The sequence below is a fragment of the Budorcas taxicolor genome, chromosome 6 (assembly GCF_023091745.1).
Source record: "Budorcas taxicolor isolate Tak-1 chromosome 6, Takin1.1, whole genome shotgun sequence".
Classification (NCBI taxonomy): Eukaryota; Metazoa; Chordata; class Mammalia; order Artiodactyla; family Bovidae; genus Budorcas; species Budorcas taxicolor.
Genome location: NC_068915.1, coordinates 22,571,169 through 22,837,507, shown reverse-complemented (window position 1 = coordinate 22,837,507; position 266,339 = coordinate 22,571,169). Strand labels below are relative to the sequence as shown.

General features: G+C 40.3%; 1 protein-coding gene and 1 pseudogene across 2 annotated transcripts; one reads left to right on the top strand and one right to left on the bottom strand.

Annotated features, from left to right (window-relative positions):
• Positions 1-59,740: 59,740 nt before the first annotated feature.
• On the bottom strand, positions 59,741-100,817 carry LOC128050018 (60S ribosome subunit biogenesis protein NIP7 homolog; annotated as a pseudogene).
• A 23,532-nt stretch (positions 100,818-124,349) lies between these two features.
• Positions 124,350-250,447, top strand: NFKB1 (nuclear factor kappa B subunit 1). 2 transcript variants are annotated; one of them, XM_052641638.1, is made up of 24 exons: positions 124,350-124,431; positions 151,989-152,034; positions 155,971-156,046; positions 160,560-160,597; positions 165,136-165,234; positions 197,695-197,843; positions 211,384-211,547; positions 213,533-213,691; positions 215,035-215,139; positions 217,280-217,371; positions 219,059-219,197; positions 225,152-225,295; positions 227,202-227,291; positions 229,383-229,568; positions 231,062-231,203; positions 234,470-234,584; positions 240,386-240,587; positions 241,204-241,373; positions 241,695-241,797; positions 243,613-243,737; positions 245,482-245,548; positions 245,878-246,050; positions 246,862-247,033; positions 249,613-250,447. In XM_052641638.1, the coding sequence occupies exons 2-24, from the start codon at positions 151,996-151,998 to the stop codon at positions 249,768-249,770; spliced, it is 2,907 nt and encodes a 968-aa protein (XP_052497598.1). In that variant the 5' UTR covers positions 124,350-124,431; positions 151,989-151,995; the 3' UTR covers positions 249,771-250,447. The 2 variants fall into 2 exon arrangements, with proteins under 2 accessions (XP_052497598.1, XP_052497597.1); XM_052641637.1 differs by having other exon boundaries at positions 160,557-160,597.
• The last annotated feature ends 15,892 nt before the right edge of the window (positions 250,448-266,339 follow it).

Below are 266,339 nucleotides of genomic sequence, written 5' to 3'. Positions count from 1 at the left end.
GCGCGTCCACGCCGGGGCGCACAGCCGCTGCCCTCGCCTCTTGGCGGGCGGGGCGCACTCCTACCCGCAGCGGCGCCGGCTCCCCACCCTCACCGTCGGGGAGTTACCTGAATGCCACCTCCTGGTCGATCTCTCTCGCCTCCTTTCTGACCTTGGTGATCTCTTTGTTACCTTGTTGAAACCAGCTTCCTGAAATGGAGCCTGGAACCCTCAGCATTTTCTAAGAGATTAGCCGGAACTGCTTTTTTGTCTTACTTCTTAAAGTCAAGAGAAAAAGGAAACCCAATCTGGAGCGGCGGTGGCGAGCTCAGAGCCGGCACTGCTCTACCCGGCCCTTCCTGACGCCGCACGGGATATCCGCAGATCAGAGTGAATTGTTTGTTTGTTCAGATGAGAGTTCAAGAAAACCCGACTTAGGTGTAAGGTCAACAAGTTTGTGCAAAGTGAACGCGATGTTTGAGGGCAAAGGTTGTTTCTGGTAGCTACCACTGTCCAGAAATAAACTGAAACCACGATTCACTGTGACAGAAAGACGGAAAGAGGAATTCAGAGTGCTGTTCTTGTATTTCACGGGGGAGAGTGCACGGCTTCCTAAAACTGCACATTTTAAAAGAGGCACTAAATCCAGACAAGGGGCAGGCTATCTCATTTCCCACGAGGAACTTGGTGGAAGAAAGAGACATGGAGAGAAAATTCCAGAAGGATGAGGATCTAGGGGGACATATCTGCAGGACTGTCCCTATGGAGAAAGTTTTGTTGTTGTTTAGTCACTAAAGTTGTGTCCAACTCTTTTGTGACCCCATGAGCTGTAGCCCACCAGGCTCTTCTATCCCTGGGCTTCCCAGGCAAGAGTCCTGAATAGGTTGCCATTGCCTGTTCCAGGGGATCTTCCCCAGGGATCAGAACTGCATCTCCTGCTTTGCAAGCATATTCTTTACCACTGAGCCACCAGGGAAGCCCAGGAAGAAGGTTTGCCTGTGTTCTAACCACAGAGCATGGAAGGCAGCAGTAAGAGGAAAAAGTTACCAAGAGGAAGATTTCTGCAGAAAATAAGGCACAACTGCTTTGGGAGGTAGTGATTTCCACGTGATTGAAAGTGATTCAGACTCATGGGTATGTAGTAGGATTCCTGCCTTGGAGGAATATCAACCAAATGATCTTAATGGTGTGTCCCTTCCAATTATGAAATCTGTGTGTTTGCTGTTACTAATTTACAGAATTACATTGGTGCCAAAGGCCAAATATTTCACCAAGGGCCAGAAGTAGGTTCATATTACACTTAAGTTCTTAAATTACACAGCTGACGGGGACACTTCAAGATTTTTCTTGGATCCTTACATATAGTTTGTTGCCCGTTTTTCCTTTTGACCCCAATAACTCAAGGTGATTCTTGGAAATCATTGAATGTTCTAAATGATTCACCTAAACCCAGCAAGTTGTTCATTCCTATTCGAACTGCAGCATTGATAAGATGTTGAACTTTCCACAAACGTGAATGGGTTTCAAGTAATACAAATTTTATATTGTGGATTTTTAAAATAAAATTTTATTCATCAGCTATTTGGCTCTCTCTCTCTCTCTCTCTCTCTCTATATATATATATATATATATACACATATACATACATTTTGCTTGGATGGGCTGGATGAAGCACAAGCTAGAATCAAGATTGCCGGGAGAAATATCAATAACCCCACATATGCAGATGACACCACCTTATAGCAGAAAGCAAAGAAGAACTAAAGAGCCTCTTGATGGAAGTGAAAGAGGAGAGTGAAAAATTTGGCTTAAAGCTCAACATTCAGAAAACTAAGATCATAGCATCCAGTCCCATCATTTCATGGCAAATAGATGGGGAAACAATGGAAACAGTGGCAGACTTTATTTTGGGGGCTCCAAAATCACTGCAGATGGTGATTGCAGCCATGAAATTAAAAGACGCTTACTCCTTGGAAGAAAAGTTATGACCAACCGGACAACATTAAAAAGCAGAGACATTACTTTGCCAACAAAGGTCTGTCTAGTCAAGGCTATGGTTTTTCCAGTAGTCATGTATGGATGTGAGAGTTGGACTGTGAAGAAAGCTGAGCGCTGAAGAATTGATGCTTTTGAACTGTGATGTTGGAGAAGACTCTTAAGAGTCCCTTGGACTGCAAGAAGATCCAACCAGTCCATCCTAAAGGAAATCAGTCCTGAATATACATTGGAAGAACTGACGTTGAAGCTGGAACTCCAATACTCTGGCCACCTGATGCGAAGAACTGACTCATTGGAAAAGACTCTAATGCTGGGAAAGATTGAAGGTGGGACGAGAAGGGGACAACAGAGGATGAGATGGCTGTATGGCATCACCGAGTCTGAGTAAACTCCGGGAGTTGGTGATGGACAGGGAAGTCTGGCATGCTGTGGTCCATGGGGTCACAAAGAGTCGGACACGACTGAGCAACTGAACTGAACTGAACTGATATACATTTTGCCAAACCATCAGTCTTACATGATGATAAATAGTAAGATAAATAATCAACCTGCTTGGCATCTTTATCCAAAACAGTTAACATAATGTAAGCATGCTATAAAACAGAGTATTCAAAAAATGTTACTAACAACCAAATTGGTGAGGCTAATTTCTAGATCTAATGAAATAAATAGTCACCAAAATACTACTTAATGTTTTAGGGCCTAAAATTTAGCATTATATGAACAATATCATTATTGAAGAAAAAAAACCTCCAATTTAAAATATAAGGTATAATGTAAAAACTAATTTTTCTCAGAAATGTGCTGTAAAGCTCAAATAATTTTAAATGATAATAATGAAGAGAGAGTGCCAAGAACACTGGCCAGGATGTAGAAAATTGTCTGGGAAACCTGGGAGAGTCATTTGATGCTCCTCTGTCCATGGAATCCTCCAGGCAAGAATACAGGAGTCGGTTGCCATTTCCTACTCCAGAGGATCTTCCTGACCCAGGGATCAAACCCAAGTCTCTGGCATTGTAGGCAGATTCTTTACCATCTGAGCCACCAGGGAAGCCCCATTTGACCTCACTGGGTCTCAGTTCCCTCATCTATGAAACAATAAAATTGGGCTAGAAGCACAAATACTCACTCCATCTTTTTCATTTCTAAATGTCTAATTTAGAAGTCATCTATCGGGGCGGGTGGGGGGGGGGGGGCAGGGCGGGGGGGACATGAAACACCTAGAAGAGAAATAAAAGTTCCATCCTCCAATGAAAAGGGCATCTAACTTCAAATCTTATTAAATTTTTCTTAGGCCAAATCTTGTTACTATTGCAGAAGAAGCACATTGACCACTTTTAAACTTTTCCGTGCATTCCTTTCCCTCTAGAAGGCCTAATGAGCAAACCTGGGAAATGGTATGTCCTTTTCCTTCTTTCCCCTCCTTTCTCTTCTTCTGGAGAAGGAATTGGTAACCCACTCAAGTACTTTTGCCTGGGAAATCTCATGGACGGAGGGGCATAGTGGACTACAGTCCATGCGGTTGCAAAGAGTCGGACACGGACTGAGCAACTTCACTTTCACTTTCTCTTCTTCTCTCTTCCAGTCCTAAAGAAGTCATCCTCAGGAGCATAGCATAATAAATAATATCTGTATGGAGGGCAGTCACAGTGGCCCAAAGAAGAGTGTTGGAACTCAAACAAGGGAAGAAGGGTATCCTAGTGGGAGGGAAATTCAGCTTGTGCATTTAGAGCCCAAGCAGGGTGACAAGGTGTCAAGATTGGGGGAGGAAACTAGAAATCAGAGGATGCCTTCCTAAGGTGGTAAGAGTATATTCAAGTACCCCCACACAGTATGTCAGCACCCAAATATGATGAGTGAAGCATCCTTTCCAGTATGATTCATCAGAGTCCAAGCTGGAAAGGAGGGCTTTGACAAAAAGCAGTGGCATGGTGTGAGGTATCAAGATCAGAGCAAGAGTTATACAGCACCCTTGGTCCGAGTCTAAGAGAAAGAGAAGCTGTCGAGTGTAGAGTCAGAGCCTGGGTGGGTGAGAAGGGCATTCCTGTACAGAATGGCTGAGGTGGACAAGGGTGAGGAGGGAGAGCCTGCCAAGCAGCCACACCAGGGTACCAGGGTCTGTGCAGTGAAGAGGGCAGCCTGACGTGGGAGATGTGATAGTGTGATTTATAATCAGTTCAGTCACTCAGTCATGTGTGACTCTTTAAGACACCATGGACTGCAGCACACCAGGCTTCCCTGTCCATCACCAACTCCTGGAGCTTGCCCAAACTCATGTCCATTGAGTTGGTGATGCCATCCCACCGTCTTATCCTCTGTCTTCCCCTTCTTCTCCTGCCTTCTATCTTTCCTCATGGGTCTTTTCCAGTGAGTCAGTTCTTCGCATCAGGTGGCCAAAGTGTTGGAGCTTCAGCTTCAGCATCAGACCTTCCATTGAATACTCAGGACTGATTTCCTTTATGATTGACTGGTTTGATCTCCTTGCAGTCCAAGGGACTCACAAGAGTCTTCTCCAACACCATCATTCAAAAGCATCAATTCTTTGGTGCTCAGCTTTCTTTATAGTCCAACTCTCACATCAATACATGATCACTGGAAAAGCCATAGCTTTGACTAGACAGACTTTTGTTGGTAAAGTAATGTGTATGCTTTTTAATATGCTGTCTGGGCTGGTTATAGCTTTTCTTCCAAGGACCAAGCGTCTTTTAATTTCATGACTGCAGTCAACATCTGCAGTGATTTTGGAGCCCAAGAAAAGAAAGTCTATCACTGTTTCCATTGTTTCCCCATCTATTTGCCATGAAGTGATGGGACCAGATGCCATGATCTTAGATTTTTGAATGTTGAGTTTTAAGCCAGCTTTTTCACTCTCCTCTTTCACTTTCATCAATAGGCTCTTTAGTTCCTCTTTGCTTTCTGCCATAAGGGTGGTGTCAGCTGCACATCTGTCTGAGGTTATTAATATTTCTCCCTGCAATCTAGATTCCAGCTTGTGCTTCTTCCAGCCTGGCATTTTGCATGATGTACTCTGCATAAAAGTAAATAAGCAAGGTGACAATATACAGCCTTGACATGATGTATAATAAGGAAAACATATTTGTCTTAATTTCTGTTTCTGGCACCAAGTTCCTAAAACGCTTGGAATTTCCTAGGTGATGCAAGTGTTAAAAAGGTGACTTTTGGACCCCACCTAAGGATGAGAAGAAAACCAGCCATGTGATGAGAGGGTTTGCACTTTCAATTTCACCCACTTAACTTCTTGGGAGAGGAGAGCAGCTGGAGGTTGACTCAGTCACTAATAGTAAGTGGTTAAATCAATCATGCCTACGTAAAGAAGCCTTTGTAAAAATCCAAAGGATTGGATTGGGAGAGACTGCAGGTTGTTAAACACGAGAAGATTCACGAAGAGTGGTGCATTCAGAGTAGGGGAAATGTTCTCTTGAGTTCTGTGAGTCATTAGAACCTCTGATCTATAACCAGTTTATCGGAAGTACAGGGGGCAACCTGAACTTTGTGACTGACATGGGGGGGGGGGTGACTGTCTTGTCTTGTAAGACTGAGCCTTAAACTGTGGGTTCTGACACTCTCTCTAGGTCGATAGTGTTAGCATGGAGTTGAATTGGAGGACACAGTGGTGTCTGAGAATGAACTGGGTACATGTGAAAACCCACCTCCCATTTTGAAATTTGGAATTTCAGAATTGTGGCAGAAGAATCCAAGAAGGAGGGATTCAGAGGGGAAAGAGATGGCATCTCAAATAGATCAGTTATGTAAAAAGAAATCCATTAAATAAATATATTAAAGATAATAGCAACCAGTTTTCTCACTATCAGAGAAGGAACTTGCAAACATCAAGATAGAGAAAACTAGGATGAGCCCAGGATGAGGTGTTGGAGATGTCAGCGTTAATTTGTGGTTTTCAGTATATAAACAAATCAAAACAGATATCGTTGTAAATAATCCCTAGCTCCGTCCATCAGGAGGGGCTGGAAATGGTGATGCCCTAATAACAATAAGCAGACCCAAGGCCCTGAGCTTCGCTTCTAAAAACTATTCCCACCAGTAGAAATCAGAGCTCCTTAGGAAAAGGAGTTGGTTCCAGGACTGAGCAGGCCAAGACCAAGATAAACCTAGAATCTTTTGCTATGCCTGAGAACAAGAAAATGGTCCCCAAATGTAGGAAATACACCAAAAGCATGGAACATGGGCGCAGCAACACACACTCAAATGGATGGGTGCAGGAGAGGAATCTCTGAACTGTACTTGCAACTTTTCTTTAAGCTTGTAATTGTATCAAATTGTTAAAAATAATAATAATAAAATAGTAAGTATGAATAAGGAAAGGAGAACATTCCTGCAACAAATTACACAAAAATTAATAGTAAAATTTGATAAAATCCCAACTTGGTAATATCCGATAAAATTAACAAATTCACTCAATACATATTTATAGCCTCTGCATCGCAGTCCCTAATATCTGGGAAAAGAAAAGTGAAAACATGCATTTTGTTTTACCTTTACGAAGCCTGAGACTTCCCTGGTGGCTCAGACGGTAAAGCGTCTGTCTGCAATGCAGGAGACGCAGGTTTGATCCCTGGGATGAGAAGATCCCCTGGAGAAGGAAATGGCAGCCCATTCCAGTACTCTTGCCTGGAAAAGTCCATGGACAGAGGAGTCTGGTAGGCCACAGTCCATGGAGTTGCAAAGAGTCCGACATGACTGAGGGACTTCATTTTCACTTTTCTGTGCTATGCTGTGCTTAAAAAAAAAAAAAAAAAAAAAGAAGCCTGTAGTTAAGGTTAGACAGAAAGGAGATGGTTAGTGTTATGGAGATGTTAAAAGTTGCAGAGGAGAGAGACTGGAGGACTGATACTGAGTAAATAATTCACAGAGCAGGGAACACTTGAGCTTGAAAGATCAGTAGAGGTTTGACAGACAGGGAGTGGAAGCACATTCCAGGACGAAGAAATGCAAAGTAAAAAGCTCCAAGAAACCTGAAGAGCAAGGAGAACTGAAAGAGGGCCTTTGGACCTGAAGAGTCTAGAGTAGGAACTCAAAGTTTCAGGGGATCAAAGATGTCTTTAGTGATGCTCCAAAAGATTCCTTATGGTCATCTGTGGTAAGAGTTCTCCTCAGTGAATTTAAACCTTCTATTTCCTGTGTTATGAGCATCAAATATTATTCCTTCCTTATTGTTACAAACATGCCACACATAAAATTCTCAAATGGGAGCAAGATAATGACTCTGTCCAGATTGACTATTCAACCATCAATGCCACAGGAAATGTAGGTAGTAGTCAGATTTCTGCAAGTTTTCTCTGAACTTAACTCTTAGTCTATAAAATGGGAATTAATATCTGCTCAATCTATGTCACTGAATGTGAAAATCAGATATGGTAAGGTGTGTGAAAACCCTTTATATACTTAGACTGTTGGTATTATTATAAGCTTTTTAAAATGGTAAGGTAATCTGACCTGTGTAACCAGCCTAGTGAACTGCTTTTGGGAAATGGACAAAAACAACTGTGAGCCTTGAAACAAAGACTATATTATACCTAACTAAATTCTTAAGGTTTTTTTTCCCCCCAAGGAAAGTAAAGTGCTAATCAGAAATGGAAAGAATCATAGGTATCATTGACTCTAATCTAGTCATTTTCAAGTGGAGAAAGAAAACCTCAGGAGAGTTGAGGCACATGGTTAAGTATTATAACAATCAGCCTAAGCCCGACTCTTTTCATTTTACCACCAAAAGCAAACACCAGGCAATGTTTGGAGAGCGTTACCCATGTGACTTTAATTTGAATAAGCAAATGAAACTGGAAATTATATCAGCCTATGTTCTTCCTAGCTCTGCTTCCTTCTAATGGACCAATATCCCCGGGCCTTTTGCTCCCATTTAGCTTAGTGCATTTACCGTGACCTCACCATGGTTTGTGTGCTTATAATTAATTCCATACAATTTTTTGAAGATATTCCTAGACTTTTGGGAAAATGTATATGCACACTCACAGAAAGATGCTGAGTAAATTAATAAAAAAAGTTAAGAGCAGAATGCGCTGTGAAACAATATGAACAACAGTGTGTGTGTTTCTGTGTGCAGGTGTGTGTGTTTACACTTACAACATCAAACATCTGCAGGTTTATGCACCAAGCTGTTTACGTCTTCCTCTTCAACAGTAGGTTTGAGAAGCAGGGGATTCTGAAGGAAGAATAACACCTTTCTCTGGAGGGAAGAACGAGAGAAATGTATCTTTTTTTTTTTTTTCTTTTTTGCAGTATTATTGGGTTTGCTTTAGTTTTTACCTCTTTTTTATTGAATTAAAATTGCCTTACAGTGTTATGTTGGTTTCTGCTGTCCAACAAAATGAATCTGCTCCATGTATACATATATACCTTCTTTTTGGACCTCCCTCCCCCCATCCCCCACCCCCGGCCCATTCAGGTCACCACAGAGCACCAAGCTGAGCTCCCTGCACTAGACAGCAGCTTCCTACTAGCTATCTGTTTCACACACGGCAGTGTACGTATGTCAGTCCCAGTCTCCCAGTTCATTCCTTCCCCTGTCCCTGCCCATGTCCACCCACCCATTTTTCTATGTCTGCCTCTCTATTCTTGCCCTGTAAATGGATTCATCTGTACCATTTTTCTAGATTCCATGTGCATGTGTTAATATACAGTGTTTATCTTTTTCTCTGTACACTTCTATAGAGTTTGAATTTTTCAAAAGTTGTGCTTCACTCATAATTAAAAGAATAAAAACTGTCAACATGTAGAACTTTAGGCAGCCTCTAATGTAGGGACTCAGGGAGTTAGAACCAATATGCCTCTGTGAGCCCAGGGAGGAGAATCCTGAGTGGCAGATGTGCAGATGCCCTGCTGTGGGGTTGGCATGCTTCATCATCACAAAGCTAACAAAAATAGCATGGGCTTACAACAATAGCCCTGAACGGCATCCATCTTGGTATTTGATGGGTAATGGATTCAGCTGAACATCAGGCACGAATAATTCTCCTTGGACCCAGGGCTCCCCATATCTCAATTCTCCCAACACTTGAGAGTCAGGGGCCCAATGCTGGAGTGAAATGGAGCTGTAGGAAGTAGGATCATGTGAAAACAGTTCTGAATTTTGTTTTCAAGATAAGATCTTAGTACAAAGTCTAGCCTCAGGCAAATTTTTGGAATGAAACTTTGAAAAGGACCTCTGAGTTCCCAATCTCTTAATAACTGGACTCCCATCCTCTTCCCTTGCCCTCCCTTCCTTCAGATATTCTGTTTTCCACTCACATCAAATATCTCTGTTAAAATATCAAAGATTAAGAATTAAAAAGTGATAGCTGACCCAGGCATTATTTGCAAAATTTTGTATGCCAATGGTATCACTGGCTTACCTGGTTCACAAAGCATTTTTAACTTAAGAAGAGTTCAGAAGAGCCTATTGGAAGTGAAAAAGGAAACAGAGCAAGTGTTCTCTCTTCAGTGTATGTTGGCACTGTGCTAAACTGCTTCAATCATGTCCAACTCTTTGCGATGCTATGGACTGTAGCCCACCAGGCTCGTCTGTCCATGGGATTCTCCGGGCAAGAATACTGGAGTGAGTTGCCATTCCCTTCTCCAGAGGATCTTTCCGACCCAGGGACTGAACCCATGTCTTTTTGTCTCCTACAGTGGCAGGCAGGTTCTTTCCCACTAGCACCACCTGGAAGCCCAGTGCGTGCACTATGAGGAGCTTAAATCTACATAAGAATCCTGTTGACCAGTTTCACTTCTAGTCTTTTCCCCAAGGCTCATTCAGACCACATTCTTGGTGCAGAAGTACTCTCACTATAGGAAGCATTCATCTATGAGGAGCTCCTCTGACAATGGGGATTCTCCAGGCAAGAATACTGGAGTGGTTTGCTAACAATCAAAAGAAAAGTGGGAAGGGGAAGAAGACCTTCTTTGTCTTTCTTGAGTAGATATCATGTCTCCATTATAAGTTCCTCCTCCAAGTCGAGAAGGGGGGTTTTCTTTTCCTTAAAAGGTCAAGCTAGATCTACAAATCGTTGTTTTTTGTTTTTTAATGTGTGCAGAAGCATGTCCTGGGATCACTGACTTACTGAGCTCACTGGGCAGTATGTGAGTCTCATGCCTCCATTGTTTTATGGTTTAGGGGCATGTCTCATGCTTCTGTTGCAAGTTTTTGTGGCTAAGCAACCTGCTTGGTTTTGTGGTTGAACAAACCTGCTCTCTTAAATAATCATTAACTTACAGGGGTCTCCCGTGTGTTTCATACTTACAATCCCCTAGTTGGTATGCTAAGTCACTTCGGTTGTATCTGACTATTTGAGACCCAATGAACCATAGCCCACCAGGCTCCTCTGTCCATGGGGTTTTCCAGGCAAGAATACTGGAATGGGTTGCCATGCCCTCCTCCAGGGGATCTTCCCTGTGCAGGAATCAAAACTGCCTCTCTTATACCTCCTGCATTGGCAGGCAGATTCTTCACCACTAGTGCCATCTGGGAAGGCCCCCTCTCCCACCAGTGGAATTACCTGTTTAGTCACCTACTTTCTGTCTTTACTCTGTCCCTATCAGAGTTGTATGGTCTCCTGGGGGTGCATCATAAGCTAACTCACCCAAGGTCTCTTGGCAGCTCAGTGCTGAGGGATGAACAATGAAACAAGAATCAGAAAACTTGAGTTCTCATTTTAATTGAAACCATGCGAACAACTTTGTCATCTGGGTGGCTTAAGCCCCTTAGTTCTTCTGGTACTTCACTGGGGTGTTTTGATAGTTCACCGAGATAAACATTAAAGCAGTTTACAGTCAACAAAGCCAAGGAACACTAAAATTTCAAACCAGCCAAACCAGACTGAGACGTCATTTTGAGCACAGTTGACAGCATTGTGACAACCACTTGTTTGTCTGACACATGTAACAGTATCAAACAGGCCAGGTAGCTCATCTTCTATAGACTGGAAAATTACTTGTCTGTAGGACATGGTCCAGAGAGCCCATTTTCAAAAACACTTTTTTTTTTTTTAACTTGGATGGAATTTGTCATTTAATCATAGAAACGTTAATTTTTTCAGTGTGATTTCTTATTCAGATGCTTTTTTTTGGTATGTTTCAGAAGGAGGAAATTACTCTTGGCGCTCAATGAAAAATCAAGCTTTGGTATCTGTGGCTTTATACTTAATATGATCCATTCTTATGGGAAAGTCTTAAAGTACATAAAAGTACTTGGAATAAAAATGGACACAAATATAAAGTAAAAGCAGGATAGATGTTACAAGTAAAGATACTGATTTGAAAACAACATACTCTAATGCCCTGGGAATTGTAGAGAACTGTTCAGCTTGAATTGGGTTGGCCAAAATGTTCGAGTTTTTCTGTAACATCTTCCATAACATCAATATTTGTGAAGGAAGAAATATTCCTCAGACATAAAGTCTGATGCCACTGAGAAAATGATGGATTTACTAATGTCCATGGTTTTTTATGTTCCATGCACAAGCTCTAGAAATGCCTCATCTGGTACCTGTGTATTTCTTAAAGTCTATGGACAACTAATAAACCTTGGGTGTCTTCTAGGAACCCAGCCTACTTCTTAATCCAAGTTGCCCAAAACATATTGGTACTGTCTTACAAGTGAAAAATGGACTTTCCACTGCAGTTTGGGAACTAAATTAGATATGAAAAAAATTCACATTAAAAGAAGCTTAAATATTTACCCAGGCAAAAACACTATGAGTCTTTCTACAGTTGATACAAGCAGGAATAAGTAGGTGCTTTATTCCAAAGTCCCAGGATGATTGCCTAGGTTTCTGTCATCTAAAAAGAAGAGAAAGAATTGCTATAATGGAGTTAATTCCAGGAAAATACAGCATTCAGATGAATTTTCTTTATTTTTTTATTATCTGTCATTTCCAAACTTGAGGGAAGTAAAAAGAAAGAAGAAGGATAGAAGGAAATGCTCTAAAGTGGCCTGAATTTGATGTGTCACATACTGAATTAGGCTTCCTCGTGGCTCAGTGGTCGGAGAAGGCAATGGCACTCCACTCCAGTACTCTTGCCTGGAGGGTCCCACGGGTGGAGGAGCCTGGTAGGCTGCAGTCCATGGGGTCGCTACGAGTTGGAGACACTGAACGACTTCACTTTCACTTTTCACTTTCACGCATTGGAGAAGGAAATGGCAACCCACTCCAGTGTTCTTGCCTGGAGAATCCCACGGATGGGGGAGCCTGGTGGGCTGCTGTCTCCGGGGTCACACAGAGTCAGACACGACTGAAGTGACTTAGCAGCAGCAGTGGCTCACTGGTAAAAATCTGCCCTCAGTGCAGGAGACACAGGTTCAATCCCTGGGTCAGGAAGATCCCCTGGAGGAGGAAATGGCAACCCACTGCAGGATTCTTGCCTGGAAAATTCCATGGACACAGGAGTTGGCAGGTAATGGGGTCACAAAGCGTCACACTTGACTGAGCAGCAGCAACACACTGGAATCAGTTCATATTTTCTTTGACATTTCCCATTAGTTTTATCTTTGAAAATGAAATTGCAGCTCCAAATTGTAATTTCCAAACTAACTTGAGGGTTTCTTATACATCTGAGCTCTCATCCTCTTACTGTAGTTGTTCTTTAAATACAGTTTTCATTGTCTTAAATGTCATGAAAAAAATGTTGCTGATAAAGTCTTAATTTTTTAAAATGAGGTTAAATTCATTTTTGTAAGAAACTAAATAATAATAATAATGCATAAAGAAAAGAGTTAATGCCCAAAATTAGCTTGATAATCTCTGGATGATCAAAAATGTGAAATTTTTATAATGTTTTATATTTTCTAAATCTTCTGAAAAATGATTTCACAATCAAGTTGTTACTATTAATTTTAAAACAACAATGACAATAAAATTAAGTTAGAACGCTAAGTAGAATGAGGATACAAACAGCTTTTCATTGAAAACCAGTGGTAAAATGTGGTGAGACTTTCTTGCTCTCAATTTCATGCTTGTGGGATTTCCTTTAATTTGAGGACAGAACCTTGCTTTTTCCTAGTCTCTATGGTTAATTACAGAGTCACAGTAAGAACAAGAATTAAGTCAGCAAGCTCAATATCTAGTAGGGGAAAAAAAGTCCCCCAAGGCCAGAATTTTTATGCTCCATGAAACTTTCCAAGTGCAATTATACTCTCCTACATAAAAGGCAGCTTAAAACCTTAAAATACAAATGATTAAAATACAGTAAATAGTGAAAAACATGCTGGGTAGCTACCACTTTGCAAGATTTTATCTAAAACATTGCATAGGATTAATAATTATTTTAGAAGATTTTAATCTAAAATATTAGATATGCCAGCAAATTTGGAAAAGTCAGCAGTGGCCACAGGACTGGAAAAGGTCCATTATCATTCCAATCCCAAAGAAAGACAATGCCAAAGAATGCTCAAAGTACTGGACAATTGCACTCATCTCACACGCTAGTAAAGTAATGCTCAAACTTCTCCAAGCCAGGCTTCAGCAATAGGTGAACCGTGAACTTCCAGATGTTCAAGCTGGTTTTAGAAAAGGCAGAGGCACCAGAGATCAAATTGCCAACATCTGCTGGATCATCGACAAAGCAAGAGAGTTCCAGAAAAACATCTATTTCTGCTTCATTGACTATGCCAAAGCCTTTGACTGTGTGGATCACAATAAACTGTGGAAAATTCTGAAAGAAATGGGAATACCAGACCACCTGACCTGTCTCTTGAGAAACCTATATGCAGGTCAGGAAGCAACAGTTAGAACTGGACATGGAACAACAGACTGGTTCCAAATAGGAAAAGGAGTACATCAAGGCTGCATATTGTCACCCTACTTATTTAACTCCTATGCAGAGTACATCATGAGAAATGCTGGGCTGGAAGAAGCACAACCTGGAATCAAGATTGCCAGGAGAAATATCAGTAACCTCAGATATGCAGATGATACCACCCTTATGGCAGAAAGTGAAGAGGAACTAAAAAGCCTCTTGATGAAAGTGAAAGTGGAGAGTGAAAAAGTTGTTAAAGCTCAACATTCAGAAAATGAAGATCATGGCATCTGGTCCCATCACCTCACGGCAAATTGGGGAAACAGTGGAAACAGTGTCAGATTTTATGTTTGGGGGCTTCAAAATCACTGCAGATGGTGATTGCAGCCATGAAATTAAAAGACACTTACTCCTTGGAAGGAAAGTTATAACCAACCTAGATAGCATATTTAAAAGTAGAGACATTACCTTGCCAACAAAGGTCTGTCTAGTCAAGGCTATGGTTTTTCCAGTAGTCATGTATGGATGTGAGAGTTGGACTGTGAAGAAAGTTGAGTGCTGAAGAATTGATGCTTTTGAACTGTGGTGTTGGAGAAGACTCTTGAGAGTCCCTTGGACTGCAAGGAGATCCAACCAGTCCATCCTAAAGAAGATCAGTCCTGGGTGTTCATTGGAAGGACTGATGCTAAAGCTGAAACTCCAGTACTTTGGCCACTTCATGTGAAGAGTTGACTCATTGGAAAAGACTCTGATATTGGGAGGGATTGGGGACAGGAGGAGAAGAGGACAGGACTACAGAGGATGAGATGGTTGGAATGCATCACCGACTCGATGGACATGAGTTTGGGTAAACTCCGGGAGTTGGTGGTGGACAGGGAGGCCTGCCGTGCTGCAATTCATGGAATCACAAAGAGTCAGACACGACTGAGTGACTGAACTGAACTGAACTGAATCTAAAATATTACTAAATAAATACTAAAGCACCTAAATAAAACTAAAAATTTAAGCTAAAAGAAAATTATCTAAGATATCCAAAATAGGAACAAGTGACTTCTCTCAGTTATTTCTCCCTAGTTAATCCACTGAAAGTTAATACAATGCAAGTTTTGGTCAACATTATGTGTAAGTTTTCAATCTTTCAATTTAGAATTTTTTCTATTAGGTTCCTGCCTATTTTATTCATCAACATTTTTTGATTCTAGGAAATGAATTTTTAAGGAAGGCTTGGAAAACTCTTAGGACAAACTTGGAGCCAAGATAAACTTATCACCCAGACAATTCAGACAGAAAGTTGTAGCTCATATAAACTCTAGTGTCCTTTCTACTCCTTTATCTTGAGAGAGGTTCTTAACGCTCTGTACTGGCCAACATTGGAGAGTAGGATTAGCAAAATGACTGGGATTAGAAAAGAAGGTGTGTGTGTAACATTACCATCCTCATGCCCTGCACCACCTGGCTGTGCCACAGATTTCAAAATTAAAGAATGGGGTAGGGAGTCATCAAAGATCAGATCAAATCAAAACTGCTTCTAGTGTATGTTCAAAGATGCCTGGCTTTCAAGATTATTCAGTTCAGTTCAGTTCAGTCACTCAGTTGTGTCCAACTCTTTACGACCCCATGAACCGCAGTATGCCAGGCCTCCCTGTCCATCACCCACTCCCGGAGTCCACCCAAACCCATGTCCATTGTGTCAGTGATGCCATCCAACCATCTCATCCTCTGTCGTCCCCTTCTCCTCCTGCTCTCCATCTTTCCCAGCATCAGGGTCTTTTCAAATGAGTCAGCTCTCCACATCAGGTGGCCAAAGTATTGGAATTTCAGCTTCAACATCAGTCTCTCCAATGAGCACCAAGGACTGATCTCCTTTAGGATGGACTGGTTGGATCTCCTTGCAGTCCAACGGACTCTCAAGAGTCTTCTCCAACACCACAGTTCAAAAGCATCAATTCTGCTGTGCTCAGCTTTCTCTATAGTCCAGCTTCCACATCCATGCATGACCACTGGAAAAACCGTAGCCTTGACTAGATGGACCTTTGTTGGCAAAGTAATGTCTCTGCTTTTTAATATGTTGTCTAGGTTGGTCATAACTTTCCTTCCAAGGAGCAAGCATCTTTTAATTTCATGGCTGCAGTCACCATCTGCAGTGATTTTGGAGCCCAGGAAAATAGTCTGACACTGTTTCCCCATCTATTTCCCACGAAGTTATGGGACCAGATGCCATGATCTTAGTTTTCTGAATGTTGAGCTTTAAGCCAGATTTTTCACTCTCTTCTTTCACTTTCATCAAGAGGCTCTTTAGTTCTTCACTTTCTGCCATAAGGGTGGTGTTATCTGCATATCTGAGGTTATTGATATTTCTCCTGGCAATCTTGATTCCAGCTTGTGCTTCCTCCAGCCCAGTGTTTCTCATGATGTACTCTCCATATAAGTTAAATTAGAGAACATTTATATTACTGTCATTTTTTTTAATCTAACACTCTGCTGACACTATCGGATTCAATATTTATAACTGAAGGTCCAGTGCCATCAACAAAAATAATATCTGCAATTACTCTCTCTATTCCACACTGACTATAAAAACAGGATCTCTTTGGGGACAATTTGGTCTATAGGGTAGGTCTGGGGAAAGCCTACAACAAAGATAACAGCATTCTTGCTTTATCATCTAGATTAATATGTAGTTGTCTAAATGCCATCATTTTCTTACAGATGTTATTTTCTTCATATAACCTTTACTATCTGATATTTTAATTCTAGCAGGTAAACATTTGGAACATTAATTCATTGCCTTAATCAGACAAGAAAGTTTTACATACAGTTTATATTCTTAAATATTATAGAAGTGAAGATAAATCAAAGGCAGGTTAAATACAGAAAAGTAAACCAGCTTTTTAAATATTGACTCATTTGTAACAAAAGTAACATTAAAATAAAAAATATTATACATTTTAAATTTGTAATCTTCTTTTGATACAAATACTTATAAGAATGGTAAAGACTACTACCTACTAACAAATTGATTTTTATTTGAGAAACTAAGACATAAAGACAATGCCTCCTGGACTGGGCTTCTGGTCAAGAAGCTGCAGTGTTTGATCAGCACATAAAGTCAGTTATGAGGAACCCAAGTGTGCTTGTTCACAGTGCATTTCTACTTACAACTCTTATAGCTGTTAACATGGGTTTGATTTATTTGTTTTATTTGTTACCTATTTGGGAGGGTTGGCATTCCTTTTATCATCCTAGATTCTTCTTAATAGCTAATTATTATTAAATATATATATATATATATATATATATATATATGACAAAGAAGTTGTATGGAGTGCCCTAAAAGTTTTAAATGACAATAAAGAGATTTTGTTTGGTTTGGTCTTAGGTCTCTTTGTCCTGTTATTGCTAACACAAAACTGATTATTGATAAACAGTGGTATTAGTTAAATCACTTAGTTTAGGTAAATATTCACTAATTGATCTTTAATCTATACTCTATATTTTAATCTATTCAAAAATCTATATTTTAATCTATTAAAATTTTTTCAACTATTCTTCTCAGCTTTGTACTGATTGCATTGCAGCATTCAAAGGACCTATTGACAATGTGCTATTAGCTAACCTCTAGACTACCATGAGAGGATATTTAATACTTTAAACGTTAATGGTATGTAGAAAAAGAAATTCTTTTGCCAGAAAATTTCTTTGTCAAATGTTATGAGGATTAAAGTAAATGATATATGTAAAGTACCTAGCATAAAGACATAGGAATATGTTTGGGTGCATGTGTGTGTTTCAAGCACCACAACTACTTTCACATGGACTGCTGCTGCTAAGTCGCTTCAGTCGTGTCCAAGTCTGTGCGACCCCAGAGACGACAGCCCACTAGGCTCCCCCATCCCTGGGATTCTCCAGGCAAGAACACTGGAGTGGGTTGCCATTGCCTTCTCCAATGCATGCAAGTGAAAAGTGAAAGTGAAAGTGAAGTCGTGCCCGACTCCTAGCGACCCCGTGGACTGCAGCCCACCAGGCTCCTCTGTCCATGGGATTTTCCAGGCAAGAGTATGGAGTAGGTTGCCATTGCCTTCTCACATGGACTACAATTCCCTAAAACAACACTAATTGTGATTATTATATTGATTCGAAGTTCAAGTCAGAAACATTTGTTTCTTTTTTCACTGAGAAAATATAAATACTCAAAGGAAATTTCTTTTCCTGCCATCAAATCTGTAGTCCACCCTCACCTGAATTCCTAAACTCTTCTCTCCTGTTAGAGCAAATGAACTTTTCATCCTTTTTTTCCAAGACCAGCCTCCACTGGTACAGTGGTTCCCATCCTCTCTTGCTTACTCAAGGTCTTTGTTCCCACAATTATACCTTCTCTCTCCTACAATGCCATCAGTTTTTCTCTCTGTGCTACAGCATTCCCAAGAACAGAAAACATTGTTTCTAATGTCTGAAAAGATCCTTTCCTACTATGTATTTCTCAGGAAATCAGTATATTTTGTATAGGTTGTATCATATTCCTCAGGAAAAGGTATGTTGAAGTCCTCCTAATTCTCAGTAACTCAGGATGTGATCTTGTTTGAAAATAAGGTCATTGCAGATGTAATTTAACTGGAGATGGGTGGGTCCCAATCTGATATGATTGGCATCCTTCCTTGAAGGTGGACATGTGAAGACACAGAGAAGAACATCATGGGACAATGAAGGCTGATAGTGGAGATAAGCAGCAGCAAGCCAAGGAATGTCAAAGATTATCAGCAAACTACCAGAAGCTGGGAAGATGAAAGGACAATTCCCCCTCAAGGTTTCAGAGGGAGTGTAGCCCCACCAACAACTTGTTTTCAGACTTCTAGCTTCCAGAACTGCATGCGGGACAATAAATGTTTGTTGTCTCAGCCACCCAATTTGTGGTACTTCATTATGGCAGCCCTAGAAACTAATATATCATTTGCTCATTGCACTAAGTTATTCCTAATAAGCAGAAAATATTATCTCTTATCACTTAACAATTCCCTTGACCCTAAAGCTAGCACTCTATTCCTTTGCTTCATTTTTATAGCAAATATCTTTTAACAGTTACTTTTAACTGTTGTCATCACTCACCCCACTCCCCCTTTCTCTAACGGTCATATTCTGGTCAGGACCCTCACCCCTTCCACTAGTCCCCAAAACCACTTTTGTCAAAGTAACTTATTGTACCTTATTTTTCTTCGAAACAAATAATGTTTATTTCTTAATTTTGCTACTTCCCATCTTCCTCACTGAAATATAAGTTCCAAAAAGACAAAGAATTGATGTATTTTTTCACTACAGTGCCTTTTCACTACAGTGTATTTTTCACTACAGTGCAGGTCCTGGCACTTGGCAGGTTCTTAATGGAATTTTGTGGAACCATGCAATTCACTTGCTTTTAGATTATTAATTACATGTGATACATAAAATTTCCATTTGGATATAAGCACTCTATTTATGGATGCTATAAATTTTACAAGTATTTTGTTAAAACTTTTCAAGTATTTAAAGATTATCAATAAAAAAGGTTTTTATGTTTTGTAAGCATACAGAACATAATTTTTAATGTTTTATCCTAATATTTATCCCAAGGTAAACTGTTATGTCTTTATTTTATTTTATACTTTCCAAAGCTATCAGAAGATAATAATCTTCATATTCAGCCTATGTATTAAGGAAAGGGTTTTTTTTTTTTTAACTTTTATCTTGCACATTTAGAAATGAAATGATTTGAAAACCAAAAGTCCTTCCTGTGATATCTAAGTGGGTAAATGATAAAATGCAAACTTTGGTAAAAGCTTTTCACTATCACATAAGTTTAATTCTTGTATCACCAACTCTATCTTATAATTCTATTGACATTTAAGATTATTATCTTAATATATTAAATGAAAAAATAACTTCCTGCTGGATATAAAGGCAATTTACAGATGAGGAATATTAAATCAGAGATATTATGCAAATGATACAATGAATGAATATTCCTTGCTTAGTTCAAGGCTCTGAGGAGCAGCAGAAGTTTTACACAATGAATTGAGTTGAAAGAGAAAATTAGGCAGCACTATTAAATGTGCTTATAGAATGCATTATCTAAACATGAACAAGAATATGATCACATTGGTCCATGATGTGACAGTACACAGTAATAAAACATCCATATCCACATAAACTTGTCTTTCCATTTTTCCATTGCTCTCCTTATCAGTAGTAAACAGTAGCTCAACAGCCAGATAAGGCAGCATATTAAACACATTGAAACTTTGCTAACTGCTGATATTGGGGCTACATTGTTTTACTTCTTGTCAAGTCCTCCATAGAAGAAGAGCACTATGTATTTTATTCAAGCTATTTTTAGGAATAGAGTAACATAATAATATTATTTAATCATCCATGTATGGACACAATAACAAAAATTGTATGAAAACTGTTTTATCTATGAAATAAACTCCTTGACAAATATGTCAGTGTTCTGATTTCAAGAAGAAAATGGATTCCAGAAATTTCAAGACCAAAAATTATACTAGACTGAACATAAAAATATTTATAAAAATACATCTACCTGCTGTTTTGTGGAATCTTATTTCAACCCTTTGTTTAACTCAAACTATCTTCTCTTCCCCCAAACTCTGCTTTCCCAACACTCCTCCTTACTTTCCAATCATTTTTCCCACCACTTCTCCCCCACATCCTGGACAAATGGAAGCGCTGTCTCTGCACTTACCTAAGGCCAGTCCTGTACATGAACTATGAATCCTTTCCTCTTCCTCCACCTCAGTCATTGCTCACCTATCGCCTCCTCTCTCTCCTCTACCCCCAGCTCATCTTCCTTGTTGGTTCTTCCCAGTAGCACTGAAACCCATCCATTTACGCCATGCTCCACTGGAGCTACTGCACTATGTCACTCCTCTCAGCCATAGTTTTGCAACTTCTCTTCAATGATCAACTCATGGGCTCAGCGACCTCATAGCTTCTCTCTTTTGCTGTGTCTCTGAGCAGCCTTTAGCATTGGCTGCTTACTCTTTTCTGGAAACAATCCAACCCCCTTCTTGTATGAAGCCACACTCTCCTGGTCTCCTCCTACTTTTCTAAACTCCTTATCAGTCTGTTTTGTTAGTATTAAAGGTTAGTCCTGTTTGTGCTTGTGTTAATTCCGTTAAATGATAGTATCCCTTCAAATCCTGTTCAAGAACCTTTCCTTCTTATTCCTGCTTCTTAAACAAGCTTATCTGTTCCCTTCCTGTCTATTACTACCTATTGTATGAGATGAATTGTGTCCTGTCAAAATTCATGTGCTGAAGTCCTAACCCCAGTACCTCAGAATAAGACTACATGTGGCGAATGCATAGGGTCTTTTAAAAGGTAATTCAGGAAACAGAAAGAGAAATTAAGGAAACAATTCCATTCACCATTGCAATGAAAAGAATAAAATACTTAGGAATATATCTACCTAAAGAAACTAAAGACCTATATATAGAAAACTATAAAACACTGATAAAAGAAATCGAAGATGACACAAATAGATGGAGAATATACCATGTTCACGGATTGGAAGAATCAATATAGTGAAAATGAGGATACTACCCAAAGCAATCTATAGATTCAATGCAATCCCTATCAACCTACTAATGGTACTTTTTCAGAGAACTAGAACAAATAATTTCACAATTTGTATAGAAATACAAAAAAACCTCAAATAGCCAAAGCAATCTTGAGAAAGAAGAATGGAACTGGAGGAATCAACCTGCCTGACTTCAGACTATACTATAAAGCTACAGTCATCAAGACAGTATGGTACTGGCACAAAGACAGAAATATAGATCAATGGAACAAAAGAGAAAGCCCAGCGATAAATCCACGCACCTATGGGCACCTTATTTTCAACAAAAGAGGTAAGAATATACAATGGAGAAAAGACAATCTCTTTAATAAGTGGTCCTGGGGAAACTGGTCAACCACTTGTAAAAGAATGAAACTCAAACTCTGTGGGAGAAAGCGAGGGTGGGATGATTTGAGAGAATAGCATTGAATCATGTATATTATCATATGTGAAGCAGATCACCAGTCCAGGTTCAATGCATGAGACAGTGCGCTCAGGGCTAGTGCACTGGGATGACCCTGAGGGATGGGATGGGGAGGTAGGTGAGAGGGGAGTTCAGGATGGGGGACACATGTACACCCATGCCTGATTCATGTCAGTGTATGGCAAAAACCATACAACATTGTAAAGTAATTAGCCTCCAATAAAATAATTTACAAAAAAAAAAAAGGTAATTCAAATGAGATCACAAGGGTGGACAGAAAACAACATAACTGATGTTCTTATAAAAAGAGGAGACTCTGGCACAGATAGACACAAAGGAAAGACCATGTGAAGATGCAGGGAGAGGATGGTCAAAGAGAGAAGCCACACAAGAAATCATCTCTGTTGACGCTGTGGTCTTGGACTTCTAACTTCCAGACCTATGAGAGTTCTGTCGTTTCAGCCCCTCAGTCTGTAGAATCTGGCTTTGGCAGCTTAGCAAACTAATACAAGACCTGTGAATTGGCCGACAGCTCCTAAATTCACTGGGCTTTCCTGGTGACTCAGATTGTAAAGAATCTGCCTGCAATGCAGGAGACCTGGCTTTGATCCCTGGCACAGGAAGATTCCCATTACTGTGGTATCAGGTCTAACCACAAAATTATATCCTACTGCCTACTGAGTCTCGCCACACAGATGTCTCAAAAATATTTCAAGAACTATATGCTGTTGCATCTAGTTGCCTGAACATGAAACATCTTCACCGTAGTAGACTCTACTTGAGCTCCAAGTCAAATCTGCTGATCCCACCTCTAACTCCAGTTTCACCTCAAGCAGTTCTCTCAGATTTTCTGCCTCAGGGTTTTATCCAAATTTCTAAGAACTTGTTCAGCAGCTATGAGTTAATGTCCCTGGAGTCAACAAACTAAAGAGATAGGAGAATTGGGGACTAAAGGCCCAGTCTCCAGTTTTCCAGAGAGACCCTGCTGCAAGATTTCAGTATGGTTCCTCACAGGATCCCCCCACAAGATTGTGCTCCAGTTTCTGCAGCAATGAAGAGCTCAGTGGTGCACACTTGATTGATTTTCCTCCTTCCTAAAATCAGCTTTTCTCCTTTCCTGACTAGGTCTCTCCATTTCCTCACTCTTTCTTTCTAGGATCTCCTCTAAATTAAACTTCCTGAACCCCAGTCCTTGTCTCAGACTTGTGTGTAGAGGAACTCACACTAAGACTGTCAATGTCATTCTCTTAGATCTCTCCTTTATCCATTTTATCTGGCCACCAATTATTAAATTCTGGTGATTCTACCATGGCTTTCAGGTCAGCCTACTCTCCCGGAATAAAAGCCCATTGCCTTTATTCTGGGTTCGGGCCATCATCAGCTATGATCTGGACAATGCTACAGTCTTCTAACTAACCTCCTTGCCTTGTGAATCACCCCTCACCAAATGGTTCTCCAGGGGAATGTCAGTGTGTGATTTCTAAATGGACTATCTGATCCTACTTACTCATAAAATCCTTCAAACATTTCCCATAATCTCTAACGTAATGTACTTAACATGATTTGCAAGGTCTTTTAGACTTAGTTTTCATCCCTAGTCTCATCTCTCATTTCTCACTTAAGCTAGTCTGATTAAGCTACTTTTAGATCTCTAACTAGCCATGCGATCTGTCACCCCAGGGCCTTTGCATGCTCTGCTCCTGCCTCTTGAAATGTCCTTCTCCACTCCCCATACCACTATCACTCATCTTTACCCTTCCTAGTTTAGTCAGTATTTACTCTTGAAAACATCTGATGTTTATTTTTTTTTGGTGAGTTGCCTCTCCTATGTGTTTTTAAAATATGTTATGCTATATTTTCATTGCCTGTTTATATATTCAGATCATACACTCAGTTACACTATTTGAGGGCTTTTTTCCCCCTGGGTATGAAGTACATCACATATTTTAGGTATTCAATAAATACTGGTAAAATAAATTAATTAATAAATACAAGTAACATTGTTAAATAATGTTATAAAATATTTTTAATAACAAAAAACTGGCAAACAAGTTTTCAGATCATATAGAAAGTGTTGAAGCAAACCACAAGGAAGATTAATAAATAGAAACTCTATAAAAATCTAGGACAAAAGTTCTATCTTCAGAAATCTTTGACACCGTTATTGCTGTAACTGTGGATACATGCCTACTCAGATTCTTTTAATCTATTACTTAGAAAGCAATTTGAAAAGTTTGTAGGAGAAAGAAATGGCAGCCCACTCCAGTATTCTTGCCTGGAAAATCCCAGGGATCACGGAGCCTGGTAGGCTGCAGTCCATGGGGTCGCAAAGAGTGGAACACGACTGAGTGACTTCACTTTCACTATTCTAAAAAATCTAATACATAATTTTCAGCGATGTTGGGTTTATTCTTTGCTAATTAAAAAAAAAAGAAAAGTTTGTAATACAAAGCAGGCATTTTCAAATGGAAATTTAAATCAATCCTGCAGATTAGTGAATTTTTAAATAACTTTAAATGACATGGCTTTAATTTATGACCTCACCCAATGAAACAATAATGTGCTGAACAGGACTAGCCTTTCAGTAGAGCTGCTGCTGCTGCTAAGTTGCTTCAGTCGTGTCCAACTCTGTGCAACCCCAGAAATGGCAGCCAACTACACTCCTCTGTCCCTGGGATTCTCCAGGCAAGAATACTGGAGTGGATTGCCATTTCCTTCTCCAATGCATGAAAGTGAAAAGTGAAAAGTGAAAGTGAAGTCACTTAGTTGTCCTCAACTCTTAGTGACCCCATGGACTGCAACCTACCAGTCTCCTCCGTCCATGGGATTTTCCAGGCAAGAGTACTGGAGTGGGTTGCCATTGCCTTCTCCACAGTAAAGCTGAGAAAGAAGTAAAATCTGTTTCAGGCCTTGGACTCCATGACTTATTCTCTTGATGCTTCCACCTCAAGTCTTGCTCTAAAATCAGCAGCCTTCTGTGTCTGTTCACCACTCTGTCCCTTGGTAAATGTAAGAATCTTGGCAGGATGTCCTGCTGAACTGCCCTTTCCAGCTATCAACCTTCTAAACATCATATAATTATCACCACTCCCCGTCTCTTGGCCTTGCTGGACAAAACAATGCCAGCACTTGAAACCATGAGTAGGAATTTCCAGTCAGCTAAAATGGAGAGGCAGTTTTCTTGGCAACTACCAGTCACTCTGGGTAAGTGGTTCCCATCCAGAAGCATCAAAAAGCCCTTCCTAGCAGGTACCCTATTATCAGGGCATCATTGCAGCCACATAATCCAGCTAAAGTTCTCTGCCGGAGACAAAGCTTTATTTCTCGTCAGCCTCTTAACAATAATGCTTAGTTTCTCTCAAGAGAGAGACAGGGCACCGCTGAAAAACCCTCAGTTGTACATATACTGCCATCACTATTTGAAAAAACTGCTATAGTAATCCATTTCTTAAAAACACTATATTTGAGACTGTTCAATTATTTTGATCCTCAATTTAGCAGGCAATAACTTAGTCACCAAAACTAAGTGCAGAGTTGATTCTAAGGGGTAGTTAATGATATCATACAAATTTCAAAACTACAATTCTTTCATTTATTCAACAAAAGTTTTTTAAGAGTGCCTTTTTTGTGCCTGCCAGGCACTTTTCTATGTACTGAAGGATTGCCTGTTTAAAAAAAAAAAAGAGCAAAATACTTACTTTCTCAGAGTTCATATTTTACAAGAGGAAGAATGAAATAACACATATAATTCATTTTTAAAAACACTCATATAATGAGTCATGGTATAGTTATTAAATATCATCTTCCCCCAAAATAAAATTTTGACGATCTGAAAATATATATACATAATGGTAAGTGGGGGAAAAACAAAGATACAAAACTATATACACTATATTTATATATATATAAATACCAAAGTTTTTAAATAATACAGGCATATATAGACATAGATATAGCTTCTAGATACGGCTAGATACAGATTAGGTTTTTATAAAGTATAAATATACACTAACAGTTACTAGTGTTATCTTTGGCATGAAATTACCAACAATATTTATTTTTTATATTTCTGATATTTTCTAAAATCTCATAATGAATACTCTTTTAATAGTAGCAAATGAATATAATGAATATTTTTAAATGCAAAAATATAGATCAAGATGAAACTTTATTCATAATTGTTAAAAGTTGGAGGCAACCAAGATGCCCTTCAGTACATGAGTGGATAAATAAACTGTGGTCGATCTATACAATGGAATACTGTTCAGTAATAAAAAGGAATGATCTATCAAGCAATAGAAGTCATAGATGAAACTTCAGTACATACTGATATATGAAAGAGGCCCTAATCTGAAAAGGCTACATATTTTATGATTCCAATTATATGATATTCTGGAAAGGGTAAAATAGTCTGGAGACAGTAAAAAGATCAGTGGTTACCAGTGACTCAGGTAGAAGGAAAGATGAATAGGCAGAGCACAGAGGATTTTTAGGGCAATGAAATTGTATTGCATGATACCTCTAACGGTGGATACATGTCATTGAAAAGTGAAAGTGAAGTTGCTTAGTCATGTCCAACTCTTTGACCCCATGGACTGTAGCCAACCAGTCTCCTCCATCCATGGAGTTTTCCAGGCAAGAGTACCGGAGTGGGTCCCCTCCTTCTCCAGAGGATCTCCCCAACCCAAGGATCAAACCCAGGTCTCCCGCATTGCAGACAGACGCTTTACTGCTTTACTGTCTGAGCTACCAGGGAAGCCCAAACATGTCATTACATGTTGTCAAAACCCATAGAATTTGCAACACAAGTAGTTAACCTTTATGCAACCTGTGGCTTTTAGTTAATAATAATGAACCAATATTGACTTATCATTGTAACAAATGCACCCCACATTAAGGATAGAGAAAACTGGGGGAATGGGAGGGGAATTATGGAAATCTCTGTAATTTCCATTCATTTTTCTGTAAGCTATTTTTTTAAGATATAGTCTATAATGAACTTCATTTTGACCTTCCAGTGTACAAAACCCTATATAAAATAATGGTTCCCAGATCTTGGAACTTCAGAGGCCTGTAAAATTTCCCAAAAAGAGTCAGGAAGAGACAAAGAGTTTTCCACTTTCCTTCGCCAAATAAACACATTAAATCTACATGTGTATATGAAATACACACACACTCACTCTTTCCATAATATCCCTTACAAGGGAAGGATGTTTTATCACTCAGAATGTAATTTTTCTTTAAATGCAATAAATTTCACCTTATGAAAAACCCACTCCATTTTGTGACTTCTCTGATTTCACTGTGCCCTTGTGAACACCTGACCCACATGTGTTGGGAATCCTTGGTATATGACCCAACGTTTTATCCAACTACAATCCAGGAATGGAGAGGAATATGGTACAAAAATCAAGACTCTGCAGTCTGGACTTCTGTAGGATGGAGAATCCATCTCCTGAAGTCAGTTATTATTGAGCAGTTGGCTGGTTGCATGTTCTCCACTGTTCTTTCTCATTCGTCATGATTGTGAAATCATGCAAAATGTTCAAATGCTAATGTCTTACAGACAGTGAATTAGCAGTCATTTGATTTGTTCTTGTCCTTAAAGTTCTCACATCTATGCCTGTGAAACAGAACAAAAAGCGTATCTTCACAGAAGAAATCTTCTGATAAAACCTTTAGACTATGGTTCACTGCAGAATCAATGAAGTGATGATCACATAGTGCCAGAGGAGGCAGGTGTTTTACTCACCAGTGACCTCAAGTAGGTACTCACTGCTCCTCGACAAGAAGAGGCTCAGAACTTTCAGATCCAGTCCCATGGTCCACTACTTCTTCCACAAGCTCTCATCTCTGGCCCAGGCCAGCACATCACAAGGTGTGATTTAGCTAGAATTTACCTCTATCTCGGACAGGGAGTAGCAAGTGAGGAGCATCTGCATTGAGGGACAGGAATCACACCCACCTGTTAGTTATGAGTCATTTTACACAATTATAGGAAATGGCAAAGTTTTCTTCAGGGCACAACCTGCAGGGATATTTCTGATCCCACCATCCAGCTAAATTCTTTTGCTACTAGAGTCAGGCAAGTGGCGAGCATGAACACGTGCTCAGTTGTGTCCAACTCTTTGGCGACTACATGGACCATAGCCCATATCTATGGGCTATAGAGCCAGGCTCCTCTGTCCATGATACTTACCAGGCAAGAATACTGGAGTGGGTTGCCATTTCCTACTCCAGAGGATCAGCCCAACCTAGGGATTGAACCTGCATCTCTTGTATTTCCTGCATTAGCAGGCAGATTCTTTACCACTGGTGCCACCCAAGGCAAGTGTGGACTTCTGGAGTTATGCGAGCCTTTAATGGCAAACTCACACACAGCCTTCCCCTCTTCTTCAATCTCAAGGCAGTGAGGACAAATCCACTTTCTTTCTCTCACACTCACAACAGTGACGGAGTTGGGCTTCTCCTCAGCACTTGATTGCTATTCTGGGAAGAAAGCAGTGTGGCCATATCCATTCATCTGACTCCTTCTCTGTAGACTGACAAAAAGAAAATGGATGACCTCATCTGGCCATTCCAGTTCCACAGAATTTACTCCAAATTAAAGAGAAGGTTCAGTTACAAATTGTGAGGATCAAGTTGCAGGTAATACTTAATGCCTCTATGAAGCAAGAGAAAACTGATCTTTGCTTTAGGCATCCTTTCAAAAACAGGGAGCGTCATGCAACTGGTAAAAGAGATCAGATGGGCTATGATATAGTCTAATGCGCCCATTGTGTTCTATTTAAATTATTTGACTTCACTCACTGACCACTGTCTCTGCTTAGTTAATGTCTCAGACTTGGGGGTAAAATGGCCATATTCTACATACTGACAAACTGACCTGGTACATAATAACCATGCAATGTTAATAAATGAGCCTCAGCCCAGACAACTCACGGAAGTACAGAACATGCCAACACAGCAAAATTCCAGCTGGCAATCTGGGACTCTCACAGCAAACTAGAACAAGTCCTTCCTTCTCCATACTCACTAATGTAGGCTTATGCCCTAAGTCACTTTCCTGATATGATTATTTTTTTTCAGTCTTCAGAACCACCAGGAAAACACCAGTTGCTTGACTCCTCTGTACTCCTAACAAAATTACTGAAGATCTTTGAGCCGGCTTTCTTAATTCCCTCTGCATTGATTTGTTCCAACAGATAATTCTAGTGGGACTGAGTTTTGGCAACAAAAGACAGAGGACCCAGACTAGGCATCTTGCCTAAACCTGAGGACCAGAGTCACTTTTATTATAGCATTGACACATCTTGCTTTAAAAAAAGGTAAACCCCATACTCTCCCACCTTTCCTATTCTGATAATCCCAAACCTCCCCCTTTCTGGTCTTCTGTCTTCCAGATATACTAGTTAATATCTTATCTACATTGCTAAGAATGATGTGTTAATGTCCTGTTTGCCAATCCCAGCTTAACCTCCTTTCCAAATTCTTCTTCTTTCAGAGAATGCACTGCTCAGGTCTTATCATAGCAGTAAACATTAATTTTACTTTGTATTTATTGTAGTAACCTCTAGGTAAAATGGTAAAGTAAGTTTTCTTTCTCAGAACCTCTCTCAACTTTGGTCCCAGGCGCACACTTCAGATTTCCATGTTTTCTCTATTCTTCCCTCTAATATAATTAACTTTCCAGAAAATAAATCATTCACTCTATGATATAGGATTGGCAAAACTTATCCCCTCTCCAAAGATGTTCGCTTTAACAGAGAACCAAAATCTCAGTTTCCAGCTCTAGAAATACAACATCTGTAAGAGGTCTTAGGGAAAGATACCTTTAAATCATACCCTTTAGGACAGAGTATTCACATTGGCCATAACATCCTACTTCATGAGTTAATATCAGTTTTTTTTAATCAGATAAAAGAGAAGCAAATAAAAATATCAAGGTCAGAATCACTTACAGTAAAGGTAAATAATGTTTCTTAGAATTTTCATTCCTGTTATACATATGTATGTATAACATGTATGTGTGTATGCTGCTGCTGCTAAGTCACTTCAGTCGTGTCCAACTCTGTGTGACCCCAGAGACGGCAGCCCACCAGGCTCCCCCATCCCTGGGATTCTCCAGGCAAGAATACTGGAGTGGGTTGCCATTTCCTTCTCCAATGCATGAAAGTGAAAAGTGAAAGGGAAGTTGCTCAGTCATGTTGTATGTGTATATAATTATATATAAAAAGTATAAAGGCATTTTTATAGTGTTCATCACCAAAAAATGGAATTAACATGTCTGGCTTACACCTTTAACAGGTGCTTCTGAAACTATCAGTTGCATAAAACCAACATTTTTCAATTTCCAGTCTCAGACCAACACTTAAAAAAAAATACAATAAAAAGAAATAACTAGCAGAATGATGTTAACACACATAAAACTACACTGTTACATTCCTATCTTCCTATCTTAACCATCTTTTCTCAATTGCTGTATTTATTTCATAATAGGCTGGTTAAGAAACAGTTTGAGGGCTGGCGCTGGCCTACAGCCTACACTTTGGAGAGCACCGCTTTAGGATACACATTCCTCAGGTGGGGAGCATGTTTTGGTCACCTGTGCACCTCCTCGGGTAGCACAGAGTGGGCACAGTTAGCACAGACTGATTGCTGGTTAAGTTGAGTCAATTAACCTATTAACAGATGGCAGCTTTAGCAGTAAATAACTCATTTACCCAGTGAAAAGACTATTTTTTTGCATTCAGAACTCAGGCAATAGAAACTGGCTAAGATCAGCTCATCCTAATCAGTAGTCTATGGCAGACATGGTTCATAATGACGATGTTAATTATTCTTCTACATTAAATGGCAATCATGCTTTTTTTTTCCGTATCAGCAGTTTACAACTTACCTTCATTAATTAGAATGGCATCACTTACAAAGTAAATAACATATGATCAAAACAAAGCCAAAATTAGAGATAGAACCATTTTAGCTCTAAAATGACCAAGAACTTCAGTGTTGAACTTTGATACACGATTCACAGATAATTTACAGAAAGTAGTTAGTGGTGTTGCTAAGACTAGCTCTATTTTTTAGAGCAGACGGGAATTTGAAAAATATTTTTTAAGGTTCCCTTCCTTGAGATGCAGATAAGTATGTAAGTTGCTACCAGAAGTCTTTATAAGGAAGAGATTGAGAGATGTCTGAGACGTGAAGTCTAAAACTGGGCTAGGGCAACACTGGAGATTCCATTAAACCTTTTAATTATTGCATAGCACATATAGAATAATGATTTCAAATCTCAACAAAACTATCAGCTAGCCTAAAGAGAGGACATCTAAAAGGTCCTGGGGAAAGGATTTTCCAGACTTACGTGTGTTCCTAATCGTAGCTGAGGCTTGAAAAAAATGTATGCTGAATTTACTTTATTCCCTTTTTGCCAGTGGAGTGTAAACAAAGATGCCTATGGTGTCCCTCTTTAAAGACATGGAACAGAGATATGCTAGCTGTAAATGAGTCACCCAGTCTGGATGGGAGCTACAGCCACAGTGCCCAGATTAGGGCCGTGACCCCATGTCCTAGAATGTCTGGCCACCAAAGGACAGCCTTGTCATGGAAGCATGGTACTTTTTTTTTTTTTGAAGGTGAAGTTATTCTACTTCTTTCATAAAAGAAATAAAGTAAGATTATGTGAGTCAGATCAACATTAGAGCCTCACATATTAACTCTTAATCAGGTAACGCTATGATTTCAACTTTCTTTTATCCTACAATATAATACTCTGTAAGAAAGGATGTGTGAAGTAAAATGGCTACTCAAAAAATTTTTTATATAAAGACAGAATTTTCCATAAAGATGGTGACTTAATGTGTATCATGTCATAGTACAGACATACAGTGGTCATTTGTCTTGCTTTACAGAAAACATACTGTGTAGAAAATGAGAAGTGCTAGTTGTATTAGCCAAAATACAATTATTCACCAACATTTTTATTGTGCCAGTTTGTTTCTCCCATCACACATGCATACACATACACACAAACACACAATTAAATCACACAATATAAAACTTGACAAAACAGCCCTTCCTTTTGAATACTAGTACAATTGCTAGCATTCCAGGTAAGAGAATTTTTCAAAATGTTTTACAAATTCCCTCCTACTACACATTTATAAAACTAATCACTCACCTTCAGAGGATATTATGGATCCAATTCCAATATTTTACTTAATAACAGGTGAGTAAAGAGCACAAATCAAAACTTTATCCTGTCATTCCTCTCTGAACCATGGTACTAGGTAACCCAATAGGTGAAAGAAGCATCTCAATAAAAATACTTGAGCTAATAAAAATACTTTAGCCAAATGATAGAGCATCAGCCTTTTTGTGACCCACAACAAATGATTTGAGGCAATTAGTGTCAAGGTCTGCTAAAAGTCAGAAACACAGTCAGATATAACGGGTCCATTGAACTAAATCTGAGTCTGACCAAGCTCCTGGATCCAGCTGCCAATGTTCAGGAAATATGGAGGGTAAACATGTTGAACTTCACCATGAGGATGCAATCAAAAAAGTCCAGGCTGCAAGACACTTTAGTGAAATAGCCTAGGTTCTTCAACAAACTATAAGGCAGAGACGAGAATGGAGGATAAACCTGTAGATTAAAAGAGACAAAAGATATCAGTTTTTAATAGGCAAAATCAACTACAGTATGATAATACATACTTAAGTGACAAAATCAAAAAGAGGGAAGTGATTACCTTTGGAGAGAGCGGCAGGGGTATGGGACAGGTCACCTGGAGGGCTTTCTGGAGTTGTTGGCATAACTTTATATTTTGACACAGGTAGTAGTTAAAACAGTATTTGGCTTATAATAATTCAGAGTTATACTATTCTTTTGTGTGGTTTTTCTGGATCTGCATTTTATTTTACAATAAAAAAAGGAAAAATATATAAACCTTGTGATAGGAAAAAAGAACAGATCTGTTTGACACCTCATCACTCACTTGGAAAATAGCACAGAAGCTCACAGGAATATCTTCCTGCATGATTTACAAGTATTACCTTCTCTAAAATGAAGGACTCTTTCCCGTAAGTAGTGCTTGAGTTTTAAATTCCTCACATATTTCCAAAGTACACAGCTGAAACTAGCCCTGTGGTTAGCTATCACATCTGAGTCAGATATCAGCCTTACGAGCAATAAAAAATCACACAAATATTTTACAGAAAGTCTAGGTAAAACCTGCCCCTAGTTTCTGGCTATCAGCTATGATAATGGCTTCCCAGCTTGTGTTCCTGACCTCTTAAAATCCTCTCCACATTGCAGTAAGTATGCTTATTTTTTAAAACTAAATGAGAATGGTATGAGCACTTAAGGAAAAAGCCAAGTGTTTCTTCGAGGTGTAAAGCTACACCTCGTCTATGACCCATCAATTTCATTCCCAGGGATTTGCTCAAGAGAAATGAAATGCACCCTGTGCCCATGGGTGCAGGACTCACAGGTGCAGAGGGTTGACTGTTGTATACCATTGTGCCTAAGGGTCTTGAGAATCCATGGATTTTGGAATCCACAGGGCTCCTTGACCCAATGTCCAGAGATACAAGGGGACAGCTATATATAATTACAAAAACATCTGTACATAAATTCTCTTCACAACTTTATTCATAATTGTCAAACATTCAAGACAACCCATCGTAAATTGTGGGATAACAATAGAATACAACCCCAAAATAAAAAGGAATACGTTACTGATACATGTAACATGGATGAATTTCAAAGACTCTCTTCAATGAAAGACAGTTTACACAAAAGAGCACATACTGTATGAAAATATACATAATATATGAAAACTTCTACAACAGGCTACACTACTCTCTAGTGGAAAAATTGAATATAGTAGTTTTCTCCGGGACAGTGGGTATGAATATTAACTGGAAAAAACCACAAGGTTCTAGTGTGATGGTAGAAGCCTATATTTCAATAGGGATTTGAGGTACACAGATGAAAGAATTTGTTGATGTCAGCAATGTATGTATTTCATTATATGTAAAATTTCCATCAAAATAAAAGGAACCAAATTCTGTCATCTGGGTCTATTTCCTTTGTCTTCCACTGCTAACTGATATAACTATGCCTAATGTCTTTTTGCAGTAAAAGGTTGAGGCGTTCTTCAACAAAGTTTTCAGTACTGTATGTAATCCTATCTTTTTGCAAGATTTGGAATTTCACTTTGCAAATGACTTGCCTTTTATCCTGGCATCCAAAAATTAGTCAGAGGGTGGTAGAGAAGGCAATCTGCTGGCTTCAAAATCTGTTAAAGGAAGGAATGTGTAAGGGGAGATTAGTTGTAAGTAGAAAGTCATCAGTAAACATTTTCATGTTAAGAGGACTTTTGCTCCTCTATGCAAATTTGTAACTATACTTGGGGGACCCCCCTTAATGAAAACTTGGAGAGCAAGCAAGAACTCCCTACATGCTTATCCCAAGTTCCTTTAGTGAATGTTATTAAGACTAATTGATCCACTTGGCAGAACGTTGAATCATGATTCTATTTGAGCAAGCAAAACTATTAATCTCCTTTAATACATGTATCTTTTATTATCAAATAATTGCAACTCTTTATTCAAAGTCTACTGATTTATGTGTTTGTATCATCTAAAAAACACCTTCACAGAAACATTAGAAAATTGTTTGACCAAATATCTGGGTATAGTGCCCTAACAAAGTTGACACATATAATTAATCATCACTGTTATCACATGAAATGTAATGAAATTTAATACTGTTTGGAGGATCAAAGGAACTTACCTTGAGTGTTAGTTAAGCTTCAATAGAAATCCACCTCCTAAAATTGTGTTATCTTAGATAACAGGTTTCTGATTTCTTAGCCTCTAACAATATAAAGTTTGCTCTCCTTAGTGAGATTATTGTGAGCATTAAATGAGTTAATTAATAGTGTTTAACATATCATTGACTGCTGAATATGTATTATCATCGTGACTTTACTTTGACTGCTGAATATGTATATCAAAATTTCTTCATCTTTATTTTATAATTGAGTTACTAAGTAATATAATAAATTTTTTGTCTGTTTTCCCCTCAAATCACGTTAACAAATGAGCTTGCATTCTTTAAGCTCGTTTACTAGAAGAAATATTATAGTATATAAAACTATCTGTTAAATTGGCTGCCTGTTTTCTTTTAGGCCCCAAACTTCAAAGAATAGGGGTTCCCTGGTGGCTCAGACAGTAAAGAATCTGCCTGCAATGCAGGAGACCTGGGCTTGATCCCCTGGAGAAGGGAATGGCAACCCACTCCAGTGTTCTTGCCTGGAGAATTCCATGGACAGAGGAGCCTGGCAGGCTATAGTCCATGGAGTCACAAAGAGTTGGACATGACTGAGTGACTAGCGCTTTCTATTAAGAAGTGAACTTATTAAGTATAACTGGTTTTATATGTGTCACTCCACCATTCATACCCTACCCGTGTTTGGATCTACCTAGTTTGGAACAACTTTAACCAGGATGAACATTATGAAAATTGAGCAATCCATCAACCATTCCTCTTAAGAATGTTTCTATTTTTAAACTGAGGTCATAGAACCACCATTGTTTCACAATAGGATCATCTGTCTAGAAAGGTTAACTATTAAAAGCAAAGATATAACTCTGTTGAAAAATGATGTGATTTACAACAGCGATCTATGCTGTTAAGTAATAATCTTCACCATTTTGGAACTTTACATAGGTGAAATTAGGGTTATTTAATTAAGTAAAGGAGAAATATCAATAACCTCAGATATGCAGATGACACCACCCTTATGGCAGAAAGTGAAGAGGAACTAAAAAGCCTCTTGATGAAAGTGAAAGAGGAGAGTGAAAAAGTTGGCTTAAAGCTCAACATTCAGAAAACGAAAATCATGGCATCCGGTCCCATCACTTCATGGGAAATAGATGGGGAAACAGTGGAAACAGTGTCACTGCAGATGGTGACTGCAGCCATGAAATTAAAAGATGCTTACTCCTTGGAAGAAAAGTTATGACCAACCTAGATAGCATATTGAAAAGCAGAGACGTTACTTTGCCAACAAAGGTCCGTCTAGTCAAGGCTATGGTTTTTCCAGTAGTCATGTATGGATGTGAGAGTTGGACTGTGAAGAAGGCTGAGAGCCGAAGAATTGATGCTTTTGAACTGTGGTGTTGGAGAAGACTCTTGAGAGTCCCTTGGACTGCAAGGAGATCCAACCAGTCCATTCTGAAGGAGATCAGCCCTGGGATTTCTTTGGAAGGAATGATGCTAAAGCTGAAACTCCAGTACTTTGGCCACCTCATGCAAAAAGTTGACTCACTGGGAAAGACTCTGATGCTGGGAGGGATTGGGGGCAGGAGGAGAAGGGGACGACAGAGGATGAGATGGCTGGGTAGCATCACTGACTTGATGGGCGTGAATCTGAGTGAACTGCGGGAGTTGGTGGTGGACAGGGAGGCCTGGCGTGCTGCGATTCATGGGGTCGCAAAGAGTCGGACACGACTAAGTGACTGGACTGAACTGAACTGAACATGGTAATAATATATCTTATCAATAGATGCTAAAATTGATAGGTGAAGGTGGGATAAGGAATGGGAAGGTGGATTCAGATTTTACCTGATCTCAAGGTGTCACCCCACAAATATTTATTAATTAAAATGAAAAAAAGCAATACTATAATAGAAAAACCAGACAGATCCGTTGTGAAAAAGTGATCAATGTTAACTCCATCAGAAATGGGACAATTAGCCACAGTGTGTCACCTAATAGGGTACAAGGACAATTACTTGCCATAGAATTACTGTTTTGCCTTGTTCATGTATAAAATATTTCTGTACACGAATGGTGTCAATTACACATTTGTCCAAGTATCATTGAGCATTTTAGAGGTAAAAAGATAAGGAAATTAAGTGACACTTTCATATGAATTTTTCTCATTTTTAAAAATGTGGGCTGTGTGTGCTTAGTTGCTCAGTCACATGTGATCTTTGCAACCCCCATGGACTGTAGCCCACCAGCCGCCTCTGTCCATGGGATTCTCCAGACAAGTACACTGGAGTGGGTTGCCATGGCCTCCCCCAGGAGATCTTCCCAACCCAGGAATCGAACCCATGTCTCCCGCATTGCAGGCAGATTCTTGACCATCTGAGCCACCAGGGAAGCCATTTTAAAAATAATATGTGGTTATCATAGAAAATTAGGAAAATACAGATAAGCATAAAGAAGAAAAGAATCACCAAATCTCTCTCAATTCCCACACTGCAGAACCTTAAATTAGAAGTTGCAAATAAAAGACCCAAGGTACAAAATATATCAGATATAAAATTGAGTTATGAGACAAACCACCAAAATGAAATTTCAAAGGGAATATTCAAGAATTACATACACACTGGGCCTTCTTCCTGGATCAAAAAGAGTTGAAGTGGAGAGAAACATGTGAGGAAGTTTCCTTTGGGAAGAGCTTCTCAGACAAAGGTCACAGTGAGTCCATTAGCAAAGGTCACTGTTCAGAGCCCTGGCTTAAATCACTTTCTATATCCTCAGGCATATTGAAGGCCTTCAGGTAATCATGACCCATAATTATGTCCTCAAAACCAAATCCCTGGGTTTAGTAAACTTCCCCAGTTGAATAACCTGTCTGAGCCAGACTGAAAAATGATAACTACCTGTCAGTGACAGCTACTCAGATGCTCACTATTTCATGAGTTTGTTTCTGTAATGTTCAGTCTTCATGGAGGTAAACTGTATACTCTCTGGTATAGGATTTTGCTTAGTTTGTTGTGTTTTATTTGGTTTTGTTTTCGTACTGTGCAACATGGGGAAAGAGACGAAGAGTAAGCAAAGCCTCTTTCCTTGATTTTTTTTTCACTTTATTTATTTATTTTTTTGGAGGCTAAGTACTATATAATATTGTATTAGTTTTGTCATATATTGACATGAATCTGCCACGGGTGTACATGTGTTCCCCATCCTGAGCTCCCCACCCACCTCCTTCCCCATCCCATCCCTCTGGTTCATCCCAGTGTACCAGCCCTGAGCACCTTGTATCATGCCTCAAACCTTCACTGGTGATCCGTTTCACATATGATAATATACATGTTTCAATACCATTTTCCCAAACCATCCCACCCTCGCCCTCTCCCACAGAGTCCAAAAGACTGTTCTATACATCTGTGTCTCTTTTGCTGTCTCGCATACAGGGTTATCGTTACCGTCTTTCTAAATTCCATATATATGTGTTAGTATACTGTATTGGTGTTTTTCTTTCTGGCTTACTTCACTCTGTATAATAGACTCTAGTTTTATCCACCTCATTAGAACTGATTCAAATGTATTCTTTTTAATGGCTGAGTAATACTCCAAAATCACTGCAGATGGTGATTGCAGCCATGAAATTAAAAGACGCTTACTCCTTGGAAGAAAAGTTATGACCAACCTAGATAGTATATTCAAAAGCAGAGACATTACTTTGCCGACTAAGGTCCGTCTAGTCAAGACTATGGTTTTTCCAGTAGTCATGTATGGATGTGAGAGTTGGACTGTGAAGAAGGCTGAGCACTGAAGAATTGATGCTTTTGAACTGTGGTGTTGGAGAAGACTCTTGAGAGTCCCTTGGACTGCAAAGAGATCCAACCAGTCCATTCTAAAGGAGATCAGCCCTGGGATTTCTTTGGAAGGAATGATGCTAAAGCTGAAACTCCAGTACTTTGGCCACCTCACGCGAAGAGTTGACTCATTGAAAAAGACTCTGATGCTGGGAGGGATTGGGGGCAGGAGGAGAAGGGGACGACAGAAGATGAGATGGCTGGATAGCATCACTGACTTGATGGATGTGGGTGTGAGTGAACTCCGGGAGATGGTGATGGACAAGGAGGCCTGGTGTGCTGCGATTCATGGGGTCGCAAAGAGTCGGACACGACTGAGCAACTGAACTGAACTGAATACTCCATTGTGTATATGTACCACAGCTTTCTTATCCATTCATCTGCTGATGGACATCTAGGTTGCTTCCATGTCCTGGCTATTATAAACAGTGCTGCAATGAACACTGGGGTACACGTGTCTCTTTCAATTCTGGTTTCATCAGTGTGTATGCCCAACAGTCATAAGGCACTGTCATAAGGCAGTTCTATTTCCAGTTTTTTAAGGAATCTCCACACTCTTCTCCATAGTGGCTGTACTAGTTTGCATTCCCACCAACAGCGTAAGAGGGTTCCCTTTTCTCCACACCCTCTCCAGCATTTATTGCTTGTAGAATTTTGGATCTCAGCCATTTGGACTGGTGTGAAATGGTACTTTGTTGTGGTTTTGATTTGCATTTCTCTGATAATGAGTGATGTTGAGCATCTTTTCATGTGTTTGTTAACCATCTGTATGTCTTCTTTGGAGAAATGTCTATTTAGTTCTTTGGCCCATTTTTTTATTGGGTCGTTTATTTTTCTGGAATTGAGCTGCATGAGCTACTTGTATATTTTTGAGATTAATTCTTTTTCAGTTGCTTCATTTGCTATTATTTTCTCCCATTGTGAAGGCTGTCTTTTCACCTTGCTTATAGTTTCCTTTATTATGCAAAAGCTTTTAATTTTATTTAGGTGCCATTTGTTTATTTTTGCTTTTATTTCCAATATTCTGGGAAGTGGGTCATAGAGGATCCTGCTGTGATTTATGTTGGAGAGTGTTTTGCCTATATTTTCCTCTAGGAGTTTTATAGTTTCTGGCCTTACATTTAGATCTTTAATCCATTTTGAGTTTATTTTTGTGTATGGTGTTAGAAAGTGTTCTAGTTTCATCTTTGTACAAGTCATTGACCAGTTTTCCCAGCACCACTTGTTAAAAAGATTGTCTTTTCTCCATTTTATATTCTTGCCTCCTTTGTTGAAGATAAGGTGCCCATAGGTGTGTGGACTTATCTCTGGGCTTTCTCTTTTGTTCCATTGATCTATATTTCTGTCTTTGTGCCAGTACCATACTGTCTTGATGACTGTAGCTTTGTAGTATAGTCTGAAGTCAGGCAGGTTGATTCCTCCAGTTCCATTCTTCTTTCTCAAGATTGCTTTGGCTATTTGAGATTTTTTGTATTTCCATACAAATTGTGAAGTTGTTTGTTCTAGGTCTGTGAAAAATACATGGACACGGTATATTTCACCATCTATTTGTGTCCTCTTTGATTTCTTTCACCAGTGTTTTATAGTTTTCTATATGTAGGTCTTTTGTTTCTTTAGGTAGACATATTCCTAAGTATTTTATTCTTTTCGTTGCAATGCTGAATGAAATTGTTTCCTTAATTTCTCTTTCTATTTTCTCATTATTAGTGTATAGGAATGCAAGGGATTTCTGTGTGTTGATTTTATATCCTGCAACTTTAGTATATTCATGAATCAGCTGTAGTAATTTTCTGGTGGAGTCTTTAGGGTTTTCCATGTAGAGGGTCATGTCATCTGCAAACAGTGAGAGTTTTACTTCTTTACCAATCTGGATTCCTTTTACTTCTTTTTCTGTTCTGATTGCTGTGACCAAAACTTCCAAATCTATGTGGAATAGTAGTGGTGAGAGTGGGCACCCTTATCTTGTTCCTGACTTTAGGGGAAATGTTTTCAATTTTTCACCATTGAGGATAATGTTTGCTGTGGGTTTGTCACATATAGCTTTTATTATGTTGAGTTATGTTCCTTCTATTCCTGCTTTCTGGAGGGTTTTATCATAAATGAATGCTGAATTTTGTCAAAGGCTTTCTCTGCTTCTATTGAGATAATTGTATGGTTTTTATATTTCAATTTGTTAATGTGGTGTATTACATTGATTGATTTGTGGATATTGAAGAATTCTTGTATCCCTAGGATAAAGCCCACTTGGTCATGATGTATGATCTTTAGAATATGTTGTTGGATTCTGATTGCTAGAATTTTGTTAAGGATTTTTGCATCTATGTTAATCAGCAATATTGGCCTGTAGTTTTCTTTTTTTGTGGCATCTTTGTCAGGTTTTGGTATTAGGGTGATGGCCTCATAGAATGAGTTTCAAAGTTTCCCTTCCTCTGCAGTTTTCTGGATGAGTTTGAGTAGGATAGATGTTAGCTCTTCTCTAAATTTTTGGTTGGATTCAGCTGTGAAGCAATCTGGTCCTGAGCTTTTGTTTGCTGGAAGATTTCTGGTTACAGTTTCAATTTCCGTGCTTGTGATGGGTCTGTTAAGATTTTCTATTTCTTCCTGGTTCAGTTTTGGAAAGTTGTACTTTTCTAAGAATTTGTCCATGTCTTCCACGTTGTCCATTTTATTGGCATATAGTTGCTGATAGTAGTCTCTTATGATCCTTTGTATTTCTGTGTTGTCTGTTGTGATCTCTCCATTTTCATTTCTAATTTTGTTGATTTGATTTTTCTCCCTTTGTTTCTTGATGAGTCTGGCTAATGGTTTGTCAATTTTATTCAGCTTCTCAAAGAACCAGCTTTTGGTTTTGTTGATTTTGCTATGGTCTCTTTTGTTTCTTTTGCATTTATTTCTGCCCTAATTTTTAAGATTTCTTTCCTTTTACTAACCTTGGGGATCTTCATTTCTTCCTTTTCTAGTTCCTTTAGGTGTAGAGTTAGGTTATTTATTTGACTTTTTTCTTGTTTCTTGAGGTAAGCCTGTATTGCTATGAACCTTCCCCTTAGCACTGCTTTTACAGTGTCCCATAGGAGAAGGCAATGGCATCCCACTCCAGTACTCTTGCCTGGAAAATCCAATGGATGGAGGAGCCTGATGGGCTGCAGTCCATGGGGTTGCTAAGAGTCGGACACGACTGAGCGACTTCACTTTCACTTTTCACTTTCATGCATTGGAGAAGGAAATGGCAACCCACTCCAGTGTTCTTGCCTGCAGAATCCCAGGGACGGGGGAGCCTGGTGGGCTGCCGTCTATGGGGTCGCACAGAGTCAGACATGTCTGAAGCGACTTAGCAGCAGCAGCATAGGTTTTGGGTTGTTGTGTTTTCATTTTCATTCATTCCTATGCATATTTTAATTTCTTTTTAGATTTCTTCTGTTATTTGTTGGTTATTCAGCAGTGTGTTGTTCAGCCTCCATATGTTGGAATTTTTGATAGTTTTTCTTGTATAATTGACATCTAATCTTACTGCATTGTGGTCAGAAAAGATGCTTGGAATGATTTCAATTTTTTTGAATTTACCAAGGCTAGATTTATGGCCCAGGATGTGATCTATCCTGGAGAAGGTTCCATGTGCACTTGAGAAAAAGGTGAAATTCATTCTTTTGGGGGTGAAATGTCCTATAGATATCAATTAGGTCTATTGTATCATTTAAAGTTTGTGTTTTCCTTGTTAATTTTCTGTTTAGTTGATCTGTCCATAGGTGTGAGTGGGGTATTAAAGTCTCCCATTATTATTGTGTTACTGTTAATTTCCCCTTTCATACTTGTTAGCATTTGTCTTACATATTGTGGTGCTCCTATGTTGGGTGCATATATATTTATAATTGTTAAATCTTCTTCTTGGATTGATCCTTTGATCATTATGTAGTGTCCTTCTTTGTCTCTTTTCACAGCTTTTGTTTTAAAGTCTATTTTATCTGATATGAGTATTGCTACTCCTGCTTTCTTTTGGTCTCTATTTGCATGGAATATCTTTTTCCAGCCCTTCACTTTCAGTCTGTATGTGTCCCCTGTTTCGAGGTGGGTCTCTTGTAGACAACATATATAGGGGTCTTGTTTTTGTATCCATTCAGCCAGTCTTTGTCTTTTGGTTGGGGCATCAACCCATTTACATTTAAGGTAATTATTGATAAGTATGATCCCATTGCCATTTACTTGATTGTTTTGGGTTCGAGTTTATAGACCCTTTCTCTGTTTCCTGTCTAGGGAAGATCCTTTAGCATTTCTGGAGAGCTGATTTGGTGGTGCTGAATTCTCTCAGCTTTTGCTTGTCTGTAAAGCTTTTGATTTCTCCTTCATATTTGAATGAGATAACTTGCTGGGTACAGTAATCTGGGCTGTAGGTTATTTTCTTTGATCACTTTACATATGTCTTGCCATTCCCTCCTGGCCTGAAGAGCTTTTATTGAAAGATCAGCTGTTATCCTTATCGGAATCCCCTTGTGTGTTACTTCTTGTTTTTCCCTAGCTGCTTTTAATATTTGTTCTTTGTGTTTGATCTTTGTTAATTTGATTAATATGTGTCTTGGGGTGTTTTGCCTTGGGTTTATCCTGTTTGGGACTCTCTGGGTTTTTTGGACTTGGGTAACTATTTCTTTCCCCATTTTAGGGAAATTTTTAACTATTATCTCCTCAAATATTTTCTCATGGCCTTTCTTTTTGTCTTCTTCTTCTGGGACTTCTATGATTCAAATGTTGGGGCATTTAACATTGTCCTAGAGGTCTCTGAGGTTGTCCTCATTTCTTTTAATTCTTTTTTCTTTTTTCCTCTCTTTTTCATTTATTCCTACCATTCTATCTTCTACCTCACTTCTCCTATCTTCTGCCTCCGTTATTCTACTGTTGGTTCCCTCCAGAGTGTTTTTTTTTAATCTCATTTATTGCATTATTCATTATATATTGGCTCTTTTTCATTTCTTCTAGGTCCTTGTTAAACATTTCTTACATCTTGATCCTTGTCTCCAGGCTATTTATCTGTAACTCCATTTTGTTTTCAAGATTTTGGATCATTTTCACTATCATTATTTGGAATTCTTTATCAGGTAGATTCCCTATCTCTTCCTCTTTTGGGGGAGGGGGGCGGTAGTGGGAATTTATCCTGTTCTTTTACCTGCTATATATTTTTCTGCCTTTTCATCTTGTTTATATTGCTGTGTTTGGGGTGGTCTTTCCATATTTTGGCAGTTTGTGGTTCTTCTTTATTATGGAGGTTCCTCACTGTGGGTGGGGTTGGACAGGTGGCTTGTCGAGGTTTCCTGGTCAGGGAAGCTTGTGTCGGTGTTCTGGTGGGTGGGGCTGGATCTCGTCTTTCTGGAGTGCACTGAAATGTCCAGTAATGAGTTTTGAGATGTCAGTGGGTTTCGTATGACTTTTGGCAGCCTGTATATTGAAGCTCAGGGCTATGTTCTTATGTTGCTGGAGAATTTGCATGGTATGTCTTTCTCTGGAATTTGTTGGCTCTTGGGTGGTGCTTGGTTTCAGTGTATGTATGGAGGCATTTGATGAGCTCCTATCGATTAATGTTCCCTGGAGTCAGGAGTTCTCTGGTGTTCTCAGGATATGGACTTAAGCCTCCTGCCTCTGGTTTTCAGTCTTATTCTTACAGTAGCCTCAAGACTTCTCCATCTATACAGCACCAATGATCAAACATCTAGGTTAATGATGAAAAGTTTCTCCACAGTGAGGGACACCTGGAGAGGTACACAGAGTTACATGGAGAAGAGAAGAGGGAGGAGGGAGACAGAGGTGGCCAGGAGGAGAAGACAGGGAAACAAAATGGGAGAGAGCAAGCTAGCCAGTAATCACTTCCCTATGTGCTCTCCACAGTCTGGATCCCTTAGAGATGTTCATGGAGTTATACAGAGAAGAGAAGAGGGAGGAAGGAGACAGAGGTGGCCAGGAGGATAAAAGGGGGAATCAAAAGGAGAGAGACTGATCCAGCCAGTAATCAGGTCCCTAGGTGTTCTCCACAACCTGGAACACACAAAGAGATTTACAGAGTTGGGTAGAGAAGAGAAGGAGGAGGGAAGAGATAGAGGTGACCTGGTGGAGAAAAAGGAGAGTCCAAAGGGGAGAGAGCAATCCAGCCAGTAATCTCACTCCCAAGTAAAAATGGGTACTGAAAATTGGATTCTTAAAGGTACAAAATTGATAACAAATACCAAAAATGAAAATTAAAGGAGTAACAGAGGACTTAAAGATAAAAGATTGTTTTAAAATTTAAAAAATGATAATAGTAAAAATATATCTAGGACTTTCTCTGGTGTTGTGGACAGTGTGCAGTCAGTTCATTTTCAGATAGTTCCTTGATCCGGCTTACACTTCTCAAGATCTATAGGCCCCTTCCTATATAGTCGGTGCTAACTGCAGGGTTTTAATCTATTGCACCTATCACTTCCAAAGCAGTTCCCTCTGTTCGTTTTGGCTTCTTCTGTTTGCTGGCCTTTCAGTGTCTAATTTCTACCCTGACGCAAGGGGGCGGTGGTGGTCACTTTTTTAGGCTCACTTGTTCAATCATGCTGTGGGGAGGGGAGGACACTAAAAATAAATTTCACTGGCATCTGTGGGGGGTGCTCCCAGTGTCTCAGCCACACTGGGTTTGCTCCTGCTCACAGCATGTGTGCTTTCCCAGTCTGCCCGGAACTGTGATGCTGGCTGTGGGTTGAGTGTACTTTCCAGGTCTAAGCCATTCAGGTTCAGGTTCTCGGGGACTCCACATAGATGTAGACTTGAATGGGCCTGTGTTTTGTGCCCTTCCCCGGTCCGAGCAGCTCAGGTGACCCAGTGCTTGACAAGCATGGTCGCTGTGACTTATCACCTCCCCTGTCCCTGCCGCTCGGTTTTCTAGGTGTACAACTGGCGCGCCTTCTCGGGTGTGCCGTGCCGTGTGTCTCTCCTGGGGAGCTGATCTGTGGCTGCAACCCTCCCGGCAGATGTCGACAGTGCAGAATCCCAAGGAGTCTTGGTTAGCAATGAAGCCTGCTTGCAGTTTGGTAAATGATGCCTCTCTGGGGCCGCAATTGCCTCCTTCCGGCTCTGGCTGCCCTTGCCTGCCTGTCTCTGGCGGGGGATGGGTGGGTCCACAGCGGGCTAGCTCTGCTCAGTGCTTTGTTCTGTGAGCGGGCCTGGTGGTGTGTTAGGTTTGGGCTTTTCACAGGATAGCTATCCCACAGTCTGGGTTGCTATCTCTAGTTAGTTTCCTCAGATTGCCCTCAGGGCATTCAGACCTGGTCCTTATTCTAAGCAATGCAGCCGCTAAGCAACGCAGCCCGTGCCTCCCTGTCCAGTCCCCGCTTGCTAGGGGCGGATGCAAGCATCTGTGCTGCTTCTCCACTGGGAGTTGCCTTTAGGCACGTAATCTGTGGGTTTTAATTATTTATTTATTTTTCCTACCGGTTATGTTGCCCTCTGAGGTTCCAAGGCTCACCACGACTTGCCAGTGAGAGTGTTTCCTGGTGTTTGGAAACCTCTCTTTTTTAAGACTCCCTTCCCTGGATGGAGCTCCATCCCTACCTCTTTTGTCTCTCTTTTTATCTTTTATATTTTTTCCTACCTCCTTTTGAAGACATTGGGCTGCCTTTCTGGGTGCCTGATGTCCTCTGCCAGCATTCAGAAGTTGTTTTGTGGAATTTGCTTGGCGTTCATATGTTCTTTTGATGAATTTTTGGGGGAGAAAGTGGTCTCCCCATCCTATTCCTCTGTCATCTTATGACTGCTCCCCCCCCCCCCGCCCCCCGCCACCTTTCCTTGATTTAGCAGGACTGACAGACCTCTGACAGAACTCTGAGCTGGAGTCTACATTAGTGTGCTGGCAAACACCAGGGAAATTTTGTGTTTTATAAAACTCAGCTGTCATTCTGTCTGCTCATGCCCTGTGTTTTCCATTCGGTAAATGGGAACTGACATAGTCGCCTACAAGAAGCAAAGAAAGAAGCAAGAGTCTTTATTGAAAGCTTCTCTGGAAAGGTTCAGCTTCTAAGTCACTCTCCAGTATAAATTTCTGGCATATATATGCAGTACATTTAACTATTCAACACCTAAACCAGGGTTCATTACCTGCCTTGCCTTTCTTTAACTATTAATTAATTTTCTTTCTAGTTTGACTATAGTTCAAAGTTCTCCTCAAAGAGAAGATCAGTCAACACATCACCTCAGAATGATCAGGTCTAGACTACTGGGAAGATATGGTCAAAGGCCTTTTAGAGATTAGATACACATCATCATTATTGGTTGCTAGGTTACCCCACTGACCCAGAGGAAGCTTGCCTTATTACCATTTCCCTAGAAAATTTGTCCTTCAAATCAAAAACCTTGCCACATCAGTAAGACTCTGGCCTCCAAGTTTGTGGTCTTTATGATGAAACTTTCATCTCCCAGCAGCCTGTTGAGGTCTTGTCCTGCAACGCTCAGCTTATTCTGAATTCTCCAATGAAGAGGCTTTTCACATCAGCCACTTTCTGCTTCTCTTTGAACCCCATGAAAAGGCCCTCAGCCTACCCCTTTATATATTGAACATGGTACCACAGATTCCATTTTATGTATGTTTCTTTCCCTAATCCTCAATTTTTAGGTTTCCTGTTATATCTATTCCCAAAGTACTATAAAAAAAAAATGGAAACTGATTGTCCCATAAATAAATGAAAACTAACTGATCCAGAGCTGAACATCTTGTCCAAGATTGATTGATCAGTGGGCTACCGCACCAACATGTGCATTTTATTACAAACACTCCTATCTCACAAATGTGTGTACACACGCACACAGACACATGCATATATCTTAAAGATGGAAATAATCTTGACAAAGGCGAGGTGTTGGCACTTGAAGTTAAGGTCAAGAGGACTGACATCTGAAAAATACCTGCAGTGCACCAGCATTACAAATGGCATGCAGTTCTTGAATCCTCATGACGACACTAGGAGACAGAGCAGCATTATCAAGGCCAGGCTGTGCGACAAGAATAGGCTGTCGAGTCCAGTAAGTCTGCTTTGAATCTTTACACCCTTTCTCGATGCAATTTGTAACCCAGTCATGACTGCAGCACTTTGCCCTTAGCTTCCCGTCGATTCATGGCCCTGGAGTCTCTCAAAACACTTGTACATTACCTACATTTTAAATCTATCACTGGATATGGATATGGATAAACACTGTCCATTGAACAAAATATCACTCTAACAAAAAGAATGAATCTATATTTTACAGCAGGGCATTAGGGACAATAAGCCTCTAAGTTGGTGATGGACAGGGAAGCCTGGCACACAGCTGTCCATGGGGTTGCAAAGAGTCGGACATGACTGAGTGACTGAACTGAACTGAAGTCACTACTGAGCATTACAGATTATCCTTGAATAAAAGAATATTTGTTAAAAGTCTTAGAATAAAAACCTTTTCTATCCTTTCATCACCGACACAATGGACATGAGTTTGAGTAAACTCCAGGATCTGGTGATGGACAGGGAGGCCTGGCGTGCTGTGGTCCATGGGGTTGCAAGGAGTTGGACACGAGTGAGTGACTGAACTGAACTGAACTGATCCTTTCATAAACTGGTTCATTTTTCTCATTACATGTTTCCTTTTTTTTTCTTCTTAAACCATTTAAGTTTAGAGAAATGTAATAGATGTTTACTAAAAAGGTCTGGACCATATTCAGAACTTGTGCAAGCCTCAAAATTCTTAGTTTATTCAGTATGTGGAGTTCCACTATTGCTTAATTGCCACACCCTTTTCAAATTCTTCAGAGATCTGCAAATCTGAAGCCAATCAGAGATGGGTAATTTATTTTATTCAGCCCCAAGTGCCCCAAATAAAATTTTTTCCTTCTTGGAAAATTCACTTTAGGCCAGGTCAACACAATAATCAATACCCAACACACACATGCTTGACAGGCACCCAAAATCTAACAATTTGCTTTACCAGACAGGCCTCCTGCTTCCCCTTCTAGTTCCCAGAAGTCTCTGCATAAACTGTGATGTCTGTCTCCTCAAAACAGAAAAGGCACCACTTGTAGGACTTCCCTGGTGCCCAGTGGCTAAAACTCTGTGTTCCCAATGAAAAGGACTTCCACATGCCGCAACTAAGACCCAACACAGACAAATAAATTAATTAATTTTTTAAAAGAAGCATCACTTGTAAAAGATAACACAAGCCTGACTTTACCTAGTGGGAAATTAACATAATCAATGTTTTAGAGCTAAATCCCAATTTGGAGACATATGTGGCAATTAAAACACAAAGATTGACACAAATGTCACTTGTCCTCACAATTCTCAATACTCTTCCTTCTCCCTCTCCACCACCCCTCTCTTCCCTCCCTTGCACCCACAGTCCCTTCACTTCATGCCCACACAGATGTAGCAACCAGATCTGCAGTATCAAATCAACTCTTAGAACACTGAGACTCATAGACATGAAATGAGCTGTCCAAGGTCAACTATGTAGGTAGTTAGAGAATCAAGGTTTAAACCCTGATCAAATCTTTTGCTCATGGATTAAAAAGGAGAGAAAGAAGGAAGGAAGGAAGGGAGGAAGGGACAGGAAGTCTGTTCTGTGTCTGGACACACGTAGAACCATGTTGTTCCAAGTTAGAGAAGCAAGTGCTGGTTACTTACAAAACACCAGCAAATTTCCCATGCTCTTTTTACATTCTCTCTGCATTGGTCTTGGCCCCTGGGGTGTAAAAACCTCACTCATCCATCATCCACCAGTCAATTGTTATGATAAAGAAAAATATTAGCCCACAGTGGAGGTGATATTTAGTCTGAGTCTTAAAAAAAATGAGTCAATATTTATGAGGCAATTGGGAGAAAGACATTACAGACATAACACTTTCAGTTGGTAAAGCACCTTCTGAATGTTATTGCATTTAATACTAAGAAAAGGAAGAGAAAAAAATCTCATTATGAGATATATGAGATTGTTATTATTATCCCCATTTTAAAGATTAGGGAACTGAGGATTAGGCTGGATGAGTTAACACACTTCACATCCTCATGACACACTCATGTGTATGTGGAACACATTGGAGAGGAAAAACTCTTTTTATAGTGTTAAAAATGATCAAAGATCATTTAGGTAATCAAACAAATTTTAACATTTCATGAAGCAAGCAGTCTCCGTTCCCAAGGGTCCAGAGAACTGCACAATGGAGCAGAAGACAAGAAACTTTTATAGGATAAAAAACAAGGAACAAGGAAGAAAAAAATAGTAAGTGAATAAGAAAAGAGGAAATAAATAATCTATAGAATCCAGAGTTAGCTTGGCATTTGGGGACTGGCTAACTGCATTTACTATGCTTCTGCTCAAGTGGAGCATTTACAGGCACAAAAAGTTTTCTAAGTTGTGATGTGCTGACTAGGCACCCCAGCTGGGAGTAGTTCTATCTTGAGCCTAAAAATGTATTTCAATGATAAGGTCATATGGGTGAATCCCTCAATTTGGTGGGACTGGTGTCCTCATAAGAAGAGAGAGACAGACACCAGAGTTACAAGGCACAGAGAAAAGGCATATAAAGACACAACAAGAAGGCAGCCATTTACAAGCCAGGAAGAGAGGTCTCATCAGAAAACAACCCTGACAACTCCTTAATCTTGGGCTCTCAGCCTCTGTAACTGATAGTGAATACATTTCTGTTGTTTAATCCACCCAGTCTGTGGTATTTTGTTATGGTAGTCCTGCTGCTGCCACTGCTGCTGCTAAGTCACTTCAGTCGTGCCCGACTTTGTGCGACCCCATAGACAGCAGCCTACTAGCTCCTCTGTCCCTGGGATTCTCCAGGCAAGAATACTGGAGTGGATTGCCATTTCCTTCTCCAATGCATGCATGCATGCTAAGTCACTTCAGTCATGTCCGACTCTGTATGACCCCACGGACAGCAGCCCACCAGGCTCCTCTGTCCCCCGGATTCTCCAGGCAAGAATACTGGAGTGGGTTGCCATTTCCTTCTCCAATGGTAGTCCTAGAAGACTAAAATCCTAACAGTACCCAAAGCTAGCCTAGGACATGGAGCATCAGATCAACTGCAGATGCATGATCCAAGGAGAAACCAGAGTAGGCAACAGTGACTCTCCTTGGCCCCGACCCTGGGGTATGGTCCTATTACTAGAGTTTATAGCAAAACTTTGGAAGACAACTGGTGAATAAAGCTGGTGGCAGCTCGGTTATTTAACTTGTATATATTGAGCTCCCACAATGAGTTAGATATGAGGAATCCAGGGTATATTTGGATGAGATGTACAGGTAAACAAACAAATGCGATGCCATGGAAGAGGGGCTGTAATGAAGGCAGAGTGGATAGAACATGGAATGGGACCAGGATCATCTGGTTTTGAATCCAGCTCTACTGTTTACTCTAACATTATGAACTGGAAATATTAAATTACCTAGCCTCTCTGTCTAAGCCTAGATTTTCTCATCTATAAAATGAGTTTGATATACACATGGCATTGGAGAAGGCAATGGCACCCACTCCAGTACTTCTGCCTGGAAAATCCCATGGACGGAGGAGCCTGGTAGGCTGCAAACCATGGGGTTGCTAAGAGTCGGACACGACTGAGCAGCTTCACTTTCACTTTTCACTTTCATGCACTGGAGAAGGAAATGGCAACCCGCTCCAGTGTTCTTGCCTGGAGAATCCCAGGGACAGGGGAGCCTGGTGGGCTGCCGTCTATGAGGTCAGACAGAGTCGGACATGACTGAAGTGACTTAGCAGCAGCAGCAGCAGCAGCATACACATGGCATAACACTACTGAGAGAATAAATGAGCTATTTTATGTAGAGCCCATTTAAAGTATGTGACACATAGTAGATACTCAATAAAGTATCTATATTATTATTTTAATTACGTACAAAGTCTACTGAAGGCGATCATAAAAGGATTATCACCATTACATAGACATATCAAGGAAGATTTGCTAGAGAGAGAGCAATATTTAAAAAGAATCTTGAAAAATGAGAAGGCGTTTACTTGGCTCAAAGGGAAAATATATTTGTAAATGCAGTTCAGGTCCAGGTAAAGGTAAGAAGAAATTTTAAAACTACAATTGAAAGTTCAGGGAATTGTATTTAATTTAACCCAGTTGACCTAGAGGTTAAGGGGATAGTGAATTAGGATATGATACTAACTGCATGTGATAGGAGGCTTCCCAGGTGGTGCTAGTGGTAAAGAACCCACCTGCCAATGCAGGAGATGTAAGAGACACAGTTTCGATCCCTGGGTCAGGAAGATCCCATGGAGGTGGGCACAGCAACCCACTCTAGTATTCTTACCTGGAGGATCCCATGGAGAAAGGAGCCTGGCAGGCTACAGTCCATAGCATCACAGAGAGTTGGACATGACTGAAGCAACTTAGCACACAGGCACACTTTGTGTGGTAGAGACACAAAGTAACAGTGACTTAAAGCTGATTTGCCAACAAAGGTCCGTCTAGTCAAGGCTATGGTTTTTCCTGTGGTCATATATGGATGTGAGAGTTGGACTGTGAAGAAAGCTGAGTGCTGAAGAATTGATGCTTGTGAACTGTGGTGTTGGAGAAGACTCTTGAGAGTCCCTTGGACTGCAAGGAGATCCAACCAGTCCATTCTAAAGGAGATCAGCCCTGGGATTTCTTTGAAAGGAATGATGCTGAAGCTGAAACTCCAGTACTTTGGCCACCTCATGCAAAGAGTTGACTCATTGGAAAAGACTCTGATGCTGGGAGGGATTGGGGGCAGGAGGAGAAGGGGACGACAGAGGATGAGATGGCTCGATAGCATCACTGACTCGATGGACGCAAATCTGAGTAAACTCCGGGAGTTGGTTATGGACAGGGAGGCCTGGCGTGCTGCGATTCATGGGGTCACAAAGAGTCGAACACGACTGAGCGACTGAACTGAACTGAACTGAACTGAACTGAAAGCTGATAGTTTATTCCTCTCTCACATAAAAGTCTGAACAGGTATGGTAACTCTACTCTGTAGAATCATCAAGGTATCTAGTTATTCTTATCTTTATCTTCGTCTGCAACATCCACATTCCAATCAGTGGAAAGACAAACAGAGGGAAGAGGAAAGAATCCCCATTACTTTGAAGAACAGAAACTCGGCGGACTTCCCTGGTGGTCCAGTGGTTAAGACTCTGCCTTTCAGTGCACGGGGTTCAGGTTCCATCCCTGGTTGGAAAACTAAGATTCTACGTGCCATGGGACGCAGCCAAAAAGTGAAAAAATAAAATAAAGAACAGAAACTCAAAGTTGCACACATGCCTTCTAATCATATCTTCTTAACCAAAAATTAGTCATGTGAACATACATACCAAGGGGCAAGGGAACCCAGAAAATGTGATTTGTGTTGAGAAACGACTTTCCTATGCCAAAATCTTCCTTGAAAAATATTATGCTTTGGATCTGAAACTGCTCACAGTTCACTGTAAGAACTATGTTTATCATCAGTATTTCTGAGGAGGTTGGTTATTTTCAATACACCACAAAGTGTCTGCCACTAACGCTGGCAGACCAGTTCCCCCCAAACTGGCTTCTTTCAACATGACTAGAGCTTGTCTCTGATGTGTACACTCAGTAGCCTGCCCCTGTGTGATCTCCAATCTCACGCTTACTGTAAGGAGAGGAGGATTTTATCTCATTTGAACTTGAGTGAGAAGAGTAAGTTCCAGACTGGGTGTCTGAACAAAAATGGACTCCCCACTGAAGAGAAACACAATGCCTTTGGGCTAAGAGATCCTTTCAAATGTTCTTCTAAGGTCAAGAGTTTATCATGCTATGGTTTTGTATCCAATTTATGGGGCCTTGAAATTATAATTTTAAACAGATGAAGTACATTAAGATAGATAATTTACTTGTACCATAATTAACTTGTAAAACCTGTCTCAACTAAGAGATGCTGATTTCTAAAAATCAGGTTTTCAAACTGGAGAAAATGACTTTGCCCATAAAAAGCTGTGTCAGATTTCATCAAATAAAGTCAAGAATCCAAAAGCTATAAAGTCAAGAATCTATAAAGCTAAATATAGCAACAACTACATTATTTATTTCTCAAAGAAAAATGCCCCAAAAGTCTTTAAGTTGTGACAGAAAATCAATTAATAAATGAAAGAATTATCCTAATTTAATTGCAATGCAGAACGTCATCTAATGATAATGAAGTAGGTAATTGAGCCTAATGGTACTATCATTAATTAAAGAAATGTTTAATCTAGTATACTCAAGACCCTGTGTCCTGTGTAGTTGCTGCTGCACTGTGTTGTGGTTAGTCTGTTAGTCGCGTCTGACTCTGTGACCCTTTGGACCACAGCCTGCCAGGTTCCTCGGTCCATGGAATTTCTCAGGCAAAAATACTGGAGTGGGCTGTCATTTCCTCATCCCGACCCAGGGATTGAAACTGCATCTCCTATGGTAGGTACTATGAAGAGTAAAAGATTTTTTAAAAGTATGTGACTGTATACCATTTTCTCTGTACCAAGAAAATACTGTTTTTTCTTTTTCATAACAGAATGTAGGCCTATCTACCTAACTTGATGGCTTTTGATCTGTTTGCTCCTGTGAATCACCTAACAAAATGAACATTTCAAATTAAAAAGTAAAAGAAAGAAAACTTTAAAATATATACACCAACACCCAGGTCACACAATGAAAACAGACTTCCTGTAAATGGAGCCCAGCAACCCAAGTGATTCTTGTGTTCAGCCCTGGTAGGGAACCAGGGCCCTAACAGGACTGAGCTCCTTGAGAGAAAAAAGCATGTCCTCATCTCAGCTCCTGACACATACTCAAACTTTCTATAAGTCGCCAGATGGATGGATGGACAAGCACATGAAAAGCTAGTGTTTCCTGCCCTGAAGGTACTTATTATCAAGTAAGAAAAATATAACTTGTACACAGATAGTTGTGTAAATTACAAGCCAGTAGATGTGGCATGATTGCCACTGTATTTCAAAACAGAGATTCTGATCTCAAAGAAAGCCCAGTTAAATGCATATAATGGAGCACTTTCATTTAAGAGCCAAACAAGAAAGGCTTCAGTTATGCTGCTGATTAACATCTAATTTTTGAAAAGAAGGGAGTCATTTCGCAGATTGTATCATTTAAAATAAATAAAAAAGAAAATAACAATGAGGTCAAGCAAAGACTAAATCTTGGAAGTGAATTTCAAGGCTCCCTTAAGCCTTGTCCCCATATCAGCTTCCCTAGGCAGACTAAATGTTTGGTTTGATTTAGTTTGGTTTGGTTTTAGGATAACTTTCCTCCCCAGTTATGATTATTTCCAGGTCACCTGACTACTATACTCTCTTTTAATCTACAAGCAGTGCTTTCATCCAGCTAGATAATCTAGTATCAGGATATTAATCCTTCTAAGGCCCTCAGCCAGCATCATTCTGAACTAACTACCACGCCCAATTAAGTGTCACTTAGCATCAAAACTGAATCCTTTGATGCCAAACACTACTCACAAGGGACTGTGCAAATTAAATGACTCATCTTAAACAACTGGAGCATTTATAATCTATAAACTTCCCAATGGAAATTAAATGAACAGATAAACTATGGAAGCAAACGATATTTAGGCAAAAGTCTTGCCATCCAGTCAACTTGTGTATTTATGTTTGATGAGGAAAGAGAAAATTCTTACCACTTTCTTGGGGAGGACATTTTCAGAACAATTTGAAACTTTTTTCAGCATAAAATTGCATAACAGTTAACTCAAAAACATCTCTAGTACAATAGAAAACAAAAGTGATATTCAACCAAATGCATCAGGCAGATAAAATTCAGGCACAGAAATGGAAAAGCTGGTTTAGAGTTACAATGCTATTATTTCCTAAGAGGCAGATTATATCTCCCATGTTTCTCAACTTTTGGAAAGTGGGGTACTAAGTTTCCAGGGTTCTCTTTTTCTTGAGAGTGAGACAAGCCTGGGAAGTGTTCTAACTCCATTCTGACTCCTGACATGCAAGAACCAAGAGTGAAGGCCTGAAACCACACAGGAGCACTTTGGATGCAAGCATCGGTGCAATATCCTAAGAAGCAGAGCTGACACCTGCCCTTTTTATACCTTCATCATCACATGTGCCAACACTTGAGCCAGGCACACACAGAACTTTGGTCAATAGCAAAGCAACACTACTCATCTACTTGACCTTGCCTCCCTTTCCAGGAGTCTAATCTTTGCTGCTTCTCCTCCTTATTCACTGATTTCACAATCTTTGTTGATTTTTTTTTCTCCTTTCTCAAATATTTAACTTTCTTTCCATTTACCTCTTCTATGGCTTCTCAAAAAATGAGTCTCTAGCCCATCTTCTCTCCCTCTTTAGACTCAGATCGAAGCCTCCAGCTGCCTCCTGAATATCTTCACTTGAATAGCCAAGTATCCGAAACAAAACTTGGTGTTATCTTACTCACCAAATATGCTCTTCATTCCTCTTCTTCCATCTCAGACTCAGGATCTTACTGTCCATCAGGCGTTCTGTGCTGATGAGTAGCTGAGTGGTCTTGATTCCTCCTTAAATCCCTATTGCAGAATTAACCTCTGTCCCCTCTTTTGATCTAGTCACTTGGTGCTCACACATTCTCATCTAGGCTAATACAACCATCTCCTAACTGGTCTCGCTGCTGCTTGTCTTTCCACCACTCTTGAGACCATCCTGCTGGGTTTATCTTCTTAAAGTACAATAGATCTGATTTTGTCACGATTCTACTTCTGAATGTTTGCTGACTCTTCCTTTCCTGTGGGATTAAGTCCAAAAACCAGAAAGGGCATACAAAGGCCTTCCAATTATGACCCCAACCACTTCTCTAGCTTCACTCTGATATGCCTCTCTACATTCTCAAATGAATCTCTCTTTATCTCCCAAATTGACCATGTTCTTCCTACTTTTTGCATGTGTTATGCCCTCTGCATGAAATGTCTGGCCTTCCCCCACTCTACCTCTACCCCAACCTGGAGAAAAACTTCTATTTTCTCAATAGAAAATAATAATAATAGATCAAATGTCACCTGGCTAGAAAGGCTTCCCTGAGTTTTTCAAAGCCTAAAACTAAGATCATGGCATCTGGTCCCATCACTTCATGGCAAACAGGAGGGGAAAAGTGGAAACAGTGACAGATTTTATTTTCTTGGGCTCTGAAATCACAGCAGACAGTGACTTCTGTCATTAAATTAAAAGATGTTTGCTCTTTGGAAGGAAAGATATGACAAGTCTAGACAGCATATGGAAAAACACAGACATCACTTTGCCAACCAAGGTCCATCTAGTCAAAGCTATTGTTTTTCTGGTAGTCATGCATGGATGGGAGAGTTGGAGCATTAAAAGGCTGAGCATCAAAGAACTGATGCTTTCAAATTGAGGAGCTGGAGAAGACTCTTGAGAGTCCCTTGGACAGCGAAGAGATCACAGCAGTTAATCCTGAAGGAAATCAATCCTGAATATTCATTGGAAGGACTGAAGCTGAAGTTGAATATTTCAGCCACCTGATGTGAAGAGCTGACTCATTGGAAAAGACCCTATTGCTGGGAAAGATTGAAGACAGGAGATAAAAGGGACAACAGAGGATGAGATGGTTTAATGGCATCACCATCTCAATGGACATGAGTTTGAGCAAATGCAGGGAGATAGTGAAGGACAGGGAAGCCTGGCGTGATGCAGTCCATGGGGTTGCAAAGAGTCGGACACGACTTAGCAACTGAACAACAACAACCCACCCCACATCTGACTAGGCCAGACACATAATTTCAAGAATCTAGGAGGCATTGACTAGAAGGAAACTCCCTGCAACAGATAGGAACCCTATCTAACTGGCTCAACAGCATCTAATACTTTGCCCAGTAGAGAGTCACTGTTCAACATATATTTTAATAAGTGAATCTCATACCTTCAGGTTTTAGAAGACAGAGACAAATAAATAAATAAACAGTGTTGAAACAAAGTATTGCAGGGAGGGAGAATATTAGGAAATGAGACCAAAAAAAATCATGAAAGCAAAAAATCTAGGCAGAGGGGAAAACTGGGCTTGAAGTCTTTCAGGGAGACCTCCTAGAAGACCAAATAAGAGATAAGGTTCAAAGGTTCAGGTGTGGACAGAGAGGGAGTGGTTATAGGTGCTAATCCAGTGTGAACACCCAGACAGGTTGATCTTCTCCCCCTGATGGCACATGGTTCACTTACAAGCAGTGCCTTGTGTTGCAATTTATCTGTTCACATACCTGAAACACCCACCAGACAGTGTGTTCTTTGAAGGCAGCCACGCTACCTTATTCACTGTTGTATCTGAGCACCTGGTACCATGGCCACCACTTAGTCATGGTTTTACTATAATTCTCGCTGCTTTATAAAAGCTTAGGTATAATAAATGATTGTGCAGGGCCTGAATCTCACTGTTGTAAACACTAACGCAAGTAGACTCAGGGGTGGAGAATCCAATAGTAGTACTGCATTGGGTGAGATCAAGGAAGTCATGACACCTGAGAAGGTTGCTTTTCTTAGCTTTATTTTTAGGGCAATAACCATAAACTTTGTGACCCAGGCCTATTTCTACCTCAGTTCCAGGGAAGTTTTCACTTCTAGAAGAACTGATTAACAGCATCAGCTAAATAAAGTGCCTAATAAAGAATTCTTGCCATGATTTTTCAAGGTCTTCTCTGATGGGTGACTTTGACACTTATAATCTCTGCTGGCACTCTATCAGTCTTGTCTGGTTAGACTCAGAATACAGTCAGCTCTATTTTTAATAGAGCAACTGTTAAAGGAGCAAAACAAATTATCAGCCGATTAGCTTTTCCATATTCTACTTTGATAAAATGCAAATATGAATTTCTCAAATAAACATTTCATAGTATAACTCAGGGAGTGACCACAAATTCTGTATCCATCTTCCCATAGAGAGGTGAGAACATGTGCCCTTCCCCTGATCTTATTGGGCTTGTGAGTCTGTCCACCAACAGGGTAGAGAGCACATAATACCATATGATTTCTTCTTTCTTTTAACTGAAAAATTTTAGAGATATCACCTTTGGCATTTAAACTAAGCAAAATATTCACTAAAGAAGTTGGTTAACAATTCAGGTAGTTTAAAATTTTTTTGTCTGTGCTGTGTTTTTCATTAAAAATATTTTAATAATTTTTGAAGGCATGTGGGAAGGATGAAGGAGCTAAATTACTATTTCAGGGTCTCTGATTACTGCATTTTTGTTCAGTTCAGTGGTAAGGTAAGATTTATAAGTGTATATATATATATATATATATATGTATAATTGAATCACTTTGCTATATAACACCTGAAACTAAGACAACATTGTAAATCAACTATAATTCAATAAAAAATTTTAAGTAAAAAAATAAAAGATTTATAAGAGAAATTACATTTTAGAAAATCAAGGTGATAAAAGTAATATTCAGCCTGGGATCATACCATTCAAGAAAAAGAAAGATTTTAAAAAGTTTATAAAAGTCAAGATAATAAAATTATATTCATAATATCCTACTCATAGTAGGAAATACTTAGTATAAACATAAAAATAATCCTTACCATTTATTCAACACCTATCATTTGCCAGGCAATCATGCTTTAATGTCATGATTTCTAATTCTAAAAACTATTCTTAGGAAGACAATTAAGTTGTTTTTTTGAAACAGAAAAAGAAAATAAAGCTCATTAAAGTTTAATGATTCATCTAAGGCCAAACAGCTAATAGATGTTAGAACTGGTGTTTGAATGCAAGTTTTTCTTCCATACCACACAGCACCTACCATAAAGAAAATCAGCTGAATAAACTTCTCTTATTATTTTATCCAAATTTCATTTGTAAAGTCCCTGATACAGTCTATTATTCTGATATGGCAATATCTATCTTTCATAGTATTAATAATTAATTAAGAAAATCCATCATGTTCTTACCCTGTGTTTGGAAAACAGTGTTATCACAAATAATAAGCTATTCTTGTCCTCAGTTCCAACAATTTAGAACCTGTTACTCAAAACAAGAAGCCCTTGGATTCAAATATAAAACACATACAGTATTGTAAAGTAAAATAAAGTAAAAATAAAAATTTTTTTTAAAAAAAGGAAAAAAAAACCCCACAGTATTCTATTTAGACATTCTTCAAGATGGTTGGACGGCATCACTAATTCAGTGGATATGAGTTTGAGCAAGCTCCAGGAGACGGTGAAGGACAGGGAAGCCTGGTGTTCTGCAGTCCATTGGGTCGCAAAGAGTCGGGCACAACTGAGCGACTGAACAACAACAAATTCAATTTTGCCACAATTACAAAGATCCAAAACTCCATTTCTGAGCCATTTCTGCATAATAAAAATCTAGTCTGCATTTGTCCTTAACAGAGAGAATATTAAACTAAGAAGCCCCGAAGACGTCAGAGTTTCGACAAAATTCAACATGATGGTGGAGCCCACACAGACAAAGGAAACAAAGCCAGGCCCTTCCACACAGCCATACATCCTCAGGATGATTTCATTTAAACTCAGTGTCTCTTCATGCCACACATATTCCCCAATGTCTACTAGATGAAATACCACAATTGCCATGGGGTCTACTTTCCTGCAGTCTTGTGTAGACTTCACTGCCACCTCAAAACCCAAAGGGATGTCTGCCATGGAGTAAACCAAGACTTCCTGGTACTGAGAAATATTTTCAGTGATTCCTCCAAGTCCAGATTTCACAAGGTTCCCATACAATAAGGAATGTTCTGCTCCAGGCCTTATCCACACTTTATATTTGGCATAGGGTGCTAGGGAATCCAGAATTATTCTGTTAAAACTTGTAGGTCTTGCATGTCCTCAAAGACACCAGCTGTGCCATTGGAGATACTGGCAGCCAACTTCAAGATTATCTCATTCACGTACTACACTTGGTCCTTGTGTAGCCTGAAATGAAGTGCCATAAAGCCTGTCGACCATAGCTGAAGTCTCCCCGATGTATTCTACTATCTTCTCAAATACTACATGGGTCTACTCGTCAATCAGTACTCTCCTTAGTGTCCAGAAGGAAAAGAGAGTCCAAGTCTAGGTCTGTAGATAGAATAGAGCACCTGAATTCAAGACCCATGGAGTTTCATATGTGCTAGTTGGTTTGTGAATGAATGAGCATGTAGAAATGTGTAAAAGGATATGCACCAGGTTGTTAATATTTGTTGCTTGTGAGGATCCAGGAGATGAGGAGGACCTAGGTGGCAGGGAGAGGAGGTGACAAAAAATATTCAATGTTCTTTTTTTCTCTTTATGCTGTTTCACTTTCACTAAACACATATTGCTTTTGCAATTTTTGAAGAGAAATTAAAGGGGAAATGTTGGGGGTTTTTTTTTCAAGCCTTAGAACATGCCAACTTTCTTTTTCCTTTATCCCCACAGCCTCCCACAGTGATGTCTGTTGATCTACTTCTAGAATTCTATACGCTGCAGCACATGAGTTAAATTAGAAGTGCTAATAAGGAAAGTGTGAGGTCATTGGCAGAGGAAAGGAGCCATTTTAAGTGACTAAGTATGATTCATTATACACAGGTTCAGTCACAGAGAACCTCTAGAAAGCAAAGTTTTTGTGCATAGCTAGTAAGTGGAAATTTAGAAGGCTTCTGGGTATTTATTTTAATTATCCACCTTTCTTGGAGGTTATGTGGAAAAATCTGATATTTACAGTTTGTTAAGTGTTAGACAAACACCTAGTTAACAGCAGTCTCATTAAGACTGTTAGTTGAAAGAGACTAAGCTCAACAATATAACCAAAGTATAATTCCCCTTGCTGGAAAAAAAAAGACAAACCTGAAAAAAGAAATATTCTGTGATAGTTCTGGCCTCAATACACAATATTCCTTCCATGTAATAATCAGAAAGAGTTCATTTAAGGTCAGTTGTCTCTAAACACAAATTTGTATTTCTGGCAGATGTCCTCCAAAGGTTTAATTGGTTTATATCCAACAACTCTAAACAGCATGTCAGTCATTTTTATTAGTATGCAGTGCATTTCACAAGTCATTTTCCCCAAAAGGGTCACTAGAAAGCTGTTAAATTCAGACATTTCACAAATGGATTTATGAAATTTTCCTATGGGTATTTCTACTTTGAAAATTTTCCAGGTTAAAATTGTCAAAGTCATGGTCTAAAGTGTAGAACTTTGGAACTTTGCTTATTGATTTGCCCTTATCCTGGAGCAGACTCAGAATTGTTTTCTGAGAAAAATCTTTATACTTTCCACAGTGCTCTCAGACCTCCTCTCTGCAGAGGTAGGCCAATGCCAACTCAATACAAAGTCTAAGTTAGGCACCTGAATTTTCGTAAGAGGACATTCTCTTATGTCTCTTTACTCAGATGATTTTTAAAATATATATATTTTGAAGTATATGAGTTTTTAAAATATATGTATTTCAACTAGTAACACTAAATAATTACTCCAAAACATTTGTCAAATAATCAGATAACCACCACTGGCCAACTTTTGTCAAAAATCAAAGTGCACGATAAGTGAAGTAAATCAAAAAGAGAAAGACAAATACATGATATCACTTATTTGTGAAATCTAAAATATGACACCAATGAACTGATCTATGAAGCAGAAATAGACTCACAGATGTAGAGAATAGACTTGTGGCATCCAAGGGAGCAAGGAAGGAGTGGGGACAGGGGCTGGGAGTTTGGAGTTAGTAGTTGCAAACTATTACATGTAGAATGGATGGTCAGCAGGGTCCTACTTTACAGCACAGAGAACTATATTCAGTGTCCTGGGATAAACCATAATGGAAAAGAATATTAAAAATAATGTGTGTGTGTGTGTATACATATGTCACTTTGCTGTATAGCAGAAATTAACACAATATTTTAGATCAACTATGCTTTGATTTAAAAAAAAGTCAAAGTACAAGAAATAATATCCATGAAGGACAAATTAAAGGACATGAAGTTCACCCAGCCCAATAAATAATTACAATATTAATCCCCAGACCAATCTAGACATTAAGAGAGCTTATTTCATTGTTTTGATTTTTTTGTACTGCCCACTTACAGAGAATTGCGTTTGCTACATTGTACTTTGGCTTTATGCTCTCAATTTACATTGAAGGGCACTATAGAAACAAAACTAGTTATTTTTATTTTAAGACTATTGTTGATAATATTTTCCTTTCCATCATTCCTTGTCACATTCCTAAGAATTCCATGTTCTATTCTTAAGCATTCAAAATATTAAATTGGAGGAGAAAATTTTCTCAAATTTCATAGCCATAAAAACATTAGTTTATTAAGTTTTATCCACATTTATTATTTTTATTACTATTATCATTAGGACAGTATTTCTCTATGTGATAATATCATCCTTTTAGTTTTGGCTAATCAGAAGTTCAGAACTAAGTATAAATATGTAGTCATCTTTTTTAAGAGTTTTGTGGGAACTTGTGGCATATATTTCTGTGTATTATTAACTTTTTTCTTTAGTTATATCTCATCATTTTGTTTGTAAATACATCTTTAATCTTCATGTTATTATACTTGTGCAATCCAGTAAGCTATCTCAAATATTTTTGAAAGAAAGTAGGTTATAATTCTTTCCTTGTAGCTTATCTGGTAAAGAATCCACCTGCAATGCAGGGAACCCTAGTCTGATTCCTGGGTTGGGACATTCCCCTGGAGAAGGGATAGGCTACTCACTCCAGTATTCTTGGGCTTCCCTGGTGATAAAGAATAGGCCTGCAATGTGGGAAACCTGGGTTCAATCCCTGAGTTGGGAAGATCCCGTGGAGGAGAGCATGGCAACCCACTCCAGTGTTCTTGCCTGGAGAATCCCCATGGACAGAGGAGCCCAGTAGGCTACAGTCCATGAGGTCACAAACAGTTGGACATGACTGAGCGACTAAGCTCAGCACAGATTATAATTTAATAAGTAACCATAATCCTGTGACTCGAAAACTTTCTAAAGAGTCTATGGGTGGTAGGATTTGGTAAGAGGCAGAATAGAGAATGCTGGTAAAGACACTGCTGGGTTGTTTATAACAGAAATTCCTGAAGGTATCACATGTTTTTAAATAAATGAAAAATTGCTGACATCCATGATCTGGTTTATATAAAAATTATAATGTAGGATCTTAATCTTAAAAAGAAACCAATTTACAGTTTTAGAAAAATGTTTCTGTTGAAACATTTATTTTGAATAATAGTTACAAAATATTCTGAAAACCCTAGTATTGGCTTGCTCAGAATTGTTAAGTTTCATTACCAGAAATGTGACAAAGAAACATTAATCCTAAATGTGTTTCTAAACTATAGAAAGGAGAAGCGGAGATGTATAGTCGAGTTGCAAATTTCATTCACACTGTATGTATCTGTTATTTTGCCTCAGTTTAAAATGGTTTTGTTGCCCAGGGCCACTGAATATGATACGAACAAATGGAAAGGTATTCTGTGCTCATAGACTGGAAATATGAATATTGTTAAAAATGACCATACTACCCAAGGCAATCTACAGATTCGGTCCAATTCCTATCAAAACACCAGGGGCATTTTTTATAGAACTAGGACCTGCAGACCTAAAAATTGTATTATAACACAGAAGGTCTCAAATAGTGAAAAGGATCTTAAGAAAGAAGAACAAAGCTGAAGGTATCACACTCCCTAATTCTAAACTATACTGCAAAATTGCAGTTACCAAAACAATATGGTACTGCCATAAAAACAGACACATAAATCAATGGAATGGAATAGAGAGTCCAGAAACGAATCCACATTTACATGGTCAATTGCTGCTGCTGCTGCTGCTGCTGCTGCTAAGTCGCTTCAGTCGTGTCTGACTCTGTGCGACCCCATAGACGGCAGCCCACCAGGCTCCCCCGTCCCTGGGATTCTCCAGGCAAGAACACTGGAGTGGGTTGCCATTTCCTTCTCCAATACATGAAAGTGAAAAGTGAAAGGGAAGTCGCTCAGTCGTGTCCAACTCTTAGCAACCCCATGGACTGCAGCCTACCAGGCTCCTCAGTCCATGGGATTTGCCAGGCAAGAGTACTGGAATGGGGTGCCATCATCTTCTCTGACAATTAGTCTACAACAAAAGAAGTAAGGATATACAATGGGGAAAAGACAGCCTCTTCAGTAAATCCAGTTGGGAAAACTGGACAGCTACATGCAAAAGAACAAAACTGGATTACTTTCTCTAACCATATATAAAAATTAATTCAAAATGTTTTAAAGACCTAAAGGTAAGAGCTGGAGTCATAAAACTTCTAGAAGAAAACATAAGCAAAATACTCTTTGACATAAATTGTACCAATATATTTTTTTCAATCTGTCTCCTCAGATAAGAGGAACAAAAGCAAAAATAATCGAATGTTACGTCATCAAACTTGAAAACATTTGCACAGACAGAGGAGACAATCAACGAAATGAAAGGGCAACCAACTGAATGAAAGAAGATATTTGCAAATCTTATTTTTGATAAGGGGCCAATATCCAAAATTACAAAGAACTCATACAATAACAACAAAAAATAAACAACGAGATTTTTTAAATGGGCAGAGAGCCTAAACAGGCATTTTTCCAAAGAAGACATGCAGGTGACCAACTGACATGTGAAAAGATGCTTATCACTAATCATCAGAGAAATGCAAATTAGAACTACAGTGAAATGTCACCTCACACCTGTCAGAATGGCTCTTATCGAAAGAGACAAGAAATAATGAGTGTTGGTGAGGATGTGGAGAAAAAAAATTCCTTATGCATTGTTGGTGGGAATGTAAATTGGTTCAGTCGCTATGGAAAACATTATGGGGGTTCCTCAAAAAATTAAAAATAGAATTAGCATGTTATCCAAAATACCATCCCTGGGTATTTTTCCAAAGAAAACAAAAACAGTAGCTCGGAAAGATAAATGCAGCCCTATGTTCATTGCAGCATTATTTACAATAACCAAGGTTATGGAAGCAACTACAGTATCTCTCTATAGATGAATGGATAAAGCAGATGTGAGATATATATGTGATAAGGACAAAAGCATTTGCAGCTACATGGATGGACAAAGAGGGTATTATGCTTAGAGAACTGTCAGACAAAGGAAGGTAAATACTATATGATTTCACTTATATGTGGAGTCTAAAAAATAAAACATGAACAAACATAGTAAATAAAACAGACTCATAGTACAGAGAACAAATAGGTGTTGTTGGGGAGGGAAGGGAATGAGTAAAATAGATGAGGGGTTTATGAGATACAAACTACCAGTTACAAAATAAATGAATCACAAGGGTGAAATGTATAACAAGGGGAATATAGTCAATAATACTGTAATAATTGTGTATGGTGTAATATTGTAATATACTGTAATATTGTATTATACTGTAATATTGTATATTGTGTATGGTGCTGGAAGGTAACTAGACTTATGGTGATTATTTGTAGTGTATAAAAATATTGAATCACTACATTCTAGTGAAACTAATATAAATGAAACTAATATAATAGTGTAAGTCAATTATACTAATAAATCCAGAAACTAGGAGGAAAAACTGTTTTTTCTGCCTTGGAGACCCTATCATAAAAATAAAACCTGCACCAAAATCCACCAAACTTGTCATATCTGCACCTGATTTGAATTATGTAAAAGTGATGTTCAAGCAATCTTTACTGAAATTTTAGAAGAAAACAAAGGAAAGGAAAATAAAAGACAACATATACTTCTTGTGATATAATAAGAAAAATACACCACCAACTTTTAACAATACTAAATTAATACTGAGATGGCAAACATTATCATATGGTTTTTTGAACTATGTTGATTTTTAAAAACCATTTAGCTTTTTGTTAATAAAAAAAATGCCACAGAAGGAAACAATGTATGAACTGGAACTTCAGAAAAACACAATCATGTAGAATTGAAAGTACTTATGACTAGTTTGCTGAAAATTTTAAGGATGAAATCAGCCTCAGAAAATAAATAACACTTAAAATAACTAATAAAGCTCTAAGAAATTTATCTTGTGTCACATCTCCTTAAACTAGATATAATGAAATTTCAATGCTTTGAGTATCAGTTTGTGCTAATACTCAGTGAAAGAAATATTTTAAATTTTCCATTAACAAGATACTCCATATTTCACATGCGTGCTCAGTCGTGTCCAATTCTTGGTGACCCCATGGACTAAAAGCACGCCAGGCTCCTCCATCCATGGAATTTTCCAGGCAAGAATACTAGAGTGGGATGCCATTTCCTACTCCAGGGGATCTTCCTGACCCAGGGATCAAACCCACGTCTCTGGCATCTCCTGCATTGGCAGGTGGATTCTTTACCACTAGCGCCACCTGAGAAGCCCATATTATAGTATTCGATAATTTTTCACTTCTAGAGTTTAGTAAGAATTTAAACTTAGAGGGAAAAACCATTACATGCCTGAAGAAAGATATCAAACTGTCCAAGATCATTGAGCTTAGGCAGATATTTACACTGGATTAACCTTTGAAGTGGTGAGACAATAGCACATCCCAGCTACATTCTATTGAAGCCTTTCATATCACTTAAACAGATTATTTTATTTGATTCTTATAATAGCCCTGTTAGATAATTAAGGTAAAGATTATTATTCTCATTTTTAAGATGGGGAAAACTGATATATGTGGTAATTAAATCTCTGGGGTCCAAAATTAAAGGAATGATTTAAGCAGTCAAGTGTGTTAGTCACTCAGTCAAGTCTGACTCTCTGTGACCTCATGGACTGCAGCCCACCAGGCTCCTCTGTCCATGGAATTCTCCAGGCAAGAATATTGGAGTGAGTTGCCATTTCCTTCTCCAGTGTTATGTATCAGTTCAGTTCAGTCACTCAGTTGTGTCAGACTCTTTGCGACCCTGTGGACTGCAGCACGCCAGGCTTCCCTGTCCATCACCAACTCCTGGAGCTTGCTCAAACTCATGTCCATCGCATTGGTGATGCCATCCAACAATCTCATTCTCTGTCATCCCCTTCTCCTCCTGCCTTCAATGTTTCCCAGCATCAGGGTCTTTTCCAATGAGTCTGTTCTTCACATCAGGTGGCCAAAGTATTGCAGTTTCAGCTTCAACATCAGTACTTCCAATGAATATTCAGGGTTGATTTCCTTTACGATGGACTTGTTGGCCCTCCTTGCAGTCCAACGGACTCTCAGGAGTCTTCTCCAATACCACAGTTCAAAAGCATCAATTCTTTGGCACTCAGCTTTGGCACTTCTGGCTTCTTCAACTCTCACATGCATACATGACTACTGGAAGAACCATAGCTTTTAAAGCAGAATACATATAACAGTATTTATTGAGCAGCTTTCGTAGCTACAGTTTTTCTACTTTTCTGTTGGTGCTAAAAGGCAGTCTAAAATCTTAACCAAAAGGTGAAAGTAATTTGCTGCCTGAAAAATGTATCTCTATATCTAATAATAGATAATAGAAAAACCTTTTCTTCTTCTATGAAATAATATTGAACTACTTGATCGGAGATCATGACCATGCAGGATAATGAATAGATTCAGGACAAATTTCATCTGAGCTGCAGAGTCTTGGCTCACAGAAGTTTTACCTTAAAAAAGCCAGATATTTCCACCACCTCTTGAAATCAGAAAAATTGGCCACACTTGATTGTACGTGGTAACTATCAAATGTGGCTTCTCTAGTGGCTCAGGGGTGGCTCTCCTGCCTGCCAATGCAGGAGACACAGGAGATACAGGTTCAATCCTTGGGTTGGAAAGATCCTCTGGAGAAGGAAATAGAACCCACTTCAATATTCTTGCCTGGGAAAGCCCATGGACAGAGGAGCCTGGTGGGCAACATGTAGTCCATAGGGGTCACAAGAGTTGAGCACGACTTAATAATAAAGCACAACTACGACAACTAAATGGAGTTAAGCCCAGGTTTCCCCTTTTGCGAAAGCATGTACTTCTCAATTTTCCATAACCACACCACTCCATATTACTTACCGAAGATGTTTCACTAATCTGCATTATTTATTGCATGAATCCTGTACGTGTTTTACTTGATGACCCCTATTTAATATCACCCATTTTAGCTCATCCATCCAGTCACTCATTCATTTTATTCAACAAGCATTTACTAAACATAGCTTAAAAGGAAAAGATGACTAAAACAAAGCCCAGGAGCACCATGATCTCATCATTTGATGAGCACTGTTTGCTATCTAGTCACTAAGCTGTGTCCGTCTCTTTGCAACCCCATGGACTGTAGCTGACCAGACTCCTCTGTCCATGGGATTTCCCAGGCAAGAATACTGGAGTGGACTGCCATTTCCTTCTCCAGGGGATCTTCCCAACTCAGAGATCAAACCTGCATCTCCTGCTTGGCAGGTGGGTTCTTTACCACTGAGCCACCTGGTGAGGATGCATATACATAAACACATTATTACTACACATGCCATGGGACTCAGTCTTTGGACCTATTCTCCTCTATCTTTGTTCATTCACTTAGTATTCTCACTCAGTCTCACAGCTTTAAAAACCATCTCGATGCTGATGTGCATCTCAGTCTGGCCCTGAATTCCAGTCTCATCTAGCTGAATGTCTAATCAATAACTTCACTCAGAAATCTAATAGTCATTCAAACTCCATATGTCCAAAACTGAATCATAATTTTAGCCTATAAAGCCTCTGTCGTTCCTGTCTCAAAGAATAAAAATCCCATTATTCTAGTTCCTGAGGCCAAAACCTTGAATTCATTTCATTTCTTCCCCTTCTCATCCATTCCATCAGCAAATCGTGTTAGCCCAGAGAATGAAGACTTCAAGTCTTCATGAAGCAACACCTGAGGATGAATAGGACTTAGCTGGATGAAAGAGGAAGTGAAGTGCCTTCCAGACATAGGGGACCACATGAGCACAGGCATAGAAGAGAGAGATAACAGGACATCTAGTAGGAACACCAAGTAATTAGGTGAAACCGAAGGGTAATGGGAAGAGAGAGGCTGGAGATGGTTGTAGAGAGATAGGTAGGTTTTGGACATGGAAGGCCTTGTTTCCCATTTATCCTATCACCACACAATGCTATGTCATCAAAGCATTTTAGGCAGGTAGGACACTGATACATAAAGCCAGAGGATCAGGACCTGAACTGAAGCAGCAATAATATGCATTCAAATTTGGTAGGGTGGGAGATTGGTCCAATTTAGGAGAGCAAATAAAACAGTGAAGATGACTCTCATAATATGGCCCATGAATGGAGAATACTGGAGAAGTGGATTAGGGAAAGAAGATAATAAGTCAGCATGCAGAAATGTTGAATTTGACAGCCCATGGAGCATCCATGGAAATGACTTAAGGAGCCGCATTCGAAGCTTAGGAGATATAGGCTGGAGATGTGAGTTTGAAAATCATCGGTGAATAAATGGTAGTTAAAACTATGCCAACTTCGGTAACTATGTCTCCTTAGCCAAGTGCCTTAATCTCTCAGTGCCTCAGTTTTCTAGTCTGTAAAGTGGTTATCACACTTACTTTATACAGTCGTTTTGAAAGTTACTTAAGAAAATTATTATACTTGCATTTAATTAGGACTTGATGTATGTTACTAGCTTAAACTAAATCAATTACTAAGATTACCCTGGAAGACCATGTAGAATGCTGGTTATTAACCTTATGGAAAGACATGAATACCTTTAAGAAGGCTTCCTCACTAAACAGTTACACATAACCAAATACCCAAAATTCTACACACCATTTCAGAAGGTTTGTGGACCCCTGAAGAACCCAAGGCTTAAAAGTTCTTGATGCAGAGTTAGAAGAGAAAAAAATTGAGAATCAAACAAAGGAAAAATCAACATTTAAGAAATGAGCAGATTAAGAGAAGAACAGAAGGGATTACAAGAAAGCTGCAAAGAAAACATGGGATGGTTTCAAGAAGGAGGCAGCAATAAATTCCCTCAAATTTGTCAAATAGGTCCAATAAGAGTTAAAATGATCATTGGGGTATTTTGTCTCTTTGTTTTTGAAGGATCGGAAGGACTTTAGGTTTATGGGCCCAGGATGAGAGCCAATAGAAAGATTAAGGTGGAAGATGGGATGTGTGTGGGAATGATTGAAGAAGTGATGTTCATTCAGTGGAGACTGGGAAGGAAGAAGAGTCCAAGGACTCCAGGAGAGGGTTTGGCTTTGAGCAAGAAGAGGAGTGTTGAGGTCCTTTAATGGACTGGAACCTGATGGTCCAGAGTTGGTGATAAGAAAGTGAAAGAGAGAAAGAGAGAGAGAGAAAGCAAGCAAGAAAGAAAGACATGGGGACCCAAGCTCTGATGGAGCAAGGGTATTTTATTAGCAGAAATGCAGGCTTATATATCTTAAGATGATTACTCAGCTATTACACAGGATGAAATTTTATCAACAGCCACAATATGGATAGACTAATACATAGAAGGTCACTGATGCTGAAAAGAGTCACTGCATATCTCATCCTATGACCTCAGTCCTGAGAACTGCGTGCAGCTCTACTCGTTCTCAGAACAGTAACTGATAAGGAACAGAGAATCCATGAGAAACAGGAAACAGCATGCAGGAATCCTCCTATTAAATGTTCCCTGACAATTCCCCCTTATTTATTATATTTGTAAAAAGGGTCTTGACTAATTGAGTTTGTTTAGTTTTAACAATTTTTGCATAAAGGCAATGGTAAACAGCAAATATAATTGTAACAAAAGGAAGGGGAACACAGCTTGTATGAAATATGATTGACTGTAATGAAAGAAATAGTTACTATGACTACAATTGGTCTCTATGAAATGTCCAGTCCAAGCTCTAGCTTCTTTGGTGTTCACAGCAAGTTTCTAGATGTCTCATTGTTTAGGCCCAATCTGTTTATCGAGGACGATTCAAGGACAACGGGGTGTCATTCCACCATCAAGCCAGCCAAGAAGTCTTTTGTCTTGGTAATATTCCATCATAGTATTAGTAACTTTTCACACTAGAGTAGCATAGTCATACATAGTACTGTTAATATCATCTGAGAAGTTAGATAACCACATACCATGGGGTCCCCAATTGACAACTGTATGATTAGCCATAAACATTAATTTTCCTGGTTTTGGAAATCCTGATTTTGGATTTTGGTCCCTTTTGATACCCTGTTCATGTCTAACTGTCTACCTATTTCCCTTCTCAGGCATTTGGGAACCCAGTCTCAGGGGAAAAGGGGCAATGACTGCTCTGGCTTCTTCAGGTTGTACAGGGGTGTTGTGGGGTTTTGGGTTTCCTTTGCCTGCTCTCTGTCAGGGTGCATTAACAGAGGGAGATAAGAGTCTATGGAATGATAAGGTGACTCATTTCATCATTGTCTAGGTGTTGGTCAGGGAATATTCTTGTCATACTACCATTTGGAGATTTGTTGTATTCTGGAAGAAACAAACTTAATAAGAAAGTTAAAGGTACATGGCCCAAAGATTAATAGAAGTAGAAAAGCTGCTCAGGGGCTACCAGAAGAGCCAGGACCAGACATTGGTTCATGACGTTAGTGTTTCTCTAGGTGTGAGAAGATGCAAGAATTTGGACTCATAAAATCTTTACCTGAAAACATCTGACTATCTGAAGGCTGGTTCTTCTGGGCTTTTCCCAGAGCACAGAGTGCCTTATTTCTGATCTCCACCCTGAACTCCTTTCAGGGGGTATTGAAGGTCAGCAGCTTGCAGTGGTCATGATGTAATCTTTGTAGAGGCAGCTAGCAAGTACCAACTTCCAGTCAGCAAGATCCCTTTATAGCCACATATTTGACCACATTTGGGGGGCATTTCATGGCCATTGTGTCCCACGGTGCTGGGAAGGCTCATTCCCAAGTCTAGGGAAGATTCCACTGATAGGCCACTCCGTGGGCTGTTATTGGACCAGGACTTGCAAGTAGCAAAAGTCTCTGGACCACTGTCTTACTAGCCTCTTGGTCCAGGAAAATATTCACTCTTGTTGCTTCTTCGCATATCTACAGTTACATTATTACAATCATTGATCTCATATGGAACTGCATATCAGCATTATGTCACAGGTTCAGTCACATATTTGTTAATGTAAGAAATTCTTCCAAAACAAGTGACATAGAAAACAATATAGCTATCGCTAGCAGTTATTAGTAAAGTCATAAGTCTTAAGAAACTTGTATCATGCCTAAAACTCTTTTCTACTTGCCACAAACCATTTTTACAATTTCTGTATTCATCACTTAATTTGTCCATTCATAGAACAGCCATCTATAAGCCATACTTATTTTTCTCTTAATAAAATGTACCACATATAGAACTTTTTTCTTGGGTTTCACTTTCCACAAACCTTTTTTACACTTTCTGTATTCATCATTTTATTTGTCCATTCATAGAATAGCCATTTATAAGCCATAATTCCTTTTTCTGTTAATAAAACGTAATTCCATATATTATACCTTTTTTACTGAAAATATGCATCTTACTTTCTTTCAGAAACCATGAACTGTTGTTTAGTTCATTTATGAAAAACCTCAGCAATATTATCCAGAGACAAAGACATACATATATATCCAGACAGACAGAGATCTCATAGCTTTCTGCTTTAAGATTTAAAAGGTCTGTTTGTCACCCCCCCCCTTTTTTTTTTTTGGATTGAAGTTATACTAATCTGTCTAAGGCTGACATTGCAGGCAAAGTGGGTTGTCTATTTCAATAACGTGATAAGAGTTAATTACAGGCTTTTGCCTAGGCATGTTTTTGTTATATCAAGATTGGAGCTGTTGGGTCAGGAAGTCCTGTGGAAGAATGAAGAGAAGGGAGTAACAAATAATTTTAGAGGTAAATCTAGTCTGATGCGAGTAAGAAACTGTTTTTGTAATTTATTTTGCACTAAATAGAGTTCCTCTTGAGAAAGTGAATGAGGGCTATTTAAATTAGGATCTCCTTTCATTAACTTTTTTAAGGTCTGTTAAGAGATGCCATGGCATCTGGTCCCATCACTTCATGGGAAATAGATGGGGAAACAATGTCAGACTTTATTTTAGGGGGCTCCAAAATCACTTCAGATGGCGACTGCAGCCATGAAATTAAAAGACACTTACTCCTTGGAAGGAAAGTTATGACCAACCTAGACAGCAAATTCAAAAGCAGAGACATTACTTTGCCAACAAAGGTCCGTCTAGTCAAGGCTATGGTTTTTCCAGTGGTCATGTATGGATGTGAGAGTTGGACTGTGAAGAAAGCTGAGTGCTGAAGAATTGATGCTTTGGAACTGTGGTGTTGGAGAAGACTCTTGAGAGTCCCTTGGACTGCAAGGAGATCCAACCAGTCAATTCTGAAAGAGATCAGCCCTGGGATTTCTTTGGAGGGAATGATGCTCCAATAATTTGGCCACCTCATGTGAAGAGTTGACTCATTGGAAAAGACCCTGATGGTGGGAGGGATTGGGGGCAGGAGAAGGGGACGACAGAGGATGAGATGGCTGGATGGCATCACTGACTCGATGGACGTGAGTCTGAGTGAACTCCGGGAGTTGGTGATGGACAGAGAGGCCTGGCATGCTGCGATTCATGGGGTTGCAAAGAGTCGAACACGACTGAGCGACTGAACTGAACTGAACTGAAGAGATGCCATTTGTTAGATTTCTTTTTTATAACCAAAATAGAATTCCAAGGAGAGCGAGCAAGTCTAGCAAAGGAGAGACTTTTGGATTTGTGCCCACTGGCAGAGGAGGAGCACTTGGAACAGCCGGGGTAGGATTAAGAGGAAAGTTCTGAAATATTTTATGTTGTTCTAATTGGGCCTTTTGTAAATTTCATCATTCATATTCATATTCATTCGTTCTCGGAATAGGAACTGATAAGGAACAGAGAATCCTTGAGAAATAGAAAACAGCACGCAGAAATCCTCCTGTTAAATGTTCCCTAACAGAGGAGTACATTGTTCTTGGAGTAAGAGGAAAGGAAGGAGGGAAATGCTTATATATTAGCAAGTATGAGTACAGCTATCAGTTGACAGATGATCTCTGACAGTTACAGATGATCACAGCTTTCTCAGCTAAGTAAGGCTTGGAGAACACTGAGGCAAATGTTGAGAAGAATGACGGTAGAATAGTACTTAGGAATAGAGACCAAAAGGGATGGCGAAGAAATCTAATCAAACAAGTAAAAAACTCTTGCTCCGTGATAAACTGTAAGAACTTATTTCTTGTAAACCTTTAAAATCTTAATCATTATTATCAGAACATAGCAAAAAATATGTTGGCGATTAGTCTTCCTGTTTCACTAGCAATAGTATTTTGATAGGATCATTATAATTATCTCTTTACCCAGTAATATATTAGGCTTATAAAACTGCAAAAGCTATAGTAGACATGGGTGTATATGCATATGATGGTTAGATACGTAAATACATAGATATTACATGATACTAAGTACCAAAATTTTATCTGATGTTTTCATGTGCTTAGGGTACAATAGCCAGGGGTTATGTTTTTAAACCTTGATTTGTTTCATCCTTCTCTTCCTTGTGTAACCATAAAGAAAGTCAGCTTATTAGACCAATTTCTTCAAGAATCTGCCTTTTATAGGTAATAGAATGAATTTCATTTCCCATTGCTACTACTACAAAATTTGATGGCATCAAAAAAAAAAAAAAAAAGGACCAGAAGTATGTTCATATAATAAATTACAAAAATTTTCATAGTATCATTCTCGATTTTTTTTGGACCCAAACCGTGTGTCACTATATAATGAACCATTATATCAGGCAGATGTTTTTGTTAGGAGGTAGGCTTTTCCCACTAGATTAATGCTTCAAGCAGAAGTTACCTTCACGCCTAACACCATTCTTTCTAAATACAAAGAGCCCTTGTTATCAGATAGTTTCACTGGACTTGTTTTTCTTTCTTCTTTTGGATGATGTGGAAAATGTGTTGCATATTGTCTTTTACTAATGTTTTAAACCTCTCTCCCTATGTTGAAATTGGTTTGGATTACATTTATGTGGCTAAAGGGGAGAATAGAGAGGAAAAGAAATCTAGTGTGAACTATTTAAAGCTTTAAATCTTCGAAAACCAGAAATTAAATCTGAAGTTTAGGTTTCTCATCACTTATGAGAGTTTAGTTCCAAAAATATGCCAGATTTTCTTAGAAAATATAACATTGATAATCTGGAAAAGGCAATGTATTTGTCACATTTAACAAACGCTTATTCATAGAGATAGAACTAATCCATAAATTGAAATTTGTGGCTTTAATATACTTGTCCATAGTGCCACCAAGCGGTTCTATCAGTTTAAAAATATATATTTCTAAGCATAGTTATTCTTAGAGTTAGACACTAGGTGGCAGTGGATTTCCTTTTAAAGAGGCTTTGAGAACTAAGTGGCTTCCCTGTTGGCCCAGTTGGTAATGAATCTGCTGCAATGCAGGAGATCCCGGTTTGATTCCTGGGTCGGGAAGATCCCCTGGAGAAGGAATATACCCTGAAGAAGGAATAGGCTACCCACTCCAGTGTTCTTGGACTTTCCTTGTGGTTCAGCCGGTAAAGAATCTTCCTGCAATGCAGGAGACCTGGGTTTGATCCCTGGGTTGGGAAGAACCCCTGGAGAAGGGAAATGCTACCCACCCCAGTATTCTGGCCTGGAGAATACCATGGACTCTATAGTCCATGGGGTCGCAAAGAGTCAGATGTGACTTTCACTTCACTTCTTTTGTGCCATTATGAATAATGCTAAGAACATCCATGTAAAAATTGTGTGAGCACATGCCTAATTTCTCTTGGGTTTATACCTGGGAGTAGAAATGCTGGGTCATGTAGTAAAGCTGTGTTTAACATTTTGAGGAACTGCCAAACTTTTCCATGGTGGCTGCATCATTTTACAATCTAATTTAAATTTTTTGAAGTTTCTGCTTTCTCTCCTTCCTCCATAATGCTTCTTATGCTTTTTTCCTTCTTTTCCCCAGACTGGCTATCACAATGCCCTATCCCCTGGGTAGCCCAAATAATTTCATTTATGGTAGTTTTCAGCTCCAGAATTTTTAAAAATAATGTTTATCTTTTTTACTGATATTTCTTATTTGTGAGATGTTCTCATATTTCCATTTATTCTTTAGAAGCAGTTTTCTTGGTTCTTTGGACATATGTATAATATCTGCTTTAAACTCTTTAGTTAACTTCTATATACTTTATTATACTTTTAATCATCATTTCATTCTCAAAAAAAGGCAAAATATTGAAATAACCGCTTGTTTCCTATGTTAATATGCCCAACCTAGTCAACAGAATCTCACCAATTTTCTCTTTGCTTCTTCTTATGTTTAGAACACAAGAAACTGTATATATAGTTACTAAGTAGGATTTAGAGGCAGGAAAAAACATGAGAAATCTGTGCTGCCATTTTGGGTAGAAAAAAGAATTAAATTATTGAATGAAGTTAATTAAACCTAAATTATCCCTTCCCCACCCTTATTCTAACTCAGCCCTGGTAGGTGATTCCCCCAACAGCAGGCGGGAGGACCAGGCCCCAACACAGACACAGCCTCCTGTATGTGGCAGAGCCTCAAATACAGCACACGTTATGAGAGTCTGGGCACTGCTGCTGGGCCTTGGAGGCCTCAGCAGGCTTCCCTGTCACTAAGTTTAGCACAAGAGAGGACATTCCAGGCAGATCCTCCCCACTGGGCAACACTGTAAGGGCAGGCAATGAAAAGGGATAGTGGCAAAAACACAGACCCACATTATAGCTTTCCCTGAATCCCCTGGATTGAATAAGGCCCAGGGTTCCTATGCGATGCAGAGATGACAATTTATCAATGTTGAACTTCTTGTCATCACTCAGAAATGGAGAGAAGAACCAGATAGAAAATGGGAAAACACAGCATTTTAAAATACTAAGTGGAGGCAGAGCAGAGTCAGTCCTTCACAGAGATGACAATGCTTGCAAACTATGACGTCCACTTCTGAAACCCAGCTTGACCTACATGCCAGCGCCTAAGTGCTTGTGCAGTGTCTCAGAACCCACCACCCACAAGCACAGGCCAGCGTCTCCTAGTTTATTCAGACTAAGAGATGAAGACCCAGCAGAGGAGGAGAATCCTTTCTTCCAACCAGTGTCAGTCCATTTCCAGTCTGAAAACCTCCTCTGCCCAGGAGGACTGACTGTCATCTTACCACCTCTTTGACAGGAGAGGAGTCCACCCACAGGGTGTGGCCTGCCAGCCTCCACAAAGCCTCACAATAAAACTGACTAACCACCTTTGTTCACCTTTATTCACACAGAAGACATACAAAACCAGTATATAAATGTGTGCTTTTTTATATTACAAAATCATGTTGATACTATGCGACACAGCACGATGATTACAAAATGTCTTCCTTTTCAGATGAACACTTCTTGTCCTGATCTTTAGTTTATCTGACGGTGGTTCTGGGGAACAGCAGTGGAAAGAGAAAATAAAGCTTCCGTTCCCCTCTCCAGCACTGTTGAAAACTGTGTTTTCAAGTTTGTCAGTTTCTGGAGGTGTGTTCAGATCTTGGAATCAATGCTTCTTGAATTTAACACAGAAATACAGGCCAGTATCCTGGAAATATAACAGCTCCCATTGACTGACTAAGCCTTGGAAGCTTATGACAAAACGACTTTGATCTCCCCAGGCATGCCAGGATCTTCCCAGAGAGTGGCCTTCCCACAAATAGAGGTCGGTTACTATTTCCTTTGGGTAATTTGAACACTGCACTCTAAAAGATGCCCTGTTCTCAGGATTCAGGTACTAAAGCCTTTTGTGAACTTGGGGAGTGGTTGTATTACTTCTGTGAGTTCTGGCTTAATTATAACAATTATTTTGTTCATCTATACAAAATGTCAAATGTCATCTATCTGCTTAATCAGCATTTCAGGAAATCAAAAGCCATTGCCTTTGTCAGACTGACCTGATGAAACATCTTGGAGGCATTCCTCAGTACTAATTAAAATAATAGACATTGTCACACGGTGCAATTATTTTCCAGAAAACAGCTGACGTGTACACACTATGCTTGGCGAAAATCCTGGCCAGTTTCGCAAGAATGTTTATTCCAGACTGAGATCATCTCTAAAAAAAGAGAGAGACAGACAGACAGAGGAAACAGGGATGAAAGATTGATGGAAAGAAGGAAGAAAGGAAGGAGGATTTCTTAATAATCAAGAGAGAATTTTAGATTTAAAGTTGCCCTTCACATTCTGACTGTATACCTACATAATTCTATAATAAAACTTTGTTAATTACAGAAAGGACATTTTAGTACAAATAAATTTTATTAATAGCTTGAAAATCTATGAAGTTCAAAGAGTTATCAATATATCACTTTTTTTACTTTTTTATTGATGTGCCGTTGATTTACAATATTATATTAGTTTCAGGTGTGCAATATAATGATTCAATATCTTTACAGATTATACTCCATTTAAAGGTATTATAAAATATTGACTATATTCTCTGTGCTATGCATTATATCCTTGTATCTTATTTATCTTATACATAGTAGTTTTGACTCTTAATCACATACTTGCCACTCCCCATCCTTCCCCCCACTGCTGTTAACCACATTTGTTCTTCATATTGGTGATTTTGCTTCTGTTTGTTTGTTCATTTGCTTTATGTAATTTATTTTAAATTCAAAATACAACATTTTGCTATTTATATTTAAACAAAAATGTGTAAAGCTTAAAAACCTTAGGAAGCATAACATGAAATCATGAAAATAATTACATATAGAATAAATTGTCTGAGAGGTGAAACATTTCATTTTTACCAGAGAGATTCATTAATTTAAAATGTTCTAACCTCAAATTCACATTGAAGAATCAGAGCATTGCATTTTTTTCAGACTTTAATAATTTCTACAGTTAACATAAGTGACTTTAAGGAAGATTAATCAAAAATCAAGCTATATTCAGAAGGTTCACGGAAGGGAAAATACAGAGTGAACATTTGCAAATAAAGACAAGCATTATGGAAATGAAGAGTCATGATGTACTCCATTCCAGTTTTGCAGATGTGTAGAACACATCTGTGAATCATTCACTTAGCCTTCAAACTGTATGATCATTCACACACTCAGAAAATGCTGGGCATTATCAAGTTTGGAGGAAGCCAGTGCTGACATGTTGATCCCTTATCTGGGAAGAAGGAATTATAAAGTTTTCTTTCTTTCAGACTTAATTTGCTCCTGATTTCTGAGTCTTACTAAAAGGCAAGGAGGATAAATTGTTTTTCCTGCACTTTTGATTCAGTCTGGAACTTTTACTGAAAAAGAAATTTTTGTTTTATTCTTGCCAGTCGTCTAAGAAGGAAGGTTTATTTTGAGATTAAAATGTATTAGCTGGTAATGATTTGGTTTAATGAAAATATTGGGATTTGGGGTTCTGAAGGGAAAGAATTTATAGCTTTTTTCAAAATTTATTGTAGTCCCCATAATATCATTATTAAAACATAGCCTCCTTTTTGTTTATCTGCATTGTTTTTCTGGATGTTGGCTTGTAGAGAACTGTATTTGAGTAGAACTTGTATTTGAGTAGAACTTTAAGATTTCATGTAAAGATTGCTCTAAATTCTCATTCAACAAACCATGTACAAGAAATTCAGAGACAATGTTGAATAGTTAGACAAAATTGTGGGTTACCTGAATTTCCCACTTTATAGTTTCTCTTTGAGAAAGCTTTTAAATGGACAGGGAAGAGGTATTACTATCCATATAAAGGTATTTAGTAGGTTATAAAATAAGCTTTTCTTTTGTGAGTTTCTAATCAATATGACCATAATTGCTCATGGGAACTCTCCTTTAGAACTAAGTAAAATAAAATATTATTGACATCATGGCATTTTCTTTTTGCCGTATTTTCATTGTCTGTGTCTGTGTGTGTGTTCAGTTGTGTCTGACTCTTTGTAATCCCTTGGGCTGTGGCCCACCAGGCTCTTCTGTCTGTGGAATTTTCCAGGCAAGAATACTGGAATGGGTTGCCATTTCCTCCTTCAGGAAATCTTCCTGACCCAGGGATGGAACCTGTGTCTCTTGCATCCCCTGCATTGGCAAGTGGATTCTTTACCTCTGTGCCACTGGGGAAGCCATATTTTACATTTTTTTCTATGTAAGATATTTTCATTTTACATAGAAAAAATTATTTCCATTACATTAACTGCAGTTTAAATAATTTTTTTTGAAAATCAGCTTTATTTTATTACTATTTTTATTTTTAATATAAATTTATTTATTTTAATTGGAGGCTAATTACATTACAATATTGTATTGGTTTTGCCATACATCAACATGAATCCGCCACGGGTGTACACATGTTCCTCATCCTGAACCCCCCTCCCACCTCCCTCCCTATACCATCCCTCTGGGTCATCCCAGTGCACCAGCCCCAAGCATCCTGTATCCTGTATTGAACCTGGACCTGCGATTCGTTTCATATATATTATACATGTTTCATTGCCATTCTCCCAAATCATCCCACCCTCTCCTTCTCCCAGAGTCCAAAAGACTGTTCTATACATCTGTGTCTCTTTTGCTATCTTGCATACAGGGTTATCGTTACCATCTTTCTAAATTCCATATATATGTATGTGTTAGTATACTGTATTGGTGTTTTTCTTTCTGGCTTACTTCACTCTGTATAATAGGCTCCAGTTTCATCCACCTCATTAGAACTGATTCAAATGTATTCTTTTTAATTGCTGAGTAATATTCCATTGTGTATATGTACCACAATTTCTTATCCATTCATCTGCTGATGGACATCTAGGTTGCTTCCATGTCCTGGCTATTATAAACAGTGCTGCAATGGACATTGGGGTACACATGTCTCTTTCAATTCTGGTTTCCTTTGTGTGTATGCCCAGCAGTGGGATTGCTGGGTCATAAGGCAGTTCTATTTCCAGTTTTTTAAGGAATCTCCACACTGTTCTCCATAGTGGCTGTACTAGTTTGCATTCCCATTAACAGTGTAAGAGGATTCCCTTTTCTCCATACCCTCTCCAGCGTTTATTGCTTGTAGACTTTTGGATCGCAGCCATTCTGACTGGCATAAAACTGTACCTCATTGTGGTTTTGATTTGCATGTCTCTGATACTGAGTGATGTTGAGCATCTTTTCATGTGTTTGTTAGCCATCTCTATGTCTTCTTGGAGAAATGTCTATTTAGTTCTTTGGCCCATTTTTTGATTGGGTCGTTTATTTTTCTGGAATTGAGCTGCATGAGCTGCTTGTATATTTTTGAGTTTAGTTTTTTGTCAGTTGCTTCATTTGCTATTATTTTCTCCCATCCCGAAGGCTGTCTTTTCTCCCATCCAGAAGGCTGTCTTTTCACCTGCTTATACTTTCCTTTGTTGTGCAAAAGCTTTTAATTTTATTTAGGTGCCATTTGTTTATTTTTGCTTTTATTTCCAATATTCTGGGAGGTGGGTCATAGAGGATCCTGCTGTGATGTATGTCGGAGAGTGTTTTGCCTACGTTCTCCTCGGGGAGTTTTATAGTTTCTGGCCTTGCATTTAGATATTTAATCCATTTTGAGTTTATTTTTGTGTTAGAAAGTGTTCAAGTTTCATTCTGTTACAAGTGGTTGACCAGTTTTCCCAGCACCACTTGTTAAAGAGATTGTCTTTTCTCCATTGCATATTCTTGCCTCCTTTGTCAAAGATAAGGTGTTCATAGGTGCATGGATTTATCTCTGGGCTTTCCCTTTTGTTCCATTGATCTATATTTCTGTCTTTGTGCCAGTACCACACTATCTTGATGACTGTAGCTTGGTAGTATAGTCTGAAGTCAGGCAGGTTGATTCCTCCAGTTCCATTCTTCTTTCTCAAGATTTCTTTGGCTACTCGAGGTTTTTTTGTATTTCCATACTTATTGTGAAATTATTTGTTCTAGCTCTGTGAAAAATACAGTTGGTAGCTTGATAAGGATTGCATTGAATCTATAGATTGCTTTGGGTAGTTCCTCATTTTCACTATATTGATTCTTCCAATCCATGAACGTGGTATATTTCTCCATCTATTAGTGTTCTCTTTGATTTCTTTCACCAGCGTTTTATAGTTTTCTATATGTGGGTCTTTAGTTTCTTTAGGTAGATATATTCCTAAGCATTTTATTCTTTTCGTTCCAATGGTGAATGGAATTGTTTCCTTAATTTCTCTTTCTATTTTCTCATTGTTAGTGTATAGGAATGCAAGGGATTTCTGTGTGTTGATTTTATATCCTGCAACTTTACTATATTTATGAATCAGCTGTAGTAATTTTCTGGTGGAGTCTTTAGGGTTTTCTATGTAGAGGATCATGTCATCGGCAAACAGTGAGAGCTTTACTTCTTTTCCAATCTGGATTCCTTTTATTTCTTTTTCTGCTCTGATGGCTGTGGCCAAAACTTCCAAAACTATGTGGAATAGTAGTGGTGAGAGTGGGCACCCTTATCTTGTTCCTGACTTTAGGGGAAATGCTTTCAATTTTTCACCATTGAGGATAATGTTTGCTGTGGGTTTGTCATATATAGCTTTTATTATGTTGAAGTATGTTCCTTCTATTCCTGCTTTCTGGAGAGTTTTTATCATAAATGGATGTTGAATTTTGTCAAAGGCTTCCTATGCACCTATTGAGATGATCACATGGCTTTTACTTTTCAATGTGTTAATGTGGTGTATTACATTGATTGATTTGCAGATATTGAAGAATCCTTGCATCCCTGGGATAAAGCCCACTTGGTCATGGTGTATGATCTTTTTAATGTGTTGTTGGATTCTGATTGCTAGGATTTTGTTAAGGATTTTTGCATTTGTGCTCATCAGTGATATTGGCCTGTAGTTTTCTTTTTTTGTGACATCTTTGTCAGGTTTTGGTATTAGGGTGATGGTGGCCTCATAGAATGAGTTTGGAAGTTTACCTTCCTCTGCAATTTTCTGGAAGAGTTTGAGTAGGATAGGTGTTGGCTCGTCTCTAAATTTTTGGTGGAATTCAGCTGTGAAGCCATCTGGACCTGGGCTTTTGTTTGCTGGAAGATTTCTGATTACAGTTTCAATTTCTGTGCTTGTGATGGGTCTGTTAAGATTTTCTATTTCTTCCTGGTTCAGTTTTGGAAAATTGTACTTTTCTAAGAATTTGTCCATGTCTTCCATGCTGTCCATTTTATTGGCATATAACTGCTGATAGTAGTCTCTTATGATCCTTTGTATTTCTGTGTTTTCTGTTGTGATCTCTCCATTTTCATTTCTAATTTTATTGATTTGATTTTTCTCTGTTTGTTTCTTGATGAGTCTGGCTAATGGCTTGTCAATTTTATTCAGCTTCTCAAAGAACCAGCTTTTGGTTTTGTTGATTTTGCTATGGTCTCTTTTGTTTCTTTTACATTTATATCTGCCCTAGTTTTTAAGATTTCTTTCCTTCTACTAACCCTGTGGTTCTTCATTTCTTCCTTTTCTAGTTACTTTAGGTGTAGAGTTAGGTTATTTATTTGACATTTTTCTTGTTTCTTGAGGTATGCCTATATTGCTATGAATCTTCCCCTTAGCATTGCTGTTACAGTGTCCCACAGGTTTTGGGTTGTTGTGTTTTCATTTTCATTCGTTTCTATGCATATTTTGATTTCTTTTTTGATTTCTTCTATGATTTGTTGGTTAGTCAGCAGCGTGTTGTTCAGTAAATCAATCAATTACAACTAGACTTTTATTAAGCTTTTTCTTTTTTTTTTTTTCACTGTGCTTTGTGCAGGATGTTAGTTCTTTGACTAAGGATCAAACCCATGCTCCCTGGAGCATGGAGTTTTAACTACTGGACCACAGGGAAGTCCCCTTTATCATCATTTTAGCCCTGTTATAGTTAAAAAGAAAAAATATCTATGAAGATATACTTTTGATTGAATAGTTTTAAATAATGTGAATTTTTCCATCTAACCATCCTCTTCTTTACGAGTGTGTTTCATCAAATTTTCTTGTAAATTTTCATGTGTTTCTTGTTTGCACCAGAGAGGTTAACCCACTTATATTCTTTGAGAAAGTATTAATGAGGGGTAGGAGAACTGGGTGAAGAAAGTCAAAAAGAAAAAGAAGAAATTTAATGCTAAAAACCTATTTGAAATCACAGCTCAGTGGCCTATCTCGATGGATAGAAAATAAAATTATTGACAGTATTAAATAATATTAAGGAGAAAAAATATAAAATGGTGTTTTTAAGACAAAGCAATAGACTGTAACTGCAGAATGTTTATATGCACAGATAAATTATTTTAAATAATAAAAAATGGTTTAATATTTTTTTAAAAATTGATAAAATCAGAAAGGATCAGTATTACAGATGCAAAGTTAATATTACAAATTTAGTCCTTCGATCCAACATTTCCTGAACTCCCTATTACATGTCACATGCTTTCTTAGCTGCTGGAGGTGCAAGAGGAATAAGATGCTCTGACCTCAGGAGGTGAGGGCTTCCCAAATGATGCTAGCTATAAAGACCCTGCCTGCCAATGCAGGAGATGTGGAAGACGTGGGTTCAATCTCTGAGTTCAGGAAGATCCCCTGAAGAAAGGAATGGCAACCCACACCAGTATTCTTGCCTGGAGAATTCCATGGCCAGAGGAGCCTGGAGGGCTACAGTCCATGGGGTTGCACTGACTCGAACATGACTGACCCAACAGCACCCCTGCACAGGATGTGACGATTTACAGAGAAGACATAAGCAATCAGAATACAGTGTGATCTCTGTGATTGTGAAAGGACAGCAGTTGGAACTCTTTCATTGCAAGTGATTGAAAACATAATTCAAACTGGCTTACTCATCTCACATGCTAGTAAAGTAATGCTCAAAATTCTCCAAGCCAGACTTCAGCAATACGTGAACCATGAAATCCCTGATGTTCAAGCTGGTTTTAGAAAAGGCAGAGGAACCAGAGATCAAATTGCCAACATCCACTGGATCATGGAAAAAGCAAGAGATTTCCAGAAAAACATCTATTTCTGCTTTTTGACTATGCCAAAGCCTTTGACTGTGTGGATCACAAGAAACTGTGGAAAATTCTGAAAGAGATGGGAATACCAGCCCGCCTGACCTGCCTCTTGAGAAATCTGTATTTAGGTCAGGAAGCAACAGTTAGAACTGGACATGGAACAGCAGACTGGTTCCAAATAGGAAAAGGAGTACGTCAAGGCTGTATATTGTCACCCTGCTTATTGAACTTATATGCAGAGTACATCATGAGAAACGCTGGACTGGAAGAAACACAAGCTGGAATCAACATTGCTGGGAGAAATATCAATAACCTCAGATATGCAGATGACACCACCCTTATGGCAGAAAGTGAAGAGGAGCTAAAAAGCCTCTTGATGAAAGGGAAAGAGGAGAGTGAAAAAGTTGGCTTAAAGCTCAACATTCAGAAAACGAAGATCATGGCCTCTGGTCCCATCACTTCATGGGAAATGATGAGGAAACAGTGTCAGACTTTATTTTTTGGGGCTCCAAAATCACTGCAGATGGTGACGGCAGCCATGAAATTAAAAGACGCTTACTCCTTGGAAGAAAAGTTATGACCAACCTAGATAGTATATTAAAAAGCAGAGACATTACTTTGCTGACTAAGGTCCACCTAGTCAAGGCTATGGTTTTCCCTGTGGTCATGTATGGATGTGAGAGTTGGACTGTGAGGAAAGCTGAGCACTGAAGAATTGATGCGTTTGAACTGTTGTGTTGGAGAAGACGCTTGAGAGTCCCTTGGACTGCAAGGAGATCCAACCAATCCATTCTGAAGGAGATCAACCCTGGGATTTCTTTGGAAGGACTGATGCTAAAGCTGAAGCTCCAGTACTTTGGACACCTCATGCAAAGAGTTGACTCATTGGAAAAGACTCTGATGCTGGGAGGGATTGGGGGCAGGAGGAGAAGGGGACAACCCAGGATGAGATGGCTGGATGGCATCACGGACTCGATGGACATGAGTCTGAGTGAACTCTGGGAGATGGTGATGGACAGGGAGGCCTGGTGTGCTGCGATTCATGGGGTCGCAAAGAGTCGGACACGACTGAGGGACTGAACTGAACTAAGCAATAAAGTGAGTGAAGTCGCTCAGTTGTGTCCAACTCTTTGTGACCCCATGGACTGTAGCCTACCAGGCTCCTCTGTACATGGGATTTTCCAGGCAACAGTACTGGAGTGGATTGCTATTTCCTTCTCCAGGGGATCTTCCCGACCCAGAGATCGAGCCCGACTCTCCCACATCGTAGAGAGATGCTTTATCATCTGAGCCACCAGGGAAGTCAAGGAATTTAATTGGTTCACATAACCAAAATTGAAAGAGACAGAGTGGTCCATAGAGCTGACACATAGCACATTCCAATTAGAGGTGAAGTGATGTCACCAGGACTGGCATGTGCTCCTCTCTTAATCCTCTTCTGCTGCTGCTGCTAAGTCACTTCAGTCGTGGGTGACTCTGTGTGACCCCATAGATGGCAACCCACCAGGCTCCGCCATCCCTGGGATTCTCCAGACAAGAGGACGGGAGTGGGTTGCCATTTCCTTCTCCAATGTATGAAAGTGAAAAGTGAAAGTGAAGTCACTCAGTCGTGTCCGACTCTTCGCAACCCCATGGACGGCAGCCTACCAGGCTCTACGTCCATGGGATTTCCCATGCAAGAGTACTGGAATGGGGTGCCATTGCCTTCTCCACTTAACCCTCTTCCACCCTGCATTCTTCCACCCTGCATTTGTTCTCAGGCTCTAGTGATGGCTCCTGGTGATTCCCAGTTCATGTTTTACTATGAATTCTTTAGGTAAAGTGGCTTTTTATTACCCAGTATTAATGAAAGAGTAAGATTTGTGAATTTAATAAGGTATCTGTATTTTGTCTTTCTCTCCTTCCCTATTGGTCCTGTACTCCTGCTTCCTGGGGTCATATTTCTGAGTAAACTTCATGTACATAAGCCTTCATCTTAGGCTCTGGTTTGAAGAGACTCAGGCTATTAGCCCAGCACACATTGACCCTAACTGCCTCTGACCCTTTACAGTAGACTTCCAACTACTATGATTCCTTCTACTTCATAGTCATTGTCCTTTGGTCACAGGCAAACCTAAGGGCAGAAACCTAACAGCCAGGTTGGACCACTAAGAATCTTCCCCAGGAGTTTGAAAATGGATTGAGAGAAAGTTGTTCCCTCGATGTGGCAAACTGTACCTAATGAAGCTTAGTGGTTTCCTTCCTTCCTGTGGTGTGCTGGAGCACACTTGCAAGAGCTGATAGTTAATTTTGCCCAGCAGCCTGTTGAGACCTGGAAATTTGCCATGGTGAGCACATTTCATTATAAAAGTCAGCAGTTTTATAATCTGGCCTTTATTGTCCCACAGAGCCAGTTTACCATCACACTACTGCTTCCTTCCTTATGTTTTCTAACATTTGAGAAATATTCTTAAGGATCCAATTAGAGGTGAAGAAATACAGACCAAGCATCAGAGGTCAGGCAAAAGCAAGTAATCCCCAAACAAAGAATGTTGATAACTTGTGTTGGGAAACACAATTTTCAGCTGAGTGCTCTCCTGAAATGAAGACCCCTACTCCCACAGAGCAGCTCCACTTGATATTCTCACCCATTAGCAGGCTTAGAGCTAAACTGGCCTACAGAGACAACCCTTGGCCTGGCCTAGTTATTACCAGGAGACACAGGGCAGGTGGCGACACAGGTCCACAAATTAACAAGCAACAAGAGAGACGGGCGACAATGCCGCCCACATTCTGAAGCTGTGACCTCAGCGTATGTGTCATTGGTCGATATCACCAGTAAGATAAACCAGTCCTCCTCCTGTAAGGAATAACATGCCACAGGAATAAAACAAAGGATAAAACTGTTTCCTCCAGTATTGCTCCCTTCTGAGGAGGAAAGGAGAGAGGGGTCTGTTCCACAATAAGAAGGTGAGCAGCCGTGCTGCAGCTGTGGTTTCTGCAGTGAGGTCTGAGGAACAGAGGAAGCCACAGCTCACAAGAAGATGGAGCCTAGGATGGAGAGCACTGAAGCTTTAGGCTCTTGCTGACTCAGTTCCTTTGGGAGATCTGGCAGATAAACCTCCTAGTATGACACAGATAACAATATCTTGTTAATGTTGGCCACTACTTACTTATTAATGCCAGCCTGCTACTTCAAAGATTATGTTTTAAAATTTAGTCACCACCCACTAGTAAATATTTAGGCTCTTTTCAGTTCTCTACTCTAGCAAATACGGATAGACAGAGTTAAAGAAAAATTATCTGACACTTGTTAGAGCAGTAAGGACAAATTTATCAAGACACTTGCAATAGTGAAGGCCTTGTGCTCAATTCTGAATACAGTAAGGACAAGTGGGGATTTATGGCTGAGAAGCAGGGTGAGGGGTTGATGGATGGAAAAAATGCTAAGAGGAGACTTCAAGGGTAGGGGCATTCTTGCTAAACTCATCTAACAGATTTTTCCCTAAAGGCAGGTCAAGGGATTATACATCAAAGTTAGGGGGTGCAGAATCTGATCAGACATCACACATGATTAGATATCAAGGATGAGGCAATTCTTGTCAAACAAGGCTGGACAGGAAGTTGACCTGCCATGTCCTTGGCCATGGAAGGCCAGGGTCAAAGCTTGGTTGAGAACAGGGTTCAGGGGAGCCTGACTGAAGCTTGATCAAAAAAGAGAGCATTTAGGAGACAGGGGAGAGAGAATTTGTTTATTAAAACAAATTCCCAATAATGCACTTCAGTCAAAATACATGAATTTTTATGGTTCTTGTTACACATTATCAATGGCTCTTTGAAAGAATTACGCTTACAACTACGTGCTCATTTCTCAAAATTTTTAACAGCATTTTCTTTTGATCAATTCTTAATATACGTAAATATCTAAAATTCTTCAATCATCCTGGAAAAAAAATCTATGGACAATCATCTCATTTTGTATTTTATTACTAAAATTTAATGTTTTTCCTTGTTAAACCTGCCTTTTGGAGTTGTGGTTGACATCTCTATGACATCTTTATGACAGCAATCATATTTTCTTTTTTTCTGAAGTACACACTGGAATTTATTTCAGATGAGATGGTTTCTACTTTCCAACCACTTATTCCATTAAATTCTTGCCTGGAGAATCCCAGGGACGGGGGAGCCTGGTGGGCTGCCCTCTATGGGGTCGCACAGAGTCGGACACAACTGAAGTGACTTAGTAGCAGCAGCAGCAGCATTCCATTAAAATCTAGATCACTTCTACACACAAAGAATAGCCTCTTAGTATCAATATTTGCATGACTTTTTTCTCTCTGAGTCAATCAGGAACAAGGTAACTTCTCAGCCACAGTCCATTGTTCAAGGGGGTTTTCTGCCCACTTAATTAAACCATTCACTAAGTATTTACTCAGTTATGTTCTTCGTTGAGCTCTCTTCCCATATGCCTTACATGTAAATCACCTTGAACCAACATAGAGGATGCAGGTTTAGTAAGAGTTCTTAGTATCTTTATAGGATATAACATCTTTGAATCTTCTCTGTTAGAAAATACAAACAGTTGGGTGCACTAATGACCATGCATTCTACCTACACAGACAAAACCAGCATTCCATTAGAGGGTTCCACTGGGAAGTTCTGCAGGATGGAAGAACAAGGTACCCTGTGCTTTTACTGAAATACCTCCGCATTATCTCCTCACAGCTGAGAACTACTGACTGGGACAAAGGACATGTGACTCATCGAAAAAGCTAATGACAGTAGGTTACATTTATTGAACCCTGTCAATATACTGTGCTGTTTTAAGTCCTTTTCATGTGCTTAAATTCAATGAATTCAGTTCAAAATTAAATCAGTTAATGACCTCTAAACCTATGAAATTAGGGTCATTAGTATCCCACTGTACAATTATGGAAACTGAGGAACCAAGTGATTCAAAATATTGCCCATAGTCACATAACAAGAGGCAAAATTGAGATTCAAGCCAGGCCTGATTCCAGACATTAAGCTCTTGGATGTCCAACTCAACAGATAATTTTCCTCAGTGATACTAATATATATGTTCATTGACTTTATTTAGACCTTTAAAAACAAATTCATGAATTCATCCCAATTGGTTCAGGTACTTCCACTAGTTTAGAATCCAATGTCTAAAATTTTTTGTTTGAGAAACTCTAAACACTTTAATTGGAGAAGGCAATGGCACCCCAATCCAGTCCTCTTGCCCAGAAAATCCTATGGATGGAGGAGCCTGGTGGGCTGCAGTCCATGGGGTCGTGAAGAGTCAGACACAACTGAGTGACTCCACTTTCACTTTTCACCTTCGTGCATTGGAGAAGAAAATGGCAACCCACTCCAGTGGTCTTGCCTGGAGAATCCCAGGGATGGCAGAGCCTGGTGGGCTGCCGTCTATGGGGTCACACAGAGTCAGACACGACTGAAGCGACTTAGCAGCAGCAGCAGCAGCAAACGCTTTAATTCTTTAAGCTTCAATGTTATCTTAGGATTTGTTTACAAATTCAGCCATACATTTTGTAATTCTTAGATGTCAGGAAAATCCAGTCAGCTGTTCCTAGACTGAAGCACTCTCATTTGCTATGATGCTCTAACATAGCAGCTCTGCCATCCCTTTTTCATGTAATTCTTGGGCATTCCTCAATATCTTTATATGTTTTTCTTAAGATGCATTGACTAGAGCCACAAAAAGTATTATAGACTTATACGTTAAAGGGATTTGTTGAAATGCAGGGGAGCTTTATTTTGTTTTTTATGTGTCTTTGATGATGAATCTTCTTGACCTTCTTGGCAATGGGGATGCATTTTAGCTCTTCTTGGAAATCCCTGTCTCCAAGGTCATAATGAAACATGTAGAATTGTGGTGCAGCAGAAAGAACTCTAGGTAGGCAGCTCACATCCAACTTCTTGCTTTGATCATTTGTAGAAGTGTAATTGGGGGAACTAGGTACAGTTGACCCTCAAACTGTGCAGTGGATTGGGGTGCCAACCCCCCAGGCACTCAGAAATTGATGAAAAATTTATAGCCACCCTGCCCTCCCTATCCTCCGTTCAGTTGTCTCTGTGGTTCTGCATAAGCAAATTCGCCACGCTCAGGTTGTATAGTCCTGTGTATCTACTATGGGGAAAAAAGATCTGTATAAGTGGACCCACACAGTTCTAACTCATGTTGTCCAAGGGTGGTGGTTGTTCAGTCACTCAGTCATATCTGACTCTTTGTGACCTGCAGCACACCAGGCTTCCCTGTCCTTCACTATCTCCTGGAGTTTGTTCAACCTCATGTCCATTGAGTCGATGATGCCATCCAACCATCTCATCCTCTGTTATCCTCTTCTCTTCATGTCCTCAGTCTTTCCCAGGATCCAAGCATCGGTTCTTCACATCAGGTGGCCAAAGTATTGGAGCTTCAGCTTTAGCATCAGTCCTTCCAATGAATATTCAAGGTTGATTTCCTTTAGATTGATTGGTTTGATCTCCTTGCTATCCAAGGAACTCTCAAGAGTCTTCTCCAGCACCGCAGTTTGAAAGCATCAATTCTTCAGTGCTCAACTTTCTTTATGGTTCAACTCTTGCATCTATACATGCCTACAAGAAAAACCATAGCTTTGACTAGACAAGCATTTGTTGGCAAAGTGATGTCTCTGCTTTTTAAAACACTGTCTAGGTTTGTCATAACTTTTCTTCGAAGGAGCAAACTTCTTTTAATTTCATGGCTACAGTCACCATCCACAGTGATTTTGTCAATCTGCCCATTTAACTAGGATCTTACATGTGCGCTTAGTCACTCAGTCATGTCAGACTCTGTGACCGCATGGACTGTAGCCCGCCCGGCTCCTCTGTCCATGGAATTTTCCAGGCAAGAATACTGGAGTGGGTTTCCATTTCCTTCTCCAGGAAATCTTCGTGACCCAGGGATTGAACCATGTCTTTTGTGTCTCCTACCTTGGCAGGTGGATTCTTTACCACTTCACCACCTGGGAAGTCCTGTTCAAGGTGCTGCTGCTGCTGCTAAGTCACTTCAGTCATGCCCGACTCTGTGTGACCCCAGAGATGGCAGCCCAGAGCTGTATTATAATCTCAACTTCCTTTCTCATGAAATGGGACAATTGAGGAGCAACTTTATTATGGTGATTAAGAGCTCATATATTAGAGCCAAACCACCTGGTTCAAAACCTAGACTGGTTCCCTGTGAGCATGACCTTGGGCAACGTACTCCACCCTCCTGTGTCTTAGTTTTCTCATATGGAAATGAAAATGATAACAGTCATACCTACTTTCAAGCATCAAATGGTTATCACAAACATCAGATATATGTAAACAACTTTGATCCTAGAACATCATCTAGGCCAATATATGCTAGTTACTGTTAATCACAGAATATTTTAAGGATTAAGTAGGAATAGGTAATGCCTGAACTGTTATCAAGCACCTAGACATTATTTCATTCCTGTCCTCAGCTGCATTGAGCACTTACCACATGCAAGGTATCATAGGAGGCTGCATGCCGACTAGCAAAAAAAATCAACAAGTCACTGTCCTCGCTAATCATGTTCCATGAGAAAATGAAACAATACACGATAAAATGAAAACTAGCATTTATTGGAAACCTACTATTGTGCTGGCCATCCTCTAGGCCAGGGAAGTATATACCTTAAAGACTAGTCGCTGTCCTCACAGCGCTCTCAATCTAGAATAACAAAGAGCATGTTATTTTCATTAAAACAGAGCTCAAACCTTTGCATTTAAAAAGTGATCACAGGTCTGAGGAGACTTGTGATGTCACAAGACTTGGATCTGTCTGCCTCCAAAGTCCCAGGCTCTTTCCAGGATCCTGTTTAAAACTGCTGACAAACACATAATTTCTCCAAAAAGTGACTCGTACCAGGACAAGACCTATGCATGTGTTGGCAATTTAATGTTGCCAAATGGATTCTCTTTCTCTGATCACAGACCCCAGACATTCGTATGGCGAACGTCTTTGCTCAGGCAAAGGATTGCCTCACCCAAGCATATCTGCACCTGGCACTGACCCAAGCTGCTTTGTATGCTAAAGCTAACTTTGAAACTACATGTTTAAGATAAGCATCTCATTAAATTGAAAAGTAAAATAATAACTATTGTGACTGCTTCCTTATGCTAAAAATCTTAACAACTCTAGGCAAACTAAAAACAGCCAAAGTTGTCTTCTAATAAAAACTAAGCTGTTGAGTTAATGAAGTGAAAAGCAAATAACAATTAAATTAACAAGTAAAAAGTCCAACCCCCTCTGAAATTGGTACATGTAACTTCAGGAAAAAAAAATTTGAAGACCTGACTTGTGATAATTGTTTTCTCTTTCAGGAGTTGTTACAAATATTTTGTTGCGGGAAGTCTTCCCTTAAATTTGTGCTAGTCTGCAGCACACTGAACAAACATTATTTTAAAAGAAGAAAGCTGTTTAAGTTGCTCTATTTTAATAGACAACCATGAGTTCATTAATGTAAAGTTTTCAATCAGATGGCCCTAAAAGGGAGTTTCCCTTATAGAAAGCCCCCCTGATTCACAATTCAGGAGAAGGACTTCACACAGTTTCTAAACTTGAGCAACTCTTAGACAAGAAAGAGGGAAATTAAGATGTGAAAACTTATTTTGCATAAAACTCAACTAGAAAGCAGTGTAAAGTCCTGTCATAGAATGATTTTATTTAGGTAAACAGAGACGTATGGAAGAAAAGGGATTCTATAGCTACGTGGAAACAATAATGGGGAGTAAAGTGCTTTAAAAGCATTGCTTCCTGGACTCTAATATACATACATCTGAAGCACCTAAGGAATCTTGTTAAAATGCAAATTCTGTTAAAATGCAAGGTCTGAGGTGGAGTCTGAGATTCAGTGCCTCTCTCAAGCTCCTCAGGTGTTGCCATCCATCCTGATCACCCAAGCACACCTCGACCCACAACGTGTACAGAATCTGCTTATTGTAAAGGCCATATCCTCTGTTAAGTTTAAACAGAATCTTATAAATTAATCTGAAAAGTTCAGTGTGTGTGTGCTCAGTTGTGCACGACTCTTTGTGACCCCATGGACTATAGCCCTGCTGGGCCTTCTGTCCATGGGATTATCCAGGCAAGAATACTGGAGTGAGATGCCATTTACTCCAGGGGGTCTTCCCAACGCTGGAATCGAACCCTCATCTCTTGTGTCTCCTGAATTGGCAAGTGGATTCTTTATCACTGCGCCACCTGGGAAGCTAAGAGTTCAGGTGCTTGTACAGATAAAAAGTTAGGAAGTAACTATTTATTCAGTCACCATTATTGAGTTTTCTACATCCCAGGTCTTACGGTTATTGTTGTTCAGTCACTAAATTGTGTCCAACTCTTTTGCGACCCCAGGGACTATAGCCCACCAGGCTCCTCTGTCCATAGGATTTTTCAGGCAAGAATACTGGAGTGGGTTGCCATTTCCTACTGCAGGGAACTTACCCGACCCAAGGATCAAACACACATCTCACCCACTGAAGGCAGATTCTTTAACACGGAGCCACCTGGGAAGCCCCAGCCCTTAGGGCAGGTCCTGGGAATTCAACAGTAACTAAATCAAGTGCCTTTAAATATATTTCAGGAGACTGAATACAAAAGCAGATATAAGCATCCAGTCATCCTTATTAAGTCAGACATTAAAGAGATAGCAAAATTGTAAAATAATGCCACTTTTCTCACCAAATGTTGCTTTGTTTGGAAAATATACTTATTTTACATAAATGTTATTTATGTTACTGTGTAATAGGTTCATTTTTTAAATAAATAAATATGTTCTTAAAATTTTAAGGGTCTTTGATAAATCTACTTTTGACTCTTCCCCAGAAAGAACAAAAGGAATGTGGATTAAAAGACTTTTCATCAATCAATAAATAAATGACCTTTCATAATTCACAAGTCAAAATGAATCTGTCCTGGTCCTTGTGTTAACTTTTTGTTGACATAATATTTTTAGGAATCCTGCCAGATTGTTTAGATGTCGGATGTTGAAAATAACTGGCAGTTTAATGCCATGAACTAGGATTGCTCTGTTTTGTATGAACTAGTAATAGAAATTGCAAGGTGTTTGTATGCATGGCACAGTTTACTAGCAACTACATTATGGCAAGTTTGATAGATCATATCCATTAAAATTAAAGCAAATAAGTATAGTTATGTGGCAAGAAAATTTTTTACCTTAGTTTGGATTAATATGTGCAAGTGCTCCAGATTAAAGTCCTAGCTTCTGCCTCAAATTTCTCTGTACAGTATAAACAATAGGAAGGCTTGTACTCATCAAAGGCTTCGCTGTTCTTTCATAAGCATCAGGTACTATGGCTGCTGCACGTTAAATGGCAAAATAGAACCACCAAGTAGGTTTTCAAATTCCATCAGGTTGAACATGTTGGAACGATGACCTACTCAAACTCCTTCTGTTCTATCACAAGCAGCCAAAACTGGATGACTCTAAGCAAGAAGAGAATGGGCGGGTAAAGGGGCCATGTCTGAGGAGTGTAGAGGCAAACAGCATGGGAACCAAGGGCAAATCTTTGCTCACCAGGTTTCACCTCTTCAAAAGCTGCCAGCAGGTGGCAGCAGTCGTCACAGCTGGTTGGATTGTACGAATTAAAGCGGTTTCCCAAAGGGAACCTGTGCTGCTGCATTAGATTTAGAAGGGCAGGGTGGTAATAAGGGTAAAGTGACAGCAGTCTGTTTAGACTAAACAGGCTTGAGGACAATACGATAACGTAATTTTGTACTCAAAAGTGAAACAAACGTGGTGTCATACATTTTTTTTTTTAATTAGTTGATTCATTTATTCTCAGCTGCTCTGGGTCTTCATTGCTTCCCGCAAGCTTTCTCGAGTTGCGGGGAGTGAGGACTACCCTTTGTTGCGGTGCGTGTGTTTCTCGTTTCAGCGGCCTCTCTTGTTGAGGAGCAACAAGGCTCTAGGCGCCAGGGCTTCAGTAGCTGCAGCCCACGGGCTCAGTAGTTGCGGTTCACTGGCTCTAGGCATGCAGGCTTGGTAGCTGTGGCCGGCCCATGGGTTTTGTTGCTCTGTGGCCTGTGGCATCTTCCCCGACCAGGGATCGATCGCATGTCCCCTGCATTGGCAGGTGGATTCTTTACTGCTGAGCCACCAAGGAAGCTCTCCTGGTTTTTTTTTTTAACTGAAGTATAGCTGATTTACAATGTTGCAGGTGTATAGCAAACTGATTAATTTATAAGTATATTTATGTCAGATTATTTTCCATTATAGGTTATTACAAGATAGTCAATATAGTTCCCTGTGCTATAGTGGAGAAGGCAATGGCACTCCACTCCAGTACTCTTGCCTGGAAAATCCCATAGAGGAGCCTGGTGGGCTGCAGTCATGGAGTCGCGAAGAGTCGGACACGACTGAGTGACTTCCCTTTCACTTTTCACTTTCATGCATTGGAGAAGGAAATGGCAACCCACTCCAGTGTTCTTGCCTGGAGAATCTCAGGGACAGGGGAGCCTGGTGGGCTGCCGTCTATGGGGTCTCACAGAGTCGGACACGACTAAAGCGACTTAGCAGCAGCAGCAGCAGCGCTATAGAGTTGGTCCTTATATATCTAGTTCATAAATGTGTGTGTGTGATAAATCACTTAGTTGTGTCCGACTCTTTGCAACCCCATGGACTGTAGCCTGCCAGGCTCCTCTGCCCATGCAATTTCCCAGGCAAGAATACTGTAGTCGTTGCCATTTCCTTCTCCAGGGGATTTTCCCCACCCAGGGACTGAACCTGGGTCTCCTGTATGGCAGGTGGATTCTTTACCATCTGAGCCACCAGAGAAAGCCAGTTTATATATAGTAGTGTGTATATGTGAAGAAGGAAATGGCAACCCACTCCAGTGTTCTTGGCTGGAGAATCCCAGCGACGGTGGAGCCCGATGGGCTGCCGTCTGTGGGGTCGCACAGAGTTGGACACGACTGAAGAGACTTAGCAGGAGCAGCAGCAGCAGTGTGTATATGTTCGGAGAAGGCAATGGCACCCCACTCCAGTACTCTTGCCTGGAAAATCTCATGGACGAAGGAGCCTGATGGGCTGCAGTCCATGGGATCTCAAAGAGTCGGACACGACTGAGCGACTTCCCTTTCACTTTTCATTTTCATACATTGGAGAAGGAAATGGCAACCCACTCCAGTGTTCTTGCCTGGAGAATCCCAGGGACAGGGTTGCCTGCTGGGCTGCCGTCTATGGGGTTGCACAGAGTCAGACACTACTGAAGCAACTTGGCAGCAGCAGCAGCAGTGTGTATATGTTAATCCCAGATTCCCAATTTATCCCTACCCTCCACTGTCCCGTTGGTAGCCAAAAGTTTGTTTTCTATGTCTGTGAGCCTATTTCTGTTTTGTAAGTTCATTTGTGTCTTTTTTTTTTAGATTCCACATATAAATGATATGTGGAAAGATTCTTATCTTTCATAGGGTGTTCTTTTAGCAAAAATCTTGGCTAGTGGGAATAAACAGAAATTGTTGCAATTTTCAAAGGAAAGGAAGAGGGACCCAGGTAGAGAATAGATTTCAATTGAAAGACGTATGACTAAAGCGTAGTTCCAGAACTGTCTCCATGAACAATTTGTTTCACACATTATATTTGTAGAGGTTTCCCTTTGTGCCAAGCACAAAGGGAAACACCTAAATGTTAATTTCCTTTTCCTAATTTAGTCTCACTACCACAGGAGATCTACTCCAGAACACCGTTCCTTCACCAGCCTTTAGGAACTCTATTTTTGCTTCTCATGCTATTCCCATAGGAAAATCATTACAAATATAATGACCATGAACGTCTGGGAAACAGTAGCAGACAAACCTGGAAGACAGTCAGTAATGAAGTGCTTCTTGCTGAGCATGGTTTCAAGCCAACAATAACTCTACAGAACAATCACATTTATAATAATCATAAATGTAATTATACTAGTTGCCACAGCCCCAGATCAATGTTCAATTTTAAAGGCTTCTGTTATCATTAATTGGCCTCTTACACTTCTATACAGCAAGATATTCACCATATGTATCCTTGCTTTAATTTCTGAACAGAGTAACTTAGAAGAGAGAAATTCTTTCTCAGCTTAAAAAAGAGACTTGTGTTTATCTTGTTGAGATACACAATTAAGACTTGAGGACATGTAGATTAGGGCCCTACTATTCTTCCCCTTATCATCTACCTTACCATCTATGTGTAATATTTTTATTCTAATAAAATAGACATCAAAACTTTAAAGACTAAAATTTATTCTGGGTTAATGTCTCCCTTTTTTGCAACTTATGAATCCTTCATCTAGAGTGAACTAAAAATGAACAAACAAGTGAATCATTCATGGTTTGGAATGACTCAGAATTCTGAAGAATAGACAGGTTAATTACTATATATTACTTCCCAGAACAAAAATGTGCAAGTTTGTGACCCAAATGGCTTTATAAAAATCCACCAAATTCTACTGACACTAAGGTTTCAAAAGGGAACTTTTGAGCTAGAGGGGAAATGTAGAGATAATGCAATCCAACATTTTCACATGGCAGATGAGACAGTTTAAAAAGTGTAATCAAGAATATTTATATTTTTAAATTTGAAGGATGTAATTTTGGAGTACTCATGACTATATATATGTATGTATATATATGAAATTAAAGTAATTAGTTTTGAAGCCTTCCTTCTTTTAGGACAAAAAGCCTTTGTTGCTAACCATGTAAACTATGAATTCCAAGTAGCCATGTGTTTCATTACATGAAATGGCTGTTTCATGAGATCCTATCTGGCTCAACCTGGCATACATTTAACAATAACAAGCTTACAAAGAGATAATACTAACATCAATGTACCTATGTAGTTTGAAAAGAGAATAAAATGCTTAGAGTGGTACAAGTATTTGGAAAAGCAAGGAGAAAAATATGGAAATGGAATAATACATGTTTGTGGCAACAGAAGTGCAAGTAGAACCCTCCTATGTCACTTATTAGAAATTAAATACTGATTCTAGTTATTAGATATTCAATATTAGAGATAGGGATGGCATTTTTCACATAATCAGAACAAATAATTCTAAAATTAGTATGAAAGCACAAAAGACCACAGATAGCGAAACAATCTTAAGAAAGAAGAACAAAGTTGGAGGTACCATGCTCCCTGATTTCAAACTATACTACATCAGTATGATACTGATGCAAAACCAGACACATGGATCAAAGGAACAGAGTACAGAGCCCAGAAAAGAACCCACACTTATATGGACAACTGATCTATGACAAAGGAGGCAAGGATGTACCGTGGGGAAAAGATAGCCTCTTCAGTTAACGGTATTAGGGAAACTGGACAGCCACACACAAGAAAATCAGACTAGATTATATGCACTATATACAAAAATAAACTAAAATGGATTAAAAACGTAAATGAAAGCCTTGAAACCATATAAGAAAACCTATAAGAAAACATTAGCAGTATGCTCTTTGACATCAGTCTTCGCAATATGTTTTTGGATCTGGATCCTCAGGCAAGGGCTTCCCTGGTAACTCAGCTGATAAAAAATCTGCCTGCAATGCTGGAGACCCTGGGTTGATTCCTGGGTTGGGAAGTTCCCCTAGAGAAGGTAATTGTTACCCAACCCAGTACTCTTGGGCTTCCTTGGTGGCTCAGACAGTAGACAATCTGCCTGGAATGCAGGAGACACAGATTGGATCCCTGGGTCAGGAAGATCCCCTGGAGAAGGAAATGGCAACAACTACAATATTCTTGCCTGGGAAATCCCATGGACAGAGGAGTCTGGTGAGCTACAGTCCACGGGGTCGCAAAGAGTCAGACACGACATAGCGAGTAGGCTGCTAGAGATGTAATGCATAACATGGTAAATACAATTAACACTGCTGTATGTTACATATGAATGTTGTTAGGAGAATAAATCCTAACAGTTCTCATCACAAGAAAAATTTTTTCTTTTATTTTGTATCCATGAAAGCGGATAGACGTTCACTGAATGTATCATGGTAATCATTTCATGATGTATGTAAGACAAACCATTATGCTGTACACCTTAAACTTATCCAGTGCTGTATATCAATTATATCTCAATAAAACTAGAAGGAAAAAAGAAATTAGAGGGAAAAAAAAGTACTTGTGTGTTCTGTGGGTCACCAGAAGGAAGCTGAAGAGAGAATTTTTCTGGACTTTAAGAGGCAATTTCAATTTGCCTAATATGCTTCTTCCCAACTTTCCATTAACATACCCATGAATATAGTTGATTTTGTTTATAAACTCAAAGGAGTTCTGCAAACACAGATGATCTTATTTCCCCCAAACGAGGGGTGCAATTTTTCCCTAAAGATAGTGAAGGGAGATGGGTTGCACTAGATAGCAAACTCACCCTCTGAACCCAAACCAAACATTCCTGAAGGGGATGGGGGTGTACTTCTGCTTCATACTCAAGCTAACTCCACCTCTCTTCAAAATATAGTAGCAGAACATGTGCCCATTCCTCATACCCATCAACGCAGAGTTGTCTGACACCCTCCTGCACAGGCTAGACCACAGTGAGAGAGCGGACCCCAAAGTGAGATACAAAAATACACATATTTAAGATAAAATGTATTTGTATGTTTTAAGGTATAATGTCTGTAAAAGGACAATTAGCATTTTCACATTATTAGTTAGCTTTTTCTCTTTAGAGATACAGGACTTTCACCTTAGCATTCCCTAGTAACTATTTTGCTGGGTTACCAAAAAAAAAAAAAAAAGACTTGGAGTAATAACAGCTTCAACCCAACATAGAATTTTATGGTAAGACAATAAACAGGTTTGTAAGTCAGTCACATCATAAGATTTTACATCCAAAAATACAAAGTTCTGAACCTGGGGGAAAAGGAGGAGAAAGAAAGGTAAAAGGAGCAAGATTATATTTATAAATATTGTCCTATAGCTAATAAATTGAATGCAAAAGCACAAAGAACCCTGGAAATCAAAATTGGATGTATTTCTAAAAATAGAGATAAATGTTAAACTAGCTCCGTGAGCCCCAGTTTCATGAACAAAGACTGAATTTGGGGTTGGGGACTGGAACTGAAGAAGAGAAGTTCTGCTTTCCCAAGCTCCTTTCAGCACGTCCCACAAGTGGGATAGAAAGTGAGTTTAAATTTTAGTCACAAACTCAAAGGTATCAGAAATCCAACCTGCTTTATTTTTACACAAATCAACTTCATGTTTATTTCAAGTTCCCATTCCACCAGGAGCCAGGTTGTTTATTGTAGCACCAAGGTAAGAGGCAGGGTATCTGCTCTTCAGTGTCAACCATCCACAGGAGTAACCAGCTGAGACATCTATCATCCAACCTGGTCCTTAGGGCTTGATCATCATCAGTCCAAACAAAATGCCACTGAGATGTCACCCCATTCTACGGTAAGGGCGCTCTGGTCACTTTCTATGATCCCTGTCATCCTGGACTCATTGATCAGTCTTTCCTTTTCTCGGCTGTTGCCAGTTCCCAGAACTCTGCTTATAAGGCAGTATCCAAGGGCCCTGTACAGACGATGTACAGCTCCTCCACTTGTCCTCCCTCTCTTTCCAACTGTAGAAATATTTTTCTGTCCTCTATGGAGTTGGAGAAATACTGTCAGTGCCCAGATATCTTCTCTATATCTTAATATTTCTCTAAACACTCTAAGCTTTTCAAAGATAAGTTACAGAACCGTAAGAAATAAATTGCTTCTTTTTACACTGAGTCAAGTAATGCAAAGTGGTCTAGACCTTTGAAAGATTAACCAAAGAAAGAAAATGACAGAAAGTATGGGTCAGATGGAGGAACTGCCTCTAAAATCATATCCCCTTAGTACTAACATTTCCATTTTTTGTTCACTTTAGATTCTTTTTTATCCCTTTATCACTGGTGAAAGATTTCTAATTTCCATGTGGGACTTTGTATATCCTTAATCTTTTAAAGTTAATTTCTAGGATAGCTACATTTTAGAGGATGCTTTCTTTAAAAGTAATGTTTCAAGGACTGAAATGAGGTTGTTGTATAACTAGTAAATTATCTATTTTTAAATGTGTACAATCCATCTCATTTCCAAAGATTATGCACTATTAATCTATTATTAATTATATTATTCAAATTCTCTTATTCTTTAAATGCCTGAACTATGTTGTTAAGAATCTTTTCAATACAAAAAACAGAAACCCAATTCAAACTAGCATAATGCATTAAGAGAACTGGTTGGCTAATATAATTGGGATTTCTAAAATATAAACTTCTTTAGCAAAGGCTGGGTCTAGGGGTTGCAGTGATGGAATTGGTACTGTATTTCTTCATCCCTTGGCTTTGCTTGCCTGTTTTCATTTGTCAGGCCAGCTCTATCCACGTGGCAACAAGATAGCTCCTGGGAAGCTTATTGGTCCCTGCATGCTGTAATCACAGGAACAGAGACTCTTTTTTTCTCCCAGCACCGTCAAGACAAGATAAAGGACTCTGATTCAGTTTAGGTAAGTTGCCCACTTAGGCCCAGTCTTTAAGTCACACAGATAAACCACTCTGATCAATCAGTTTAGGTCACACATCATCTCAACTGGGATTTCACAGAGGCAAATCTGAGTCAGTAATTGCTTTGAGAGTAATTTATTAAGGACATGCTTCAGAGAGAACAGTAACAGTGGGGAAAGCCATATGGGAAGAGGAAGAACCCAACAATACCCAAAGCTTGATAAGCAAGCCCAAGATAAATTACACCTCAAAGTTTTTCCTCCTCCAATGAAGGAGTCAAAGTCTAGAGAGGCCGTGGAGTGTTCAGGCACTTTCAGCTCTCCATGTGGACGAGGCAGCTCCAGTGCCCAGAAGCCCTTCTCTGAGGGGCAAAGCTTTAGCCACTAAGCTCATAAAAGCTGGGGAAGGGCTCACAGAACTGGTTTCACAAAAAAAGGCAGAGCAAGCCAAAAGAACCTGAGTGGGGCATCAGGCATTTGCTAAATGTGCCCAGTCCTGTGATAGCCAAGATATGGCCTCTTGACCAACACCACCAAAACAATCTGACCAGTGTGGGCAGTTCCCAAAAGAAATGATGTGGGGCAGACACAATAAGTGACCATGCTATCTCACAAAGCCTGAGATAGCATTCAATTTCCCTGCAACTATAGTAGTTCTGTATATTCCTTTTTCTCCTAATAACTTTTGACATCAATGTTAATCCTATTTTAGCCCACAGAGGATTAAGATTTTTATAACCTGGTTGTGCAGTGTAGTGCTCATGATAAAAAATGACCTTCTTTTTAACCTTTTAATATTTTGACCATTGATGGCTACATCATCTGAAATTAATTATATTGCTTTTTTTCAGTTCGCCTTATGAATCTTCGTTTATCCTCTTACTAAAATTTATGTTTTGGCGTTAGAAATACTCCTTGGGAAAAGCACAGAGATACTGTTTTAATCTCCTTATTTGGCAAAACTTTATTTTAATTGGGGAGCATAACTCATTTAAGTTTGTTATCAGAATTAATATATTTCATATATCATTTTAAACTATCTTGGGTTGTATGTATTTTTTAGGCTTTTGTACCACTTCCTCTCTTTTCTGTCATTTGCTGTTTGGGTTGATTTTATCTTCTACAGATTTGGAAGGTTTCAGAGCCTGGTGGGCTGCAGTCTCTGGGGTTACACAGAGTCGGACACGACTGAAGCAACTTAGCAGCAGCAGCAGCAGCAGCAGCAGCAATCATGTTGTAAGTTCTACTGATATTCGCTATCTAAAAGTCCTTTTCTATTCTTTACTTCTTTTCACTTACATTTTTAAAAATTAACTATTTCTTAACCTTCTCCAAGTTCACATTCTTCTAACTGAAGTTTTTATTTGTATTATCTGGACACTTAGTCTCACATTATTGTGATTTATTTTTATATTATTTTTATATAATTTTTACATTAATTTTCTTTTAAGAAAAGCTTCTTACATTTGCATTCACTTTTTAATGACCAAACATATAACAATTATTTAAACTTAGTGTGATGGTTTAGTTTATGTGTCAACTTGACTGGATAACAGGGTGCCCACTTATTTGGTTAAATTATTCTAGGCAGGTCTGTGAGGGTGCTTTAGATAAAATTAATATCTGAATCAGTAGACTGAGTAAAGCAGGGTATTGTCACCAATGCAGATAAGCCTCAACCAATGCACTAAAGACCTGAGCAAAGCAAAACGGTTAAGGGAAACTTCGCTCTCTATCTGACTGTCTTCAAACTGGGACATCAGTCTTCTCCTGCCTTAGGACTCAGACAGGGACTACGAGTTACACCATCAGAGTTCCTGCTTCTCAGGCCTTCACACTCAGGCAGGAACCATGCCATTGGCTTTCCTAGGTCTCCAGCTCTGACTGCAAGTCTTGGGACTTCTCAGCCTTCATAGTCGCATGAACCAGTTCCCCACGATATACAGATACATTGTATGTATACATGATATACAGATACATCATGATATACAATGTATCTGTATATCATGGGGAATACAACATATGTTATTGGCTTCCACCCACCCCCAGAATGTTTCTCTAACACATTTGGTCCCCCTATCTCTTTAGGCTAATTTGCATTCTCTTTTTCAGTTTTATGTTGCTATTTCATAGAAACTAACTTTCTTGGCATTTTAATGACTCTGTTTAAAAATTTTCCAAACTTTCTCCTGGTTCTGGTAGTAAATCATTTTGAAAATATTCAACCCTTCTGATTCTTCAAGAGAAAAACAAATGGCTTCTTCTTGTCTTTATTTTCCTAAAAGCACATATTAGGGGCCTTGCTAGTGGTCTAGTGGTTAATCTGCCTGCCATTGCAGGGGATATAGGTTTTATCCCTGGGCTGGGAAGATACCACATGCCGCAGAGCAGCTGAGCCCTTTGCACCACAGCTTGTGAGCCTGTGCTCCTCAAGGAAGAGTAGCCCTTGCTCAGTGCAACTAGAAAAAGCCCGTAGGCCAGGAACAAAGACCCAGTGCCACCAAAAATAACATAGATAAATAAATCCTTTTTTTAAAAACACACATAATTTTTTTTCTTTTCCCTCTCTAATTCCATTGAAAGAGGAAATGTAATTTTCACTAGTCATTATAAAGGCCAATTGTCAGAGTCCTACTCGTTGATAATCCTACCTCAGTTTCTCCTTTGGGGTTAATCAAATTCCCTTCTTGGGGTGTTTCTGGGAAGCTGCTTGATATGCAAATGTACTGTTTTTATTTTCTTATTTTACGGGTCTAAGTCAGGTCCTTCAGAGTACCAATTTCATTGACCCTCTAATCCCAGAGAACACACACAATCCACAGCTCACTGCTCTCCCACTATCTACCCTAACTACACTCATTTCCTTTCAGGACTACATTTCTCTGTGTACAATAAACCAGTATTATTCTCGCTGCTCCTCTGCCTGTAACAATCACCAGAACTGCACATATCCTGTCTCATTGTTTCCAAATGGACATGTAAAGGTTGCAGTTTCAGACTGGATGTATAAAGACAGGTACCAATGGGACAGGAAGGAGGTTGGGATCACGGTGGGAACAATGCTCCGAATGCCTCAAAAACAGCACCTGGGTTATAGAGGAACAGTCTTTTCCAACTTTTATCCATTGATATAGAACCTTTTTTTTTTTTTCTTTTGAGAGTGGAGCAGATGGTACTTTCGAGACAGTAGGTTTATTCCATCTCGAGAAAGAAAAAGAATAAAAAAGAGACAAAACAAAATCATCCACTTGACCATGAATTCTGAGCATGACTAAATGACTGTCTCTTTGAATAACCTTTAAAAAGCTGTCAGTTTTAGTTTTCATCTTTATGAGTTTTCATCCTTTTTTCTATCTCTTTTTAAATGTTTCTGTGAGGAATTGAGAGAATTACTGAAACAGGACCTGCTAGTCAGATGTCATTTAAATTTAAAACTCTAGTTCAATATTTAAGGCTTTCCTGAAAAATTAATTTACTGTGTTTCTTCTTCTCCTTATTATTGTTGTTTGTTGAAGAGCAATATTAATACCTACTGCTTATTGAGTTTTATTATCAGGCAGGCGCAATGGCAGGCACTTTAGATATCTAGTTCTCATGACACCATAATTACCACTAATCTCACTTTTCATAAAGAAATTGAAGTTCAGTGAGTATTGCCCAAAGCTCACTGTTAACATCTTATAACACAAAGTTTCATAGTCAGATGGCTTTGACTCCAAGCTCCATCCTCTTTCTTTAATTCACAATGCCTCATCTAGCAGAGGATCCTATGGTTATACGAACACAGCCACCTCTACAAAAACTGGACTTTTTCCTGAATGTAAATTTTAGCATAAATAGTATAAAATTTTACAAATGGCCCACACAAATTGCGAACAAAGCTCACTAGTAAGATATATATGGGGGAAAAAATGAGAAATCAATTGATGGTACAACCAATTAAGGTAAATCAACACAAAATTTTTGATCTGGCAGTAATGGCTGCATAGAGAAATGTTTGACTTAAGTCTGTGATGCTGGTTCTGATGGTAGAGATAGTACTTTTTTAACATATCACGTCATTAAATGAGTTATTTCCTGTGTTCGCTTCCTTCCTTCAGAAGGATTTAAGCTTGTTGATAAAAAGATGCTAATTGTTTGAGAGAGTACAGCTTACTATTCACGTACATTCAATTAAAGCCCAGATTTAGAGTTATTGGGAATAAGTTACTGAGTCATCTCAGCAAAACCATAAAATAGATTATTCTTTAAAACAGCTGATTTTTTTAAAAGCAGCTTTTAAACTCCTTACTACTTCTTTATTATTAGTTTTTAAAATCTTAACTCTAAAGTATTGTTGTAAAACTTTGAATTCCATCTTCAAATATTCCATTAGTGCTTTGTAAGGCAGGGGCGGGGGGATTGGAAATAAATATTCCACTTAAAATGAGTACAAACATATGTTGTTCTGAGTTACAGTTGCTTACAGTGTAGCAGATCTTCAGAGATTAAGGATCTTGACTAGTTAAAACCTCTTATTTTACCCACGGCAAACTGTAATCCAAAGGAGTCAAATAAAAGTATCAAAAATAAAACTGGGATATCATTACAGACTCTGAAGACATCAAAAGGGGATAAGGACACAACTCTACATACATATATTTGACAACTTGATGAAATAGATCAACTCCTTGAAAAATGCAAATTACCTCAATTCACCTACCATGAAAACAGATAGTTTGAATATCTGTATAATTATTAATGAAAAACTTTCAAAAGAGAAATCTCCAATCCCAAAGAATTTCTCTGGAGACTTCTACCAAAAGTTGAAAGAAGAAATAACATCAATGTTACACATCCCCCCCCCCCCCCAGAAAATAGAAGAGGAATACTTTGTAATCTATTTTAAGAATCTAGTATTACCCTGGTACAAAAAAAAACAGACAAAAACAGTACAAAAAGGGAAAACTCTTTTTCATGAATGTAGAGAAGAAAATTTTACTGAAAAGATTCAGCAATATCTAAAGAGAGTTATATACCATCACAAAATGGGATTTATCCCTGGGATCCAAGTCTTCTTCAATATTTAAAAATCAATCAATGTAATCCACAATATAAAACTAAAGAAGAAAAATCACATGAATATCAACTGGTGCAGCAAATGCATTGGGAGGGGCTTTCCTGGTGGCTCAGTGGTAAAGAACCTGCCAGCCGGTGCAGGAGACACGGGTTTGATCCCTGATCCAGGAAGATGCCACATGCTGTATAGCTCTAGGGCCTTCGAGCCACTACTGAGCTCACATGCTGCAAGTACTGAAAACCGCGTGCCAGTGCCTTGAACCCGTGCTCTGCAACAGGGGAAGCTGCCACAATGAGAAGGCAGAGCCTTGCCAAGAGAGGAGCGTCTGCTCACAGCAACCGGAGAGAAGCCTGTGTAGCAACGAAAACCCAGCCCTGCCAAAAGGAAAATAAATACATAAAATTTTAAAAAGCACTTGGAAAAATCCAACACCCATTAATGGCTTTTTAAAAACTCTCTGAAAAAAATAGGAATACAGAGAAGTTCCTCACAGTGTCAATCAAGAGAGTGATCAGTTAGTGTTCATCAGTGAGTGTTAATCAGTTAGTGATCAAGAGTGTCAATAGGAAACCTACAACTACCTTGATACTTGGTGAAAGATTAAATGCCTTCCTCCTAAGAGCAGGAGCAAGGCAAAGATCCCTCTCTCAGCACTTTTATTCAACACAGTGCTTCAAGATCTAGCTGGTGCAATAGTTCGAAAACAAATAAAACGCAGGCCAAAAGGAAGAAATAAAATTGTCCCCATTTGCAGGTGACAGGATTGTTTACATAGAGAATTCAAATGAATCTACAAAACACTCCTAGCACTAAAAATGGAATTAGTAAAGCTGCAGGATACAAGACGTACTTTTAAAAGCCAACTGTATTTATAAATACTAGCAATGAACACATGGACATTGAAATTAAAAATATAGTACCTTCTAAATCACTCGAAAAAGTGAAACACTTAGGTGTTAATCTAAAAAAATACATACAGGGCATGTATTCCTGAAACCAAAATGCTGGTGAAACAAATCGAAAAGCTATAAGTAAAAAGATATATCATGTTCATGGATTGGAATTCAATTGTATGTCAATTAACCCCAAATTAATATACAGGTTTAAAGTAATTCCTATCAAAATGTAAGCAAAAATTATCCTACAATATAATGAAAAGACAAGGAACTGAAATAGCAAAAATAAAAGGACAAAATATTGTCCTTTTAAAAATAACAAAATAAAAGTAAAAAAAAACATATGTGGAAAGACAAAAGAATTAGAATAGTGAAAATAATTTTGAAAAAGAAGAATAAAGTGGGAAGAACCGGTCTACACAATTTCAAGGTATTTTATAGCTAAAGTAACTAAGATGATGAATTATTGGCAGTAGTGTAAGCACACAAGTCAGTGGAACAGAGAACCCAGAAATAAATTCACAGATATACATCCAGCTGATTTTTGACAAAGGTGTGCAAGCAATTCAATAGAGGATAGACAGTCTTTTCAATAAATGGTGCGGGAACAATTTGACATGTACAAGCACAAAATGAACCTTGCCTTAAGTTAAAAATTAACTCAATATGGATCATGGACTTAAGTGTAAAATGTAAACTGTAAACTTTTTTTAAACATAGGTGAAAATCTTTGGGGATCCGAGAATAAGCAATGAGGTCTTAGACTTGACACCAAGAGCACAGTCTATGAAAGGAAAAAATAATACATTAGACTTCACTAAAATTAAACCCTTTTGTTCTGTAAGACTCACTTAAGAATGCCTGGAAAAATATATTTGCAGAACACAAAGGCAACAAAAGATGACTGACTAGAATATATAAAGAACTCTCAAATCTCTAAGTAAGCAAACAATCCAGTTAGAAAATAGACAAAAACATGAACAGGAACTCAACCAAAGAGGGTAGACAGATAGTAAGTAGGTATAATTTGAAAATACATTCAATTTCATTAGCTCTTAAAAATCTGTATAAACTGAAACCACAATGAAATATTGCAACACACCTATGAAAATGGCTAAAACAAAAAATTGTGACAACATCAAATGCTGGTGAGGGTGTGAAGAAGTTGGATCACTCAGGTATTACTGGATGGAATGTAAAACGTACAGTCACTCTGGAAAGCAGTTCAGCAGTTTCTTAAAAAGTCAAACGTGCAACTACCAGATGACCTAGTAATTACATTTGTGGGCATTTATTCCAGAGAAATGAAAATTTACTCTCACACAAATACTTATACAAGAATGTTTATAGAAGTTTTATTTGCAACAACCAAAAAGTAGAAGCAATGAGTAAACAAGCTGGAACATCCACACCATAGAATACTACTCAGCAAAATAAAGAAATGAATGATGGATACACACAACCACCTGTGTAGTTCTCCAGGAAATTAGGCTGAGTGGAAAAAAGTAATTCCAAAAGGTTACATACTGTATGATTTCATTTATATAATGTCCTTGATGTAAGGACATTATAGAAATGGAGAGCAAATTAGTAGTTCCCAGGGACGGTGGAGCCTGGTGGGCTGCCGTCTATGGGATCGCACAGAGTTGGACACCACTGAAGTGACTTAGCAGCAGCAGCAGGGGTTAAGAAGATATGGAGGAAGGAGAGAAGTGGATGTGGCTATTAAAGAGGAATATGAGGGATCCATATGATGGAAATGTTCTATATCTTGACTGTATAATTACTATAATTTTGTAATATTGTACTATAGTTTTGCAAAACATTACCATTGGGAGAAGCTGGTTTAATAAGTACATAAGATCTCCATATATTCTTTTTTACAACTCCATGTGAATCTTCAGTTTTCTCAGAATAGGAAGTCAAATTTTTTAAAGAAGGATAATAAGGAAGTATTATAAACAACTTTATGATTATAAATTTAACAACTTAGGTGAAATGGCAAATTCTTTGCAAGACACTAAGTATCAAAGTGTAATAAATAACCTGAAGAATTCTCCATCAATTAAAGAAATTGGATATGTAGTTTAAAGTCTTCCTAAATGAGAATTCTAGGTCCAGAAGTCTTGACTGATAAAGTTTATTAAGCATTAAAAGAAGTACCAATTCTACACAAATATACAAAAAAAGAGAAGGGAATGTTTTTCAACTCATTCTAAACTGGTGTCATTGTCCTGAGCGAGAACCAGACAAGAAGACACTACAAGAAAAGAAAAAAACTATATACCAATATGGCTAATAAGCATAGATGCAAATATCCTATATAAAATTTTAGCAAATTGAATTTAGTATATATAAACAAGATAATATAAAATAACTGAAATTCAAATGGAGGTTCATTTAACATTCAAAAATCAATCAATGTATTTCAATATATTACTAAACTAAAAAAGAAAAAATCACCATCTCTATTGATTCAGAAAAAGCATTTGATAAAACCCAATATTTATTCATGCTATAAAATATGCTCAGCAAAGTTGGAATAGAAAGGAACTTTCTTAAGATGTATTAGAGGATATCTGGAAAACCTATAGCAAACATCAGAAGTTGTAAAGGCAGTTCAGTGGAGGAAGTAATCTTTTCAATGAATGATCCTGGAAAAATTGGGTATCCATATATATTTTTTAAAAGGACTATATGTGTAACTTAAATAACAGATATAAAATTAAGGCTTCACACTACTAAAGTTCTGGAAGAAAACAAATGAAAGTCTAAGTCTGACTTAATCAGAGAGTTCTTTGATATAACACTGAAGCCACAATACAGTAAATGAATAAATAAATAAGACTTCAACACAATTATAAACTTTTGCTGTTCAACAGATGAAAAGATAAGCTTCCAAGTCTAGAAAGAAAGAAAACATGTATCTGATAATAGACTTTTATCTGGAATATAAAACAAATTCATAATTCAATAATAAAAAGCAACACAGTAAAAATGGACAGACTATTTGAACATTCATTACATCAAATGAAAAATAAGCATATGATAAGATACACTTTATAATTAGACATTAGAGTAATGCAAAGTAAATTTTAATGAGATAGTACCACACATAACATTTAGAATAGTTAAAACTAAAAAGACCAAATTTATACCAAATGTTGCAAGAGTATTATTGAACTAGAATTCTCATAAGCTGCTGATGGGAATTTAAAATAATATAACTTTTTTTGGAGAACAGTTTGCAGCTTCTTAAAACTTTATACATATGCCAAACATATGCTCTAGCCATTTCATTCCTGGGTATTCACACATGAAAACAAAAACTATGTGTATATATTTACACACGTAGTTATATACAATGTTTTAGCAACTTCATTTGTATAGCCCCAGACTGGAAGCAACCCAAATATCCATCAACAGAGGAGTGAATAAATAAGTTATGGTATATCCATACAACAGAATCCTACTCAACTATAAAGGGAAATTAACTACTAATAAACAAAACAACATGGATAAATCTGAAACATGGATAAATCATGACCACTTGATTGTGGTGATGACTGTATAGTATATACATATGTCAAAATTTATCAAATTGTATACTTTAAATATATGTGGTTTAGGTGCCTATGCAGTTAGTTGTGTCTAATGCTTCGTGACTCTTCGGACTGTAGCCCGCCAGGCTCCTCTGTCTATGGGGTTTTCCAGGCAAGAACACTGGAGCAGGTTGCCATTTCCTTCTCCAGGGGATCTTCCTGACCCAGGGACAGCACCTGCATCTTCTGTGTCTCCTGCACTGCAGGCAGATTCTTTGTGGGTTAAGCCATCAGGAAAGCCCATGTGTGATTTTACTGTATATCAATTATAACTCAGTAAAGCCATTAACAAAGAAACATTTGCATTACCTAACTCTGGACAATGAGAATTAAAGAAAAACTTGCTGAAAGCTTCTGAGAAAATTATTTGATCTTAAGGAGCTATAAGATGTTTCTCTTTCACCCTCCCCCTCCCCACCCCCACCTCGATGGCTCAATGTGAAAAAGAAAGTATGTTGTCGATATTATAGCTGGAAGCCATCATTTGACCAAGAAGAAAGTCAGCGTGAGGAAATTGCTAACCCAGAGACAGAAAAGCAGAAACAAATGCTTCTGAGAGGAACGGAAAAAAAATCGTGATTGCATTAAATCTGAAGTCCTTACCTAAGGATTTTCAACTACATGACCTAACAATATTCCATAATTGGTAAATTAGTTTTAGTCAGGATTCTATATCTTGCAATGAAAAACATCCTAACCAGGATAAGCATATTCTCATTTGAGAACCATATTAGCAATTAATAACAATGCAATCAGATGGAATTCTATTCTTGGTATTTAATTAAATTACCTATATATTTTAATAACCCTCAATATATGTGTATCTATTGTGTGTAAGGTTTATAGGCCCTACAATATAGGAGATATCAGGTGTTTATATCCTCCCATCATAACTTTTTCCTCCTTTTGACAACAGCACTCCAATTTTCCCTTAGCAAACTGCTTCTCTGGTGCTCTTAGTTCACATTTTTCAGGTGAGATAAGTCCTCCTTGTCACTAACAGGAGTCATGTGATTCAAATGCATTGTGAGAAAGACCGGCATCTGAGTCCAAGTCCCCAAATTTCACCTCTCAACGCCCTCTCTCAACTACTTCTCCTAAGAAAAAATTGGAGCAGGTAAGTGGGAACACCTGAATAGGGTCCTTGAGGTCATAGGCTCCAGGGTCTCAGAAAGGAAAGACACTCTCTTTCACCTGTTTGTTCTTGTTTTTCCTTTGTTTAATCACCAAGTCGTGTCCAACTCTTTATCAACCCTATGGACTGTAGCTCACCAGGCTCCTCTTTCAGTTCAGTTCAGTTGCTCAGTCGTGTCCAACTCTTTGCAACCCCATAAATCGCAGCACGCCAGGACTCCCTGTCCATCATCAACTCCCGGAGTTCATTCAGACTCACCTCCATCGAGTCAGTGATGCCATCCAGCCATCTCATCCTGGGTCGTCCCCTTCTCCTCCTGTCCCCAATCTCTCCCAGCATCAGAGTCTTTTCCAATGAGTCAACTCTTCGCATGAGGTGGCCAAAGTACTGGAGTTTCAGCTTTAGCATCATTCCTTCCAAAGAAATCCCAGGGTTGATCTCATTCAGAATAGACAGGTTGGATTTCCTTGCAGTCCAAGGGACTCTCAAGAGTCTTCTCCAACACCACAGTTCAAAAACATAAATTCTTCGGCGCTCAGCCTTCTTCACAGTCCAACTCTCACATCCATACATGACTACTGGAAAAACCATAGCCTTGACTAGATGGACCTTTTTAGGCAAAGTAATGTCTCTGCTTTTTAATATACTAGCTAGATTGGTTATAACTTTTCTTCCAAGGAGTAAGCATCTTTTAATTTCATGGCTGCAATCACCATCTGCGGTGATTTTGGAGCCCAAAAAAATAAAGTCTGACATTGTTTCCACTGTTTCCCCATCTATTTCCCATGAAGTGATGGGACCAGATGCTATGATCTTCGTTTTCTGAATGTTGAGCTTTAAGCCAACTTTTTCACTCTCCTCTTTCCCTTTCATCAAGAGGCTTTTTAGTTCCTCTTCACTTTCTGCCATAAGGGTGGTGTCATCTGCATATCTGAGGTTGTTGATATTTCTCCCAGCAATCTTGATTCCAGCTTTTGCTTCTTCCAGCCCAGTGTTTCTCATGATGTACTCTGCATATAAGTTAAATAAGCAGGGCGACAATATACAGCCTTGACCTACTCCTTTTCCTATTTGGAACCAGTCTGTTGTTCCATGTCCAGTTCTAACTGTTGCTTGCTGACCTGCATATAGGTTTCTCAAGAGGCAGGTCAGGCGGGCTGGTATTCCCATCTCTTTCAGAATTTTCCACAGTTTCTTGTGATCCACACAGTCAGAGGCTTTGTCATAGTCAATAAAGCAGAAATAGATGTTTTTCTGGAACTCTCTTGCTTTTTGGATGATCCAGCAGATGTTGGCAATTTGATCTCTGGTTCCTCTGCCTTTTCTAAAACCAGCTTGAACATCTGGAAGTTCACGGTTCACATATTGCTGAAGCCTGGCTTGGAGAATTTTGAGCATTACTTTACTAGTGTGTGAGATGAGTGCAATTGTGCAGTCGTTTGAGCATTCTTTGGCATTGCCTTTCTTTGGGATTGGAATGGAAACTGACCTTTTCCAGTCCTGTGGCCACTGCTGAGTTTTCCAAATTTGCTGGCATATTGAGTGCAGCACTTTCACAGCATCGTCTTTCAGGATTTGAAATAGCTCCACTGGAATTCCATCACCTCCACTAGCTTTGTTCGTAGTGATGCTTTCTAAGGCCCACTTGACTTCACATTCCAGGATGTCTGGCTCTAGGTGAGTGATCATACCATCGTGATTATCTTTACGGCATGCATAAAGACAAGTTCCCAGTTTCATGGTTTCCAATGAAAGACTGTAGCATGAAACCGGTGAGTCCCTCTAGGAAACAGCTACACATTTCCAAAGCTTCAGCTAGATGTTAACAGATGGCCAGTGGGTTCACCACCAGCCCACAAGAGCGGAAGCTTTTCCCTTTGTCAATCTGCCACTGTACAAAAGACCCTAATCATTTGACCCGTCAAATAGGTCAGTTCATGCAGAGCCTGAGGACTGAGCAGGAAATGGAAAATAAGATCTTGCCCTAGTAGTACCAGCAAGCCAGAGGAGAAAAACCAAGATAATGCTTCAAACAGGTGTTTCGTTGAAATAGAACTGTTGAAAGAGTCAGGTGAAATTTTTTAAAGTAATAAATTATTGAAGATATAATTAAAGGTTAAAAGATTAACAATTAAATACAGGATAGATGCCATAACTCGAGCAGAAAATCACTTTAAAATGTATAATAGCTACATGTTGCTGTTCCTGATTGAAGTAACCAAAATGAAATAAGTGATGGAAATAACAGTGATATGCTGGCTAACATATTTTAAAAATCAATGCATTGCTGAAGTTTTGTGAAAGTCAGAAGCTCATACATTTCTTAAACTGAAAGCAGGAGGGAACAGCTGAAGAATTGCCTGTCTAGTCATTGTCCCTGTATAAAAAGAGAAGAATTCTCTCCTGAGAATTAATAACCACTTACACTGTAGGTAGTCGGTGGTCAAGAATACTTGAGTAGGGAATTTTAAGTGTTACCATGTTAATAGAAACAAATAACTCTTTGGAGTACTCAGCTTCAATTCAGCCTTCAAAGAATTTATTAAAATAAAATTTCAAGAAATATAATTTATTATTTAAAACTCAGTTGTATTTAATATCATAGGAGATATAATTGAACAGAGAATTTGTGAACTTGAAGATAAATTTAAAGATATTACCCAGAATTCAATTCAAAGATAAAGAAATACTGAGTTACAGCAATTAGAATAGTAAAATCTAACACATGCTTAATTAAATTTTCCAAAAGAAGAGACTAGAGAAAATGGAGGAGAGACAACGTTGCAAAAGATAATGGGGTCAGAATTTTCTAGAATTATTGAAAGATATTAAATATTTACTCAGATATTAAATCCTGTGATCCAGGAAGTGCTATTTAAAAAACAAAAACAAACAAAATCCAAGTGAGGCATATAAAAGCAGACCGCAGCTACATCTGTCACAAGGAAACTGGAAAAAACAAAGAGGCCAGAAAAGCAGCAATTAGACTGATCCAAGCTGACTTCTGAAAAAGCAAGAATGAAATAAAAGTGGAATAACATCTGTAATGTAAAGAGAACGTGACTCCTAATCTAAATTACATAGGCAGTGAAATAGTCTCTTAAGACAATGACAAAATACAAATGCTGCTAAGTCGCTTCAGTCGTATCCGACTCTGTGCGACCCCAGAGACAGCAGCCCACCAGGCTCCCCTGTCCCTGGGATTCTCCAGGCAAGAGCACTGGAGTGGGTTGCCATTTCCTTGTCCAATGCATGAAAGTGAAAAGTGAAAGGGAAGTCACTCAGTCGTGTCCGACTCTTAGCAACCCCACGGACTGAAGCCTACCAGGCTCCTCTGTCCATGGGATTTTCCAGGCAAGAGTACTGGAGTGGGGTGCCATCGCCTTCTCCGCAAAATACAAATATTTACCATCAAATGGTAATAAAGGTAATTCTGATTTATATGATTTGCTACTTGAGTATAGCCAAATGAGAAAAAGAATGACTCAAATTGGCAGTGGTACTAACTTAGAACTGTATCTCCATTCCAGAAGTTGAAGAACCAGTGTTGCTATTTTATAAGGTGGCATTTGAGCAGAGGCTTGAAGGAAGGGAGGGGAGTGAACCATGTGGATATCCAAGGCTGTTCCAAGCATGGAAAAGAGCATTTGCGTAAGCTCTGGGGCAGCAGGGGAGTCTGCTTGAGGTGTTCAAGGAGCAAGCAGACAGCCTTTCCTGGACCAGTGAGAGTAACCAGCGGAGTTGTAGGGGATGATCTCTGTAAGGATTCTGGTTATTTGTGCTGAGTCACCAAAGAAGCCACTGGAAATTTTCAACTGAGATAAGACGTGATCTAACCAGGTAGATAAAAAGCTTTAGAAACAATTTAGGTTCAAATCACCAAAAATTGTTCTTCTATGGACTAATGTAATCTGGTATTCAGGAGGCCTTCTGCTGATCCAGTTTGATGTAAGAATAGAATTGAAAATGGAGTAAACAGCACCCATGTGCTACAGAGTAGACGCTCTTCCCTGTTTATAATTTCCTTCTAACAAGCTTTAAAAAAGAACTAGATTGCTGAGTGCCTAAGGTCACACTCTATGACAAGGATGGTAATGTGTTCTTTACAGCATTTCCATCCTATAAACAGGCAATGCATCATGCTATGCCCCACAGCCTCTCTTTGTCCCTGTCAGGATGGATTAGCTACAGAAGGAGCTTACATGCACCTTTAGAAACTGACCAGTTAAATTTTTTTATTTAAAAAATATTTATTTATTTGCTTATTTGGCTGTACTGGGTCCTAGTTGCAGTATTTGGGGCCTTTGCTGCATGTGAGATCTTTCAGTTGCAGCAGGTGAACTCCTAGGTGCAGCCTGGGAACTCCCAGTTGCAGTATGGGATCCAGTTCCCTGACCAGGGCTCAAATCTGGGCCCCCTGTACTGGAGGCTTGGAGTCTCAACCATTGGACCACGAGGGAAGTCCCTAAATTCTTTTAAAATAGTAGTTGTTTTGGATTTGCATTTTGTCACTCTGCACTTGCTCTCCAGTTCCACTCTCTACTTCTTGCCATCCTACTTTGTGATTCTGGCTTCCAGTGGGCTTCTCTTAATGGGAACCACTGGAGGCGTAAATGGTGGAGAGAGGGGTGGGGTAATGTACTCTCCTGGCCATGAGGGGACCTGTCTAGCTCATTTCTCTAGTGAAGTGCCCTGCCCTTTTCTAAAACTCCTCCTGTAGCTGCAAGCTCTTCTTTGGTTCCAGGCACTGCTCTCCCTCCATGCCCCTTCAGGCCTGGGAGTGTAAAGAATCCCTGTTCTTGTTAGCCCTGGGATGCCATTCTTTGTTGGTTTCCCTTAACTCTGCTCCCACCCCTGAAAGTAATTCCTTCAGCAAAGTCTTGTTAATGACTTGTTGATGGTGCCATCTGTTTTCTGTCCATACAAATTGCTATATAGAATAAGTTCAACTAGTTATATTTATTAACATTGCTTTTCCTTTTATATACTTTGCACTTTATGACAAATTTTGAAATTTTCACATTTTTTAAAATTTAAAATTAAACATTGACTCAAAAACCATTTACTTGATATCATACAATTCAATACAATGAAGTAAATGCAATGACCCAGGAACTAGAGAAGCAAATAAGAGGAGTATCTTAGGCAACTTTGGGGTTCAGAAAAGATTCCACTGAGAAAGTGAGTAGGACTTGATCACCACACAGCCTAGGGCTGCCCTTTTCTACTCAAGAATTGGGGGTCTCACTGCCCTATAACTTCAGGACCACCAGGGTTAGCTGCTCATAGTCTCACTCCAACCTCTCTTCAAGGTTGCCCTACTTTAGCAGTTCTAATGACATCTACCTATGACCATGTGGGCACACATAGTCAGAAAAATTTAGATGTTAAGATTATGTAAGTGCTGCTATAACAATTTCTTTAATGAAAAGAATGTAATTCTAAAGCATACTGAATCTAAAACTTAAAAATAATTGTGAAATTGTCAACAGAGAAGCAGCATTGTTTGAATCTGTAATTCAACAAGTCCTGACACTGTTGTTGTTGTTGTTTTAAGTATTGCTGCCAAAGTGATGAATGTTGATCTATTATAATGGGTATTATTATGACAATATCTTTCAGATTCCTATAAAAACTTGTCAGGAGATATACGTATTCAAAGGCATATTTATCCTATTAAAGATATATATATGTGTGTGTGTGTGTATATATATGCATCAGATCGTTACTTATGAGTAGCTCTGACAGCCAGATATAGAACCTTCCAGAAGACAGAAACCCCTTCCATATAAACAAGTAATTGGCAGCAGTCTCAAATCAGCCAATCTGATTTTATTCAAACCAATTTTGTTGGCTTCCAGGTGTCCTGACCAATCACCTTGGTTCACTGGAGACTGAGGGGTTCCTGAACAAAGTGCTTTCTGTGCTAAAACCAAGATGGTACTGGGCAAACTGGGATACTTTGTTTCCTCTAGTTCTGTGTCCTCATGAAGGTCAGTAGAAGATATTTCTGTTTTGGGTTGAATTGTGTCTCCTGCCCACTCCTGCCCGTAATTTGTATGTTGATGTCTTAACCTCCAGTAGCTCAGAATGTGACTGTGTTTGGGAAAGTCTTTAAAGAGCCAACTAAGTTTAAATGAGGTAGCTGGAGTGGGCCCTGATCCAATATGACTGGTGTTCGTGCAATAAGCAGAGATTAGAACAGACGTACTAAGGGACCCATGTGTAGACACAGCGAAAAAAAGTTCTCTCTAAACCAAGGAGAGGGGCCTTAGAAAGAATCAACCCAGCTGGTACCTTACTCTTGGATTTGTAGCCTCCAGAATCAGGAGAAAAACTAATTTCTATTGTTTAAGGAACATATTATATGGCAGCCCTAACTGAAATCACAGTCTCTAATAGTTATTTTTGACTGTGAATTTTGACTGACAGTTAGAGCCTAATCTCCCCTTCCTGAGAGTTTCTCTTCTCAGGCTTCCTCCTCACTGTTCACACAGGAAGACCTGTCCCCAGAAATTCCTTCACCTAGACTATGACCTCCACACTTCCCACTTCCCTTTTCTTCTAGCTCCTGTTCCTTCATACTCCCCCCTTTTTTTTTATTAACTCCATAACTCATTAAACTATTTATCAACCCTTCCAAACTTCCTTTAACCCTGGCACTTCATAAGTATTAGTCACATACGTGAAAAATGACACTAGCTTCTCTTTCCTCCTTTCTTTCTTCTCACTCCAAATTCTTCTGCATTTATTGTTTTCCTGTCTCCATTTCCCACTCCCTCGTCAGCCCCCTATAACCTGGTTCCTGGCTCTCATGATTATACTGAAACTTTAAAGTAACCTAGACTGCAGCCATGGGTATCAGTGCCATTTTGAAAATATTATAATGAGGTCTCCTTTCCTTCCAAACAAAGTACAAGGTGGTTTCTTTCCTTAGCTGCGTAAGCATTCCCTGAAGCCATGCTTGGAATTTCATAATTTCCCAGTAAACAGTTTCTTCTTAGTCTGACCTTTTAGGAACTGTCTGCAGTATCTTACACTGTTGAACACTCTCTGACCCTTGAAACTCTCTCTTCTCTGGTTTTCCAAGCCTTCTTCCTACCTTCAGCGGCACCTGCGGAGTCTTCAAGTGTCTCTGTCTTTCTCTCCTCTTGCTTGCTATACACACACACCCCCACACACACCAACTCCAAAAATAGTTGCTCATCAGATTTCTGTTCTTGGTTCTCTTCTCTTCCAGCTCTCTTTGGTCACTAATGTTTTAGAAACACACTCATGACAACCACCACCACATCTTTGTAGTTGTCTCTTGATTTAGACCACCAATCCTATGTCTCTCAGAGCACTGGGCTTGAATTTCCAATTGAATGTTAGTCACTGCCACATGGTCTCATAGAGCCTATTATGATTAACATGACGAAAACTGAACTCATGTTTCCACAGATTCTTTCTCAGTTATGATGTTACCATTCTAATTACTCAGACTAGAAAACTCAGAGCTATCTCAGTTTTTCTCCCACTTGACCTGCATGTATTATCTGTAAGCACATCCTATTGACCCTAGCTTCTAAAATCTCTTAAATCCTTCTCCTTTTCATTACCTTGGATAGTTTAGTGCAGCGATTAAGAGCATGGATATCAGCAGCAAATCAACTGAATTTGAATCCTGATTCCCCTACTACTACCTAGGTATGAAACCTTAGGAAAATTATTTGATTTTTAGACTGTAAAAATAGGCATAAAAGGAACCTATTTCATATGATTGTTTGAGTTAAATAAGTTAATACGTGTGTGTGTGTGCTAAGTCATTTGAGTTGTGTTCAACTCTTTGCAACCCTACGGACTGTAGCCTGCCAGGCTCCTCTGTTCATAAGATTCTCCAGGCAAGAATACTGGAGTGGGTTGCCATGGCCTCCTCCAGGGGATCTTCCTGACTCTGGGATCGAACCCGAGTCTCCTCTGTCTCCTGCACTACAGGTGGATTCTTTACCCACTGAACCACCTGGGAAGCCCTCCCTAATACATGTGTAGCAAGGATTAATTGGGTGCTCACCCAACCTATTTCCTTTTCCTAAATACCCAGCAAAACTATTTCCTGGGTCCCTTGCGTTAAAGCGGGGCCATGGAATGTGAGCAGAAGCGTTGTGTCACTTTCAATCAAAGGGAGCTGAAAGAAGACATACATTTCCTATGCTCCTTCTCTTCCTTCTCTGAGGCAAAAATTGGAAGCAACACATAATAATGGAGGAGTTAGATGATGGGAGGATTCTGAAGGGTTGAGTCCTGTCTGGAGGAGAGCTGCCCCTGTGTGCCACCACCCAGGGGCTTCTGCAGTAGATTGTGAGTGAGAGAGAAGTGACATTTTAAAGTTTTACTGCGCTGAATCCCTGAGATTTTGTTTTTTTTTTTTTTTTAAAAATCTGATAGTCTTATTCATCCCAAACATCACGTAAATATGCTGGAAACAATGCCACAAATAATAAGCACTTGTTCTGCTGCTACGATAGGAGGTTGAGTCCAAATCATCTTTCACTTAGATTATGAGAGGATCTCATAAAATAACTTTCTAGCCTGAGTAGTTTGTTTATTTAAGATATATTGTGCCATGGAAGTCTTTGTTTTGCCCAGTTACATTGTTGGTAAATTCCAAATGATTAATGTACAGAAGCAAAAGACTATTGTGTTCCCCATAAAGAGGTAAAGCAGTGATACTCCATTCCTTCTTTACTGCCTCAAAGAGAAGGATCTATGATGCCAGGACTTCTACAGCCTACTTTCCACAATTCGTCACTTCTCTCCCACCACCTGCATCTTAGCCTCCTAAAAGCAGAGGTCAAGGTGCCTTGGGTCCAAACCCTGACTCTCCCACATTTTCTCCTTTTCAGGTCTCTCCATGTCTGGGATATACTCTTATGACCAATTCTTTGGTGAAACAATGTGTATAACATTTTAAGGAAAAGAATAATTAATCTTTAAAGACATTTACTATTTATGGAACAGATTTTATGCGCTGTGAATGTGCTTTAGAAAGGTGATGTTAGAGCTGAAGGAAAGTTGTTATGGTTGGTCCCAAGGTCACCGCAGAGATTCACTCCAGACCCAAACAAATGGATCTCTACTCCTCTGCCAAACACTCCATCAAGAAGACTCTTTTCGTTTTCTTTAATGTTGAGTTTTTAAAAGTTTGGTTGTGCTGGGTCTTAGTCGAGGCACATGGGATCTTCAATCTTTAGTTGTGGTATGTGGGACCTAGTGCCCTGATCAGGAAGGGAACCCTACAGCCTTCCACCCTCCTCCCCCTCTTCCCCGCCCCTTTGGGAGGACGGAGTCTTAGCCACTGGACCACCAGGAAAGTCCCAAGAAGATTCTTATAACCTGAGAGGGCAGGAGGGAAGGCAAGGAGGGGGCTCCAAGGGAATATTGCTGGGGCAATTTAATGCCATAGCAACGCTTGGCCTGGTGGTTCCCTGATTCGTGATGTTTTAAAGTTCAATTTACACGGTTATCACTGAATTCAGTAATGAGATAATTAGCTCTAAACTATTTCAGCTCAGTTTCTTGTTTGTCAGTTGAGGGGAACTAATCTACCCCAAGGGATTCCCTGCCCGCACGTAGCACAGTGCCTGGCACGTAAAGCTCAAAAGCTAGTGAATGGTGATCACTGGGAGGCCCCTCTGTGACTTCTATCATCGATCTCTCCAGAAAAAAAAAAAAAGAGACAAATTTCCCATTTGTTGGATCAGTATTTCTTTATGAGCTGTGAACCAAAACCATTTCTACCATCATCACTATAATTCCACCCACAGTGATTATCATAAAGGCCTGACTATGCCCTGTAATTGGAAGTTCTGAATAACTGTCAAAACCAGGAGATTTGAGACCTCACCCAAAACCAATAGGTGTTCAGACTTTCCTGGACAGAAATCAGTTAGTTATGTTCTAGACATCCCAGTTTAGTCTGTGAAGAGGTTTGAGAGTAACTGAGAGCACTTAAATGGAATATACCGATGCGATTTATTTTTATACACAGCATGCTTGGCCCCATGCCGACCCATCATCCCCTCCAGATGCTGGGGCCTGTCCTCAGGGGCTCTGGACCGCTCAACTCTGGACAGCCGCACGGCCGCCGTCTCCGCGCCTCCCGCTTCTCGGGAAGACTCGGCCCCGCAGGCGCTTGCAGGGGGCGTCCCCGTCCGCTTCTGCCCTCGGGGCTCCGGGAGCGCCGGCGGGGAACCGCGGCGTCCCGCCCGCCGAGCGCGCGCCCCTCGCCTGCGCCCCGCAGCGGCTCAGGGGGCGCGCGCCGAGCGCGCAGGCGGGGCCGGGCCGGGGTCGCACGGCCCCACAGGAGTGCGGGCTTTCCCCACCCCCGGCGGCGACCCCACCTCCCGCCCCCGCGCCTTGCGCGCGTGTGTCCGTCTGTCTGTCTGCTCTTTCGACGTCAGTGGGAATTTCCAGCCAGGAAGTGAGAGAGTGAGCGAGAGAGAAAGAGAGAGAAGTGCACCCGCGAGCCGGGGCAGGAAGAGGAGGTTTCGCCACCGGAGCGGCCCGGCGACGCGCTGACAGCTTCCCCTGCCCTTCCCGTCGGTCGGGCCTCGCCGCCGCCGCCGCCCTCGGCCTGCGCCCAGTCGCCGGCCCGGCCCCGAGCGCCCAGCGCAGCCCAGGCCGGAGCCGCCGCGGCCGGGAAGGCGGCGACGCCGCGGCCCCGCAGCCCCGCGCCCGGCGTTCCCTCCTCCCGCGCTGCGGACATGGCGCGGCGCTGACTGGCCCGGCGAGACCGCGCGCCTGCCTGCCGGCCCGGACCCAAGCCGACCCGCCCGGTGCCCGGACCCGCTCCGGCTCCGGCCGGCCGCCGCCTCTCCCTTCCCCGGCCCCCAGGCCCGCGCCGCCCCGGAGCGGGAGCCCCAGGCGCAGGGAGGCCGAGCGCGGACCTGCCAGCAGGGTAAGCCGAACTCGGGCAGGCGGGGGCCGCGCCGGCCCGGCTCCCGCCAGCCGCCCGCCCCGCACCCCTCCGGCCCCGCTCGGACTTCCTCATTCCTGCGCGAACCGTCCGGCTAGAGCGTAGGGGAAGGTTGACGGTGCTGGAGGGGCTCATGGGCTCGGCGAGCCGGGGGCCAGGCACATCCGGGCCGAGCACGGGCCGGTCGGCCGGAGGGCCGCGGCTGCTCGCCCGGGCAGTTCCCTCTCTGTCCCTCCGCCGGGCGGGAACGGGAAGCGGAGGGGAGCTCGGGGAAACTTTTGTTTATACCCACCCTCACTCCCTGCCGGCGGGTGGCTTGAGGATTAGGGTGCGCTTGGGCGCGGAGGAGAGAGGGGGAAGGTGGTTGGTGCAGTGCCGAACCAGATTTCACCTAAGGGCGTTTCATGAAATGAAAGCAGAAGTGCATGTCAGTCCTTTCGGCTGGGAAAGCCCTCCCCGCTCCCCCAGATTGACCGGACAGCCTTATTCCAGAACTCCTACTTCCTAAAGAAGCCCCCAGTTCCCTCACACTCTCTCGCACACCACCCCACCCCCAACCAGGATAGAATATATTCACCTACTATAGGACCTGTGTGTACCTTTCAAAAAATAAGGAGGGCCTAGTACTGATCCTACAGGGACTAGCATTTGAAAGCGAAATACCCACTTAGGACACTTTTGAGACAGTCTGATTATGTAAAACACCTGGACCATGTGTTGTGCATAACTTCTAAAACAAAAATGATATAAGCAAAGCTATTGCGACATTTTAAAATAATAAATTTTAAAAAATAGCTGAGTTTTCGTATACAATTTTGATGAAGTCAAAATATTATCTTTCTCGTCTTCAGAACTTGTCGGTAGACGCGCTGTTCTGAGCATACAGATGACTGCAGTAGACCGTGTATCTGGAAATGCAGAGTATTTTAACCAATAGAGTAAATGTTCATATTGTGTTCTTTTAGTCTATAGGTTGAACAGTAATGAAATTACCGGGAGTGTTGTATGAGAATCAGTGCTAGGTAAAATTTCTCATTAATTTACTGTAGTAAATTAGGAGAGTTGCTTGTAGGATGATTGGTTGGTTGGTTGACCGTGTTGATTATCAAGATTTAAGATCTTTTCGTGGACTTTGTTAAGTAGGGTTTTTTAGCATTGCAGCTAACTAAATAACTATATTTAACTTAAGGGTTTTGTTATAAAGCCCGTAATCTGTGAAAATGACTATGGTATTACTAAAACATTTAATAACTCTGGCATAGAAATGGCTCCTCTACAAACTAGTGATCTTTAGTAAACACTGAAGCTTAGGATTGAGGTAGTCAGTGCTTATTTTTCTGGCAAAATACCTCAATTGAATATTCCTGAGTAGTTTAAATTGCATTTGTGTTTGCTAGAACTTTTAAAAGGGGATCTGATTAAAATAAAGCCCTCAGCTGAAGCATGTTGTTATCCTGATTTTAACATTGTGCTTTCTAGAGATGAGTCCTTTTACTGTTTGATGCGCTAAAGAAATCATATAAATAACTTAAAGCAAAGCATTTTTTTGAGCTTATGAACTGCAGAAGATAGGAAATAAAGAGATTGATTTATCATGTAATTAAATTGCTAAAGTGAGAGGAAATAAAGCAAACAGAGATCTCCTGAATTTACTTATCTGTATTGACATACCTGCAACTCCTCAAAGCCCTCTGGAGCTTATTTAGATAAAATGTCTTCCTAAGCCACGGCCTACTGGGCAAATGTGAACACAAAGAAAGACTCATTATGTGTAGATTTAATGCTGGCAGTGAAATACTGCTTGCTGTGAACAGAAAACCACTTCTAACTTTGAAAGACTTTTTCAGGAAAATGCCCTAATCCAATTAGGGGTTGGTGGCATTTGAAAATCTGTTATCTTTGTTTTAAACTTTCAATTTTATCTTATGTCCTGCAGCTGGCATTTACATGGGCTGAATAAACGCCCCTGTTTTTCAAACTCGTTAGTAAATACTGGAGTTTAGGTACAAAAATAGTTGTTCCCCTTTGTAAGCACTCCTTTGATCTTTGCACTTCCTTCTTCTACCTCTTAAACAAGATCATCTGTAATGACTGATTTGCCCTTAATGAAAGCTCAGTTGGTCTGAAATAGGCAGAACTTCAGATTTAGTGATCACAGTCCTCATATTTCTCTTGTTAGGTTCCTTGGAACAAATTGACACTAGTTGAGAAACTGGTATCTATGGAGCTTGTTTTTACTACTGCTTTCAGACTTCCAGATAACTGATGAAGAAAGTTACTACCTTAACTTAACTTTCAGGGATTGCTCATTGTGGTAGATGGAAGGCCTTGATAAGGAATTGGCAGCTACAGGAATCTTGGACTATCATTCAATCAGCAAGCCCTTATTTTTACCTAATTTATGAGAGGTATTCCCCTGTTCAGAGGAGGTGAAAGTTCTGGCTTCTGGGGGAAGTGGTTACTTCATAACCTTCAATTAGTTTGAACTTGGGAGAAGTAAGAACAGTAGTTGATATTTTGAAACAATACATTTAAAAAATGATATCTGACTTTCTGTATAAATTTTTTATAAAGTAGTCAAAATATCTTTTTTCAGAACTTATTAGTAGAAGTGCTGTTCTGAGCACAGAAATGACTGCTGTAGAAAGTGTATGTGGAAATGCAGAGTAGTTTAACCAGTAAGAGGGAATATTCAGGTTATACTCTTCTAGTCTACTATTAACTAGGAGTGGATGCTTAAGAATCAATGGCTATGCAAAATTTTTATTTCCCTTTTAGTAGGGAGGTTGTTTTGTTTGGCTGATTGGTTTTCTGTTTATACGATAAGTCATATAAAGGTGGCATGATTTATGTTTTAAGAAGAGAAGGAGGAAGGGAAAGAACAGAATTTTCAAGCTAGGAGACACTTTTAAACGTGCTGCCGCTGTATCTATATTTGTTCTATTCAGAGTTAATTGACGGCTGCTTCTTGGTGACCAGAAAACCACACTGAAGCAGTTTACCCTGCGTTCTGGGAATGACTTCTCATTTGCTGTCTTGTATCTCCCATAAATACTAAATTCCCCTAGAGTATTCTTAGAGGTGAGCAAATAAGTCATCAGAAATATACCCAGTTGACCCTGTCACTGCTTAGGAGACTGAGAGTTTTTAAGACAGAGGCATTCATTCATGTTCAGAGAGAAAAGTTGGGACTTGCGACATAGTTTATCAAGTCAGTTTAGTTCCTTGAGCATGATTTTTGTTTTTTCCTTTTAAATCAAAAAAGATTAATATTTGCAACCAGATAATCTAGGGGAGTTAGTAGTTAAGATAATATTACCAAGACACTTATCTTGGCAATATTTCATTAATTAGTATCCAGTGCTTCTCTGTTAGATGAAAAAAAGTAACATTCTTTGCACAATGATGACATTGTTTCATACCTTTGGTGTCTGTTGTTTTAGAGAGGGGTCCTGAATGCAAATTAATATGCTTTCATATTTTCAGGTGAAGTTGGTAGACCTACTCTTGAACATCAACTAACAGCTTAGAAAATAAGTTGTGAAGTGAGATCTTATTGCTTGACTAAAATTAAACCTAAGCAGTTTTACACAACAGTGATACACAGTATGATTTGTTGAAGAGTATAGACTCTTCAAGATTGTAGATTATGGGTGAAAATATTTGTTACATTTAGAATATTAATCCTAAAAAAATCATTGTATTTTAAATTTTTAACATTGTATTTTAAATTTTAAAAATAAATTAGTTTTTTATTATTCTCATATTTTTTACAGTAACTAATCAATTTAATTATCAGTAGTACAAGTTTCAGCTGCATTACTTTCTTGCCTATTTGATATTATAATAATGAAACAGATGGTTTAATTCCCCATTACAGATTGGCTTTTTACTTTTCATTTACATCTCATCATTAGGCCAAAAATCTTACAACCAGCTTTTATTCTGACCCATATGGGGTACTTTTTAATAAATTATTGTTCTAGTGAATTTCAGATGCTCTTTGAATATGAATGTGGTATTTAAGAAGCAAGAATTAGTTTTTTACTTCTTCCCAGAATGCAAGGTAAAATAGTATAATTTTTGTTCTTTGCAGAAAATGGCTGTCTTTTTTTTAAAGCAAACAAAACAGAGCAAAACTTATGGGATTCTTTCATTCAACAAATAGTTGTTGAGTGCTTTCTATGTACCAGTAAGTGCAAAGTGTCAGATACTTGCCAGTATAGATTGGATATAATTTCTTTTTAGTTGGAACTATGGAATTTTGATTTTCTCAGATAGTTATTTTCCTCTCCTTTTTAACGAGTAAGACATAAAGAATTTTACAAAAGCTCCATCAGTCAGAATTTTTTTTTTTTCCATAACTTCTGGGCATAAACAACACACACAGCTAAAATGTTGTCACAGTCTTGACTGTAGGAGTCAAAAATTATATGGACAGTTCAAACATTTCCTACTGGAAAATAAAACTTTGAGTTTTTCTTAGATTTAAGCCTTTGGATACATGAGATTCATTGCATTAGTGCTTGTACATGAAATTTTTAGTTTTTTGCTAACTTGGACTAAAAAAAACCAAAACCTATGTCAAGTTAAGCATTCATCTATAGTAAGAGTTTAATTAACATTAAGGAAATAATTGCTAAAATGAACTTTGTCAAAATAATTATTTTACAAAATTATCATTTTTATTATTACTACTTATTGTGTAGTTTTACTAAACACATCAAACTATATTTCAGTGTCAGGGCAAATGTATCCTTCATTTTTATCTCCAGAAATCAATTCTAATGATATTAAGCATGAAAGAATAAAAATTAAAAGTGATGACAGATTCCCTAATCTATTCATTGGTTCTAGGTTCAAGCCTGCAGTTCATTTGAACAGTGAAAATAAATTGCTTAATTGTCTTGGAAAATATGTCTTCCAAGACAAGAATTTTAGGAATGGAGAAAATGACTTTTTTTTTTAGTGTTTTAACCTGAATCCCTGACTCATGTTTTATTGATGTTTTAAGAACTTTGTCTGTTAGTTCTTAACTTAGGTGTAGGTTTGTTTTCTAAATTAACCATTTATTGGTGTTTGATCATTAAGACTTACAAAGAATGTATTTTTCTTTAAATGGGGGCTAGGTGTGGTCCTATGGAGAAGGCAATGGCACCCCACTCCAGTACTCTTGCCTGGAAAATCCCATGGACGGAGGAGCCTGGTGGGCTACAGTCCATGGGGTCGCTACGAGTCGGAGACGACTGAGCGACTTCACTTTGACTTTTCACTTTTATGCATTGGAGAAGGAAATGGCAACCCACTCCAGTATTCTTGCCTGGAGAATCCCAGGGACGGTGGAGCCTGGTGGGCTGCCGTCTATGGGGTCGCACAGAGTCGGACACGAGTGAAGCGACAGTAGTAGTAGTAGTAGATGTGGTCCTGAGATCAGAGGAAAAGAATCCCTAAAAATGTACAGCATCTGGTGTGATGCTGTTGATATAATATAAGTACCTGTGTGACTTACAAAGTTAGAGACAATATGGAAGGATGGAAGGCAGATGAGTGGCTGTTCATATAGAGCACATTTAAAGTAGAGAGGAGAAAACATGAAGTTAATAGAAGTTAAATTTAATATTGAAAAATTTGGCCAAAACAAAGGATAAGGAAAGCATAGATAAAGTTTTGGGGAGAATCCTCTATGAAATTAGATCTTGAGCTTTATTTTTTACTTAAATGTGAAAAATAAAAATAATCTAGAAAGTGAATCAGAATTCCAGAGAAAAGGATAAATTCTATACATTATGGATGAGAAGAGAAAGGTCAGAATGAAAGGAAGAAGGGAAAGGTTGTCCTTGAATAGAACTTTTTTGTAGATATTTCGCTGTGGCTTATCCTCCTTTTGATTAATTGAAATCAATGGTCATTTCTCCCACATTCTGAAGTCAGTTGTGTTAAGCAGACCTCAGTACATGTGGGACGTTAAAAGCAAAAGCATGGTTTTTGACAACAGTTAATTGTACTTCCTTGCTCCTGTGCTATATCATACCATTCATTTGGTATAACGCCTTTATGATTTCTCCATGTGTTTACCCAGTTTCCCATTTTAGACATTTAACTAAATGTAGCAAGCACAGTGGTCATGTATGGATGTGAAAGTTGGACTGTGAAGAAAGCTGAGTGCTAAAGAATTGATGCTTTTGAACTGTGGTGTTGGAGAAGACTCTTGAGAGTCCCTTGGACTGCAAGGAGATCCAACCAGTCCATTCTGAAGGAGATCAGCCCTGGGATTTCTTTGGAAGAATGATGCTGAAGCTGAAACTCCAATACTTTGGCCACCTCATGCAGAGTTGACTCATTGGAAAAGACTCTGATTCTGGGAGGGATTGGGGGCAGGAGGAGAAGGGGATGACAGAGGATGAGGTGGCTGGATGGCATCACGGACTTGATGGACGAGAGTCTGAGTGAACTCCGGGAGTTGGTGATGGACAGGGAGATTCATGGGGTCGCAAAGAGTCGGACATGACTGAGCAACTGAACTGAACAAGCACAGCTTGGAACATTTTAGTATTTCCTGACTATTTTAAAACATTGCCTTATCAGTCATTTACCTTGAAGTTCTTTTCCATGATGGGCAGGGAAAGTTTCCAGTTTCTCTTAGAAAATCTACCATGATGGTCAAATAGGAATTAGTCCAAGTTAAAATAGATTCATAATGGGGGTGGTGCCACTTGGGGAGCAAGTGGCAGTTGTGCTATTCTTACTAAGTATGTGTTAAACTGAAGGAGTCCATTCATTCAAGGCAGGCCACAGAAAATAATTTTATTGCTAAGGGACTTAAGTATCATTACATGGTTGTCCTCATCAATATGCCAATATCAAATTTATCATCATTTCCACCCACCAAATTGCTTTTCTCAGCACGTTAGGGAATGCAGTTGTTGGCCCAGTATGGCCCACTCAGTAGCTTTCCCATGCCAGAAATCTAGGAACCCATTCTTCATGAACACTCACTTATTTCTTCCAGTACCTCACCAAATTCTATCAATTCAGACTCCTCTCCTCTCCGGAATCCATCCCTTCCTCACTGAATCTCTAGCTTTCATTTTTGCATTGTCTCTTGATGCATAATCTCCTGCTTCTAGTCCATCCTTCATTTCAGGATAAAAGTCAGCTTTCTAAAGGGCGAGTCTCATCATATCTCAATCTTTGTATTTCTGAAATGAATCTCCATTGTCTTCACAAGCTGATTCCTGCACCCCTCACCTGAAAACCCTACTCCTCCTCCGTCCTCTGTTTCTCAAATCATCCAGATCACTTTTCAGTTCTTGTCCACCATGTTTGCTCACTTTGGATGCCTCTGCATATGCATTCGCTGGGTGAGGAGTACCCTTTCCTTCCTAGCCACTGTACTCGCTACGTAGGCTTCAGGCATCATGTACACATCACCATTTCTCTGTCCCTTCTCTATCCATTCTCCCTGACCTCCCTATAAAGTCTTTGGTGCTCCCAGTCCATGGACTCTTGACTTCCTATACTTTCTAGGCAGAAGATATCTTGACAGCAGGGATTTCATCTTGCTTTTTATTTGCACAGCACCCGCTAAGTTTGCCGTTTGAATAAGTAAATAACTAGCCAAATATTGGTAGACTGCTATTGACAAGCTGTGTGATTTGGGGCAAATTAATTTCTCTGGGCCTCATTTTTTCTCTTCAAAAGAAAAAAAAAAAGGTTAGACTAAGCATCTCCTCCCTCAAATTATTTTTTTCTTGTAATAGTACTGTCGGAAGATTTCCAGTTTTCTTGCTTTATTGAGATAGGTCAACTTAAGGAAGATGAATGTGAGAAGGTACAAAGACAATTCTTGATTATCATATGAGGATAATATGAGGAGCTCTCTATTTTTGTATTCTGAGTTATCATTTCTGGTCCCAGTCCAGCTTCTTCCTGACATTCAGGTTTTCTGGAGTTGCATCTTTTTGTCGTTAATTATTCTTTACTCAATGTTCATATCGCCAAAGAAATTGAAGGCAAATGTGACACAGAAATTGAATGTAAAGTTCAGTGTTTTGATTCTGAATTGGTTCAAGGTCTCACTAATTATAGCTATATTTGGAGGAAGAAGGCAGGTAAGTGGTAGTTGTATGAGCTGAGTCCTCATCTTTCATAGCAAGAACACAATGTCTGAACTTCATCAACTAAGAAAAAAGGTATAAGCATGGTGTTTGGAGATATGAAAAGAACACCCAGGAAAACCAAAAAGAGGAAGTTAAGAGCGTTGAAAAGTGAATCACTCTGAAAAAGAACCTTTGCGTTTTGTATAAGCTCTTCCACTTGTGTGATGTAGAATTTCTTTTTAACCATTAATTCTTTTGAATATATGTTGAGTCCTTCCTATGTGCCAGGTACACTGGGAATGTAATGTTGAACAAGACAAATACATGACTCCATGGAGCTTATTAGATCATGTAATGTTTTCATTAAAAAAATTTTTTTATAATAGCTTTTTAGAAATGGGAAAATCACATAACTAAGAAACTGCCCAAACCACAAAAGTATGGATTTAATGAATTATCTCAAAGTGAACACATTTAATGTTAAATAGAACATTACCAGCACCCAAAAGCCCGCTTTCTGCTCTTTCTTAGTCAAGATTCCTACCCTTCACTCTCATTTAAAAGGTTTCATTAATGACTGTTGGATTACATATATGTTGATTCCATGACTCATTCATCCACATACGGTTGAGAGTTGACTGAATGATTTCATTAATTCCAGGTGCTAACAGTGAGATTCACAAAAGTTGCATTCTTTTATGGTTAAAAGCCCTATAGGCAGTTCATTTTAGATTTTCCTCACTAAACAAAATATATAAATAAAAACATAAAGCAAATCACATTTTCACACTAATTTGTCATTTATGAGTTTGAGTAAATATTTTGTTTATTGCCATGTATTCACGATCACTGACAGAGACATGAGAGAAAGAAATATTTGCATCAGATCTTTTCAGACATAGAAGAGAGGGTGGTTAACCTTTTTCCCCTCTGCTCACTTTATACACTGGCATCTGCATATATTGAAGGGTTTATCTACGGGAGTGGTCATTGTGAAAAGGCCTTCATATCAAGACTCTAGAAGTGAACAGTCCCCTGTATAAGGCCTGATTTTTGTGCCTGCAAGTCATTATATGTATGTATGATTTTTTTCTTTGAGGAAACCATTTTCTCCCTCTAGGGATATGCAAAGAAGCATGTATTGCTGGTTCACATGATGAATCCTTGTCTCTTAAAACATAAGGGACACATTTTTATTGATATTGGAGAATTAGTAAAAAATGAAAATCCAAACTAAAGTTATCAGATTTAAGAGAATGTGATCAGTTTCTCTATATTTGATCAAAAGAATATTTTTAATGTCTTAGGAATTCCCTGGCAGTCCAGTGGTTAGGGCTCCATGCTTCCACTGCAGGGGGGCACAAGTTTGATCCCTTGTCTCACTAGTTGTGGAGCTAAGATCCCACATGCCACACAGCATGGCCAAAAAAATAAAAACATTAATCTCTAATTCGTAATCTGTGAAGTCTTCTCCTCCTCATTTTGCAAATATAAATACTCCATAATAGTACTCAAGACAAAGGCCATACATGAAATTGAAATTTGGTCATACTCTATTTTTATTATAATTTTAGTTTTTTAGAGCAGTTTAAAGTTTACAGAAAAATTGAGGGGAAAAACAGGGATATACCATATACTGCCTGTCCCACACATGCATGGCTTCCCCCATAATCAGTGTTTCCTACCACAGCAGTGTATTTGTTGCAACTGATGAACCAACATTAACATATCACAATCACACAAAGTCCAAAGTTTACATTATGGTTCATTCTTGGTGTGTGCATTCTGTGGGTTTGGACAGGTGTATAATTACAAGTGTCCATCGTCATGGTATCATACAAGAGTATATATTTCACTGTCCTAGGAAGCCTCTGTGCTCTGTAGAGGCATGCATCCTCCACCCCCATCATACTCTAGTTTCAGGGAGGAAGAAATCTGTAGAGATAGAAATGTGGGAGCAAAAAGTGCAGAACAAAGTCCAGCAAGTCAAATCCCTTTTTGATGCCACTTGTACGAAAGACCTTAAACTTTGAGTAAGTATATTCAGTTGGTTTTAATGTGGAAATGGCAGCAATATTTCATGAGTGACTTCACTTATAACATGAAAGGTTTTAGATAATTTATGATAATTTTTAGAGAACTTCCCTAGCTATCCAAATTTATTTTCGCCAGATTTTATCCTGCTATAGTGCAAACAAAAAGAAATGTTACTAGAATGGAATCTGCCATTTGATATGTGCTTAGTCACTCAGTTGTGTCTGACACTTTTGCAACCCCATGGCCTGTAGCCCACCAGGCTCCTCTGTCCATGGGGGTTCTCCAGGCAAGAATACTGGAGTGGGTTGCCATGCCCTCCTCCAGCCATTTGATATACCTGACATTTAATTATAATATTCAAACATGTCCAAAACATTTTTGATCCTATGCATTTCAGTCATTTATGATTAAGAAAACACCATAGGCAAAGATTTGTTTCTTACAGAAGGCGTTGGAATTCATTCTAATCATTTCTCTCAGAAAATGCTTGTCCCCCATGATTGCAGTGGACAAGATACAGTGAGAATTTAGATGCTTCTTTCATACAGGGGAATGAGGTTGTATTTACTATGCTTATTGATTCTAAGGCACACCTCCGATATAACATCTTGAGTTAATCATATATATTTGAGGATTTTCTAGATATCTTTCTGTTCTTAGTTTTTAACTTAATTTCATTGTGTTCGAATAATATATTTTGTGTGCTTTTGCTTCTTTGAAATTTACCGAGACTTGTTTTATGATCAAGCATATAATTTATCAAGACTTGTTTTATGATCCAGCATATAGTCTTGGAGAAGGCAATGGCGCCCCACTCCAGTACTCTTGCCTGGAAAATCCCATGGACGGAGAAGCCTGGTGGGCTGCAGTCCATGGGGTCGCGAAGAGTCAGACATGACTGAGCGACTTCACTTTCATTTTTCACTTTCATGCATTGGAGAAGGAAATGGCAACCCACTCCAGTGTTCTTGCCTGGAGAATCCCAGGGACGGGGGAGCCTGGTGGGCTGCCGTCTATGGGGTCGCACAGAGTCAGACACGACTGAAGCGACTTAGCAGCAGCAGCAGCATATAGTCTCTCTTGGTGACTGTTCTGTGTGCACTTAAATGGGTATTCTGCAGTCATTTGTTGAATATTCTATACAGTATATGCATTTAGGTTAATTCAGCTCAAGATGGAGTTCCTAAATTTTCTACGAAAATTACTGATGTTCTCTTGATTTGCTTTTATCAGTTACGGAGAGAAGAGTGTTAAAAATCTTAACTATAATTGTAGGTATTTCCACTTCCTTTAGTTCTGCCACTTTTTACTTCATGTATCTTGAAGCTCTGTGAATATGTGCATATACCTTACAATATTATTTCCCAATGATGATCTGACTCTTCATTTTATGAAATATTCCTCTTCGTCCCTGGTAGTCATTCTTCTCTTGAAGTCTACCGTATATGATATTTTAATACAACCTGCCTTCTTGCATTTAGTATTTCCATGGTGTAGCTGGCATAACTTTCCATCTTTGCACTTTTAAACTCAGTCTTTATTATTGAAATGTAATTCTTTTTAATTTTTTTAAGTTGGAGGGTAATTGCTTTTGCCATACAACAACATGAATCAGCCAGAAGTACATGTATGTCTCCTCCCTCCTGAACCTGCCCCCACCCGTCACTCCAGCGCAGCCCTCTAGGTTGTCACAGAGCGCCAGGTTGAGTTCCCTGTGCCTGTACAGCAGCTTCCCGTTAGCTGTCTGTTTTACACATGGTAGTGTATATATGTTGGTGCTCTCAAGTCATCCCACCAGCCCCTTCCCCCACTGTGTCCAACGTCTGTTCTCTGTGTCTGCATCCTACTTCTGTCCTGCACCTAAGTTCATCAGTACCGTTTTTCTACATCCCATATTTATGTGTTAATACACGACATTTGTTTTTCTCTTTTTGACTTACTTCACTGTGTATAACAGGCTCTAGGTTCATCCACCTCACTAGAACTGACTCAAATGCATTCCTTTTTATGGCTGAGTAGTTCCATTCTGGTATACATGTACTACAACTTCTTTATACATTCATCTGCTGGTGGACATCTAAGTTGCTTCCATGTCCTAGCTGTTGTAAAGCATGCTGCTGTAATTCTTATGCAAACTTATACCTGAGTCTTGCTTTTGTGTCCAGCAGACAATCTCTGTTTTTGTATGGTTGACTCTAGTCTATTTCTATTTAATGTAATTTTTGATATGGTTGGGCTTAAGCCTATTGTCGCGGTTAATTGTTATCCATCTGTGCCATCTGTTCTTTATTCTCTTTTTCCTCCTTTCCTACCATCTTTTGAATAAATCAGGGTTACTTTTAAAGTTCCATTTTTATCTCCTTCATTGGCTATTTTTCAAGTGGATGCTTTAGGGATTATAAGATGCATGCTTGAGTCTACTGTGAAGAAGTACTATAACATGTCACATATAATGTAAGAATTTGATAGTGGTTTACTTCCATTTGTCCCTCTTCCCTTCTATGTTGTTACACGGCTTACTTCTGCAAAGGTTATAAACCCCAAAATGTAGTGCTGCTTTTGAGTAACAAACAAGAAAAAAGTCTCATCCTTACGCACCTATTATGCGCGTCTGGTGATTTTTATTCTCTCATGTAGGTCCAGGTTTCTATCTGGCACCATTTCCCCTCAGCATGAAGAACTTTCTTTAGCATATCTCTTAGCGGACCTGCTGACAACAGATTTTCTCAGCTCTTGTTTATTTGAAAAATGTCAATTTCACTTTTTATTTTTAAAGGATATTTTTGCTGAATGTAGAATTTTTCACTGATTTGGTTTTTTCCTTTCAGCACTTTCGTTATTGTCTCTGATGAGAAGTCAGCTATCATACTTACCCTTGTTCCTTCTTGTCCCTGTATACTCTTAGGATTTTTTGTATCATTAGTTGTTAACAGTTTGGCTATAATATGACTGACCATGGTTTTGTCCATGGTTTTATCCAACATGGGGTTTTTTGAGATTCTTGAATTGTGGATTCATTTTTTTTAAATCAAGTTTGCAAAGCTCTCCACCATTATTCCAATATTTTTTCTCTCTTTTTTTCTCATTCTGGGACTCTAAATTACATATATATAAGACCACTTCACGTTGTCTCATAAGTCAGTGAAAGTGTTTTTTTCTGCTTTTTTCCCTCTGCTTCACTTTGACTAGTTTTTTATTGACCATTATTCAAGTTTATTGATTCTTCCTTCTACATTGCTCAATATTCTAATTCCACTTAGTGAAATTTCATTTCAGTTTAGGATTTTATTGATCGTTTTTCTGTTTTAATAGTTTTAATTTCTGTGCCGAGGTCTCCTGTTTATCCACTGTATCCATGTTTCCCTTTACATTCTTGAACGTACTGCTATTGGCAGTTTTAAAGGCATTGGCTGCTAATTTCATCATTTTTGTCATTTTTCCTTCTGAGTCATATTTTCCTACTTTGCATATTTTGTCATTTTTTGTCGTACATTGCCAACACCACATTGTAGAGAGTATGGATCTTTGTTTTCATTTAAAGGTTGTTGAATTTTGTTGTAACAGACAATAAATTTGCTCATGGATCACTGGGTTTTATTAAGATGAGTTTAGAGTAACTCTTATTCTAGGATATGTCCCTTACTCTCATTGCATGGTCTTATGAGGTCACAGGTGAATGTTAGATTGTTAAATGATATCTCTTTACCCTAGATGATTGGAGCTTCAGAGTCTCTCAGAAGTTCCAGGAACTTCTGGAATCTCAGTTCAGCTTATTCTTGTTCCCCTTGTCTGGATTTGGATCTCCAGCAGCTGGTTTCTAGTAGACTTTGCAGAATCTTGTCCTGCACTCGCACAGTTTAGTATTTGGCCGATGCCCAGAAGTGACTCCTATGCAGATTTATGAGCCTCTTTCTCTGTGTATCTCTCCTTTCTGAAACTCTCCCCAGTGAGATTGCTGCCCTCTGTTTGAGCTCTATTTCCTCATGTCATAGTTTGGAACACACCCTCAGTCAAACCATGAATTTGGAGCACACCTCAAGTGTTTCCATTCTCTTACAGTATATTGTCTTATACTGTCTCTTGTCCAGTGTCTTAAATTATTGCTTTAGGTATTTTGTGTAGCTTTTACATTTGATTATGGCAACAGGGGAAAGTTTAGTAATTGTTTCTCTGTCATGACTGAAACCAAATGTTCACATTTGGACAAATCTGAAATTGCATTGTTTATTTCCATTAATGCAAAATTTATTTTTTAAAATATTTATTTACTAATTTGGCAATACAAAGAAGCAGAACTCTCATCTATTTTTGTTGTTGTTGTTGTTTAGTCACTAAGGCATGTTCAACTCTTGCAACCCCTTGCACTATAGCCCGCCAGGCTCCTCTGACCATGGGATTTCCCAGGCAAAAATACTGGAGTGGGTTGCCATTTCCTTCTCCAGGGGATCTTTTCAACCCAGGGATCAAACCCTCTTCTCCTGCATTGACAGGTGGATTCTTTTACCACTGAGCCACTAGGGAAGCCCATATCTATTTTAGGTATCTATTAAAAAAGAAATAGAATAGTATGTTGTCAAATGTGAAGTAATCAATACACAGACGTATTATAGCCCTTAAACGTGCACTGTAGCGCTGTAGGTTACAGGGGAAATACAGGGTTTCTTGGCAAAGGTTGTATTTGAGTAGAAGCTTGAGAAGTGGGTAATATTTAAGTAGGAAAGGAGGTATTTTAGGATGCAGGGCATACTGTGAATGAATAACACAAGATAAAAATGATCAAGGCATTTAAAATTTTTTTGGTAATTTTTTGGCTGTGCTAGGTCTTCGTTGCTCTGCGGGCTTTCTCTAGTTGCATTGAGCTGGGGGCGACTCTTCAATGCTGTGCAAGGGCTGCTCATTGCAGTGGCTTCTCTTATTGTGGAGCAGGGGCTCTAGGGCACATGGGCTTCAGGAGCTGAGTTGTGGCTCCCAGGCTCTAGAGCACAGGCTCAATAGTTGTGGCGCACGGGCTTGGTTACTCCAAGGCATGTGGGATCTTCCTGACCAGGGATCAAACGCATATTGCCAGCACTGGAAGGTGATTCTTTACCACTGAGCCACCAGGGACACCCAACAAGGCATTCAAAAAAAAATTTACTTATTTTTAATTGATTGATGGTTGTTCTACAATATTGCTTTGATTTCTGTCATACATCAACATGAATTAACTATAGGTGTACATATCCAGCAAGGCATTTTTGAATGATCAGTCTGCCTCTCATAGAAGGTTTTGGTTAGGATGTAGGGAAAACCCTCAATCACTCAGCATATTATATGATAAGCATTACCTTTTAAGCATTAAGAATCTGTTAAGGTGATGCTTATAGTGTGATATGGTGAATGGCTGACTACTTTCGGCTTTGTCTTTTAAGAAATAAGGCAATAATGTGAAAGATGCTTAAGGAAGAAAAAACACCACAATAAAGGACAATAATGGAGGCTATCATTGTCATTCAGAGATGAGGTGGTGAAAGTTTAACTGGAATGTAACAGTGAAAGGAATGTGGAAAGGAGGGGCAGATGCAGGAAATAATACAGAAAAAAAATCAACAGAAATTGATTATTAACTAGATATGTGTGAGATAGGCAGAGGGAAAAGGAGAAAAAGTTGATTGATTTTTGCCCCTGAGTGCGTGAGAGAATGATACATTGGTGAAAACTGGAAAGTCAAGCAATGGGGCTCATTACCCTCAGTTCAGTTCAGTTCAGTGGCTCAGTCATGTCCGACTCTTTGCGACCCCATTAATCACAGTATGCCAGGCCTCCCTGTCCATCACCAACTCCCGGAGTTCACTCAGACTCACGTCCACCGAATTGGTGATGCCATCCAGCCATCTCATCCTCTGTTGTCCCCTTCTCCTCCTGCCCCCAGTCCCTCTCAGCATCAGAGTCTTTTCCAATGAGTCAACTCTTTGCATGAGGTGGCCAAAGTACTGGGGTTTCAGCTTTAGCATCATTCCTTCCAAAGAACACCCAGGGCTGATCTTCAGAATGGACTGGTTGGATCTCCTTGCAGTCCAAGGGACTCTCAAGAGTCTTCTCCAACACAACAGTTCAAAAGCATCAATTCTTCCGCACTCAGCTTTCTTCACAGTCCAACTCTCACATCCATACATGACCACTGGAAAACCCATAGCCTTGACTAGGTGGACCTTAGTCGGCAAAGCAACGTCTCTGCTTTTGAATATGCCCTCTAGGTTGGTCATAACTTTTCTTCCAAGGAGTAAGCGTCTTTTAATTTCATGGCTGCAGTCACCATCTGCAGTGAGTTTGGAGCCCCCCAAAATAAAGTCTGACACCGTTTCCACTGTTTCCCCATCTATTTCCCATGAAGTGATGGGACCAGATGCCATGGTCTTCGTTTTCTGAATGTTGAGCTTTATGCCAACTTTTTCACTCTCCACTTTCACTTTCATCAAGAGGCTTTTTAGTTCCTCTTCACTTTCTGCCATAAGGGTGGTGTCATCTGCATATCAGAGCTTACTGATATTTCTCCTGGCAATCTTGATTCCAGCTTGTGCTTCTTCCAGCCCAGCATTTCTCATGATGTGCTCTGCATATAAGTTAAATAAGCAGGGTGACACTATACAGCCTTGACATACTCCTTTTCCTATTTGGAACCAGTCTGTTGTTCCATGCCCAGTTCTAACTGTTGCTTGCTGACCTGCATATAGGTTTCTCAAGGGGCAGGTCAGGTGGTCTGGTATTCCCAACTCTTTCAGAATTTTCCACAGTTTATTGTGATCCACACAGTCAAAGGCGTTGACATAGTCAATAAAGCAGAAGTAGATGTTTTTCTGGAACTCTCTTGCTTTTTCCATGTTCCAGTGGATGTTGGCAATTTGATCTCTGGTTCCTCTGCCTTTTCTAAAACCAGCTTGAACATCTGGAAGTTCACAGTTCACATACTGCTGAAGCCTGGCTTGGAGAATTTTGAGCATTACTTTACTAACATGTGAGATGAGTGCAATTGTGCAGTCGTTTGAGCTTTCTTTGGCATTGCCTTTCTTTGGAATTGGAATGAAAACTGACCTTTTCTAGTCCTGTGGCCACTGCTGAGTTCTCCAAATTTGCTGGCATATTGAGTGCAGCACTTTCACAGCATCATCTTTCAGGATTTGAAACAGCGCAACTGGAATTTCATCACCTTCACTAGCTTTGTTCGTAGTGATGCTTTCTAAGGCCTACTTGACTTCACATTCCAGGATGTCTAGCTCTAGGTGAATGATCACACCATCGTAATTATCTGGGTCATGAAGATCTTTTTTGTACAGTTCTTCTGTGTATTCTTGCCACCTCTTCTTAATATCTTCTGCTTCTATTAGTTCTATACTATTTCTGTCCTTTATCGAGCCCATCTTTGCATGAAATGTTCCCTTGGTATCTCTAATTTTCTTGAAGAGATCTCTAGTCTTTCCCGTTCTGTTGTTTTCCTCTATTTCTTTGCATTGATCACTGAGGAAGGCTTTCTTATCTCTTCTTGCTATTCTTTGGAACTCTGCATTCAGATGCTTATATCTTTCCTTTTCTCCTTTGCTTTTTGCTTCTCTTCTTTTCACAGCTATTTGTAAGGCCTCCTCAGACAGCCATTTTGGTTTTTTGCATTTCTTTTCCATGGGGATGGTCTTGATCCCTGTCTCCTGTACAATGTCACGAACCTCTGTCCATAGTTCATCAGGCACTCTATCTATCAGATCTAGGCCCTTGAATCTATTTCTCACTTCCACTGTATAATCATAAGGTCGTACCTGAATGGTCTAGTGGTTTTCCCTACTTTCTTCAATTTAAGTCTGAATTTGGCCATTGCCTTCTCCCAGCCATACCCTAGGAATGACAAATTTGGTGTTAAGTAGTAGAGAGTTCAGAGAAGGCAATGGCATCCCACTCCAGTACTCTTGCCTGGAAAATCCCATGGACAGAGGAGCCTGGTAGGCTACAGTCCATGGGGTCGCTAAGAGTCAGACATGACTGAGCGACCACTTTCACTTTTCGCTTCCATGCATTGGAAAAGGAAATGGCAGCCCACTTAAGTGTTCTTGCCTGGACAGTCCCAGTGATGGCAGAGCCTTGTGGGTTTGTCTATGGGGTCGGACAGAGTTGGGCACGACTGAAGCAACTTAGCAGTAGCAGCAGCAGTAGAGAGTTAGGCTTCCCCAGTGGCTGAGCAATAAAGAATCCACTTGCCAATGCAGAGGATGTGGATTTGATCCCTGGGTCGGAAAAATCCCCTGGAGAAGAAAAGGGAAACCCACTCTAGTATTCATTCTTGCCTGAAAATCCCATGCACAGAGGAGCCTGGTGGGCTACAGTCCATGGGGTTGCAATAGAGTCAGACACGACTTAGCAACTAAATAACAAGAAGTAGAGAGTTAAAAGGATTAAAAACATTATTAATTTGTTTTATAATGGGTTCAGTCCCTTTTTTGGGAAGATCCCCTGGAGGAGAGCATGGCAACCCACTCCAATATTCTTGCCTGGAGAATCCCATGAACAGAGGAGCCTGGTAGGCTCTACTCCATGGGGTTGCAAAGAGTCAGACACAACTGACATGACTTGGCACATAATGGTATCTGTTTAAAGCTAGCAGCAGTTTACTAATATTTATATTTTGAAGGTTTCAACAGTACTAATTTTATTTCTGTTTATACTCTGTTGGTTTTGCCTATTGTCCTTGTTTCTTTTGTTCACTTGGAAACTGAATAGGCCAGCAAGTAAAATGAGTACAAAGGGGGTGGTCTAAATAAGACCCTAACAAAGTGTAACTACCAAATTACCAAGATAATCTACCTAACCGATGCCCCACATGCTCCATTTCCCGTGACCTTATGCTGCATTGCTTTTGCCTGCCCTCCAACTTACTAAACTGTTGCATTAGTTAGCCTTTGCTGCATAAAAACAAAATATTACCACAAAGCTAAGATACAAGCATTTGCTATTGGTCTCAGTCAGTGAGGCTGTCCAGGTCATCTGCGGATCTCTGGAAACTTTGGCTGCTCTGCTGGTGCTTGTGTGGTCTAGGGGTCCGCAGCCTGCATGTCCCCTCACTGCTCCCTGTGTGGTCTCTTGTCCTGCACTGGGAGGGCCCATGCTTACTCACAGGGCAGCTGTGTTTAAAGAGGGCAGGATGGTCATTGCAAGGCCTTGAAGTCTGCATTTACAGCTCACACTTCTGTCTACTCTGTCAGTCAGAGTAAGTAATAGGCCTACCAAGATTCAAAGGATGGAGAAATAGATTTTTCTTTTTGTCAAATGGAGTTGCAAAGAATTTTTGGTCATTGCTTTCAATCTGCCACAACTGTCAGCTCTGTGAGTACAAGCACTGCATCATTCTTGTGTACTTTGGTGTTTTTGGCAACTGACACATAGTAGGCCTGAATATTTTTTTAATAAATGACTAAATTAATGTAGGGAGGAAGCATTCAAGGAGCATTTCAATGGACCTTAATTTTATACTTTCATCATACCATTAGTGAGAAGGGTGTTTTCTATGGGCATGTTTCAGAGAGAATCTCTTTATTCTCCTTCTAGCCTTTGAACTTGATCAAAGAAGATGTTTAAAGCAAAACAAAGCAAAAGACAAATACCATTTACATTAATGTTGTCTGGTATTTTTACCTTTACTTTTGTCTCGGAAGAACTCTCTAAAGTACTGTGTCTTGTCACAATCCTGTTCTAGCCTTCAGGCTATACTAAGGGTAGACTGCCTCCAACCTGAACATTTGGGAGACCTGGAGCTAAGATGCTGCATTAAAGTTGTGAGACCAGGAGGAAAATTACTTCTCCTGCTTAGAAAATGATTGAATCATGGTGGAGTCATTAGCTGGCATTACTCTGTCCATCTAAGGGGATGCCTTCCTCTCTACAAACCTCAGTATTCCCATCTGGGACAGTATTTCTCAGAATTATTTTGAGAGTTACGTGAAATATGTGAAGCACTAGCTCTCATCCCTTACTCATGACAGGTACTCAGTAAAGTTGAGTTCTTCCTTCATGTGAAGCAGCTCACTGTCATGACACAATGCCATGCATATGGGTTTCTCATCCTTGGCACAGTTGACGTTTGGGGTTGGATATTTCTTTATTGTGAAGGGCTGTCGTGTACATTAGAGGATGTTCAGCAGCATTTCTAATATCTACTCACTAGATACCAATAGGACCACCTGCCAGTTGTGATGGATGAAAATGTCTGCAGCTATTGCCAAATATCCCTGCAGGCAAAATGCAAACATTTTTTTCAGCAGTGATACGGATCGGGAGGGAATGTGGCAGTATATCCGTAAATGTAGGATGGGAAAAAAATAAAAACACTTGTTTCTTCTCAGAGTGCCTAAAACTTTTACCGCCTGTTATTCCCATCATTTTTTATGAACATATTGTCTACTGCGCTACATAAAATGGCTAGCATTTGCTATGTGTCACTGACTGTACTAGTAGGCTGTGCAGGCAGTAATAGTTGAATGTTGTGTCACACTGGCATTCCGTTGCGAACGAGGACCTTATCTTATACCACCTCCAAGCATAATGCATTTGTACTTACTAGGTAGCTATTCTGCATGTTAATTGGTCACATTGCATCTAACTCAAACAGTAGGGAGCTGAAAATGAAATGGAGGAGTGGAAAAACATAGAAAATGAGTTTATATTTTCTGAAAATGTCAGTTCAGTTCAGTCACTCAGTCATATCTGACTCTGCAACCCCATGGACTGCAGCACGCCAGGCTTCCCTGTCCATCACCAACTCCCGGAGCTCACTCAAACTCCTGCCCATTGAGTCAGTGATGCTGTCCAACCATCTCTTCCTCTGTTGTCCCCTTCTCCTCCCGCCTTCAATCTTTCCCAGCATCAGGGTCTTTTCAAATGAGTCAGTTCTTCACATCAGGTGGCCAAAGTATTGGAGCTTCAGCTTCAGCATCAGTCCTTCCAATGAATATTCAGGACTGATTTCCTTTAGGATGGACTGGTTGGATCTCCTTGCAGTCCAAGGGACTCTCGAGTCTTCTCCAACACCACAGTTCAGAAGTATCAGTTCTTCAGTGCTCAGCTTTCTTTATAGTCCAACCCTCACATCCATACATGACTACTGGAAAAACCATAGCTTTGAGTAGGTGGACCTTTATTGGCAAAGTAATGTCTCTGCTTTTTAATATGCTGTCTAATTTTGTCATAGCTTTTCTCCCAAGGAGCAAGTGTCTTTTAATTTCATTCGTACTTACTAGGAAGTTGTACTTACTAGGTAGCTATTCTACATGTTAATTGGTCCCATTGCACCTAATTCAAACAGTGAGTGAGTGAGTGAGTGAGTGAAGTCGCTCAGTCATGTCTGACTCTGCGACCCTGTGAACTGTAGCCTACCAAGCTCCTCTGTCCACGGGATTCTCCAAGCAAGAGTACTGGAGTGGGTTGCCATTTCCTTCTCCAGGGGATCTTCCTGACCCAGGGATAGAACCCAGGTCTCCCGCATTGCAGGCAGACGCTTTAACCTCTGAGCCAGTAGGGAGCTAAAAATGAAATGGAGGAGTAGAAAAGCAGAAAATGAGTTTATACAAATCTAGATGTGGTAGGACACAAATATTTATTCTTTTTCAAAAACTCAAAAAATCAGCTATTCTGAGAAAAGTAAACTCACCACTAACTTTCATCTTCACTATCAATATATGGTCAGAAGATATAAATAAATAGCCCCTTTAAAGTTAATTTTTTTCTATTTATTATGAAGAAGAGTCCAGTAGTACTTAGTTTTTGATTCATTCATGTTTTATGTTTTATTCATTGTAATCATTAATTGTTAAAGATGCCAGAGTTAAACTTTAAATTCAGGACAGGGTTTTGTTTTCCTGGTTTTTTTTTTGCTATTAAAATATGCGTTTCCAACTACATAATGAAGTTAGAAAATTAAAACAGAAATTTATACTTAAGGAGTAAAAGTCTCTACATTGCTATGTATGGGTCTGAATTATCATTTTAGCAATCATGTAACGTGTAACTGGATGAATGTAGCTTAGTTATAATTAACGATCTCCTATCAAAGGACATTTAAATTGTTTACAGTTCTTTGCTGCAGCTCAGATGGTAAAAAACCTGCCTGCAATGCGGGAGACCTGGGTTCAATCCCTGAGTTGGGAAGATCCCCTGGAGAGGGGAATGGCAACCCACTCCAGTATTCTGGCCTGGAGAATTCCATGGGCTGTACAGTCCATGGGGTCACAAACAGACATGACTGAGTGACTTTCACTTTCACTTCACTTCATAGTCTTGTAATTTTTTTTCACACTTGCCCATATAATTCTTTAGTACACATTTCTGAAAGTGGAATTGCAGAGTGAATGTTGTTATTCAGTCGCTAAGTCCTGTTGGACTCTGGACTGCAGCCCCCAGTGGGTGATGCTGTCTGAGCATCTCATCCTCTGCTGCCCTCTTCTCCTTTGCCTTCGGTTTTTCCCTGCATCAGGGTCTTTTTTCAGTGAGTCGGCTCTTTGTATCAGGTGGCCAAATTATTGGAGCTTCAGCATCAGTCCTTCCAATGAATATTCAGGGTACCTCTGATTTCCTGTAGGATGGACTAGTTTGATCTCCTTGCAGTCCAAAGAGCACTCAAGAGTCTTCTCCAGCACGACAATATGAAAGCATCAATTAATTCTTCGGCGCTCAGCCTTTTTTATGGTCCAACACTCACATCCATACATGACTACTGGAAAAAACCATAGCTTTGACCATATGGACCTTTGTTGACAAAATGATATCTTTGTTTTTTCATACACTGTCTGGGTTTGCCATAGCTTTTCTTCTAAGAAGCAAGCGTCTTCTAACTCTATGGCTGCAGTCACAGTCCACAGTGATTTTTGAGCCCAAGACAAGAAAATCTGTCGCTGCCTTTACTTTTTCCCCTTCTATTTGCGATGAAGTGATGGGACTGGATGCCATAATCTTAGTTTTTATAATGTTGAGTTTGAAGCCAGCTTTTTCACTGTCCTGTTTCGCCCTCATTAAGAGGCTCTTTAGTTCCTCACTTTCTGCTATTAGAGTGGTATTATCTGCATATCTGAGGTTGTTGGTGTTTCTTCCTGCAATCTTAATTACAGCTTGTGCTTCATCCAGCCTGGCATTTTGCATGGTGTACTCTGCATATAAGTTAAATAAACAGGGTGACAGTATACAGCCTTTTCATACTTCTTTCCCAAGTTTGAACCAGGCAGCTGTTCCATGTAAGGTTCTAACTGTTGCTTCTTGACCTTCATACAGGTCTGTGGCATGGATAGACACTCTTATTTGAATATTTCACATTATATGTAGTACATATATAATGTTTCATATATGTAGTATTATATCTTGCAGCATGTTTCCTCCAAAAAATCCCTCCATGAAAAGAAGCTCCAGTATATTCTTTCTTTTTATTAATTAAGCATCCAACAGAGAGATGATGAAAAGTCACTCTTTTTCTTGTAATTTCATCCAAGATGAGGTACTAAAATTACATCTCAATGGTGTCTATTATGACTGAAAATAAATTTGAAAGTGGAGTCACTTTCTGTCTCTGATTCCCAACCACATCTTCTGAATGGCATCGAAGATTCCGTTTTTCAAACTGCAGATTGTGAAGTCATTTTAATGGATGTGAAAAATTGTCATTAATTTTTAATTAAATCAAATAGAATGTATTTTCTTACAGTGGGCTCTGGTCAAGGAGTGTGAATATATCTGATCCTGGAAAATCCCCCTGGTTACAAGGAAGGGAGTGCCACCAACTCTACCCTTAATGATCCAACCCTGTACCTTGGTTTTGCAACCCTCACTAGGAACTCCTTGTGCTAGCCTCTGATTCGGTGGTGGAATTGTCAGAGATGTGCAGAAAATAATCCATTAGGCCTTTCATGCAGAACTCACCACATATTCAGAACTTAACCAGTTATAACATTAGCCTCTCATGTGAGAAATACGAGCAGTTCACCGGGGGAGATATTATATTTATTGCTAACCAGCTACATTTTCTATTTCCCTTTCCATGGTGTGAAAATGTTCCTGAAAGCTCGCTGTTGAGGGAGAGAGATGCAGTTTAGGCCCATCTTCTCACAGTCAGTTCAGTGTCTCCCTTTCTGTTTCAGAGTCCGTCCTCAAAAGCACAGAACTGTGTGCAAAGGGAAAGTGAGAGGAAGGGCTGGGGGAGCAGGAAGGAAGTAGGGACTTTCCCTGGTCTTTCCTAATCCTTCAGTTCCAAAGGCTTAGTTGGTATTTCAGAATTTTGAAATAAAACCTGCTCTTACAATTAATGCAAATATTACTCAGTGATTCATCCTTTCCAAATAATTCTTGGTTTCATTTGACATTTTATTTTTAAATCATGAATTAACATTGACATCACTCCCAGGATACTGTTAACTCAGCTCTTCATAGGGAACTGTCTTACAAAGGCCAAGTTCAGATTTTAACCATCATCCATATCTCTTGGGCTGCTTTTGGGCTTTTAAAACTATGATCTTTTGGTACAGGTTCGTACATAAATCATAGGGAGGATATTGGAGGGAGGACTCTTATGTAATTGGGTGTTTTTCCCAGTGATTTGATTTAGAGATCTTTGAGATTTTCACTACAGTGGTGATCATGATAATAACCCTGCGTCATTTCTAATCAAGTAGATTTAGTTGCATTTTTAGAATTAGGGTCAGGCCCACCTTACATTAAATCAAAGGTCAGGAAACCATCCACAGGTTTAAATATATATGTAAAATCAGTGTAATCGAGATTCTGAACAGGTTTTGTCAGTTTAACAAACCAGCAGCCTCCTTTTGCTTTTGAAGACTGTGGGCTAAGATTAGAGGATTCAGGTGATGAGCCCACATTAAAGGCAAAAAAAAAAAATTGGTCTTAATATTTTTCTTGGAAGCTAAGGCTTCTGTGGTGTTCTGAGAATAAGAATTTTTCACATGGAATGTTGTAACCAGTGTTAGCCGTGTGTTTCAGTGTAAGGCTATTTGCAATCATTCTTTTCTTTTTAATATTTATTGAAACTCTTGGTTGCGCTGGGCTTCCCTTGTAGCTCAACTGGTAAAGAATCCGCTTGCAGTGCGAGAGACCTGGCTGGGTGCGATCCCTGGGTTGGCAAGATCCCCTGGAGAAGGGAATGGCTACTCACTCCAGTATTCTGGCCTGGAGAATTCCACGGACTGTGTGGTCCATGGGGTTGCAAAGAGTTGGACACGACTGAGCGACTTTCACATACTTGGTTGCTCTGGGTCTTGGTTGCAGGATCTTTAGTTGTGACATGAGGGATCTTTTAGTTGTGCTATGTGGGATTTAGTTCCCTGATGAGGGATTGAACTTGGGCCCCTACACTGGAGCATGAAATATTAACCTCTGGACCACCAGGAAAGTCCCTAGTATTCTTTATGTAACTGAAAATCATCTTACTGAATCTTTAATTTGAATATGTATGGAACTCCATATTAAAACTTCCCCACTTACGAAAAGAGTTCTGATGTAGGTGACTTGTTCTTTGAATAAGCATTTGTTAGCTAACTAACATATTCCGAGCAGAATTCTATTTCTTTCAAAGGTCCATCCCCCATCACAATCTCTCATATTGCAGATAAGGAAACATAGGACATGGTAGGTTAGTTATATATCCACAGTCACACACCCAGCAGTGGCAAAACTCTTGAATTTCAAATGACTTAATTCTTCACTGTATCAGGTCAATTTTCCTCCTTTTAGCTGGCCTTAATCAACTACAGCTGTTTGTAATTTGTTAGTTTCTTGTTTTCAACAAATATTTTTCCTGCAAATCTGTAGGAGTTCTTGCTGTGTAGAACTCAGAGCTGCTCTTTCGCCTTTGTTGAAGTTGGGCGTGTTCTGCATCCCACAAGGAGCCCTCCAGTGCCTCCCCGACCCCTGCCTAGTCACAGAGTGCTGTAGTAGGAGAGGATCTCATTGGAGATTGGAGTCCTCTTTCGGGGATTTTGGATCGTTGAATGATATATTCATTAGAGTGCAGGCCAAACCATTTTAACAAAGAGACCTGACAGTAGACTGGGTTAAGCAACAGGGGAGCTGATTTCTTTTCTCACATCACCATCATTCAGCTGCCGTTCATCATTATGTAGGTGGCAGAAGCCACAGTGGGAAAGAGAAGAAACAAAAACACGGAGGAAGGATGTCAAGAGCTTTAAGCCCAGACCTGGAAATGGCACACAGTAAATAGTTCTGACATGCCACTGGCAAGCGTTTCTTCAGATGACCGTCCCTAACTCCACAGGCATATGGGGTGTACTCTGAGCGTGTTTCCAGCTACAAGTCTATTACTGTGGGAAAGGAGAGGACAGATTCTAGTGGGCTGCAGACAGCTTTAGGGCAGCCCCCATCTCAAGTGCCCTTGAATGTTTTATAGACTTCATGAAGAAAAAGAGAAAAATTAGCCTCAAATTAATACTTACTTTCAACTGTGTATTTTTAAATCTAATTTTTTCAGGGAATATATGTAAAATTTGATCTAAGTAAATTTAACTACAGTTAACTAAAGTTAACCTATACATGTTTAAAATAATGATGAGTACTTCTTACGGAAATCCAAAATGATGTGTGATTTTAAACACTTTTTTTATCTGGTCATGTGGCTCTTCATTTTTGTCAGGACCTTTGGGTAATAGAAGATGTCTAGGGCCTTTGATGTATTGACATCTGGCTGGGTTGAGTAAATCTGAGACTCTAGCCTTGATAATAACGGCTCCTGTGTTCATGCCTTTTGATTGCACACTTCATATCAATGTTTCTGTGCTGCTCTGACAGTGAGAGGAAGTGGCCTGAAACAGCAGAGAGTTCTAGAGGACAGCGCACTGCACACTGCAGCTGTCCTTCCCTCGTGCTGTACAAAGCACTGACCGGCCCCCCAACAGCCAGATGACTCCCTCTGAGTTTCTCAACTCAAGTGGCATGTAGAAAGTGGGGAGATAGTTCCAGGACCATGACAGAATTCATGAAGGGTTGGAAAATAACCTACACAAAGAGCTCAGTGAATCTTTGAAGTCTGGATGGTAACAAAAAGAAATGGCCTCTAAGAAATCTAATGGCATGATTTCTGTACCGAGGATGAAGGCTAGCTGTACCAAACTCCAGGACACTGTTGTGAGGTTGACATAAGGGTTGTGGGTTATGCGTAAGTGGTAATTCCTTGATTATGCAATCTTTCTACTGTTAGACTTAGATTCCCAAGAGGAACTACACAGTATTTCCTCCTAAGGTCTTTAAAAAAAGGTGGGGTGTGGGGGGAGGTTATATTTGGTCTTACTGAAATAATACAGTTTACTCCTTCGTAGTGGAATTTTTAAGGTTTATTCCAGTCTTAACAGTTCGGTTTTGTATTCTTTTGATGCACAGCTCCAGAATGGCAGAAGACGACCCATATTTGGGAGGACATGAACAAGTAAGTAGTATAATAATCTTGCTAATAATTTTTACAACAACAGTATAAACAACAGTCACTATCAGGAAAACTCTTAAAAGAGGTAAAAATTACTTTAAAATTGTTTTTCTTGTCTATTTACAGAAGGTCTTAGAGCATTTACATAAGGTCTTCGAGGACATGCCATGTAAAACAACAGTATCCCTGCTGTCACGCTCTTGTAGCATAAAAGTTATACATGCTACTGGTCAAATGATAGCTACTATGTTAGTTTGTTGGGGCTGCTGTAACATTACCACAAACTGGGTGACTTAAGACAACAGATACATATTCCCTCTCAGTTCTGGAGGCAAGCAATTCGAAAGCAAGATGACGACAGGACTGGTTAGTTCTGGAAGTTCTGACGGAGAACCTGTGCTTCTCTCCTAGCTTCTGGTGGTTACTGGAAGTCCTTGGCATTCCTTGGCTTGGAGCTGCTCCTCTCCAGCACATTCCTTCTTCTCTTTGTCTCCTCGGTATGGAGATACCCAAACCTCCCCGCTCTTTTCTCTTATAAAAGTATCAGGCACTCGATCGAGAGCCCATTCTTCAGGATGACCTCATCTCAACTTGATCACATCTACAAAGACCCTGTTTTTAAGTAAGGTCACATTCACAGGTATTAGGAGTTAGGACTTGAACATATCATTTTGAGGGGAGGCCAAAGTATTTATTTAAAACTCATCTAATGAGGAGGCAGATTGGTATAGTGAAAAGGAGTTAGAATTCAAAGATCTTAACTAAGTGCTGACTGCTCTTAAAACTTGAGGAATCACTTAGCACCCCCACCCCACCCCATACAGGGGTGTTTAAAAGACTTAATGGGCAATAAATGTGCTTTGGGGACATGGAACTGTTCATTATAATTATATTAGCAATTATAAAGGGATACTAGTGTCCTTTTTTTTTTCTCCTAATATCATAACTTGAAAAATTTCAATTTCAAGCCTATAAAAATGTTGAATAGTCCAGCTAATTTTTATTGGTTGTTAATATTTTGCTCTATACATATATATGTGTGTGTACATACACACAAATTTATGTATAGTGTGTGTGTATGTGTGTGTATATATATGTAGTGAACCATTTGGAAGCAATTTTCAGACTCTAGGGTAATTGCAATGGCAATATTAAGGGCATTTAAAATAGTGCCATTTATTCACTCATGATCTACTTATTGAGACATCACTATGTACCAGAACATTGGCTAAGGAAGGATACAAAAATGTGACACATTTCAGGACGCTGCCATTTTTCTAGTAGGAGGGACAGAGACATGACTAGTTTCCCTGTGGTAATGAACACTGTAGTAGTAGTCTGCGTGCAACAGGACACAGATGTCGAGAGGGAAGAAGGGCATGGTTATGCAGGCGTTCCAAAGGCAGTCTGTGTAAGCAGATATTTGAAATGTGTAGTTTGCTAGGCTAGGCAAAGAGAGGGAGCAGTGGGTACCAGGACATCTGGTCCAAATTTCATAATCATTTCACACTTTAGCCACATAAAAAAAAAACGTATTTCCCAAATTCATGCATGTGAAGAATCAGTCAGAAAGCCAAAAGTGAAATGTTTTTTGAGGGACCTAGTTTTACTTCTTTAAATAAAATACTTACGTCACACTCATCACTCCTCATAATGTTCTCATTGATTTAGAAAGAACGAGTATGCGTTGCTCTTCATATCAAGATGCTGCTTTTGAATTTTATTGTATAAATGATACAGATTAATCTAGCAGCATTGTCTCTGATTACAGCATGACAAACATTTGGCTACTCATATGATCAAAAACCTGTGCTTTACCTTTCACTTTTAATATGCTGTCTCTAACAAAGGCAAACACTAACCAGCATTAGGGTTGGTTGGCTTGGTTTTAAATCATGCTTTCCTGTCTATGCACAGGAAATCCTATCAGCAAGAGACGGTCCTTTATGCCACACAAGAGTAAAACCTGCTGAAAATTGTAATTTCGAAAGCTTTTCTTTGTGGGCATTTTTGTCAGCACCAGAGGTGGGGACATGTTCTGATATTTCCATTTTTAAAGAGAGAGGTCCTTGAAGTTTGAGTCCCCCCCCCCCTTGTCTCAAGATTAATAATTTATATTTCCTGAAGTTTATATGTCTTCAGTGAGATCCTCAGTATTTTAATGTGTTCGGGGGTTTACTCCCCACCCCTGACCTAATGCACGTGTAAGCTGCAGCAGACACCCCTGCTTTGCTCTTCTTGTCTGAAGTGGGGCTGTGCTCTCCTGAGATCAGAGTTTTGCCCTTTAACCAGCCATTTCCTGCAGGACCACAGGAAAGGTTTTTGTTCTGCTAGATCATCTTTTCTGCTCTGAGACTGGTAAATTCTCGCTGTAAGATGGGGCCCATTTTTATAACAACACGTTTTTTCATTCCTTTATTTCCCTTTCAGCAAACAGTGAATAGTGTAGATGAACTTTACTCCTGAGCATTGATGTGAAACACATTTATTGTTCCTCAATTGAAAATTTGCATACCTCACGACTGGATCTGAAGCGTTCTTTGTTTAAACACTGTTTTTAAGTCTTGATTTTAACTAGACATACTATTGATAGATTCTTAGGTATCCAAGAATGTCCAATAATATACTAGTAAAGAAAAGGAGTAAAATATTGGTGTTTATTTTTAATGCCTGATCCAGCACATTTACTAACTAACTAGTGTATTATAAAAACTGAAGTGTGTTTGATTTCTGTGCTGTCCACAGACATTTCATAGATGACTTAATTTAGATTGAAATACGAAACTCAGAAATACAAATTTTAAATCCTGAATGAACTAAGTAGGAAGGAAATGTTACTCTTGGGATAAGTCATTTTTAGTAACATTTCAAGATAGATTATAATTCAATCACAATATGTTGTTTACCCACTGTAGTGATTTTCTGGTGCTCCTGTAACCAATTGCCACAAATTTAGCAACTTAAAAAACACAAATTAATTCTCTTACAGTCTAGAGGTCAGAAGTCCATAATCAAGGTTTGGCAGAGCTGTATTCCTTCTGAAAGTTTTCCTTACCTTTTGGAACATCTGGAGGCTGCTTGCCTTTTTTGGCCTGTGACCCAACCCCTTCCATCACTTTAGCCTCCTATTTCCATTGTTACATCTCCTACCATTCAGTTTGATCTCTTGCATCCCTCTATCAGGCCCATCCTGGATAATTCAGACTAATCTTCCCATCTCTGTATTTATTTGTAAAATCCCTTTTGCTATAGGAGACAGCATTCCAGGTTCTAGGGGTTGGGATGTGGGTGTCCTTGGGGGAGCTGTTATTCAGCATATCAAACCCACTAAATTCCAGGTATTTTCATTATACTAGGTAAATAAAGATGAAAAAAAAAAAAAAGATGAGGGAGCTCAGTGCTCAGTTAATCTGCTTTTTGGACTAAGTTATATTCTGAATTTTTCTATAAATTGTTCCAAGGCTCTCACTGTCTGAATCTTTCAGGATTTGCAATTGGATGCTAGAGGAGGAGTTTATTCACCATTATAAAAGAAATACAGATTTCTAGGATTATATTCTCATGTTTATATTTCTAAAAGAGTATAAGCTTTAAATCATTTATTCAACAAATATTTAAGTACCTACTCAAACATACACTGGACCCTGCAGATATACTAGTAAGCACACTACACTAGGTCCTTATCTCCATGGACTGTACACCTGGGTTGTTCTTCTGAAATCCCTTTGTCACACAACCATAGCCCAACCCCATGTAAAGTTCTATACACACGAGAACTTAGTTAGGTTTCCTGAGCATATTTTTAAAATTCTGCTTTGAAATATTTTCAGGTTTTTGATTTTAGTTTTTGTTCCTATAATTAAGTTTTAGGTTTTTCAAGTTTTTAATACAGTGGTGGGAAAGTAATGATTTGAAATATTTAAATTTTCCTTTTTGTAGATGTTTCATCTGGATCCTCTGAATCATACAATGTTTAGTCCAGAATTATTTCAACCGGAGATGCCACTACCAACAGGTAAGAAAATTCTTTATCTCTTGCCTATCATTTTGCTTTTGCTTTTTCTAAAGTTTAATTTTTTATACACTCTTTTATGAAGTTAGTGAGTTACCCAGAAAGGAAATGGTGATTTATGTTTTAAAAGTCAGTTTTCAGTATACTTTTTTGGACTACATTTGCACAAACATGTTTGATTCCAGTTACCCATTGTATCGGAGAAGGCAATGGCAACCCACTCCAATACTCTTGCCTGGAAAATCCCATGGACAGAGGAGCCTGGTAGGCTGTGGTCTGTGGGGTTGCTAAGAATTGGACATGACTGAGTGACTTGACTTTCACTTTTCACTTTCATGCATTGGAGAAGGAAATGGCAACCCACTCCAGTGTTCTTGCCTGGAGAATCCCAGGGTTGGGGGGAGCCTGGTGGGCTGCCATCTATGGGGTCACATGGAGTCAGACAGAAGTGAAGCGACTTAGCAGCAGCAGCAACCCATTGTATACTGATAATTGTTGCTAATATCTGCTAGCACAGCTCAAAAGGAACTTTTTTACTGTGTGGGATTTTTTTTCCTTTCACCGAATCTTGTTATCTCTGGGGTCTTTGTAACTCCTGTTTCCTTTGCCCCAGGCACATGAGGCAGTCTCAACTCTCAGATGTATTCCCAGAACACTTACTTGAGTACCTATTGTGTGCCAGCTAGTATACCACACACCGGGAACACAAATTGTACAAAAGTCATAAAAATCATCTTAGTAGAAAAATTATCTTTTTAAAAAACTTCTTACTTTATGTTCTGACCAGTTGGATAAACTCATGATAATCATCTATCCTCTTAACATGACTGTTAATTAGCCCCATCAACAAGTTGATTTATTTTTTAAAATGAATGATTTTTTAAAAATCAGTCTCTGTTTTTATTGCTTTTTATGTAAGCTTGCTGTGATAGCTCTTTTTATGTATTCCTCACATCACCAGAGGGACTTAACAGATGTTCAAAAGCTGTGTGAGTAAATTTTGGAAGTTGTATAAAAGAGAGTTTTGTAATTACTGAAGTACATCAGACATTCTATTTACCATGGACTTGCTTATCCTCAATGGGAGACTTTGTGCAATTTGTATCATTGTCATTTAAAATTGCTGTTGTTACTTTGTACTTACTGTTCATTTTTTAAATCAGGTGTTTTTTTGCATTTTTATATCTATTATTTCTAGAAGTTCATGCAAGGGGGAAAAATAAATCTGCTAAATCTTCAGCTTCATTAGCTTCACTAAGTATATTGCTGAGGCCTTTCTTTACTCCACAGATCATAGCTGAGATGTCCTCAAGTGTTGTCCAAAATAAGCTCTAGATCAGCTTCCTGTGAACAACTAAATGTCTTGGTAGCTTCTGTGTTTTCTGTGAACTTCTTATTCTGGGGATCAAAGTCTTTTTCTTGGTTTTGATGCTTTATTGAAAACATAAAAGTTACTGCCTTCAGGAAACATATACTTCTCCATTTAATGGCTTATAGATGCCAAACAGTGTCCTGATGCAAAAGATTTCCTAATGTTTTTATTTCATCAAATTTATGGAGATAGAAATAAGGTTATCAAAAGAACCAGCTCAGTAAATATTCTGTAGTCAAAGTTTCATGTTGTAGGAATTGTTTAGCCATAACATTAGAAAAAGGCTTCCCAGGTGGCAGTCGGTGTAAAGAACTTGCCTGCCAATGCTGGTTCGATCCCTGGATCAGGAAGATCCCCTAGAGGAAGGCATGGCAACCCACTCCAGTATTCTTGCCTGGTTAATCCCATGAATAGAGGAGCCTGGCGGGCTACAGTCCATGGAATTGCAAAGAATCAGACATGACTGAAGCAACTTGGCATGCATACAACATTAGAAAAACTTATACAATTATACCTCAAAATTGTATTTTCCAGTTATTACCTCATCGTTTTTTATTGTCACATACACGTTTCCTCTGCATTGCAATGGCATAGTTCAGATTTTTATAAACCAAGATTTGTGGATGTTTTATTCACATTTTAAAGGAATAGAGAGGTTATCTAAACCAGTATTAACTTGTAATTTTCATATGAACTGTTTTATCTTCTCTATTTCTTGAAATCTAAAACCATGCTACTTGTTTAAAACTCTACGAGTTATGGCACAACTGCTAGGTCTATAACATCATGCTGTAATTTAAATTACTCGACACAGTAGGATGTCAATTCATGGCATGGAAATGCAGCCAAAGAAAATTGGCATTAAAGCAAATATTTGCATAGCAAATCTCATTTTCTAGTTGATTTAACGTTTGAGTGTATTTCCTGAAAGAGAAAAATGGTCCCTTTTCACTAATAGAATTACCAGGCCTTAGTATTTCATGTATTTAGAAGAAATTAAACCATACAGCAAAAATAATAACAAAATTTCAAGTATTTTTCGAAGAGTTACTAAGAAGTGAGAGACTTGAAGTCTGATATAAATGTGCTCCAATTCCTCTGTATTTTCCATGATATCCAAATGTTGCTTCATTTTTTTTTTTTGCTTAAGTATATTTGATTTACAATGTTGTGTTAATTTCTGCTGTACAGCAAAGTGATTCAGTTATACATATGTATACATTTTTTCATATTCTTTTCCATTTTGGTTTATCACAGGATATTGAATGTAGTCCCCTATGCTATATAGTAGGACCTTGTTGTCAAATGCTGCTTTCTTAAAGACTTTTCTTCTTCATATGTTCATTTAGTTTTCTAGAGAGAATGTTTATGAGTAGATTTGTTGAAACGTTGTATAGACCTTATTAATGTGAAAATATTTATGTTTCTAATCAGTTTTATCTCCTTAGAAATTAAATTCTAGTCATTTTTTGGAATTTTAAAGTTCTAACAGTTTCTTTTCTAAAAAATAGTTGAATATGTCCAGGAACTAATTTCAGCCAAAAAAAGGAAGATAATTTACCTAAATTATATAGCATTGGTCAGTCCCTACCCTTTTTCTTTTCTTGTGTATGTTTCAGTTCAAATTCAGTTGTTTTTCAACTGACTTCCTTGTAAACTTCTTGAATAATAACAGGAAATAATTATACCTTAGTTTCCTACAGTTCTCTGCCTTATCCTGATTCATCATAGCACTGAAAATAAAAATAAATCCTCTCAAGTTATAGTTTATTTTTAATTTCAACCTGAAAGTTTAGCTCTTCTTTGTAAATTTATTTATCTAAAATAATAAGTCTTGAACTTCTGGCCTAGAGACAGTGAAGATTGAAATGGACACAGAAGCATCCTCCTAGAATTTTTTTAGTACCATTTAAATTTACATTCAAACAAGTGAGAAACACCATGAGCCTTTGTGTATCACAGAGTCTATGGGTTATTATACTTTTGACATGACATACAAACCAGCTGGGAAGCTTAGGGACTTTATCATATTGAATAAATTTGTATTTATACTGTCAGAGGTTTTGATTTTCCTTTGAGTTTAGTCAGGCTATCATTAAGCTTCTAGTAATCTTCGTTCTTATTAGTTGGTATACATCCATCTAAATTATTTTCAGAATTTTATAAAATGCTTATTTTGGAACAGAGTTTATATGAAAGTACAATATTCAAAAATTTTACACAGACATCAAAAGCTATGAGTTAATAAGAAGAATCTACCATGTCTGATGGACCAAATTAAACATGGGAGAGAGGAGGAACAAGCTAGCCAGCGAGGGAATGAGGGCAGCACTTGAGGATTCAGGTATTGCCCGGGAACCCAAACTTGGTGTAAGGAAAAGCGGAGAGCCTGAGATCATCATCTGTGTGTTTCACACGTGTAGGTTGCCGGCTCAGTCTCTTGTAATTTCATATTAGGCACATTTTCTTGTGAATGGAAGTCAGTGTGATGATGTGATGGCAAAAGAAAATTTCACAGTGACCGGGAAGTGGTTGCTGCTTTTAACTGGTATTTGTGTCATTATTAAAAATGCTTTGTTAGTAGACGTGATTGTGAAGGTTGTTGACGTCTTAATTCTTGCCAGACGTCATGCCTTTTGTTGCGTTCTGCAAGGTGCCATCATCACTGAACAGACGTATAGATGGTATGGTTCTCTCTGATGGTGTAAAACTGTTACTAAATAAGGATAAATTTAATATTCAAAAGAAGATATGCCTTGTGGAATTATACCTGAAACATTTATTTGAAGCCTCTGTTTAAAAACATAATTTTCATGTATACTATCATGTAAGAATTGAATCGCTAGTCTATGTCTGACGCAGGATACAGCATGCTTGGGGCTGATGCATGGGGATGACCCACAGAGATGTTATGGGGAGGGAGGTGGGAGGGGGGTTCATGTTTGGGAACACATGTAAGAATTAAAGATTTTAAAATTAAAAAAAATAAAAAAAATTAAAAAAAAAAACATAATTTTCAATTTTTTTACTTGCTTTGTATATATATACATATATATATTTCTTTTTTCTTTTTTTTTTTTTTTACCAAATTTGAGAAGCCTCACAGTTTCTTTTGGTTTCTGTTTGTTGTTTTGTTTTTAGCAGATGGCCCATACCTTCAAATATTAGAGCAACCTAAACAGGTAAGAAGATAAAAGGGGTGGGACTTTCTCTTTAATTGTTAGATCCATAAGTCTTAATAATACCTCCAGCACTGAATAAAATAGTAAATGAATTGTACAAAGGAAGTAGCTTATCTGGAAGATCAACAACCTGCCAAATTATGTAACAACTTTATCATCCGCTTTCCTTTTCTCTTAGTCATTGTTCAGAGTGTCCTGAACCTCAGTACATAGTTCTATAAAACTTAAGTATCGATCCATGGTATCCCATGATCTCCAACACTTTGACTTATCAGCCACTCCTAGAAGAGATATAGGTTATCTCCACTCGTTTTCATGTGTGAGGAAATACACATACACACAATTCACATACACTGAGTCAGGTGCTTCCACTATGTCCCTGCACATCAGTACTTCTGAGTCTTTCTCCATCCTTAGGAGCTACCGCCTTTGCTATTTGGAACATGTAACCTAAGATACTAAAAGTACCAATGGAGTATAGATAAAGTCCTAAAATAGACAGTCAAGTTCTCTCGGGTATTAACTTTAGATCTAGCCTCATTTGGAGTCAGGAGAGGAGCATTTTTTTTTATCAGGCCCTTCCCTGGCGGCTCAGACAGTAAAGAACGTGCCTGCAATGTGGGAGACTAGGGTTTGATCCCTGGGTCAGAAAGATCCCCTGGAGGAGGGTATGGCAGTCCACTCCAGTATTCTTGCCTGGAGATTTCCATGGACAGAGGAGCCTGGTGGGCTACAGTCTGTGTGGTCGCTGGGATTTCACTTTCCTCTTACTACTGTTATTTATAGAGGATACCTGGGAATTGAAATGGCTTCCTTACCATGTCCCTGTGGGTAAATAAATATTTATTGGAAATTGGATGGGACCAGTGCTATGAAAGAGGCGGGAAGAGACTCTAATATCTTCCCATAGTCATTAGGGGATGAAGTAATGGTATAGTCCTCTGCAGAATGAGGACAAAGTTAGCAGATCTCTGACTGGATATGCATATTTTCACAAACGTGTGAGACTGAGGATGCGTGTGCCTGCTTTCTTGCAGCTATATCACCCAGTACTTTTCCTAAATGGTTTTAGTAGCTCAGGCTAGTAAGCGTAACATTTTTGTATTATGTAACACTTAACAAATACTAACTAGGTCAAGATCTTCAAGTATGCATGTGGTTACTGTAATCATGGTATTACATATGTATTTGGGTTTTGGTCAGAATATAAAGGATATCAGTATCTTATCTATGACCAAATAGACTACACTTATGAGGTTGACCTTTGATAAAAGTTTTTGGTGTGGGGACTGGAATACCATATGAGACTTTGGGACATTGTTTTCATGGCTCACAGGTGACACACCCTGACTCCACAGGCTGCCGACATGACTTTGCTTTATGTCCATTCCCAATTCCCTATCAGTGAGTTCTCACAGGAGGCCACCAGTTTTCTCAAAGGACGCTCCCAGTGGAAGTTTATCCCCTAACATCCTGTGCAGTGTTACCTGGCCTCCTGGGAAATTTCCAGATAATCCGTGAAACCAAGAAATCAGCTAAAATTTATTTGCATACTAGGCAAAATGTGTTTTTCAAATATTCATTTTCATAAGCATAGCACTACCATAAGGTTTTTAAAATGAAGTTTCTTACTATGGGTCAATAGTCATAAGGAAAAATTGACATTTATGATTTATCTGAAGGATGAGTTATGTAGTTTCAAAATTTAATTCACTGTTCGTGGATATGTTAAAGCTTATCTGAGTAAATCAATGTGCTTGCTTACCAAACTGTAATATTGTGATGTCTGACTCCAGTGAAAGTAAGAAGGTTGTATTGAAGTCAGACTTTCTGACCGGATGGATGGAGCCTTGCCTTTGAGGTTGATGACTCATTTTAAGCAAGTGGAGTTACTGAGATGAATGGCTGTGGATTGGTAAACCTTTAATCTCAAAATTTTAGAATCTGAAATGCATCCAGACTATGCATTTGAAGACATCCTAGTTTCCTTTAAAAAAAAAAAAGAATTTTCTATCTTCAGGTTATAAATTCCTTTGCATAGAAGTTTAGATACTTTTATCCAACTATGAATGATATATGTTGTTTTTCAAATGATAAGCAAGGTATTAAGACAGGTCTCTTTACTCATATTTTACTGAACACCACTCCCAATAAGATATAATAATAGAATAAGTATATATTTCTCCAACTGTCCTAAAGTAACTTTATGATTAAAGATAATGAATGACTTTATTGTTTTTAAAATAAAATCTAGAAAAATTTTCTTTTTTCTTTGGAGTCTCTGCCACAATTTTCCCTAGCTTTGACAGAGATGAGTCATAGCATAGACTACTACTAATCTTTAGGATAGCTAGTTCTGTTGCATATTATTAAGTGCTAATTATCTAATATTGTTTAAAAGCTGAAGTTGTGTTTAAACCGATTAGCAGTCGAGTAAATCCCTATTTTATGGTTAGCCAGTTATGGAAGCTGACTGTTGCTTTTTCATGCTTTTAGAAATTTCATTTAATTATTGAAAATACACTAACAGCCTTTGACTATAAAAGGTATAGGGCTGAATTTGTAACTTATTTTTTAGTTCAATTTTTTGAGAAGCAAAACAAGGAGCTGCTGCTGCTGCTGCTAAGTCGCTTCAGTCGTGTCCAACTCTGTGCGACCCCATAGACGGCAGCCCACCAGGCTCCCAAAACAAGGAGAGTCACCTTCAGATCACTAATCTTACCTCAGAAGGCTTTCCAGGTGTTGATGTTTGGGGTCACCTAAGGACCCCTTTTCAAGAGTTTTTTTAGGTCCCACTTTAATGAGTTTGGAGAAGGCAATGGCAACCCACTCTAGTACTCCTGCCTGGAAAATCCCATGGATGGAGGAGCCTGGTAGGCTGCAGTCCATGGGGTCGCAAAGTCGGACACAACTGAGCGACTTCACTTTCACTTTTCACTTTCATGCACTGGAGAAGGAAATGGCAACCCACTTCAGTGTTCTTGCCTGGAGAATCCCAGGGATGGGGAAGCCTGGTGGGCTGCCATCTATGGGGTCGCACAGAGTCAGACACGACTGAAGCGACTTAGCAGTAGCAGCAGCAGTTAATGAGTTGATCATATACCCCAGACCCACGTGTGACATAAGGTAGCTTCCTCCCCTAGGGAATTTACGTCTGGTCTCACTGGTCCCATAAAAGATACTTTAGACTGGTCCTCTTTGGAATTTAGAAAAGTCTCACAGAATTTAGAAACAATTCCAGGTGCTTTCCCTGAACCTCTCAGGCTGTTTTTCAAGACCCTACGGGGCATAGTGAAATGAAGTACAGTCTAAGGAGGGCAGAAATTTTACATTGATCCATTAGCTCAAAGCCGTCAAAACCTGTATATTCACTGAGCTCCACTATCCAGTGTGCAAGATAGAAAGCCCCCACTAACAAGTAGTGGTGTGCGGAACTTCTGAGGGCCTAAGGATCTAGCACTGTTTATATGAAGTCAGTCCCACAATAAAATAAATGAAAGGTGAGAATGTTCCTTGAAGTATATTAACATATTCTTTTCGTTAAAGGGTGTATTTGAGAAACAGAAGACCATCTGGTCAAGAGACTGTATAAACTACTAACACTACCACAAATTGTTTGATATCTTTATAAAGCTGAGTCTTTCAGGAAAAATGTTGAAATCTCCCTTCATATGATGATGAGAGCCATTCTCATAAATGTCCTTGTTTTATTTTTGGTATGCAAATATGCACAATTACAACTGTTAGCTTCTTAAGTCATAAAATGTTAAAACTGGAATAGACCTTGAATATGGTCTGATTTTCTTACTTGAATAAAAAAAAAATACATGGAACTCATATGTTTATCAGCCCACATAGTAAGGGCTTCTTGCTAATTCCTAGTTGATATTACTGTGTCCATAAAAATTCTTGAGTTAATATATAAAGGGACTCTCTGGGTTTGGATTCTTTCAGGTCAATTAATATATCCAGCTTGAACTTGATAGTATTAACAATCTTAAATCGAAACTTCTTACCATTTGAACTGTTGAGAGTTACTGATCAGATGTGCAGGCTTGCATAGGCGGTGTTCTGTAACCCTGATGGGGTATATTTAACAAGACATTTCTGTATTCCCTCCTGAACCAACTGTCATCAGAGTAGGTAAGAGTCAGAGAAGCTTAACTTTGAGTCATATGGCCAGTTTCAGAGCTTGGCAGAAGCGATGTGAGATGAGGAAACTCTGATGCAGGCAAGCTGTAGCATGTCGAGTCCTTAGGCCTAAAGTCTGCAGCAGTTTACTCTCCACATAGCACAGGAGGAGAGCTTCTGCAGGGCCAGGGACCTGGCTTTTAAGCCACAGCTCAGGGCCCAAATATCAGTTAACACCGATATTCATGATAAGGTTATGGGGAGAAGTGGTTCTCACATACAGTCCTCTTTCACAGATTGTGTCTCCTCTAATACACACAAGAATATAAAATTTGGGTGTAATTTTGTCCCCGTAAGTTTTTAGTAAGTATTCCTCAAACTTGCTCACCTTGTGTTCACCTTTGCAGAGAGGATTTCGTTTCCGTTATGTGTGTGAAGGCCCCTCCCATGGAGGACTCCCTGGTGCGTCTAGTGAAAAGAACAAGAAGTCCTACCCTCAGGTCAAAGTAAGTTTGTGATGTCTTGCCGTGTGAATTCGGGAAGATTTGGTGTCCTCAGAGCAAAAGAAAGGAATGCTTTAAATAACTACTGTATGCCTCTGCTTATAAGCTGAAATGTTCACATGATTATTTATAATATTTATGTAGAAATGTGTCTTGTAGCAATAGAAGTGACAGATTCTAAAACTGTTAATATTTCCATTTAGTACAAATTATCTCAACATTAACAAAACTTTTATTATTTCTTGGTTATCTTAAAAATTTGTTTAGTTGTATACTTCCTAAGACTTGTAAAATGCTTTGAGAGAGTGCTCAATTTCAGCTCTTAAGAGATCTAGCAAAAAAAACAAGACTCAGATGACTGAGTGTGTGGATTATATAGTAGAATACCTCAGATCATGAATTCTGATCCAGACTCTGCTACCAGCTGTGTGCCTTTGACTGAGTTATCCAACACTTCTGAACCTCAGTACCTGGATGTGCAAAATGCAGACTTGTTAAGGACCTGCGCTTTGTAGTCTTCTAAAGACTGAATGAGAAAATGTATCTCAGTGGTCCGAAAGGGCCTCTGCTTGAGCAACTATTCGTCTGCACGTGATGGTCCTTGGAACATACTGCTTCATGACATGCTGTGGTGGGCTTAGCTGAGCTTTTTCTGCTTCTTCAGGTTCTTTTTCTTTCTTTGTATTTAATTGAGAATATCATCCGCTGAGGTAGCTTGAGTTTTTTATTTTTGTAATGTGATGTCATGTTTCATAGACTGATTGCTCACGGTTTTACAGGTAAACCAGTCAAATATTGCAGTTTCATCTTTTGTAAACATTTTCATTTGTACAAGACAGACCCTTAGTAAAATTGTGATATCAAAGAAATTGGTCTTTGGTTTTGCCAGCTTTGCATTTTGTTTCCTCCGTCTCCTCATAGCCCACTTCTAGGCCCAGGCCTTTCTAATTTCTTACCTCTGGTCCAAAACAAAACCCTTGATTCTTTACCTCTTGAGTAATATTGTAGTATTAGTCCTATCCATTGTGTTTGCATTTTAAGTCTCCTATCCGAGCTCTTGTGTGGAATGAAAGATGTGTTTCCTGTTCAGGATTATTAGTCAAGATAAATACGGGTTTAGCCACAGATTTATGGTCTCTGGTCCTTTAGAATCTGAATGAGGAAATAAGAACAGCAATAAAACAAGGGGATTAGCATTTATTAAGCACCAAGATTTGCCAAGTGCTTTACATACATTTCCTCCTTGGAAGGAAAGTTATGACTGAACTAGACAGCATATTAAAAAGCAGACATTACTTTGTCAACAAAGGTCTGTCTAGTCAAGGCTATGGTTTTTCCAGTGGTCATGTATGGATGTGAGAGTTGGACTGTAAAGAAAGCTGAGTGCAGAAGAATTGATGCTTTTGAACTGTGGTGTTGAAGAAGACTCTTGAGAGTCCCTTGGACTGCAAGGAGATCCAACCAGTCCATCCTAAAGAAGATCAGTCCTGGGTGTTCATTGGAAGGACTGATGCTAAGGCTGAAACTCCAATATTTTGGCCACCTGATGCGAAGAGCTGACTCATTTGAAAAGACCCTGATGCTGGGAAAGATTGAGGCTGGGAGGAGAAGGGGACGACAGAGGATGAGATGGTTGGATGGCATCAGCGACGCAATGGACATGAGTTTGGGTAAACTCTGGGAGTTGGTGATGGACAGGGAGGCCTGGAGTGCTGCGGTTCATAGGGTCACAAAGACTCGAACATGACTGAGTGACTGAACTGAACTGAAACTTACATACATTATCTTTTCTATCCTCATAACAGCCCTGGTAGGTAAAAAGTCTTAATACCTGTGAGGAAACCGAGGCTTTTAAAAGGAAGCCTTGCGGTCCTCACAGGACTGGTGGCTTGTCGTCCTGCAGCAGACTCTTGCTCATTGAACTGTCACGTGGAACATGTGCATTTGGGAGACTGGAAGCAGAGACCTAGGGAACAGGACATGGGAGGATGGCAGTAAGAGAAGACACAGAATTATAACTCTGGGCAACAAGAGAGAGGAGCTCAGGAATAGTGGGTACTCAGATATCAGGGAGTCAAATCCAATACATGTTTTTAACACGTGTCTGTGTGTCCTGTATAGAAATACTGATGTGTTCATATGTATGATACATATTATGGGCATTGACACTGATTACGATTGTAGTTACTGAATTAGCATTAAGAGTAAAACTGGGAGTTTTTTTCTGGACTGTCTCTGTACAAACAAATATAAATTACAATATTGTCAAGTGTTGACTTGTATTGCGCTAGTCTTTTGTAACTAAGTAACAGTTCTTGATAATAAAAGATACATAGTAGTAACTTTGTTATAGATTTGTTGCCCAGTGGAAAAACTTTATATATACTATTATGCTCAGCCTTCATACATCCTTCTCATGTAGTGGTTGATGCCTCACATTTACAAAATAGTCTAGAAATAAAACAACCTAGTGGATATTCGAGTTCTTCTCAAATCATAGTTTATATATCAAGGAGTTTAATACTTATTAGGAAATCTAGATATGTAAACAGCTAATACTAAGGAAGTCAAAATATAAATGTGTATGATTAGTCATTATTGACCTTCAGCTGCAGCTTCACTATTTCACCCAATTTTTTTTAAATTCACTAATTCAACATTTATTTATTAAGCATTTAACCCAATTGTAAGAAAACATAGAGCAGTTCAGAGAGTGTGTTACAAACTATCATTGTTCTCTTAGCCTGTCATCATTCACTGAAAGTTTGTAATAGTTAAAGGAAGAAATCTTATTTATCATAGAAACTCTTAATCAGAAGAGCTGATACGGGGAGAAGAGAGAGTCAATCACAAGGTAGTTTTTCCAGAGCTCTTCTTCCAATATCACTTTTAATAATCTTTTTTACAGAGGATAGTTAAGGGTGAACTTTTGGTTTACAAAGGGATATAAATCCCTCCTACATGTAAACTTTAGGCAAAGGAAGGAATTGCTCTGTGTGTGTCTTTATCAGGAGGATCGTCACAATCATACATGTGTCTGCAGCAGTTCACTAAGCATCCGCTCCATGTGAGGCTGCAAGAGAAGTTGCGTGACAGATACAGCTCAATCAGGGTTTCTCACACTCATCACTACTAATGTTTTGGGTGGGAAGACTTCATGCTTTGGAAGGTTTTCTAGTTCATTGGAGGGTATTCGGCAGCATCCCTGACTTATACTCACTAGATGCCAATAGCAGCGCTATAGTTGTGACAACCAAACAATGTCTCCAGACATTGCCATATGTCCTGGGGGCGGGGTGGGGCAGAATCACCCTGCTTGAGCACCACTGATCTAGATGCAAAGTCTAATCAGCCTTAATCCTTCTTCTTTGCATACTTTTCTGCTATATAGGACAGTAGCTCATAGGTTATATGAGAGGACTTCCCTGGTGGCTCAGATGGTAAAGCGCCTGTCTACAATGCAGGAGACCCGGGTTCTTGCCGAAGTCTATTATTTTGCAAACATATATACTTTTCCTGATTATTAGATGTTTATTTTCAAGATGATGATGATGGTGACTCTATAATTTCTTCTAGAATGTCTGAGTTAGTGTGCCTGGATATTAAGGAGAAAGAGAGAAAAGAGAAGAAATATCCTATGGTAACTGCATACCCAACATAGGAGTTCTGTTGGTTCTCTGTTGTAAACTGTTACAGAAGAGAAAGTGAAAGTGGAGATGGTGTCAGTCAAGGTTGTAAACCTGTGTAGCCGCTGTGTGAGAGCAATGAGAACGTCTGTGCAGTGGTCCTCAGCCTCCCTTCCCATAGAGGCAGGTGTAATGGACAGTGCCCCCACACTCTTCCCCAAATCCCATTTCTGCAGGAACTTCAGAGGGAGAGCATTTACATTTATAGGAAGGAAATGATACTTCTGAAATTTACATATGATACATGTTTATTAAAGTATATTTGTTCAGGCTGAAGAGTGGAATGTTCAAGGCTCTGCCTTTTCCTCCTCTGCAGCTTCTTAGCTTCCTCTCTCTCCTCCAGCCTCATTCTTTCTCTTCTCATCATGCCTCTGGGAAACATACCACGTCCTGGAGAGGCCCCTGGAACACTGGTGGTTCTCATGCCCTCGGTCTTACATAGGAGCAGTGAAGTGCTGACGGCCAGCCCCAAAGCTCTGGGGACTGGCTGTGGTTTGGGGGCTGCAGACCCCTAGCTGTGCTTTATAGAACTTGTAAACATATAACCTGCTTGGGTCTGTCTCTTGCTGATTGTCCAAATATGGTACCTAAAGTTAAACCATTTTAAAACCAACTCTAAGAGTCTACTCCAGTTCTCCATTTGCTACTGGAATTTTGTCCCATGCTTAAAACCCCATTTTCAATAAGCTGGGTATAGGCTGGGCTTAGACACACTCTTACTATGTTGAGATTATTTCTAGGATTAGGGCTATTGAGCCATCTGGTGTTCTGCATGTTTCTTTCATGTCAGAGGATGCCATTTAGCTTATTTAGCTTTCAAGAGTTTTCACATTCTTTTTAAAACATTGTTTTAATTATAAAAAATTCCATGTGTATAGAACATTTAAAAATTGATGTAAAGAACACCATATGCCACTGCCTGATTTAATAGCGACAGTCATCACTCAGTATCCTGGAGGATTGTTTCTAGGATCCCCACAGATGCCATAATTCATGGATGCTCAAGTTCCTTTTATAAAATGCAGCAGTATTTGCATATAATCTATGCACATCCTTCTGTATGCTTTAAACCATCTCCAGATTATTTTAATGCCTCATACAATGTAAATACTATATAAATAGTTACCAGTGTGCAGCAAATTTATTTTACTTTTTGGAACTTTCTGGAATTTAAAACATATTTTTTCCATCTGCAGTTAGTTGAATAACGAATGTGGAACCCGAGGATACAGAGGGCCAACTGTATTAACATTTTACCATATTTGCTTCTGATCTCTTGCTAAAATAAAACATAGTTATTGCTGAAGCCCCACCCATTGATCACTTTTCCCTGTTCTTCATAGGTAAATCACTGCTGCTCTGAACTTTCCATCTCTGATAGAAATTTTTTCTGGTTTTAACTCAAATTTTCTATTATACCTGGTGGGGTTTTTTTTTTTTTTTTTCCAGGACAAATAAGAGTTAAGACTGGGATCCATTGAAGATTAGTGTTCACTTTAATTCTATTAGAGGCTCCCTTGGTGGTTCAGATGGTTAAGAATCTGCCTGCAATGTGGTAGACCCAGGTTCCATCCCTGGCGGGGGGAAGATCCCCTGGAGAAGGTAATGGCAACCCACTCCAGTATTCTTGCCTGGAGAATTCCATGGACAGAGGAGCCTGGTGGGCTACAGTTCTTGGGGTTGCAAAGGGTTGGACATGACTGAGTGACTAACACTTTGACTTTGATTCTATTGATTTCTTCTTTATTATTCAGATAAAATTTATCCATTGACAATGTGGAATTTATTCTGACTCCTGCAGGAAGAAAATAATAATATTCAGAGGAAATCTAGGGAAAATATGCAGACTAACTTGCATAAATATGTAAAAATAAAGATGCAGAAACATGTATCTTGCCCCCTTTAAGGGAAAGCTTTCCTGTTGTTAAACATTTAATAATCTATTTTACAGTCCTACCAAGCTCTCCTTTAAAGTTTCCTCAGTTCTGATTTCATTGTGGAGCTCCAAATGGGAGAGGCTGGCAGAAAAGCACAAGTGCCTTCCTCGAGGCCAAGCCTGTCACTGCCTGTTTTTGACTCAGCAAGGAGTGCCAGGGAAGGCTCATTTCCCTCTTTCCCGAAAGTTATTCATGAGATTTTTTTTTTTTTTTTTTTTATTAACCAAACTACCTTCCTCTTCACAGAGGTGGAAAGTTGCCAAGAGGAACAGCCCCACGGGGCTTCAGAAACCCTCACTGATTCTCTTCCAGAGTGGCCAGAAAGCCCCCATCCTCAGCCGATGTGACATCCTCCAGCTTGGCCTACTCCAACCAGAAAGCTGTCAGTGACCTTGGTTCTAAAATACGAGTAGCTGACCAGTCGGTATTCTTATTTTCTCTTTAGTTATAAATATCAAATGCAGTGGACTACAACTTGAAACACAGCTGATGTAAGTGTAACTATTTTTAATCAAATGTTTTCTGAAAGCTGGTTCTCACATATGTTTTCTTTCCGGAGTGTTTCAGGTTAAACAGAAGGCAAGTATTGAAATGTTTAGATCAACAACAGACAATGTTTATTGTCTCCCTGACCCCCATGATTTTTTTTTTTTCTTCTTAAGTCTCCACTCTAAGTGCCTCTCACTTTAAAATCCTAAATGTTAAGTTTCTGTCAAGGTCAGATGAAGACTGGCTGATCTCTTGTGGCATTTAGGGATATCACGTATCCTTGTGTAATCTCCCTTTCCTTTGTATGGACTTGTCTGGTTTAGGAGGCTTGCCATTTTAAGTATCTCTTTATAGTGCTAGTTTTGAATAATTTAATCTGACTCAGTTACTAAAAACAACAGGGACAAGGATCACCAATAGTCAGTTAGGTTTGCACATAAAACCTCCTTCAAAGCATTTATTAAAATATCCATCAGTATCCCTAAGCTGTTCACTACTTGCGTATGTTAAAAAGGAAAAATGACCGTATCCCCTAGACCAAGAGCCCTGTGCTCTGTATATTGAAGAAAAGCACTTTGTAACCTGGATCCCTTTTACTGGTTTCAGAGGGATTTGGAGCTTCTTAATTTATATGCAGAAATTTATTGGGTTTAAAAACCCCAAATGAACCTTTTTGGCCAACCCTCTGTGTGTGTGTGTGTGTGTGTGTGTGTGTGTGTGTGTGTGTGTGTGTGTGTGTGTGTGTACACACACACATTTCTGGGGAGATAAATATAACTTTCCATCAGATTTTCAAATGGAAGGATTCAAATACAGTTAAGAACCAGTGCTGCAGAGTACATATCACTTTAGCTTTCTGACAGTGGTTGATTTTAAAAATTGCTAATAAAAAAGATATATAGGCTGTCTTAAATATTTTTTTTTATTTTTGTACTTTTTAAAAAGTACATTTTTGTATTTTTACCTATTCTTAGTGAGTGAAAACAATTAAGGCTGGTCAACACAAGACCCAGGAAAGCCTCCCTTCACTTTGGGTATCAGGTGGAGAAGTGAGGAGACACAGCAGCAGTCGCCCTAAACGGGAGTAGGCTTCACTGCTTTTCCTTTCTTGCTCTTCCACAGGGATGCTGATTAAGCATGAAGTTAACCATTAGTGGTTGAAGCCAAAAGAGAGAAAACAGTTCATTTAACAAATATTTATTGAGCACTCTGTGTCAAGTCCTGTCTTGGCAAGCAGACAAAACTCCTTCCATGTGTAACCATAACCTAGACTTCTAGATATTTTTCTTTCAAAAGTTTTTCACTGGGCCTCCAGAACAAAATATTACCGTGCAGAATGTGTTTTAAAACAGCCCTCTAAATTTATGGTATGTAGTCATAGTCTACATTATAAACTAGAGAAAGCTACTCATGAGAAGAAACTTCTAGCACAAATCATAGCTGTGAAACGTAACTATTAGGAGTACAGTAAAAATGTAACTATTAACCTAATAGGCTTATTGAATTTACAGACAGTGTGAACCTTAAGCTCTGTTTTGGTCCATCACCCCTTGGTGACCTTCCTTAGTTGACTATTCCCATTTTTCTCTCATCCACTTTTCCTTAAATACATGGTTGTTCCTGGGACCATTATTTAATCAGAAGCAAATCTCGGATGGCTTTTTCCAGCCCCAGGGGCTGAAGATTAGATAGCCTTTTTTCATTACATTTAAGAATTCAGCTCTCATCAGGTCACATACTGGTAATTCTTCCTGATAAGGAAAGAACGTACAGAAGTACTATGGCCCCCAAAGGTGTAACACCTCCTCCTCCACAGACAAGCCAAGTTTCAACTTGTCAGCAGATCTAGAGCTGAGGCTGTGAACTACCCTGCTGTCACGACCTCTCACCCGCCAGGTGGATTTCAGACCAGAGTCCTCTAGTCTCCATTTGCCTCGCTGAGCTCTCGTGTGGGTGGACTGCAGACTTTCACAGATAATGCCTCTCACCCTTAGGTCCGCATCCACCCAGAAGAACGACAGTAAGGATGGCTTGCTGTGCTTATTTACGTCATCTCATTTAGTCATCACAGCCCACTGCAGTAGGTTCTGTGATCCTTATTTGATAAATGAGGAAGCCAAAGTCCACAGAAGTTAAAAAGCTTACCCTGGTCTGACGCGTGGAGCCCAAGATTTCAGTTCAGGTAGTGTGATTTAATAGTCCAGACTCTTCACCATCATGGGAATACTATTAATTATAGGGGTTCTTTAAATCTGTGGTTCTCAACCATGGATATGCATCAGAATCATCCAAGAATATTTTAACTGCAGAGATGTCAGGGGCCCACTCCACTCATGCTAAATCACTGTGGGTCCATCAGTATGATAATTCTGTGATAATTTCTAAGGACTCATGTCATATAATGACAAGATATAACAACAGGTGAATGAATAGGTAAACATGGTGTAACCATGGAATAGAATACTGTTTAAAAAATTATGAGGATTACACAACATGGGAAATACTTGAGACCTATTGTTAAGGAAAAAATCAGAATTCTAAATTAAAAATATCACTGAAGTGATTTAACTCAGTGAATGGGTTAAAGTTAAGATTAGAGACAGGAGAAAGAATTACCAAATTTAAAAATAGAACTGAAGTAATTTCCTGGATTGTAGCACTGAGAGAAGGAAAACTTGAAAGAAAGGGTGAGATACAGATTACAAAGAAAGAGTAAAGCTGTCTAATTGAAGTCCTGAAGGGAGATAAGAAAGCTGCACATTTCTGGTTCTGCACCTAGAGGTTCTCGTCTAGGGTAAAGTTCAGGCAGCTTATGGACCATACTTTTAGGTGTTTTTTAAGTATTGGCTCTGAAGTCAGTCAGTTCATAGCTGAAAAGATGTTGATTCCTAGCCTTGCCATCTACTGACAATGTTATTGGTATTTAACTTGGCCAAGCCTCAGTTTCTTCATTTGTAAAGCTGAGATAAGTAATACCTGCTTCATAGGATATAAGTATGAATTGAGTTGTTTAGTGTATGGCACAGAGTAAACACTTAAAAGTGATCGTTAGCTTCTATATTTTGTATTCCAAAATACATTAATTTGAGTATTGAACGACAGTTTTGTTGATTGGTTTATGGAACCATGGAGCTACACAAAAGCTTCACCAGTCCACTAATTTATTTTCAGCACAACTTCACTAATTAATATTGCTTCCACTCTATTTATGCCATGTCCTTCTTTCTAAAGTTAGGAAGGTGGGAGATCGAAAACAGATGCTATGTCAAAAGCTTGCTTTTAAATGTTATGCATGATTTCTTATGAAAATGTTGATCGGTAGCAAGAGGCCAGAAAGGAATTTATCAAATTCTTTTTAGGTTCTTTAACTGTGTTCTCTTAGGCATTATGCATCTGATAATTTGCACAAGTATTGTTTTAGTTTCCTAGAGCTGGCATAACAAATTATCACAAATTAGGTGGTTTAAAGCAATAGACATTTACTCTCTCACAGTTCTGGAAGCTAGAAGTCCAAAATCAAGTTGTCGGCAGGGCCAGGCTGCCTCTGAGGGCTCTGTGGAAGAAGTCTTCCTTGCCTCTGTAGCTTCTGGTGGTTGCTGGCAATCCTTGACATTCTTTGGCTTGTAGCGGTATCATTCCAGTTTCTGCCTCTGTCTTCCCCAGACTTCCCCTTTGTCTTTCTGTGTCTGAATCTCCTTTTCTCCCATAAAGACAACAGTCATTGTGTTTAGGGCCCACCGTAATCCAGTCTTATCTCATCTTAATTAATTATGTCTGTGAAGACCCCATTTCCAAATAAGAACACATTCTGAGGTTCTGGGTAGACTTGAATTTAGGGAGGATAATATTCAACCCATTACAAGTGTCTTATGGCATTAAGCTTGTAAAGCAGTGGCTCTGAAAGTCTGGGATAATGACCATTTTAGGCCCAGTATGCACTGGGAGAGATACTCACATGTATCTGTGGTATCTCTTGCGTGCACGGCTTCAGTCGTGTCTGCCTCTTGGCAATCCTATGGACTGTGGAGCATATCCGGTTCCTCTGTCCATGGGATTCTCCAGGCACGAATGCAGGAGTGGGTTGCCATTCCCTTCTCCAGGGGATCTTCCCAACCCGGGGATCAAACCCACATCTCTTATGTCTCCCACAGTTACAACTAGTACCACCTGGGATCATTATTATTAAAAATCTTTCAAGTTGCAAGGTTTGCCAGTAGTTTGAATATTTTCTAACAATAGTTCCTGTGATCTCTCTCCATTGAGTAAATGGTGGACCTTAAATACAGTTGTGCCCTAGTAAATGCTTAATGATTGACTGTCCAGGAAAAAAAAGCAAATTGAAACAAAACCCTGATTTGTAGTATTTGTTAATTTTCTTGATGTAAATACTTACAGTGTGATCACTTTCAAGCTATCAACATAAAGTCAACTGGTTTGCAAATTTTCTGAAAATTTAACAGTTCTTGTGAGTTGGTCAAGCCAATTCTAGCATACCACTGCAAGATTTCATAAGCAAAGCAGATATGAGATCACATCCTGGATATTGACCTAATGAGCAATAGTCATATCGAGAGAAGATAATAAATCGCTTCATGTAAGGTTCTTTATTCATGTGTTAGTTACATAATACCTAGGGACTTTGCAGAATCTGAGTAAACCCATTGAGTTGCTATATGACATCTGTCGTATGGTAGTTAAATAGAGCTGTGGTTTAGTGAGCAAAATAACATACTTGAAAGCAAAAGCTAGATTTTACTTTAGATTATATGATTTACAGATAGTGTGGCCTCCAACAAGTCACATAATCTCGTCAGACTTTATTTTCCTCATTTATAAAATGAAAATAAAAAATACCTACTTTGCATAAATATGAATTGTATTAGGGTTAAGTGATTGTCATAAATAGCACCTAGCCCGGTCGTGGCACATCTATAGCATTAAATGTTCATTCGGGACATTTTATATTTTTAAGAATAAATATGATTGCTAGCGCCATGAAGGGAGGAGATTTTTTTTTTCCTGTTGTGTTTACTGCTGTATGTTCAGCACCTGGAATAATATGTAGTATATAGTAGGTAGCCAGTAATTATCTGTATACTACATGAATCGTCAATGCGCAGGAGATGCTAGAATTATCTTTCCCAGACTATCACTAGTACTATCATAATTCTGCTAAAGAAGAGACAAATAGTCTATTATATAGACATAATAGTCACAGGTTGTTATTGGAATACAGTCTTCAACCAGCCTTCACAGCTCGCCTCCGCCTGCTGTTCCGTCTTGTTCTTCCTGTCTCACCAGCCTGCTTTTCCTTTTCCTCCCCCATTCACCTGACTTTGGAATCCCGCGTCCCATGTCCCAGTCAGTGAGTTGGAACACTAGAACTTAGACCCTGGGCATGACACCAGACTTCGAGGTTGAAATGGGGCTTTATCTGCCTCAGTTTCTCTATTGGAATCTTTCCATGGCTGTGAGAGAAAAATCAACGAAAACTAAGCAGCAGATGTTAACTTACTTGTTTAAAAAGTTGGAAAGTCCAAAGGAAAAGCTAGCTAGCTTCAAAGCCCACTGGATTCAGAGCTGACACTGTCATTTGGCTTCTCTCTGCTGCTCAGCTCTGACTTCTGTTATTCAGATTTCCCTCTTCATCTCTGCAAGGCGGCCACAGCAGCTGTCTCAGGCTCACCTTGTTAGGGCACCAGGTCCTACAGCAGAAAGTGTGCTTTCCTGGAAGCTGAAACAGGTTTAAGGGGTCCCAGGTCAAAGGTTTCTAGGCCCTCATGGTCTGCCTTGTTTCATAGCCCATCCCTGGAGGTCACACCTGGGACAGAGAGTGTGAGGCAAGGTGATTGCGTTAATAACCATTTGCAGCCTCCACCCTCTGGATCTGGCAGCAGAGTTAGCTGCACCTCAGACATGTAGACAAGGTGGGAGGTGGATCCCCAAGCACAACATATGAGTACTGGTAAACTCCAAAGGGGGAACCAAAATAACAAATAGCAATCATTTCTCCCCGCCGTGAGCAAACTGAGACATCTAAACCTCCTTTATTCCGGAAATTGTGTGATCGAGTGTGCTCCCTCACTGGAGAATATCTAGCCTGTGTGCCATTCCTGTTGTTTCATTTTTTAAGTGAGAAGTTTTTTATTTATTCAAAAGTGTCACATAGAAATTAATAGAAATTCAAATAATACAAAGATACATAGAGTGAAAAGTAAGCGTCCCTTCTTGCTATGATCCCTCTCCTCCCCAGAGAGAAGCACTGCTTTGAATTTCTTTGGGTGAGCTTCCAAAAATATTCCATGCATACGCAAGTCTATGCGTATGTATGTTTATGTGTGTAAGCATGATGTGTATCCGAACATTTGTAAACTATACAACATATTCATCTATACACATGCTTATATTCTGTTAATCTATAAAACACTCTGCCTCTTGCTTTTCTCACTTAATGAGCTTGGTAGGACATTCCTCAGCAGCTTATAGATGTCTAGGAAAGTGATATAGTAAAATGATTAGTAGCCGACTCTAGAGCATGCTGCCTTGGGTTCAGATCCAAATCTGCCCCTTATTAGTTGTTTAATCTTGGACAACTTGGTTAACCTCTCTGCATCTGTAACAAGGGGAGGTGGAGAGTCCTTGCCTCCCAGGGTTGTTGGAAAGATTAAGATGAGTTCGTGTATGTAAAGAGCAGTGCCCAACGCATGGTAAGTGCTCTGTGAATGTCAGCTGTGGGAACCAACCTCATTCTTGGTAAGGCGTTCCATTCATCATACACTGCTTCTCACGCTGCCTTTGTGCATGTACCATCTTTTGTAGTCTCTGAATCTGTCTGCTTTCCTTTCTCCTGGTAAAGACAAGCTCAAAAAGCCTACCTGCCCTGATAATCCTACTTGATCCTGATTTTCCCCTGACTCCAGGGTCTTTCTATTTTTTAAATGTATTTTGTTATTAACTTGACTTTTAATAGCCATGAAGTTTTTTCTGAGAGTGTTCTTTATGAATTGTGGGGATGTTTTGTCCTGAATTTAATTTTATCTCTTTGGAATGTTATTTCAGCTCCTTGTCATGTAATTTATTTCTTATGTAGTTTTCTGACACATTTATCAGCAATCACTCTTTCAGAAGTCTGCCTGATTTGCCCTCACTTCTCCAGCTGAGTTAGTTGACCTGAGTGTTCCTCCTTAATCAGCCTGTGAAATCTTTGAATGCATCCACCACTGTTCCTCATATTCATTTACTTACTTGCTTACATGCCTGTCTCCCCACCTCTAGACCTTATTTCTTGAGGACAGGCACCACGTCTTATTTCTTCATGATATTCTTCTATTGGGAGATGTACAACAAATATTTACTGAATTAAACTGGGTTCTGTTTCGTTCTTTGGGTAGTCCATTGTTGCTCCCTGATTAGAAGCTTAATTAGAAATAGAAATTTAAATAGAAAGTTAGCTTGTTTAGTTAAAAAACGTTTAGTTAAAACTTGACCAAGAAGGGTTTCTTTCTCCATTGCCTCCATCTTATCCCTTTATGTAATGTAGATATGCTGATGACTCTAAATTCTTTTATCTAGCCTAGACTTCTACTCTGAAATCTAGGCTCCAGGCTTAGATGCTTGATTGACATCATTTGGATATCTGATAGTGAACAAACTGAATTCTGAATCTTCCCTACCAATCTGCTGCTGCTGCTAAGTTGCTTCAGTCATGTCTGACTCTGGGCGACCCCAGAGACGGCAGCCCACCAGGCTCCCCTGTCCCTGGGATTCTCCAGGCAAGAACACTGGAGTGGGTTGCCATTTTCTTCTCCAGTGCATAAAAGTGAAAAGTGAAAGTGAAGTCGATCAGTCGTGTCCGATTCTTATCGACCCCATGGACTGCAGCCCACCAGGCTCCTCCATGCATGGGATTTTCCAGGCAAGAGTACTGGAGTGGGGTGCCATCGCCTTCTCCACCCTACCAATCTACTCCTCCTAATATCTCTCCTTTCTCAGGAAGTGGCAGCTCTATCCTTCCAGTTGCTCAGGTCAGAAACCTTGGAGTTATCCTGAACTACTCTAACCCATTGGGTCATCCTGTTGGCTGTGCCTTCAAAACTTACCTAGAGTCTAATCACTTGTTACCACTGTAGCCACCCTGTACAAGCTACCATCCTTAACATCTCTTCCCAGTGGTCTTAGCTTCCATGGATGATTCTTTGGTGAATCGATTGTTATCAGTAGTTGATGATTACAAATTTGTGATTGTATATTTATATCACTTTGTTTCATTTTTGTTATAGAAATTTTGTCAGCTGAAATTCTCTGTTTAAAAAGAAATTGTGTTTAAAAAAAACAAAAACAATCTCCCTTCTTCACATTCCTTTAAAAACTTTACTTAGTTTCTAGATACTCATGGATTTTGTTGTTGTTGTTGTTGTTTTGCAGTGTATTATAAGCCACTCCTGTCATTATTTATTTTGATGTTAGAATTGCCTGACTCTTAGCCAGTAGGAGTCTTTCATGCTAGCTTCTATATCCTTTTAACATGTCTCCGCTCGATTTTGAATATTTCCTTATTTATGAAGTAATATGATACTCTCAGTTCATCCTGTACTTTTTCTGCCCCAGTCCTGTAATCAGCCATCTCTCCAAGAAGCCCTGGTTCCTTTTATTGGAGAAATTTCTTCCAGTCTGTTTCATTAGGCAGAGCTCGAAAACTGTGTTTTTGTTTGTTTGTTTTTAATCTTGAATTCATACTAATACCTTTAAATTCCAGTCTGACATTGCGGGCTTCTTCCCTTCTTCCTCTGCTCCATATTTGTATTGCCTTTCTCCAATAATGAAAACCCTAGCTGCCAATGATATCTGCATACCCACGCAGTTTGCTCAGCCCTTTGATGCATACAGAATAGCTTCAGAATCGCTATACCAATATCAGTTCTAACTATGAACTTACTAAATATACAGTTTTTTTTTTTGAATAGTTCTTCTGACCTTCAAATATATTCAAGAGAGGGTAGTCAGTCAGAGTAATATGTTCAGAAACTATTAGGATAATTTTTTCCTTCTATGTAGCTACAGTGCCATTAGAAATATAGTTAGTTAAATTTTTTGTTTTTGTTCAGTTTCAGGGATTTCCCATCTTACTGATTTAATTTTATTTTTTCAATATCAATATTTATCAGTCTCATATTTAAATAAGATTAACTAGACCCTGTAGAAGTCATTATAACGTCATTGTGTTATTACTTTTTAAAATAGTAACAAAGAAAAGGGATCGGTCAGAGCCTTGATTTAAATTGTACTCTGGATTGTTAGTTCAGAAACCTGAATGCATCTAAGCCTAGGACATTCCATCTATAGATTTTACAGCCGCCTTGACCTTCCCCCTTCCCTCATATTCGTGGAGCACATGTCCTGTGCCAGGCACGGTGCTGAGCTCTGTGGCCACATGCTCCAATGTGGTCATCTCTGCCGCCGGACCGATGTGAACAGGCAGGGAGCGGTTCATACAGGCACATATAAGATGATGACACAAATGTTACTCGGGACTTGCTGGAGGAGCGCCTCCTCAAAGGGCGTTCCGCAGTGTGTGTGGGTGTGTGTGTGTATGTGTGTAGGGGTGTGTGTGTGTGTAGGGGTGGGTATGTGTGTGTAGGGGTGGGTGTGTGTGTACAGGTGTGTGTGTAGGTGTGTAGGGCTAAGGGGCCTCCTCAAACGGTGTTCCACTGTGTGTGTGTGTGTGTGTGTGTGTGTGTGTGTAGGTGTGTAGAGCTAAGGGGCCTCCTCAAAGGTTGTTCTGCAGTGTGTGTGTGTGTGTGTGTGTGTGTGTAGGTAGGTAGGTAGGTGTGTAGGGCTAGGGGGCCTCCTCAAAGGATGTTCTGCAGTGTGTGTGTGTGTGTGTGTGTGTGTGTGTAGGTGTGTAGGGCTAAGGGGCCTCCTCAAAGGATGTTCTGCAGTGTGTGTGTGTGTGTGTCTGTGTGTGTGTGTGTGTCTGTGTGTGTGTGTAGGTAGGTGTGTAGGGCTAGGGGGCCTCATCGAAGGATGTTCTGCTGTGTGTGTGTGTGTCTGTGTGTGTAGGTGTGTAGGGCTACACACTGTAGGGGAAGTGCACCTTTGCTTTGAGATCACCTCCTGGCTAGGTAGTCTCAACTTCTGTTTTTGACAGAATGCCCATGGCATTTGAAAGATGTTTTCAAACTAGAGACCAGAGAGCTAGGTAGCCATTTCAGGCACCTTAGTAAGAACAAATCACACCAGATATATCTCACTGTTTTCTTTGGCAGGGTTTCTGGGATGGTGTAATACTGAGATGTTGGAGATCTCTGGTTTGGTACTTAGGGGTTAACAGTATTTCTTATGTTGGTGACGTCAACCTGGAGGGATATTTCTGGCCTCAGGGATCTTTCTGCAGCTACTTCAGTGTATTTTATCATTGTCTTCAATGGATGTTTTATCAAATTTGCAGTGACATGGAGTGATAGATAAATAATTTAAGTTCAAATTCATTTTGAAAAGCTGAGGCAAAGAGCTACATTCTTTTTTAATATAAAATTTATTACTTTTGAGTTTTAAAATTCAGAAATATATTTCAGCATCCATATCTCCATCAAAACAAGGCCTAACTTTCTTTTTGTTGTCATACCTCTTTTTTAAAAAAATTATTTTTAATTGAAGGATAATTGCTTTATAATATTGTGTTGGTTTCTGCCATACATCAACATGAACATCATTAGGAATACATATGTCCCCTCCCTCTTGGCCCACCTACCCCATCCCACTGAGCACCAGTTTGAGCTCCCTGAGTCATACAGCAAATTCCCACTGGCTGTCTGTTTTACATGTGGTTTATATGTTTCCATGTTACTCTCTCCATTCATCCCACCCTCTCCTTGGGCTAACTTCTTAGGCAATTAGGCTATTCTAAAAAGCTGAATGCCTCCAGAAAACAAACTACTACAAGTACAGGGTGGGAGGGATATACATGCAAAGAAATCTAGACGTTTTAGTTAATTCAACATGAGCCGACAATGTGGTGTGACAGCCAAACAGGTAATGCTATGAAGGGTAAGTATTTAAGACCAGACAGTGATCTCACTCCTGTGCCAGGGAAACTGTGTACCCTGCTTTGCGCCACCATTGTAGAGAAATACAAACCAACTTGAATGTGTTCAGAGCAGAATGGTGACCGAACCAAAACCTTCCTCAAAGTAAGGCAGTCACTGACCATGAGAATACTTATAGCCTGGAAAATTTGGTTGTCTTCAAGTATTTGCACAGCTGTCATAGGAGAGAAGGATGAGGTATGTCCCGTCTGTCCCAAGAAGATGCGATAAAAAGCACTGGGAGGAGCCCTGGGAGAGAGAGGGTTCAGCTGTTACTGAGAGTCAGAGCTGCGTGAGGATGGAATGTATAGCCTCAGGATGAAGCTCATTATCACTGGACTGGTTCAAAAACAAGCTAAAATACTACAGAGCAAGGAAGCACCTTATGTTAAGATGCTTAATGAGAAGTAGATTCCTTTTTTATACCTTTCAAGAGAGTTTTTACTTAATAAATTGTACTTCATGATAAGGGAAAAATGAAGATTTGATTATAGGGAAGTTATAATTTTTTGGCAAATCTATAAAAGTAATAGAAATTAATTGCTTGCAGAACATTTTGTCTAAGTATAAAAGTATATGATTTATTTCATATACTTTGTGTTTTAGTCTGCATAGGCTGAACAGTATAAAGTTATCGCATGGGAGGGTTTTTAGCAGGTTTAAAGTACAATCATTTTTCCAGATTGCTGGCTGATGTTATCCTCAACCATGTTAGAAATTTTGGTGTTTCTCCCTTCCTCCTTTTGCTTACATCATAGTATGTAGATGGTACAATATGTTGGTTAACCTCAGTCTGACACTTATATCGCGTTTTCTCTTTTGCCCCATTAGTGTCTGGGATGTAAATTAACCAATAAAGTGACAACAAGAAATCAGACAGAGAAAATTTCCCATTTCTACTCACTTGTAATTCTCCTAATTTTGTAGGGGTTTTCCACAGGAAATCACAGAAGAATAGCTGAAATGCTTTATCTTATGTACTTTTCTTCTGAAGGAGCAGTTAATTGTCTTGTTCGCAGAGTGGTCTAAATTCTCGTACCAGGCAGCTGTGTTTACTATAGTACAAATTAAATTCTCTGCTAAATGATGTCTCTAAGTACTTTCAATCATTAAGAGCCAAATTATTTAGCAACTTCTCTACCCAGTGGATTTCAGTGAAGGTGATATGATGGGTTTTCTAAGCAAGAAAAATACAACATGAGGATATTTATATGCCTTTAAACAGAAAGAAATCAGTGATATTTAATTCCAGGTAAATTTGAATATCACAGAGTCAGAGGATACTCTTAATTATCTCAAATTAGGTTTGTATCAAAGACAGTGTGCTGAGAGACTTTTGGCTATTTTAGAAGACTGTTTAGAACTTACGTTAATAATTTTTGTCTTCAAAGAATAAATCCCCCAAGTAAAATCTTCATTTTGCACATACTTCAGCCATACCTTACATGTTATCTAATCCTCCTAGTTATTTTTATGTAGTTTGTAAGAATTAAAAAAAAAAAAAAACTTTTGTAGATTAAAATTTTTCATTGTCTTTGTTTGGCTTGTATATTTCTCTCCCACCCACTACTTGTGTAATCTAAGCATTTTTGACCTATGCTCAGGAAAGTCAGTCCTTTATTATCAGGATTTAACTACCCAGGGCAGTGCCCTCCTTGGATTTACTGAAACTAAATGCTTTGATTACTCAATTTCAGTTTTAATGAGAAAAGTTGAAATCTTTGCCTAACATAAAGGTTTTTCTTTGTCTCTAAATTTTGATTTTCATGCTATCAGAGGCCCCATTACAACAGGTAATTTGAGTGTTGATTGTATGTTTTCTCAGTTTGTAATTGTGTTAAATGTATCTAAAATGTTCACAGTTTTACAAATTAAGCTTACCATTAATTAGGGTCCTTCCAACTCAGAAATTCTGTGGTTTTAAGCTTTTATTTTTTTGAAATATGTTTGAAATATTTCAGTTAGAAAATGTGATCTTTGCTTGTTGTCCTGTGTGTCCTCTCCTATATATATATATATGTATATATGACTAGGAATCATAGAATTTTAGAGCTGGAAGATGTATTAAATGTTATCTTGTGATTCTACACATGAAGAGTTCAGAAGCCCAAAGAGGCTAGGGGACTAACACAAGGTCATAGCAGTAACTGGCAGCTGGAACTCTGGCCACTTACTGGAGCACTAAAAATTAACTCACATGTTTTTAATCTGAAAATGTTCAGACTTCTGGAGAATATTCTTCTACAAATTTAATAATTTGAGGTATTCTTTTACAAATTTAAGAATGTTGAGTCATTTATATTAAGCACAATTTATTAGTAAATTCTATAAACAGTACTGTCATGCCTGTTGTTTTCTCCAAACCTGGAATCACACTTGAAAATAAATTACAACTTGGGGTAGGTTAAAGAGTCTGGATTTTACACTCCTGGGGTGTTTTTCAGTGACTTAGAAGCATAAACTGATGCTGCCAAGTTAGGCCCGTTTTCAAGTGGAAGGATTGCTGATGGGGAAAGTTCCCCTCGTGCAGCTGCCCTGGCAGTCGAGCTGAGATGATGAATATGAGATCAGCTCTCCAGATTACCTGGGACCTATGGCCAAGACAGCACTTCCCTCCTCCTGGCCTTGTGTCTAATTTACCTGGAACCAGCCCCTGATGGTTGTCTTCTGCCCATCCTGCCGCCTTGGCCAAACCCCAGCACCGTTGTTGAATTGTATGGCAGGGTTAAATCCTCACTGCGAATTGAATGTATAAAAATTAAAGATGTTTTTGGGCTTCCCATGTAGGGCAGTGGTAAAGAATCTGCCTACCAGTGCAGGAGACACAAAAGACATGAGTTTGATCCCTGAGTCAGGAACATCCATTGGAGAAGGGAATGGCTACCCACTTCAGTATTCTTGACTGTCCATGGGAAGTCCCATGGTCCCATGGACAGAGGAGCCTGGCGGCCTATGGCCTATGGCCCATAGCATGCATGTACGTATGTGTGTGCGTATGCTATATATATATATATATATATATATATAGCATATAGTCTGTATATGGAAGTTAGTTTTCTCAGGGGAGTACAAGTACTTCAAAAAATAATCCTCTTAGAAATAAAAATAGTTTCAGGGTTAGGTCTTCCTGATTGTGGTTTCAAGCCAAGAAGTCAGAAGAATTTCCAAGTTAATCGACTCCACGCACTCACTTTTTGCTAGGGATTTTTAGAAACTTCTCAGGGTAATTCCTCACAGTTGTAGTAGAGAGATGAACTGTGTCATGTGACTATAACCCTTCAGCAGATCTTAAGGCAGGATGGCCTGGTGGGCTCTGCTGTCAGCATCCTTACCTAGTATGGCCTGGGAGGTGTCAACCACTTGGCGTTCCCTCTTCTTCAGAGCAGCCTGGAGCCAGTGATGTGTTCAGTCATGAATTCTTTGAGCAAATACTGATTAGTTTCATCCTGGGGGTTGGGGAAATAGAAGAACCTGACAATGCCTTGATCCTAAAAAACCAGTCAGTTTAATGGAGGACCTAAGATATGGCCTTAAATATCTGAAATATGATAATATTGTTTTATTCACCATTATATAACTAGCACCTATAGCTGCCGTGAAGGAACTGCTGAATAAAGCAGTATTTTTCAGATGAAAGAGTGAATGACCTCATAGCCTTAAGGTTGAAGAGTGGGCTAGTTGGAGTGGGCAGAGAAGACTTCAAGGCAGAGATTACACTTGGGGCAGGATCCTGAGGGAAAGGTAGAAATTTGAAAATGTGAATCTAATTAGGGAAAATAGCAGAGGCAGAAAAGTGAGTGGCAAAGGCTCAAAAAGAGACATCTCTGAAGTTGGAAGGGAATGGTGAATAGTTCTGCTGGAATGAAGAGTAACATGAAAGAGAAAGATGGGGATGAGGCTAGAGGTAAGATTGGACCAAACTGTGCAAGGCTCAGGAATTTAAACCACATTTTGTAGAAAGTGGGGAAATTGTACAAGTTTTAATATAGAAATGGTTTGCTATAATGAGCACTGTGCTTTAGGAATGTAAATCTGGTAGAAGTCTCCTGAGGGGTTGGAAGGGAAAGGCACAGCGACACCACTTGGGAAGAACTGCAGTGATTCCTCATGAGTTAAACTCTGATTCAGGGTGAGATAGATAAACTAGAGCAATGAGGAGAGAGGGAAGGGGCAGAAACCAGAGATTTTCGAGCGAGCCACCTGGCTGAATCAGTTAATTCAGTAACTTATTAAATCTAGAAGACAGCAGATGATAGGAGAATTTTGGTGCAGTTGCTTAGAAGGTGGTGGTTTCACTTAATAGGAGGTGGAGTAGGTTTCAGAAGGAAGGCCATTCACGGGTCTTCAGTTGTGGTCAAATTGATTATAAGTTATGGACAGGAAGATGCCCTGCAAGCAGCTGGAAATGTTATAGGTGTTGAAAAAGGAACGGCACATGGGAATAAAACTGAGGAGTCATCTGCATGGAGTAGGTAACTAGATCTAGGAGACTAACATAACCATGTGAAGAGAGTGATTATGGTAAAGATTAGAGATGGACCAACGGCATATCTCTGACAGATCTCCTTGTGAGGAGGAAGAATGCTTTAGCAGAAGTGTCTAATGCAGTGAGAAGGGAACATTTTGAGGAGAGAAGGTAACCCTTCAGAGAAGTCAAGTGGGATGAAGAACAAGAAATGGCTGATGAGTTTGGAAACATGGAGTAAATCATGACCTTTAGGCACTTATTTATTTGAGGCATAAAAGGATTAATTGCAAAGGTAATACTACTATGTGGAAGACCTGGGTTGGGAAGATCCTCTGGAGAAGGAAATGGCAACCCACTCTAGTACTGTTGCCTGGAGAATTCCATGGACCAGAGGAGCCTGGTAGGCTACAGTCCATGGAGTCGCAAAGAGCTGGACACGACTGAGCAACTTCACTTTCACTTTTCAAAGGTACTGCAGATTAAGTTGGAGTTTCAGCATTGGTGATTAGAGCTTTTCTTGTATACTTGATAAGAAAAAAAAAGAGAATGGCACTCAAGCAGGGAACAGTACTTTTTAAGAACATGTCTTATTGAATTATGGAGAAGATCAAATGAAAGAATGGTTCTGTATTTCTTGCTGTAGGGCCTGGCCCATAGATTTCAGTAAATGCTAGCCTGTACAGTTGTCATCATCATTATCAGGAAATGCATTGTTCAGAATTAAGGGAGAAGAAAGTATATGGTTTGTGGACTAAGAGTAAGGGTCCTTTGGAGAGGGAAGAAGAAGCATGATTTAAGGAGATCTTAAATAAGTATGGTGTTAAGTGCAAAAGCAGAGTGGTTAAAACCTAGAAAAGGGAACAGACCTACGTTTCTCTGAATTGGGAGCAGATAAGGAAAGTAATAGGGACATTTTGCTCCTGGGTGACAGACAGTGAGGAGAAGAGAGGTTGGAGAGCCTGCCATGCAATGCTGTCCACCTTCTCGTTAAATTCAGAGGAAGTCTCCACTGCAGATGTCTGCTTATGGCGTGAAGGGACAGAGTCAGGGTCACTCTTAAACGCTCTGCATCTGTTGGGAATCAGGTGCTGCATTAGATGCTGTAAACTGCTTCCTTTAATCCTTGTGAAAATTCAGATATTAGGGATTTGTATTCACGTTTTACAGATGAGAAAACACGTCAAAAGGTCAAGTAATGTACCCAGGATGGCATAGCTAGGAGAGGGAGGAGCCAGGATTCAAAGCCCTGTCCTTCAGACTCCAGAGCCTGTGCTCTTCATTGAAAGGGAGCCCACTGGTTTGCTGTCTTGTAGATGCGGACCTGCACAGCTTTACAATAAGGTTCTGTAGGCTGGTTATTCCTGTCAGTCACCACAGTGAATATCAAAGAAAGGCTTTTCTTAATTTGGGGAGTGCATGACTGTAAAACTGGGGTGAACCAGAAATGTGAATTCTGGACCCCTGAGTGCCCTAGTATGGCGCGGAATAGAGTGTGTGAGTTTTGACTCCTCAGTACACCAGGTGCCAGCAGTTAGGGTGGGAGGAGGGGTGTCCAGGAGGGTGTGCTGGACTGTAAGAAGAGTGCTGCTACCTTGATTTTCCAACAAGAGGATCAAAGAGTTACCTTCCCTTCTCTTTCCCACAGCTGCCCGTCCCTGCGCCTCAGCAGTCAGAGTCCTGTGACCACACTGCAGGCCCAGAACCCACACCCCAACACCTTTCTATCTACTTAGGCTAATGTTCTGTCCTGATGTAAATAGTCACATTCTCATTTAAATAGCCTAATGAGAGGGTGCACCAGGATCTAGCCAATTTTGGGGGAAGAGATAAAATAGAATATAGTTTCCCAATTTCCATCTGTCACCTAACACACTCTTGTTTTAATATCTCACCTTCCATAGATAACATTTTAGGCCTCTTATTTAATCATGAATTCACTAAAGAATTATTTATTGAATTCCCACAATATAATAAACGTTATTGTAGGCACTGGGGATGTGGCACGGAAGAAACCATTGTCCCCACTCTCACACGGCCTCTGTTCTAATGGGGAAGTTAGGCAGTAGTCATGTAAGATGTATATTATATTAAATGGTAATTAGTACAGAGGGAAATGTAAAGCAGGGGAAGCAGCAAGGAATTCAGGAATGGGAGTGATAGAAGTTTAGATAAGGGTAGGGTGAGCCATGGAAGCTTGCCAGAGAATGGCATTTCTGCAAATCCTGAAAAGTAAGAGACCGCGCAAGTATACAGCGAAGGAGTGTTCTAGGCAGAGGAGACAGCGAGTGCAGAAGCTCTCAGGTGGAAGCTGAGCTGGCAGCAGGTTATGTGACTGCCCAGAAGTAGTAACAAACAAGAGCAAAGAGGAAGTGGCTTCACATGGCCCAAGGACTGTGCGCTGTTGTAAAGACTTGGGCTTTTCAGATGGAAAGCCTTTAGAGGGTCTGGGCCTTTTTTTTTTTTTTTTTTTAATTTCTTGCCATGGAAAAATTTAATCATATATACACAAAAGACTGTAATGAGTCCTGTTGACGACTCATTCAGCTTCAACAGTTTTCACTTTTGGAGAACTTTGAGCAGAGGTGTGTCAGGATTTGGCATGACCTGACTTGAACAGGATCACCCAGAAGAACAGGCCGTGGGGAAGTGGGGGAGGCACAGGAAACATAGGAGCAAAAACTTAGGAAACTAATCATAGTGGGCTGCTGCTGCTGCTGCTAAGTCGCTTCAGTCGTGTCCAACTCTGCGCGGCCCTGTAGACGGCAGCCCGCCAGGCTCCCCCGAGTGGGCTAGTCCTCCATGAAACCAGGGAATAGTGGAGACAGAAGGAAGTGGTTAGTTTGGGGATATCTCTTAAAGATCTGACTGCTGCTGCTAAGTCGCTTCAGTCATGTCTGACTCTGTGACTAGATACCATGTATTTTATGCTTTGTTCAAAAAAAGAATTTGACACTGTACATAGTGCAGCAACAAGGGTAAGGAGATGTAGAAAAAAATGATACCCAAAGACTACTATTTTAAATTTTATTTCCTATTTAGGAATAAAGCAAATTTAAAGCAGAGCCAGCTTCCCCAAAAAACTGGCCTATAAATGAAAACACATTTGAGACACAGTTCATCCATAAATTAAAAACTTTCTATTCTTCTCATATTATTTTGTAACCATGGTTAATTGGGCCATGGAAAGGGTAAACATTTATTTGTAATTTATTAATGAGGTAGTGACACCTATTGAGGTACAAATCCCCAACCATTTCTGGAGTTAGCAAGTGTCTGGATTTCCAAGTATGATTTATAACAACTATATTTGATGTAATGAAACTGAAAATTCAAATAAAACAAACAAGAAACAAGATGTCAAAGTATGACCCAAAGAAACCCCCTCAAACTTTCTGAGTTTTGAATAGTGATTTTATTCTACTTCCCTTTGTAGTTGATGAAGCCGTCTTTGCCCATTTTGTTGTGTTTAATGGCCCAGTTTGCCCTTCTAATCTCAGGCAAACATCTAAGGGATGTATGCTGGTCAAACAAGTAGGGCAAATAAAAAAGGTGAACGAATGTGAATGAATTAATGCAAATCCAGTAGCACCACTCAGAAAACAGCCGTGTCATCAACAGTGAGTGGGGCAGAGAGGGTATTTTCACATCATTCAATCTTATACGAACACTGCAGCTACATTCAGGAGAATCAGGATGAATTCCAAGGACCTCTGGGTCTTGACTCTCTGACCTTAGGTTATGTCACTCGTTAATCTCTCTAAATTTCTGTTTTCTTATCTGCAAAATGGGGATGATAGTGCCCAAGTCTGTTTACTTCATGAGGTCTTTGGGAAACCCAGGAGAGAAGCAGCCCCTTTTTATTAAAAAAAAAGAGAGAGAGAGATTGGTGCTTCCATGGGACCTGCCGTATGCCAGACACTGTGTAGTTCTCAGAAGAGCCCTCTGAGGGAGGTCCCATTATTGGCTCATTTGTAGGCGCTTTCCGCTCAGAGAGGTTATTTAACTTGAGTAACCCCACAGAGCTGGAAGAAGAAAGAGCTGGGATTTGGTCCCAGATTGGATCAATGTGAAACCCCCTGGCTTGAAAAGAAGGAACTAACTTTACTAAGCATCTTCCTACTCTGTGCCAGAAACTATTAGATATGGTTCTGTACTATCTGTTTGATGAAGTCTACTCTGTACTTCCTGTGTCATCAACATAGGATAAGTAATAAGGAACAAAAAAATCTGACTATTTTGCATTACTAAGAGGCGGTAATTATGAAAACAATATTCTTTTCTTTCCTCCTCCTGTTCTTCTTCTTCTCCCCTTCCTTTGCCCTCCTTCTCCTTTTTCTTGTTTGTAATATGACTTGCACTCGAACAGAGGAGAATCAGTATGTGGTTTAGTAATGTCTGTGGCATGATTTTGTTTATGAAGAAAGGCTTACAAGGGGACAAGTGCACTTCTGCCATCTCACAGCTGTCTCTGAGAGCTTCTTTCCCACAGTACACACCAACAAAACCAAAACAGGTTTTTCAGGGATAACTGTTGGGTAGCAACACTGTGCTACACAGAGAGATATAAAACACTGGGCTCACTGGACATATACAGAAGAAAAAGCAATTAAGCCAAGTGGAAGCCAGTGTAATGGAAAATATGAATGGGCTTTGGAGGTGGACAGACCCAAGTTCAAAGGGCTGCCCAATCACCCCAGTTACAGGAATGGCGGCAGCTTATGTCACCCTAATGGGGCTCAGTTCCCGCGGCTGTGGAATGCGGTAGCACTACTGACCCCACGGGGCTGAAGTGAAAATTGGACGAGTTGACAAGCCCCCTTCGCTTCCATAAAAACAGAAAGTGAGGAAGTATAGAGGTATGTGCTCTGGGAACAAACAAGCGAGGTGAAACAGTAATTCTTCAGTTGCCAATAGATTTTACCATCTTCTTACTGCAATAAGCGATGTTTTCCTGCCCCATTCCATCACATTCCCCAATAAAGGACAGTAGTAGAATCTTGTGGGCTAAAGTGGTGGAATCATGGAAGATTCAGATTTCGGCTGGACCTTGGAAGAATGGGTGATTCTAGAGAGAAAAGAGAAGGAAGGGACATCCTGTGTGATGGGAACCACGTGGAGGAAGCCCTGAGGAGTGGTAGCAATTATGACTGAGGAGCTGAGGGGCAGACTCTCATCCCAGAGCTTTCCTATGTGCCCTTCTTCCTGCCAGGAATGCTCTTCTCAACCCCTGCCCACCCCATCCCTTGTTACATTCTTACTCTTCTTTCAGAGTTTGGCCCTTACTACACCCTCTCACCAGGTCAAATCTCTGTTCCTTTGGAAGTGTTTCATAGTTATGCATTTACATTTATTTGTGAGAGTTTTTAATTCGTATCGGTCCTACTCTTTAGCTTCCGTAAGAACAGGGGTTGTGTCTGTTTTTACTCAACTGTGTATCTCCCCCTCCCTGACCTACTGCAGTACATGGAACATAGAAGGGGCTTAATAAATGCTCACTGAAACAATATATACATTTTGGCTATTGGTGAGGTAATAGGCTGGATAGGAGATAGGGTATACTTTTGAGACTGCTAATCCTATTAGGTGCCAAGCTCTTAACTCATTTAATCCTTAAAAAGCAATCCTATGAAATCAGATGTATTGTTACTTTCCTTTTAAAGATGGAGAAGCTGATGTCCAGAGACCTTAACCATCCTTTCCCACTGGCCCAGCTAATAAGTGACAGCAGAGGGATTTTGAGCACAGCAGCCTTGCTTCAGAGCTCTTGGATTTAACCGCATTGCTCTGCTGCTTTAGCAGTAGAGGCCAAAGTTAGATACACGAGACAAGTCAGGGTAGATTTCTCTTTTAGAAGTGTGGAATTTTCCCTCTTCCTCCTCTCCCTCAAGTATCATCATTATCACCACTTCATGAGAAAAACTCAGAAAAGAACTACATCATGTGTGACATCTCACATTCATGTTGACTCTACATTCTGCCAAAGTGATAGGTCCAAATTAACTCAGTCCATAAACTGGACCTTTTAAAATCTGATTCTTAGAAACGTGTAGACCATGTACCTTAATCGCTGTTAAAGAACCAGTATGTACTTTTCCAGAGCATGACAGAGTTAGTTGCTTTAAATGAAAGGGGGTGATTTGACTAAGTTGGGTATTATCTGAGACCCTTGGTTTCTGTTTCTTACTCAAAAAGCAGATCTAGCCTGTGGCCATCAGTATGTATTGAGTCATAAAGCTTCTGGAAGAAAAGCTTGATTTCATCAAGGAAACCGAGGACTCCTGAGTACCTCCAAGAATGATAGCTGTTACTACAATAACATAGTTATTACTTTAAAAAAGCCCAACAAAATGTGTCACTCTGGGAAAAAAGACTTAGCCTAGAAATAGAAGTAGCCTGAATTGGTCATTTATTCAAGCCACCTGCCTTTAAACAGAATTTTTAAAAAATCACCTCACAGCAGTTGTACTATTTAAAGACCTCTGGGTAGAGGAATACATCACAATAATAAGATAGTGGTTAACTCTTGGATACTGCTGTTACATACTAGGCAGAGATCTTAAAGATTTTCATATGTGTCAATGTATTTAATCTTCATAGCAAACCTGTGAGGTCCAATTATTATCCTCATTTTACAGATGAGGAGCTGGATGCTGCCCAAGGTCACAGGGCTTGCAGATAGTGGCACTGTCTTCAAACCTAGCTAGTCTGTTCATCAAGTACATGCTCTTGGAAGCTTTCCTCTAATTGAAATCTTAACTTGTATTTAAGCCATTCGTGTTTATTAAAAGCCTGCTATACTCAGACTCTTTGAAAAATAACCCATCCTTTCTGGCAGATACAGGTGCTTTCTATAAACTTAATTTTCAAGGGAACTACTATGCAAAGAAGTAGCAGACTGAATAAAAAGAATCAGATTCTCCCCAGAACAAATGGATTTCTGAGTCAGTTGAAATAGCTGTCAGTCACTGTGGCATTTTATGAAGTATTCCCTCCCCTAAGGTGGAATTCCGTTGTCTTCATGTGCCACAGAGCCTGAAAATAGTATTTTTTGTGTGTCCCCACACTTCAGCTCTCTTCTTTCAGTTGGCATTTTGGAAAGTCCACAAAACCCAGGGCCCTCCCTGTCATTGCCTTGTGGTCTGTGTAAAAAACCAGATGATGCCATGCTGGCTTGAGCTCTTTCAAATGGATCAAACAGCGCATTAGTCATTGGCAAATTTTTCAGGCCCTTTACCTCAGAGACTACCCAGTTCCTCATTCTTGCCACCCTTCAATCATGAAGTAACAGCAAGAAAAAGATGTGAGTACTTTTTGAGGACACCTCCCACCTCTTTCCTTCAGTGCCCATGACTGATTCCTTCATCATGGTAATGCTGAAGACATCCAAAGTGATAGGGCTTAAAAAAATTTTTTTTTTAAATTATGAGAGTATGATAACATGTTTACAGGAGACTTGGAAAATACACAGCAAAGTTACATGTAGTTCCACTATATATTGCAATTATTTTTTAAGTAAATAAATTAAGATTTTTTTAGTTGGAGTTTTAATATCAAACTCTCAAAAATTAATAGGATGAATATACAGAGAAGTAGAAGGTTATAGTAGGCCTGAAAAGCACTACGAATTCAACATAATTAAGATTTATACAACTTTTCACACAACGGCAGGATACAAATTCTATTCAAGTTCCCTTAGACTATAAACTAGGAGACCCAGGAACACATCCAGAGATATAAGACCAGGTGCAAACAGTTGATGGCCTAATGGTACTGAAATCATACAGAGTCTGTTCTTTTATCACTGTGGCATTATATTAGAAATGAATATCAAAAGATATTTGTAAATAATCCCCATATTTTCTAGTGCAATTTGACTTTTACCAAGAGAGATATTTGACTTAGCTATTGAAAGCCTCAATAAAGGTAGAAGATTGAAAAAAAAAAACAGAGGGTGATTGCAGAGATGAAAGATTTAAATGAGAAATTAATATCAAAATTAGAAATTTATATCAAAGATATGTTTAAAATCCCATGTATTTGGAAATGAAATGTCCACTTTTAAAGGATAGATGTATCTAAGAAGCCAAAACAAGGAAATAGAAAATATTTGTAATAGAATAAAGATGAAAAGAGAATTTACCAGGATTTGTTGCATGCAGCTGAAGCTGCTCAAGGCAATTAAATAGAATGTGGAGTCTTGAATAAGGTATGAAAACAAATAATGGGACACTAGCCTAAAATTTTGTGAAATTTGAACAAAATCCGTGCTTTAGATTGAGGGCAGGAGGAGAAGAGGCAATAGAGGATGAGATGGTTGAATGGCATCACTGACTCAATGGGCATGGGGTTGAGCAAACTCCAGAAGATAGTGAAGGACAGGAAAGCCTGGCGTGCTGCAGTCCATGGGGTTGCAAAGAGTTGTGGACATGACTTAGAGAGTGAACAACAAAAGTTAATAATACTGTATCACATGTTAATTTCATGGTTTTTTTTCTTTTACAGCGTAGTATTTCTTTATATTCTCAGAACTGGAGTAGAGGTTTTAGCCTCATTCAGATTTTTTTAAGATCAGTAAGATAATAAACTTTCCAGACTTTTAGCAGTAATACTAGATGCTAAAATACCTGGAAGTTTATTGAAGTTTTGAGTGAATGTAAATTAGAATGTGTCGTTGTATTTGAACTAAGTTGTGATTGGGCTTTAATTGCTAGATTCCTTCTGTGTCCTGCTTAAGTGGCAAGCCTACCTGATTTCACCCAAGTGAAGCGTTTCGTCATGCCTTACACTGTTGCATTCCTGTGCTCAGTGCACTTAAAAGTGAAATTACATGGTCTATTTAATGCTCTTTCACTGTTCGTTTACTGCTGAAGAAGTCCCTGTGGAATATGCCATCATAACAAAGGCTGATTTCAGATGTCGATACCAAGACACAGAACTGGCATCAGCAACCCAGGGAGTATGTAGGGACAGCAGCCAACTTTGGAGCAAACCCAGAACTCTTCATTCCCTCTATTGCCCCCAGGGTACTTTCTACCTGTTATAAAAGGGAAAGCACTAAGTTCATAATTGGTTTTATGCCCAGGGGGCTTATTTAAGTGCTTACCTGTTGAAATTATTTATTTGTGCTTCAAGGGGGTAAAAACCTAATTAATCCTAAACATGCTTTGTGATTAGCTTGCTCTGCAAGGACTGGAGGCCATTCTCGCAGATCGCCTTGCTCCTTGGAAAGGGTTGCAAAGCAAGATTTGCAACACTTCTGAGCCAGGGTTCAGGCAGACAGGCCCTGTCTTTCCAGTGGAGCTACACTACAGACCCACAGGCAATCTGACCTTTGCTTAGAAAGGGAACTTCTTTCTCCCAGAAGCGTCTGGGGCATAATCCCAGCTCTAATCAACTTTTCCTCAACCCTGCAATGGGAGATTAGATTGGGGAAAAAAATCTGTACTGAAAAACTCCTAACAAAATCATGCCTCAAAGGAATGTAAATCTATGAGATGGTATTTATAGTAGAAATAGATGATTTGAAAAGGATTTGGTCCTTTTCCAAGAAATTTTACTAGCAAGTATAGGTTCTTCCTCAAGTTTATATCAGAAAGACATCATTCAAGGACCCATGGCCACATGAGATTTGTGTCTCCTTAGCTTTTCATCTGAGCTAAGGGCTGCTTGTGCAGATTAAAATATTTCCAATAATTGCATAGTTGGGAGATCCTCACTTTCAGTCATATGCTTCCTCAAGAAGAGATAATATGAGTTAAAGAGATGGAGTGACCAGCTCTTCTCAACGTTAGACTGAAAGTCTTACACCCCAGGAAATGTTCTTGGTCCCAGGCAAACCAGGATGGCTGATCACCCTTTGAGGAAACAGAACGCATTTCCAAGTTTAGGTGAATTTATCCCAGGATTCTGACTTATAATATTCAAGAATGTAAAAATAAGGTCATTGATGTTTTCTGTTAGTATGATTTTAGTGTTGTGGTTGTCTCAAGGAAAGAATATGTGATCTACTGTAGGAGGCTGGAGGACCAGCTAGAGGAGAAATGGTGCCCAAGCTCTTGTTACTTAAAATGTCATCATCTCCATAGGATGTCCTTTCTGTTACTGTTGTCATCATTTTAAAGGTACAACAATGAAAATACAAATTACTTTAAATGGAGAAATCTGATTTTATAAAACAAGAGCTTAAACCGGTGTCAGATCTAAGGATTTGTACTTAGGGAGCACACTTTTTTTAAATTAAAGAAACAGATCACTGCAGGCCATGGGCTTGGGTGTCTGTGGCCAACCCTTGTGGCCTGGTCCCTGGGTAAGACTCTCTCCTGCCTCATCTCATGGCAGGTTAGGAAGGACTCTTTCCATGCAACTCTTTCCTTCTCTTGATTTCCATCCGTCAGTCACTCCCAGTACCGTTTTCATTGATCTTGGACTCAGCATTTATGACCTAAAATGCAGTGCGGGTGCAGATGAAAACGTGTTCTTGGTTAATAGGAAGAGGGTGCTTAATGGCTACACAGCATCCTCTGAGATGTGCTCTTCCTTTCAGCTTTAACAAGACATATGTATTTTAAATGGTCTGCTTCTTGAAGAGTATCTTTCACATCCAAAACAAATACCACTCGTGTTTTATTTCCATCCCATCATTTGTTCATCACATATGTTTTCACAACCAAGCTGTGGCTGTATACGTACAGATAGGCTAATTTGATATCATACTTTTTCTACTTCCTAGCTTGTCTTAGCGTTTTCCCATGTTGTGATATAGTCAGATATGCTAACTTTGAAATGTGCTTCTTATATAGATCTGCAACTATGTGGGACCTGCAAAAGTTATTGTTCAGTTGGTCACAAATGGAAAAAACATCCACCTGCATGCACACAGCCTGGTGGGAAAACATTGTGAGGATGGCGTCTGCACTGTGACAGCCGGGCCCAAGGACATGGTGGTCGGGTAAGTGAGGGTGTGTGTTGTTGTAGAAGGGAGGAGCAGATCGAACATGGCACCTGCGGACTTGGACTGGACAGGCCTTTTTCGTTAGGGGTCTTTTCAAGACCCTCAGAGAGTCTTAGAATATGAAAATTTGAGCTGTCACTTGCACTCTAGGAGTAAGCTGCCCACTTGTCTGAGACTTTCCTGAGACATTTCACTTTATACCTGTTGTCCTGGCCTAATTATTTATAGCACCCTTTTTCATTCTCAGAAGTATCCCAGATTGGATGATGAATTATACAGTCAGTTGACCTATGAGGCATTTGTGCCACTTTTAGCAGTATTTTCCTTCTAGAAATAAAGATATGGACAAATTAGAAGAAAACTAGCTATAGCGGAAATCAGTACTTTATGGATGATTTCATACCCTTGATGATTCGTTTAATGAACTATTGACTATAGATTTGCATTGTGAACATTTTGTGCAAACAGTGGGTTTTATTTCAGTTCTGTGCTGCTATAAAAAGTAGGCCCAGAAATGATATGACACATAAGAACTTAATTTCCAAAATATACGAACAACTCATTCAACTCAACGTCAAAGAAAGCAAACAACCTGATTGAAAAGATGGGCAGAAGACCTGATAGTTCTCCAAAGAAGACATGCAGATGGCCAACAAGCGTCTGAAAAGATGCTTGATCTGGCTAATTATCAGGGAAATGCAAAGCAGAACCACAATGAAGTACTACGTGTACCTACAGAATGGCTATCATCAAAAAGAATACAAAACACAAATGCTGGTGAGGATGTGGGGAAAAGGGTGAGAAGGTAAGTTGGTACAGTCACTGTGGAAAACAATATGGAAGTTTATCAAAAAACTAAAACTAGAACTGCCATATGACCCAGCAATTCCACCCCTGGGTTCTGTAAAAACAAAACACTAATTCAAAAAGAAACATGTATCCCGGGGTTCATGGCAGCATTATTTATGATTGCTAAGATATGGAAACAACGTAACTATCCATCAGCAGATGAGTGGACTGTGAAGATGTGCTGTGTACACACACATGCACACACAATGGAATGCTACCCAGCCATAAAAAAGGGTGAACTTTTACCATTTGCATCAACATGGATAGACCTGGAAGGTATTATGCTAAGTGAAGTAAGTCAGACAAAGAAAGACAAAGACTGTATGGTATCACTCATATGCGGAATCTAAAAAATAAACTAGTAAGTACGACGGAGAAGGCAATGACACCCCACTCCAGTACTCTTACCTGGAAAATCCCATGGACAGAGGAGCCTGGTGGGCTGCAGTCCATGGGGTTGCTAAGAGTCAGACATGACTGAGCGACTTCACTTTCCCTTTTCACTTCATGCATTGGAGAAGGAAATGGCAACCCACTCCAGAGTTCTTGCCTGGAGAATCCCAGGGACAAGGGAGCCTGGTGGGCTGCCATCTGTGGTGTTGCACAGAGTTGGACACGACTGAAGCGACTTAGCAGCAGCAGCAGCAGCAGCAGCAATAAGTACAATGACAAAAAAACAGACTCACAGTTATAAGAGAACAAATAAGTGGTTATCAGTGGGGAGAAGGAAGACAAGAGGGAGGGACAGGATAGGGGTAGGTATAAAATAAGCTACAAGGATATATTGTAAAACATGGGGAGCATAACCAGTATTTTATAATAACTGTAAGTGAGGGCTTCCCTTAAGGCTCAGATGGTAAAAAGTCCACCTGCAATGTGGGAGATCTGGGTTCAGTCTCTGGGTTGGGAAGATCCCTTGGAGGAGGGCATGGCAATCCACTCCAGTATTCTTGCCTGGAGAATCCCACAGACAGAGGAGCCTGGTGGGCTACAGTCCATGGGGTCACACAGAGTCAGACATGACTGAGCAGCTAACACACAACACACACACAACCTTAAAAAAATTTTAATCACTATAGTGTAGACCTATAACACATAATATTGCAACCATACTTCAATTTTTTGGAAAAGTGTGCACAACCAAGAATTACAAATTTGCTTTGGCTTTCAATAGACTTGAAATGTAAATACAAAGTGACATATCCACTTAAGGTTGGTCAGACAGATAAAACAAGCCATTTTTTTCTTTTTTAAAACAGTCTTCTGGTGGGATCTTTCCAGACCATATATTGAACCTGTGTCTCCTGCATTGGCACGGAGATTTTTTATACTGAGCCACTTAGCGAAGCCTTGAAACAAGCCATTTTTAATGAATGAAGTATTACAGAAATAAATTCAATTTCAAAAGAAATTTTTAATTCAATTTGTGTAATTTCCAGGAATATCTTTCAGGGCTTCCTGATACTGGTTTAAATAGTTTATGTTAAAATCCCATTTAATCTTGACTATTCACTCAAAAGAAAAGAATTGTTTAAATGAACTGTAATTAAGCTCATGGTAACATTTCAGGCTTTGAATTCCGATCAGGTTTCAAGTTGGTTGGTATTGGGGAGGTTGAGCTTTCATGTTCCTGGGTATTTCTTTGTTTGACTGTTAAAATTTTCAAGTGTGAAAAACCTAGAGAGAGAGCTTTCTTTTAAGTCACTAAAATCTGATTCTTTTGATGTCAGGGAAAAAAAAGACTCTAGATTGGAGGAAGGAGCCTAAATTGATTTGAAAAATTCAACTGTGCTTTAAATGAACTTGTTTCAACATCCTCTTAAAAGACTGGTCCGTTTCCTGTAGTGTGTCACAGTTGGTTCATGGTCTGTTTGGAATACCCTTACAGTTCCTGACTGACCTCTGGAGAGCTTTGAAACGCAGGGTAAATGTCAGAGTTTCAGACAGATCGGTCACTTAGTATCTCTGCAAATTTACTCCAATAGGCTATTGTCAGTTTGAAGTGTTTATTCTCTTTGGTCCTGTTTAATCTGGGTGATAATCATATGCTTCAGAGGAAATTATAGATGAAGTTCCCTACTAATAATGTTTGTTATTATAAATATTCCAGTATGTTGTCTGTAATTTGGTGTTTCTGTGGTTTGCCTTAGTAGTCTTTGAGGATTTTAGAAGAAACTAATACTTATTTAATTTGGGTCCTACAGCAGCAGTCAAAGTAAATTCTCTGTCTCCAAGCGAAGTGAGGAAATGCATTACTTACTCTCTTTTAGTGCTGGCATAGCGGGTTTGATAGTTGGAAGAATTCATTCAACAAACAGTTTGAGCATCTGAACTTATAAATATGGTCATAGAGATGTCTGGTCATAGCTCTGCAGGATTTTTTTTAATACTGTGCAGTTTTACTAAAAATGTAATCAAGAGCAAATTCCCATTGGCTATCTGTTTTACATGTGGTATTATGTTTCCATGTTGCTCTTTCCATACAGCTCACCCTCTGCCTCCTCCTCGCCCCCTGTGTCCATAAGTCTGTTCTCTATGTCTGTTTCTCCATTGCTGCCCTAAAAGTAAATCCATCAGTATCATCTTTCTAGATTACATATATATGCATTAGGATACAGTATTTATCTTTCTCTTTCTGACTCAGACAGGGGCTCTGTAACCATCTGGAGGGGTGGGGCAGGGAGGGAGATGGGAGGGAGGTTCAAAAGGGAGGGGACATATGCATACCTCTGGCTGATACTTGTTGATGTTTGACAGAAACAACAAAATTCTGTAAAGCAATTATCCTTCAATTAAAAAATAAGTAAATTTAAAAAAATGTAATCAAGAGGATGCTATGAGAGTTACGTTAGATTAGGGTGGTGGTGGTGTTCAGTCACTCAGTTGTGTCCGATCCTTTGCGACCCCATGGAGTGCAACATGCCAGGCCTCCCTGTCCATCATCAACTCCTGGAGTTTACTCAGACTCATGTCCATTGAGTCGGTGATGCTATCCAACCATCTCATCCTCTGTTATCCCCTTCTCCTGCCTTCAATCTTTCCCAGCATCAAGGTCTTTTTTAATGAGTCAGCTCTTCACACCAGGTGGCCAAAGTATTGGAGCTTCAGCTTCAGCATCAGTCCTTCCAATGACTATTCAAAGTTGATTTCCTTTGGGATTGACTGATTTGATCTCCTTGCAGTCCAACAGACTCTCAAGAGTCTTTCTCCAGCACCATAATCCAAAACCATCAATTCTTTGGCTCTCAGACTTCTTTATGGTCCAACTCTTACATCCATACATGACTACTGGAAAAACCATAGCTTTCACTATACAGACCTTTGTAGGCAAGGTAATGTCTCTGCTTTTCAATACACTGTCTGGGTTTGTCATAGCTTTTCTTCCAAGGAGCAAGCGTCTTTTGATTTCATGGCTGCGATTGCCATCTGCAATGACTTTAGAGCCCAAGAAAATAAAGTCTGTCACTGTTTTCATTGTTTCCCCATCTATTTGTCATGAGGTGATGGGACCAGATGCCATGATGTTAGTTTTTTGAATGTTGAGTTTAAGCCAGCTTTTTCAGTCTCCTCTTTCTCCTTCATCAAGAGGCTCTTTAATTTCCTCTTCGCTTTCTCCCTTAAGGGTGGTGTCTTCTGCATATCTGAGGTTATTAACGTTTCTTCTGGCAATCTTGATTCCAGCTTGTGCTTCATCCAGCCCAGCATTTCAAATGATGTACTCCACATATAAGTTAAACAGGGTGACAATATACAGCCTTGACGTACTCCTTTCCCAATTTTGAAAACTCCTTTCCCCATTTTGAAACAGTCCATTGTTCTATGTTCCATGTAGATTCGGTAGCCTTTCCTGTTCAGCGTGCTGTGAAACCTTGGTACTCCTTTCATAATTTGACTTTTAACAGAGCAACTTTTGCCTAGAGTGTTTCCCAGAATACAGTGTTTCCTTCATGATTCATTTGTCTCGCTTATTTTTTGTTAAGTTTCTAATATGAGAACCTGTCACATTTTAGTAGAAAGAGTCTCATGCTAGTGGTCTGGAAACCAGAGTTCTGTTTGCAGTTCTGTCACTTTCAACTGCAGGACTAGGGGTAATATGCATGACCTCTTGGGGACATTAATTTCTTCTCTTATGCAGTCTGAGAGTTAGGCCACAGAATCTACCTCCAGGCGCTTAACATCCAAGTTCTATACTGAACATTAGGTAGTCTTATGAAATAACATGAGCCGACTTGCACATGAGTATTTAAAGGATGTCATCGATTATTCTTATTTAGTTCTAACTTGTAGGTAAGACTAGCACATAGGGAAATTTAGGAAGATAGCCAGAGTTACTCCTCAGACTTGTCAATACTAGAAATGAAACCCTGATAAGCTGTTTCCAGTGGAACAGTTTAGGTTAAAAGGATAGATTCATAAGCAGGGCATCAATCCAACATAATCAAAAAAGACATATGGAAAATGACCCTGGGAGGATAAATAACCTTTATTACCAAAACCAAATTATCAAAGTCAAAAGAATGACCTTTCCTTGGAGTGTTTCTCTTAACTCTCAGCCTGAGTTCTCAATAAAATTTAATTTCTATGTTCAAAGGTATTTTGTTATCTATATTAAAATATTCATGTTTTAGATAACTAAGTCATATTATACATTTGATTGCTGTAATGTGGAGGGGTGAGTAACTTTTTAAACTAACTTTAATTTTGACTTTTTGTCAATATTTCCTACTCCTTTAGTCAGCCCTTAGTGCTTATCCTCATAAAAATAATCTTAGTTTGGTGTTTTATTTTCAGTCTTAAATATCAGCAGTTCATTTCAACAACATTTTCATTCTCTGAAATATGCATTCAGTGGAAACTGTTACTTCACTTTGCTTTAAGCCACCTTCCTCACCAATAATCACCACACCCTCTGCTTGCTTCCTGGCAGCCCTGATTTAGAGAGATGTGAAGTTTTTTTCTTTTTTTTTTAAACTAATATTTCCAGCATATACCAATGGCAAGCTCTCAAAGTAGATATATAGATATAAAACGCAGAAGAGAAATGAGGCGAAGTAAGGCAGACCACATTAAACTGCTGTTTTTGTAGATCCAGAAACAGTTGACTTGGCTGGTTCGTATGGTTCAACCTTAATACACAGAAACGGAGCTATTTGGAGAAAATGGACAAGATCTGGACTGCGATTGGTAGTATCCAGTTTCCAAGCTTGGGTGTGTATTGTGAGTTGAATTGGGCTGCTTTTAAGTCTCTGGCCTGCTGTGACATCATTTTAGAGGAAGAAAGGCCAGATGGAGGAGCTACTTTAGAATCCCAGTGCAAGGACTTGGGGATTTGATCCTAGCGAGAGGGCAGAGGCAGTTCCCAGATGATTATAATGATAGAAATGTCTGGCATAGTGCAGATTTCAAACTTGCCTGCTAAATAAAGTCACCTTTGATCACTTTTTACTGATGCCAAGCCCTGTGTCCAGAGATTCTGATCTCATTGCCTCGTCATCGTGCAGAGCAGTGGTTCACAAACTTTAGGGGCCATCAGAATCACCTGGAGGGTTTGCTGAAACATAGATGGCTGAGGCTCACCCCTCAGAGTTTCTGGTTCAGTAGGCTTGGGATAAGGCCCAGGAATAAGCACTTTAATAAATTCTCAGGTAATGCTGCTGGTCTAGAGAGTACACTTTGAAAGCCATTTATGTATGGCGTTTTGACTAAGAGGCAGGATTGTGGTTCCAGTCCAATTAGCAGAAAGATAACCTTTCTTCATTAAATTTTTGAAATTAAATATTGTAACATTCACTTTTTAAAGTGTACAGTTCTAATTTTGATAAATACTAGTATAATCACAGTCAAGGTAGAGAATAGTTTCATCACCTCCTGAAAATCACTGTGTGACCTTTTAGAGTCAAATTCTTCTCCAGCTCTAGGCCCTGGCAACCTCTGGTCTGTTTTCTACCCCTATAATTTTGCCTTTTCCATGATGACATACAAATGCAATAATACAGTGTGTAGCCTTTTTGAATCTGGCCTATTTCACATAGCATAATGTATTTCAGATTCCTCTAGGTTGCTGTGTACATCAGTAGTTTATTCTTTTTAATTATTAGGTAGCATTACATTGTTGTGTTGGTATATCAGTTTGTTTATCTACCTGTTGAAGAATATTTGGTTTGTTTCTAGTTTTTCAGAACAAAGCCACTTTTGTGTGTGAACAGAAGTTGTAATTTTTCTTGGCTTGGGCAAATACTGAGGAATGGAATTGTAGGGACTTGTGCTAAGAGTTCACGTATCTTGAGAAACTGCCAAATTGCTTTCCAAAGTGACTGTACCCTTTTATGTTCTCATTTGTTAACATTTATGATCCTCTCAGTTTTTTCTCGGAGAAGGCAATGGCACCCCACTCCAGTACTCTTGCCTGGAAAATCCCATGGACGGACGAGCCTGGTAGGCTGCAGTCCATGGGGTCGCTAAGAGTCGGACACAACTGAGCGACTTCCCTTTCACTTTTCACTTTCATGCATTGGAGAAGGAAATGGCAACCCACTCCAGTGTTCTTGCCTGGAGAATCCCAGGGACAGAGGAGCCTAGCGGGCTGCCGTCTATGGTGTCGCACAGAGTTGGACACGGCTGAAGCGACTTAGCAGTAGCAGTAGCAGCAGTAGCAGTTTTTTCTGTTTCATGAGCTAATAATAATAATATCTGATCTCATTTTTGTTTTGCATTTTATTATAGAAATTTCCAAACATATACAAAAGTAGAAAGATTAGCATGATGAGCCTTCATTGTACCCATCACTCACCTTCAACAATTAATTATTACATGGCCAGTCTTGATTTAAATACATTCTTACCTAGGTAGCTTCGTTATTGATGTCTGATTGGGTTCCACTGTGGTAAGGAAGTATTTGGTATGAGTTGACTCCTTTTAAATGTGTTGAAGCTTGTTTTTTGGATGGAATATGGTCTGTCTTGGTATATGTGTTCCTTGTGCACTTAAAAAGAGTGTTTAGCATGATCACATTGAATGCATGTTCTATAAATATCAATTAGGTTGTTTGTTCAAGGCTTTTGTTTCTTTACTAATTTTCTCTCTACTGTTCTATCAATTATTAAGAGTATTGGAATCTCTGACTATATTCATAGATGCATCTGTTTCCCTTTTCAGTTCTATAAGATTGTGCTTTTTATGTTGTGAAGCTCTTTTATTCGATGTATTAATGTTTAGGATTCTTATGTCCTCTTAAGAATCAATCCCTTTATCATTATGAAATTACCTTTTTTATTCCTGGTAATATTCTTTGCTCTGAAATCTACCTTGACTGAGACTAACATAGTTACTTCAGCTTTCTTTTGAATAATGTTACCTTGAAACATTTTCCCCATCTGCTCAGTTTAGTGTTTTTGTGTCTTTATATTAAAAATAAATTTGCACTACATATAGTTGGGTGTTTTTATTCAGTCTGACACTCTCTGTCTTTCAGTGGGTGTTAAGTGATTTTTATTTAATATGATTACTGATATGGCTGTGTTTAAATCTACCATCTTGCTGTTTGTTTTCTGCTTATCACATCTTTTCTTTGTTCTTTTTTTCCTCTTTTTCTGCCTCTTAGATTACTTGATTATTTGTTATTTCATTTATCTCCTTTTAGGTTTATACCTATTTGTATTTGTTAGCAATCTTTTTATGTTTATACTATACATCTTTAACTTATCGTAGTCTACCTTCAAAAAGCACTATACCTCTTTACTTACAGCATGTTAGCAGTATACTTTCATCTTCCCTCTTTCGGCCTTCTTGCTATTATGTCATATGTTTTATATCTGCGTATGTTATTGATATAAATCCCACCATATATTGTTTTTTATTTTTGCTTTAAATTATCAATTACCTTTTAAAGAAACTTTTAAATAAGGAAAAAAATATTTTATACTTAGCCATGTATTGACTTTTTTTCAAACTTTTTTTTTTTTAACTACTGGTGTGCTGCTAAATTCTTTCAATTTGTACATCTTAAAGTCTTTATTTTGCCTTTGTTTTTCAAAGATATTTTTGAGGAGGTAGAATTATAGGGTTTTCTTGCATGTCCTTAAAGGACACTGCTCCACTGTTTCCTGGCTTTCCTTGCTTCCAAAAAGTCTCCTGTCATTATTACATCTTTATTCCTCCGTAAATCATGTGTCAGGGTTTTTCTCTATCAGCTAGTTTTCAGCAGTTTGATTATGTTAAGCTTTAGTGTCATATTCTTCGTGTTTCTTGTTCTTTGTGGTTTATTGAGATTCTTGAATCTCTGGGTTTCAATTTTTACTGAATTTTAAAACTTTTCAGCCATTATTTTTTAAATACTTTTCCCATACACTGCTGTTTTTTTCTCCTCTTCTATAACATCAGTCTCATGTATTTGGCCATTTAAAATTGTACCGCAGCTATGAATGATCTGTTCTTTTTCACTTTTTTTCTGTTTCATTTCAGATAGTTCTATTACTGTGTCCTCAAGGTCACTAAACATTTTGTCTATGGTGTCTAAATTGTTCTTAATTTCATCTAGTGTATTTTTCTTCCCAAACACTGTAATTTTCATCTCTACAGGCTTTGGGGGGGAATCTTGCAGATATTTTTGAGCATTGGGATAAAGTTAAATTTGAGACTAATTTGGCCCTTTCTAGACTTACTTTTAAGCCTTTTTGAGGGAGACCAGAGCAGACTTTAATCTAGGGTTAACTTGAAACCATTACTAAGGCGATGTCTTTCTAACTGTCCACTCTAATCCTTCATGCTTCACGAGATTTCTTGGACGATTCTAGCCCTGCGTGTGCTCCAGGAGGAGCTGCATCTCTGCTTTGATCGTTCCTTTCCCAGCCTTGGGTCATGTCCTTGCACTCGTGCTCTAGGTGTCTCTCTGTGTGGGATCCTTTCCTCACTGATGTCTGCCCATGAATTCTACCCTCGTTGGTCTCCTGTCTCCTCAACTCAGGGAGATCAGCAGGCTCTATTTAAGCTGCCCCTCCCTATGCTGCAGCCTGGAAGCTCTCTCTAGATATTAGCGCAGCATAATTTGAAGACTCACCTTCTTTGTCTTCCTTTCCTCTAGGTTCTCTGTCCTAAGCCATCTATTGTCCAGGGTATGAAAACTATTTTTTGTTGTTTAGAGTGAGAAGCTTAAATGGTCTTTGTTGCTCTACTGTAACCTAAAGCAGAAGACTGACTTCTGTATTATTTCATTTGTTACCAGAGTAAATCCATTATTCATGTAATAATCCTGGAGAAGGAAATGGCAACCCACTCCAGTATTCTTGCCTAGAAGATTCCATGGACAGAGGAACCTAGCTGGCTACAGTCTATGGGGTCGCAAATAGACACGACTGAGTGACTCAGTTCAGTTAAGTTGCTCAGTCGTGTCCGACTCTTTGCGACCCCATGAATCTCAGCACGCCAGGCCTCCCTGTCCATCACCATCTCCCAGAGTTCACTCAGACTCACATCCATCAAGTCCGTGATGCCATCCAGCCATCTCATCCTCAGTTGTCCCCTTCTCCTCCTGCCCCCAATCCCTCCCAGCATCAGGGTCCTTTCCAATGAGTCAACTCTTTGCATGAGGTGGCCAAAGTACTGGAGCTTCAGCTTTAGCATCATTCCTTCCAAAGAAATCCCAGGGTTGATCTCCTTCAGAATGGACTGGTTGGATCTCCTTGCAGTCCAAGGGACTCTCAAGAGTCTTCTCCAACACCACAGTTCAAAAGCATCAGTTCTTCGGCGCTCAGCCTTCTTCACAGTCCAACTCTCACATCCATACATGACCACTGGAAAAACCATAGCCTTGACTAGACGGACCTTAGTCGGCAAAATGATGTCTCTGCTTTTGAATATACTGTCTAGGTTGGTCATAACTTTTCTTCCAAGGAGTAGGCGTCTTTTAATTTCATGGCTGCAGTCACCATCTGCAGTGATTTTGGAGCCCTAAAAAATAAAGTCTGACACTGTTTCCACCGTTTCCCCATCTATTTCCCATTAAGTGATGGGACCAGATGCCATGATCTTCGTTTTCTGAATGTTGAGCTTTAAGCCAACTTTTTCACGCTCCTCTTTCACTTTCATCAAGAGGCTTTTTAGCTCCTCTTCACTTTCTGCCATAAGGGTGGTGTCATCTGCATATCTGAGGTTATTGATATTTCTCCCAGCAATCTTGATTCCAGCTTGTGTTTCTTCCAGCCCAGGATTTCTCATGATGCACTCTGCATAGAAGTTAAATAAGCAGGGTGACAATATACAGCCTTGACGTACTCCTTTTCCTATTTGGAACCAGTCTGTTGTTCCATGTCCAGTTCTAACTGTTGCTTCCTGACCTGCATACAGATTTCTCAAGAGGCAGGTCAGGTGATCTGGTATTCCCATCTCTTTCAGAATTTTCCAGTTTATTGGGATCCACAGTCAAAGGTTTTGGCATAGTCAATAAAGCAGAAATAGATGTTTTTCTGGAACTCTCTTTCTATTTCCATGATCCAGCGGATGTTGGCAATTTGATTTCTGGTTCCTCTGTTCTTGCTAAAACCAGCTTGAACATCAGGGAGTTCACGACTGAGTGACTTAACACTTCATGTAGTAACAATGATGTCTTATCCACAGGGATTAAATTAGATAATATACATGAAAAGCCCTTTATAGACGGTGAAGTGTAAAGTGCTACACTATCTTTGTCACTGCTGTTGCCTTGGCATTAGCCTTGTTTTGCTGTCGTTATAGACGTCCTGAATAGTAGTAAGGACTAGCAGGCCAGAATATGGAGGTGCTTTTTCTGAGAATCTGACTGTTCCTCCTCACTTACCAGTTTATCATAGTGCATATTTTTCTGTGCTGGATTAATTCCTGCATTTACTCATCCAACAGACATTTATTAAATACCCAGTGTCAAGCACTGTTCTTGGCACCAGATACCTCTGCTCTCCAGGAGGTTATATTTTGTATTTTCTTTTCTCTGTGTGTCTCCGCTGTCCTACATTTTTTCATCACTGTGTGGACCCCTGTCTCATTTCGTATCTGAGCCTCTGTCTGAGTGCTCATCTCATTCTGCCTTTACCTCATGTATTTTCTTTGTCTAGTTTGTCTGGCCTTCCAACATTATCTTATTCTTTATTTCATTTGATCCAGTTGTCATAATATTTCTATCTTTCCTTTACTAATATTTTTTTTTCCTTCCAAGTAAAAGCCAGAGAAAAAGAAGGGCCCTTACAGAAGCTTACAAGACTTTAAAAGATCTGTGCCCCGCTTATTTCTTTGAACTTCTCACATACAGCTATATGTGCTGATGACTGCTTGCCTGTCTTAACTCCAGCCACAGTGGCCTCCTTGCCGTTGTTGTCTCGTTGGCCAGCCATGGTCCTACTTCAGGGTCTCTGCACTTACTGTTCCTTCCATCTTCGACATGCTTTTTCTGCATATCCATGTCCCAACCCACATTTCCTTGAAGTCTTGGCTCAGTTGACATCTTTTCAGTGAGGCCCTTTCTGGCCTCTCCCTATTTAAAAAAATATTTTTTTAATTTTTAGAAATATTTATTTTTAGAAATACCGATTTTGCTATGTCCAGTCTTAGTTGCAACATGTGAACTCTTAGTTAGGCATGTGGGATCTAGTTCCCTGACTAGGGATAGAACCTGAGCCCCTGCATTTCTAACTCAAAGAGTCCTAGCCACCAGACCACCAGGGATGTCCTGTCTCCAAAATTATAAGTGTTATGCCTTCTACTTCTACCCTTCCTGTTTCCCATTCCTTCTTCATGTTTCTTGGTAACACTTTTTACCTTTTAAATTATAAACTTACTTGTTTGTTTTCTCTCTGTTGTTGCCCTGTTTTCTCTCTGTTGTTACAGCAACATATGAACTCTATGAAGTTAGGGATTCCTTGACTGTTGCCAGAAGCACCCAGGACACTGCCTGGCACTAGGGAGCAAAATAAATATTTGTTGAGTGAGTCTCCTTGGTACAGTTTGGTTTTTTTTTTAACTTGTTATATTAGATTTAATGAACACACTTCTTTGTTTCATGTACTTTATTTTAAAAAGTGAATTACTTGCTGGAACACTTCATATGTTTTCTTAAAAATCCCTTGAATTGCTTTAATGAGCATATTTTGTTCTATAGATATGTAACCTTTGTCATATAAAAGCTTCTCTACCCCTGATTACAGGTGAACCTCAAGACTGAGTGCATGTGGAGAGTAGACATTCTAGTGATCATAAATAATTCCAACCTTAGAGATAGCCCAGAAGGAGATGGGGTTCTAGGTAGACTTTAAATCCCATCAAGGCCCTAGGATGATCCACAAGGGAAAAATAATCTTCCAAATATAGTATTTCACATATTATTTTTTTAAAGTTTGTAAAGTTAGTATATCTGGAATTAAAATTTCCTTTTATACAACTCTCCTAGAAAATACTTTAAAATGAGTCTAGGTGAAACTTTCTTATTAAGGTATGTATACCCATAATTTGCAAGTCTAATAAGCTTTGAAAACCAGAAGATTTTTCGAAGTTTACCACAGCCTGATTTGGTGGCAAAACCCAGCCTGACCTGACGTGCAGCTGGTGGTAGTATGACTGAGGGTCTGTGCCTATTTTCTCAATCCGCTTTGTTAAAGTAAAACAGGACTCTAGTCTCTGTCTGCCTAACTTTTGGTTGTTGTTGCCGTTACTGTTTTTCCTCCAGCTTTGCAAACCTGGGTATACTTCATGTGACAAAGAAAAAAGTATTTGAAACACTGGAAGCAAGAATGACAGACGCCTGTATAAGGGGCTATAATCCCGGGCTTTTGGTGCATCCTGATCTTGCCTATTTGCAGGCAGAAGGTGGAGGAGACCGGCAGCTCACAGGTGAGTGTCCCTCCCAGCCTTGGTCCTTTGAGAGCTCTGGTTCTCCCCCTGGGTGTAGACCTGGAGCTCATCTCACCCTCAGTCTGTGCCCCAGGCTGCTCCCACCCTGTCACCACTCAGAAACCTCTGATGGCATCTTGCTACTTCTAGAATAACCTCTGTACTGCCATAGCCGAGCATATCAAGCCTGACTCCAGCCCCCTTTCCAGCTTTATCTCAGGTTCCACCTGGTACCCACCTCCTCCCATCACCTCCTCAAACACTGATGCACTCCTGCCTCTACCTAAAATACCACCTTTCCCTCTACAGCCTGTCAAAACCAGTTCAGAATTCAAGATTCAAAGAACGCCTCCTTTGTTATAACTCCTCCAGCTCACCTGATCATGAGGAATCTTCCTTTCTTTGTGCTCTCAGGCACATTATAAGCTATCCTCTATCATAAAGAAATGCTATGATTTTATATTTTCCTGCCGTTGCTTGTGTTTTTTCTTTCAACCCCAGGCTTTGTCCCTCAACACGTGCCATTTTGCTTCTCTGTGTTGTCCTTCCATCGAGCCATCCTGCCACCAGTTCATACTCAGGTGCCCCAAAAGCAGGCATCCTCTTCCCATCACCACGTTCTGTCTTCTGATACTCGTCCTCGAAACCTCCACGCCATCTTTGAGGCCCCTCCTCACCTCTGCTGCCTCTCTACCCAGTGTGTGACCGGCTCCTCTGTGCTCTGTGGGGTTCCGTTCCTCATGGCAATTTTTTGTTGCTCTCTCTGTCCCTTGCTACTTCTAATCTGGTTTATGTCCTCTGACCAGACGGATCTTACTACAGCCTGCACATCACCACTATTCAGGGTCTCCCTGTTGCCTACAAAATCCAAATTCCGGACCCTGGCATCTTAGGCATCCCGAGAGCTGGCCCCAGTCTGCATTTCCAACTGTCTCCCACAACACTCCTTCTTGTCAAATCGAACCGCTCCATACAAGCACCATGATTTCTCTCTTCCTCTCCTTGGCACATTCTTTCTCTTCCTGGGATGTCTTTATTCATTCTCTTCCTGAGTTCAAGTTCTACTATCCTTTCAAGATTCAGGGCAATGACTCTTCTGCTCCAAAGCCTCTGGATTCTCCCCTCCTTTGAGGTTTTGTATCACTTAAACTGTAGCTCTTTTGTAGTACGCTTCACTTGAATTATCACCTCTTGTGATATTATAAGTTACGTACAGTCATGTCCGTCAACAAGAAAGCTCCATCAGGGGGAAAGGAGCCAAACGCAGTTGAGTTACTCGGCTCCTTAACTGCACGTTTTGAGTCCTACTTGCTACTGTGCTGGGAGCTATGGGACGAATACAGCTTTGGGGATATTTAATATCCTTTGTAAATATTTTATTTATTTTTTAATTGGTGGAAAATTTCTTTACAGTTTTGTGTTGGTTTCTGCCATACACCAGTGCAGATCAGTCATGATTATGTACATAATCCCCTCCCTTCTGAGCCTGTCTCCCCTCCCTCCACCCTCACCCCTCTAGATTGTCACAGAGCACCAGGCTGGGCTCCCTGTGTTCTTTAGCAACTTCCCACTATCTGTTTTACCCATGATAGTGTATATATATTTATCAGTGCTGAAATGTTTAATTTCACGTTCCTCAACACAACTGAGGCATAGTCAGCTTACTCCTCTCTATTTCCATCACACCCTTTGTGTCTTGGGAGAGGTCAGGGGATAATAGGAAAGGAATGAGGTCATTTGTCACATACAGGACAGTTTTCACTGTGATCCAGAGACAATGCAAGCCTTCTTCTGGTGCCTTTATGTTTGGATGACATAGATAATTCTTAAAATTTTATTAGCAATATGAAGAATTTCAAAAGAGAAAAATGACTTTTACTTTAAGTTGACGTTCTTAATTGGGGCTTTATAAAAGCACTCAATCTAAAATGTTCATACTTAACGCCTTTCCCTGGACATGAACACCCTGTCTTGTCTGGTCCTAGATCGGGAAAAAGAAATCATCCGCCAGGCAGCTCTTCAGCAGACGAAGGAGATGGACCTCAGCGTGGTACGGCTCATGTTTACAGCTTTCCTTCCAGACAGCACCGGCTGCTTCACGAGGCGTCTGGAACCCGTGGTGTCGGACGCCATCTATGACAGCAGTGAGTACTCGGCTGCTGACCTGAGGCAGCTTGCTGCAAAGTCAGGAGCAGACTTCCAGCCCCTTCCTGGCAGTTACTGCCTAGCTCTGATTCCTGGGCAAGTAACTTAATCCCTTGGAGCCTCACGTTTATCATCTGCAAGATAAGAATACAGAAATCTAGCTTTAAAAGTTGATGTCGAGATTAAAAGTGAAATATGGTGAGGTGCTCAAAAATCTCCTTCCTTGTGTTTGTTATAGTCTTTTACATGCAATGCCAAATTTCTTGTTATTTATGAATTCTTTGTAATGAGGATATATTGCTGGTGCTCTTAGATGGGAAAAATAGTTGGGGCTCTGAAGAGAAGTTAATAAAAGAAAACTCTTATACTTACCCATTTTCATTCTTACTTGTTACAGCTTTATCCATTTAGGAACTTCAGGTTAACTAAATGAGCAGTACAGATATTTTGATGTTTTGTGGCTTCAAAATTCTATTTCCATCTGTAGTTCCTGGAGTTTTTGAAGAGTTTTACAGTGGTCTTTGGCATTTGCCATGCAGATTTCTTATTTGGTATGCATGGGATTTATTAAACAGATAGATATTTCCAAACTGTCTGTAAGGGCAGTATTTAGACTCATTAAAAGGTCATAGAGTTTAGTCTAAGTAGAAAACTCCATGCCCCAAGTACAGCAACTAACTGATTTCTCTAATTTAAACAGGTTTAAAGGGAAGTGAAAACTTTATAAAGTATTGTAGGCTCCTATACCAAAGATCACTTTAAAATGCAGCTGTTAGAGTGAGAAAAAAAGGAAGCTTTTATACTATTACCACACAAAACTTTTATGTCTTAACCACACAAAATTCTAATTTAGGAAAAGGAAATATAATATCTTCATTTTTCTTTTCTATAGAATAAAAATTAATAGTTTTAGAATACTGTACTTTTCCTAAATTTCTAGGACTCTTGTAAATGGTATATCAGTACCATGGATGTAAGTTTGGGGTTAAAGTCTTGACCTAACTGAAATTCCACACATCCTTTAGCTTGGAACTTCCTGAAACATCAGAAAAGTTCTTTCTCTTTCTCTATTAATGTCTCTTACTGTGTTCGTGGGAGAAATGAATACTGCTCCTTTCTGCCTTATCTATTTTGGGGATAATGAATGAGCCATGCCCAAGCAGTGCTCTGAGGATTTTCAGAAGGCACTTTTAATCCATATTTTTGTAATGGCAATATGAGTGAAAGCATCTATTTGAACTTTCTTTTGGTTAAGTTTGCTTTGGTTAAGGTCCCTCACAGGAGGTCAGCATGTGAAGCTGAGGATAAATCATGACGTTTGTTGTTTTTCTCCTGTGAACAGAAGCCCCCAATGCATCTAACTTGAAAATAGTAAGAATGGACAGGACAGCTGGATGTGTAACTGGAGGGGAAGAGATTTATCTTCTCTGTGACAAGGTTCAGAAAGGTAAATACATGCTCTGATCTCAAGATGTGAAGTGTAATTCTGAGTGTGTTTGTGAGTCACTTTTTGGCAGGGAGCCCAGTAACATCTCTCTTCTGGCATAGAACTCCTTTTAAAAATTTATACATTTCATCTCTTCCAAAATTAAGTTGTCCATAGTTATTTTTTAACCCAACTAATTCATTTAAAATTTTCAACAAAAGTGAAGTGAAAGTCAAAGTCACTTAGTCATGTCCGACTCTTTGCAATCCCGTAAACTATACAGTCCATGGAATTCTCTAGGCCAGAATACTGGAGTGGGTAGCCTTTCCCTTCTCCAGGGGATCTTCCCAACCCAGGGATTGAACCCAGGTCTCCCTTATTGTAAGAGAAATAAGAAAATAGTGATCATTGTAATCAGTGATATTTCAGTGCTTTTATGCTTTAAACTTTGATATGTGAACTTTAAATAAATGAGTACTAGCCCATGCTTCTCACACACACGCATGATAAATGTTTTACATAGTGTAAAATTGTTAATTTTTTTCTCTTACAGTGCTTTGTTGCAACACTGAGAGTTTCTCTGGATATCTTCACATGACACTATGATGTCATTTAAGAAAAAGAAAGAATAAGGGCCATAAGAAAAGTCTCAGAGCATATTTCTGTCATAATTTTCACTTTCAGAAAAGGTCTTGGCATTTATCTCTCACTAGATATGGCATAAGATTTATAAGTTAGGAAAAGCAGAAGGAGATTGTTATTTTCTCAAGCTTTACTCATTTTTAAAATAAAACCATGAAAGGTATACCATAATAAAGATACACTCACTACAAGCAGTTACCCAGCTGCTTACTCTGATGAGCATTTTCAGAGTAAGCAGCTGTATAACTGGAAACTTACCTCCTATTTAAAGAACTATGGCTTTAAAAAAAGAAAATTGTCCTTTGAGGCCAAATGCTCTGAGATTAAAAGTCAGAAAAAATGAGATCAGATTTTAAGATAAAGGTGTATATCTTTGTCCCCAAAATGTTTACACTTTCTCTGCAGATTCTGGTATCAGCTTTCTTTTAACCAATTCTATCCAAGTAATTATGCATTTCTAGATTCCTGGGTGTGCATACTATGAGTAAACACAATCTAAGTACCTTTATTTGTAAATGTGACTCTAAGTCATCATCATTACATTGAAATGGCTAATTAAGAGAAGTTTTATACCCAGCTTAAAGAATCTGAATAACTAGGTCTAGGGTAGTCCTATGAATGTCTTACCCAACCCTAATATTTCTAAAATTCTATTTAAATAGAAATATACATTTAGTTTTTGCAAGTCAATAATGTATACTCCTCCCTGTGAATTAGGAAGTGAAGCCAGGGAGATGCCAACCTGAGTTATATTGTCATATTTCTGCAGGAGTAGAATCCATGACTGAAGTGTGAAATTAAGACATTCTAATTTAACCCAAAGGGTCTAGACCAACACATAATTTAGCAGTTTCTCAACAGGGACTACTAGAATATTGTAGAGAGGTAGCATAGTAGGATGTTTAAGAGTCTGGGGTCTGAACCTTCAGTGTCCGTGTTCAAATCCTGGTCTCTCCCCTTACTAACTGTTCAGCCTTAGATAAGTTACTTAATCTCTTTGAACTCCAGTTTCTCTTCCGCAGAATGAGGATATTAATAGTACATTTGCATCACAGAGTTGAAGATGAAATCAGTTAATATATGCATATAAAATCACTTAGAACAGTGTCTACCAAATAGTAAACTTTATATAAGTTAAATATTATTATGTAAATCTGCATCAAGGTGAACCGTCTTTTGGGATTCTGATATTCTTCACTATCTTTCATGTTCCTGGGGAGTGAATTGGTTTAGGGTTGGAGAAGTGGGAAAGTCGAAGATTGATTAAGAGAAAACTCAGATTGAATAGGTAAATCTAGAATTCTGTCCTTGTAAATGAAACTTGGGGCCCATTACTATGGTGACAAAAAAATTTTACTCAAAATTTTAAATAAATTCAGAAGTCTATTTTATATGAATTACTTTCAAAAAAAGGTTAAGTACATAGTAGGTAGACTCTTGAACCAGCTTTATTTTTCATCACATTTACGAATGCTATTATAATGTGTGAAATTATACACCTGAACGTGACTGTTTACAGATGACATCCAGATTCGATTTTATGAAGAGGAGGAAAATGGTGGAATTTGGGAAGGATTTGGAGATTTTTCCCCCACAGATGTTCATAGACAAGTAAGTGGATGATGATGGTACGGAAGATGATACTATGTTTTCTGCTTTGTTGAAATTCAGTACTTGGATCCCAAGGATAAAAAAGGAAAAATGATAAGTATTTCTTTAACTTTCATCAAAGAGCACTATGTCTTGGAGTTGTTCCAGAAAAGTTACCTAGAATTATTGGTAAAGCTCTGTCAGGATCTGATCGCTTAGATGCAAGGCTGTGACCCTCAAATCCTTAAGTAGACATGTGTTATGTATTTCACCAGTCTGTTCAGACTAATAACAAAATATCATAGACTGAGTGAATAAAACAAAAGCAGTTTTTTGCTTATGGTTCTGGAGCCCATAAGTCCCAGATCAAGGTCTGACAGGGTTGGCTCCTGATGAGGGCTCTCTCCCGAGTTGGCAGACAGCCACCTTCCTGTTATGTCCTAACATGGCAGAGAGAGAAGAAGCTCTCTGGTGTCGTGTCTTTTTATTTTTCTCTTTCTTTTGCTGCTTCTCCTTTTAAGACCACTAATCCTATCTAATCAGGACCTTACCTTTATGACATCATTTAACCTTACTTATTTCCATAAAGGCCCTGTCTCCAAATACAGCCACACTGTTGGGGCTTCACCATACGACTTTGGGAGAAACACAATTAGTCTGTAATGGTATTCTCCCAGAGTAACCTGAGGAGACTTGTTAAAAGGGTATTCTAATGAAAAGTGTTGACAGGAGGAGTCTTCTAGTTGAGGCTGATATCATCATGATAAATTAAGATCTCCCAGGAACATTTGACTATATAACAAAGAGATGAAAATGCTGAATCCTCAGCTTAACAATTACTCTGAGTGATTGAGGAATACAGTTTTCACACACACACAAAATGGAAAAAATCCAAGTGTCCATGTCCATCAGCTAGTGGCCAGTTAAGTAAATGTGAGGGGATATTGTACAGTTATTAAGAAAGCATGAATACTCTACAGACTAACATGGAAAGGTCTCAAAGATACAACACTGAAATTTTTTAAAAGATAGATAGGAAACAAAGTGTATATAAAAAAAAAAAATTCCATGTTCATGTTTACATAGCATAAAGAAACTCTGGAAGGTTCTGTGCGTAACTGTTAGATTAAACATTAATTTTGTGGATGAAATACAACTAAATCTGACTATTCTTATACTAGCAGATATCAAGGAGGCTGTCTTAGTGGTGTTACAGATGCCCTGTGTGTGTCTAGAGCCTTGCATCCCCACCTCACAGTTGCTGACCCAGTCACAGTGTCTCCCTTAAGGGTTTAGTTTTTTGCTGTGGTTGTTGGCTGGCCATCCTCCTCTCTCTCCTTCCATTATGTCTTTATGATATTGCTGTACATAATCTTGGAGGCTTTTAAGGCTAATTTGGAAAGAGGGTATATGCAATATATTTTATTCACATGGTTATTTACACTGAAAGACATTTGAAACTTTAGACAAGTGAACTAATGAGGATTTGCAGTACATTGGCATAATCTTATATTTCAATTTCACATTGGCAATATAATAAAAATATATGGGTATAGAATTCCAAGGTTGTAACTTTCTCTAGGGTGTTGTAGTTTTTTTTTTAAGACACTGTGTCTAAGCATTGGTCATAAAGAATGTGTTTAATGAGTACCACTGCTGTAAAAGAAATGTAGTCCTACTCCAACATTTGTATCTTTGTATCCTGCAGTTTGCCATTGTCTTCAAAACTCCAAAGTATAAAGATGTCAACATTACAAAACCAGCCTCTGTGTTCGTCCAGCTTCGGAGGAAATCTGATTTGGAAACCAGCGAACCAAAACCTTTCCTCTACTATCCTGAAATCAAAGGTAACTCGGTTATTTAAACACTTGCACTTGTTCCAGCAAGAGGACAGGCTGTTGAGAAAAGGTCAGGCAGTCACCTCCTTTGACCAGCCTCCTAGTAACTGGTCCTTGGGTCCATGGTACTTGTTTTTAGAGAAGAAAGAAGTAATATATGATTTTAGGGTCATAGAATTAAGTCTAGCCTTTTAAAATAATGTTATTTCCACCGAGTTTTATATGAGGTTGAGCATTTAAAATTTCTCTTTGAATTTGAGAATCTATCATTTATTGAATAACTTGGGGGTTAGGCAGTTGAGATGAAAACGTAAGCCTTGCTGTATAGGAGAATCAGCCACTGGCCTCACTGAGTCACCGAAGACTCAGCCACCATGCAGTGCAGAGCTATAAAAATGGTAAGGCAGCTCTCTATTCCTCACAAAGGATGCCTCAAGAAGGAGAGAAAATAGTCTCCTTAAACTGCTATAAAGCAAATTATTATTTTGGTAATTCCGAAAGTAAAACAGCCATGAAAACATAGGATAATGCCAAGGAGAGAGAACCCTAGATTCTGAAGAAGCCAGAAGAAGAAAGCTTCAAGGTCATGAAAGTTGGGCATGTCTCTCAGTAGTTGAGTGTGCCACCGAGAAGGAAAGGGTTTCCCTGGCTTAGGAACAGTTAGTGTATATTCAGAGAAAAGTGAGGCTAAGGTGCACCCAGATGGACTCCTGAAGGAAGGCAGGAAGGCAGGGCCAGGCTCTGGGGTGCTGTGATTGGAGCCTACAGAATTGTACTTTGAAATGGGCAAGGGGAAGGACCAGGCCAGTTTAGATTTACAATGATGCCTCTGCCTTCTCTACATAGACCCTGAAGACACTGTCTGGGCAGCAGTGAGTCAGAAGAATAATGCAAGAATCCAAGTAAGAAAGGGAGAGGTTAGTGAAGGTCTTAGTCAGTGATGATGTCAGGAGGACCCAGCTGTTGGTTGGGGTAAAAAGTGAAGGAGAAAATCAGGAGTCATGGATGGTTCTAGGAATCCTCGCCTGGGAAGATTGTGATGTGGATGAATTGATGAAGGATCAGTGGAGCAGAAGTAGATTTGGGTGGGCAAAGGCAGAGGTCAGTTTAAACCATGTTGCATTTTAGGTTCCTGTGGCAGATTCCAAATAGGCCATTCAAAAGACAGGACTGGAATCCAAGCGAGCAGAATGGGAAATTCAGCCATGAGAATCCTCTCAAAATGAGTATAACAGGCCCCACGAGTATTTGTTAACCTGGAGTCCACTGACTCCTCTGCAGGGCCATGGCAAGAAAAGTACTTTAAAACAACTGGGTTTCTTTGTAATCCTATTCTGTATTTTAATACTGAAAATTATGATCCTAAGAAGAGATCCAGGCTGCAAAAGAAGCTGTGGCACAAACAAAATTAGCAGGCCTGGACTAGGGGAAGTGAGAGTGGGGAGGGCCGAGGCACCCAGGCCCCGGCTGAGGCTGGAAGCCGCAAGGTGCAGCGCAGCAGTGCACCGGCCTGCTGACCCTGTGATAGCAGCATGTGGTGGCTGACCTTCTAAGAGGGCTTGCTTCTCCTAGAATTCATGCTGTGGCGGGACCATTTAGAAAATGGCTCCGTGCATTCTTGTTTCTTTTCTGAGCTTGTGACACTGCCACAGATGGGTCAGGTTCATAGTGCATTTTGTTGATGGTTTGAAGACACTGTCAGCAGAGAAGACTTTTTTATCTCCACGTAAAATTTCGTGTGAAAATCCAGTGTATAAAGCTGAGCAGCTCTGTGTAAAATGAGGTGGCAAGCCCTGCCCACTTGGCTTCCCCAGGAGTGGTCACCTCTTGTCACTTCCCCGCTCTGGATTAACATCCTTCTATAAAAGTAGACACAAAACAGAAACAGGGCAAATTTTTTGGAGTTCCTGAGGGGAAAAAAGAATAGGTTTCTTCCCTTACAGCATGCTCAAATTAATGCCAATTTTTCCAGTACAGAGAATTAGTTAAATAAAGGCAACTCAGATTACCTACCCATATATGAGCCTAGAAATATTCAAAGCTGAACTTGGTTTCTAGGCTGCCTGAGTCTTTTTCCCAGTGGTATCTGTGCATGGATACAGCAGGGGCACATCAGACTATTACTCTCATTGCTACTCTATTATAGTAGGAGCTATCTTGGGTTGGGGGTCTCCTGAAAGTTCAAAACTTCACCTCTATGCGAGAAGCACTTACCTTCCAGGCTATCACTGACTAGAAACCCCATCTATACAAGTAGCATAAAAAGAACCACCTGGAAAAATAAGAGTTAATAGTTGAGCTCCACAGAGAGAATGGCCAGCATGTACTGGGATTGAGTTGTGAAATTCTGTGCGTGGTCTAAGTCACTTGAGTCGTTTTCGACTCTTTAAGACCCCATGACTGTAGCCCGCCAGGCTCTTCTGTCCATGGAATTCTGCAGGCAAGAATACTGGAGTGGGTTGCCACGCCCTCCTCCAGGGGATCTTCCCAGCCGAGGGATTGAACCCATATCTCTTGTGTCTCCTGAATTGGCAGGTGGGTTCTTTACCACTACCACCACCTGGGAAGCCCTGTTGTGAGATTAGAACTGTTTTATTGAAGATAACAAATTACCTTAGTCTATAATACCTTCTGAATTATAAAATCCCAGGTTGAAATAATCACAGGGGGAAATAATCACACCAGACCTGTGACTGGCCAGAAAAGTAGCAGGCCATTTAGCATCAGAGTAACTGTATGGAAATGAATCCAGCTGTACAACCCAAAGAATCACTGTCTTCATTTCTCAGAAGTCATTGAACATACCTTCCACTGCTCCCAGCTCCTGGAGTCACTGCCTATCTCATTACCTCATTTTATATTCTTCACTTATTTTTATCAATATGTAAAATTATCTTACCTATTAATCTATGTGTCTGTTATTTGTACTTCTAGTAGGAAGAATGTTCTTGAGATCACAGATTTGGTCTTTCATATTTATTGCTGCATCTCAAACAATATATGTCACACAGAAGATGTTTATTAAATATCTGAGACCTAAGCTACTGATTGACCCACTAATTTGCCATCCTTATCCAAAACACTAGTAACTTGTTGGGTGCCACCAAGCAGGACAATAGACAAAGCTGTATGTAATACTTCTCGTTGCAGAGAATCATCCAGCCCTGAACTCCGCATCCTTTATGGCCACTGACATTGTGTCTCATTAAAGTGTCAAGCAGATGGTTGGGTCCAAGGAAACAATCAAAATAAGCAAGAGAGGGATGGTTGGCAAGGGAAGAAGATAGTTGAGGAGCCGTTGTACAAAAGCAAAGAAAGACCAAAATGACTTCTCAGTCTGAAAAGATGGGGATTAGGAAGAAATAGGATCGTAACCTTTCAGTTACGAAAGGTATGGTCAGGATAAATGCAGACATCTTTCTTTACTAGCAAACTAGGACCCGGAAAGCAAGAATGAGGTACTTTTAAGGCACATGCACAGCAAAAGGTGGTAGAGGCTAAAAGTTGTACCGACACTTTGTGAACTAAGCTGTTACCTTAAGCCATCCTTTATTACAGGAAGTGAGGATGTGAAAAGTGATGACATAATGGACTGCTCAGTAGGCCTCGTATCTGATCTTCACTCTGCCCTGACCTCTACAAGTCCCTTAACATCCTAGCTTCGGCTTCCTCTTCTGTAAAGAAGAGCTTGTATTGAGCCCTTTTAAAATAGGTTGATGTTTCATAGTACCTCCCATGGTCCACCGTCAAAAACAGACCATAAGATTGAGTGAACCCAGCGTGAAAGTCCCCATGTTCAAGTCCATGGAAATTCAGACGGCAGGTTCTTTTATTTTAAAAAAGCTTGTTGTGGAGTTTCTTGTCCTTGACATCTTAATGACTGTAGGATAGTTAATATTTTTTAAATTGACTCTTAAAAATTCCCATTTTACAATGATGTAACCTGTGACTGTCCCTGTTGAATACATAGCAAATACCAAATGATCTTTTTGCTAGAAAACATGTCAGTGTATATTTATTTCTGAAGATGAATGTGTTGTCTGGTTTGCTCTTGTATTTCATATTACTGATGAACAAATATCTCATGTAAGATCAACAGTTTATAGGATGAGTAATAATTCTGTTAGTCATGATACAAATAAATTTTGTAAATCTGTCCAAAACCTTTTAATAAGGAAATTGTTCAAGTTTCTCCACTTTGAAGTCACCCTTTTCTAGCAGAAGCATGTTTTCGTCAAAGTTGACCCATGCTGGCTTTTGTTTTCCTGAGTCTGGACAGGATTTGTTTTTAAAAGATGATCTTTTAAGTATACCTTGCTACCCTACTTTCCCCTGCTTCGTCTTTCAACTGCCCTTAGATGTTCACGAGATAATCAGTAAACAACAGTATTCTTCCTAGCCCTGAGATGGCTGAAACAACCACAGAATTAGAAATTTTGAAGATCTTTCTGAACATAAACAACTACCAGAACTGACCGAAGAACCAGAAATAGGACAATTGTAAAGTATTGCGCTGCTGACTGAAAAAAAAAAAAAGAATACCCTATTAAACAAAACCCGAAAGGCTTCTTTCACTCCTTTGTTTCAAAAGAGAGAAGGCAGGAAAAAAAAAAAAAAATATGTATATATATATATATATATAGATATATATAGTGGGAAAATCAGAGAAGGTAAAAAAAGGGAAACAGAAAGAAGAAACAAGAATGCAGTGATAGACCACAAAGGCGCTTGCAGAACTCAGGGGCCATGGGGCTGGTGAGGAGCGAGAGAGAAACAGAGCAATCACACAAGGAGTGAGGCGGGAAGGGCTAAAGAGCATCTAGACCTGGACAGTCAGAAACCTCAGCGGGCATCACTGTATTTTAGTCAAGCAGTGGTCTTAAACTTTTTCGCCTCACGTATTTCATGAGTCACCAGCGGCGACAGATCCCTCTCTTGTTGTCTTTCTGGATCCACCCATTTTTATTCTCGTGGTGACCACCAAGGAGCAGCTGCTGTCACTTTCTGTGCGTGCTGTCTCTGCTTCTCTCCTATGCACCGGTGCCAGACTGATCTTCCTAAAACACCACCCTGTCCACAGTGTCCCCAGTTCAGAAACAGTGCATGGCTCTCCTGCCTGTAAATTAAATCCCTTAGGTTCAGAGTCCAGGTGCTTGACAGTGTGGTCCCAATCAGCCCCGATTCTCACCAATTCCTTGTAGAAAACTTCCACGTCAGCTAAACTGATGCCCTGTGTTCTCATAAGCGTGCAGCGTACATTGGTTCCTTTGTTTCTTTCTCTGTGCATCCCCTCCCCAGAGCATCTTCCCTTTGCCCCCTCCTAATGGGAGGTTGATTCTGGAAGCCTTTCCTGAATTTCCAGTTCATGGGTCCTCCCTCGAAGTCTTCCCATAAACTCCTGGAACCCTAGTTGGCACCATGAATTTAACATACATAGTATTATCGTGTCCTCTCTGTCTTTCCCCTAAACCTTAAAATTATATTGGAGGATTCTTGACAGCAAGGACATGATGTCATACTTCTCTTTATCCACAGCACTTAGCTCACTGTAGATGCATAATAAATGTTAGCCGATTAGTAACAGTTGTTTTGTATGACCATGTGAAAATGTTGTAATGTTGTAATGTAATGCAGTAATGTTTTTCTCATTCAGTTTTTTCAATATCTTCATCTTTTTTGGGGAGTCTAGTGTCTCACTAACTTGAATGACATGGGGCACTTAATCTATTCCAGAGAGAATTGGGTGTGTACTGTTCTGTGGTCTCTCTGAGGCTAGTTCTTGGTCTTCGTATCCATTGGAATAAATATAATGCTTCTTGAAATTTGGCATCTCTTCCTCCTTGGGTGTTTTCTGTTTCCCTTTAAGATGTTTAAAAATACCATCAGAATCAATATTCTTTCTGTGGCTAGTAGTGGAACTGAATCAATCTCTTCTCCTTTGGTTTCTCTTCCTTTAAATACAGATAAAGAAGAAGTGCAAAGGAAACGACAGAAGCTCATGCCCAATTTCTCGGACAGTTTTGGCGGTGGTAGCGGTGCTGGAGCCGGAGGCGGGGGCATGTTTGGCAGCGGTGGTGGAGGTGGGGGTGCTGGAAGTACCGGCCCAGGTATGAACCGAGGCTGTTCTTTCACATCAGAGACGGTGGATTTCCTTCTAGATTTCCTTGTCTATGCATTGAGTATTTGTGACATTATTGAACATGATTGTTATTGTTTAGGGTCTAAGTCATGTCCGACTCTTGTATGACCCTATGGACTGTAGCCCGCAAGGCTCCTCTGTCCATGGGATTCAACCCAATGGGGTTGCCATTTCCTTCTCCAGGGGATCTTCCCGACCCAGGGATTGAACCCATGTCTCCTGCATTGGCAGGCAGATTTCGTTACTGCTGAACCACCAGGGAACTCCACTGAACATGATGTATTAACATTCATTAAACTTTCCTAGGACTTCCCTGGCAGTCCAGTGGGACTGGCCCTGCAGGAGGCATGGGTTTGACCCTTGGTCGGAGTAAAATCCTGCATGCAGTGCAGCATGGCCAAAAAAGAAAAATTTCCCAGTAAGCTTTTTTCAAAGAAACACATGTTGAATTTATAGTATGTAGATTGGTTCAGTTCAGTTCACTTGCTGAGTGGTGTCTAACTCTTTGTGAATATGTAGATAGATAATACCAAAAACTGTAAGAAGAAAAAAAAGTCATGAAGTCAGTTATCCAAAGAATACCTCTTAACATTTTGGTATGTTACCACCTCATGTTTTTTTGAGAGGCAGAGGAGGCGGATACGGTTGTCTTGGTATTCTTTGGAAACATTGAAAAGGTTTCATTTTATATTTATGCTATACTGCGGAGAAGGCGATGGCACCCCACTCTAGTACTCTTGCCTGGAAAATCCCATGGACGGAGGAGCCTGGTGGGCTGCAGTCCATGGGGTCGCAAAAAGTCGGACACAACTGAGTGACTTCCCTTTCACTTTTCACTTTCATACATTGGAGAAGGAAATGGCAACCCACTCCAGTGTTCTTGCCTGGAGAATCCCAGAGATGGGGGAGCCTGGTGGGCTGCCGTCTATGGGGTCACACAGAGTCAGACACGACTGAAGTGACTTAGCAGAGATAGAAAGGTTGAAAACATATAAAGTTCTGCCATTATAGATTAGCTATTTATTTTTTTTTGTATATATATTATATATTTATACATTTCTCCAAGCATAGCTGTGTTCCTCATTGTATATATTATTTTAATCCATTTAGTCATATGACCTATTCATTATTCTCACATGATTGTGTATACAGTTATGTATGCTGTTTTTTCCTAACAGTTTAACATAAGCATTCTCCATGGTTATATAAATTTTACATAAGCATAATTTTTAAGCATCATTTTAATGATTCATAATACTTCATCAAGTGAACAAACCATAGTATAACTTACTTGAACATTGTTTCCTATTTTTTTTATATAAAATGCACTGAACTCCTCTATCTACATTGCTTTTCTTTTATTCCAGTTTATTTCTGTAAATTAAATTCTTTGAAGTAAAATTACTAAGTCACAGAGTATGACTGATGCCCACTGCCACCCCAAAGAGTTTTACCAGCTTATGCCTCCACCAAAAGATGCAGGAGAGTGACCAGTGGGGGCGTGTTTCTGTTGAGGAGTCAGTAGATGTATTTGGGTTGGTTCAGTTTTTTCTCTCCAGAGGTTAGTTCACCGTCTTCTGTGTCCACCAGTCTGAGTCTGGGTGGTATCCCCTCGCCATTAGGCTCTCCCCACCATGCAGGAGTGGGAGGCCTCAGATATGAACTCCTGCACACTGCCCAGAGCCTGGCTTCTGGCCAGAATGGAATGTTCATGATCCCACGACCCCCCGTGACACGTCTTACTAACTCACAACAGAAGCGACATGTCAGGCGCACGGAAGCCTGTGCTCACCTGATGGGGGGACACTAAGGTCTGCTGAGGCTTTTTTTTTTTAATTGTCATGAGGTTTCATTTGTTACATCTGCCATTTCAGGGTATGGCTTCCCCCACTATGGATTCCCCACGTATGGTGGAATTACCTTCCATCCTGGAACCACTAAATCTAATGCTGGGATGAAGCATGGTAAGTAGCACTTTTTTTTTTTTTCCAATCATTACTTACACAACATTATCTTGAAAAAAACTGATAAATGCAAATAAGTTAAGACAATAACTTCTTTCCCCAAAACTATTATTTCCTGTGGAGAGTAGAAATTATATTCCTGATGCTTGAAAAAAACTGATAAATGCAAATAAGTTAAGACAATAACTTCTTTCCCCAAAACTATTATTTCCTGTGGAGAGTAGAAATTATATTCCTGATGCTCTATTTATATTTATATATTTACTTTGTACATGGCATGAACAGGGGAAAGAAAAGAACATTAGAAAGGGGCATAAACAGACTTACCTAAACAACAAACATAAAGTCACCAAACTTACCGATTCTCCTTGTTTATCAAATACTACACTTTGGAAGACATTTAGAATTTTATAGGGGAAAAAAAAAAAAGAATTTTATAGGGATGGTCTTTTCTCATCAAATGTACCCTCTAATTAGCAGTTGTTCATGTGTTCATGCTTCACGTTACCTGTCCATTCCAGTGTTGTTGCTGTTCATTTGCCCAGTCATGTCAGACTCTTTGCAACCCCATTAACTACAGCACACCAGGCCTCCTTGTCCCTCACCATCTCCCAAAATTTGCCCAAGTTCTTGTCGATTGCATTGGTGATGCCATCCAGCCATCGCATCTTCTGACACCCTCTTCTTCTGCCCTCAATCTTTCCCAGCATCAGAGCCTTTTCCAGTGAGTTGGCTGTTTGCATCAGATGACCAAAATACTGTAGTTTCAACTTCAACATCAGTCCCTCCAACAAGTATTCAGGGTTGATTTCCCGTAAGATTGACTGGTTGATCTCCTTGCAGTCCAAGGGAATCTCAGGAGTCTTCTGCAGCATCACAGATCAAAGGCATCAATTCTTTGATGTACAATTTCAGTGTACCTATTGAAAAAAGACTACAAAAAGGTCTTTTCATGTGTTCAACACCTGTTGAACATGTCAGATGCTTTTACATGTTTTAATCATCTTCTTGATTCCACTGTAAAGAAAATATTAGTTTCTCCATTTTATAGAGAGAGCACATCAAGGTTCACAGATGACCATTCACTCACTGAAGGTACCTATTTGTTAGTGGCAGAACCAGAATTTGAACCAGGTCTGCCTGTAAAACCTCAGTGCTCTCAAAGTAGCTGTCAGAGAGTATAGTAGGACCTGAATGAGGATGATCAGAAACTGCACAGGATAGCTCCCACAGTGAAGGATGTGAATTTAGACCACATCTTCATAGTTTGCTTGAGCACGGGATGGGGAAAATAGCTGCTCTGCTTTCAAGAATTTTAAAAATGCCACTTCCTTGTAATTCCTAGAAGAGCTTTACTTCATTTTCCTCCTTTCCAAATAAACAGGATAAGATGTACATTTTTAGAAATGTAAAAACATGTTTTTTAAGCTCTTAAAGTTCTCATCACAAGAAAAGAATTTGTAACTATATGCTGATAGATGTTAAACTAGACTTACTGTAATGATCATTTTGCAACATATACAAATATTGAGTCATTATATTGTATATGTAAAATTATTACAATGTTATATGTCAATTACACCTCAATTTAAAAAAAGTTTTCTGGAAGTGACTTTAAAATAGCTTCAAACTGGGTTACTTATGACTTTTAAACAATTTTTACCCATTATGATTTAGTCTCTGCAATACTGTGTTAAAGGGTTCAATGATTTGCACTCAGAAGCTATATAGCCAAGAGGCAACCAGGTATAATACAAAGAATGGCTCTTAAGTCTTTGCACTGAAGGCTATACAAAGTTTCTTTCTTCAGGAAAATAAGAATGAAAATAAACAAACAAAAAAAACAAATAGCTCCCTAGGTCCCACAATTTCAATAGAAAATAACATCAACAGTTAGTGAAATTGTAGGTGTTAACATATCCTGGAAAACAGATCATTTGAAAAGGAATTTTAAATTAACTGTTTTTCTTTTCCCCTTGCAGTAAACCTGCCTCTACCTTTGGCTGACCTTTGCTGAAACAGTGAATTATAACTGAATAGATTTTACTGAGAAAAGGCTGATTTTTTTTTTTTTTTTGGCTTTTATCTTAGGAACCATAGACACCCCATCTAAAAATGACCCTGAAAGTTGTGGCAAGAGTGACGACAGAGAGGTTGTAAATCTCTCCGAGCAAGTAACAGAAACCACAGAACAAGATGGAGCATCCTGCACGGGGGGCACTGCCGCTAACCTGACGTGCTCGGTAGGAGTAAGAGAAGAGAACTGCAGCTTCCAGGGTGAGCGAGCTCGTGCAGGACGGAGGACCGCGTGGCACTGGCTGGCGAGGGCTGAGTCAGGTCTGGGTGGAGAACCTGTTTCCAGAAGACAGGTTTATCTTCTGTCGACCTGAAGACTAAAGATGACACGTCCACATCTGGTTCTGTGTGCTCTCCGGAGCCCTGTATGCCTTTTGAAAAGCCCGCCGGGTCACTTTATTCACTCTGGGGTTTCCATTTGCCCAGTGTTATCTCTGGCAATAAAGTACAGACATTTACATATGCTTCTCCAGTTATGTCATGCAGTTTTAGGGTATCAGGAGAGATAATCTAGATCACTTCCACCGCAGACAATAGAGAGCAGTTTGCCTAATTTTGACAGTCTCCCTTCTCTGACTGTAGCTTGACTTGTCACACTGAGGTGGAACTGCCTGAAAATAGGAACTTTTCCCTTTGTGCTACTGCCTTCTTTGGAGAATTAGGATTAGGAGGGACAGTGCCTATTTGGAGCCAGTACCCATTAGGGTATGAGTCACGACTCTAGGTCATCCCAGATTATGCTTGGAAGACTTTTTCTGTGAGAGAAAGATAGTGAATAAGTAGAATTGGGGGCTAATAGGGTTTCTGCTGCATATTCTTTTGTTCTTAAATGTACACACCGTGCTTAGCTAGGGGGCCATAATAAACAGGCCACACACAGGATTTGGCCTGCAAGCCACAAGTTTCCTCCCACTGACCTTCAGGAAACGAAGTTTACAAGAACACCAGTGGCTGTAAAGCAACTAGACCCCAATAAAAATTAATAAAACAAAGTCACAGACGATAAAAATAAAGACCTAACACACAAACACCAGTGGCTCATAGAGAGTCTGTCTGTCTGTGGCAGAGACTGGTTTTTGACACTTCCTGCCCAACAAGAGAGTCATTTAAGATTCCAGTGAAGGATTATTTCCCCAAGAGATTGATTATTTACAATCGTGGCAAAATCCAGTGAGCATTATTTGGAGATTGATTATTCCCCTTAAAATAACAGACATTTCTGAATTTCTTTTCCCCAAAAAAATTGTAGACAGATTTTTTTGAGATCAACCTCTATATTTGTCAGTGAGCCAACATCCACTTGTGCTTTTTGCAGTGAACACAGTCCAAAAGCACTGAAAGGTGTGTGTGTGCACGTGCTCGCTCAGTCACATCTGACTCTTTGCAACCCCATAGACTGTAGCCTGCCAGGCTCCTCTGCCCATGGGATTCTCCAGGAAAAAGTACTAGAGTGGATAGCCATTTCCACTGCCAGGGAATCTTCCTGGCCAAGGGATCGAACTTGTGTCTCCTGGGTTGGCAGGTGGATTCTACCACTCGGACTACCAGGGAAGCCCCTGAAAGGAGCATTTTCCGCTAAAGCAATGTGTCTCAGGGTCTCAGAATGCTGATGCTGACGGTGTTAGCCTCAAGCATGCCATTCCTGTAGAGCAAGTACAGGAAGCTCAACTGTGACTGTGATCATTGCTTTGCAGATAACCTCTTTCTGGAGAAGGCGATGCAGCTGGCCAAGCAGCACGCCAATGCCCTCTTTGACTATGCAGTGACAGGAGACGTGAAGATGCTGCTGGCCGTCCAGCGCCATCTCACTGCCGTGCAGGACGAGAACGGGGACAGGTAAGTCAGGACTTCTGTAAACAAGGCGTTTTAAAGGGACAAAGAGAAGAGAATTGTGTGCATGCTGGCTAGAGGTGAGACAAATTGATTGAAGTCACTGAATCCTGCTACTGAAGCATTCCCTCGAGAAAAAGAATGCACCAGTAAGGCTGAGTGGTGTGATCTGCTTCTCTATCCTGTGGTTCCCACCTGTTGAGTTCTAAAATAGCTGGTTACTCATCCAAGAGTACAACACTCTGGGTTAGAAAACTAAGATGTGGGTGGGAAATGGTACTTTTTGAAAAGCCCTGCTTCATTTGTTGGAAGAAGATTTAGAATAATATCTAATAAACATTTTGTTTATTGGAATAATGTAATAAAGTTTGGTCTTACCACATGTCTAAAGTGCTTATTATCCCCACTGCATACCTGTGGTAACAGTAATCTCAAGGAAAAGCCCAACGGAGACCAGCACAAGAGCAGCAATGACAAAATGATTAAGAGGCCATCGTCATTCTCTCCTGGTGGACAGCTCCTTCTCTACTGCCTGTGTTAATGGCCACCAGTCTGTGACTGGACCAGACTCTTCTGCTCTCACCCACATGGTGTGGGAGTCCGCCATTCCACAACCATGCTTCCCCCTTCTGGTGTCGCAGGGCTCATAAGCGCAGGGACACCTGGCTTTTTTCTAAAACAGTTCTCCTCATCCTTTCACTGAGACTTCTAAAATAATCTCAAAAGCCTATAAAAATAGCATGCGACAGCAGCTCTCAAGTCCAAGTCCAGTGGTTTGCTTAAAACCTTCCCCAAAATAGCATCAACAGTGAGAAATCCTTCTCTCTGGAAGAGCTCTTGGGTGCTGTGTCTTAAACCTAGTTTAAACACTGAAGCAAATGCTTTAGGAAAGTGCCAACCTCAGGGTTTCAGAGAGAGACCTTTGTTCTCATTCCTTGCAGTGTAACCAAGGATGTGGTGTAACCACTGGCCTTGTTATACAGTATGGGAGGAACCAGCACAGCCGCCGCTGTGTAATGTCATCAACAGCAGAACGTGTCTTACAGGGTTAAATAATCCAGTTAGCATTCAGTAGCATATAACCACAAGAGAAAGCAGTTAACCAGGACAGGACAGCAGTACTTCAGATGACATTCTTAGGGACCAGCTGATGAGCCTAAGAAAGGTGAGCGCATGTTAAGTTAGAAAGGGACCTCGGGTGTCTGAAGGGAGGACTGTGCAAAGGGATACAGGCACACGCATTCAAGTGGGGGCATTGAGGCGAAGGTATGAACGGATGTGAGGACCTGGAAGTATATGGAGAGGCTGGGGACGGAGCCTTCCCTGCCCAGGCAGGAAGTGAATCCTTAGAGCCCCCTCCCAGGTCCCCAAACACTCTCATGCAAGCATGCCCTCCCTCTGGACTCCCCGCAGCTGGAAGCCAGACAGGTGAGACTGGGGAGGCCAAGGAAGAGTCCTCATTAAGAGTGCAGACAGGAATAGCGTTGAGCCTTCACAGCTCAGGTCCCTTGTTTTCACTGAGCTTTCTGTATTCGGCTATTAATCTGAATCCTGTGGCCATTAGTCATCACAGAAAATACAATGAAAAAAAAAATTCTGGTACTGGGGAAATTCCCATAAGGGTGTGAAAATTTATGGGGGAGGGGGAATGTACTTCTGCTATGAAATGCTGAGCTACACATGGAAATTTTTAGGCAGTTTTTGAAGTACGACCTTTTTCTTGGTATACATACATCACGTCTGCATCAGACTTCAGGACCTTTTCATCCATCTTCTTTCAGTCCTAGGTTTCAAAAGACAGTACTGAAACCCTGAGATAATTCATTTAAAAATCTCTCTCAAATAATGATGTCACTATGTCGGTATTAATCCCACGTAATACACACTTGCTACTGCCAAGAAAGTGGCCTGAGGAAAATGCCCCCTGCCATGTTTAGAGAAAATGCAGCCTGCGCTCAAATCGCGTATGTGCTGCACCAGGGGATCCTCCGGGTGTGCGCTGCACCGGGATCTGTCCATACCTTGGAGGGGTCATCATCCTGGATGTCCACCACCACCCCACAGAGCAGCGCACGCGTGCCCCTGAAGCAGGAGACCTTAAGGAATTGAGGGATGGCTTTGGAGCAAGACAGTCATGGACGTGATATATGACCTGGATTGAGTTCTCTTATACCCATAAGTCTCAGTTTCATCACCAAAAATAAGGATAATATTACCTACCTTGTAAGACTGATTAATATGATAATGTATGTCAAATGCTTAGTGTAGTCTGATATTAAAAGCTCTAAACAGTAGCCATTTTTTATTCTTGTGTCATTTCCAATTAATTTTAATAGTAATTTTTTTTAACAAACAAATTTTGTTTCTAGGAGTGATGCTTGGCACCTGCCAATATTTTCAGCCTCATTACTGTAAGCCCTCAGTTTGTTCGGTCATCCTTATTTTAGTGTCTAAATTGTGTGCCAGGGCTGTAAGGCTGACCCAGAGAGAACCAGCCTCCAAGAGGCTCAGAAGACAGAGAGAGAGGACGTACAGAAAACTGTAGTTGCTCAACCAAGCAGAAAACTTGAGCGGGGGACAGCTTGCTCTGCCTTGGAAACAGAAAGTCTTCTCCAAGGATGTGAGTTTTGGACTGGCGCATGAAGGATAAAGAGGCACTGTTGAGGCAGACAAGAGGAGCAAAACCATTCCAGGCAGAGGAGAGAATTCAGGAGAGAAATACAATCACATTGTTCCTCTGGAGGTTTGCTTCAAGGCTTCTTCCTATGGTTACGAGTCTAACTCCACTCTCCCCTCTTGGGATCTAGGAAGTTCTTCAAGAGCCACCACTTTGTATTTTGGAAGAGGGGGCAGGGCTGGGTGAGATAACTACATTTTTCTGAACAAATCCTAGTTCAGGCATTTAACTCATCATCTGTGTGTCTGGGTAAGTCAGGGAAAAGTTAGAGAAGAAAATGCCCTGAAACCATAGCACAGAGGCAGGGCTAGGATTTGAACTTGGAGACTTCTCTGCCTCAAAGTCCAGGCTTCTTTACACATCAAGGAGTCTGAACTGAGCCCCCAGAGACCAGGCAGGCTCTGTAAGTGAGCAGGCAGTAACACACCCACCTCGGGTTCAGGATGTTTCATAGATTCCAGACACGTGCGCACCAAAGGAAACTAGGTAGGAGAGCCAAATTCAGTTTACAAATCTAATCCTATCATGGGAACCTGTTTTCTTTCTTTTTCCATTAACACTTTAGCTGATTATTGCCACTATATTTTTATTCCAGTGTCTTACACTTGGCAATCATCCACCTTCATAATCAGCTTGTGAGAGATCTGCTGGAAGTCACATCTGGCTTGATTTCTGATGAAATTATCAACATGAGAAATGATCTCTACCAGGTAAGCAGAAATATCTAGGAGACGACTGAAGAAAAAGCCATGGTGTGTACCTGTGCTTGTGTGTATATTAATGGTAACATATAATGTTAACAGCAAAAATGAAACAGTGTATCTCTGTACGTAATAGCAAAAAAGCCCATTACATAGGAATGTTCTTTTATGAATGAGGACCCTTTGATCTATGGGTATAATAGCAGTCACCCCACAGTGAAATTCAGCATCCTGCCGAGAGACTGCAAACTTGAAGCTTCAGAAACTTGCCAAAGCAGACAGTCTACTGCAGGATAAATACATCACCCGTGTCAAGAAAAAATAGAATTGAAAAAAACTTTTCAGTTTGAAAGGCCAGTGATTTACAAGAAGTCTGAAGTGTGCTGAACAGGTTGACAGCATCTAGATTAAATGGTTGTCGAATGAAGGGGTGCTGAGTCAAGAATAAAGAAAACTAAAAAGTTTGCTTGAGAAGGAACAAGTGTCTTTCAAAAAACAGAAAATTCAAAATACAAAATAATAATAATAACGCTCAAGGTGAAGTAAACAGGGAACACTAAAGAGATTTGCCCAAATCGGATTCACACAGAAATTAGGTAGACTTAAAAGCAGGCTGAGGAACTCTTGTTACAGAGGTCGTCAAGTATCTCAGAGTAGAGCTGACTGGAGACCCAGTGAGGCTGCCTGGTGGGTACACGCAAATTTCAGGGGAGGAAAGGAGACTGCGGGTGTCAGAAGCAAAGCTGGGATGCTGGTGTAGGGAGCCGGCAGACCCCGGCCAGCCTCCCAGGCCAAGGGGCCACGCTGGGAGGAGGTGAGTGGGGTCTGCGCCCTCCCTCTCCCCCTGGTGCTCTCCCTTCCCGCTGCCTTTCCCCGGCCCCACCAGCCTTCTCTGCAGCCTCCTGGTCTTGTGCCCTTCTCAGACTTTCTGTTTTCTCCCTCCCTTCAAGACTCAAAATGACTTCCCAGTCCTCCTGGGCCTCCACAGCATGCCCAGATGCCTGACTCAAGCCTATCCCTCCCTCTAAAAATACAGACACCCACCATGTACAGTTATTTATACAGTAAAGGTGCTTGTTCCAGTTCTTAATTTTTAAAGCAGTGATGTGAGTCGTTTTCTAAAAGCAATAGCACTGAAATGTTTACATGTAGCTCCCAGTAGATCTTTATCTGTGAATCGATGGATCAGGTTGATCTGTGTCTCCTGATAAGGGAAAGTAAGTTTCCCATTGGATATTAAGGCATTAGGCCACGTCTTTGGCTGTCACGCTTAAGATCGAAGGGAAAATGAAGCTGGGGAATTCTTCACTGACTCATAACTAGGAATGAGGTCTAATTTTAGGTATGTATTTAAAGGATAGCTTCTTCACATTTTCATACCAGTTTGGGTGTTGCTGGTATTTGGAAAGTCACTTGGCCCATAAAGCTTGAGTCTCTCAGGCTTTAGGACCAACTCTTCCTTTCACCGTCACAAGTATACAGATAAAACTGGAAACGGGACCTTGCACTTCTCAGTCCCCCTTTCAAAGAGTGCTTAAGTTCAGTGCCTGTATGTCAGATTCAAGGAATTGTTTTTCTGTTTATAAATAGGACCTGCAAAGGACACTGCACAGCAGGCTTAGTAGTTGTGATTTATTATGTGCCAAACTCCTCACTGTATCATTCGGGTACACCTATTGAGACTCTCCACTGTGCTGGGGACAGAACTCTGAAACCACCCCCTTTGATGCTTCCATGCCTTCTGATGTGGGGACTCTTGGGGGCATGCAGGTCCACTTCCCGCACCCGTTTACCATCATTGTCATTAATGGGCAATGATTTGGGACCCCCTGGCTGGCCTTTAAGGTGTCAAACACATGCCCAGTGGTGACTTTTATTTGGGAACTAGAAACCCACTAATATTTAAACTTTCATTTTTCTGTTGTAAAAGTTCTCTGTTAGCTATTCTTGATGGGAAATTATACAGTTCCCTAAGTAATTTGGATTATTTGGCAATTGTCTGAAACATGCTCCCAAAATACCTTTCACTAATCTTAGTACATTTCTGTGGCCATCTGTCGTGATCAAATCTCTCTTCCACCCACCCTCTAGAGAAAGCCACACTCAAAATAATATAAGTACATAGGGTTAAGATTTTTCTGAAAATATTTCTGAAATCTTTTCCTTTTCAACTATTTTCTCCCATTCCTCTGCTTGCAACATAAACAACCACTCTAGCTTGATACCAATTTTATTTGCATATGTTCCTATAAAACCTGAGTGTGGGGTTTGTGCATGTATTTCTTGTTTTTAATTATCATATATATGTTTGCAGTTTTTAAAATAGTATGTAAGGATATGCATTAGAGAATCAAAGTTACCCTGCCTAGCAGCATACAAGTTCTCAGTCCCACTCCCAAATATAAGTATTTCCCTAGGTATTTGCTACCTTAACATATATACTTTAAAGTAGACAGATATTTTAATATACCTTTTCAAAATGTATTTTTAATTGGAGGGTAATTGCTTTACAATGTTGTGTTGGTTTCTCATGTATAAGAGCGAGTCATCCATGAGTATACATGTGGCCCCTCCGGCCCAGCCTTCTACATTGTCAGAGCACCAGGCGGAGCTCCGTTACACCACAGCTTCCCAGTAGCCATGGTTTACACATGGTGGTATGTGTGTTTCAGTACTGCTCTATTCATCCCACCCTCTCCTTTCCCTGCCGTGTCCACAACTCTGCTCTCTGTTTGGGTCTCTATTCCTGCCCTGCAAAGAGCTTCATCGTTACCATTGTTCTGGATTGCACATGGATGCATTAATATACAATATTTGTTTTTCTCTTTCTGATTTCACTCTGTACAACAGGCTCTAGGTTCATCCATCTCACTAGAACTGACTCAAATGTGATCCTTTTTATGGCTGAGTAATAGTCCATTGTATATATGTACCACAACTTCTTTACTCATTCATCTGTTGCTGGATATCTAGGCTGTTTCCGTGTCCTAGCTATGGTAAATAGTGCTGCAGTGAACATCGGAGTACATGTGTCTCCACAGTGACTGTATCAGTTACATTCCCCCAACAGTGCAGGAGCGTTCCCTTTTCTCCACACCCTCTCCAGCACTTACTATTTGTAAATTTTTTTGGAGTACATGTGTCTCCATAGTGGCTGTATCAGTTACATTCCCCCAACAGTGCAGGAATGTTCCCTTTTCTCCACACCCTCTCCAGCACTTATTGTTTGTAGATTTTTTGATGATGGCCATTCTGACCAGTACAAGGCAGTACCTCATTGTAGTTTTGATTTGCGAGTGATGTTGAGCATCTTTTCATGTTTGTTGGCCATCTGTCTGTCTGCTTTGGAGAAATGTCTGTTTAGGTCTTTTGCCCGTTTTTTGATTGGGTTGTTTTTCTGGTATTGAGCTGCATGAGCTGCTTGTGTATTTTGAAGACTAGTCCTTTGTCAGCTGTTTCATTTGCAATTAGTTTCTCCCATTGAGGGTTGTCTTTTCATCTTATTTATAGTTTCCTTTGCTGTGCAAAAGCTTTTAAGTTTAATTAGGTCCCACTTGTTTATTTTTGTTTTTATTTCCAGTATTCTGGGAGGTGGGTCAAAGAGGATCTTGCTGTGATGTATGTCAAAGAGTGTTTGGCCTGTGTTTTCCTCTAAGAATTTAATAGTTTCTGGCCTTACATTTGAGTTTGTTTTTGTGTATGGTGTTAGGAAAGTTTATTCTTACATTATACATACTGCTTCTGCTTTGCAAAAATCTTCCTTAAATTTTTAATTTTAGATTCATAGGTGGTTGCAAAAAATGTACGAGGAGGTTGCATGTACCCTTTACCTGGTTTCCCCAGTGATAACATCTTGTATAACTCTAGTCCAGTATCAAAGCCAGGAAATTGATATAATCCACAGATCTCACTTGGGTTTTGCCAGTTTTACTTGTACTCAGGTGTGTGTTCATACAGTTCTTCGTGCATGTATTTTTAAGTTGCATGGGTGGCTTTGTCCTACGTGTCACGATCTCTCTGCCTTCACTGTTTGTGGAATTTATCCATGCACCTCTGTATACAACTAGCTCATTGCTTCTACCCCTGAAGAGGATCCTGTTGTGTACATCTTCGATCTATTCCGTATCTGTTTCCCAACAGTTGACTCTTAGCCAGCCTCTCACTTCCTACCTCCAGACAGTACCTCAGTGAAGAGTCTCACTCACATGCCCTTGTGGATTTGTGTCCCTCAGGCAGGAATTGGGTTGCTGGGGTATTTGTTTACTTGGCTCTGCAAAATGTCTGCCTAAGTCCACATGCCAGCAAGCATGGTATTAAAAGTTCCTAGATTCCTACATTGAATAATTACTTAAGATGTAATCCTGGGGTTTAGGATCTAAAATATCATAGAAAACCTTCCATAGGACCACAGAGAGAAAAAAAAGAAAACTTACCATTAGTAAAAAAAAAAAAAGTTTATTAAGAGATTTTGTATGATATGAAAATTATATTGAAACTACAGATAATGTTAAATCTCCGAATGGTATAATGTGATTTCAGGTCTTTTTTCCAATCTCATTCTCTTTCCTTTCCTCATCTCCCCAAATGACATACCTGATTACTAAACACAGTTTATTTTTTATTTTGAGAGGAAGGCTCATGGCTATAATGTCTAAAGTTCTAAGGACATGATTCATCTCAAGCCAGGCTATAGTTCTAAAGGATGAAACAAAAAGGGGGGTGGGGGGTAGAAAAAAAAGAGAGTAGAAATTTTGGGGAAAAAAATCCTGTTTTGTTTCTGTTATATTAAATAATCACTGTAATGACGCAGCACAGTATCTTTCATCCCATTCTCACCTCGTGTGCCCAACAAGGATGTTGGTGGTCCACCTGCCGTCACCACTACAGCCAGAAACTGCTTACTGAGAAGGAAAGTGTAGGCAAATTGTCCTTAGAGAGACTGGATTTCACAGGCTGCTGTGAAATAGACTGATCTGTATAAAAATATACTGCTCTTCTGGCAGTGACCTAAGTTCTTTGAAAGATACTTTCTTGAGTGTGTTTGTCTTATTCATCTCGAAAATGCAGTTTTCAAAACATCTCATTTGCATTCACTGAGGTGCCGCTTTGTGGGCAGGATCATCAAATGGACTACTTATGCACCTGTTACGTGTCAGCAGCTTGGCTCATTTGTCCATCTGAGCCTTCTTTGTGAGGTGCCTCTCTCATTCTCTTATGCCTTTGAGAATCCTTTTATAAAGTGTGGTGGCAGAATCCTGTTGGTTGGTCTCATGGATCTTGTCCCTGGAACAATATTTTTTAATTTCCCAATTTTTTTTGCATGTCGTTATAGAACAACAGTATCTTTGTCAATTGGTTTCTGCTGGGTAGTTTGTTTAAACATTTTAAGTAAAACCATAAGTTGATTTGGTTCGTTAACATATGATTTCTAAGCTGAAGGTAAGACTCCTACTAGAAATTCAAGAAAACCAAATTTACTAATCGGAGTTAACTGTCAAAAATCAATTAACTGCAGCCAGAAACAAAGCTATTAAGAATTGTAAAAAATAAAAACTTTTTAAAAAATAAAAAGAATTGTAAATATAAAAAGTAGTTTTGATAACTGACTAAATGTCAGTCCAGTGTGTATATATCATTAGCATATGATATGGAATGGAGAGTAATTCATTTGCACAGGTGAGAACTTAATCTGGGAATGAGAAATGGGCCCTCAGTATGATTCCACCTGTCGCAGTCACAGCTAAGCCAGTGGATTACACATGTCTGTGCCACTGACCAGTGTCACCTCCTGCCTCTCCTCCACTCCCTAGACACCCCTGCACTTGGCAGTGATCACCAGACAGGAAGCTGTGGTGGAAGACTTGCTGAGGGCCGGCGCTGACCTGAGCCTCCTGGACCGCTTGGGTAACTCTGTTTTGCACCTCGCTGCCAAAGAAGGACATGATAAAATTCTTGGTATTTTACTCAAGCACAAGAAGGCAGCACAACTTATTGACCACCCCAACGGGGAAGGTAAGAGACAATCACACATCGTGGTGTAACCTCTGTCTGCTTTCCAAACAATAAGTAGCTACCAGATAAATGTGCCTATTTGATCTGCACCCCAAAGTGCTTTCCTTAACCACTAGGAATTCATCATCTCTCATGGAAATTTCCATTGCTGGCTGCAGCTAATTCCTTTAAAGATGATCTGAAATAGTCAGTAGGAGGGAAAAGCGAGACCTGAGCAAACACCATGCTGGATATGTAGAAAAAGTATTAGCTGCTCAGTCATGTCTGACTATCTGCGATCCCATGGACTGTAGCCCGCCAGGCTACACATTCTCTAGGCAAGATACTGGAGTGGGTTATCATTCCTTTCTCCTGACCCAGGGATCAAACCTGCGTCTCCTGCATTGCAGGCAGATTCTTTACCATCTGAGCCACCAGGGAAGCCCCCTCAATATGTAGAAAGCATCCTTTATTCAGAGAATGTTTATGTGCTCTCATTGTCTCTAGAACACAAAAGGAGTCTGGGGTTTACATGCAGGACAGCTGACTTACAGCACCTATAAAGACTGGAGTGGAGACCCATGCTGACCCCCAACAGCCTTCCCTCCCCGTGACCATCCCTGTGCTTGGGCCGTAGGTCTGAATGCCATACATGTAGCCATGATGAGCAACAGCTTGCCGTGTCTGCTGCTGCTGATGGCCGCGGGGGCCGACGTCAACGCCCAGGAGCGGAAGTCGGGGCGAACAGCCCTGCACCTGGCTGTGGAGCATGACAACATCTCCTTGGCTGGCTGCCTGCTCCTGGAGGTGAGGGATGCACTTACCTGCCTTCTCATTCAATTCTCAAAGGGTATTTGGGAAAATCTTTTCAAAGAACAACTTGGCTAACAGCTCATCTCCCTACCGTCGGCTCTACCTGTGTAGTATCTACTGGAGGCTTCAGAATAGCCGCTCGGGCCCTCCAGTATTCCCCTGCCCGGCATCTCTGGGGATCTCTGCACTGGCAGAGCCTGCCTAGAATACAGCTGGGCCTCTAGCATGACCTGGAGAGCCACGCAGGCAGGGGAGGTGGGGACAGAAGGGCGAGAGGACCTTGAGCTAACCCTTTTCTGTGTGGGTGGATTTTAGGGTGATGCCCACGTGGACAGCACCACTTATGACGGAACTACACCCCTGCACATAGCAGCTGGGAGGGGGTCCACCAGGCTGGCGGCTCTTCTCAAAGCAGCAGGTAAGGCAGCCTGGTAGTCAGCCCTAGAAAATGTCATCAGGAAGGCAAACCCAGACCGCTAGAGCAGCCAGGCCGCCTCCTTAACCTACGGACGTGCTGCAGAAAGGCACAAATAAATAAAAGTGGCTGCAAATCCCACTTAGCAGCCATGAAGCCTCTGTTTGTATTAGTACCCTGGGTGCCATGCTGATGGTCATGTTAGTTTTTACTCACCTGTTTTGGATTTGGAGTAAGTTGAGTCCCATGACAGGAGATCCTAAGGTTGAACTGAATTCCTTGTAGAATTTGGAGCAGTATCAACCTTAAGGTCCCATCACAGGTCCTCAGAAGGAAGCGTTTATTGGTATAATAAAGCATTTGAAGACTTCCGTTTGTAAGAAAGGTCTCTGAGAAGCCAAAATGATAGGGACAAACACATGGGCCATGTGTCAAGTACTGTCATGTACCAAACCCTAAAAATTGCTAGCTTCTGTTGGGCTAGGTACTTCACACTGTCTCATTTAATCTTACTTAATCTGCAGTGACCCTTTGAGACAAATCCCATTACTATTCCCATTTTATAGCCAAGGAAACAGACTGGTGAGACTTTTGCATCCCAGTTCCTGGGCCCCAGTAAGGGGCAGAGCTTGAGTCACATCTTGTCACCTTGAACTTCCAGACTCTTCTCTCTCTGTTTCTCTCCCCTGCTTTGCTCAAGGATGTAGAGTGTTATTCCAATTCAACCCTTTCATCCTGTGAGATAAAGGAAAATTATTCCTGCTCATCTTTGAATCTCCACTGCCTTATACATTTAGAACCTCAAAAATGTTTAATTGTAATTGGTATCTCAAGCCTGTCCTGGCATATTTGATTTACTTAACAAGGTTATTGTTTTTAGAAAATAAATGCCTCACCAATTCAAGAAAATAGCAGATTAAATACCTTCTTTAAAAAAAAAAAAAAACTGAGACTAGGAAAAATATAAGAACCTTTTCTTTGGCACCATATTTTTCTGACATCATATCCCAAATAAGCAGCAGCCTTCTCTTTTCTCCTTTGTCAAGCTGAACATTCCCATGAACAAGAGACGATGATTGCAGTGCTTATGGTTAGTCTGGGGAGTCACTGGTTATGATAATGAAATGCCTTCAGACGAGAAGCTATGACCTTTCAATAACTACACATCCTACCAGAAGGTCTTCTTGGTGTTTTGCATTTAAGGATCAGTGCCATAACCCAGGAATAAAACAGAACAGGTTGGCACTAGACAGAAAGCAGCTTTGCTCTTTTGAGCAAGCAGGTGAGGACACAGAAACACGAGGTTCCAGGCATCAAGTTGAACACATGGGGCCTTAAGCCTAAGGGTGTGCCCTTGTTTAGTTGCTAAGTCATGTCCAACTCTGTGTGACCTCATGGACTGTAACCCACCAGGCTCCTCTGTCCGTGGGATTTCCCAGGCAAGAACACTGGAGTGGGCTGCCATTTCCTTTTCCAGGGGGTCTTCCCGACCCAGGGTTGGAACCTTGTCTCCTGAGCCACCAGGTAGCCCCTATAAACCACCGTCCTCAGTCCTCAGGTTAAAGGTGCATCGCTCACAACTATCCTATGGGGTCAAATGTGAGTGTCAGTCCAAGTCTGTGTTTTTGAAAGTATCCTTGGCTATACAAAGCTATCATTGGTCACCTTTACAGTCAAGATATATCAGAATTTAAAAGCAGGTTTCTGGATATTTCAGTGGAAATGTGTTTTATATATTCATAGAATCTGACCCCTGTGGGCAGTGAGGAGCCGAGAAGATGTGGGTTTTACCTAATGCTGTGTGACTTGGCTCCGCAGGAGCAGATCCCCTGGTGGAGAACTTCGAGCCTCTGTACGACCTGGATGACTCCTGGGATGAGGATGGAGAGGATGAAGGGGTCGTACCGGGAACCACTCCTCTGGACATGGCCTCCAGCTGGCAGGTGAGCCCCGCTCCGCCAGCGTGCTGGCTGCCTCTGAGGCGGCAAGTGGTCTTCCTCAGTCTTTATTCCCCGAAGCCCGCACCTGGTATTTTTAAAAGACAGGCTGCTTGTCACGAGCTGTATTTATCTTGAAAAGCCTATCCGCTAAAGATCTAGGTCAGCAGAGTTCTGAACATAAAAGCGTATGCCTAATCAGATCAGAGTTAGATGAGAGAAACTCAGAATTCACAAAGCGTGTTGCCCATTCTGAACTCACACCAGAATCCTTCCCATCTGAGTTTCTGAAGCCAGGATGCACGGCATGGTTGGCCTGAACTTCGGTAAGTAACTGCTGAACATGAGACGAAACGGGGATTCTTCTGGGGGTTTTCATCAGTGGAAACAGAACAGACTTAAAGCCTTCCTCAGAACTCTGCTGACCCAAGATCTGAAGGTGAAAACGGTTACCAGGTCCTTGGGCCCAGGGAGGGGAGCCACAGGAGGAGGTGGGCAGCGCACATCTCCAGCCCAACTAACTGAACTCCTGAGGGGCAGGCGCTGCTCCCTGGCAAAAACCGCCTCCCCAGGGCCCGTGTGGCGTGAGCTGAGTAACCCTGCGGAGAGCCCACTACATTGAGCGCCTGGTCTTCCCAGAAGCCTCACCACAGAACACAAAGATAAGCCACTGGGTGACCCGGCGTGGTCCTCACCCGGGCCAGTCAGCCAAGTGACTGCAGGGAATGCAGGAAAGCTTCCATAGCTATGGAGGTTTCTTTTTCCTTTACACATTAACTTTTATTGGGGGTATAGTTGATACACAGTGTTGTGTTAGTTTCAGCAAACTGAATCTGTTACACATATGTCCACTTTTTTAGATTCTTTGCCCATATGGTTCATTACAAAGTATTGAGTAGACTTCCCTGTGCTATATAGTCGGTTCTTATTATCTGTTATCCCAAGACTTTTTTGCCCCTCAGTTAAAAGGTGAATGGTGGCACGAGGCTATCCTCAAGCCTTGTGAGCATTTGTACACCTCAATCTGCTGCTGCTGCTGCTAAGTCGCTTCAGTCGTGTCCGACTCTGTGCGACCCCACAGATGGCAGCCTACCAGGCTCCCCCGTCCTGGGATTCTCCAGGCAAGAACACTGGAGTGGGTTTCCATTTCCTTCTCCAGTACATGAAGGTGAAAAGTGAAAGTGAAGTCGCTCAATCGTGTCCGACTCTTAGCGACCCCATGGACTGCAGCCCCCTAGGCTCCTCCGTCTATGGGATTTTCCAGGCAAGAGTACTGGAGTGGGTTGCTATTGCCTTCTCCGTCAATCTGAGCAAGCTTAAAAAACTGCTTCTCATGAGTCTTATTACCAGGAAAGGGGGGCAGCCAGACAGTACAGCTTCACAGCACGACTTGGGTTCAGTTCTTGCTCTAACTCTCAGGGAAACGTCATTTACCATCGACTCTGACCAGCACGTGGCTGCTTGGGTGGCCTGGACCTCCTTTGTCCCTCGAAAGGGCTGTGGCCTGCTTCTTTGTGAGGCTGGGTGGGGTCTTCCTATGTGGCTCAGACAGCGCTTGTAGGGCACAGCCTCCTGGGCCCAGAGCCCCAGAGGGCAAACAAGTCTGCAGGCCAGGGCACCGACGCCCCTTCCCACTCCATCTTAGGGGGGTACAAGCCCCTCCTGAGGAAGACGGGCTGAGCTCCTTACCGCAAAGCAGCTGATTTCCCTGGTGGTCCCTGTAACATCCCCGTGTTTTTCTTCCCAACAGGTATTTGACATATTAAATGGGAAACCCTATGAGCCAGAGTTTACGCCTGATGATTTGCTGGCACAAGGTGAGCTGTGGGAGGACCAGGTGCCCTGAGCCAGTGTCACCTTCATCCTGACCCTGAAACGGCTGACCCTGAGGGAGAGCCGGCGTTACCCAGACTCTGCTGTGAAAGGCGGGGGCTTCTCTCAGAAGCGGGGGGTCCTGCCACGGAGAAGGTCCAGCTGTGATCTGCCACAGCGTGGGCTGTTCTTGCTCACCTGGGTGGCTGCTGACTCCGGTGCAAGAGCGCGACTGCTTCCCTGGGGTGGGAGGGGGAGCTGTGTGGCCGTGACCCATCCCTGTGAGAGTCTCTGATCAGTTAGGATGGTCATGTTTCTTCTTGATCTCCTTTAGGAGACATGAAGCAGCTGACTGAAGATGCAAAGCTGCAGCTCTACAAGCTGCTAGAAATTCCTGATCCAGACAAAAACTGGGCTACTCTGGCACAGAAATTAGGTCTGGGGATACTGAACAACGCCTTCCGGCTGAGTCCCGCTCCCTCCAAAACCCTCATGGACAACTACGAGGTAACGTGTCACTTACGTTGTCACTGTAGTTCAGTCGCTAAGTCACGTCCAACTCTGCGACCCCCTTGGCTGTTTACCTGACTGTGTTAACATTACCGGCCAGAGCACAGCCCCTTCCCCTCTCCCTTAACTCTGAGCAATCAAATCTTAGTCACTCCCCATGTCCTGGGAGGGTGACCCAGGCCAGGAGGAAACCCACCTTGGTTGTATTCAGATACTTTGAGGTGTGCTGCAAAAATGCTACTTGGAGGGTCAGGATGGTCACAGAACGCCGCTCTCCTGAACAAGAGACTGTGGCCCACATCCGTGCCCTCCTCTACCCCAGCACAGCCCTTGGTCTCATGTGAGCACATCCCGGAAGCAGCTCTCTGTGAGGTCACTCCTAGCAGAGCCGTTACCTGGTGATGCTTCTAATTTCTAAAATAAGTGCTGAAAAACCGCGGGGTGAAGTTACTTTCCATTGAAAATTCCATCATTGCTCATCTCTCAGCGGTCTTCAGAGCTTCAGGGAGACTGTAGGTTTCACTCTGGAGCTTTACTGCCTCGGCAGTCTCTCTGCTCACTATGAAGTGCTTCTCTGTGATTTCCTGAGTGGTCTCTGAGCTGAAACAGGAAACTTGATTCAAACACCATGTTGAGGCTCCCTGCTTGCTTTTTAGAGGCTCTCCACCAGACCTTCCATGCCCCCTGGCTGTCTCAGTGGAGGAGGCAGCCTGGCAGGGGGACAGGGTGTGGTGTCGAGTTTACAGCCTGCCTGCTTATTTCCTGCACAGGCTGGAACATAGAAGCACACTCTTCCTTCATTTCTCAGGTCTCCGGGGGCACCATAAAGGAGCTGGTGGAGGCCCTGAGACAGATGGGCTACACCGAGGCCATTGACGTGATCCAGGCAGCCTTCTGCACCGCAGACACCAGCCCGGCCAAGACCACCTCCCAAGCTCACTCGCTGCCGTTCGCCCCCACCTCCACAAGGCCACAAATAGGTAACGAAAAACAGACAGAAAGCAGTTGAGACGTGCTTCTGGTCTCTGGGGGTGTGGCCTGTCCTTCTCACCATCACTCCTGAACACGCTGTCCCCGCGTCCGTGTCCCTCTCGGACCCCGGGTGCGTCATCCCCCTCTCCCGCCGCTACTGCTCAGGGAGGGGCTGTCCCCAGCACAGTCACCTTGACACACGAGTTACTAAGGTCCGCAACAGACAAAAACACCACGATACGGGTGGTGAAGGTAAGCTCAGTTTCTCTCACTTCTTAAATTTATGAGCGGGATGAGCAGGCCAATGTCTGTGGAACCAGGACTAAGCGCCCCAGACTGTGGGCTAACACCCCGATGTTTCCATCAGCTGCTCAGCGTCCTCCCTCCAGGGGTCCCCTCATTCCTGCTCCCTCAGCTGCCTCCCCCCGCCAACCTCCACAACACTGACCTGTCACCCTGCCTAAACACATAAGCACAAGAGTCCTCCATCTCCCAAAACCTCCATCTCGGCTTCTCCTTCCAAACTGCCAGCACATCTTCCTGCTCCTTACTCACTCAGTGTCCTCGCCTCACTGCACTGAGAACACAGAAAGAGCTGGAACTCAGGTTTTGCACCAGCAAACCCCCCAGCCCACCCCTCTCCTGTCCAGACACTCCTCTGACTCTTGCCTCTCTCACGTGTCAGCCTTTTCTCCTTCCCGACCGGATCCCCTGGCAAGTAGGTGTGGTTCCCCTCATCTTTTCAAAGTAAACAGAAAACAAACACTCCCTTGATCCCCAGCTGCAGACTAATTTCTCTGATTCAACCAAGCTTCCTCGAAGTCTGTAGCTATTCTTCACACCGCATGACGTCCTTCCTTGACCCTCTGTGGTCAGTTCCACCTGCCGCTGCGGCAGGAATCCTCTCACCACGAGGACCCGCGTCCACTCAGATCTGCTCACCACCCTCCTCAGCTGCCCCCGGGGCACAGGTGACCACCGCCTCCTGCTTCAGGCCACCTGCCCCTGGACTTCTCCACGCCATGCCCACCCCCACCTTGTCTCAGCCTCCAGAGCCCCCTCCTCACGGCACAGGGCTCGGACCCCCTCACGCCCAGACCCAGCACTGCCACGGCGCTCGTGGGCAAGGCAGGGCTCCGGGAGGCCGCGACGCCGTGAACACTCCCTGGTCCCAGCACCTCCCAGCGTTCCCTCCAGCCTCCTCCTCTCTCTGACCACCACCCTCGACCTGCGCCCCCATTTCTTACCTCATTTCTGCGGCAGCTCCCAGCTGGTTTCCAGTTTCCAGGCTGTCACTCTGTCAGCACCTCCAGTCCATTCTCTACACACAGGGAGCGTGATTCCCTTTAAAAGTGCCGTGGCTCTGGTTGTGTGCGCTCCTGTTCAGGCATCCACTCAGCCAGTCTCCGCTGAGCGCATCCTGCCTGCCCAGCACTGTTGCGGGCGGTGGCGGCCCGGGCTTGTCTGTCCTCTTTCCTACATGGTGTTCACACGCCCCCTCCCGCCCCCTGCCCTGTGTTCCTTCCGCTCCCCCAGCTCGCTGCACTGATCCAGGCCCAGGGCCTGTGAGCCTTCTCTTCCCCTTCCCCGCACAGGTCCTTACTTGGCAGGCTCCTTCTTGCCATGCGTTTCAACACCAGTGTCTCCTCGTCGGGGTGGCCATCCTAAGGGAGTGAGGACAGGTGTTACACACCCTTTAGAAGAGAGCAGGGTACCCCCAGAAAACCACCTTCATCTCCTGTCTCATGACCTGATGCTCCTTCCACACTAAGAAGTAGGTAAACACTTCTATTTTAGAAAGCATCAAGGCCTCATTTTATAGTTATTTGTAAAATACCTCACAGTTCCTAGCACACGACAGAAACCCATAAAGACCGATCGGTTGAATAAATCCATCAGTAACCATGGCCTTGTCACTGCCATGAAGGTCTTACTGTTTCAGTGCTGGAATTTAACATACAAGAAGGAGCCCTCGGACTCGGGTATGGTAGACTTCTGTTTTCCCTGGTCACTCTCTCCGGACGGGAAATCATTCACACTCTTCAGCTCCCTAGAGACACTTCTCAAAGGGAAATCAGACCTACCTGCCTAGTAGAAGCGCATTTTCACTTTTTGGGTTGTTTTTTTTTCCTACCAAAATGTTCTTGAGGCAGTGTATGGTGTCGAATAGCATGTGCAGCCCAGAGGCTCATTTTTAGCTCCTACTTCTGTCACCAATTTATTTTGCTTACATTCAGCAATTTCCTCTGCTATACAATAGGCAGTAGGTGGAAAAATACGCCTAATTTCTAAGAAAAAAAGTACACTTTGAGTCAAGAAAATGCAGAAAGGATTCTGACAAACACAAGGCTAGATTGTAAGAAAGAGAGGCGAAAACACTTGGCTGATTCTGATGGTTTCACAGCCTTTGTATCGCTCGGTGTCTTCTGCCCCACCCCACTGTGTGGGTTGTGGGGTTGAGCGGAGGCCCACGACGCAGCCCACGAGCCTGCCTGACGCACGGGGAGCCCCGCTGGGGTGGAGGCACCCCGCAGGCCGGCCTGGCCACGTCGGGTGCAGCCCCGTGACCCGTGCTTTCTCTCTGCAGACGAGCTCCGGGACGACAGCATCTGTGACAGCGGTGTGGAGACCTCCTTCCGCAAACTCAGCCTCGCCGAGTCTCTGACCAGCGGCACCTCCTTGCTAACTCTTAACAAAGTGCCCCATGAGTACGGGCAGGAAGGACCTATCGAAGGCAAAATTTAGCCCGCTGGCAGTTTCCAACACCGAGGAAACCGAAGCTCGGAGACTCCGCCGTGTCGCCCGGAGAAAGGAGGCGCACTCAAGGGTGCTCCGAGGAACACAGGCCGGCCTGGAGCACAATAGAGCTCCAGGCCTTTTAAACGTGGATTTCTTCTTTGGCTCTGAAGTGAATTTTGGCTCAGCTGATGGCTGGGCGGATGCCCCGCTGGGGGTGCAGTGGCTTGTCGAGCTTTGCCAGCTGCCTTCTGCTGCCATTGCTGCTGCCCCTCCGCTGCCTGCCCTCTCTCATTACAAGCTGTCACCCCCCCCCCCCCCCCCCCCCCGCCTGCCTTCTGGCTGTCCACAGCACAGGTGTGCACTCAGATCAAGGCTTATGGAAAGGGATGCCACCTTGCACCTTGGTATGATTTTAAAAGACTCACTGCGACTCCCCTGGGGGGGCCCAGTGGTTAGAACCTGGCGCTTCCACTGCAGGGGCACAAGTTCCATCCCTTCTTGGGGAACTGTTGATAAGATCCTGCAAGCCAGGTGGCAAGAGAAAGGAAAAAAAGCTCACTGCTTTTTCTAATTGTGTCTGTGATTTGCAAAAGGAACATGTACATGGCAATATTTAAACATGATTACAATCAATGCTGAAAATGGTATTTCCTCCCTTTTCTGCATTTTGCTATTGTAAATATGTTTTTTAGATCAAATACTTTTAAAGGAAAAAATGTTGGATTTATAAATGCTATTTTTTATTTTACTTTTATAATAAAAGGAAAAGCAAATTAATGGCCTCATCTTGTTTGATCTCTATAAATACTTTTCTAAGATTATTCTTTGTAATCACAGGATCACTCCACAGCCTGGTTCTCAGATTCACAGCTCGCTCTAGAATCAAGTTTTTGATCCAGAAATGAATAACAACAGAAATTATCAAAAGTGTTTCAACTGGAGATGAAAGCTTTCGGTTTGTCAAATCCTTGCTAGGCTAATTTTATGTAGGCCATATCACCTCATCTTCCTCCACGTCAAGCACTGTTCTTCAAGCCTCTGTGTTCCCCATGCCTCTTGTGATGAAGTCCTGAGACGTTAGCACAACAGAGGCTCTGCGACAGGAAGACTTCCAGCGCGAATTTACCTTATATCTTCTGGATCTCAGATCTGCTGAACAACCCGCTGCAGCTTCTGTAGCCCTTGCTGTCTCACTTTGCACTTTTATGCCATGGAAATGCTTCTTTTCTTCAACGTCGTGAACCAACCTCTTCTGGCTTCAGACTTATTTTCTGCAGCTTGCCTCACGTCTCTCGTCTTCATAGAATTGGAGAGTTAGGGCCTCGCTCTGGAACAGACTCTGGCTTAAGGAAATACTGTGGCTAGTTTGCTCGTCTATCCAGACCACTACAACTTTCTCCACATCTTAATAAGGTTCTTTTCACTCTCATCATTTGGGTGTTTGCTGGAGCAGCATTTCTCATTTCCTTCAAGACCCCTCTGCATTCACAATTTGGCTAGCTGGTGCAAAAGGCCTAGCTTCCAGTCTGCCTTGGCTTTTGATGTGCCTTCCTAAGTTTGATCATTTCTACCTTTTGATTTAAAAGGAGAGGCGTAACTTTTCACTTAAACACCTACAGGCCACTAAAGGGTTCTTAATTGGCCTGATTTCAGTATTGTTGTGTCCCAGGGAATAGACAAGCCCTAGAAGAGAGAGTGACAGGGAACGGCCGTTTGCCGGAGCAGTCGGCGCACACACACACCATTTATCGAAGTTTACCAACTTGTATGGGTCGTGTGCAAAGCAGGAAACCCAGGTTCGATCCCTGGGCAGGGAAGATCCCCTGGAGAAGGGAATGGCAACCCACTCCAGCATTCTTCCCATTGGCTATAGGGCATGGAATCAGAGTCAGATACAACTGAGTGACTGACCAACCAGCAGCACCACTGACTTGTAAGGACGTGGTTTGTGACACTTCAAGACAATTACAATAGTAACATCAAAGATCACTGACTACCATACCAAATATAGTAATAATGGAAAAGTTCACAATATTTCAAGAATTACCAAATTGTGACAGAGACATGAAGTGAACAAATACTGCTGTAAAAATGGCACTTGATAGACTTGCTCCACACAGGGCTGCCACAAACCTTCAGTTTGTAAAAAAAAAAGAAAGGAAATGCAATATTAGCAAAGCACAATAAAGAAAAGTACAATCAAATGAGGTATGCCTATATTCCAGTTTTGGGAAATTATTTTTCTAAAATAAAAATAGCTCTGAGTCTCCTTAACTCTCCAACACCAAGCATATGCCTCCATTCCTCCCCCAGTTCCATGCCCCTGTGACAGATAGTTCTTTTCCAAGTGGCTGTGACAAGGTCACCAGTTTTGCCGTATCATGCCGACACTCCTGAGAGGCGAGGCCTGTGTTCTGAGGGGCGAGGCCAACGTTGCTTCCCTGCATGTCTAGCCAGGCCTGTGACAAGGGCAGAAGTGATGGTAAGTGACTCCTGAGGTTAGGTAAGAAAATGCAATACAGCTTCTTCCCAGAATCTCAGGTCAGGTCTCGTCCTGGTGGAAGCCAGTTAGCACGCATGCTCTGAGGGAGCCAAGTGGCCATGTGGGGAAACCACCAACAGAAATGGCAAGACGTGTGCAGGAGTGAAGCTTTGAGAGGATCCCAGCCATCAATCAACCCTGAATATTCACTGGAAGGGCTGATGCTGAAGCTGAAGTTCCAATACTTGGGCCACCTAATGCGAAGAGCTGACAACTCACTAGAAAAGACCCTGATGCTGGGAAAGATTGAGGGCAGGAGGAGAAGAGGGCGACAGAGGATGAGATGGCTGGATGGCATCACCGACTCAATGGACATGAGTTTGGGTGGACTCCGGAAGCTGGTGATGGACAGGGAGGCCCGGCATGCTGCGGTCCATGGGGTCACAAAGAGTCGGACTCTGTTGATGCAAATGACTGAGCAAAAGCAGCAGCAGTGGAGCCTTCACGCTGCCTCAGGCAATGCTGCCCGGAAGCGTCCAGCCCCAGAGGCAGATTCACGAGTAAATGAAGCAACAAGCTGATGTTTTAAGCCTTAGGTGTGAGGTGCTTTTTACTGTTCCAACAATTCCCGTACCAGGAGGTCACGTTAAAGAAAAGCTGACTCCAGGAGGAACAACGAAGAAACACGCTGGAAGTGAAAACAGCATTTCCCTTCTTTAACAAGAAGCCCTATTTCTGTTCCGTTCCTTTCTCTCCTCCCAAATCACAGTGGTGTCTTGAGTGTGCGTGCTTGGACAAAAGGCCACCAGTGCCGCCTGTGCCTCTGAGGAAGGCGCGTGTCTCGTTCTGGCGCGGCAGATGGGGGTAAACAGCAGAAGGAATGCAGCAGACAGGTGGGGAGCTACAGTGGGCCTGAAATAAACCTTCCCCAAAGCCCGTCTCTCAGCAGGAAGCCATTCAAAAATAGCTTCCTTAGAGGCTTCGTCATCTTCTCAGCCTTCTACACTCTGCAAGCACAACCCAGATTTTTTCAGGATCTGCAGTCTTTGTCTTTTGGCAGCAGAAAGCCAGGCTGCTGCCCGTTCACCCGCCTGAGTCCCCTGTGGTACTTGGATGTGGTGAAGCTGTTCTTGGCACCACCATGGAGAATAGCCCCCACAAACCCGCCTTCTGCTTCTTAGCCAGAATAAAGAGGCAAAGGAGACAAGCAGATTTGAGCATCTGTGATGTGTCACCCCCTTTGCTGTAACGAATTCTAGTCATAATTCTCAAGACATCCCTATGGGTTCATATTTAACCCCAATTTTACAATGAACAGATAATCTGAATATTAACTACTCACCCCAAATTCAAATCCAGGTATATCTGATTCCACAGGTTATTCTTTAGCCATGTCTGAGTCTGAAGTCTTTTGAAGTCCTATATTTAAAAAAGAAAGGAAAAAATACTTACAAATATGTATAAAAACAATGGAATCATAATGTCATACCCCAGCCAACATGCAAAATGAACCCAGAGCACCCCTAAAAAGATACGTTGATTAAATGTTCACATGATTTCATTCGCCCCATAATAATAGGCTAAACTGCTTAAATGTGAATTATTCATTGGTGGGAGGTCCCTGGGTTGCTTATCTTTCTCCTCATTTTGTGAGTTCTTGGGGACCTTTCTTTCTGAACTGTGCTTTCCCAGGTAATGGATTTAAGGAGGCGTTGGAGTCAAAAGAAGGTGTAACTAAAATTCTTTCATTCTCTCAAGGCTGGACAATATCTTGAAGATCACCTAAGTAAATTATCCAAATGGCCATCTTTTTAAAATCCCTACGATGTGATAGCACCTCCTTCCTATAATCCTCAATATGGCTGCTGCTGCACTTCAACACCAATTCCCAAGGCTACATGTTCCCAACCATTGGTTTTCTAGGTTCACCCGTTAGCACAGGGGTTGGGGGAGATACTGAGGAAGGGCTCATCTTAACCCGAAAGCAACATCCCCATCTCCTTCCTAAGCCCCAGCCCCTGCATCCCCGCCCCCCCATCACCACCCGGGCCCTAGCACCAGGGGGCACGTTACCGTTCCCACTGGTGGGGATGTACACACTCATATGCTCATGGACCACTGGGCAAGTCAGCCCAATGCCAACGCAGCCCTTGGCTGTCTTCTCCTTCCCAGTTTTGCTCTGGGAAGGTCAAAGCCATCTCTTGGCCCTGACTGCTTTCCTGCCTTGCCAAAAGCACATCTTGAATGATGATCCACACAGGCACACAGCAAATGCGCTGGGGGCCATTGTGGTTCTGAAAGGCAAAGAGACTCCAAGTTTAAAATTTCAAGGAAGAATGTGTAGTACACCTGAAACTAATACAACATTGTAAATCAACTACACTCCAATAAAAATTAACAAAGAAAGAAGTGTGGGCAGTAAGTCACATGCGCCCACACGTCCACCCCCCTTCAACAGAAGCAGCTGTGCTGGACCAGGGAAGACCCGCCCTTGCTCCCTCCATCACCAGAAGGTTGGCCCTTTCTTCAAGTCATGCAGTAACGTTGTTTCGGTCCTCATCACTCCCTGCTACTGTGCCGTTTAAGAGCTCATCTGACTTCGCTCCCAGCAATCAGCTACTCTGGGGGCTTTGTGCCAAGTTTCCATAGATCCATAGCAATTCAATTACGATGAAAAATCATTGAGATGCCACCCGTTTGCCAAGGTAGCAACAAGGAAGGGAAATGAAATAGACTGAAAAACAGCAGGAAGGGTCACCCTGCAGGTCTGACCCTGGAGATGAGCCTCTTGGACGCCCTGCCTCTGAGCCCCGGAGCCAGAGGAGCTTCAACAAAGCTGCTCTGTTCTTTCTTCCGCGATCCCTCCCTCCTCCCCGCTTTCTCTCTCTATTCATCCTTCTTTCTGCCTCCCTCCCTCCCTCCTCTCTCTCTCTCAGCAAAGCCTCCAGCACTCCAGGGCACTGGCAGTCGGTTCTATGAAGGCTGGACAGGGGACGGGGTGAGAGCAGAGGGCCGCAAGCCCTCCCTGCCTTACTCTGGGGAAGCCTCCAGGAAACCAGCATCCTGACCCAGGATCCCCCTCCAGCCGCCACCAGCTTCATTTCCTGTGCACAAGAGGCCTCTGCTGGAAGAAACAGAACTTTGCATGATCACCCAACAGCTGGCACGCCTCCTGCTACTCAACTTTTTTTGCGTCAGTAAAACTGGAAAGAGGCTTACCAAAAGAAGGAGATTTAGAAACGTCTTCAGCTTACTGCCTGTTGATTTCTCCTCCAGTTCGGGTCACAGAAGTCTTATGATTACTTTCCCTTGGTAGAGGAGACTTGAACTGTTCTTTTTCTTTCGTCCCCCAGGCCTGATCATTCTTTGAGGAATAATTATCTTAAGCCAGCATTTATGACTCACTTACCCATCCTAGGCATTGTACATCCTTTATTTTTTGTAATCATCACAACTCTATAAAACAGTAATTACTGCTAACCTCGTCTTAAAGATAAGGAAACCGAGGTTTAGAAGTTAAGTGGTCTGTCCAAGTTCAGTACACGTTAGAGCCAGACTCGCATCCTGAAGGTTTAACTTCAGAGCAAGAGCCCACACTGCCCTGCCCATAGGCCCACCTACGCCTCACCCCCAAGCTCTCCTTTGTCCACAAGAATGCTTTTGATGATAAAATCAGAACACCTGACTACAAGTGGATTCAACAAACAGGGGCTTTCTTTTTTTTTAAAAATAATATCATAGTAAGATCAGAGTTCTACATTTTACATGGAATCTTGTCTTTTTTAATTTAGTAAGTAATTCAACTTTGTAAAAAACATTGCGTGGGCCTGCAAAATCATCTGCTGGCCATGTACAACTTGTGCATGGCCCAAACCACACTTCCTGCAATTGTACCTTCAAGATGATCAGGCGGGGTGATGAGCTGCCAGTTCTGAGGAGGAATCAAGGTATTGACATCTCTTCTCTTCCAGGTGCCACTTTCACCCCCTCACTCCCTCGGGCTCCCCTCCTCAATGATGCTGTTCCCAATGCCTGAGCAGGTGCCCATTTTGCCCACCTCCAAAGGCTTTCTTTGATGACTTAACATAGAGGCAATGATAATGATAAAAACACTTGTTGACTAGCTATTGTGTGCTCTCAGTATCTATACATCATCTCGTTTAGCCCTCACAATTAACCCAAGTAGTCTGATTATTATTACCCCATGTGTACAGAAAGACCCAGTAACTTACATGCAACGTCAAACAGTCCACTAACTGTAGATCTGGAACTCAAACATATGTACGTGTAATTTCAGAGCCCATAACCTTTAAATGTTGCATCAACTAGGATGCTTTTGATTAAAACTCAGAATACCTGACTACAGCTAGATTAAACAAATAGGCCTTATACTTTTTAATAAGACCAGAGTGAGATGATTACAAGGCTAGTTCAACATCTCAGACATTCCCTCTGTGTCAACCGTATTCACTCGGACTTCCCTGGTGGTCCAGAGGTTGAGAGTCCGCCTACCAATGTGGGCGACAGGGGTTCAGTCCCTGGCCCTGGAGTATTCGACATGCCACAGGGTAGCTAAGCCGACGCACCACAACTACTAAAGCCCGTACACTCTAGAGCCCGTGCTCTGCAAAAAGAGAAGCCACCACAATGAGAAGCCCGCACACCACAACTAGAGAAGAGCCCTTGCTTGCCGTAATCAGAGAAAGCCCGGGCACAGCAAAAGACACCCCATGCAGCCAACAATAAATAAATAAACATTTTAAAAATATTATTTCCTCAAGGACACAAAAAGGTTGCAGAAGCTCCAAGTATCAGGTCCTCACACAGCAGCTTCTCAGTTTCAGCAACAGCCAAGGATTCCTGCACAGGTCTCTTTCTTATCAGCCAGGAAACCTTGCCCGCCCCAACCCCCCCAAGCCCCACAATAAGGATCACTTTATGTTTCATTTGCCAGAATTAAGTCATATGCCTAACCCTAGGTGAATCACTGGCAAAGGAGAATAGGATTAGTATAGCCAGTTATGACTCAGTCCCTGGGGCCACCTCTATTAGTAGAGAAGAGGACGCAGCTGTAGAATGGCCTGCCAATAATGTCTGCTCCAACCACAGGGAACATGTGAACTGTCTCTCAGGATCCAGTAAATTTTACAAAAGCCATAACAAGTAACCATAACAGAATAAGAACAAGAGGGTTGTTCCCACATACATTACGAGACAGGAATGAGTAGTAGCTTTCAACCAGAAATTTCCATGATCCCGACATCCCATTTCCCCAGATTTCTAGGCCACTTTGGTGGTGGTGTCATCCTTTGTACTCACTTATTGCATACATGGCACAAGCTGGTGCTCAATAATCCTGTGCAAATACTGAAGCCTGACCTAAGGAATTCAGCTGCATCACTGTTGCAAACTTTTTTTTTTCCCATGGCAGGATTCAGTAACCCACGTCTAAAGAGGAGAGACAGTTATAAAACTTGATAATACAGTGATGTGATGCCCTTATTTCTGCAAAGCCTGTTCCCTGTTTGGCCCCAATTCAAGGGCTGAGAGATGTCATGGCAGCCAAGCTCCCTTCAGCTTATTGATCACAAACTTAAGAGACCCGCCTAATGGACCACCTAGTCCTGTGTTTTTTCCTTCCTTGTGCATTAATTACAGTGACAATCTTGTAAGACTCCTTTCTCAACTGACATTTTTCTCATTTTTTAAAATTTGCTTTTTAAAAAATTTTTATTTATTTAATTGGAGGATAATCATTTTATAATATTCTGATGGTTTGTGCCACACACCAATACGAATTGGCCATAGGCAGACGTGTCCCCTCCTTCCTGAACCCCCTCCCTCCCTTCCCACCCCACCCCTTCAGGTTGTCACAGATCACGGGCTTAGGGTGCCCTGCGTCATACATCAAAATCCCACAGGCTATCTGTTTTACATACAGTAATATAGAAGTTTCAATGCTATTATGACAAACTTTCAAAAAACTTTCCTTAAGTATGGAACAAGATGGCCTTATCCAACATGCTCCTCCATCAGGGTCGTGTTAACCTTAAATGAATTGTCACCAGCTGAAATGACCTTATCTGTTTACTTGCTTCTTGTCTGTCCCCCTTTACAAGGACAGTCCATGACAGCCCAGACTTTCCTGCTTTTTTCATTGCAATATCCCTGAGGACAAGGTCAATGCCTGCTCAGTGTTTCTTAATAAGGGCTTGGTAAATGAATGAACTGAAGGAGGGCATGGCAACCCACTCCAGTATTCTTGCCTGGAGAATTCCCAAGGACAGAGGAGCCTGGTGGGTGGATACATTCTTAAGTTAAACAGTCTTTACAGTCAGGATATAAATGTGTCTTAACAGTGGTTTGGTCTGTGGCTTTAACAGTTTTGTACCACATCACTCTGGTACCTTCCAATAAGTCAATTAGAAAACAGGCTATCTTCTCTTCACTTGAAAATGTTACAAAATGCCGTTTCTGCCTAAAGCTTTTAAATTTATGCTCTTACTGAACTGATAAGACTGTGTGAAAACTGTCAAGGCAGACTCGGGAATATTTTGAAATGCATTGAATTTCCCACACAAACAATGCTGCCTTACCAAGTTGGAGGATAAGTTTCAAATCTGGGAGCCAGAGATAGTCTCAGAGAATATTCTGTCTCAAGTCAGTGTCAGTTTAGGAATGCTTGGGAAATATATCTATTTCTCCTGAAGTCCAGTACACTTTCATTCCAATAGAAAACAAACTCTTCCTATTTCTTTTCCAAAGCCCAGTAAGAGGGAAAAAAAAAAAAAAAAAACTGAGAAGAGTTACAGTGAGTGTGATTGAGGAAATTACCATTTTCTTCACTTTAAAATGGGAAGATGGAACCCCATGAGCTGACTGCTCTCCACCTCGCTCCCTGGAATGTGCTCTGTAACCAGAGCAGAAGGATCTGAGCCTGGTCTTCCCATTCCATTAACACTTGCAAATCCACCAACAGAAGAGGCTTCTCAGAGATCCAAAGCCCAGAGTAAGTACCTCCAATTCTATTTCAGCAAATGTGGCAAAACAAATCTACTAAAATGGTAGAAACAACTGACCTCAGTGCTGCACATGAACTGTGGAAGAACACTGTGGACGTAGCTATTCTCTTACAGAAATGGTATGTATACACATTCCAGCACATTCCTCTCCTCTTATAAACCACTGTCAGCAAATATTTATGTCTATTCATTCATTTATTCTTCCTTGATAAATTCATTCATTTCTGATATCATCCCCCTATTTTCTTAAAAAAAATTTTTTTTAAGACATTTGCCTTGAGAGAGGGATTAAGATGGTGAAGTGGGGGGACCTGGAGCTTACCTCCTCCAACAAACACATCAAAAATATATCTACGTGTGGAACTCACAGAAAACTGGGAACTGGCTGAAGAAATCCTTTACAACCAAAGCTGCTAGAAAAATTTCCATGTAACTGGGCAGGACAGAAAGGAGCATCAGGCCAGGACGTGTGCTCCCGGGAGATCTGTTGGGAGGAGAAGGCACACGTGGCTGGACCGCTGCCCTGAGGAGTGAGCGGGTTGGCTCACTACCTGCGCATCCCAGTCCTGGGCTCCTGCACGGAGGAGACAAGCTCTCTCGCCCATCAGGAAATGTGCTGAGACAGACAGAAGGGCTGGAGCAGCCTAGACTTTACTCGTGAGGAATGCACGCATGTGCAGACCTGCTTGCGATCAGGGCAGAGAGAGCCTTGGCCTGGAGGCTGCCACCTCACCACACATCCCAGTATGAAGGGTCAGACGACATGCCCACTCCATACCACAGCCTGGCATGTGATCTGGGCAAAGATTGAGTCTAGATACACAGAGACAGGCTAGGGAGCCTGCAGCGTGAGCCAGGTAGAATCACCGAGACCACCGTCAGCCCGCACTCCGGGGTGACGGGCGCAGCTACGACAGAGCAGCAGCTACGCTCTGAATCTTGGGCAGACAGGCCCAAGGAGCACGCAGGAGTCGTTTCCCACAGAGAGCACCCTGGTTCCACCCACTTCACCCCGTGGCTTAGCACTAGACCCGGGGCGGACAGGTCCAGGGAGAAGTCTGCCACAGGGGCAGCCCTCAGGTAGAACACACTCACCTCAATTCCATTCCTGTAGACGGAACCCCCCGACTCCCAGCCCCAGTTTACTCCTCAGCACAGCCTAGCGCTAGACCTGGGACAAACGCAACAGAGAAGGAGAGGTGACCTTGGGTCACTTTTAAACAGAACCATGGATGCCTGCACAGGCGGTACGTGGGGCCCCTGTGAGCACACAGGCCTTGCTGCAGCAGGCATCTTCAGGGCAGGGCACACACAGGGGAGCCTCAGGGAACCAAGCCTCAGGGCTTTGATTCCAACAATCATTATATGCCAATAAACTGAACAACCTAGAAGAAATGGACAAGTTTCTAGAAACTTCAGTTCAGTTCAGTTGCTCAGTCATGTCCGACTCTTTGCAACCCCATGAATCGCAGCTCGCCAGGCCTCCCTGTCCATCACCAACTCCCAGAGTTCACTCAGACTCACGTCCATCGAGTCAGGGATGCCATCCAGCCATCTCATCCTCTGTCGTCCCCTTCTCCTCCTGCCCCCAATCCCTCCCAGCATCAGAGTCTTTTCCAATGAGTCACCTCTTCGCATGAGGTAGCCGAAGTACTGGAGTTTCAGCTTTAGCATCATTCCTTCCAAAGAAATCCCAGGGCTGATCTCCTTCGGGTCTAGAAACTTACATCCTGCCAAAACCGAGTCAAAAATAATTTGAACACACTGATAACTAGAAGTGAAACAATCTGTAATTTAAAAAACAAAACAAAAAACCCCATCCCTCCAAACAAAAGTCCAGTGCCGGACAGCTTTACTGTGGTATCCTACCAAATAAACAAAGAAAAACTTATACCTATCCTACTCAAACTGTTCCAAAAATCTGAAGAGGAAGGTTCTTGTTGTTCAGTTGCTCAGTCGTGTCCAACACTTTGTGACCCCATGGACTCCACTATGCCAGGCTTCCCTGTCCTTTACTATCTCCTAGAGGTTGCTCAAACTCATGTTCATTGAATCACTTATGCCATCCAACCATCTCATTATCTTGGCCCCTTTTCCTCCTGCCTTCTATCTTTCCCAGCATTAGGGTCTTTTCCAATGAGTCAGTTCTTTGCATCAGGTAACCAAAGTATTGGAGCTTCAGCATCAGTCTTTCCAAAGAATATTCAGGACTGATTTCCTTTAGGATTGACTGGTTTGATCTCCTTGCAGTCCACGGGATTCTTAAGAGTCTTCTGTAGCACCACAGTTCAAAAACATCAGTTCTTCAGTGCTCGACCTTCTTTATGGTCCAACTCTCACATCCATACATGACTATTGGAAAAACCACAGCTTAGACTATACGGACTTTTGTTGGCAAAGTGATGTATCTGCTTTTTAAAACGCTGTCTAGGTTTGTCACAGCTTTTTTCCAAGGAGCAAGTGTCTTTTAATTTTATGGCTGCAGTCACCATCTGCAGCGGTTTTGGAACCCAAGAAAATAAAGTGTCACTGTTTAGAACACTCCCAAATTCATTCTGTGAAGGCTACTATCACCATGATACCAAAACCAAAGACATTACAAAAAGAAAACTAAAGCCAATATCTTTGAGGAATATAGACACAAAAATCCGCCACAAAATATCAGCAAACCAAGTCCAACAATACATACGAAGGATCATAAACCATGATCAAGTTGGATTTGACAAAATTCAACATCCATCCCTGATAAAAAAAAACTTTCACCAAAGTAGGAGGGGAGAAATTTCAACATAATAAAAGCCATTTACAACAATCCCAGAGCCATCATAATATTTAACGGTGAAAACCTGAGAGCCTTCCCACTAAGTTCAGGGACAAGACAAGGATATCTACTCTTACCACTACTATTTAGCAAAATAAGGTAAGCCCTAGCTATATCAATCAGACAAGGGAAAAAAAAAGGGCATCAAAATTGGAAGGGAAGAGGTAAAATTGTCACTATTTGTAGGTCACATAATACTCTATGTTGTTGTTCAATTGCTCAGTCATGTCCAACTCCCTGCAACCCCATGGACTGCACAATGCCAGGCTTCCCTGTCCTTCACCATCTCCCAGAGCTTGCTCAAACTCATGTCCATTGAGTCAGTGATGCCATACTCTATGTAGAGAACCCTAAATTCTTCTCACAAAGACTATTAAATGAACTCAGCAAGGTAGCAGGATACAAGATTAACATACAGAAATCTGTTGCATTTCTTCACACTAATAACGAAATATTAGAAAGAGAAAGTTAAAAAAAATACCATTTAATATCCTGTCATAATATCAAAAAAAATCAAAATCCAAAATACCTAGGAATAAACTTAATCAAGGATGTAAAAAACCTATACACTGAAAATTATAAAATATTGATAATGAAAACTGATGGTGATTCAAATACATGGAAAGATAATCCATGATCTTGGATTGGAGGAATTAATACTGTTAAAATGGCCATACTACCCAAAGCAATCTACAAATTTAATGCAATCCCTATCAAAATACTCATGATATTTTTCACAGAATTAGAAGAAGAAATCCTAAAATTTATATGGAATCACAAGAGATCCTGAATTGTCAAAACAATCCTGAAGGAAAAAAAAGCTGAAGGCATAACCCTTCTGCACTCCATACTCTACTACAAAGCTACAAAACAGCATGGATTTGCCACAAAAACAGACATACAGGTCAATGGAATAGAACAGACAGCCCATAAATAAATCCATGCACCTATAGTCAACTAATCTATTAACACAAAAGGAGTAATAATATAAAACGGAGAAAAGAATGTCTTCAAAAAGTGGCGTTGGAAAGCTGGAAAGCTACATATAAATCAATTAAAATTAGAACACATCCTCACACCATATACAAAAATAAAATCATTTAAAGATCTAAATATAAGACATAATACCATAAAACATGTAGAAAGGAACTAAGATTGGTCCCCTAAGCAAGGCAAAAGAAATAAAAGCAAAAATGAACAAACGGAACCTAGTGAAACTTAGATTTTGCAAAGGAAATGAACAAAATGAAAAGATAACCCACTTAATAGGAGAAAATATTTGCAAGTAATATGACCAATAACTGGCTAATATACAAAATATATAAACAGCCCACACAACTCAATATCAAATAACTGTCCAACCAAAAACAAGACCTAAACAGACATTTCTCCAAAGAAGACATACAGATGCCAAAAACCACACACACACACACACACAAATGCTCCACATCACTAAGTATCAGAGAAAGGCAAATCAAAACTACAATGAGATTCTCACTTCACACAGGTCAGAATGGCCATCATTAAAAAGTCTACAAATAACAAATGCTGGAGAGCATGTGGAGAAGAGGGACCCCTCCTACATTTTTGGTGGAAACATAAATTGGTCCAGCCACTATGAAAAAAAATATGGAGATTTATTTTAAAAACTAAAACTAGAGTTGCCATACGATCCAACAAATTTTACTCCTGGGCATATATCTGGCAAAAACTCTTAACTGAAAAGATGCACTCACCCCAATGTTCACAGCAGCACTATTTACAATAGCTAAGACATGGAAGCAACCTAAATGCATATTGACAGGTGCACAGATAAAGATGTGGTATGTTTATACTGGGTTGGCCAAATGTTCACTCAGGTTTTCCTACAACATCTTACAGAAAAACCCGAATGAACTTCTTGGCTAACCAGATACAATTAAATATTACTTGATCATAAAAAAGAATGAAATAATGCCATTTGAAGCAACATGGATTGACCCAGAGATTATCACACTTAGTGAAGTAAGCCAGAGAAAGACAAACATTATATCCTACTACTTCTTCTGGCATCTTAAAAAAATAATTGAATCTATGTACAAAACAGGAACAGACTCACAGACATAGAAAACAAACTTGTGGTTAGCAAAGGGGGATAGGAGAGGGAAGGACAAAGCAGGATGTGGGATTAACAGATACACATTGTTATATATAAAACAGTTAAGCAACAAGGATTTACTGTATAGCACAAGGAATTATATTTAATATCTTATAATAATCTATAGCAGAAAATAATTAAGTATATATATGTGTGTGTCAATTACTTTGTAGTACACCTGAAACTAATGCAATATTGCATTAACTATATGTCAAAGTAAAAAAAGAAAGAAAGAAAGAATCTGCCTTTATTTGCTTCATTTTTACCCTTGCTTCACGTACTAACTGGGTGATAACGATGTTTTAAAAGTACAACCATCACTTAGCATTTATTTTGTTCCAGACCATATCTGTTTAATCTTTACAACTACCTTTGAAGGTCAGAGATAATCATCTCCACCTAACAGATGAGAGAACTAAAATCTAGAAGAACAAGTGGTTGCCCAAGGTCACAGAGCCAATAAGCCTCAGAACCTGGATTCCAACTCAAGGCAGTGTGGCTGGAAGCCCCGCCCTCTCTAGACAACAGGGTCGCACCCAAGACGGTGCCTCCATTCACAGAGCCTTCACTAAGTGTCCGTACTAGGCCAAGCCCTTGAGCCACAGTTTAAATTTATTCTTCAAAACACACTTACAAGGTGAGGGTAATTATTCCTATTTCACCACAAGAGGACCGAACATCGAGGTTAAATTACTTGAGTAAGGCTACAGAGCCAGAAAGGGCAGAATTGCAATGTAAATTCTGCCCATCAGCTTCAAAGCCCAACTCACAGGGCACCTGGAACAGGAAAATGCTCCCGTTAATGGAGAGGAGGGTGCCCCCTGCCCACCCAGGAACAGTGACAAGAACGTGATATAATATTTACCAAGTAAGAATCTTCTGGGTTACAGTCCTAAGTCCCAGTCTTTCATACAGCTTAAAAGCTGTATGAAATATATATTATATATATATGAAAAGCTGTATATAAATATACATTTTGAAATAACACATAAAACGAGGGAACTCTTAGATAATGAAGGAGAGGAGTGGGTTGTCTGCATTTATTTTCTTCTTAGTCTCTGAAGCATGGCCGAAAGTTTCTTAGCTTTAAAACCAAAATATTACCTATTTAGTCTTGATTCTAAAGCCAAACTCTCACCTCCAGTAAATTCCATAACCAATTACTTGATTCTTCTTCTAGAAGACCCTTCAAATATCCTGGTCTAGATTCTTTAAACTCTCCCAGTTTATCAAGTGGACTAAAACTCTGACCAGAGCTAAATGGAAATTAATGCCTTGCATGATACTGGGCACAACTGAGTGTTCATGGAATGGGGAAATAAGTCACAGACGGAACACCAAATGGTCAATGCAATTTATATAATCTAAAATTTTTATATATTTCAAATTTACAGAAAAGTTGCAAAAGCAGAACAAAAAAATTCATATACACCTTTACTCAAATTGACTACTTATTAACATTGTGCCCCTTGCTTCACTATCAATGTAATTTTATAAACAGGATGATGAGAACAAAATGATTTCATAAGCAATTATAATTAATCAGTGTTTTTTAAAATGGTTCAATCTCAAGTTAAAGGCAATATCACTTTGTTGCCAGGCTCATCACATGCAAATCAAACCATAGCCTTGAACTGGAAAGTTCACTGGACTTAACCAAATCTGAGGCCCATACTTAATACAGGTGACCACTTATGTCAGGACACCCGAAAGTTTCCAACGTGATCAAGGTGATGTCCATTTCAATGCGAGTTTTTTTCCCCAAAGAAGAATCACTAATTGCCTTTGAAAAAATAAATTATTATTGTTAAAACAAAATTTTATTTAAAAAAAACTCACGAATGAAAAAAGACTCTTACTCAAAAAGTAATCGAATGGCAACAGTCAATCCCACCAAACTTTCCAGCATCAACAACCAATACGGCTACCATCCAGACATCTCTTTCTGTTGCAACATCTGCCTCTGGAAATAATGACAAAGCAGTTTCATTTCAATCGTTTGGTTATTTCTCAAAGCTAACCCGAGGGGCCTACATGCCCTCACAACCTTCCACACATGATTCCACAGATACCACAATGGTCATTACTGTGATTCCTTTAAGGGCTACCTGGG

Coding starts and splice junctions, on each gene's coding strand:
- NFKB1 (XM_052641637.1), top strand. CDS start 151,996: ATGGCAGAAGACGACCCATATTTGGGAGGACATGAACAA. Junction 245,549..245,877: donor TGATGATTTGCTGGCACAAG/GTGAGCTGTGGG, acceptor GATCTCCTTTAG/GAGACATGAAGCAGCTGACT. Junction 247,034..249,612: donor CTCCACAAGGCCACAAATAG/GTAACGAAAAAC, acceptor TTCTCTCTGCAG/ACGAGCTCCGGGACGACAGC.